General features: G+C 42.5%; 3 protein-coding genes and 1 non-coding gene across 13 annotated transcripts; 1 reads left to right on the forward strand and 3 right to left on the reverse strand.

Annotated features, from left to right (window-relative positions):
• Positions 1–16,188: 16,188 nt before the first annotated feature.
• On the reverse strand, positions 16,189–38,994 carry CAPZA1 (capping actin protein of muscle Z-line subunit alpha 1). Of its 6 annotated transcripts, none has more exons than XM_061632004.1 (12): positions 38,686–38,994; positions 29,199–29,262; positions 28,206–28,373; positions 27,487–27,538; positions 26,802–26,865; positions 25,302–25,379; positions 24,231–24,437; positions 23,295–23,374; positions 22,332–22,410; positions 21,410–21,481; positions 20,087–20,149; positions 16,189–18,814 (listed from the first exon to the last, which is right to left on the reverse strand). In XM_061632004.1, exons 5-12 carry the CDS (start codon positions 26,844–26,846, stop codon positions 18,674–18,676), a joined length of 765 nt encoding a protein of 254 aa, XP_061487988.1. In that variant the 5' UTR covers positions 26,847–26,865; positions 27,487–27,538; positions 28,206–28,373; positions 29,199–29,262; positions 38,686–38,994; the 3' UTR covers positions 16,189–18,673. The 6 variants fall into 6 exon arrangements, with proteins under 6 accessions (XP_061487988.1, XP_061487990.1, XP_061487986.1 ...); XM_061632006.1 differs by lacking the exon at positions 38,686–38,994 and adding an exon at positions 38,417–38,653; XM_061632002.1 differs by lacking the exon at positions 28,206–28,373 and having other exon boundaries at positions 38,686–38,993.
• ST7L (suppression of tumorigenicity 7 like) lies at positions 38,880–147,037 on the forward strand. 3 transcript variants are annotated; one of them, XM_061631997.1, is made up of 15 exons: positions 38,881–39,289; positions 44,544–44,626; positions 46,340–46,505; positions 47,402–47,456; positions 50,967–51,082; positions 52,824–52,902; positions 59,287–59,441; positions 65,300–65,397; positions 69,768–69,882; positions 78,646–78,718; positions 80,299–80,401; positions 96,236–96,386; positions 106,930–107,022; positions 123,791–123,930; positions 146,623–147,037. In XM_061631997.1, exons 1-15 carry the CDS (start codon positions 39,097–39,099, stop codon positions 146,710–146,712), a joined length of 1,710 nt encoding a protein of 569 aa, XP_061487981.1. In that variant the 5' UTR covers positions 38,881–39,096; the 3' UTR covers positions 146,713–147,037. The 3 variants fall into 3 exon arrangements, with proteins under 3 accessions (XP_061487982.1, XP_061487981.1, XP_061487983.1); XM_061631999.1 differs by having other exon boundaries at positions 38,881–39,076; XM_061631998.1 differs by lacking the exon at positions 123,791–123,930 and having other exon boundaries at positions 38,880–39,289.
• A 19,173-nt stretch (positions 147,038–166,210) lies between these two features.
• On the reverse strand, positions 166,211–232,384 carry WNT2B (Wnt family member 2B). 3 transcript variants are annotated; one of them, XM_061632007.1, is made up of 5 exons: positions 231,924–232,384; positions 179,221–179,441; positions 170,864–171,141; positions 169,671–169,935; positions 166,211–168,199 (listed from the first exon to the last, which is right to left on the reverse strand). In XM_061632007.1, the coding sequence occupies exons 1-5, from the start codon at positions 232,070–232,072 to the stop codon at positions 167,970–167,972; spliced, it is 1,143 nt and encodes a 380-aa protein (XP_061487991.1). In that variant the 5' UTR covers positions 232,073–232,384; the 3' UTR covers positions 166,211–167,969. The 3 variants fall into 3 exon arrangements, with proteins under 3 accessions (XP_061487991.1, XP_061487993.1, XP_061487992.1); XM_061632009.1 differs by lacking the exon at positions 231,924–232,384 and adding an exon at positions 187,557–187,598; XM_061632008.1 differs by lacking the exon at positions 231,924–232,384 and adding an exon at positions 183,207–183,288.
• Positions 212,135–212,253, reverse strand: LOC133388179 (5S ribosomal RNA). Its single transcript, XR_009763672.1, has one exon. It is a non-coding gene; the product is annotated as a 5S ribosomal RNA (ribosomal RNA).
• Positions 232,385–288,358: the final 55,974 nt, after the last annotated feature.

The raw sequence follows: 288,358 nt of genomic DNA on the forward strand, positions 1-288,358 counted from the left end.
ATTCCTTATCCACAAGAGGACCTCTCCTCTTATTCCATGACTGCTAAGCTTCCTCAGAAGCCTTTGGTGAGGTACCTTGTCAAACGCTTTTTGAAAGTCTAAGTACACTATGTCCACTGGATCACCTCTATCTATATGCTTGTTGACACTCTCAAAGAATTCTAATAGGTTACTGAGACAGGACTTTCCCTTGCAGAAGCCATGCTGGCTCTGCTTCAGCAAGGCTTGTTCTTCTATGTGCTTAGTTAATCTAGCTTTAATAATACTTTCTACCAGTTTTCCAGGGACAGAAGTTAAGCTAACTGGCCTGTAATTTCCGGGATCCCCTCTGGATCCCTTTTTGAAGATTGGCGTTACATTTGCCACTTTCCAGTCCTCAGGCACGGAGGAGGACCCGAGGGACAAGTTACATATTTTAGTTAGCAGATCAGCAATTTCACCTTTGAGTTCTTTGAGAACTCTCGGGTGGATGCCATCCGGGCCCGGTGATTTGTCAGTTTTTATATTGTCCATTAAGCTTAGAACTTCCTCTCTCGTTACCACTATTTGTCTTAGTTCCTCAGAATCCCTTCCTGCAAATGTTAGTTCAAATGTGTCTCCCCACACACTGCAGAGACTGCTTAGGTAGAATAGCTAGGGAAAGTAGCGAGTCAGGGTAGACAGGTTTATGAAGCGCACCGCTTTGGATGTGACCATCACATTAATAAAACAAGAAACAGATCACACCTCATCTCAGTCTGGTTCCTTCATCTCTAGGTCGGACAGGTATAGAGACAAAACTCTGGATAGGGACAGCCTCAAGTTGTGCCGCAGCCCTCGTGGTGGCATCAGCCAAAACATTTCTGTTTACCACCTCGTCCTGACCCCCATGTGAGCTTCACACTTACATAACTGCGATCTTAGCTGGTAACTGAATGGCATCTAACAGAGCTTCCATGTAAAGACAATGTTTTATAGGTCTTCCCAAGGACTTGAGAAATCCTCTGTGCTGCCATATCTGACCAAAATTATGGACCACCCTGAATGCATATGCTGGGTTTGTATATATGTTAACCACTTTATCCCATCCCAAGACACATGCTCTGATAAATGCAAAAACTTCAGCCAGCTGGGCTGAGTGCATACCCAACAGAGTGCCACTTTCCATAACATGTACTTGAGTACACATAGCATAACTGGCTACCAACTCTCCCTTCTCATTTCTCTGACATGACCCATCAACATATAAAACAAGATCTGGATTAAGCAATGGAACATCCTTTAGGTCCCCACGGGGTAAGCACAGTTGAGAGGTTTCTAAAGACAATCATGATGTACAGAATGGGGAACCCCTTCATGTGGTAGGGGTAGCAATAAAGCAGGATTTAAAACACAACATTTCTTCAAAGTAATATGTCCACCCATGATCACTAATTTCTCATATTTAGTAAGTCTGTTATATGAAAGATGCTGAGTTTTGGATTTCAGAAATAAAGACACAACTGTGTGTGGGACTGCCACGGTGAGAGGTGACATATGTAAGTACCAAAGACTCAGATACCTGGACCAAACTGATGGCAGCAGCCACCACCCTTAAGCAAGGTGTAAACCCCGCTGCCACCAGGCCCAATACAGTAGTATAATAGGCAAGAGGACACTGTTTTGATCCATGACATTGTGCGAGAACACCCAGTACAAATCCCTCCTTTTAATGGAAAACAGCATTATCATAATGAGGTGGGTACAATGACCCATTGTTGTAACAGGGATTCAATGATTTCTGCTAATCCCTTTTCTACTTCAAGCCTAAGTGTGCATTGAGGAATTCTAGGCAAAAGTTTGGCAGAGTCCAGAAGGATTTTAACCAGCTGGGCAGTCAGGATTCGCCCTACCTCATTAGGGTGTTGGGACCACAACGAGGGAGGAACCTGTGATTAGAATTTCTTCTTGCAGATTATTAAAGTCCTTTGTATGGTTTTCTTCAGGAGAATTTGGCATTAATAGTGAAGCAAGAACTTCATTCTCATTAGAAAGTGGCACATCCAAGAAAACCCCATCCGGAGAACACAAAATAATACAACCTAAGGTCGCTGCCTAGCAGATTCACTGGAGAGCAAGGGCTGAGAAGGAAAGCATGTCACACCAAAATGGGGCCAAGACAGATAATCACAGGCTTGGAAACAGGGTGAGGCACTACTTGATTAGACATCCTGACAGCCTGCACTACCTCCCTTGAAAGAGGCATTGAAGGAAAGTCCACAGCCCTAAGTGTTGATCTGCTAGCTCCAGTGTCAGCCAAACAAGGCACAGATCACCCCCTATAGTGCAGGACACCTTCGGACCTGAGTTGCCCAAAGCCGACATAGGCAAGGTAAGGAGCCTGTGCATTGTCTGGGCAAGAATCCTCTTCCAATGGAAACTGGGCTACTGGGCTGGGTGGGGGCAGATTCCCCAGGCGGTAAGAAGCAGGAGGGAAGGCAAAGCAGTCATAAGGGATTAGAAAAGGGCCCTTCTTTTGGGGACATTCATGTTTCCAGTGTCCCAATTGTCCACAATAGTGGCAAACCAGGTGAGAACTACCCCTTCCCTGACCCCAACTGTCCTGAGGACTCCCCCAAGCCTGATCAATGTCTCTCATTGGCAGCTGTTGCAGACTCTGCACCTGCAAATGCATCAGTTTTGTCTGTTTACCTTCTTTTCTTTATTGTATTCATGTAATGATTTGCAACATCAACTATTTCATGCAACTTTTTACTTTGCCAACCCACAGTGCGAGTCCGAATAGGCTCACTGACTTTTGGAAGCAGACCCTGCAGAAATGCTGAAACAATAGCCTGTTCTGAATTTTGAGCATCTGTTATGCCTGAATGTCACTCACTTATTTTAGCCACTCCAGAAAGTCCACAGGATTTTCATTTTCTTTCTGTTGAATTAATCATTTATTACAGTCACAGACCAAAAGATTAAAATCAGTATAAAAAGCAACAAAAATTAAAATACTACTAGGATCTTATTAAATCATCCTTTAACCAACATATTAAAGTGGGCAAGAGTAAATGCTCTCCTGTACTTTGGAATAGTCAATGAATACAAATACGAAGCTGCAATGATTCTGTAATTGTTAAAGTTATTATAGAGTACTGGAGAGCAAGATTTATTAGCAGCAGTTCTCAAATGCTGCAAATCTAGGTCCATTAGTCTTTGGACAACAGAGATCTGGGCCTTCTTAAGCCCATAATTACCCAATAGGGCAGCCTTTTCAACCAGTGTGCCTCCAGATGTTGGACCACAACTCCCATTAGCCTCAGCCAGCATTGCCAAAGGTTAGGAAAGATGGGAGTTGTGGTCCAACAACATCTGGAGGCACACTGGTTGGGAAAGGCTGCTTTAGGGGAACAGCCCATCTTATTTTTTTCTCCATCTCGCGCATCCAACTACTCATAAAGGAGTCCGAGAGCAGTAATGAAAGATAACTACCAGGAGCTGCTAAGACGTGTAACTGTAACCACCATTTAAGGGAGCCAATCCAAACTTTACAAGCAAATGAATACCTACAGTAACACTTCAGGTTGTTGTGGGTTACCAGAGATGAGAATGCAGACCAAAGGTTTGCTTACAAAGAGTTAAAATTTATTGAGTCAACTTACAAGCATGCAGCCAAGTATTCCCAATAAAAGTGGATCAGTCCCACCGCTCTGCAGTAGCGGACGTCAGAGACTGAACACCCATACCGGGCACAGGTCATGTTTATATAGCATAAATCTTGGCACATGTTATTAGCATACACATGAAGTTACATATATGATTAATGAGATTACACACTTTGAAGTAAAACATAATGACTTCTGTTGCATATAATTGGCTGTTCTGACCTTTTCACAGAACACCTTCAAAGCAGACTAATTGTTAGAAAACTATAATATCTTTCCTGGAGCACCTTGACATCTTCCCTTGGCAAACTGCATAAAGGTTTAAAACCTTTCTCTTCTCTGAGGCATTTTAATTCCTGTTAATTCTAAATTATTATATTTTGATTTTAGACTGTACAGTTTTGTGTACAGTTTTGTGTTATTTTTATTGTATTTTTAATGTTCACCACCCAGAGAGCTGTTGCTAGTCGGGCGGTATATAAGCTTAATTAAATAAATAATAAAATAAATAAATAGCTACCATCTTTATCTCCATCTTTGCTAACAAGCAACTCTCATCATTGACCGTCCTTCGACCCATCCACCTGTACCCTTGAATCTATGCCTATCAGAGCTCCTTTCATGTCTTCAATTTAACAAGGTACTTTCCAGCAGCATACTGGGCAAGGCATCATATCCTCATTAAAGTACCTAGATTAGACTGCAGGTGGTTATGAGGTGATCTGACATACCCAAAGATGCTGGGGCCTGAAAGGGGAATACAAGCCTCCAGGCAAATCACAACTATATTCTGACTATATTGATCAGCTTAAGGCTATTATAGCTTGTTAATACAATGTGCTGGCACAAGGTATACATTCCACCCCGGATGGTCAAAGGACGTCAATGCCTTCGCGTTACATTCTCTTCTTACCCCCGAAGGGGCCGGTTCTTCGTTTGCCCTGTCGTTTGACCCCAAGGGTAGTCTTAACTATTTACCCATTAAAGCTACGCCAGCAGGACAAGCATATGCATATTAATATAACACCACAAATAAGAGTGAGCCCAATAGAGAATAATTGTTTCCACCAGCCTCCTATTCCCTGAAACCATTCTAAAATAGGGTTTAAGAAGGAATCATCTTCTAAATGCTTAATTCTACTGCTTTGCTGATACAATGCTGCTACACTATGATTAATGACACTCTGCTTATCTGGAATATACACACAACATTCTTGTTGTAACATCGCGCATGTTCCCCCCATGCTCGAAGTTAACATGTCCAAGGCGAGCCTATTCTGCAGGACTGCTGCTCTCATGCTTGTCATTTCTATCCCTATGGCTTCTAGGGCCAGAGCTGTGGCATTTAAAGCTACTTCCATTGCTCTCCCAAAGATGTTTACTTTGTACATTATGTTAGCCACCCCTCCTCCAGGCAACAAGACCCAGGCATAATCAGCCGAACTAAAAATGGCTCTTTGCCATCTTACCTGCTAGGCTCTATAATTTCCCACAAAAGGACTTTCTAGGGTTTTCTCAAATCTATGGGGTCCCCATAACAATCCCAAAGAGCATCTCCCTATCCATCCTGGGGGTAACCAAGCTTTCTCCCCACAAATCCAATAACTACCATTAGGGGCTGCCCAATTAATGCCAGGTCGTAGGGTCCAACTAGTACATATCCAGCCCTGCTCCCTGTGACTGGGATGGGGACATGTATGCACTGTCTGACACCCCCTATTGAAGCCCACTCGCCTCTGGAACTTAGCTTCTGTTCTATTATGCTTTACTTGTTCCCAACAGACTTCAGGCTGTGGTGGGGCATTTACTCTCAAGGGGGTGACCCATCCTAACCCATCATATAACTGTTCAAATCCCCCTTGTAGCCTAACTGTAGAGTTGGACTTTTGGATGCCTATTCTCACTGCTCTGGCTTGGGTTGCCTTCACAGCAAACCATTTGGGTCCTCCCTCAGTATCATGTGGGGTGACTACTGACTGTAAGGATTTCTGCAATTGCTTGGTCTCATTTAGAAAATCATAAAACGCACACAATAAGCTTTTATTAAAATCCACCACCATTAAAGGAAAACCAGCAGCATGATGAGGCATCACTGAGCAAATCCAGCAATCATATTGATCTTCCAGCTTGGCCAGGCTATAGCTGAGTTCTACATAGGCATTGACTTCAGACGCTGTCCAGACCAATGGAATGCAGCATAACTTCCACAAGCATGCAGTGAGCTGTATCATAACTGAAAAAGGAAGAACAAAGAACTTAATTCTCTCCCTCCCCCCAACCAACTATACACACTCCCACATACTAACAGACACACCATAATAAATCTTAAGCATTCAGCAGCCTTTTTAAAAAGGCAATCCTAAAATCATCGAGGAAACGCTCTTATCGCACGCAGTTACATATACATAGCAACACTGCCAGCATTAAGAAAATTCTTACTCACAAACCAGCATACAGTTTCATGTGCATAACTTCATCCACATGGCTCTTTCCCATCGTGAGTTTCAGGAGGTTCCAGTTCAAGCTGATTTCTGCGGCCATAGGCAGGGTGCCAGGATTCCTCTTCCACGAACAGCGGTGTTTCCTTGGCAGCATGCAGCAGGTCTTCTGTTGAGCCACATGTGCCCCCCTGCTTCCTGAAGCAAAGGAGGATTCACAAGCCGCTCCATGGGTGACCCTCCCCCCAGGAGCCCTCTCTGACTGAGTAGATGGCTGGCTTCTTCCAGGTTTCTTCCTTTCCAGTGCTTCCAATCCGACCTGACTGTCAGAAGTTTGATTTGCTGTTTCAGACCGCTGGTTCTTTCGATTAGGGTGGCTGCTCTTGGAGGGTAGATCCAAGCCACTCCTTTCTCTTCTGCCCATTTCTTTACTCTTTGCCCAGGGGCTTATGTAGACATGCAGGGACACTCTTGTCTCACCTGTGATCACTGCCCAAACAGCACACCATTCCGCCCCCTGACTCGGCTGACCTTGCTCTTCTTCCCAAGAGAGGGTTTGGTCTTCTAGCTGGTAGGCAACGGCTGCTCCCTGCTGCAAGCCAGCGTCCTCCTTATCGGGGGGAATCTTCTTTGCAATTAGCTGGCCCAACCCTCCCAAGTTGGCAGTGAGAAATTGCTTTTGCCCTTTTCCACAATAACTCAGGGGCTCAAACAAATGTAGACAACCCTCCCTGTGCCTTTTAACCTTCACAGGGTGCAGGGTGCTTGTTACGGCTGGAATGCGCCCAGGGACTGCCTTCACCATAGGACTTGCTTCTCCCTTTATGGGATCATCATGGCGCATCCCAGGGGCAATGTCACTGGGGGATTTTAACTCACTCATCTCTGCAGGCACTGAGAGCTCCGCTTGGACTTGAACTCCCACCTGCTTCTTCCCACACGGGGTGAAGACATCTATTAGCAGCGGCTCTTCTTGCACACACACCTCCAGCTTTTTCTCTTCCACGGCTGGCACACAGGGAAAGAAGGGCTTCTCTTTTGGCACTGTCTCTGTAACAGGAGCACACAGAACGCAAAGATCTGGTGGGCACGCCCCCCCTTTTCCTGCTCTATTTCTCTAGCACACAGAGTGAAGAGCTCCGGCAGCAGCTGCCCATCTCCCACACATTCCTTCTCCTGTATTTTCTCACACGGAGTAGAGGAATTCATCGGCAGCATTTCCTCTTCAGCCCCTACTTGAACTTGCTCTAAAGTTTCTTCCCTTACCAGGGGGTTTGCTTCCCGCTCTCCGCAGTCCTCCTCCCTAGCAGGCGCTGGCATACTCATGGCTTCTTCTTCTTCCTCCGTTACTGACGGCAACTCTTCACAGTCCACCCCCTCCAGCTGCTCGTTCACCATCTGGACCTCTTCAGCCACCCCAATCTGGGTGCTCTGCAGCTGGACGTTTGGGTCACTTTTGATCTCTTGCCGTGGCTGCACAGATAAGGCTGCCACCTCACAGGGGGTCTCTTCCCTTTGCTGCCAGGGCTCCGGCAGGGCTCCCATCTCCTCATAGGGGGCTTCATCCCAGGGCTCCGGCAGGGCTCTCATCTTCTCATATGGGGCTTCCTCCCCTTCTTCAGACACAACCACCCCGTCTTCTCCCTGGCTGTCACCCTCCTCCCGTTCTTCAACTTGGGGGTTCCAGCTGGGAGAGTTAATAATGCTACACACTTTGGTGCACGTTGGGCATTTCTTCTGGGCTCTGCGAATTAGCCTTCCTGCCCATTTTTCAGCTCTACACCACAGGTTCCGTACCCTGCTCTTCTTTCTAGCTGGTGTGCAGTCTTCCTGTGCTTCATTAGTGGCAAGACTGTCCTGCAACGTCTCCCTAATCAGGACTTTGATATCTCTTGCTTTTCCTAGCTCATCCTCGAGCTTTCCTGCCTTTAACTTCCATTCCAGCTCCTGTTGCCCGGCAGCTCGTACAGCTGTCGGCAAAAGCCAAGCTAGAGTTCCTGCACGCTGTTTCTCCCTAGCTGACCACTTTTCCAGCCTCAAGGACTCAACAGCCGTCACCAGGCCAGCTGGTGTGCAGTCCTTTTCTATTTCTGGCCAAGCCACCTGTCCCATCAGTACAGATATCTCCTTGGCCACTGGCCCCCACCTTTCATGTTGCGGCCAGCCCAGAAGGCGATTTTGCACTTCGACTTCCGTTACTTCCTCTTTCCCCCTGAGTCTAAACATACTCAAGTCTGGTACCCTGCTCGCTGCGCCAATTGTCACACTTCAGGTTGTTGTGGGTTACCAGAGATGAGAATGCAGACCAAAGGTTTGCTTACAAAGAATTAAAATTTATTGAGTCAACTTACAAGCATGCAGCCAAGTATTCCCAATAAAAGTGGATCAGTCCCACCGCTCTGCAGTAGAGGACGTCAGAGACTGAACACCCATACCGGGCACAGGTCATGTTTATATAGCATAAATCTTGGCACATGTTATTAGCATACACATGAAGTTACATATATGATTAATGAGATTACACACTTTGAAGTAAAACATAATGACTTCTGTTGCATATAATTGGCTGTTCTGACCTTTTCACAGAACACCTTCAAAGCAGACTAATTGTTAGAAAACTATAATATCTTTCCTGGAGCACCTTGACATCTTCCCTTGGCAAACTGCATAGCTACCATCTTTATCTCCATCTTTGCTAACAAGCAACTCTCATCATTGACCGTCCTTCGACCCATCCACCTGTACCCTTGAATCTATGCCTATCAGAGCTCCTTTCATGTCTTCAATTTAACAAGGTACTTTCCAGCAGCATACTGGGCAAGGCATCATATCCTCATTAAAGCACCTAGATTAGACTGCAGGTGGTTATGAGGTGATCTGACATACCCAAAGATGCTGGGGCCTGAAAGGGGAATACAAGCCTCCAGGCAAATCACAACTATATTCTGACTATATTGATCAGCTTAAGGCTATAATAGCTTGCTAATACAATGTGCTGGCACAAGGTATACACCTACTTCCAAAAAAATAGCAGGGTTACTCACACAAGGAGGGAGACCCAGTAGTTTCCTAAGAAATACAGACTGAACTCTTTCCATTTGAGAATTAAAATCCAGGATCCAGATCGAGTAAGTGAGCTGAGCCAGGGTCTTTGCTTTATAAGTTTGAATAGCAGAGGGAATGTATTGACCACCTTGTGTTGGAGAATTTTTGGGTTCTTTGGACTGGGGGTCCTTGAAGAAATTTGAAGACACAGGCTTGAAGCAAAAAGGTAGGCCTTTATTCTTTACCAGCGTATGCAGGGTCAGCCTCCCAGAGAGTCTGAAGAGGACTGCAATGAAGCATAGTCTGCATGGATCGTTTATACAGTACTAAGTACAATGTGACATTAGTTTACCAATCCCACAAGTTCCTTCCCACATAATGTAACAGTTCCGCCTCTTTGCAATTTTCCCAAACCAATCAGAAAACATTAGGTAATTCTACTCTCTAGTTACATGAACACATGTACAGGTAATTTGTCAGTGTTTTAATATACTTCTGATTCCAATATTCTGTCTGTCTTATTAATATCACCATGCTGTCCCCCATGATTAATGCTTTTTCATGCCAGATGAAACCAGTTACTACCATACACTACATTCTGCTATTGTGAGTGGGCTTTCAAGCACACCTGGTACTTTCTATTACCATTGTTCCTGATTGGCCAGGTTGACCCAGGTACACCTGGAGATATTACAACATGTTCCCTAACGATACCAGGCTGGGTTTGGCTCACTCAACTTAGGGTGACTGGCAGGTCATGAGCACCACAGTTTTATTAGTTTGCTATAGGGGTTCTTATTTCTTATATTTTCTTAGAAATCCCATTTCTACTTAAAGAAACTGCATAGCTATAGATAAGGATTATGATGATAATGCTGGACTATGACTGAAGACCATACATTTAAGAAAAGGCACTGGGTGATTCTGAGCCAGCCACTATCTCTCAGCCTCAGATGAATGGAAAAGGCAAACCACCTAAAAATACCTTTTTACTCACTTACAGTTTGTATTCTATTAAATGAAACACACCAGATCATTTTAAAATTCAAAGTTTCTCTCATTACTATTCGATAATGTTACAAAGTTTTTCCGCTAGTCAGTGCCATTGTACTAGAACAAGAATAAAATATGTGTATAATTTGCCAACTAATAATTACTTTCCCAGGATCAAACAGGTTAAAAATCAATAATAGATTACATGCTCATTTGCTTCCAAAAATATACTCATTAATTAAAGTCAGTCACACACAGGCCTATTTTGGCAAAAGCAGGAGTTCAAAGTGAGGTGAACTTGACCATTGCCTGCTCTCCAGGCCATACTCACAGGCCAGCATTTCTCTGTAAGATTGGATCTTAGGGGTCTTCAAACGGCCTATGGCTCTCCTGCCTCGTTCTTTGTGATTTTCTTATTTTTCATAAACATATACCTTCTAATATCTATGTTTATATATGTGGATATATATAAAAAATTCTCCATTACTTGCATAAAAAATAATCTTAAAATAAGCTGCTGAGTAAAACTTACTGAATCAATTGCCTGCCTAGGTTGTTCAGACCAAAACCCAGAGCTTTGCATTTGGATCCCTAAGTATTTTATATGAGAAACTTGTTCAATAATACTACCATTTAAAATCCATTTGTATTGTTTCCGGGCTTTAGAAAATACTGCAACTTTAGATTTACAGTAGTTGTTAATCAGATTATTATTAGAGCAGTAGGTGCCAAAAGAGGATAATAAACAATTTAATCCTATTCTGGGCAAGGATAACAATACGGCATCATCAGCATACAAAAGCAATGGTTTTTTTAACATTAGACAATTTGGAAGAATGAGAGTCAACATTATGAAGCTACAAATCAATTTAAAGATCATTTAAAAATAAATTAAAAAGAAAAGTGGTCAAAATAAAACCCTGTCTTACTCCCCCAGTAACAGAAATTAGATTAGTAATTTGACCCTGCTCCCCACATCTAACTTGACTAGAGATCTGATTATATAAAGATTTAATAATAATATACTTATCTATACCGCTACAGTAAGGCCCTGCTTATATGGTGGGTTAGGGACCAGGCCCCCATCGTAAAGCGGAACCCATTGACTTTAACGGGTTGCATCGCGCAAAAATGCTGCAAAACAGCAAAATCAGCTTTAAAATGGGGAATTTTCCGATTGAAAGCCGCTGCATCAGCAGAACGCCGGAAAGCCAGAAAGCGGGGCCCTACTGTATTCTGTAATTTAACCTGTAACAGATCTCTTGAAACCAGATCGAAAGCAGACTTGAGGTCAATAAAGGCAGCGAAAAATTTACCACCAGGAACTGAAGTAAATTTCTCAGTTAAATGGGTTAATACACAACAGTGGTCTAAGGTTGAACAACCAACTTTAAACCCAATCTGTTTCTCACCAATTATACTGTTTTCCTCCATCCAGGATAAAAGCTTACATTTCAGATACCTAGCATAACGTTTCCCAATTTTTGAGAGAAGGCTGATGGGGTGATAAATAGCTGGGTTGGTCCTGTCACCTTTTTTGAAAATAGGGACTATAATAGCTGTACTCCAAATCTTTGGGGGTTTTCCAGTTCTAGTAATAGTAAAAAAAAAGTTGAGAGTAATGGACCCCACCAATCAGGGTTAGATTTTAAAAGATCCAGGGGTACAGAATCTGGACCAGGGTCTTTCCAAGGTTTTAGCTCTAAAAGCAAATCAAGGATTTCACTAGGAGTTACAGGAGATGTAAAAAGGTTTTTGGAATCATGTAGATTTGCAGAAAAAATCTTTCCCACTCGTAAGATGAAATACAGTAAGCAGAGAATCCATGGGGATGTGTCACGGTCCCCATGACAATCCACCAAAATAATTTGCTATCCTTCTTTTGAGTGGCGGATATTAGTAAGTTCCATTTTCTTCTCTCTTCAGCTTTTTTCTTTTGGTTATTGAACTTCAGGCCTATTGGGACCCTGAGATTCATGCTTATAGAGAACCCTGAATCTTAGCATTTAATTCAGATCTGAAAGAAAACCTGTTGCAAAACAGAAGCAGTCAAAGAGACCTTCTGTTTCTTTGCCAAGACCCGATGCAGAAAATTAATTACTTTATTGTTTAGAATCAATGAGCGCTAAAGTTGTGAGAAGAAGCTGTGATTGATGTAGTAAGCAGGGATTGCCAATGTTTGATTCTTGAATGCCATCTAAAGGAGAAAAGTTTTATACCATAATCAAATGTTTTAATGAAGAGAAATAGGGAGATTTTAATAATGATTTTAAAAACAATCCAGTGTATTAAAATTACAACTTTATAAGTGTGTTTTCATAAAGAAAAGGGTACATCTGGGGTGGCCTGGTTGCCTGCCTCTATATTTCTGAGGCTGAAAGATACTAGTTAGCCAGAGTCATCCAGCTTTTTCCTTAGTGTGTGGTTTCACAATGTAGCTCAGGGGTTTAAACAAAATCCTCTTTCATGAGTTGTGTATTTCATAAGTAAGGAAATGGGATTTCTGAGAAAGTATAAGAACATACAAGACCCCTATAGCTATTAAAACCCTGTGATGCTCATGAGATTTCAGTTACCCTGAGTTGAGGTAAAACCGAAGGAGGTGTACCTGGTCAGCTTGACCCATCAGAAACAATGCAACAATGGAATGTACCAAGTATGCTTGAAAGCATATTCACAATAGTAACTGTTCCAACTAGAACCAAAATTCATTAGTCTTGAAACGACAGTAAGAAAATGGAGATATTAACAAGGTGAACAGATGTTTGGAATCACCACTGGAGTTAGCTAATGCTTTCTGATTGGTTTGGAAAGATGTTATGTGCGCAAGAACTCATGAGATTTGTGAAATCATTGTCACATGCTGTAACTGCACTCTATATAACAGCTTGCACACAGTGCCTCAGTGCAGTCCTTCCTGGATGTTCCTGGGAGGCTGGCCCTGCATATGATTGTAAGAATAAAGGCCTACCTTTCTGCTTCAAGCCTGTGTCTTCCAATTTATCCAATGACACCCAGCAAAAGATCCCGAGGAGGAAAAATTCTCCATCATGAGCAACTCACAATCACAATCAAACCAACTCTTGCTTCTAAGATGTTTAACACCAGCTGAATTGCTGTCTTCCACTAGGGTCCTTTGAATGTTTGAGGCAAGGGCCTCAGCTTCCCTTTGTCAGCTGAAACTAAGATGTTTTGGTAAAGTTGCAGATGTGCTGGGGGCACTATAAAAGAAGCAAATTTGCCCTCAGATCTGTTGGACCATTTAATCCTTTTCTCGCAAACAAGTGAGGAAGAGTCCAGCAATGGGGGTCTGGTGAGAAGACGAATATTAAAAAGGTTTTATTAAAGTAACTAAAAGGTAATGATAACTATCTGTTTGATCATCAACATAAAAATCTTGAATCATTCCCCCTAGGGACTGTTGAGCCTCGGCTCTCCCTGAAGGAGCAGGGAGGGGAGAGGCATGAGTTTCAGGCGCTTCAGCTGCCAGAAGGCGCGGAAGGCCCAGGAGTTGTTGAGTCTGCTCAGGACCTTGGGGGGGGGGCAGTGAGCCTGAACTCCAGCCAGTTCCCACGGGTGGCAAGAGCTCTGAAGAGGAGAGTGTGCCGCCTCCAGTTGTTCCCGAGGATCCGTCAGGGGACACCCCAGAGATCGTGTCAACTCCTCCCTTGCCAAGCAGTTCCCAGGACGCTTCCAGCATGATGCTCCCTCCTGACCTCGAGCCTGCAGCCCAAGAGTAGGTGTCTTCTGATGAGCCGTTGGAAACACGCCCCCCTTCGCCTCATGCCCGCCGCTGAGAGAAACGGACAAGGCAGAGACAGGACTTGCGAAGGAGTCAGAGATTACGATCGAAAACATTCCCTACTTAAGCTGGCAGCTCAGAGGGGAGTCGCTGTGTCAACTTCCTTTACACGCCGCAGAGCATGTCTAGAGTGCAGATAGGGATTTCTAGTGAGTAAGGCAGGTTTCCATATGAAGCGCAATGTCTTTGATGTATCCATTACTTTAATAAAGCAAGATTTAATTGCACCTGCATCTCCATCTCGTGATTCTAGCTCTGGACGGGACAGGGACTGAGAAAAAAGGACATAGTCTACCACACTACTTCCTAATAGAGAACTCAAAGTGAACTCACCGAACAAATCCACAAGGGTGCTGTCTTTCTGTTGGCAATTATGTATTTTAGTCCAATCATCTTTCTTGGGGCAAACCTCCAAAATTGCATCTAGATGAGTTTGTCACTTTTGGAGGCAATCATCTTCTGACACCAGTTCAGCACTTGGCCATTCGGCCTTAGCCTTCAACCTGTATGTCACCTCTGCAGGCAGAACAACTCTGAGGCGCTGGTTCATATCTGCCCAAGTGGGGATATAACATGTAAAACCTGTTTCTAATTCTTCTTTAAACTTTATTGGGTCTTCACTCATGTTAGGAAATGTTTTTGTTAAGATTCATGAGGTCTCCTGAAGACCATGGAGCATGCACAGTAGTTACCCCCCCATCTCCTACCTCTGGCAGCTGTCAGAGGAGAAAAAGACCCAAGCCCACCGGGTTGGAGGTTGTTGGTAACCAGCTTAGGGTATCAAATGCCTGAGCCTGTCGTTTTTCTAATTTGGCTACCAACTGTTCTTCCTCTGAGTGTATACGTTGTAAAATTCTGTACACTACCTTCGTCCATTGGAAAATTTGCTCCACCCTATCAAGGGCATCCAGATCCTCTAGCACTCGTAGCTGTTCTGGACCCAACAATGACCTGTCCTCTAGTTCCAGAGAGGTCTGTGAGGAATCAGAAGCTTCCGATTATCTGAAAGGGTTTGTAGGACTAATGTGAATGGATAGCTCAGATCTCTGGGGAGTACTCTGTGGAGTTGACTCCCAATAAGGTGGTGGTTGTCCTGACACAGAAGGAGAAGAATGTGCCGTAACATGAACAGGAGAAGAGTAGAAATCCAATAAATCCTCTGAGGGCTCTTCTGGAATTGTTTGAACTCCTCCTTTAGTCACTTTCAAAGCCCTCATAGGATATAAAGGAGACCTAGAAAAAGTGGTACTAGAAATTTCTTGGAGAATTTCTAGTTTCTCTCTTGCTTCCTGCAATTGCTGATTCAGTTTTTCCTGTGAATCTTTCAAGCTCCTAATGCAAGACTCGTTCTTTTGCTTGATAATCTCCAGTTCCCACAAAAAAGCATCCCACTGTTCTTTAGTAATCTGATTACCTCTGAACAGTAGTGCCTGTTTAAGATGCAAAAGTATTTCAGAATCAAAAGTCCTAACTAAAGGAAACTGTAGTTTCCTGTTGGCCAATCGTATATGCATGTCACATGGATAAAAATGTTACTGAAGCTACATACTTGTCATACATGTGAAATGCTAGGGTACCCTTTTCAGGTACCCATTTTTCTCTCACTCACACACCTTGGATCTACAGAACAATTTATTTTCTCACTGCTACCACTCACCTATGGTAACCACTTCTCAAAAAAAAAAACCACAGGCCTTTTAGTCAATGCCCCAAACCATAACCACTGCCACTGGCTACAGGCATTACCACCACCTTGGGTCTGCCACCCCCGAACTCAGGATATTGATATTCGGCTTGTCATCCGCTGGGGATCCTGCGGTACACCAACAACATGGACTGAATACCTCGGCACCCAGAGCGACAACTAACTTGACTTCCACCTCCGTGTTGAGCGTGGCTTACATTGATCCAGGCATCCCCAGATCCTTACCTCTTTCTGTTGCCTCCTGGGCCAAGTGATCCACCGGTCCTTGCAGCCAGCAATCCCCGCTCCGACGGGCCAGCTCTCCTGAAATTCTTTCCCTCCGCTGTCCAATCCAGGATCTCAATAAAGGTTTGGAATGGAGCCAACCAAAGTTCCCCACCACACCACTCCTAATCTCTTCCTCAAACTCCGAAATGGAGAATTTTAAATGAGGTCTCCAACCTCTTATGTGGCACTCTGGAGGTTGAAGGGCGGCTGGGAGCCCAATTGCAGAGGTTAGTCAGTTTTATCCATCCCACGGTTACCACCAATATTGTCAAAGAAAAAAACTCTTCAAAATCAATTTGGGAGAAAATGTTGATTGGATAGATGTTTATTGAAAGAAAATAATACTGATGGCCATCAGGAGAGAGATCACTCAGTCGAAAATCTCTCTCTACCCTTTGACCTGTTACATGCACATTTATACTCATAGCAGTTCAAAAACAAATTACCATATACTGAAGCAAGGTTATACAGTATAATTCTTACCCTACAAGGACATAAAGGAAACAGAGGGTCTTCACCAAATGAGTTAGGGTATGAGTTCCTGGCACATAAACATGTTTACCACTTTCTCCTGATGACTCTGATTGTTTCTGCAAACTGTTACCTTCTTACAAAATTTTCTTTCACCACTTCTGCCTTTTGGGTACACAGCCATTGTTTGTCATGATGTTCTACCCTTTACCCCGAATGTCACAAGTAGGTTTCTCAGCAAGCAGTAAATGCAAAGCATATCAAGCCAATTTGCCATATTTCCCTTAATTCCCCAAGGGAGCTCGAGTCCATACTTCCTCACTGGATTACTGCAATGCACTTTATGTGGGGCTTTTCGTAAGGTTTGTCTGGAAGCTGCAGCTATTGTAGAATGTTGCAGCAAGGCTGTTGAAGTTGCCCTACCAACAGCATGCAATACCTGTGCTGAAAGAGCTGCTGCACAGATTGCCAATATGCTACCACACCAAATATAAGGTCTTGCTATTGGTATACAGTAGGGCTCCGCTTTTCGGCAGCCCGCTTTTTGGCATTCTGCTAATATGGCGGTTTTCAATTAGAGTAAGGCCCCACTCATACGGCGCTTGTTCTGCTTTTACGGTGTTTTTCAGGCATAGCGCACCATTTTATTGACGGAGTTCCGCTTTTCGGCAGGGGTGTGGAACATAACCCACCGTATGAGTGGGGCCCTACTGTATCAAGTCTTGAGCACCACGTTACCTCCAGGAATGCATCACTTTGTATACTCCTGCCCAGTCACTTTGATTCTTAGGAGAGACACCGTTGGTAATGCTGTATGCTCCTGAGGTTATTCTTATGTCTGCCAAGACCAGAGCTTTTATTGTGGCAGCACCTGCCCTTTAGAATACACTTCCAATGAACATCAAGCAGGCACCTACAGTATTGGCATTTAAGTGCCTGCTTAAAACTCATCTGTTCACCCAGGCTTTCCTGGAAGAGTGACCCAGCTATGCTGATGTATCAATCTGATCTACTGATTCAGGTTTATTTTGTATTTTATTTTATGTTGATCACTACTATATTTGTTCTTAATGTTTGCTATACAGAGTATTTTGCAAATAGTTGTGAACAAAAATTACTTTAAAAATGTCAATTATATATACACCATGTGGAAGATAGATATTGGGATCTTAGTGAAACATTTATCAATAGCTATTAACCATGATAACTTCCACATACAGAGACAATATATGTAGGAAACAAAAACAAGGTTGGTTGGTTAGCCGCTGCTAGAATTAACATTCTGGACTAGATAGATTTTGCTCCAATTTAGCAAGCACTCTCATGTTGGGAACTGGTTCCTAATATCTCCAACATTCTTAAGGATTTACAATCTCAACAAATAGCCAATGAAACAAGTGTCCTTTGAGTATGTCAAATGATTAGCAACACCAGAAAATGCTTTGGTGCAAATATTTTATTGACCACTTAGACATGTCCATACATCTCTGGTACAAATGCAATGAACTTGCCACAAAGCATTAAAGCACAAGAAACCCAAAGTTCATTAAACATTTACAGTTTTTCATTTTTGCAATTTTTTCCTCCATCAAAACAAAACATTTTTGCAGCAATCAGACAAGTATTTAAAAAGGACAATGGAGAACCCATTCCGTAAAAATGCAGATTAATCGTACTTCTAGGAAATGACAAAGAAAAAAGTAATTCACCAGAAGAAAATGTGGCTCAAGTCTTTGGATTTACAAAACAAAAACAACTCCCCCCAAAAAACACCTTTCCAGAGAACCTGGCCTTCTTGGGATTTCTGGGAGAAGTCTTGTAAACAACTTGCAAACATGAAAAGCTAAGCCTAGTGGATATTGCTAGGTGGTGATTGGCAACGGGGGGAACTCAAGACAAGTTGTATCTGATGCAGTGCAACATCTTAAAGCTGTCAGCAGTCCCATTAAACCGAACACAATACCTGGAGTGCTGGCAAGAGCATTGGAACAGTATTCCCAACATTACAAGCTTGCATTTCTAGAAGGACTTTCCCACTTAAGTTTTCCAACAAATACGAGAACAGATAGTGCTGATCCTGAAGTGGCCAACTGAAGAAATCCTACTAGAAAATGCATGATTACTTTTACATAGGATGTTTACATGGCAGGGACACAGAAAACAAGACAATGCTATGTGGTTGACAGTTCTCCATAAGGCTAGAAAAACTGTTAAATCTGAAAGTCCTACACAAGTGCCAACATGCCAGAGAACCCACCTACTTGGCATAAGACCACACTTGCTTTGTTTTCTTTGCATTTTGTATGCCACCTCTGCTCTATCCTTAAGTATTCTGCATTTCCTTGCCAATCTTGTAGCTGAGGATTTTGTTCCAGTCAATCTTGGTACGGGTGACAGGCAGTTGGCGGCGTAAGGCTTTGAATGTGGTATCTGACATTGTCTGATAATTTTCACTGATTGCTGTCTGTAAAGAATTTAGTAAACTTGAGATTAGAACTTAAAGATACATAAACAAGTTCATTTAGACGGATTACTCAGCCAAGATGGCCAAACATTGGTAAAGGCCTTTCTATGTCCCCTCAGTACATGGTTATGATTGAAAGATCATACGTGAAATCAGTACAGAGTGCAGCAAAGAATCACTAGGGCTCCTTTGGGGAAAGGCCATAAGCTAAGTCATAGAGCATCTGTTTTGCATAAAGAAGGTCCCAAGTTCAATCCCGAGCATCTCCAGGTAAGGCTAGAAGATACCCCTGCTGTCAGGCAGTGTAGCCAATACCAACCTAGGTGATGATGATGATTAATTTATTACCTGTCCTTTAACCTGAGGTTCCATGGCGAGTTACACCAATTTAATAAACATCCTTAAAAACAATTTAATGGACCAATGGTTTGACTCTGTATAAGGCAGATTCCTATGTTCCTTTAAAAAGAATCCCATGATAAAAGGAGACAGAAAGAACCAGACTAGAAGTGGTAACAGGAGATCCATATGTTTAAATCCAGATCTGCTCCAATAATGTATTAAATGATGATGGGGTGGCTAGATTTTAACAAAATAGGCATATTTGTGCCTTAAATAGCCTTGCTTCTCTTTCTACTGTCATCTCTCTCTCCCCCCCCCACACACACAAACGGCCTAAAGACTGCCAGTAGGATTGCCACATAGTGGATGGGACTCCAATGTTCTTCTGTATACTTAGAACCAACTCTAATTTTGAATAGCAAGTCTATTGTTTCCTCCAATCCTGCTAGATACTTCCACCTCTCCTTCTGCAAGTGGAACTCAGACTCTGCTCCAATGTTTGAACATCATAATGTCTGAGATCACTGAAATTCCTATTGCTCAAACTGCTCACACAGGCACATTGTCCAGGGGTAGAAGAGTCCCTGCCTATTTTAAGTGTTGAGAACAAAGACATTCCACGTCAGAGCCATGGTACAGCCAATAACTAAATACATAAATCAAGAAAAGACGGAAGGGAGATAACCTGCATGTTATCATAGGGCATTGTATGAAGGGTCCTGGGTATAGGAACTTTGCTAAAGCTCAGCAGGTCTGGTCAGTGCCTGGATGACAACCACACAGGAACCCAATTTAAGCCATTTTGAGTTCTATCACAGAAGAAAGGTGAGACAGAAGTATAATAATTGGATGCAACTCAGAATAGAAAATGTTTAGTCCTCTAAATTAATGGATGTTGAAACAAACATTCATCAAGAACAACGCCCTTACCTGGTATTCATTTTCTGCATGTTCAATTATTTTAATAAACTCCTTGGCTGTTTGGATATCATTCTACAAAGATAAAGGGGCAACAATTGACATATTGTTACATGGTGAACATAAAAAGATTTTATTTTACAGAATAGGGAATCCACATTCCCAAGCTTTGGACTGAACATGGGTACTACAGCTCCCAACTCCTCTGAATGGTAAGCAGCAGGATACACTAACCTGTAGAAATTATATTCTGACTTTTTTAATAGATTTATTAATGGAACTGCTTAATGGATCCATTGGTGTTTGCAAACTACTGTGGTGACTTGCTTTGAAGTTCTTTTGCTATGGAGATTTTTTAAAAAAAGGATTCAGCATCCATTGAAACCAAACTGCAAGATGAATGACCTCTACAGAAAAAAGCACCTTAGACACCAAATATGTCACCTGCTCTCTCTGTTCTCCCCCACATAATATATTGAAGACTAACAGTTTAGGAGCATGAAACTAAGCCTAGAAATTATAATGAAAATAGCACAAACATGCTTTAACATTGTTCAACAATACATGCTTTCTTTGGAGTCTTGATTTTGTGATAAGATAGGTTGATACATGGTATGCATTTGATAGAGGGTATGCATGTGGTACAGAGTATGTAAAGACAAGGGATGTAGCTAAAGCTGCTCTTCCTGACATTAAGCTTGGAGACAGAGTGCTTCTTGAAGCCTCAACTGTTTCTGACAAATGCTTTGTTGTCTACAAGCCTTCAACAGCAACTGCCTGCATGTTTGAGTGTGGATTGAGTGACAGAAACTGGCCCGATTCCCAAAGTTGCACAGCTCCCCCCCCCAATCCATATGTTAGGCATGGATATCTGCAGGGGCAAAGCTTACGCATGTAGATGTCCAAGAGAATAAAAAATGTAATTCTAAGGAAGCTTAAACATGTAGGCTTTCTCCCTGCTGATGTCAGGGATGGGACTGGGGAAAGCTGTGTGTCCTCTGGGGCCAGGAAAGTACTACAGCCCCGCCACCCCTTGACTGCACAGAGCTCTTCATACATATAATGCATATAAGAATTTTTAATCAGGTTGCTTTCCCCTGAAGGACAGAGAAGGCGCCCCCTCAAGCATAGAGTGATTTTAGATGCATGAATTTACCTACAGAGCACAGCTCTACCTGAATAAGTAGTTTATGGTACCAGTCTTCTACTACAGAATGGTATCCACATCAGCAAGCACCTCACCTCCTTTTCCCTGCCCCCAAGTTTGAAACCTGAACCAGGTTTGAAAGCAGATTTGCATGTAGTAAAACAATAAAATGAACTTGCTGCACTCACCGAAACTGCTACAGAATCCTGTATGTCTTTGTGACTAACCAGCTGCACGTTACCATCTTCATAGTAATGCACCTAAATTAAGGTAAGACCAAAATAATTTTGAGTAGTATTTTAAGCCTCCAACACTGCTTGGAGGGCTTTGTTGTGCTAAGTACTTTATAAGCACAAGGGACAGCTTCCCACCCCCACCCTAAATATAAGAATCTCAATAGCACTTTCACATGCTCTCATAATATAGAGAAAGGCACCAGCCAGGTGTATTACCCAAAGGCCTTTATTTTTAAATAGCCCAAGTCATTTCCAGGCAACATGGAAGTAATGCTAGACTCAAAGCAGTGAACAAGACTTCAAGTTAGTCCAAAAGCCAAAGCCAGGGTATAGTCTAGTGACCTAAAGCTTATAGAACAAGAAAACCAATTGTGCAGTAAGCAGTTTTAAACCACCAGAACAACAGATTAGATATACTTTGTATTTTCATACTTTCTTCAAACTGTCGTTGTATCACAGGAATCCTCATGGCTGAACAAGACCCTTTGGACAAATTAAAGATTTAACCTCTAACTGGCTTTTAACAATGGCTGGTTATTCTGAATTTATACTGTATTGTAGATAAAACAGAATAACCCTGAGGGTTTCACTACACGGCTTAGCGCTTTTTATTCTTATAATTAACATGCCTGTTTGCAGGTGCTTCATACTCCAGCACATTTCATATTGGCTGTGCAAGTAAGTGAGAGCCTTGTTATGAAGTCAGACATGTCACCTTCTAGATCTTGAAAACTGCCAGCCAACACAGCCCTAATTCCATCATTCTAGATTAAGTCCAGATGTTTTTGCTGTTGTTGTTTTATAGGGGAAGACAGGCAGAAACTGCCAAGGGAAGCTTCACTGCATTTACTGGCATTGTTTCTTTATAACTGACCTGGATCTTGAGCACTGCAACCACCTGAGCTGTAGGTGGTGTAATGGTAAACTTCCATTCTGACCTCCAGCGCCCATTCCTACACAGAAACAGAGGAGACACTGACAATAACCAAAGAGCTCCTTATAGCAAGAGGGGAAAGGACAAGTACCCCCACACACATAGCTTTACTGAAGCTCACTGTTCTCACCTCATCAGGCAGGTTAGTTTAGCATTCACATAGCTAGTAACTCCTATGGAAATGCACCCTGCTTCACAGCTTCCAATTTACTATTATTTTTGTTAATTATAAGTAAATAGGCAAACTTGAGTTATACAAAAGAGCACTAGGAGTGTGCTCTTAGCCCAAACCCCAGTGGCTTGCCTGTTGCAATTTATTCCATCAGTAGAGAAAGGCAGCAGTTAAAGGGCTACTGGCTTTCTCTCCACTCCTATAGCCTGATTCAACTAAAGATGCTGTTAAATGACTCTTTGCATTTCATATGCAGGTTTTTTAAAAAACTTCAAGAGCATTAGCTGAGAGCCAATTGTCAGGATCACAGGAGGCATGGAAAGCCTTTCCTCCACTGCTTTGGTTCCATGGAAAATCCTTCCTCTGAATGCGATACCTGACACTAATAGGGGATTCTCCCTCCCCCCCAAAGAACAGGGAATGCAAATTCCACCTTCAGACAAGGAAAGTGTTAGATTCCCCTTTCAAGCCTGCTACAATTATCTTTATCCGTCCCCAGCTGGTGCTATATGCATTTTTTAAAACTGCACATTAAATGCAGAGGTGCATTTAATGGCACACGTAGCTTGGTTCAAAGATGAACATGTCTGCCTCTGAGGAATTCAAACTTCCAGAGAAGATGGCCAATTAAGTGACAGTAGACAGACCCCTTTTCCAACAGTGAAGGATATAATGGAGCAGTGAGGATAGATTTCTGCCAAATACCAATTAAGTAGTGTAGACATGCTTACCAGAAATTTTTGGGCTGAAACTGGTGACTCTCAATGCAAGCAATGACTGTTGGCTGCCCATCTATAGCCTTACTATAAACCTGTTCCCAGAATAAAAGTTTATGTAAGAGAACATAAAATGGCAAACTCAATTGTCTTTAGATATTATAGCAGCAGGGTGAGTGACACTTTTCCCTGGGTTCATTCCAGTCACCTTTACAGGCCTACCACCCCCCCCCACCAACTGACACCCAATTGTCATCTCAATCTCAGCCAGATGACAGCTGTGTAGTAAGATCTATGCAACTGCTCCTGTCAATGTGGTGGCAGACCTTTAAACATTATATCAACACCAAGTGATGAACCCATGGTTCCAGCTTCCATGTCACAGAGACACGAGACAGCTTCCATGCCACAGATGTGGTGTTTAAAGGACACCCTATTCTTTGGTAAAGCTAATTCCAAAAACAGCAGGCTGAAAGTGAACAGCATGATCTCCTGAATACTGATGTAACTCATATTACTTGGGTGCAGATTTCTTTTCCTATCGTCCTTTTTTGCCTGCATATTCAAAGGGATTTCCATTATGTTTAAAGTGTCAGACAGGCACTGTAGATCATTAAAGCACAAAGCCGTTTCCCCCTTGGTAGAATGACAAGTGTAAAAGGGGAGGGAATAGTTTGGGTCCATTCTGTGTCCAGCACAAACAAGATGCTGGAGTTGGTTAAAGGCCACAGAATATATTTCTGTGTTCTTTAATTCAGCTTTCATATTTCTAGGATGTCATGCATAAATAACACACATTTTTAAAATATCCTATTCCAACACAGAAAAAGCAAGGTACTAATAGCGTTAGCTAATAATATCTGTAACATTGGTAGAGTCAAAATATTGCTGTTCTTTACATTGTCAACATAAGAACAATGGGTCATCATAGAAGAACACTGGATACTTAACAGTACAAAAGCCATGTGGATAGTGATCTTTCACATATGCTCTTAGTGCAGCATCACAGGCATCCCTCCAGGACTTTAGCACGGCATCTGTGTCCTCTGGCTGGGGATCACTTGCTTCTTTCCTTAAATGATCAAACTTAAAGGAAAGCTTGTTTCTTGGGTCTAAAAACCGGCTATTACCAAGATCACCATGTTCTGTGATTAAGACCTTAAAAAGAAAGACAAATCTATAGTGAGAGCAATGACAAGCCCACAATCAGTGCACCTTCTTGCAACAGACTTCCTTGACTCGTTTCAGATAGGGTTTTTTAAAAATAAAAGTCCTTCTCTGCTTTACAAGGGCCTTAATTATTCCATAGAGTATTCCAAAGAGAACACAACTTACCACAACACCCTATAGAGAAATTGCCCTTGCTTCAAAAACTATCCATATTGCACACTCCCTCCTTTCTGTAGAGCTTAGTTATGGCAATACTACATATACAGAAACTCCTAAGCAAATTCTGCTTTATGACATGGACAATCATAAATTGATCTCTCTGATTCCTAGCTGCAAACACCGTGCAGGATACTTTAATTTACATCAAGTCACAACTCGTGCCTCTTTGTATCTTTGCAGGTCAAAGAGGGACTTTGGGGAAACATTATGAAACCCAATTCCCAAAGGGTCAGCTTAGGGAGAGGCAGACATGTAAGACTGGATCAGATCAGTGGCTCATTAGTCCCTAACCTCGCACTACCACCAAGTTCTTGGGAAGGTGAAAAACCTCTTTCTGAGGCAAGCATCTTCCTCAAGGAAGGGACTACTCAACTGCTCAATAGCTTTGCTGAGATTTAGCTCTGAACGGGAAGTCTTGTGTCTCTTTTCAAACTCAACATTAAGTAGTATATTGTCCATAAAACTTCACAAGCCGTTCCTACTTCCATCATGGTCACCCCACCCCACTCCTCCTTGCCACAGCATTTTCTTTTTCCTCCAGCTTCCCTCCTCTTGCTTTACTCCCTTATTGCTGCTATCTCATAATTCCACCGTTAGGCCTGAAGAGATTTCAAGACCGTGCTGGATACCTACAGTTCGTTCATGATGGTACTGCCTTAAAGGCATTAAGCCAGCCATGCTCAATTGCTGCCACCTTCTTGAAGACTCAGTCTGATGGGAGGAAGTAAAGAGGTAATGGGGTGGGAAGGGAACATGGTTTAAGGACATCTAAGTGAAGCTTGTGCACATGGTGTAGCACCTGTTTGCTTCCCCCAGTATGTATCCAGAGTCAAATTCCCCTCAGCTATAGTGCAGGCTTGTCTACTTCACCCTTCCAGGGGCTATAAGGATTCATGTTCCGGCAGGAGGAGCTGGAGGAGGCTTCTGGCAGCTAGCGGTGAAGCTAGGCACAATTTCTCTATCCTCACCATTTTATTTTTCAATAAAGCAGTACTGTACCAGATTATAAAACAGTTCTGCACTTTAGCATAGCACTTTAAAATGCAGACATGCCACCAAATTCTCTGTTTCACCATGCACATGAGGCCTAATATAGGGATGTAGTTTGCAATTTAGTGCCAGTTCGGTTGTCATTTTGAGGAACTGGCAGTTGGTTACAGTCCATTGTAGTTAGCGCTTTGCTATTGTCTGTTTTTCCCATTTTGACCTTCTCCATGGTCAAAAAATAACATTTTTTTTCTTAATGATGGCCTACAATTTTTAAAATTCAAAAGTAAATAAGCCAGGTAATTGCCCATCAAGTAGCCATCTTGTCTCAGTGTTATTGTTCATTTGAGAGAAGATGCAAGTTCCCCACCCAATGTAATTAAATGAGGCTTGTGCCATTGTTTCCCCCCCAGTTCAACCATGCGATGTAATTTTGAAAGTTGAAAACTGAACTCAATGTATCTTTAAGCCTTGAGTGCTGCTGTGTGCTGAGGTCTTGAGTTACAGTTAACCTGTTTGAAGTGAACCAACTTATTTTGCTTCCTTTCCCCAACTCCCACACCTTGATCAGTTTTTCAGTGTGCTGGTAGTGAGATACTCTTTGCCTGCCTGAGGCAACAGACTGGTATATCAAACTATGAGTTTGGCTAAAGTCAAACTTAAAAAAACACAGATGCCAAGGAAAAACAGGTGAAGAATCCAACAATGAATGTTAATGGCTACCATCATCAGCTCAATGACACAGAAATTAAAGGGAGTACACATTTCAGCTGTTTAGACTGAAGATGGCATCAATAACCTTGTTATATTCACCGCTTGTTTTACAAAAAAACTGGTATCAGGAAATGTTGCAGAAGCTTGTAACAAACAAGACTGATCTGTAAACACAGAGAACATGTGAAATGGAGGGTAGTCTGATGTCCAGTTCGACTTGAGCGAAATTCTCCCCCATCCTTAGTCCAATATAGATATATGCAACCTGAATGACATCCTGAGGTCCACAACCTTTAAGAATTTCCGCAGGAACAAGCATTTTGTGAGCAAAAAGAAAATAAATCAAGTTGATCGGGGTCAGTTTGCACACAAGAGGTCTTAGTCGCCCACAGAGTTCAATATACAATGGGGACTGGGAAGGAAATAACTTACCTGATCGTCATATCCTTCTATTTTCACAGGAGTGAACTGATCCATGTTATACTGGGCAAACGCACTGTCAGAGACAGGTAACAAGTAATTATCAGATCCTGATGTTGCAGGGTGACACACACATAGCCCCACTGTCTTTAAATGTATTTGCAAATTATGCCCTTGCTACTAGAGAAAGGAGTGGCTCTGGCTGTCCCCCAAGTTGGCAATGCTCATGTAACATACACACGAAATGGAGCCTTCAGTGTCATCAGACCAGTTCTCTGGAATGCTCTGCCAACAGAGATTCAGCAGGCACCTTCTGTTTTATCTTTTAAACACCTGCTGAAAACCTTTCTGTTCTGCCGGGCTTATGCAGGCAATTAAGATTATGTCTTTTTGCAACAGATTATCTTTGTTTTTACTGTACTTTTAATGTTTTTTACTGTACTTTTTTTTACTTGTAAACAGCTTTGTTTTAAAATGAAATAGTGGTATATGGATATATTTATAAATAAAGTGACATTCATAGTTGGCAGGTTTATCTTGAACCAAGGCACTTCAGTACTAGAAACAACAATATACAACAATCCCTCCTGACCTTCCTGTTTCAAGCTTCACGAAGCTGCTCATTAACAAACTGCATAGCTTGAGCTAACACAGATCTTAGCATATCAATCAAGTTTCTTTAAAAAGCAGTACTTACTGGGCTGCCCCTTCCCTAAGAAGACTGTCATTGTTAAGCAGTAATCGGACATCTGGAAAAAAGAAAAAAGGGGAGAGAGATAATATTCATATAAATTAGCAACAGTTCCACTGCTTCAATATAATGTTTACTGCCACATAAATGTTTGAACAACCACCTGTTTAGCATGGACACCAAACAAATCATGTTCACACTAGTTTTTTTTTTTTAACGGAAGCATGAGACCTTCCATTAGAAGCTTTAGAGCAGTTAAAAGAGAAATAAAGAAAGTGCATAGCTTTTAGAATGTACTTTACTGTAAGGCAATACATTTGAAAGCTATTTCTTCATTATAGTCACTTGATTTCACCACTCACATATTCCTTCAAGGCATTACTTTTCTTAGTATAGCATAAGACTGAAGGACTGGATTTTAAAGAGTAAAGCCATTCAGATTTGAGTGGAGGTAATACATTTTAGGTTAAACCAAGACAAAAATAGCTGACTAGGTGCGCTGGGGGGGGGGGGGAAATCAAGAAAACTTTTTAAATTTCTGCAACAGAAATCAGGCTGGAATTCTTTACTATAGTGACACTGGAGCACATCAGAGGAGAGATAAGTTTTGTATGGGAGATTTTGCATTTCCACAAATCGCTCCAGAGAAATCCAATAATCCTGAAAAATCACTTTAAGGAGGCAGATGACAAAAATAAGATGCAACTTAAACAGTTCAAGTATACCTCCTGAACACTTTTCCTTTATGCACTACTGAAGGTAACTGAAGCTCCCACTTTGCATGTGTAAGTGTTCAATCAGCTGCAAGCAGCACGTGTAGTTTCATCTTCCTTCCCAGGCACTTGCAACAGGCAGCAGTATCGCTGCTGTCTGTTTGCACAGCCCCAAATTCCCTGTCAGAAAAAAATAAGATGTTGGGGACAGGCCTACACATATGTAATGAATGGCCACAAAAGCCAGTGTGGTACAGCAATTAGATTGTCTGACTAAGATCAAGGAGACCCAAATTTAAATCCCTACTTAGCTATGAAGTTCATGGGATGACCTTGGGCCAGCCACCATCTCTCAGCCTAACCTACTTCACAGGACTCTTGCAAGGATAAAATGGGGAGAGGGAGCCATGTATGCCACCTTGAATTTTTTCAAGGAAAGGTGGGATATAAATGAAATAAAATAATAAATCATTTATGTGTGGTGGGAAGGGGTCAGAGGCACAGAACTACGGTGGGCTTGGGAAAACTAAACCAGAACGGTGAAACTTCAAGCAACTTGCATTCAGATTGAAGACCCACAGGACAGTAAGCAACAAGTAGTAACTGAAGCTTTGCCCTAGACAAAGCATATGGAAAATGTGTCTTGTGACTCTCAGATAGGAAAAACTTGAAGTGCAGCCTATTATTATTAGCCATTTCCGCCACTTCTGCTACAGAATGAAATCTGCATGAGGTGAGTGCTTGAAATGTACATACTTCAAGAAAGATTTTACAAAAAACAAGACACCCACAAGCAATCTGCAATTTTTGGCATAAAAGGCATATAAAAAGTGAGCTTATTTCTTAAAAGCACCAAATTCCCAACATACAAATGACAGGACCCCAACAGGAAGAACTTTGGCCTTAAATAGCTTAATATTGTCTTCCATGTAGTCATGCAATGTTTATTTTGCTATCTGATAAAGTGGAAAACTTCAATGAATCATTTTGTACTTTTTTACTTACCATTAAACACTTCATTGAATTCTCCAGGAGGGGCATGGGTGATGAACTTTGCAGCTATACGGACCTGCAGAGAAATCAGAAAGGCTTCAGCAAGTCAAACTATTCAAATGGTCTCTAGCTATGGCTGCGGTTGAAGCCACAAAGCATGCATGGTACCAACATTGTGCAGCCATAGCACAATCACACTGCATACAAGGTAACAAAGCAAACTGGTGCCTCTGTAGACCGTTGAAGGTCCCTAGTTATCCCACTTGAGAATCCCTGAACTAATTCATTATGTTCATTTAAAAAAATGGCACCTACAAACTCCTACATGTATCAAAAGGTTCACTGGAAGACTGTTAATCCATAGAGGGACAACCTTAGGTTACAGGACCTGTACATTTGACACTCATGCATGTAAGGTTCATTTTTTCAACCTCCTGCAAGTTGCAACATTACTACACAAGATCTATCAGTTGAAATTTCCTCATTTACACAGGTACAGATACACTAATGAACAGGGATTGGCCCTTCTGGTATTAAGAAAAATGATGTACTCTCTTCCATGTATATGTAAACATTTTAAAAATTTAAGATCTCCATTAGTTGTGATCCAGATCCCAAGATCCTGATTTTATATTGGAAGGCCTAGTTTTCACATCAAAAGAACACATACAAGGAAATCTGAAGTCAAATTGCACTCAAAATGGAACAAGTAACAGTCCTTTTTACTATTGATCATATGATAGACTTTTGGTAGAGGTGGTGTAATAATGCTCTCCTGCTGACTTCCAGAAGGGAATCTATACAATCATCTGGAGTTCTGTAAGGTTGCCTCAAATGGTAAAAATAAAAATAGGGATTTGAACATGTGTGTGCTTACTGCATATCTACTAGCACACACTCCAAGAGCCACCAGTTGCCTGTGATGCAGTTCATTTGCCAATTATGACTAGCTAGGAAAGCAAACTGTCCTGGCCACCATGAAATCAGGAGGTGGCTGGGGGACTTTCAACGCCATCCTAATGTATTAAGTGATGTCAGGAACTGCCAGACTAGAAATGAGTTGTTAAATAAAACCCTCAGAGAAAGTAGTACAGATACATGAAGCACCCAGAGATGCTCTCAGGGAAGTGTCCATAAAATTAAAACCTTTGATATTGAAGGCTGCTTCATATATTCCAATTGTCCTACTTAGCAGAACAAGCTGATATATGCAACAGTTTCCCAAGTGGCATTTGCTCAGCCAAGGATACGCTCATAACCATCACACACAGTTACTAACTACATGCTTTTTCTGAATGCTCATATTAGCCCAGGTTGGGGGGGGGAAATGTGAAGTGGATGCAAGGCAGATTTGATGGTGTTATTAAACAATAGCATGCCTACCTAGACTACAAAAACAAGCTTTGTAAGCATCAAGTGAAAAACACTCAACAGTTTTGCTGTCACAAATACACCACACAAGTTGGGTTAATGCACACTGTAGCACCAGATGATTCATTAGAAATGATGCGTTGTGATATGTTGTGGGATCAGTTTCAGCTTATGCTGTCAGCTGATGAGGACAACGTGCCTGCACAATTCATACCCGACCACGTGCCCTCTTGATCCCTATCCCTCCTGGCTTATTAAATCTAGCAGAGGGATTTGACTGGTTGAGTCCAGAGTGTGGCTAATGCTTCACTGTGTGAGGAGGTGTTCCCTGAGGCCTTGAAGGAGGCAGTAGTGAGACCACTCCTAAAGAAACCAGCCCTGGACTCCCTGGATTGGAATAACTATTGACCAGTCACAAATACTCCCTTCTTGGGGAAGATGGTGAAGAGAGCAGTGGTGGAGCAGCTGCAGGCACTCCTGGATGACACGGATTATCTAGATCTGTTCCAATCTGGGTTTAGGCCTTGGTTGTCCTGATGGATGACCTCTATAGAGAGCAGGACAGGAGAAGTCAACCTTGCTCCTGCTTCTTGATCTCTCTGTGGCTTTCAATACCATTGATCATCCTATCCTCCTGGACCAGCCGCAGAATGGGAATTGGGGGCACCGTGTTAGAGTGGTTCCAGTCCTACCTACAGGACCGAGTCCATACAGCAGTGTTGAGTGATCATCTTTCAGCCCCCTGGCAGCTGCGCTATAGGGTACTGCAGGGTACTACCTTATCCCCAATGCTATTTAATATCTACATGAAGCCACTGAGAGTGGTCATTAGGAGTGTTGTGGCAAGGTATTATCAGTATGCTGACGACACTCAGCTCTACTTCTCCATAATATCCCAATCAGGAGGGACTGTGCCTGAATACAGTAGTAGGATGAAGAAAAATAAGCTGAGCTTGAATCCTGGCAAGATGGAGGCACTGTGTGCAAGTGGTTCCCATGTCCAAGGAATTGGTCAATTGCCTGCAGGAGCAGGTACGCAGTCCGGGGGTGCTTCTGGGTCCAGCTCTGTCACTGGAGCCTAGGTAGTCTCAGTGGCTAGAAGTGCCTCTTAACAGCTGCACCTGGTGAGACAACCATGAGCATTCCTGGACCAGGAGAGCTTGGCTACAGTACTTCTTGTATTGGTGACTTCAAGACTGGATTACTGCAATACACTCTATATGGGGCTTCCCTTGCACTTCACCCAGAAACTGCAAATAGTGCAGAATGCTACAGCCAGATTGCTGACAGGGATGAAGCCACTTCAGCATATAACAACTCTGCTCAGAGATCTGCAGTGATTGCCAATTTGTTACTAAGCCAAGTTCAAGGTTTTACTATTAGTATATAAAGCCCTTAACTGCTTGGGACCAGTTTACTTGCAAGACCACCTTACCTCCCATGTGCTCACTTGAGCACTTCGCTCGCAGAATAGGCACTGTTACAGGTGCCACATAATACTTGTTCCACACTTGTAAGAAATTGTTCTTTTAGTGTGGCAGCATCTACTCTTTGGAATCCCTGCCTACTGACATCAGGCAGGCGCCTTCACTGCATTCCTTTTGGTGCCTGCTTAAAACTTTTCTGTTTAGGCAAGCCTTTCCAGACACATAGATATTGATCTGTTTAAATATTTTTAGTTAGTGGCTGTTTTATTGTCTTAAATATGTTTTAATTACTTGTTTTTAACTGTTTTATTGATAATCTCAATATTTTTGTAGACCACTTAGAGGTCTTTACATTCAAGCAGTATATAAATTTTGTTAAATGAAAAAAAAAAAGCCTGCCCCAATCTTTCTTTAAAAAACCACCAACATAAATGCACCTGAAGTGCTCTGAGGGGCACATAGCTGAGAACAAGCCTCCTCTGCCTTTTGGTGTATATAACAGAATTGGAGCACAGTGTCTTTAGCATCTGTGCCAAAAAGGAAAAGGCACTGCTACATCTTCTAATTCTGCAACACAAATCTGTCTAAGGGAAGAATGAGGAATGGAATATATCCTCCCACCATTCCCAAATTCACTGGGGGTGGGGGAAACCATTAAGAATTCCCTGAGGTAGGTTACTGAAAAGCAGCTACTAGAAAAACTTTTACCCTGTAATTTTCCCAAAGACATTCCAGAACACTGCCCTAGATGGCTGAAAGTCTTCTTCAAACTATAGCATGCGCTTTTATTAGAAAGTGCAACTGTAAGCAGTAAGCATGACGCTCTGGTTGCATTAAAGCACTTCTACAAATACTTTCTCTAACAAGCACCAGGATCCATTTCAATGGAGAATTATAGTGTAGGATCCATTCCCTCTGGCCTTGACCATCCTCAGATACAGTCACCCCTCAGGGTATTCCCAAAATTACAAGCAAGTGAAGCGAGAAGCTGAACAATTGGAAAAAAAATTACAATCCTTTTGCAGTCTTTTACAATCAAACTAATAGCAACTTATTCAAACAAAACTACAGTGCACGCAAACAATTTGAGAAAGGCAAAAGTATTTAAACTTTCTTTTGGCTGATGCTTCCCCATGTTTTAAAATCCAGACTCAAATATGGAAGAAAATTAAAGAACATATATTCCTTAGCATGTTGAACTCTATTTTAATTTCCACACTCTCTGACTAAAGGTTATAGCAAAAGGCTCAATAAAATAGCTATATTAAGGTATAAGACAAAATGATAAAGCAGCAATGCATGGATCCAAGCAGGAAGGGAAAACCAACATTTACATCAAGTCACACAACCTTGCTTTCTTTCCTTAGAAAAATAAATGCACAGTTTCTATGAATAAGCTAAAGAGTAATGCCTTTATTAAACTGGGCTCCTACTGGGAGAAAGTGTGGGATATAAATCTAATAAATAACTGAGCTAAGCTCCAGAATATCTGGTATGGTAATCACTGTTTTGAAGCTTCTCAACAGCCTGCAATTTTGACATCTGTGTTCCCAACCTACTAATGAAGATAGGTCTGTGCATGCTGCAATTCCACACAAAAGCAGAAAGCTAGAAAAAATTAGCTTCCCTTCTCTAAAGTGGAAAATGTACCAAAATCAATTGTATTTGGGTTGTCATGGGTACATGCAGACTATACATATTCAAACAGACTGCAATCTAATATTGTTGCAAATCTAGCCTCTGCTGAATTAGCAATTAATAGGGAGATGTAGCTCACTGTCGTATCTTACTGCAATACTACTAAATTCAAAGCTGAACTCCCCAACACCAGTCATGGACAACTATAAGCAAATTTGCAGATTTTTCTCTTAAGTGATGTATGCACCTGAATGCGTCATTATTTCTTATTACACAGATTCTAGCTTTCATGCACCCCTCAGTCTACTGGTTTCTTTGCGTCTCCTTACTATGCCAATAGCTTGCATAAATAACTATTCGCTACACCAGTGGTTCCCAACCTGGGGGCCACGAAGTAATCCAGAGGGAACTGCAAATAGTAAAGAAATGAACTATTTATTAATTTTTTTAATTTAATAAAAAAAACTCCACTTCCTGGACACTGTCTGCTCCCCACTGCTGCTGCAGATGACACCACCCCCTTGCTCCGAAGGAGAGGGGAGGACTTTTGCTGAAGCACCAGAGCATTTTTCAGGTATGCTGAAGGCAGACATCTGCCTATAAAACACGTGGCAGAAGCCAAAGGAGGCTGGGGGTGGAGCTACCAGGAAGAAGAGGTGATTACTACTCCTGTCTCCCGCACTACCGCTACTGATGCCCTTACTCTGAACAAAGCAAACATAAGCAAGGATGCAAGGAAAGACTGCTTTCCCCTTTCCTTCCCGGCAACCAGCCTGTCTGCCTTTCTTGGTTCCTGCTTTACTGCCACTTCTTTTTAAAAATTATTATTTGCGAGGCCGCCTAGATCTCGCCTTCGGCCCAGATGGAGCCAAGGAGCAGTGAGGAACCTCAGGACTTGCTTGCCCCCCATTTCTGAGGCTAAGTGTGTATGCCAGCGTCCCACCATTCTTCCACATACACTCCACCCCCCTATCTCTCTCTCCAAGATGCTGCGGCAGTTGAGGGCTTCCCCTCCCACGTGCCCAAATGCATGGCACGCCTGCAGATGCTTGCAGGAAGGGCAGGTGTGTTTGGGTGTGTGCATATGCTGCTCTGTCATCTGCTCCATTCTCATTCCCGAAGTGCATACTAATGAAGTCTTCAGTTCTGATGATCATCCCAAGGCCTAAAAGCACTCTCCCCCCTTCTCAACTTATCCAACCTTTTGTCTGCACAATCTAGCATCCCCACCACTACCATATTGCTGCTTTTAATTATCATTATTATTTTTAAAAGGTCACCAGGTTGGCCGAGGCTGGGGTCCACATACTGCAGCTGAGATGTATTTATTTAATTATTCTTGCATTTTTATCCCACCTTTACTCCAAGTTGCTCAAGGTGGTGCATATGGTTCCCCCCCTTCCATGTTATCCTTACACCAACCCTGTGAGATAGGTCTGGCTGAGAGACTGTGTCTGGCCCAAGGTCACCCAGTGGGCTTCATGGCTGAGTGGGGATTTGAACCTGGATTTTAGTCCAACGCTTGTGGGGGGGGGAGGGGGATACCAATTTGATTAGACTTTTGCATTAAGAAAAGAAAGCAACACGTCCCTGTCTGCCGGGAGCTTTTTATGGAAAGGCATATTTGGAGATGTGATTTTGCCATGTACCATTCTTTCAATTAACAGACACTAAAATTACAATTAGCTTGGGGAGGGGGTCACAAAATATTTTGAGCTTACAAAGGGGGTATTCTTATAAAGGTTGGGAACCACCGTGCTACACTAAGCATATTGGCCCTTATTTTGTGAACTGTTTCATTCAGATTTAAATAAAGTACTATAAGCCAAGAAAAATAGCTTATGCACAGGACAGAAGTTAGCAGAACTCCCCATAAGTCACTAGATGCCAAGATGGGGCCTATACTATATAAACACAAGGCAGTAACTTATTTATGGCTATTCATCTTAGTACATCATCTGCCATTGTAGACAAAGTAACCTAAATCAAGCAAAAATGCAATTATTGCAGATTGGCAGTAATCACTGATTGGGAATGTTTCTGTCTTTCTGAGTAGCATTAAGATGTATGTCCATGACCAGAGAAGAGTTACAAATGTGATGTGCACACCTGCATGATTTGGTTATGTGCAGCTGGAAAGAAGGGAAGAGAAACCACATTGCTTAGTTACCATACTCTATATCAGAACACGCAAACAAGCATTTACGCACCTTGTTTCTAATATTCAAAGATGTTATGATCATGAACATTCTGCCCTCCCCAAATCCAACACCATCATATGTATCTGTATTACAACCACTGTTTTGCATTTCCACTTTCTTGCAAGTTACTTAATTAGAAGGAAATGTTGAAAATCAGAAAAGTAGAACATGTGCTGTATTGACCACAGGAGTATGTATGTGCACACGCACACACACAAACACACCAAACACTCGTTTCCTGGCATGGCTCTGAAACCTTTGCCACTCAGTCCTCTCTCAGCTATATTGCAGGCCAATCAAACATTCATTTCCAAGTCACTTGTTAAACATGTTTCAGTGGAAAGCAAATGAGGTTAGATTTATTAGGATACAAGGAAGTGTTCAAGGTGTTACTATTAGTATTTAAAGCTCTTAAAAACCTGGGTCCAGTTTACTTGAGGGATTGCCTTATCCCTTATATGCCCACTCAACCACTTCAATCTGCATAACTGGCATTGTTACAGGTGCCACATAACATTCATTCCACATTTGTCAGAAATTGATCTTTTAACGTGGCAGCACCTGCACTCTGGAACTCCCTGCCAATTGACATCTTGCAGGCGCCTTCAGTGTACTCTTTTTGGCTCCTGCTAAAAACATTTTTGTTCAGGCAAGCTTATCCAGACATGTCAAAGTCAACATCCATTTTAATCTGATTTTAGCTTACTGTAGATTGTTATTTTTAATACCTGTTTTTAAGTCTGTCTTTTATTAATATTTTAATGGTTTATTTTTTGTAAACTTCTTAGAGGTTCTATTTACAATCAAGCTGTATATAAATTTTGTTTAAAAAAATTAAGTAATTCCTCAGAGAGTGTCATTAAGGAAAAAACAAATGCAACTACACTGAACTATTTATATGAACAGGAAGTAGTCCTAATTAAGACTATAGTGTTATACACTTATGAGTAAATAAGCCCTTTGAATTTAGCTGGGGTTTCATTTGAGAAAACCTCTTAGAATTGCACTGATATTGTTCTTCACACCCAACTACTTCCACCTCCTGCCTCAAACAATGTCTTCTAACAGAACAATTCTTCCATTAAGTTTTGATAATTAATATATAAACACATCTACTATTATTGTTCAAACAAAATTCCATGTCTTGAATGTAGCACCAAAAGTAAACTCCTTTGCATTCCTTTCAGTGTAACAGGTGCATTGTGGAGATAGCAAAAGTGCGTAAGAAACCCTTTCCCTAGGGAAAAGCATATTCCATAAAGATCAAGAGACATGCTTGTGGGCTGAACAGATAATACAATAGCTGAAAGATTTGAGAGAAATGTAGTTCCCTGTACTGTACACATGCTTTTTTTGTCCTACAGTTGACCCTGATGAAACGGTTTTGAAACAATACAAGAACATGTAAAACTTGTTTTGTCAGGATCAACAATGAAATACAAACATACCATGAGGTTACAACCCTTCTTTCAAACTGCTTTCAGGTCTCTGAAAAACTTATCACCTGTTTTCTATTTCAACAGATCATTTTCTCACCCCTAAAAGACCAAAACAGGAGTACTATGGGTTCCTTGAACGGGAATGTTATTACTATGAAAAGGCTAGGTTGTTGAGAGGATAAAGTAGACACAAAATTAAAACGTAATAACTAAATATTAGTAAGACCAACCTATGTATATCAGAGAGCAAAGAGTAGTATCGTAGATGAAGATAGGCATTTCCCAGTAAACCAACTAAGATGGTAATAGATCGGGTCGAAATTGGGGTCAGCCTCTAATACGATTTAGCCCCTCATCAATCTAAAAGAGCACTGGATAATTATCTCCCACTGACATTATTAAGAAAGCAACCGGGGAAAGGGAAGCTGACAAAATGAATCTACCGAAATCTAGGAAGTAAAGGGAATCTTTAAAGCTTACAGCAGCTTCACACTTTTAGGCATCTTAGAAACACGGCCAATATGAACAAGAACAAGGAAGGACATCACATCACAGTCTACACACACAACTATTTTCTTCCTTTTGTTCCCAAAGAAACCATAAACATTGTACGAGACCTCCTACCTTCTCCTCATCCGACACCCGATCTTCAAAGTCCGCCATTTTGGGTTTTCTGAACCCAGCCCAGCCCCACCTGTCTGCCCCGCGCAAGGCGCGCTGGGAATGGAGTAGTAGCTGGGGGCGTGACAAACAGCCATCCGGTCGGATGTCAATGTATGCATCGAGCTTGTCTCAGGAGATCTCATTGAAGCAAATAGGCGCCATTTTGGGTACGGGTAAGCATAACAGATGCTATTGGATGAATGAGTCGCTGATTCACAGGGTTGCCATGAGCCGAAATCGACTTGAAGGCATGTAACAAAGCATGCTTATCTATAGCTGTGGCTCGCAGTTTGAAATACTCGTTGAAGTTTACGCTCGCCATTATGGATAAGGGCAGAATTGCTGAAACGTGGATGGATCTTTCCGGCTACGCCCATATAAAACCCCAAGGCCCTCATCCTGTTCAGATTATACTGGATCCAATGTCAGCGCACCACACCAGTTAACGCCCCTGAGCAACAAGGGACTCCGCGATACCTCCAGCAGCTCACCTTTGTCCACCTTACAGGATGTGTATTCCACAAGCCATGCTAAATATTGTTCTCCAAAACCTTCTATCTTTCCGCAGAAACAAAATACACACACACAAATTACCCGCCCAACAGAATTCGATTCCTAAAAGTCCCTAAACATATTCAAAAATCTAGTACACCATTTTCTTAAACTGACTCTTCACAAGCTATATTTCCTATACAATATACATAGTCAATGTAACTTGCTTCCTTATTCATTTATTTGTTTTTTTAAAATTATATCCCACCTAATTTTCAAAGGAACTTAAAACGCCTTAAAAATCCAAACACAAAAGCAACAACAAAATAAACATTGCCCACTGAAACCGCAAATATTGGCATCAAAGCCAAGCCCATTGTAACAAATAACGGTGCACAGGGCTGCAGCCTTTAAAAAGTCGCCTCTCCCATTTAAAGCTGGGATCCAAGTCCGCGGGGGAATGAGTGGAAGAGGAAGAAACCCCTTAAAAGCCAGCTGCTAGACACGTGCGAGAGGAACGAGCAGGCGAACTAATTGGGACGAGGAGACGGGAGAGCGCGCTCTTCGTTCTTTCAGAGTTGGGCAGAGCGGCGGCGCGCCTGGCCAGTCCCGCCCTGCCCTCCTCCCTTCCTCCCTCCCTTCAGCCAGCTAGGCTCTCAGTAAGCGAAGGGCGGGAGTCATGGCGGAGAGTGGTCCTCCAGTGGATGAGGATGCAGTGTCTTCTTCTCATTTACCCAGCCACTGCCCTCGATGGTGGGAGCGGCTGAGGCTGGTGGCGGGCCCTTGGGCGCGGACGTTGGGTTTGCTGGCGGTGCTCGGACTCCTTTATTTTTTGCGGGGCCCGCTCCGGTTGCGGGACAACTTAGCGGCAGGTGAGGGGCTGCCAGGGGGAAGGGGGTGAAAAGCAGTTGTACACATACTGAGGAAGTTCAGACGCCTGGGAGAAGGGAATAACTGCAGGGAGGTAGGCTGACCGGCCCACTTCTGGTACGTCTGTTAAGGAAGCGTGCTGAAAGGCTTTGAGGGCCTGTTTGGATGTCACACTCTTGCACCTGCAACTCTTTAACTTAATCTCAGGTGCTTGAAGCGCTGTTTATTGAAATAACTTTGCACATGCTCAGCGGTACTGTCTTTACTTCTTCATTTCTGGGCTGAGCCGTGGTGGTGAAAGCATGTTTCTTGGGGTATTACTGTGCTTGACCGTTGCCTTAAACTAAAATTGGGGATTTGTTAGCTCGGGGCTGCCTCCATACAAATACATGGGCCATAAGAAGAGTAGAGTTAAGGGCAGAAAGGATTTGTTTCTGCAGGACTCCTGTGTTCTTCTCTCCTCTTTGTGTTACTGTGTGTTTTTAAGTGCTTCCATCTTCCAGGGACTTAATTATTTCTTGCCAGGTTAGATTTAAATCTGGCTGTAGAATTCCCCACTTTAGCTTCACATCTGAATTCATGTATTAAACTTTGCAAGTACTCTGTGTTTTCTTCTCCCCTTCTTTTTTAAAAAAAAGCTTTCTGTTATCTGTTGCTGTCTGCAAACCCTGAATGATGACAGCATGTGTACTACCAGCTGTCAGATGTTCAATATTATCAAAACAGAAAGAAACTGGCCTGTTTGAAAACTGCATTTTTATAGAGCCATAATTTTATTAGAGCAATATGGCTTTGGCAACATTCCCCCACCCCTTTTTTTCTTATTTTTTAATTGCGGTTTCTACATACTTTAACCATAAAAAAGTAAATTGAATGATCTTTTTCTGGTCTAAAGTTAATTGTTGGCGAGTTAAAAGTACATCTTTAAGTCTGCAGGCTAGCACATAGGATGACATACACCTCAATCCTCTCCACTTTTATTCAAAAGTAGTTGTTACATATGGTTACAACCTTAGTATTGGGCATTGTAATAAAACATCCCAAAACATGATGATACACTGCTTCTTGAACAATTTGTTCATTGACCAGGGAAGGAAGGAGTCAGTTTACTTACCTGCCATGTGATCCCACTGAGTTTCACCATACTCCAAACTAGGTGGAATCCATGTTAAATGAAGAGTAATGTTGAGTTCAGCTTCAGCATCCCCCACCATGGTCAATGTATGTGCCCTACTTTTGTCTTATTGTGCATGTTCTAAGATTTTGTCTCTTGCATGATGTAGTTTCAAAAGTCTCAGAAGGTAGACTTGTTTAGACAACTATACTGGTTAATTGTGAGACTGACACTACTATAAAAGCTGTCAAATGCTCATTGTTGATAAACCATATTCAATTTCTTTAGTAATTTTTGTCTAATAATAACTTTTGCTTATAAATTGTTTTAAATTTTTTAAATTGTGTTTTAAATTGTTTTTAAAAGATGTGTTTTAAATTTGTATATTTGTTTTTAATGTTTTTAGTTACTGTAAACCTCCCAGAGAGCTTCGGCTATGGGGCGGTACACAAATACAATAAATAAATAAATATAACAGTCAATAGGCCTAACCCACTAACAAGATGGTATGTTGTTGGTTGGTTAGCAATGTGCCTCAGGGAGCATCTGTCTAGATTGTATGAATCAATCCTAAGCATGCATATTCAAAAGCAAATCCCCCAGGATACAATGGGATTTACTTCCTTTTAACATGCAGCTGTTTAGCAGCTTTGAGCTGCTTCAGATATGTTGTTCCTACATGGAAATGGATGTTTGTGGTGATCTGTATTCATGTTTCTTACAATTACAGGGAATCCTTAAATGGTGACGCTTCTAGAAAAATTAGAGATTCATAGTTCAAAGACAGAACATGTTGAACCCTTGTCAGAACATTATATGACATTATATATGCCATGCTAAAAAAACTGTACTTTGCCCATTGTAATCTAAATTTTGTGCCAAGAAAAAAATTAGTATCAATTTTATTTATTTATATATTTATATACTTCACTTCACCATACACCATCATATACTTCTAAAACTAATTGAAACTGAGCAAAACACATCATTGTCTGTATTGTACCTTTTTGCTATTTTGTACAAATCATTCTAACTTCACTAGTCAGAGGAGTGGCAAAAATGCTGGATCCTCCACCCCAATGTGTTTTAAGTACCAGAAGCCAGAGAGGTGGCTCAGTATGATTTGCAATAGCATTTTTGCCTCTCATCTGAGCAGCAAAACCAAGATGATATATGCAACCCTGAGGGCTATTCAGTTGCACTAGCTATCTGTTAATGTAAAAGCTGGGATTCTCAAGAAGCTGGATTTTGTGCCCTCTGCTACATGCTGTGGAACATTATACTTCCACATAAATTCATGTGCCTATACACAGCCTTGATTATAAGTTCGCTAAAGAGAATGAGTTCTTTTTGCATTTTGTGTTACAAGACTGCAGACCTGAGATCAATTCATTTTTTTAAAAAAAGTATCTCTTGCAGTATTGCAGGGAGTAACAATATGTAATTTAAGCAAAATAAAAACACAAAATGCAGCAAATGAAAACTATTCTCTCCTTACCATCATTTGCCACTAAAATGAGATCCGCCAAAGAGGCTCTACAGTACAGTACTTCTGAATGAAGCTCTGGCTAGGGCTTTAATGGATATTGTGGGAATAAATGCCATAATTGTTTCATATTTGAAGGCAAGTCCAGCTACATTTTCCACACATGCCTTATAAAATTTTCAGAGGCTGTAGTGATAAACCAGTGATAATGGGTACCATTCAGAGTGCCACACTACTGTTGTGTTATTCAAATGCTGGTACGTTTGTGCCAGATTTCAAAACGTGAAGTGTGAAGCAGCCATGAAATGTAGGAAAATCTCAAATGACATGAGCACTGAGTGAAAGCAAAATTCATTCACTGAGCTCCCAAAGCTTTTTTCTTAAATTTCTTGTGCCAGTATAGGTTCAACAACTTGTCCAGTAACCTAGAACACTATCCTTCAGTCGTGTGTCTGAAAAATAAGGAAAATGAATGACACCTGTAAAACAGTTTCCATGCTGCAACTTCTGAGCTTATGAGAGATCTTGATATACAGGTCTACTCAGAAATAAGCCTTGTTGAGTTAATTCGTTTTTACTCCCAGGTAAGGGTATGCACTACTGGACTGCAGCCTAATCTTCCTTGCATTAAGTCTTAAAACACCTTAGTGAATCTTTCTTGATGACTAGACACATCCACACACAATTTATCTAATGTACTTCTGGAGTGTTTTGTATTTTGCAAAAGTTTATTCTTTCTCATTTTCCTGTATCAAAATGTTATTGAGTGCTGCTCAGAGACATATAAATTGTTATCTTCTCTGGCATACAGTGATGATGGTATATCAGAATGAAAACATTGATCTGAAACAGAATATAGATTTGTATTGTTTGGTTCTTTCGTATTATTTACATTTGCAGGTCTATTCTTGTCTGTGGCAAGTATAGGTACTTTGCATTGATAGTAATCATTATACTTGAACAAGTTCTAGTGATTTTAATGGTATTTACTTCCATGTAAATGTGCACAAGCTTACAGCCAGTGACAAAAGGTTAAACTGACTTGAGTTAAAACTGTGGCTTTCAGCTAGGCATCTTCTAGGTCAAGAGAGAGCTAAGATCTCAGTTAAAAGATTCAGAGCAGACAAAAGAAAGCACTTCTTAACACCATGTGTAGTTAAACTATGGAATTCACTCCCAAGAGAGATAGTGATGGCCACCAACTTGGATGGCTTTGAAAGAGGATTAGACAGATTGATGGAGGAGAATGCTATTGTTGGGTTAAAATTTAAGATGTGCCTTAAATATTATAGTTTTGCTTTATACCTTGTCCATATTAACGTGAGCAGTGTCAAGATCAGAACCAAAGTGGCCTTTCGATTGATTTTGATATAAAACAAGGGTTTATTTCCTGGTGACCTGACCTTTTTACATTCCAGTGGCTCAGAGAATAAAAGCCGGTTTAAGCTGGAAACCTCCCCTCCTTTAATCTTGTATCACATTCATGCTTATTACCTCGCTCATAGTTACAAAGCATAACATGCATAGAAGTGTTAAAGTTTTCCTTTGTCCCACAAAGGAAAACTTGTGAATCTTTGAAATGCAAGACCAGCAATATTAAATCTGTCACCACTTGAGGGGCGCCCGGTTGCAGCTGGGGCCCCTCCTATGTATCTCCCTTTGTTCCTAGTTGCAGAGTGCTTATCTCAAGGACATGTGAAATATGCAGACCCAGAGTCTGAAAGATATTCTGATGTTTCCACTTATGTTCTTCCTCTCTACCCCTTCGCCTCTTTTTACATATCTTGAGGTTATAGTGACAATCAAGTGTTTCTTTATAATTCATGACGTTGCTCCCCAATATTGTAACCTTCGGGGAGAGACTATATATTCTCTGACTTATCAATAAACAGGGTTCCCATTCTGACCTGCCTTTGGCTTGTAAGTATTGGGTTCCCCTTTGCAAAGGAATTGTGGTGTGCTTACTTGATCTCTGATAGTGGGTTAAATTTGCACTCATCTCCGCACCCCCTCCCGGGTGAATGAGCTGAGGTACACAGAGACAGCTCGCGTGTTGGGTTTGGACCTAACACTATCAATGGCTACTAGCCATGATGGCTAGGCTCTACCTGTACAGTTGGAGTCAGTATGTACGTGAATAACAGTTGCTAGCAGTCGCGGATGGGGAGAGTGCTTTTGTGCTCAGGTCATGCCCTCAGGCTTCCCATAGGCATCTGGTTGGCTGCTGTGGGAACAGGATACTAGACTCGATAAGCCATTGGCCTGATCCAGCAAGCTCTTATGTTCTTACTATAGTTTCTTCTACTATAGCAACCTATTACTTTCATCAACACTTATTTTTATGTTTGGTAGTTTGCCTAATAACATTATAATTGTTCTTCTGTAAATGCCATTTACTAAGCCAAATAAGACTGGAAGATTCTGACATTTTAAGAAACAATTCTAGCTTCCTTAATGGAATTATTCTTGTAATGTTCAAAGAAAAACTTGCATTGGCTGTATCCACAGCTAGCACAACTTCTGATTCAAACATTCCAAAAAGTATCCCAGTCAAAGGTGGAATTAAGTGTTTCTTCAGGTGCTGCTTAAATAATGTCTGAAGACACTCTGAGAGGCAAATGGTTTGATTGACAAAGTTGTCCTTTTCCATTGACAGTGACTGTTTTCTTGAGCACGCTGACTCCAAAATTCTATGTTGCACTTACGGGGACTTCTTCTTTGATATCCGGTCTGATATTTGTAAGTAATTTTCTATATTTACTCTCTTATTGGAATTTTTGTTGATCCTGCAGAACAAGAAATATAGCAGAACTGAGAAATACAGTAAAACTGAGATTATATTACAATTTGAGTTTGTATTTTAAGTGCTGGTCACAAGTATTGTATAGATATCTTCAGACTTTAGATGCTTGGAAGATAAAGTTTTTTTTATTGCTAAGATGTTTAAGGCAAAGAAGCTAGAGGTTAATGCATATAACTAGGGTAGACTGCAAACTAAATGACGATTGTTTGATCTCGCTCCTGACCAGAGTTCCGTTGTTATTGTTAAACCTCAGTCCAAGGAAAAGTCTATTTTTCTAATGTTATTTGAGGATATAGCAACTAAGAGTAACTCATGTCTGCATTCTCAGTACCTCTTGGGATTCTTGGAAGATGAAAAAGAGATATGGTGAAGGTTGGTGGGTCTTTGTGTTAGCAATGCCACATATTAATATTTAAAATTAGACTTTTTGTGAACTGATGAATTGTACCTCTGATACACCAACTGAACTCTAGGTGGTGCTCTAATACAGAAAAAGAAACCAACGTTTTTATTCATTTTGACATGATTCCTTACTGTTTCCCACGACCTTACTAGCAAAAAATAATAATACAAGTAATGGCTTATAACATTGTAAGGTGCATCTGTGACAATAGTATTGTGCCTTCTCCAGCAGTATGCTGAAGCATCTTGGTCAGGCTGGAAAGTCATTTGCAGAACTTGGTTGCCTCTCCGAGCATTGCCTCATCACAGCTTTATTAGGGTGCCTTATGTGTAGCCACTGTTGGACCGCAATGCTCTTTTCTTGATCATAAGCCTATACAAAGAGCAGTTCAGCAACCAAAAATATGGTGAAAATGTTACTTGCCTTCAGGCATTTCTTGTTCATCTCGAGTACACAAGTAAATGGCTCATGGTACCCATATTTTATCAAGTTTGCCCAGAATAGCATTGTTTTTGCCTGGATCCTGCCTGTTAGAGCCTATTCTCTGATACAGGACACTCAGAACTCATTTTTTTCTATGTAGAAAATGTAAAAGGTAGCCTATTGGCCTACTCTTAATCCTCATGTGGCACCACAAATAAATTTTCACAAGTGGTTTTAGGAGGATTGTACTATCTCACGGTAGTAAAATGCTCCAAAGCAAATCCATGTGTGTGATATTGGAGTAAAGGCAATTGTCTGCTTCCCTGGATTAGTTTTTAATTTGAAAAACCCCACAAGATTTATTTATTTATTTATTTTATTTCATTTATATACCGCCCTAAGCCTGACGGCTCTCTGAGCGGTGTACATAAGAGATAAAAAACAACACAATATATAACTACAATAAATATTTTTAACCCCAATATGTTCCATTGGCTGGGACAAAAACAGACCAGTGGCAAAAACCAATAAGACACCTTGAGCTATTTTATGTCTATGGCACTTTTTTTGTTTACAGAAAAACAGTAAGTGGCTGAAATTTTGGAGCATTGTTTACTACCTTGCAGTTGACAATGTTCTTAAAGAAGTGTGTTTAGAAAAAAATATTTTCTCTCATATTATCTGTGGGCAGACAGTCAGCCTTATTTGGTGGAAGGAACCATAAATAATGGTTGACAGTTAGCCTATTGTTTTGTGAGAGAATGGCATGACTGAGATTTTTGACCCCATTGTGTATTGCAATTTTTTCTGTTTCTTGTTGCAGATATTTGAATGGTGGTATTTCAGAAAATATGGCACGTCTTTCATTGAGCAGGTTTCTGTGAGCCATTTGCGACCATTTATTGGAGGAGCAGAGAGTACCAATTCTCCACAGGCAACTTTCTCTGCCACTAGCGGAGAAAATGAGACAAACAGGCAGAATCTGTCAGGTGATTGCTGCTAACATCTGGCTTTGTGCAAATGTACTTTGCAATAACTGGTCTTAGCCAACACCTGTAAATACAAGTAAAGTTTATTTTTGTAAATGGTTTCAGCTTTGCATCAGCTAATGCCTTCATCCTGGTTAGGAAAAGCAAAATAAGGGAACTGGCAAAGTAAGTCAGATTGGGCAAGTCCTTTTTTTGGTGGCGACATGTGGGATGTTGAGTTTAATAATTCATTTTTCAGAACCCTAGCAAATTCCCAATCAATACAATTTTTAGTTTTATGTAATGTTCTGCCTTTAGAACTTTTGCTATATGTAACTGTATGACAGCTTTTTGAAAATCTTACTTTGCACTGTTAGGAAAAGTTGCTTTCTTAAAGTGGTAGCTCAATTGAGACAGCCATCCAAAATGTAGTTGGAAGGATCAGAAACAAACCAGAGGTTCATGTTCTCCCTTCTGTCTTTCTTGTGGCTTCCCCTTTTTAGCTTTCCGGTTTAGCACCAGCCACAATTCGCCATGACACCCAGCTCTGCACTCTATGGTTAGAGCTCAACCTCCAAACCAAAATGAGGAACCAACTTCAAACCATGCTTTATAAATCTAGTTTAGAAAGCAAGCACTAGTTGTGGTTTGCAGATTTGGATGTTATAGCTAGTGCTAAACAGGAAAGTGAAAAGGGGAAGCTACAAGTGAGAGAGGAAGGAGCATGCTAATCCTTTGCTTATTTCTGATTATGTAGAAGAATCAAATCTTTATATTCTGGCCCAAGTTCAGAAGTAATGGTCTTGTGTTTATTGAACTGAAATCAGTGTACTTGAACTAGGCCTCAATGTACAGAGGAACTCTATATATATAAAAAATCTGGTGTTTAATTTTGAGATTAAACTTTCTTTTTACAGAGTGCAAAGTATGGAGAAATCCACTCAATCTCTTTAGAGGAGCAGAATATAGCAGGTATTTTATCTTTCTTATAATAATGTAACAATTTTTGTAAAATAAATGGAAATAGAACCTGATGTTCTAGTTTGTCCCAACCTAGTATTCTTATTCCTTCCTGTAAATTCCATATACAGTGCCTTGCAAAAGTAATGAGACCCCTGACCAACGCTCTCATATTACTGAATTACAAATACTACATTGTAATTTTGTTCTGTATGATACTTTATTTTGAAACACTGAAACTCAAAATCAATTATTAATTGTAAGGTGGCATGGGTTTATGTTGGAAAATGTTTGTAAGAAACATAAAAACCTGAAACATGTTGCTTGCATAAGTATTCAACCCCTGTGCTGTGAAAGCCCCCAGTTTAAACAGATGAAAGAAATTGCCCTATGGAGGACACAATTACCTTACCATTGGCCTCCACTCTTGAACCATTAAAGTTGCTGTCACATTTGGTCAGGTTGTGGATCTGAAGGAAAATGAAGACCAAAGATCATTCTACAGAAGTGAGAGATAATGTAATACAAATGCATAGATTAGGAAAAGGGTACAAAATAATATCCAAGTATTTGGATATCTCAGTGAGCTCAGTTGGATCAATAATCAGGAAGTGGAAGCTGCATCACACCACCCAGACACTGCCAAGAAAAGGCCATCCCTCAAAACTCAGCGCTTGAACGAGGAGACTTGGGAGAGAAGCCACGGAGAGGCCAACCATGACTTCGAAGGAGCTACAGAGTTCCGTGGCTGGCAGAGGAGTAATGGTACACCAGTCAATCATATCAAGAGCTCTGCATAACGCTGGCCTGGCAAGAAGGAAGCCATTACTGAAAAGGTAGCCTCTGAAAGCACATCTGGAGTTTGCCAGAAAGCATGAGAGTGTCCCAGCTGCAATGTGGGAAAAGGTTTTGTGGTCAGATGAGACCGAGATAGAGCTTTTCGGCCAAAACTCAAAGCACTATGTGTGGCACAATAATAATAATAAATTTTATTTTTCAGTCGCCTATCTGTCCGGGTTAGAGACACTCTAGGCGACTTACAACAAGATTAAAAAACAATACATATATATATATCACACAACAAATTTAAGCTAAAAACCATCCTTCAGTTCATTATAACATAGAGTTAATCTGTTCCAATCTTGTAGGCCTGCCTGAAGAGCCAGGTCTTTAAGGCTCGGCGAAAGCTTGACAAGGAGGGAGCATGTCTGAGATCGCAAGGGAGGGAGTTCCAGAGGGTGGGGGCCACAACATAAAAAGCCCTCTCTCTGGTCCGTACCAGCCTGGCTGTTCTCACCGGTGGGACCGAGAGAAGGTCTTGCGAGGCTGATCTCGTCAGGCGGCACAATCGGTGATTCTGGAGGCGTTCCTTCAGATACACTGGGCCAAAACTGTATAGACCTAACACTGCCCATGCCTCAAGACATACCATCCCTACAGTGAAGTATGATGGTGGCAGCATCATGCTGTGGGGATGCTTCTCAGCAGCAAGGACTGGGCATCTTGTTAAAATTGAAGGAAGAATGGATGGAGCAAAACACAGGGAAATACTGCAATAGAACCTGGTTCAGTCCACTAAAAAACTGAAGCTTGGGAGGAAATTCACTTTTCAGCAGGACAGTGATCCCAAGCACAAGGCCAAAACAACATTGGAGTGGCTCAAGAACAAAAAGGTGAATGTCTTAGAGTGGCCCAGTCAAAGTTCTGATCTCAATCCCATGGAGATTTTGTGGCGCTCTTTGAAAATTGCTGTCCACAAGCGACGTCCAACCAACCTGAATGACCTGGAGCTAATCTGCCAAGAAAAATGGGCCAGAATCCCTCTGACACTGTGTGCAAAGCTGGTACATACCTACCCCAAAAGACTTAAAGCTGTTATTGGAGTGAAAGGCGCCTCTACCAAATATTAATGTGTGGGGGTTGAATACATATGCAAGCAACATGTTTCAGTTTGTTTCTTACAAACATTTCCCAACATAAAATCAATGTCACATTACAATAGTTGATTTTGAGTTTCAGTGTTTCAAAATAAAATATCAAACAGAATGAAATTACGATGTCCCATTTGTAATTCAGTAATACGAGAGCATTGGTCAGGGGTCTGATTACTTTTGCAAGGCACTGTATAAAGATGAATTTGTTTGGATAGATAATTTTATTTCATTACTTTTTGAAAGTCTGCTTTTTTCTTGGGCGGGGTAGCCAATGTGGTGTCCACCAAATATTGTTGGATTCCAGCTGCCATCATCTTTAACCACTAACCACGCTCGCTGTGGTTGATAGGAGCTGGAGTCCATCTGGAGTGCAGCATGTTTGCCATCCCTGGTGTAGGGCAGTTCTTTTAGGTTGCATTTCTTCACTGGCAGGGCTTTTTGATGGTGGCCCTGCATCTTCGGAATTCCCTCCCCCAGGAAACTCATGTGGCCTCATCTTTGGAAAGCTTTAAGAAAAATCTTAATTTTTTTTATTTCAGCCTGTTTTTTTATTTATTACAGTGATAAATTATTGCTGCTGCTCAGTTTTAAGGTTGTGTAATGTGATTTTAAATTGATAGCATATCATTGTTTAATGAAATCTTGTATACCACCTTGGGAGGACAACAGTCCTGAAAGGTGGTGTATAAACGATTTTAATTAAATAAAATACTGTAACAGATACATTGAATTTACTATTTTTCTTTGAATTTATCATTTCTTAAGTACAAAGAGAGTAATGGCCAACATGAGCCTTAATGCATGTGTGTGTTATGTGCCTTCGAGTCAATTACAACTTATGGCGACCCTATGAATCGGCGACCTCCAAGAGCATTTGTTATAAACCACCCTGTTCAGATCTTGTAAATTCAGATCTGTGGCTTCCTTTATGGAATCAATCCATCTCTTGTTTGGCCTTCCTCTTTTTCTACTCCCTTCTGTTTTTCCCAACATTATTGTCTTTTCTATTGAATGTCTTCTGATTATGTGTCCAAAGTATGATAACCTCAGTTTCATCATTTTAGCTTCTAGTCATAGTTCTGTTTAGTTTGCTCTAACACCCAATTATTTGTCTTTTTCGCAGTCCATCGTATGCGCAAAGCTCTCCCCCAGTAACACATTTCAAATGAGTTGATATTTCTCTTATCAACATTTTTCACTGTCCAACTTTCACATCCATACGTATCTCCACTAAAAAAGTTCCAGCCATCTTTGAAACTTGTAGTGAAAGTTCATTGCAAGATAGATAATCCCTCACTGGAGAAAATCTTAACTGTAGCTACCTCCTTCCTTCTATAAATCTTTCTCTCCTCATATAATCTAGCTTGTGCATATAATAAAGGTCAAATTGCCTAGTGAAATACACTTATCAGTTTCTTATATAAATAACTCCTTTAGGCTGTAATTCTGTAGATATTTATGTGGGAGCAAATCCCATTGAGTTCAATGAGGCTTCCTTTTAAGTAGATATATATAGGAATGGGTTGCTGATGAACCCTCCCTTTCTAAATCTTGTGTTCCTTTTTCTTTTTCCTCTCCTTTTTTTAAGATATACGTGGGTGACTGGAAAGGAGCCACTTACATACTATGACATGAACTTATCTGCTCAGGATCATCAGACGTTTTTCACATGTGAGACAGATTCAGTTCGACCTTCAGATGCAGGTATCAATAGTATGCCCTGTGTGAAAGATAAAAAGCAGAGTGCCTGTGTGTAGTTTTGAATGTTGGAAATGCTTGTTCTAAATAGTCCAAAAAGTAAATCAGTATATTTACTAGTAGAGTAAAAAATATATTACTCTACATTTCCCAGTGTTGTCTCATATCCTGAAATATCCTTCTATAAGTTGGATCTTTCTATTGAACGTTGTCAGTCCTGTTTGTACTTTTTTCTAAAGAAAAATACTGTACCAAGAAGAGTCAAATTCTGTGATCTGTCTAAATTATGCATATTTCTAACATAACTTATTCTGCTAAATTCTGCTTTGGCTTGTAATGGGGAAGAACAAATAACTGCAACTCCACCTCTAGCCACTGGAAATTCAGCCACACTTCTGAATTTGAGGCAGTGCCGACATATCTTCAAACATAATTTTGCAGCACCAGGCCTAGAAATTTGTTCTTTTTAAAATAAGCGTTCCGTTTCTCACGATGCTAGATTCTGCATCCATAACCGCATTCTGAGCCTTTTCTGTGCTCTCTCAGAACTTTGGGAGGAAGGGCAGGATATAAATTTAATAAATAAATAAATGATTGCGGTTCACACAATATTTGAATATGCCCCCATTGAAAGGTGGAAAGGGAGCGATTAGAATGGTAGACAATATTACCCTGTCATTACGTGAAGAACTGTTACCTTCAAGTCAGGCTTCAGCAGTATTGTTTGTGATAGTTCAAGACACTCTTGCTGGCTATCCCTCTGGAGTTTGACGCTACACAATAGAAGGGCCTGGAAACATGTACTTGTGAATGTTGAATTAATTCTTTAAAAAACACCTTGAGATTATCAGTTTGTACTTGTTCTGATTGCATCAAATTGCCTTGGGGGTTACATATTGTCTTTTCTTATCTTTAAAGTACTGGCTTTTGTCATGCCTGGCTTTTGTCAGCTGATGTGTTAATTCTTACTAGTTCATCCAAATCAGCAAAAGTTAGCTGTCTGCACATTGATCTGATATGTTTAGTGATACGAGAACTGTTTTTTGTTATATGAATGTTGTATATTGTCTCATCTAAGCCAAAAATAACATTATGATTTCATATAAATGCTCGCAACATTTTCCACATTATTCTTGCTGGACAGTTGCAGGTTTAGTTCCAAAAGAAACATGTATAGATTCTCCCCTGTTCTTATTAAAATTGAGGAAAATCGGGCTGCAATCCTACAGTTACTCACCTGGTGGGAGTAAGCACAATTGAAACCAATAAGACTCACCTCTGTGCAATCATGTATAGGATTGCACAGTTTGTGTATGTTTACCTTTTAGGTTTGGTTTCTAAAAGCTTGAACCCAGCCAAGCGAGTGGTTGTGATGAGAATCTTGTTCACTACTTGGCTAAAGTTGAGAACTCATATTGCCAGCACCTGGTGGAAGGGGAGGAATCAACAACCAGCCTTATGGCACTGACTGCCACTTAACCACACTCATTCTACCCAGAGTTCATCAGTGGCCAAGCTTACCTTGCAGTTAGCAGAAGGAGAAAGGACAGACTTTCATTAGCCATCCGGGACTAATTATTACTTGAAGTCTGTTTTTTTTTTCTTGTTGGCCACCTTTTGATTTCCCCCCCTTGTTATAGGGGCTGATGTTCAATCTGGTAATAGCTTTTATTCTTAAATGTATATTTCCTTCATGAATCCTTATGTTTGTGACCTGCCCTTAAATAAATCCTATTTTTTCAAACAGTTATGCAGAAGGCATGGCGGGAGAGGAACCCTCAGGCCCGAATCAAAGCAGCATATCAAGCTTTAGAATTAAATAATGAGTAAGTGTGGTCACGAGTCTCAACCTAATTTTATGAAGTAAAATTGAAGCTATACAGTGTTGATAAGTAATTTCTCAGTCTATTCATATGATCAGCAGGTTCAGGTGATTTAATGTTTGCTGGGTTATAGCACTTATACCCATGTTTAGTTTTTAAACCTTAACCTATAAAACTAACATGTAGGAGAGGATTTTATTGCTGGCCATTTTGAAGTTGTGTTTTTTCCAATATGCAGTCTGAAGTGGATACTTCACAGAAGTCTGTCTTGGTGCTGAACCAAATTAACAAAGTAAAGAGCTTCTGAATCTTCATCAGTTTTAGTGCAATTAATATGAGCTAAGCATGTGCTTTAACAGGACTCAACATTCTTATGTTGCTGCCCTACTGGGAGGAAGGGTGGGATATAAATCTAAATAAATAAAATGTTTGTTTTAATTGTGTCCAAATATTAGTATGTAACTTTTATAAGATAAGGCCTTAAAAATGGCAAGGAGAACTTCTCATATTCTTCAACTGAAAATAAAGACAACTGTTGCAACCTTCTTGCTAGTTAATTTTTAAACAAGAAAAGTTTCCAGGAATCTTTTTTTTCCTCTGTGTATGTTGCACAATGTTCTGGTTAAGAGAGAGAAAGTACAGCAGAAGTTTCCATACCTTTTTAGACTGTGTCCCTTTGCAAATCTATTTTGTACATTTGACTATCCAAGTGCACTTAAATATACATTGGCATGCATGCTTTGATTCTGACTCCCACATGATTCCTAGCAATATTTTGTGCATACACCATCTCCCACTATTATGCACCAATGCCTCAGCCATAGTTCCTACTGGTCAGTGTTGAGTGCTGTCTTCCCTTTATTATGACTGAAAGAAGAGGGGTGAAATGCACAGTCTCTCCCCATCCCCAGTGCCCCAATTAAAATCTTTAGGGAAGAAAAAACTTCACCCTACAGATGTTGGTGCTGTGAGGAGACGGAAGTAATAGCAGATTTATGTGTGCAGCAGTAGCCCTAAAGGCTGGATTTCCATATGTCTCTAGTATCCTCACGGATATTTGAACCACTGCATTACAGACATTTAGAATACTTGAACACATCTATTCATGTTTATGGAAATATCATGTCTGCCTTTTTGTGGGTCTTGAGTCATGTGCCTGGGAGAGAGGACTCAGAGCCAAGTGTTATGATTTGAGGGGGGCCCAATTAGCTTAGTGACGGGTAGAGGGAGATATGGCTTTGTGAGGAGGACTTGCCAGGTAAGGGAAACGCAGCCCAGGCAGCTAACGACTGTGCCTTGTTCCGGTCCTCCCCACACCCGCAGGTTTGTTGGTTGCCCTATCAGCCAGCTCTCAGGCCTCCGGATGCTGCTCCTAAACGCCAGATCGGTGCATAATAAGATCTCCCTCATTCATGATTTAATTGTGGATGAGGCAGCCAATCTAGCATGTATAACCGAGACCTGGGTGGGTGAGCAGGGAGGAGTCAGTCTCTCCCAGCTATGCCCACCAGGGTACCTGGTCCAGCATCAGGGTAGACCTGAGGGTCGGGGAGGGGTTTTTTGCTGTGGTCTATAAGAGTTCCATCTCCCTCTGCAAGCACCCTGTCCTTGTGACTACTGGTCTGAAGTGTTTGCACCTTATGTTGGGTCAGCAGAACAGACTGGGGATTCTGTTGGTGTACCGCCCACCCTGCTGCCCAACAGACTCCCTAGGTGAGCTGGTGGAGGTGGTCTCGGGTGTACTGTTGAGATCCCCCAGACTATTGGTTCTTGGGGATGTCAACATCCATGCCGAGGCCACCTTATCTGGGGTGGCTCAGGATTTCATGGTCTCCATGACAACCATGGGACTGTCCCAATATGGCATTGGCCCAACACATGTAGCAGCGCATACTCTAGATTTGTTTTTTGCAACTGGACATGGAGTTGGTGATCTGAATGTGGGGGGCCTTACATCAGTCCCTCTGTCATGGACAAATACTGCTTGCTGAAGTTTAGACTTACAGTGACTTTTGCCCTCTGCAAGGGTGGGGGACCTATTAAGTTGGTCCGCCCCCAGAGACTAATGGATCCGGATGGTTTCCAAAGGGCTCTGGGGAGTTTTCTGGCTGATAGGGCTGTCGCTCCTGTCAAAACCCTGGTCGAGCTGTGGAGTACAGAAATGAACCAGGCGATTGACATGATTGCTCCTGAGCACCCTCTCCTGTGTAGAGCTCGTACAGCTCCATGGTATACCCCAGAGTTGAGACAATGAAACAATATCGGAGACGGCTTGAGTGCAGATGGAGACGAACTCCTAGTGGATGCAATTATACACTGGTAAGTGCCTATGGTAAGCTCTATTTAGGGGCAGTAAAAAAACAATATTCTGCTGCCACTATCAAATCAATCTGCCGCCCCGCGGAGCTCTTCAGAATTGTCCGGGGGCTATTACACTCTGGCCCCAGGGACATGGTAGAACCATCTGAGGCCCGCTGTAATGAATTTGCTAGGCACTTCCAGGATAAAATCTTTAGCATCCGCCAGGACTTAGACTCCAGTGTTATAGCAGGTGAATCAAGAGAGGTATCCAGAACACAGCCTTGTCCCGATTTCTTGGATGAGTTTCAGTTGGTGCAGCTTGAGGACGTTGACAAGGTGCCTGGACAGGTTGGTGCAACCACTTCTGTGCTGGATCCTTGCCCTTCTTGGCTAATAAAAGCTAGCAGGGATGGAACAGCTGGCTGGGCCAGGGAAGTGATTAATGCCTCTCTGGGAGAGGGGGTGGTCCCTGGCTGCCTGAAAGAGGCGGTAGTGAGACCACTCCTGAAGAAACCCTCCCTGGACCCAGAAAATCTTAATAACTATAGGCTGGTAGCAAATGTTCCATTCCTGGGCTAGGTCCTTGAACGAGTGGTTGCAGGCCAGCTCCAGACACTTGGATGAGACCGATTATCTGGATCCATTTCAGTCGGGTGTCAGGCCTGGTTTTGGCCCAGAAACAGCCTTGGTCACCCTGTATGATGACCTTTGTCAGGAGAGAGACAGGGGGAGTGTGACTCTGTTGATTCTCCTTGATCTCTCAGCAGCTTTTGATACCATCAACCATGGTATCCTTCTGGGGAGACTGGCTGAGTTGGGAGTGGGAGGTACTGCATTGCAGTGGTTCTGCTCCTACTTGGCAGGTCGCCTCCAGAAGGTGGTGCTTGGGGAACATTTCTCGGCACCCTGGACTCTCCGGTATGGGGTTCCGCAGGGGTCAGTTCTGTCCCCCAAGCTGTTCAACATCTACATGAAACCGTTGGGTGCAGTCATCCGGAGCTTTGGAGTGCGTTGCCATCAGTATGTTGATAGCATGCAGCTCTATTTCTCCTTTTCATCTTCTTCAGGTGAGGCTGTCAATGTGCTGAACTGGTGCCTGGCTGCGACAATGGACTGGATGAGGGCTAATAAACTGAGGCTCAATCCAGACAAGACTGAGATGCTGCTAGTGGGTGGTTCTTCTGACCGGATGGTGGATGTCCAACATGTCCTGGATGGGGTTGCACTCCCCCTGAAGGAGCAGGTTCATAGCTTGGGGGTTCTCTTAGAATCATTTCTGTCATTTGAGTATGGTCTGACGGCAAATGCAGAAGAAGAGGAATTGGAGAGATTTTACGCAGAAGTACAGGAAGAAATTGATCACACCAAAACAAGATGTGCTGATAATCGTGGGGGATTGGAATGCAAAAGTAGGGAACAGAGAAGAACTAGGAATTGTGGGTAAATGGGGCCTAGGAGACAGAAACGAAGCAGGAGAAAGACTTGTTGAATTCTGTGAAGCCAATAATTTGTTTCTTGCAAACACATTTTATGAACAACCAAAAAGACTACTGTACACGTGGACATCACCAAATGGTCAATATAGGAATCAAATTGATTATATAATTGGTAGCAGAAGGTGGAGAAGTTCCATACTTTCTGCAAAAACAAGACCAGGAGCAGACTGCAGTACAGATCATGAACTGGTCGTATCGAAGAGTAAAGCTAAAGAAAACCAACAAAGCAATCATAATGCCAAAATACAATTTAAATAACATCCCAGAAGCATATAAAGATCATATAAGGAACAGGTTTGAGGCTTTAAACTTAGTTGACAGAGAACCAGAAGAACTATGGAATGAAGTCAGAGACGTTATCAGAGAAGAATGCAAAAAGACAATACCTCTAGTTAAAAAGAAAGACCTCAATGGATGACTGAAGAAACTCTTAAAATGGTTCAAGAGAGAAGTAAAGCAAAAGGAGATAGAAACACAGTCGGAACCTTAAATGCAACAATACAGCGACTAGTACGTAGGGACAAAGAACTATTACAATAGTTACTGTATAGAAATAGAAGAGGACAACAAAAAAGGGTAGAACAAGAGCCCTATTCCAAAAGATTAGAGAAATGAAAGGGAAATTTAAACAAAGAGTAGGGATGTTGAATAATCAAGAGGGGAACACACTGGCTGACCGAGATGAAATAAAAGGAAGATGGAAGCAATACACTGAAGAACTCTATAAAAGAGATGCCAGGATGACAGATTCATTCACGGAGGAACCATATGATGAAGAACCAGAAATTTTAGAATGCGAGTTGAAAGCTGCTCTTAAAATACTTAGAAGAAACAAATCACCAGGAATAGCTGGCATACCAATAGAGTTGCTACAAGCTACTGAGACTGAATCAGTCCAATTTTTGACTGAAATCTGTCAAGAAATATGGAAAACTAAACAATGGCCCACAGACTGGAAGCATTCCATATACATCCCAATTCCAAAGAAAGGGAATCTCAGGGAATGCAGTAATTATCAAACTATTGCCTTAATCTCCCATGCAAGTAAAGTAATGCTCAAGATTCTACAACAAAGTCTCTTACCAGATATGGAGCAAGAAATGCCAGACGGCCAAGCTGGATTGAGAAAGGGAAGAGGTACCAGAGATCATATTGCAAACATACGTTGGATAATGGAACGGAGCAAAGAATTTCAGAAGAAAATCACCCTGTGCTTTATAGATTACAGCAAAGCCTTTGACTGTGTAGATCATGAAAAACTATGGAATGCTTTAAAAGAAATGGGGGTGTCACAGCATCTGATTGTCCTGATGTGCAACCTATACTCTGGACAAGAGGCTACTGTAAGGACAGAATATGGAGAAACCAATTGGTTCCCCATCGGAAAGGGTGTGAGACAGGGTTGTATTTTATCACCCAACTTGTTTAATCTGTACGCAGAACATATCATACGGAAAGCGGGATTGGACCAAGATGAAGGAGGAGTGAAAATTGGAGGGAGAAATATCAATAATTTAAGATATGTATACGATACCATACTACTAGCAGAAACCAGTAATAATTTGAAATGAATGCTGATGAAAGTTAAAGAGGAAAGCACAAAAGTAGGACTACAGCTGAACGTCCAAAAGACGAAAGTAATGACAACAGAAGATTTATGTAACTTTACAGTTGACAATGAGGACATTGAACTTGTCAAGGATTATCAATACCTTGGCACAATCATTAACCAAAATGGAGACAATAGTCAAGAAATCAGAAGAAGGCTAGGACTGGGGAGGGCAGCTGTGAGAGAACTAGAAAAGATCCTCAAATGTAAAGATGTGTCACTGAACACTAAAGTCAGGATCATTCAGACCATCATATTCCAGATCTCTATGTATGGATGTGAAAGTTGGACAGCTGATAAGAGAAAAATCAATTCATTTGAAATGTGGTGTTGGAGAAGAGCTTTGTGGATACCATGGACTGCAAAAAAGACAAATAATTGCGTGTAGAACAAATTAAACCAGAACTCTCACTAGAAGCTAAAATGATGAAACTGAGATTATCATACTTTGGACACATAATGAGAAGACCTGATTCATTAGAAAAGACAATAATGCTGGGAAAAACAGAAGGAAGTTGAAAAAGAGGAAGGCCAAACAAGAGATGGATTGATTCCATAAAGGAAGCCACAGACCTGAACTTACAAGATCTGAACAGGGTAGTTATGACAGATGCTCTTGGAGGTAACTGATTCATAGGGTCGCCATAAGTTGTAGTTGACTTGGAGGCACATAACAACAACCACCACCCTCTGGAGCAGATTTGGGGAGGGCTCAAGGACATGTAGGGGGAGGAGAGGAGATCGAAGTCATGTTGTGCAAGTGGAAAGCCTTGTACTAATGGTATGCCTTAGTTGGATTCCACCCACTGTTTGGATGAAAATAGTTTTGTTCCACATCTTATTTCATCAGAGTTTATTTGTAAGAATGCTTAGCTACTGTAGTGGATAAAATTGTAATCATTCATGTCACTTTGTGTACATGCAAAATAAGTCCTATGGCTTTCTTTCTTTTTAATATGCTATTTTATTTTTTTCTCTCAGCTGTGCCACAGCATATGTCCTCCTGGCTGAGGAAGAAGCAACTACTATTGTGGATGCTGAGAAATATTTTAAGCAGGCTCTGAGAGCAGGGGAAACAGTTTATAGAAAGTCTCAGCACTGCAGTTCCCAGAGTCCACAGCATGAAGCACAGCTTAGTAAGTATTCTTTGCAAATAGTTCAAAATGGCCAATGGAGTTTGGATTGGTCTTGCTTAGATCCACAGAAGCACTAGCTATCTTTAACGATGGATTGAAACCTACTTGAGCAGAAAGTTAAACATACATGTATTGCAAATACAGTCAATAGTTACATAGGTTGCATTTTAATTGCAGAAAGTGCCAAATGATTTACAATGCAGTTCTATACATATAGAGAGCCAGTGTGGTGTAGCGGTTAAGGTGTTGCACTACGACCTGGGAGACCAGGGTTCAAATCCCCACACAGCCATGAAGCTCACTGGGTGACCTTGGGCCAGTCACTGCCTCTGAGCCTCAGAGGGAGGCAATTGTAAACCTTCTCTGAATACCGCTTACCTTGAAAACCCTATTCATAGGGTCGCCCATAAGTCGGAATCGACTTGAAGGCAGTCCATTTATTTTTCTATACATGTCTAAGCATACCCCAAGTGAATGCAATGAGTTAAGTTTGTCTAGGATTGCAGTATTAGCCCTATTTTCAAATATTATGGGTGTTATCTATAGTTCTTTTGCTGTTTACAGAAGGAAAGTTGCACTCTCAGAAAGAGGTCCTTCCATTCACAGAACAGCAACGTTAAATACAGTCCTATATTAGTTACATTGTGATACTTATTAGCCGACTCTAAATTTTTTACCCTGATATTCAGTAAAAAACAAAAAACTTATGGCAACTATCACACAGCATTAACATTGCACCATTGTATGTGACCAGTCTTGGTAGGCTTTTTTAAGGTGTATGGTAGTAAGAACATAACATAAGAACATAAGAAGAGCCTGCTGGATCAGGCCAGTGGCCCATCTAGTCCAGCATCCTGTTCTCACAGTGGCCAACCAGGTGCCTGGGGGAAGCCCGCAAGCAGGACCCGAGTGCAAGAACACTCTCCCCTCCTGAGGCTTCCGGCAACTGGTTTTCAGAAGCATGCTGCCTCTGACTAGGGTGGCAGAGCACAGCCATCATGGCTAGTAGCCATTGATAGCCCTGTCCTCCATGAATTTGTCTAATCTTCTTTTAAACCCATCCAAGCTGGTGGCCATTACTGCATCTTGTGGGAGCAAATTCCATAGTTTAACTATGCGCTGAGTAAAGAAGTACTTCCTTTTGTCTGTCCTGAATCTTCCAACATTCAGCTTCTTTGAATGTCCACGAGTTCTAGTATTCTGAGAGAGGGAGAAGAACTTTTCTCTATCCACTTTCTCAATGCCATGCATAATTTTATACACTTCTATCATGTCTCCTCTGACCCGCCTTTTCTCTAAACTAAAAAGCCCCAAATGCTGCAACCTTTCCTCGTAAGGGAGTCGCTCCATCCCCTTGATCATTCTGGTTGCCCTCTTCTGAACCTTTTCCAACTCTATAATATCCTTTTTGAGATGAGGCGACCAGAACTGTACACAGTATTCCAAATGCGGCCGCACCATAGATTGATACAACGGCATTATGATATCGGCTGTTTTATTTTCAATACCTTTCCTAATTATCGCTAGCATGGAATTTGCCTTTTTCACAGCTGCCGCACACTGGGTCGACATTTTCATTGTGCTGTCCACTACAACCCTGAGGTCTCTCTCCTGGTCGGTCACCGCCAGTTCAGACCCCATGAGCGTGTATGTGAAATTCAGATTGTTTGCTCCAATATGCATAATTTTACACTTGTTTATATTGAATTGCATTTGCCATTTTTCTGCCCATTCACTCAGTTTGGAGAGGTCTTTTTGGAGCTCTTGGCAATCCCTTTTTGTTTTAACAACCCTGAAGAATTTAGTGTCGTCAGCAAACTTGGCCACTGCTCACTCCTAATTCTAGGTCATTAATGAACAAGTTGAAAAGTACAGCTCCCAATACCGATCCTTGAGGGACTCCACTTTCTACAGCCCTCCATTGGGAGAACTGTCCGTTTATTCCTACTCTCTGCTTTCTGCTTCTTAACCAATTCCTTATCCACAAGAGGACCTCTCCTCTTCTTCCATGACTGCTAAGCTTCCTCAGAAGTTTTTGGTGAGGTACCTTGTCAAACGCTTTTTGAAAGTCTAAGTACACTATGTCCACTGGATCACCTCTATCTATATGCTTGTTGACACTCTCAAAGAATTCTAATAGGTTACTGAGACAGGACTTTCCCTTGCAGAAGCCATGCTGGCTCTGCTTCAGCAAGGCTTGTTCTTCTATGTGCTTAGTTAATCTAGCTTTAATAATACTTTCTACCAGTTTTCCAGGGACAGAAGTTAAGCTAACTGGCCTGTAATTTCCGGGATCCCCTCTGGATCCCTTTTTGAAGATTGGCGTTACATTTGCCACTTTCCAGTCCTCAGGCACGGAGGAGGACCCGAGGGACAAGTTACATATTTTAGTTAGCAGATCAGCAATTTCACCTTTGAGTTCTTTGAGAACTCTCGGGTGGATCCCATCCGGGCCCGGTGATTTGTCAGTTTTTATATTGTCCATTAAGCTTAGAACTTCCTCTCTCGTTACCACTATTTGTCTTAGTTCCTCAGAATCCCTTCCTGCAAATGTTAGTTCAGGTTCAGGGATCTGCCCTATATCTTCCACTGTGAAGACAGATGCAAAGAATTTATTTAGCTTCTCTGCAATCTCCTTATCGTTCTTTAGTACACCTTTGACTCCCTTATCATCCAAGGGTCCAATTGTCTCCCTAGATGGTCTCCTGCTTTGAATGTATTTATAGAATTTTTTGTTGTTGGTTTTTATGTTCTTAGCAATGTGCTCCTCAAATTCTTTTTTAGCATCCCTTATTGTCTTCTTGCATTTCTTTTGCCAGAGTTTGTGTTCTTTTTTATTTTCTTCATTCGGACAAGACTTCCATTTTCTGAAGGAAGACTTTTTGCCTCTAAGAGCTTCCTTGACTTTGCTCGTTAACCATGCTGGCATCTTCTTGGCCCTGGCGGTACCTTTTCTGATCTGCGGTATGCACTCCAGTTGAGCTTCTAATATAGTGTTTTTAAACAACTTCCAAGCATTTTCGAGTGATGTGACCCTCTGGACTTTGTTTTTCAGCTTTCTTTTTACCAATCCCCTCATTTTTGTGAAGTTTCCTCTTTTGAAGTCAAATGTGACCGTGTTGGATTTTCTTGGCAATTGGCCAGTTACATGTATGTTTAATTTAATAGCACTGTGGTCACTGCTCCCAATCGGTTCAACAACACTTACATCTCGCACCAGGTCCCGGTCCCCACTGAGGATTAAGTCCAGGGTTGCCATCCCTCTGGTCGGTTCCATGACCAACTGGTCTAGGGAATAGTCATTTAGAATATCTAGAAACTTTGCTTCTTTGTCATGACTGGAACACATATGCAGCCAGTCTATGTCCGGATAGTTGAAGTCACCCATTACTACCACATTTCCTAGTTTGGATGCTTCCTCAATTTCATATCTCATCTCAAGGTCTCCCTGAGCATTTTGATCAGGGGGACGATAGATCGTTCCCAGTATTAAGTCCCTCCTGGGGCACGGTATCACCACCCACAACGATTCTGTGGGGGAGTCTGCCTCTTTCGGGGTTTCGAGCTTGCTGGATTCAATGCCTTCTTTCACGTATAGAGCGACTCCGCCACCAATACGTCCTTCCCTGTCCTTCCGATATAGTTTATATCCAGGGATAACCGTATCCCACTGGTTTTCTCCATTCCACCAGGTCTCGGTTATGCTCACTATATCAATGCTCTTCTCTAAGACCAAGCACTCCAGTTCTCCCATCTTTGTTCGGAGGCTCCTAGCATTAGCGTACAGGCACTTGTAAGCAGTGTCTCTCTTCAAGTGTCTTTGGCACTTGTGGTTAGGCCTGTGGTAATTTTGCTCTTCTGAATTTATATCCTGTGCCCCTGCTCTCACAATGCCTACTTCTAGGCCTACCCCTTTTAAAATTTCATCATTTCTTTGGTTTTTATCCCAGGGGGGAGGTTTTTTCCGAACCGGACCTTTCTCAGCTCCTGTCGGGTTTCCCCCCTCAGTCAGTTTAAAAGCTGCTCTGCTACCTTTTTAATTTTAAGTGCCAGCAGTCTGGTTCCATTCTGGTTCAAGTGGAGCCCGTCCCTTTTGTACAGGCCCGGCTTGTCCCAGAATGTTCCCCAGTGCCTAACAAATCCGAACCCTTCCACCCGACACCATCGTCTCATCCACGCATTGAGACTGCGAAGCTGGGCCTGTCTGGCTGGTCCTGCGTGTGGAACTGGTAGCATTTCAGAGAAAGCCACCTTGGAGGTCCTGGCTTTCAGCATCCTACCTAGCAACCTAAATTTTGCTTCCAGGACCTCACGGCTGCATTTCCCCATGTCGTTGGTGCCAACATGCACCAGGACCACTGACTCCTTCCCAGCACTGTCTACCAAACTATCTAAACGACGGGCGATATCCGCAACCTTCGCACCAGGCAGGCAGAACACCTTGCGGTCTACACGCCCATCACACACCCCACTGTCTATGTTCCTAATGATCGAATCACCCACTACAAGGATCCCTCCACACCCTGGAGATATATCCTCGGCACGAGAGGATAGCTGCTCATCCCCCAAGGAATGGGTCCCTTCTAAGGGATCGTTTCCCTCTTCCTCAGCTGGATGCTCTCCTTCCCCGAGACCATCGTTCTCCATGATAGCAGGAGAGCTATCATCGTTGGAGTGGGACACAGCTATAACGTCCCTGAAGGCCTCCTCCACACACATCTCTGCCTCTCTCAGCTTTTCCAGGTCCGCCACCTTGGCCTCAAGGAAATGAAGTCGTTCCCGGAGAGCCAGGAGCTCATTGCACCGAGAGCATACCCACAACTTCTGTCCAACAGGCAGATAGTCGTACATGCTGCAGGCGGTGCAAAACACTGGAAAGCCCCCACACCCCTGCTGGCTTCTTACCTGCATAGTTTTGTTTAAGGTTTATTACGTCGATGGGTTGGAGACTGCGGTTTAGTTGAGGTCAGGGAACAGACGGGCAGAGTGGGGGGCCCTGGCCTCCTCGCCCTGCTGCCGAACTCGCTCTGCTGCTTAACTCGCCTTGATGCTTTGTCAGCTGGGGCTCCCTCTAGCTCGTGGAGCCACTAGTACTTTAAAATGCTTTTAAATAAACAGGAGTGTGGTAAATACTATCTTGTCTTCGGTTAGATTCATTCACCATCAGTCAACAGCTTAATGGTTTAAAGGCTTTGTCACCCAATATTTGCTTTTTCTCGCAATTTCTCTATCCAATAAGTGATCAATAGCTCAAGGTTACAATATCATTTGTTCTCTCTTTCCCATTGTTTTATCCCATGGAATGTGGGCCACAAACAAGTTCTCAACCTTCAGTTTATAATTATGATGGAGTATCATAATATATGCTGAGGCTATGAATATATTGTTCGGATGAGAGGACGTTAGAGGGCTTCTAGTCCCACATCCTTGGATGTGGAGATCTCAAGAAACCCTTGGATTTGTTGTGCTGCATATTAAGCCAGTGTTTGGCATGTCAGGCTGTCTGTGCGTGTCTTTTTCACTATTCATAGACCATAATGTTCTCTCCATTTTGCAGACTCAAATGGATAAATCTGACACATGTATTTTCTGTAAAATCATTTTCTGTGATTTTATGGGTGTGTTCAGTGGTTCCAGTGTCAATCATTTTGATATCTTTTTGGACAGGAAAACTACATTTTGTGATTTTAGGTTATTTTTAATTGTTCTTAATGCTATATTTTAAAACTGTTGTACCCACCCTGGGACCTTTGGGTGAAGGGTGGGTGATAAATACATATATATCCTACACAAAATTAATGCCCGAGTTAGAAGAAGTATGATAGCTTTGATATATTTCATGTAGCTTTTTTTCCTAGGGAGAGACACCAATGTACTGGTTTATGTGAAAAGAAGACTAGCTATGTGTGCAAGGAAGCTTGGAAGAATTAAAGAAGCAGTAAAAATGATGAGAGATGTAAGTAATTCAGCCTGCAATTCTTTACCCACTTAGCTGGGAGTATGCCCCGATAATGTCAATGGGACATATTTCTGAGTAGACATGTATGGCAGTGGTGAGAATCCTCCAATCTGTGAGGCTGATTTTTCTCAAGTCACACTCACCTCACACTTGACATCATCTATGATGTCTGGTCCAGAGCAGACTGTAAAGGTACAATTGGGAGCTTTAAAATGTGCTCCTGACTGTTGCTTGCGAAGTGGGGCTTGCATTCAGTGCCATTTTGAAATTTGGCATGACATGGCAGCCGCATTGGGATTGGTTCTACTTGGGAACTCCTGAGTGGAGCCAATCTGTGCCAAAAGCAGGGGGAGAAGTCAACGTTGATCGGTGCTGACTTCTGCTCTTCTTGGATCAGCAGAGTTCAAGCTATGCTACAAGGAAAAAATGGGTTACCAGGTGTCATGGTGATCGACAGTTGGACAGCCTTGCCAACTTGTCAAAGTGGCCAGCCAGGTGTTGGGGAGCTCAGGATCTGGGATGCCAGCCAGATCCTGTTCCAACCACTGATGTATTGGATTATGTTATTAGACACTCAGGGTTTTTGGTGAAAGCATTTTCATAATGATCTAATCTCCACAAATAGTAACTGAGTGATTGTAGAGAGATCATAATGAATTTAATAGAGAGAGACAGAGAAATACTTTATTGCTTCTAGCCATAGGCCATTGCAAAATATACTATACAAATATAAAACATCAATTTAAAACAACATTTTGAGCAGACAAGACATATCACAGTTATTCAGGGTTTATCATTATTAGATTTGACAAAATGAGCTCTAATGTGCTTTGCTGCAAGCGCAAAGTTTGCGACCGCCAGGATAACCTCTTTATAATTGTCAGCCAATAAATCTGCTATTAAGTTATCAGGACTAAGAGCCTCCCTGGGTTTTATAAACGGGTCTAAGAATTTGCGTCTCGGCACTTTGTAAAGTGAGCAATTCAGTAAATAATGAGAAAGATCCTCTATCTCCCCATTTCCACATATACAGAAGCGTTGGGATTTCGGGACGCCCCTATATCGACCTTCTAACACTGCTGTAGTCATTGTCTGAAACCTCAATTCAGTAAAAGCTCTACGTTTCGTAGAAGAAAGTAAAATGGCAAAATAGGGAGCAATAACATGATTAGTTTTAAAGAGCGGGAACCAATGTGAATACAGGGACAACGCTATATGGGACCTATCATGGGCCTCATCCTGATTAAGGACCCAGTTTCGTAGCTCCCTAGGGGAGAAGATTTTTAAGTTGCTGGCTGTAAGGTTATAGTGCTCTATTAAGGCCATAGTTAATTGAGCCCAACCTCCTTTTTGTAGTTGTTCCTGCCAGCAACCTTTGAGGACAGATAAGTTATCAAGCAGTAGAATTTTCCTCGCAAACCTTAAAACTGCCAAGTCAATTTTGGCAGACAATGAGTGGATCCCCAGTTCGAACCTTACGTGAGCAGAAGGGGTACCCCGGGGTAGGCCCAAGAGGAGTTTCAGGAAGGAGTTTTGAAGGGGCTCCAGAGATGATTTAAGAGAGGGACCCCACAATACAGACCCATAAAGTAATTTAGATAAGACTTTGGCTACATAGATTTTCAACATTGGCACAATCATTTGTCCTCCTCGAGTATAAAAGAACTTTTTTAATTGGCCGAGTATTCTAGAAGTAGTGAGTTTAGTGACCTCTAATTGGGATTTCCATGAAAGTGTGGAGGAAAAGTTTATTCCAAGATATTTATATGACTGGACTTGTTCTAAGGGTATTCCGTTCAACGTCCAAAGACTTTTGGCCTTCCTATGATTTCCACAAACCATAATTTTTGATTTTGAATGATTAATCTGCAGATGATTTGCTTTGCAATATCCTTCTAAACTTACAAGCATTCTTTTTAGGCCAATTTTGTTTAAAGAAAAAAGTACCAAATCGTCTGCGTATAATAAGACTGAAATTTTGTCTACTCCAACAGAGGGGGGAAAAAACTTAAGAGAGGACAGGGTTGGAATTATATCATTAATAAAAAAATTAAAAAGGAAGGGAGCCAATATGCAGCCCTGTTTCACACCTTTTGAAGATGGAATAGTACGGGAAAGGGCCCCATTTCTGCCTAAACGAACTCTTAAAAGGTTTGACTGGTGGAGAGATTTAATGAGCCATCCCAATCTTTTGTCCACATTAGTTTGGGCTAGTTTGTGCCATAAGAGCTCTCTATCCACCGAGTCAAACGCAGCCACAAAATCTATAAACGCTACATAGAGCGACGAGCATGGACTTTTAATGGCCTTATTTATAAGATGATGTAGGATGAATGCTTGTTCTAGTGAGCTCCTTCCCTTTCTGAATCCCGCCTGTTCTTGATGAATAATCGAGTTCTTTATATCCCATTCCTCCAATTTATTTAGTAAAAAAACGGCCATAAAGTTTAATAATTTTTCAGTTTTTACTTATTTAGTTTTCATTTCTTTGAGCTAGTTTATTAGAAAAAAAGAAGGAAATCTTTTGTATTGTGATTTTTAGGACTGAGACCTGTTAGTACGTCTCTTATTTTAATAATTAAAATTTGCAATAGAATGAAACATTAATTAAAGAAAAATATTTTTGTTTTTAGATAATGGTTGCATGTGTTGGAACAGATACCACTTTATAGGAAAAAAAGTAATGCCTCCTCTAGATGGCTGCCATCTGCATTTTTCATATATATTCAGCTTTTTTTCAAGTGTCCCTTTATTAATCAGGAACACCTGTTGAGCTGGTTCAAAGGGCCTTTTTATGTATTAATCTCACTGGGTTTTAGCCATATTTTCCCTTTGCTGTAGTTTAATTTTAGATTTCATAGATGCTGCAATAAAAGCTATTTCGTTTTTTATGTGAACTTCAGATTTTGCTCATCATTAAATAACATTTTGGCTTTGTTTATTTGGTAACCCCAGAACTATTAATTTTTTCATCTTTGAAAGTGTGCACTGTCCATGTTGATTTAGAGATTGTGCTGATAGTTGGGGTTTATAATCCTCCAAGTGTGTTGCCAACCCATTGTGGTTTTCTGTATAGAATTGGTGGGCTGCCAGGCTTTCTGTGTACATAATGGCTGAGTTATGTGATATGCTGGAGATGTGTGGGGCTTATTATTTTTTATACAAAAATATTTAGCAAATAGCTAATAAAAGTTGCATGTTCACAGGAATGCACAAATAGCCAAACAGCATCTTCTGTTGTTGCCAGCATTCTGAAATATCCATTGAAGGTTGCAGAAGTTTTTGTGGCTGATATACGTGAAGTTAGAACTCTCATTTTATGCTGCTCATGTGGAGGGTGATTCCCATGAATGAATAAGTAGGTCAAAGGAATATGAGCTGAGTTTTAGTCTTGCTTACATTGTTATGTGACTGAACACTTCAGTACTACGTGGAATCACAGACTTGTTGGGGAATGGCTTGAATTTTTTCCCTCCCCTTCTGCTCGTGTTCAAGCTCAGTACTTGCAAAGTACCTATAAGATTTTCTGTGAGCCAGTATACTGCAGAACTATATATTCTGCCTCCACCATAGCCATATTTGGGGGTTCACCACTACACACATGTAAAGCATTATATTAGTGGAAGCAGGGGGCACTGCCAAAACTGCCCACTCCAGTGCATTATTCCATGTAGAGCCATCCACAAGTTTGAGGGTGAAATTCTGCAGCAGGGAGCCTCCTCTACACTTGTAGGCTCCCTATGTGATTTAGACTCCTGTACTGTCTTGGTTTTCAGTAGCACATGGCAAGTTCCCACTTCACACATCCTCAAATTCATGGATAGCTCAACACTGAACAAAGATGACATACTGAAGGGGGGCAAGGCTTGGAGAGCATCCTTTCACAATTGCTTACACGTGAAGGAATGCCTAAATAGGGCTTTTGTTTCTTGAAATTCTGGGTATTTCTTCTCCTCTGCAAAGAGGCATCATGAGAGAGCGACTTTATAGAGCTGTAGCAGCAGGTGGGAGAAGGGTAAGCACTCCATCTTCCCACACACTGCTTTTCCCCCTAAAAATTGCACTCTCTCAATTTCACTATGTAGAGAAGCAGCACCTGTGGTTTCAAGACATGAATGGAATGTGATTTCTTCATATAGGTCTGAAAACTGAATTTTTTACCAAGTGTGTTGACCTAGCCTGTAACCTTAGGTATGTTTTCCTGTAGGTAAATCTCATTTAATTCACTGGGTTGCCATGCATAATCCACTTTATTCATAAAGCCAGATTTAATGCATTTTTACTTAGTGGAGTAAACATGTGTAAGACTGGGCTGTAAGACAGAAACTTGTGCAACCTAGTTTATTCTCCCATTCATCCTTTAACAGTTAATGAAAGAGTTTCCTCTCCTAAGTGTATTGAATATCCATGAAAACCTCCTTGAAGCACTTCTGGAACTACAGGCTTATGCTGATGTCCAGGCAGTTCTAGCAAAGTATGATGGTAAGTATATTCTTGTTAGATGCTAGTTCCAGTCTCTGCATGAATAAGACATCCATAAATAAGTCCTTATCTTTTGGAGACATGTCCTAGGCTTCCCATGAAATTGGGCTATTGGCAGTAATTTTTCAAAATGATGCAGCAGAGTAGATAGTTCCTGGAAATTTGTATCTTACCCTAGACTTTCCAACATGGTCTGATGTCCCCTATGCTGATACACATTAGAGGATATAAATTAACTGATATGAATTAGAAGAAATTATTTTTGTTTGTTTAGCTTTTAAACTGTGCTTCATCCAATCAGGATCCCAGGGTCATTTGTAAATACTATTTTTGTTAAGTTCTTGTGTTGTATGGTTATTATGTTAGGTTGTCAACTACCCTGTGGCCTTTTAGTGAAGGGTGGTATTTTAATTTCTTACTGAATAAATAACACCACCAAGAAAATATAAACAAGGCATAATTTAAGCAGACATCTTGAAATGACAATTCTCTACCACTCGTTCCTTCTAGCTACACTTTTAACTCAAGATGTTATGTTCTATGCATTATAAGTGAATACTGTACACTGTCAGTAGTATATTACACAAGAGACTATTTTCCCCCCCATGGAGCATCTCTCTCCAAAGGATTTCAGATCAAGGAACCATTACGCTCTTCAAGTTCAGTGCCAGATTCACTTCTTAATTTTGGGCTAGAGGAGCACTAAAGAAGTTCTCCTAGCAGTTCTTCCTTGATGCATCCTAGCTGAGGAATGCTTAATAACTTTTCAGAATTCCTTGGGACACAAAGGAAAGCTAAAGTCCATAACTGAAGTAAATGAAAAGAACTGGTAGCTTATTATATTTGTTATGTCACTGTTTTATTATTTTTTGTTATTAGGAAATTGTTTTTGCAATTGTTTTTGAGATGTATTTTTGTTCCCCTTGCTGTAAGCCGCCTTGAGCACAATTTTATGTGGAAAGGCGGCATACAAATAAAATGATGATGATGATGATGAAATGATGATGGTAGATCTGAGTTGATAGGACTTCTTTTTCAGTGAATTCTGAAAGTGAATTCTGTCCCATATACTGGCACTCATGCTTCTGTGTTAATTGTATATGCCCAGACCTTGCATAATGACCTTGATTTGTTTCAGCAGTTTACGTAAGATAGTATTAGTAGCTAAGTAATGCAAGGTGGGTTTTTTGCTTTTATATATTTATGGTGCTGAGGAGCTTAGGATTCTAAAGTGACTTCAGAAAATGTAAAATGTAAAAAAAGAGCTTCAGTTCCCAAATAATGCATCTAGAATAGTTAGGACATGCATCTAGATCAGCCTTTCCCAACCAGTGTGCCTCCAGATGTTGTTGGACCACAACTCCCATCAGCCTCAGCCAGCATTGCCAATGGTCAGGAAAGATGGGAATTGTGGTCCAACAGCATCTGGAGGCACACTGGTTGGGAAAGGCTGATCTAGATAATGCACCTAGAATAGTTAGTTACACACACACAGTGGGAGGGTGCGGTACTGTCCCTGTGCACTTGTATATCTGGTATCCTCTCTGCCTCCTAGAATTTTTTTAAAAATAAAAATAATGTTAGTATCCTATATGCCCTATATATCCCCCTGTAAGAAAAGCTAACTACTGCTATGTGTGTGTGTGTGTGGGGGGGGGGAATAAAAGGCTTTAAAAGCCCAAGTAAAAAGGGCAGGAAATAAGGCAGGCAAAATGGCAGTTGCTCCAACGGCGGGAAAAACACCAACAAAATGGCTGACAATAGTGGCTGTCAATAGCGCTGCAAGCCCAAGCAGGCTACCTTAAAACCTAGGTGGAAAATGAGTGGGAGTCACCTTAAAATGGGGGAAATTGACCAGGAGCCACCCCTGAACTGCAGCCACGAGCTCTGGATGCGTCACGTTAACAGCCTCCCCCCCTCCAGTCAACCAGAGCCGCAGCTGTGAGCTCCAGTATGGTCCTTCTTGTCGCAGTTGCAAGCCCTGAGACAGGAGAGCAAGGGTAAAGCTCCCAACATCCGCTAAAGCGAGCGCCGCTGCCTGCAACTCCCAAAATAAACAGTGCTGGTAAGAGCCACCTCAGCAATCTCCTGGCAGCTGCAATAGCAGGCACCGCCACCCCCTCAACCCCCGGATCCGCCTCCGCAAGCCCCAACAATCAAGATGAGGGAGGAAAAATACCCAATCCCTTAAAATTACGGAGGGAAGAAAACCAAGCATTGGGGGGGGGAATAACAACCCCTTGCCACCACCTTAAACTGAAGAGGGGAGAATAAACTAAAACCCCTAGCAAAGGATTAGTGAAGAGGGGAGGAGAGGGGAATTGAGGGAGGGAAAAGAACGAGGTAGAAAGGGAAAACTGAAAGGACACCCAGTCCCCCAACCACAAAAAGACTCTCTCCCCCCTTTTTTTCCTCATACACACTTATCATACAAAAAATCTCACTAAACATAGATAGCACTGCCTCGGATGAAGGCAAGGATGAACTGGAGTGGGAAGGGCACAGATGGCACAGGTCTTGACTTCAGTACATTCTTGCCTTTGGATGCTAGATGGCGCTATAACCCACGTGATGGCATGAATCCTGGGGAAACCACCCTTCAGGTGAGACCAATGGTCCGTTCTAAAGTGATTTTAGAAAATGTAAAATGTAAAAAAAGAGCTTCAGTTCCCAAATAATGCATCTAGAATAGTTAGGACAAAGTGAATGACGCCCACTCCTTATGTTGTTTCCAAATGTTTGGATGGTTTATTGCATGGTGAACAAGCCTAGGAAATAGTTTGTGGAATAAGAGTCCTCTCTTTATACAAGCTACAGTTTTGACATTGGTCTGGTTCAGATGTAATGCTTAACTATGGTTTAGTGTTGTGTGAATGAGCCTTAGGTTTGCTGGCTTCCCCCTCCCCAATACTTCTCCAACATGACTGTGAAGAGGAGATTAAAAACAGAAGCGAAAGCTTCCAGTTACACACTACATCTGACCCTTAAAACTGTGGCTAATATTAACTATGACATACCGGTACAAGGCAACTTAATAAACCATGGTATGAAGTTTCAGAAAAACCATAGTTAAAATTAAACACAGTTTAGACCTCAGACATAATAATAAACTGCAGTGGGTTAGATCAGAAGCTTTCACTTCAATTTTTCTTCCTTGTGGGAACTGATAAGCCCAAGGCTTGTTCATGTAACAATAAATAATAGTTTAGAGTTACATCCGAATGCAGCCATTGAAACCTAATTGTGACATCTTATTTTATAAGAATTACACATTTTTCAGCCTGAAGGCAAATTTTGCTTAAAATTAGATTACTATAACTTGACTTCCCAAAAAAAGTAAAACCAATAGATGAAATTGACTGCATGAAATTTTAAGAATTTCTTGTGAACCCTGAACAATGATCCTAAAGAATTGCCATGTTTCTGATTAAATTAAAGGAGGGAACATAGCTCAGTGTGTGGTTGGATTCAGTCCTTGGCTACTCCAGCAGAGAAGTGGGCAGAACTTGAAACCCTGAAAAGCTACTGTGATTTGGGTGGACAGTTGGAGTCAGATGGAGCCATTGCTTTGACTTGGAATATATTGCAGCTTCGTACACTTGACATCTAAGTAAACTTTAAAAAATCAAACTTAGTGTTTAACATTTTCTGCTAGTATGGAATGGGTTGCCCCACCCCCCCATGACTGAAGGCATGTTTACATATGTTAATAGATTGCTTTAACTATGTTGTAGGATAATCACACAGCCTCTTGCATCAGCTCCTGGCTGGGTCAGAAGGCATAAAAGCCTTGCTGCCCTTGGGGAGTCATGAGGGCACTGCTCTTTCTTTCTTTCTTTCTTTCTTTCTTTCTTTCTTTCTTTCTTTCTTTCTTTCTTTCTTTCTTTCTTTCTTTCTTTCTTTCTTTCTTCTTTCTTTCTTCTTTCTTTCTTCTTCTTTCTTCTTTTCTTCTTTCTTCTTTCTTCTTTCTTCTTTCTTCTTTCTTCTTTCTTCTTTCTTCTTTCTTCTTTCTTCTTTCTTCTTCTTTCTTCTTCTTTCTTCTTCTTTCTTCTTCTTTCTTCTTCTTTCTTCTTCTTTCTTCTTTCTTCTTTCTTCTTTCTTCTTTCTTCTTTCTTCTTTCTTCTTTCTTCTTTCTTCTTTCTTCTTTCTTCTTTCTTCTTTCTTCTTTCTTCTTTCTTCTTTCTTCTTTCTTCTTTCTTCTTTCTTCTTTCTTCTTTCTTCTTTCTTCTTTCTTCTTTCTTCTTTCTTCTTTCTTCTTTCTTCTTTCTTCTTTCTTCTTTCTTCTTTCTTCTTTCTTCTTTCTTCTTTCTTTCTTTTTTCTTTTTTCTTTCTTTTTTCTTTCTTCTTTCTTTTTTCTTTTTTCTTTTTTCTTTCTTTCTTTCTTTCTTTCTTTTTTTCTTTTTTTCTTTTTTTCTTTTTTTCTTTTTTTCTTCTTTTTTTCTTTTTTTCTTTTTTTCTTTTGTTTTTCCAACCAATCTGGAGGAGATTTGGTAGTGGGGAGGGTGTGAGGCTCATGTGTAGTTCCTGCGCAGGGTGAGAGCCTGTGCAGTGAACTGAATGATAGGAGAAAGTCGCCACATGCCTTCAGAGTGAGAGTCTGCAACTGGCAGAAGGCTGGTCCTCCTTGGGTGTGAGGCAGAGGGGGAGTAGATGGGCCCTGTGTAAAAAATATTGAGTGGGTCTTACTGTTACTAATTCTCACAGAGGCCAACTGGGATAATTGGCTGAGGTAGGTTTTGTTGGTGGGCTCTTGTTGGGTCCATACCAGATGTTTAGGAGGAGTCTTAATAAGGAGGGACATGGATGATGCCACCCCAATTTTGGTGATCATGGGTAGAGGGAAATATAGCCACGGGGAGGTGGTGAATTACCATAGAAGACAAGGGCAAAGCTATCTACGCCTTATTCCTTGCTGCCACTCCTCTCATAGATGGGTTCCTCGTTGGTCATCTGCTGTGCCCACTGGCCTGTGGGTGGTGTTGTTTAATGCCAGATCAGTACAAATAAGACCACACTCATCCATGATTAGATCGTGGATGAAGGTGCTGATTTGGTGTGCATTACTGAGACCTGGGTGGGTGAGCTGGGAGGAGTTGATCTGACCCAGCTTTGCCCACCTGGATACTTGGTGGAACACCAGCACAGGCTGCAGGGATGGGGGGGAGGGTTGCTGTGCTCTACAGAACTTCCATCTCTGTTACCAGGAAACCACTCTGTCTTGGCAAGGAGACAGTAAACTAGGGTTGCTGCTGGTGTACCATCCACTCTGCTGCCCGGCAGCTTCTCTGACGGAACTGATGGAGGTCATCTCGGCTGTGGAGGAGCCCAGAACAATAGTCCTGGTGATTTCAGTATCTAGGCTGAGGCTGCCTCTAGTGTTCCAGCTTGGGACTTCGTGACCTCCATGATGACCATGGGGCAGTCTCAAGTTGTCACCAGCCTGATGCATAGGGCAGGGCACACCTTCGACTTGGTTTTTGCTCCAGATGGAGGAAGGGGTGGTCTGGAGATGGGGGGTGGATGTCACCCCATTGTCATGGTTAGACCACTTCCTAGTGAAATTTAGACTTATGGCTCCAATCCTTCCCTGCAGGGGTGGTGGACAGATTAAGATGGTGCACCCCCGGAGAATAATGGAATCCAGTGGCTTCCTGAATGCCCTGGTGGAGTTCCTGGTAGATAGAGCAGTTGACCCTGTTGAATCCCTTGTCGCTCTGTGGAACAGCGAAGTGCGTCGGGCTCTTGACACAGTTGCCCCCGAGCGCCCTCTCCGGCATTGTGGAGCCTGGTTTGCACCTTGGTACACCAGTGAACTGAGAGGAATGAAACAGGTTGGACAACAGCTAGAGTGAAGTGGCAAAAGACGTGCTGTGAGGCTGATGGGGCATGAGTAAAACATTGTAACCGTGCCTACTGTGTGGCAGTGAGGAGGGCGAAGAAGACCCACTTCTTTGCCTCTATCGCATCCTCAAGTAGCTGTCCAGTGGAGCTGTTCCATATTGTCAGGGGTCTGTTGACATCAACTCCAGGAAATGGAGTTTTAGACCCTTCAGAGGCCCACTGTGAATTGTTTGCCAGGTACTTTGAGGGTAAAGTTGCTCGCCTCCGTAGCAGTCTTGGTGCCCCATCCACATCTACTGTAGTCCCCAATGAGGTGTCCAGTGCAACGTCTGCTGCAACGTCTTGAGAACAGTTTCAGTTGATGCGGCCTGATGACATAGACAAGGTGCTTGCGATGATGCGGCCAGCAATGTGTCCTCTCGACACTTGCCCTTCTTGGCTTATTAAAGTTTGCTGAGGGGGTTTGACTGAGAGGATCCAGGGTGTGGTCAACGCATCATTGCAGGAAGGAGTGGTTCCAGCCGCCTTGAAAGAGGTGGTGATCCGACCGCTCCTGAAAAAGCCCACCCTGGACCCATTGGTTTGTGACAACTACTGACCGCAAATACCCCCTTTTTAGGGAAGGTGATTGAGAAGGTTGTGGTGCAGCGATAACAGGTACTCTTGGATGAAACAGATTATCTTGACCCATCCCAGTCTGGGTTCAGGCCTGATTATGGGACTGAATCAGCCTTGGTCGCCTTGATGGATGACCTTTATCAGGAGAAGGACAGGGGGAGTGCAACCCTGTTACTCTTACTTGATTTCTCAGTGGCTTTTGATACCATTAACCATGGTATCCTTCTGGGCTGACTTGGTGAGATGGGTATTGGAGGCACTGTTTTAGAGTGGTTCTGATCCTATCTCCAAGGTCATTTTCAGAGAATAGTATTGAGTGATTGTCTTTCGTCCCCCTAGCAGATGTGCTGTGGGGTGCCGCAGGGTACCATCTTGTCCCCCGTGCTATTTAACATCTGTATGAAGCCCTTGGGAGCGGTCATCAGATTTGGGGTGAAGTGTCAGCAGTACACTGATGATACCCAGCTCTAATCTGAATTGGGAGAAGCTATGCAAGCCCTGGACCACTGCCTGGACTTGGTGGTGTGCTGGATGAGGGCCAGTAAGCTGAGTCTGAATCCTAGCAAGATGGAGGCGCTGTGGGTTGGTGGTTCCTGAGTTCAGATAATTGGTCAGTTGCCTCTTTTCATGGGGTTGTTCTCCCTCTGAAAGAGCCAGTCTGTAGTCTGGGGGTGCTTCTAGATCCATCTTTGTGGCTAGAGGCCCAAGTGACATCAGTGGCTAGGAGTGCCTTTTACCAGCTTTGGCTGGTAAGACAGTTGCGGCCATTTCTGGACTGGGATAGCCTGACCACGGTTGTCCACGCACTGGTAACCTCTAGGCGTGATTACTGTAATACGCTCTATGTGCCCTTGAGGTTGGTCTGGAAGTTGTAGCTGATGCAAACTGCGGCGGCGAGACTGCTCACTGGAGCAGGGTATCACCAACATGTCACCCCACTGCTGAAAGAACTGCACTGGCTGCCCATTTGCTACTGGGCCAAGTTCAAGGGACTAGTCTTGGTATACAGATTGAGACCAGAATACCTGAAAGACCATCTTACCCCTTATATACCCAGTCGATCATTGTGCTCTGCAGGTAAGGGCCTCCTGTAGATATAATCTTATCAGGAGGTCCATTCTGCACAACATAGGAAGCAGACCTTTAGTATGGCAGTGTGTGGCAGCACCAACCCTGTGGAATTCCCTCCCCTTAAATATTAGACAGGTGCCATCTGTGTTATCTTTTTGGCGCCTATTGAAGACCTTCCTCTTTCAACAAACATTTTAATTAGAGACCTTATCCCAGTTTGCATCTGTTTTGGAATTGCTTTTTAAAATGTTTTTAAATATTTTTTTTTAAAAAAAGATATTTTTAAGATGCTTTATTTTTAAAATGTTTCAAAGATGTTTTGTTTTTGAGATCTTTTAAGATTTTTTAGTGTTTTGTGCTTTGATTGCCGCCCTGGGCTCCTTCTGGGAAGAAGGGTAGGATAGAAGTTGAGACCTTACCCAGTCTGTGTCTGTGTTGGAATTGCTTTTTAATATGTTTTTAAACATTTTTTTAAACAATACGTTTTTAAACTTTTTAAAAAGAGATGTCTTGGAAGCTTTTTAAAAGAATGTTTTTAAAGATGTTTTGTTTTAATGTATATTAGAGTCTGTTTTTATGATCTTTTAAAATGTTTTTAGTGCTTTTGTTTCCCACCCTGTGCTCCTGCTCAGAGGAAGGGCGGGATGTAAATCAAATAATAAATAAAGAAATAAATGTTTGGAGCAGAAGAAATTCTCTCACAATCTATTGATTTGCGGACAAATGAGTGTTAGGAGCATATGTATTTTTAAGCCAGAACATTGGCCATGGGTCTCTAGTCACCTTGACATTTGTAGGAATAAGAGGCTATGGACAATTTCAAGCAGTGATCTAAAGGAGGAGTCACTTACAAGGGAGTCAGATACATAGCCATGTCTTTCTCTGTAGTTTCCTCCCGTATAGCTCCAACAGCAAGGCAAGTAAACTTAGCCTGAAAGCCTTTGGCCTACTCCTCTGTGATAATTGTAAAGCCCTGTTGCCTTGGAAGGATCACTTGAATGTACATAAACAGCTCCTTTTGGATTGTGGTGGTTTTGTGATCTCAAATTTTGCTGACAAGTTTATAATAAATGTAGTTGTGTTGTGCAAAGCATATGAGTTAAACATTCCCCTTGAGTTCAAGATGTATCTACTGTATAGATAATCCCCAGTGTCAACTGCTCTTCTCAGAGGGAGTGATCTTGAAATGTTTCTCCGTTTAGCATTTAAAGAAAACTACTTATTGTTCCTTAGACATCAGCCTTCCAAAATCGGCAGCTATATGTTACACAGCAGCGCTCTTAAAGGCCAGAGCGGTTTCAGACAGGTAAGTTAAACATTTAAACCACAAATTAGTATATTATCAAAATAGTCTCCTTATAGTATAAATATAGTGCCGATTAAGCCCATCCTAATAAATTCTCTAAAAATAAGATTTCAGTGTAGCACAGTTCATATGTTATCTTGATCCATGATGGTAATCATGGCATCTAATGCTAGTGAATTTTGTATGGAAGGTAAAGGGATTGTCTGATTGACTCACTTCACATCCAAATCTCTCATCAGTACACAATGAGATTAGTAATACACAGTTCACACATGCTGGCCAGGAACCTTGGTGTATAGCTAAGTAGTCATACAACCACTTCATTGGTGAATGCATTGAAAGCTTATGACATACTTACTTTCTAGTTGATACCAAGGCTAGTGTGAATCATTTGACTACTGTCTTCTTTCTGCATCCCTTGAACAATAAAAGTACATCTACATGGAGGTCATTTGCAAGTACACCTGTGTTGTAGTGGCTGCTCCATATGGCGAGCTGCTTGTCGCCGCATGGTCTTCTCCATGGTGCTGGAAAATGGCAGTTGCAGTGAGTGAAGGTGGAACACAAAAATGTGTAGTTGTGGGACAGTATGTGGAAAGCTGCTGGATACGATGTAAGTCCAGTTTTAAACAGCCAACACTTGCCTCCTGTCTTGTGTGAAATTGTCTGAAGCTATGCCCAAAACTGGGTAGGAGCATCTGATTCTCCTGTTTCTTTCACTTGAGATGAGACATTCTGGGTTTGCAACAGTCTTCTATGTGTTCAGTTAGATCTTTTATATATATATATATATATATATATATATATACATACACCCTTCATCCATAAAAAGGATGTGTAAAAACAAAATACCTCCTCCTTGCATTCTCAATTCCAGGACAGTTAACAATAGTACAAATACTCATTTACAATAAAAACAACATAATACAATTAAGCAAAATTCCAGTCACTGTAAATTAGCCAAATTTCTACCTGAAAGCTTGGTATTAAAAAACAGCAAATGCGAGAGTGAATAAATGAGCTTTTAGCAGGTGTCAAACTCATCAGAGTTGGTGTCTGCCTTATTTCAGAGAGAAGAAGATTCCATAGACTGGGTTCCATGACAGAGAAGGCCCTCACCCAAGTTATTTCATAATAAGCCTTGGTAGGCACAACCACAAGGGCCTCCTCTGAAGATTTTGGTGGACTGGCAGATCTGTAAGAGAGAAGAGTTTGCTTCAGATATCCTGGCCTCAAGTTGTTTGGGACTTTAATGAATCAACAAAAGAAGCTTAAATTTTGCACAGATAGCTGCAGCAATGTATAGAAAATTAATACTTGTTTTCATTCAAAGATTGATTTGTGCTTAGCTTTTCTTGATGGCTGACTTCAGATTCAGAAATAAAATTATAAACTCTTCTTGCAAACAAATAATTTTGCATCTGGCAACTGGGAGTAGTGCTTGTGCTTTGATAGATTTAACTCAGGCCCAGCTGATTTGAACTTTTGCTGTAAATTTTTTTCTAAAATTTTGTTTCAGTTTAGTTTTAAAAAACTAGATTATCCTTTGTAACTTGACAAGCTTTTGGATGTTATTGCAGGTTCTCTCCAGAAACAGCCTCTAGACGAGGGCTTAGCACAGCAGAGATTAATGCTGTAGAAGCAATACACAGAGCAGTTGAATTTAATCCTCATGTTCCAAAGGTAAGTGTTTGTTTACACACACACACACACACACACACACACAAAAGGCAAGCCAACTAATATAGCCACTTGTGCTTGAGTTAGAGTTCGTTATTTTTTTTTATGTATACCATATTGAAAGTAGAACTACACGTTATGACTGGGTTAAAAAAAGGATTCCCAACACTGTCTTGTGAGGCAAATGGAGCAAGGATTTGTGACTTGTGGGAGAGAGCAATTTTAAATAATACTTTCCTAAATGGGCTCTGAAACTAGACAAGCTCAGGTAGGAGAAGATTGACCTCAGGATTGGGGGTGTCTTTAGGGAGCCATCACCTGCACTGATTTTCCTCTTCAGATACCCTCTGTACCCCAGGGTTCACATTTATTTATTTAACAAATTTTATATACTGCTTGATTGTAAAAAAAAAATCCTCTAAGCGACTTCTGTAAAAGCATTACAATTATCAATAAAACAGTTGGAAACAAGTAATTAAAAACATTTTTAAAACAAAACAGCAACAGACTAAAAAAGATTAAATCACAACAACATCTATGTGTCTGGATAGGCTTGCCTAAACAAAATTGTTTTAAGTAGGTGCTAAAATATTTATTTATTTATTTATTCAATTTATTTATATGCTGCATTTTCCACAAATACATATGTGCTCAAAGTGGTTCACACAAACAGTCCAAATACTGTAGTACAACAATACATAACAAAAAGCATAAACACTACAACTCTAAAAAAAGTTAATATACATCGAAGTGCAAATGAGCATAAGCTCAACAATAAAGCTAAAGCAAAAATATTGAAAACTAACCCCCAATATAAAAATCTCTTCTATACCCATGCCCCCTATGCCCCCCTGACCCTTATGCCTCAGCCAAAAGGGCCTTAAAGTCTTCTGGAAGAAGCTTCATTTGAAGGCTCCCAGGGCTGGAGGGCAGGGCAAGGCAGGTGGAAATAGCCACCCCTGATGACAAACATTGTCTCTCTCCTCATAGTTCTTCTCCAAAAAGCAGCTCCTTTTTGAAGGCTTCCAGGGCTGGCGGTGTGGGGCAAGGCAGGTGGAAATAGCCATCCCCCAATAATAAACAAGAGTGCCTCTCCCCTCACAGTCCTTCTCCAGAAAGCATCACCCTTTTGAAGGCTCCCAGGGCTGGAGGTGTGGGGCAAGGCAGATGGAAATAGCATCCCCTGATGATAAACAGACTGTCTATCCTCTCAGCAAAGGCGCCTGCCTGATGTTAATAGGAAATTCCAAAGAGTAGGCGCTGCCACACTTAAAGAACTATTTCTTATAAGTGCAGAATGAGTATTATGCAAAACCTGTAACAGTGTCAGTTCTGCAGATTGAAGTGCTTAAGTGGGCACATATGGAGTAAGGCAGCCCTGCAAGTAAACTGGTCCCAAGCTGTTAAAGGCTATATATACCAATAGTAACACCTTGATCTTGGCCTAGTAACAAATCGTTAGGATCTGAAGTTCAAAATCAACCATAACAAATCGACCACCAGTGCAGATCCTTGAGCAGAAGTATTATATGCTTTCAGGGTCTCACTCCTGTTGGCAATCTGGCTGCAACATTCTGCACTAACTGTAGCTTCCACATCAAGTGCAAGGGAAGCCCCATATAGAGTGCATTGCAGTAATCCAGCCTTGAAGTCACCAATGTCTGAACTACTGTGGCCAAGGTATCTTGGTCCAGGGATGGTTGTAGTTGACTTACCAGATGCAGCTGATAAAAGACACTTCTAGCCACTGAGTCTATCTGAGCCTACAGAGCTAGATCCAGAAACACCCCACACTGTGTACCTGCTCCTTCAATGGGAGTGCACCTTCATCCAGTGTAGGCAATTCATCAATTTCTTAGACACGGGAACCACTCACGCACAGAGCCTCCATCTTGCCAGGGTTCAAGTTCAGCTTGTTTTTCTTCATCCCAGCACTGTTTTCAGGTATGGGTCCAGGGCCTGCACAACCTCTCCTGATGGGGATGTTGTGGAGAAATAGAACTGTCATCAGCATATTGATGACACTGAATGACCCCTTCCAGTGGCTTTGTATAGATATTAAATAGCATTGGAGATAAGATGGTACCCTGCAGCACCCCACAGCACAATTGCCAGGAGGCCGAAAGACAATCACCCTTCGTTACTTTCTGGACTTGGTCCTGCAAGTACGACTGGAACCACTTTCACATGGTGCCTCCAGTTCACATTCCATGGAGGCATTTCAGGAGGATATTGTGGTCAATGGCATCAAAAGCCACAGAGAGAAATAGATATCGGGCAAACATAGGTTTGGGAGCACACACTTGCTAAAATATCAAGGCAGAAATCTGATTTATACTCCTTCAAAGGTCTGTCACAAAAAGATACTCTGTTTTTCTCCAACACCTAACAAATCAAAATGGTTAATCTCACAAATTTGTAATCTGAAGCATTTTTGCATGACATAGTTTCAAAGAGATGAGTGTCCTTATAACTGAGAGGTTATGTGGTTGGTATTTTTTTATATATAGTTGTCCCTGCAGAGGAGTCTCCAACTCAAAAAGCATTAGGAGATTTGTTTCAAATGCACTTTGTGAGCTTGTTCTCTTTCTCTTTCTCTCACTCATTTTTGTACTCTGACAGATCTAGGCCCAGGATATTTTAGGGAGCACCTTTTCCTATATGAACCTCTCCACAAACTGTTGGCAAATTTGTTGCTCCAGGTGATACTGCTGTTGGATTGATATCTTCAAATAGGAGCAGAACATTTTTAATTCAATGGAAGCCTAGTACTATGGAATGCCCTCTCTATTGCCTGTTCTTGTTTGAAGACAGGCATGGGAACCTCTGGCCTCCCACATCTCTGGATCCAGCCTGCAACATTCTTCCCCAGATCACAGCCATGTCCCTTCACTGTTGCCATCCCGTTTGGAATATTTGAATAGATGTGATTAAGCAGGACTACATCCTAACCCTCGTTTCACGATTCATGGGATTGTTTACTTTGAACATGACTGAGCCAGACCTTCCTTTTTAATTTCCCAGCAGCTGTGGTCTCTCACAGCACTTCAGAGGTCCTCTATAGCACTTGGACCTGCTCATGCCCTTCTGGACCTGTGTGTGCAGCCCTTGGCTGCTCTTGTTGGTTTTCGGAAGCATACAATCAATTCAGTGCAGCAGCGAATCCTGCAAGTGCTGTGAGAGACCACAGCTGCCAGTAAAACTAATGCTGGTAGGAGGGTCCTGCTCAGTCACGCCTATAATAATTCAGCCCATGGAGGTGGTAGGGTTAGGAAGAAAAATGGTCTATTGAGAACACAGTGGGATGTTCTCTTTACTCTTAAATTCTCAGTCCATACAAATGTGTTAATATGTAGGCCATGGTGCTACCACCATTGCTTTGATTTCCAAGTAAATAGAAGGCAAGTTGACACTATACATGAGTCAAAATAAGAGGAAACAATGGGGGAAATGGAAGACAGCTAATACTCCTAGCAATTGCTAGTCTCCTTGGGGAGACCCACCTTCCACTTTGAGAACCATGGGAACAGAACAACTAGCCAGGAAATAATGATCCTATCAGCATTCCTTTGGACAATTTCATCTGTAGACAGTCAGAACTATAGCATATTGTACTAGAACTAAGTTAAAAATAACTTCTCTAGGGGAGAACTTGTGTTTTGCATGCTTGTATTAGATTTTTTTTCAAACAGTCAATTGTTAATGGACCACTTTCTTTGTCTAATAGGAAGTGAAAGCTTTTTCTAAATGGCTGAAATTTAGGACTTGGCCCAGTTGAAAACTAGATGTATCAGATAAGTGAGACAATAAGAAACAGATGGGTTCTCAGAAATTTGAGAAAGTGTTTGAGTTCCATCCTTTTGTTTGTAACTATGGTTAGCTCCAAATGAGTCTGTAAACTATTCTGCATACAGTGGGTTTGATCCTTTCCTGTTTCGGCACTCTGCCTGTGCATGGAGGAATCCCTGTAGGGTAAACAACCTGGTGTACGCTTTAAAGAAGGATGTCATCCGTGAATGGGGACCATCCTTTCTTAAAAGCAGGTCTATTCAGGCTTGAAACTGTTCCCCTGGGAGGCATTTCTCCAGTCTTGTGTAAGCTCAGAGGAGACTGGAAGGCTACTTACTGCTCCTCCAAACAGCATGTAACCAGGTATCTGCACAACTATCAGAAGTGGCTCATGGAGGAGCGGTCACTTTAGGATCTGGCCCACTGGACCAAAGTTGTTTTCCCCCCACCCCTGAACTACAGCATCTCTGATAGGTAGACGACCAGCCTCTGATTAAATATCTCAAGTGAAGGAAGAGCCCTCCAGCTCCTGAGGCAGATTGTTCTACTGTCAAACAGCCCTTTCTGTTTCAACATTTCTCCTAATGTTTAGCTGAAACTTCTCCTAATGTTTAGCTGAAATTTGCTTCTTGCAATTTCCAGGCTGCCATTGTTTCTCCCTTTTAATCTGTTATTCTCCAGCCTAAATATTTCAACCATTCTTTAACAGGACTTGGTTTCCAGACCCCCTTACCATGCTGGCTGGAAATACTCAAGTACTTCTTAAAATGTGGAGCCCAGAACTAGATACATTTCTCCACATGCACCCTGACTAGCACAGAGTAGAACTATTTCTACTAGCAATCTGAACTCTATATTGCTGTTAATGAATCCTGAGATTGCCTTAGCTTTTTAAGCAGTTGCATTACACTGATGCCTCATTTTATTATATACTTGACAGGATCATTGTAAATCCTGACAGCAAAACTGAACCACATAAATCGAAAAATAGCTTTTTGTCATAGTACTATGCCTTCCTGAGCTTCCATAGCTACCACTTCATGCAAAGCTGAGGATTGATTTTTGCCCTTTCTCTTTATGAAGCCAGTATACATGACCCAAAAGAACATTGTTCTTTTGTACTGGGCATATAGGTGCAGATCACTGCTAAGTGATTATGGTTTGCATTTGCTGTGCTAGCAAAATATAAACTTTTAAGACACCAGTTGTGCAAATGTTCCACTGTTGTAGGTAGTGTTGTTTGTTTATTTCAATTGAACTGTTTATTGTATTAAATCTAAAGTCTCGATATCTAAGGCTGGAGTCACCAATGGGGCCCTCTTTAGATGTTAGGCTCTACCTTCTCATCAGACCCAGCCAGTATGGCCAGTGCACAAGGATGATGAAAGTTGTAGTTCATAGCATCTGAATGGCATCATGTTGGTTGCACCTAAAGAATAGATCCGTGTACTCGCCAGGTATGCTGTCTACCAGGAGGATGGATTAGAGATGTGACGGAAAGGTTGTCATCACTCATCAAGCCCACTGACAGGTATCCCTTTCTCCTCATCCATGTGGGTACAAATGATATTGCTAAACGGAGCTATGAAAAAATCACATCAGACTTTGAAGCTCTGGGAAGGAAACTCAAGCACTTTGGGGCCCAGATAGTTTTTTCATCCATCCTTCCAGTACTTAGAAGAGGAGTAGAAAGGGAAAGAAAAATACTCCGTGTGAATGAATGGCTACGAAGGTGGTGCCGACGTGAGAGATTTGGATTCTGGGACCATGGGCTATGGTTCCTGGAAGATGGACTGCTGGCAAGTGATGGGTTGCATCTCACAAGGACTGGGAAGAATGTGTTTGGCCACAGCATGGAGAAGTTCATCAGAAGGGGAGGAAGACATAAACTTGGTGGTAACGACTGATGAAGGCTTATGCACAGTAGCAGGACCAGAGAGATCGGCTCTAATAGGGCCCAGTAACAGTCCTCAGAAAAATGTAGTAAGGAAGCCAAGCCATAAATCACATGGTCTTCGATGTCTGTATACTAATGCGCAGAACATGGGAAACAAGCAGGATGAACTTGAACTCTTAATACAGGAGGGTAATTACCACTTGATAGGTATAACTGAAACTTGGTGGGATGACTCCCATGACTGGAATACAGCAATTGAAGGATACAACTTGTTCAAGAAGAACAGAAGGAATAAAAAGGAAGGTGGAGTTGCACTATATGTTAAAAATATATAACCCTGCACAGAAATACAGGAAGATGAGCTTGGTAGCTCCACCGAGAGTATCTGGATTAAAATTAATGGGGCAAGTAATAAAAGGAATGTGGTGCTTGAGTCTACTACTGATCACCCAATCAAGGAGAAGATGAGAATGTAACTTTTGAAAAGCAAATTGCCAATGTTTCAAGGAGGCATGATGTAGTAGTAATGGAGGATTTCAATTATCCCGATATCTGTTGGGAGACAAATTCTGCCAAACACAGCCCCTCCAAGAAATTTGACTTGTGTTGCAGATAACTTCCTCCTACAGAAAGTGGAGGAAGCAACCAGAGAATCAGCTATCCTGGACTTGATTCTAACCAATAGAGATGATTTGGTGGATGAAGTGGCAGTCACGGGAACTCTGGGGGAAAGTGACCACACCATACTTGAATTCTTGCTTTTAACAGAAGTGAAAGCTGAGAGTAGCCATACGCACACCCTGGACTTCAGGAAAGCTGATTTTAATAAACTCAGAACAATTGTAAGTACGGTTCCATGGCAAGCCACCCTAATGAGAAAGGGAATCGAAGATGGGTGGCAGTTTCTAAAAGAGGAAATTCTAAAAGCGCAATAGCAAGCAATTCCAACAAGGAAAAAAGTGGGGAAACAACAGAAGAAACCAATGTGGCTTCATAAAAAGCTTAGAGCTGACCTGAAAACAAAAAGGATACATACAGGAAGTGGAAAGAAGGCCAGGCCACAAAGGAAGAGTACAGACAGGTATCACGGAATTGCCGGGATGGTGTCAGGAAGGTTAAAGCTGAGAATGAGCTGAGGCTAGTGAGGGATGCTAAAAGCAACAAAAAAGCTTTCTTCAGGTATGTCCATAGTAAAACACAGGAGGAAAGAAATGGTGGCAGAGCTACTCAATGAAGATGGCAAAATGATAACAGATGACAAAGAAAAGGCAGAAGTGCTCAATTCCTACTTTGGCTCAGTCTTCTCCCAAAAAAGGGTCTATGACCCTCCCGGGAAACATGAAGTAGAAGGGGCAGGAGATGGATAGACAAATGGTCAAGGAATACCTAATCACTTTGAACTAGTTCAAATTGGCAGGGCCCGATAAACTGCATCCTAGAGTATTGAAGGAACTGGCTGAAGAACTCTCAGAACCGCTCTCTATTATCTTTGCGAAATCATGGAGGACTGGTGAAGTGCCAGATGACTGGAGGAGAGCTAATGTTGTCCCTATTTTCAAAAAGGGCAAGAAGGAGGAACCAGGGAACTACAGACCGGTCAGCCTAACATCAATCCCTGGAAAAATTCTGGAGCAGATTATAAAGCAGTCAATCTGTAAGCACCTTGAAAGCAATGCAGTGATTACTAGGAGCCAACATGGATTTATGAAGAACAAATCCTGCCAAACTAATCTCATCTCATTTTTTGATCAGGTAAACTCCCTTGTAGACTGTGGAAATGCTGTGAACATAATATATCTCAACTTCAGCAAAGCTTTTGACAAAGTGCCCCACGATATTCTGATTAGCAAACTAGCTAAATGTGGGCTGGATGAAACAACTATCAGATGGATCCACAGTTGGCTCCAGAATCATACTCAAACAGTGCTTATCAATGGCTTCTTCTCAAACTGGGGGGAAGTAATGAGTGGAGTACCACAGGGCTCGGTCCTGGGCCCAGTGCTCTTAACATTTTTAGTAACGACTTGGATGAGGAGGTACAAAGCATGCTTATCAAATTTGTGGATGATACAAAGTTGGGGGGCATAGCTAATACCGTGGAAGACAGAAAGAAAATTCAAAGGGACCTTGATGGGTTGGAGCATTGGGCTGAAAACAACAGAATGACATTCAACAGGGATAAATGCAAAGTTCTTCATCTAGGGAAAAAAAACCCAAATGCACAGTTATAAGATGGGGACTACTTGGCTCAGCAGTGCAACATGTGAGAAGAATCTTGGAATTGTCGTTGATCACAAGCTGAATATGAGCCAACAGTGTGATGTGGCTGCAAAAAAGGCAAATGCTATATTAGGCTGTATTAACAGAAGTATAGTTTCCAAATCGCTTGAAGTACTAGTTCCCCTCTATTCAGCACTGGTTAGGCCTCATCTTGAATACTGCATCCAGTTCTGGTCTCCACACTTCAAGAAGGATGCAGACAAACTGGAACAGGTTCAGAGGAGGGCAACGAAGATGATCAGGGGACTGGAAACAAAGCCCTATGAAGAGAGATTGAAAGAACTAGGCATGTTTAGCCTGGAGAAGAGAAGACTGAGGGGAGATATGATAGCACTCTTCAAGTACATGAAAGGTTGTCACACAGAGGAGGGCCGGGATCTCTTCTCGATCATCCCAGAGTGCAGGACACAGAATAATGGGCTCAGGTTGCAGGAAGCCAGATTTCGACTGGACATCAGGAAAAACTTCCAAACTGTTAGAGCGATATGACAATGGAACCAATTACCTAGAGAGGTAGTGGGCTCTCCGACACTGGAGGCATTCAAGAGGCAGCTGGACAGCCATCTGTCAGGAATGCTTTGATTTGGATTCCTGTATTGAGCAGGGAGGGGGTTGGACTCGATGGCCTTATAGGCCCCTTCCAACTCTACTGTTCTGTGATTCTTATATTTAGGATATATGAAACAGTCTGCTTATATATGCATGAGTGTCACATTACTAGGTAAAAGAGAAACTTAAAAGGAGCTTTAAAATATCCATGAGGTGAGTTAAATGGGCTAACCTGAAATATAAGCATTTAAGATGTCATTGTTTGACTAATTTTTTCTCACCACCAAACTGTGTTTCCAAGATAGCTTTTAAAAGCATTTTATTTCCATGAAATATGTAACAAGTAAAGCCACCTTACTACATTAGTGAAGTATATATCGCCCAATGGAATGAGCCAGGGTGGGAGACTTCTTCCTCCCCCATCCAACTTCCCCCTAAATGAATGCATATAATTGGAATCTCAACCAGCTCTATACATTCCTGACACTGAAGATATATGGCCCTTGCAGTCTTGATAGTAGAAGAATGGCTTATCCCCAGACCTAATCCTCCTCTGATAATCGGGATGTCCATATGGTTCTTGCCTTGAAGGTCTGCATTTATCCATTCAGTCTTCTGTCTGCCTGTCCAGACTGATAGAATGTGCACTGAGAGCTAATTGCTGAGAGAATTTGCTGCTCGCCTGCATGACTGATCAGGAGTGTAGCAAGTTCATTTCAGACAGCCTCAAACAGATTTTGCTTCATCCTCTGCCTTTAGGGGGAGAAGATTATAATGTCTCATCATTATTTAAGATTTAGGTGTCTCTTCAATTGCTTCAGAACTCCTGTATCAAATCCTTAAGGAGTTTGTGGCATCTTTTTGTGTTGTCCTGACTAGCTTTGTGTGTCAAGAAAATTAGTGCCTCATATTAATTCTGTCTTCCTTTCTGCGCATGCTTGCTTTCAGATTTCATTATTTGTATTGGAGCAAATTCCAGCTGACAGAAGGCTTGGGAGAACGGTGTGCCAGCTGTGTTAGATACAAATACAGCTTCTTTAGATTAAAGAAAAGTCAAGCTCTAGCATATATTGGATATTCGGCTTTAAATTTAAGCAACAGTGGCTGGCTTGGTATATTTGTGTGTGTGTGCATGCATGTGTACCCCCCAACACACAAACATACCTCCGCTACTTGACTTTCTGGGAAAGGTTCACTTTCCTTTACAAGTTAAACTTGAATTTGAAATAATGTTTGTTTTAGATATGCATTTTTTCATTCAATGTTAACTCCTTAAAGCCTTGGTCAAAACAAACGTTTCAAGAGATGGTAGGAAACTGGCAGTGTAATCCTATGCAGTGTAATGCTACTCAGAAATGCAGTTGAGTTAAATGGATCTTTCTTCTGGGATGGGATTTGAAACCTTATGTTATGAAATTTGGAACTGCTTTTCACTAGACATTCCCAAAGGGTTTTCCAACAGTAGCAAAAGATAGTCATTAAAAAAAATATAATACAATTACATCAAATAAAACATTACAGCAATACTGTAAAACTGCCAAACAGATCCAGCCTGGGGGAAAATATCAATTTCAACTGAATGGTGGAAAACAGCGACTGTTCTGTCCACACATGTTGGGGGGGGATTTTCAAGTCTGGGTGCAATCACAGAGAAGGTACACAACACTCACCAATGGGGCTGCAAATAAGGTGCCCTCAACTAATCTCAGAATCTGAGCTATCTGTTAAGAGGAGAGGTACTCCATCATGTATCCAAGTCTTAAGTCATTCAGGATTTTATATACTAATAACACCTTAACTTAAGCTCAGAAACATATAGGTAAACAGTTCAGCTCCTGCAGAATAGGTGTAATATGGTGTGGAGTGCCTGTTAAATTCTAGCTGCAGTTTCCATGCCATCTTCAGGGGTAGCTGTCGCATGCATTACAGTAATCCAAGCAGGAAATTACTGGAACATACAAAACTGTGTCTGGGCTATCTTTATCCAGGAATGGCTATAGCTAGTGAACCACTAATAAGAGCATAGGAAAATAAGGAGAGCCCTGCAGGATCAGGTCAGTCGCCCATGTAGTCTAACATCCTGTTCTCACAGTGGCTCACCAGATGCCTATGGGAAGTCCACAAGCAGGAGCTGAGTGCAACTGTGCTCTCCCCACTTATACTGATGCCACTAGGGCCTCTAGTGGCCATGATGGATCTAGGAGTACCCCCAGACTATGTACCTGCTCCTTCAGGGTGTGTGTAAAACAGGCCAAACATCCATTTCCCAGACACAAGAACTGCTCGCCAGCAGTGCTTTCACCTTTTCAGAATTCAATTTCAGTTGATTGGTCTTCATCCAGTCCATTACCACCTCCAGGCGCTGATTCCACACAGACTCGGCTACATCTGGTTTGAATGGTATTAAGATAAAGAGTTGGGTATCACCAGTATGCTGATAGCACTGAGCTCCAAAGACTCTGATGATCTTGCCTAGTGACTTCATATACAAGTTTAAATAGCATTGGGGCCGAGATGGAACCTTGCGGAACCTCATAACATAAATACCTTAGCCAAAGTCATCCATTGCTGCTGTTTGAAAGTATCCCTATAGGTTGGACTGGAACCGCTGTAATACTGGTTTTTTCCCAATCTTCTGGACTCAAACCACATAGCACCTCTGTTTTTTCAGGATTCTGCTTCAGTTTATTGGCCAACATCCAGCATCTGTCATCACCTCTCCTGATTAAGATGGAACAGAGATATAGAGCTGGGTGTCATCTGCATATTGCTGACATCTCACTCCAAAACTCCTGATGATAGCTCCCAGCAGTTTCAGATGTTAAATAGCATGGGGGACAAGATGGAACTCTGCGGGATTTCACAGCAGAGCTCCTATGGCATGAACAATGCCCCCCCAACTACTTTCTGGAAATGGCCCTGGAGGTAGGAGTGGAACCACAAAAATACAGTGCACCCAACCCTACCTCCCTTCACTGCTTCAGAGGGATAACATGGTCAATGTTATTGAAAGCTGCCAAGAAGTCAAGAAGAACAAGTCCCCCCCCCTCAACAAATGTCATCAAACAGGGTGACCAAGGTGGCTTCAATGTCATGACCAGGTATGAAGCTAGACTGAAATAGATCGAGATAATTAGTTTCCTTCAAACAAGCCTAAATCTAAGCTGCCACCACCCTCTCGAGTACCTTGCCCAAAAGGCCATATTTACCACTGAGCTATAGTTGTTTAACTCTTGGTCAAGAGAGGTCCATTTAAGGAGGGAACATACCACCATCTTCAAGTTGGGTGGTTCCTCCCCCTTCTCCATTCCCTGGACCCACCCAGTTAATCCCGTAAGGCTAACTCTAAGAAACCAAGATAGACAGACGGGTGGTTGGCTGTACTTTTTAAAGTAGTTTGTACACATCCTCAAGCCACAATAAGCAAAACCGATCCACTACAGATGGAACAGACAATGCTCTGAATACCTCCATTGGACTTACACTAACTCTGGTGTCCAACTCTGTCTGAATTTGAGCGATTTTGTCCCTTAAGTGACTTGCAAATTTGTTACAGCAGGTTGCTGAGTGTGTTAGAGCCATGCTTCCTTGGCTAGATGACAAAAGCCCATTCAACATTCAGAAAAGCTCTGTTGAATGCAATGGTAGTAGGTGGAGTAGTGTGACCTCAACTGTGCTGAAAATGTATACTACCTGCACTCTAGCTGCTGATCTTCTCATTTCATTGCATGCAGGTCACTAGAGTACCAACGTGACCAGTGTGCTCCACAGTGATGGCAACAATGTATTCCCTCAAGTGACTTATCTGCTTCTGGCCACAACAATAGAAACTGATCCCATACAATAGAATCAGATTGTTCTCTAGACATCTCCACTTGACCTGTAATAGCAGTATTGAGGTCAGAATAGGAGGAAGTGGCTTTGTCCCTAAAGTGGTTTGAGAAATGGTCTCAGCAGACTACAAATGTTTCTGATGTTATGGGCCCACAGCCCCCTAGTCTCCTAACCACTGTAAAGATTTCTGCTGCACAGCTACTTCCAGATTTTTTTGCCACCATCACTGCCACATGATAGGCACAGTTATGCCCTCTAACCTGTGTTCAGTCAGCTTCACTATGAGTTTTGTGCCACCTGCATTATCCAGCAGGTTTCATCATCCAAAGCTCTCTGGACCACCAGGTGTGTTTCAGGCTCCATCTTGTTAGAGAGGGCACTTACGAGTGATCATTCCAATTGCCCTTTCCATGCTGCCAGTCCAGAGCAAGACCAGAGTCTTGCTAGATGCACCAACTAGAAAATCCCTCGGAGCATTCAGAAATTGCTGGAATTCTATAAGTTCCCAGGGCCAGACCATCCTTATTAACCTCCAATCACTGCAGGAGGGAACTGCCACTGCTAAATCAAACCTTATCAAGAAAACGTCCATCTATGACAAAAGCATAAGTTGAACACACACTCTCATGACTCCAGAACCAGTGTGCTCCATAGCAAAGACAAGATAAAGGGTATGACTAGCAAGTATTGGGCCAAGGGTTTGTTGTTGTTATATACCTTCAAGTCAATTACAACTTATGGCAATCCTATGAATCAGCGACCTCCAATAGCATCTGTTAGAAACCACCCTGTTCAGATCTTGTAAGTTCAGGTCTGTGGCTTCCTTTGTGGAATCAATCCATCTCGTTTGGTCTTCCTCACTTTCTACTCCCTTCTGTTTTTCCCAGCATTATTGTCTTTTCTAGTGAATCATGTCTTCTCATGATGTGTCCAAAACATGATAACCTCAGTTTCATCATTTTAGCTTCTAGTGATAGTTCTGGTGCTTTGAGATAATTTTATGGTTGTCACAGAGACCATAAAGTACCAGGCTGGCCCTGGGTAAATGTTGAAGTCCTTCAGCAACACACCTGAGATCACCTTGACCAACTGTGGCAGGGAGACCTTGAACAGCAGGTGATACACCAACAGGATCACTGTTCTTCTGTGTCTCCAGTCTGGCCCCCAAGTACATTTGCTTCCTGACAAAAGAGATGAACATTTTATAAATGACAGCAACACTAAAACAGGCTGCAAGAGGAGAGAGATGCAACATTGGTTTTGCATCCCAAGTTCACAACTAAAATATATTCAGTATTAACATCCTGTATTTTTCCGATCTGAAATAGCTAAACAAGTGCTTTAAACCTACCTATTTTACTGTAGCTTCCATTTATTTATGCTACATGTCTGTATGGCATAATACAGAAAGACGGGCAGCTTTAGACTCCTGAGCTGGAGAGTTAACAGTCTATGATTAAGGCTTTTATATAGTTGAGGCTTGACCATTGTTGCAACTTTCCTGCTGCCTTATTTTTAAAAATCTAGCTCAACACCAAGCTAATTTCTGAGGACCATGAGGAGACATGTCAGAGGTCAGATATTTGAAACCATTTCCCCACAATGGTTCTCTGCGAGTAATCCCTTACTGTGTTTCAAAAAAAAAATAGTCAAAGAAGATTAAATGGGATTAGTGAGAATATTACCCTTCTAGAAGTAGTCCCAAGACACAAAACAAAAAACCTAGTGATGCAGTAAATGCACTGTATTTGACTAGGGTACAACCTCGGCTATACGCCTTCAAGAATCTGAATGAGAAAAGTTAAGTACTCTAAACTGGATTAGTAAATAATCTCATGGTTTGTGGCATCTGCTGAACAATCATTAAGTTTGCTGCATTCTTACAGTTTTGGGAAGAACTGACAGTTATTGACTACACTGATCAAAGATAGGATTAATTTTGGCTATTATTGAGTGGTTCAGGCAATTCAGAAGTAAATTGTAGAAAGTCATTCATTGAATGCTTTATAAACTTTCTTTGATTTGTTTTCCCAAAGAAAATTTTAGACTTTCAATTTTTAGCACTTAAAAATATTGCTCTTTTTAAGGTGAAGAATTTCTAAAAGTGTGTGCAAGAGAATGAGGGACAGAATTGAATGATTTTAGGCTGACGGGTGTCTAAAATAAACCTTTGCATTTTGAGGAAAGGTATAGATCAGGAATGCTGGCCCTCCATATGCTGTTGGACTCCCAATTCTTATCAGCCACTTCCAGCATGTCCAGTGATCATGGATGATGGAAGTGTAATTCAACAGCATCTTGAGAGCCATAAGCTTTCCATCCCTGGTACAGAATAAGCCCAGTAGATTGCTTTGTGAATGACATATAAAATAGCCTTCTGTCTGCTTCAGGTGTAGAACTCGCAGTGAATTTGATAAGGTGAATTACCTTCACAACCTTCTGTTTTATCGGGAGACTAGTCACTGAAGGCAAACTGTAACAATTCCCAAATTTATTTATTTATTTTAAGAGACCTATTAGTGGAATTTCTGTGGGACCTACCTATCAATATGAACCCTTAATTAAGTTGGAATCCCCATTGGCTCTTCAAAATACTGTTTTCAGTAACTCCCGCTAGCAGTCAAGCACATCACCCCTTTTCACTTCTATGACTCACTATTGCAGCCTCTTCCATCTCTTGGGAGTCACTCCCTTATAAATCCTGTTCATTGTGGTTATTTGTTTCTGCTATCCTAATCCTGTTCTCTGCAATGTGGAGGTTCATTGGTCTGCAAGGGTATTCTTCTGGCACATATATGCAATGTAAACTACACACACAGTTGTATTTTTGAAGCAAGTGGTCAAAACATATGTTGGTAGTAGCATGTTGCTTTTCCAAAAGTACTGTCTGCATTTAGACAGTGTGCCTTCCTCACTGGAGAAAAGAGTGCCTACAGCTGAAGGGGCGGGAAGGCAGGTTTGGCATGCATACAGTGCTTTTAATGGCTTTTACTAGACTGGGGAGTTGTCTGACCCCTGGCTACCACTTCAGTTTTCACTATGATTTGTGTTAGGCCAGTGCTCTCTGTTCCTGAAGGGTGTCTTTTTGTGTGAAAAAAATTCTGAGAACTGGGGTTTAGTATTACCACCTAATAAAGGTTTTCATTGATGTTGCATCTTCTAGTTTGTCCAGAGAAGCAATTACATGTATGTTCCCAGAACCACTTTGCATACTGCAATCTGATATATGAATGTGTTTGTAAAATATTAACACTTATCTGATTTAGGTTTTCCCTGTGCAATGGTGTCTGTACATCTGCACACAAGAGACTTCTCCAATATGCATTTACCAAATAATTCACATTTTGTTGCAATCAGCAGCTTTTCCCTCTCATGTAATACACAGATCAAGCTGAAACTAATTTTGAAATACTTGGAAGACTGTGTATATAAATAATTAACCACAATAGTCTGTGTAGCTTCACATCACTTTACACATTTTCTTCCAGTACTTGCTAGAAATGAAAAGCTTAATTTTACCTCCGGAGCACATCCTGAAACGTGGAGACAGTGAAGCAGTGGCATATGCTTTCTTCCATCTCCAGCACTGGAAGCGAATTGAAGGGGCCCTTAATCTGTTGCACTGCACGTGGGAAGGCAGTAAGTAGTCTTTGTCAATGACTTGAGCTAATCTTTTTTCTTTTTGGTAGTCAGTATTTTTAATTGTACACCTGGAACTTATTATGAAGCTGTCCGGATTCAATACTGAGGTTCCCTCTGCACTTGACAGTTGTACTGTAGCTAGTTTTAGTATCAATCCTTGTACAGATTTCAGTCACGTTGAAGGTGCAGTTAAGATGGTACTGGTGTGCTGCTTGTTTGCTCCCTGCTCCAAAGTTTTAAATTACATGTATGCACTCTTTTGCTGTACATACATCATAAGATTTATTATGCATGCACATCACTGTTTCTTCCTGTACACCCTCCACCCCACCTCCTTCCTTCTAAAAGCCAGTTCATGGAGTTAACAACACAGAGTACTTCAATGAAAAAAACAAAGCAGTTGATACGTAGGAATGAATGTGCTGTTAGTAATGCATTCGTATGAAAGAAGCCAGTGCAGTACCACTTCTCTAGGCTAGTGGTTTTCAAGCTGTTCAAGCTGATGTTACCATGTGCTGCCATAGAGGGTCATTACCTTATGTGTGTGGTTTTTTGAAGTGCACATTCATATCATGCGGAGTACCAAGTATTTTCCATAGGAGGTGGGCCATCACTGTGGGAAATAGTTCCACCTATCGTGCGAAGGCAAGAATGTTTTTGAAGTCAAGACTAGGGACGTCATGCCCCTCCCACTCTCCAGTTCATTCTTGCCTTCGTACGAACAAGATTGGAATTTCACATAGCATTTAGCTAAGTCTCGTATTTGTTTGTCTATTTGTCTTTAAAGCCTTTTTTCCGTTTTTGTGTCTAGCATACTGAGGGTCCCCTTAGAGACCGCGGCTGCGGCTCTCTTCGCCCTTTCCTCAGAGCTATTCCATTTATTTTATTTCCTTGACTGGGGGCTCCCTCTGAGACTGCGGCTGCGGCTCTCTTTGTTTTGGCAGTTTCAAGCCCCCTCCCCCCCCGGCTCTGTCGTATCCGTAGCCAGGGGGCTCCCTCAGTGACCGCGGCTGCGGTTCTCTTTTTTGATCGCTTTTGATCGCTTTTGACCCTCTCTCCCCCCCCGATCTGTTGCCGCGGCTGCGGCTTATCCGATCTCAGCGGGAGCTTGCAGCTGCGGCTCCTGCCGTTACTCCTTTGCCTCAGATCGCCCTCGCTACATGGCTTAAATCCCACTGCGAAGGGCTTTACAGACCGCGACGGCGGCTCTCTCTGCGGCGGCTGCCGTTTTTCCCCTACCTGCTTCCTTCCGGGGATTTTCTAGAGCCGCTACTGCGGTTTTCGGCGAGACCGTGCTGGGCAGCCCTTCCCCCAGTTCGCTTCCGACAGCCGCCATTGCTTCTTCCCTCTCCGCCATTTTTTCCCGCTCCTTTTTTTTCCGGGCACCATTTTTTCTTTTTGATTTTGAATTTCCCGCCCTTTTTGTTCTCCTTATTATCGGATACCTCCCCTGCAGGCTATCTATCCGTACGTTTGTGTATATGTGCTGCTGACAAATTTACACGGCTGATTTACACACATTACTGTGGCTGTAATCATAGTGGCTGAATTATATTATCAAGGCTGGAGCTCCAATCCTAGTGGGCTGGATTGTATTATCAAGGCTGGAGCTTTAATCCTAGTGGCTGGATTACATTATCAAGGCTGGAGCTTTAATCCTAGTGGCTGGATTATATTATCAAGGCTGGAGCTTTATATCAGTGGCTGACTTGTACTAAACCTGATTTATATTGTATATCCTGCCCCCTCTGGGGCCGTGAACAAGCCAATAACCCAGCCTACAGCACTAATCTGAGTGTGCCAACTCTAAAACAGCCTATATTATATTAACGGTGATACCTCAGTGCATTCTGCCCCCTCTGTGGCAGTGCATTTCGCCATCTGCCAGTGTATCCTACCCCCTCCGTGGTAGTACACTGTGCCAGTTCGGGTCTTTACATCCTGCCCCCTCCATGGCAGTGTACTGCACCCAGGTTTATATAAGATGGCAGAACAGCCAGGCATGTCACCATCAACACACATGGTGCCAGATCAGCCAGACATGCCACAATCAGCTAAGCCACAACATCATAACACGTCTAAGACCAGACATGCCAAAGCACTGGCTAAGACAAAACATCTTTCCAGCCATAGTAAACCAAAGCGCCCTCGTTATGTCTCTGTGCCAACCACCACCACAGCACAGACACACATAAGTGATATTTTCCATTCTCCTGCTACTGCCTCTGACGAGGAAGAGTTTGTTGGCTTTCCCGCTCACTGTTCGCCTAACGAACCTACCTCTGGCTTACCGCCTCAGACATCTGTTCCAACAGTTCACCAGGCACATACATCTCCCACATCTGGTCTGCAGCCGTCTCCTGATTTCCTCTCCCAACTCCAAGCCATGCTGGCTTTTTTCACACGAATGCAGTCACTACCACAAGTTCCTGCCATACCCCCACTCAACATGGACCAACGTGCGTGCCATGAAGCTCATCCTTCCTGCTCACCAGATCCCTTTGATGTAGCCAGAGGCAGATTTACGGACGAAGCCTCGTATGCGGAGGAGTCAACTTTCACTGACCATGTTGAAGGAGACGACTGGAGCAACTATTCAGATCATGAGGAGGATACATCGTATCGCTTGTTCAATACCTCAGATTATCAACCGCTAGCACGTAGGGTACTTCATACCCTTGGTCTCCAGACTGCGCCTTCAACTTCGTCCGCCCCAGCTATCAAAGGAGCCAAGGTCCTCAAATCCCTTGCACCTACTGAACACTACATCCTGGTGCCGGACCCAATTGCCAAATTAGCCTCCGAAGAATGGGCCCACCCACTCAAAGCTCGACGCTTCAAGAACCTGGCTGACAGACTTTACACCCTAGCCCCAGACTTTGCCACCAAGTTAGATGTCCCTGGCATAGATGAACCAATCGCTCGCCTCGTTTCACGATCTCTTTTGCCCAGGGAAGGGGAATCCCACCTAAAAGATACTACTGAGCGTCGAATAGACTTCGCCCTCCGCAAGAATCACGAGGCCACTGCCCTAGCCATGCGTGCCTCCGCTTCAGCCTCCATCTTCTCCAGAGCATCTATGATGTGGATGGATGACCTTCTAGAGGATGCTAACCCTGATCCTGTCGCCTTCAAAAGAGCACTATTGAAATTACGTAAGACAGCAGCTTTTGTGGCCGATGCCACTTTGGATGCCACCCAATTAGGGGCACGAGCCATGACGACTCAAATAGTCGCTCGTCGCACCCTCTGGCTTCGCCACTGGCAAGCTGATTCAGCGGCCAGACTGAACCTGTCCAAGGCTCCTTACTCCGGATCTCTACTCTTCGGCGAGGAAGCTCTAAAGGCAGTTCTGGTTGATCCAAAAGATGCCCACAAACCGGTTCTGGCCACAGTCAAGAACATCGACCACAGGCCCTTCAGGCGATTTTCCTCCTTTCGTTCCAACCAGTCCTTTCGAGGAACGCGGCCAGGAGGATGAGGCCGCGACTTCAGACCCTATGACCCCAACGCATTCAGGGGCTCCTGGAACCGACGCTTCCAAGGCAGAGGTCAGTACCAAGGGCGCAGGGGCAACTCATCGTCCACATATAAGGGAGGCCCCCGCCTACTCAAGTAGTATTAACGTCCTCCCCATAGGCGGCAGATTACTTAATTTTGGAGATCGATGGCTACGCCTTACTACGGTCTCCTGGATCAGGGACCTTTTCACTCATGGCTATAACATAGAGTTCTGGGCAACCCCACCAGACAGATTCCATCCTTCTCCTTGCCCAAGGGCACCAGCCAGGCACAACATCATGCAGACAGCTATACATCACCTCGTGGACATAGCGGCGATAGAGCCAGTTCCCACAACTGAGAGGTCGGAAGGGGTATACTCCCTCCTATTTGCTGTGCCAAAACGAGATTTATCTTGGAGGGCGGTATTGGACCTCAAGTTTGTCAACCGTTTTGTAACATACCGCAGGTTCAAAATGGAATCTCTCCATTCCATTACCGAGAGTCTGCATGAAGGAGACTTCCTGGCTTCTATCGACCTTAAGGAAGCGTATCTCCATGTGCCCATTTGCATAGCCCACAGAAAGTTTCTTCGGTTTGCCTTTGGCCACCAACATTTTCAATATAGAGCGATGCCATTTGGCCTCTCCTCTGCTCCAAGAGTATTTACCAAGGTGCTACTCATCCTAGTGGCTTACCTTCGGACCCAAGGGGTTCATATCTACCCATATTTGGATGATCTGCTAATACGGTCCAAGTCTGAAGAGCTGGCTCATCATCATTTAATGATCACCCTCAATGTTTTGCAGACCTACGGCTGGCTTGTCAACTTCGACAAAAGCCATCTCCAACCAACCCAACGCCTACTACATCTTGGGGCAATGTTGGACACCCTGCAGGCAATGGTCTTCCTGGCTCCAGATCGCATCACTGCCATCACAAGCATCGCAAGGTCCCTGATGCAACAAACATCCGCAGACATCATGCTTCTCGCCAGAGCGCTCAGGATGTTTATCTCCACAATCCACATTGTGCCCTGGGCTCGAGCCCACACTCGGCCCCTTCAGTGGACTCTGTTGCCTTTTCAAAAAGACATTGCCAGCTCCAACCATCGCAAAGTTCGTTTGAGCCCCACTCTGCGCCTCTCCTTCCGCTGGTGGACCAAGGTTCAACACCTCTCCAAGGGCACGTCGTTCAGAGAACCCCGCAGAACCGCCGTGACCACAGACGCCAGCCTCATAGGTTGGGGAGCCCACTGCAACTCCCAGTACGTTCAGGGGGTTTGGCCCAACGCAGAGCAATCTCGAAGCATCAACTGGCTGGAACTAAAGGCTGTCCACTTGGCTTTATGTCATTTTCAGTCTCTGTTCCCTTTGCATCATGTGCTCATTCGAACAGACAACACGTGTGTAAAATCACATTTGAACAGACAGGGGGGCACCAGGTCTCGTCCTCTGCAGGACTTAGCCTCCCTCATCTTTGTCTGGGCAGAACAACATCTACAATCCCTGAAAGCAGAGCACCTCAGAGGGATTTGGAATGTGACAGCAGACTGGCTCAGCAGACAACAGGTCTTTCCGGGAGAATGGAAACTTCATCCAGCCATTTTCCATCGTCTCCAGTGTCGGTTTGGCGCCCTCTCAGTCGACCTGTTTGCTTCCAGTCGCAATTGCCAGCTTCCCAGGTACTTTGCCCGATACCTGGACTCAACAGCAGAAGCAGTGGATGCTCTGACAACACCGTGGCCAGACGGTCTATTGTACGCCTTTCCTCCCATACCATTGTTAGCCAAAACCTTGAGGAAGGCGCGAACCAAAAGGGCACAGCTGGTTCTGATAGCACCATTTTGGCCACGCCGACCGTGGTTCTCAGATCTTCTGGCAATGTCAATGATGGATCCTTGGACACTTCCAGTAACGCCAGACCTCCTATCCCAGGGTCCAGTACTGCACCAGGACCCTACTTGGCTCAATCTAACAGCGTGGCGTTTGAACGGAGACATTTGAGGTCAGCTGGACTGTCTGACGCTGTGATTGATATTATTTTGGCCTCGAGAAGACCATCTACCACTCGCATTTATCAACATACCTGGGTGGCTTTCTCCAAGTGGTGTCAGTCCCACCACCACGATCCATCCCAGGCCAATGTGCACCAGGTGCTCCAATTTCTCCATAGTGGCTTTATGATGGGACTTTGACCCAACACTCTACGTCGACATGCGTCTACTCTGTCATCCATTCTCTCAGTGTCCTCTCCTGGAGATCATATTTCCTCACATCCGTTCATCAAACTTTTTTGAGGGGAGTCGCCCTACGCTCTCCGGCGGTTGTCCATCGGTTCCCCTCATGGAGTTTGCCGAAAGTTCTGCAGGCTTTGCAACGCCCTCCGTTTGAACCCATCAGGACTGTGCCCCTACGTATACTGTCCTTCAAGGTCCTGTTTCTGATCGCAATCACTTCTGCCAGACGCGTTTCGGAGTTGGGCGCATTGTCTTCTGCTAGACACCTCTGCGTCTTCCATAAGGACTCTGTTGTGCTGAAGACTGATCCTTCCTTCCGTCCCAAGGTCGATTCAGTTTTTCATTGCAACCAGGACATTGTGTTGCCTTCCTTTTGCCCGGACCCTACCCATCCTCTTGAAAAGGCTTGGCATTCGTTAGATGTCCGGAGGGCTCTCAAGACCTACCTGTCTAGGACCCAAGAGATTCGACGAACGGAGTCTCTGTTTGTATCCTTTCATCCAAGGCCTATGGGGCATAAAGTATCCAATTCTACCTTATCCCGTTGGTTAAGGGCATGCATTACTTTAGCATATGAGTCCCTGAAGCTGTCAGTTCCAGCTAGTATAACGGCTCATTCTACCAGGTCAGCTGCCACCTCGGCTGCTTTTGCCACTAATGCTCCTGTTGCCGATATTTGTAGGGCTGCAGTCTGGTCTTCCCCACACTCGTTTATAAGGCATTATAAAATTGATCGTTATGCCTCTGCTGATGCATCTTTTGGCAGACGAGTGTTGCAACAGGTTCTTAATGAGGATTAACATGTGGGTGGTCCCTCCCTATATGGGTTGCTTTGGTACATCCCACAGTGATGGCCCACCTCCTATGGAAAATGTACCATTGGTCTCACCTGAAAGGTGATTTTCATAGGAGTGGGCTATCACGACCCTCCCAGTTGGAGGATGACTAGAGATTTTATCAATGGGTTACATGTTATTGTTACGCTATTATATTTAAATGTAAGAGTGAAGTCAAGACTTTTACCTCTGTTCTGTTATGTAGTTATGTTAGAGTCATGTTGTTATGCATGTGACTATTATGTTATTTTCCTGGCGGGCCTGTTGGCCTTGTTCTTGTATTTTTAGATATCTCTTTTTAGACTCGCTACGAATGAACTGGAGAGTGGGAGGGGCATGACGTCCCTAGTCTTGACTTCAAAAACATTCTTGCCTTCGCACGATAGGTGGAACTATTTCCCACAGTGATGGCCCACTCCTATGAAAATCACCTTTCAGGTGAGACCAATGGTACAATTTCTACTATTCTTTCTCCACATTTCCATTTTTATAAAATGCTTCTAGTATTTACACAAGATGACACCATTAAATGCCTAAAACTTAATTGAACGTGTGAGTCATATTTTCCTTTCACTCTTTAGTCTTAATAATCAATCCAAACTTCTGTTTCATCTTACAGTTCCTGCATTCCTTCAAGTAGAAATAGCTAGTTGTGGATCTGTTCCCCATAAGTCCAACACAAACAACGTCTATTTTCTCGCCCTCACCCCTAACGGAAACACTTTGGTTGAGGCTTAAAGGATCCCAGAATTCTTTGTGGAATTCGCTGACCATCAATTATGGCCATTCTGCAGATGAGCTGGAATCAGATGCTAGCTTTAATATCTATTTCATAATCAACTTCCAATCACTATTTTCTCTCCCATTACTTGGTATGGGAGAGAAGACTGTTAGAATGCAAGTGGTGAAAAACTCTGCCCAAATCTGATTAAATGTAGCACATCCCATTTGCTACTGAAACCACCACAAAGAAAGCTTCATTCAAATAGAAATAGCTAGTTACGGAGACTGGACCCAGCTAACAGGCCAGATCCTGATGTTCACCAACTCCTGTGGGCCACTTTGACAGGTGGGCAGGGTGACGTTGTGTTAAGCATTTTCTTTTGCAGACCAGCTTGAATTCAAGCCAATCTGCAAAGAAAAAATGTTATTTATTTAGTTCGATTTATATACCGCCCACAGCCCGAGGGCTCTCAGGGCGGTGCACAACATGGATAAAATACAATAAAATCACAAAAACAGTAAAGTATACATTATTAAACAAGTAAACAACCTAATATACATTAAAACACAATAGATTAAAATGCCTGGGAGAATAAAAAGGTTTTGACCTGGCGCCGAAAAGATAGAAGTGTAGGTGCCAGGCGCACCTCATCAGGGAGACTGTTCCATAATTCGGGGACAACCACTGAAAAGGCCCTAGATCTTGTTACTACCCTCCAAGCTTCTCTGTGAGTCGGAGCTCGGAGGAGGGCCTTAGATGTTGAACGTAGTGAGCGGGTAGGTTCATATTGGGAGAGGCGTTCCGCTAGGTATTGTGGTCCCGCGCCGTGTAAGGCTTTATAAGTCAAAACTAGCACTTTGAATTTGGCCCGGAAACAGATAGGTAGCCAGTTTGATTTCAATCCTTCAAGACAGGTGGACATAGTTTGGGAGAAAAAGTCTTGCAGGTCAAATTAGGACCTAATTTGGCCTGTGGGATGGAGGTTCCGCAGTGCTATTCTAAGCAGTCACTGAATTTTCTAAATTAAATAGGGCGTTTCAGACTAAAGATGTCAAGAAGCCATCTTTTGTGATGTTTAGATCACTTTTCAGCTTGTCTTGTGCTTCGATGTCAGTAGGATGTCTGCAAAAAGCAATATATATATATTGAATTCCTATCCAATTTAATTTGTGATGGAGAGGCTGAATCGATTGTTTTGGGAAGTGATTGTCAGTGAGTCTGAGTGTGGTAGTATAGTGCCAATTTAATAAAAGTGATCTGATCTCAGCTTCCTTCAGAGAAGCTTGATGATGATGATTTGAAACTTATGTACTGTAGAACTTCGATAAAACAGGTCTCAGTGTACTGCAGAATTGGATACAGTAGGGCCCCACTTTACAGCTCTTCGCTTTACGGCGCTTTGATAACGCGGCGGTCTCAATTAGATGCAATTAGACTAAAGCCCCATTCATATGGCGCTTGTTCTGCTTTTACTGCGGTTTTCGGGCATCGTGCGCCATTCTATTAAATGAGTTTCGCTGTTCAGCGGGGGTCCGGAACATAACCTGCCATATGAGTGGGGCCCTACTGTACATTGTGGTTTTAATTTATAAACTCAATGGCAATTCTATTTCGGATTTTTATCATGTTTAATGTTTTTATAATTGTATTATATTTTTCACACTTGCTCATATTTTAATTGTGATTTTATTTGTTGTACACCGCCCTGAGAGCTTTCTGCTATAGGGCGGTCTAGAAATGTAATTAAATAAATAAATAAATAATAAATGACCATAAAATACACAGTACAGCAGTTCACACATGTTTTAACTCACAAGATTGAAAAATGCTGTAGGCTCCCATCCTTCCAAACAACAGTCTTCACTTCAGTGCCTATCTAGGAACCAGTACTATGCTTGCTGGCTTTAACTGCGAGCCTGAGCTGAAATGCCACCAGGGAAGGTTTCTCGTTCCCTTCTCTATCAGCCTCACTTTCTACTGGTTTTTTTTCCTGTTTGCTCCTTGTTCTTCATCCTCAGTGTTCCTGTCCATGGTGAGTCCTTCCAGTTGCTTTCCTGGGTGTTTTTGAGCCATTTATTTTCTGTCAGTATTCCTTTAATTTTTCTCCTAGCATATCCCCACCACCCATTTCCCTTCCTGGCAGCTTTTTTCTAGGAGTCTGTCACTCAAGTCTTCTCAGTTTTGGTTAGTTCACAATTCCTTTTGTTGTTGTCTCTGGAGTTTAATTTGCTAACAGTATTTATTCAGGGTTACAGCAGTGCAGGTTTTGCCTCAGCCACAGCAGCAGGTTGCCTTTTTGAGTGTTTTTGCTTTCTTTTTTCCTCCACCAACCTATATCTGTTCTTGTTTTTCTCTTCCTGCTCCCAGTGGCTGTTTTTATTCATTTATTCTGCTTCTAACCCTATCTGCGTGTCTGTTTTATTTTTAAAAAATTATTCTAAATGCCTTTCAGTGCAGTTTTCATTATAACATGGAAGCCCAATAACATGGGTGTATCCTTTGTCCCTAACCCCCTGGTCTAATGAGGTTTTACTATACTGCCTTTTGTCAAAATACCACAAGGTGGTTTGCAACATGAAACAATAAACAATATATAATGTAAATACATAATGTAGTTTCCAGACTATAAAAAATTAAAACTGCTATATAAATACAATTCAAATAATAATTAAATAATAATCAATACACAGTATGATGCATAATACATAATGAGCAATACATGCTAAGACTGTGTGTATTATGTTCCTTCAAGTCAATTACGACTATGAATCAGTGACCTCCAATAGCATTTTTTATAAACCACCCTGTTCAGATCTTGTAACTTCAGGTCTGTGGCTTCCTTTAGGGAATCAATCCATCTCTTGTTTGGTCTTCCTCTTTTTCTACTCCCTTCTGTTTTCCCCAGCAATATTGTCTTTTCTAGTGAATCATGCCTTCTCATTATGTGTCCAAAGTATGATAACCTCAGTTTCATCATTTTAGCTTCTAGCGAAAGAGGAATCCAGCTGGATTTAGAACTGAAGGTACCTTTTGTAGACCTGGTGGGCAATCCTTACCCAGAGAGGAATAGAAGTAACCCCAACTTCTCGTCCTAACCCCGTGACAGTTTACTACATTGAATAATAACCTGTCCAAGATGCTATACAGAACATAAATATGACTTTGTCACCAGTGGACTCTACTACAGTTATTTTTATGTGGGTCTGGTATCATTGACTATTTCTTCCTTCCCCCCCCCAGCATTTAGAATGATCCCATATCCATTAGAAAAGGGCCATCTATTTTATCCCTATCCGAGCTGCACAGAGACTGCAGACAGAGAGTTATTACCAAGTAAGTAAATGTTGTATTTCTCATATTTCGTTGTCATCTACAAGTAATCGCAAATTCTGTTCCCTTTCTATACTTATATTTACTTATACATATATTTTAATATAAGCATACAATAAATATTCCATCCATTTGTACACTGAATGCAGTTAGCTTTTAAATACATTTAACAGCAAGGAAAGCACCAACAATGTAAATTAGCCCCCTTTATCTTATCTTTGCAATGTGGGAGTCATTGCAATACAACTCCTTCCCATGCTGCAAAGGAAATGTCAAAGCTCAAGACTTCATGAGAGACCACCACGGGACGGCTCCTTCCCTTGGCAGCATTGCCCACAATTTCCAGGAGGTAAGATATTGGTCTGGGGAAGAGCCAGAGTTTATGCTTTTTTCCACATGGCTTGGGGTTTTTGATTCAGGATCTGGTGGTATTTATATTTTATTTTCAAAAATAAACTTCTTACTCATATAAATATAAAATATATTTCAGTGTATATAGATACAATAGCATATAAAATATTATTAAAATACAAAATCATAAAAATGACTGGTATGGGATGGAATTGTGCTGTGGTAAGTCCTGTGCTATCAAAATATCCTGAGGAGGGGTATTTTTCCTTAATGTTTCCGAAAGGAGTTAAAATATAATTGTCTCCTTTTGGTTTTTTATCTAGTCTCACTATTGCTTACATATTGCTATTTGACTTTGTGACTGTTGTTTCTTTCTCTACTTGTCTGATTGGAGCAGCACTGCAGAATTCTCTGTCTTCTAGGTTCATTAGTCTGTCAGAAGAAAAGTGAATTATAAATTGCAGGAGTGTACACAAACACATGGCCAATTTCTCTCTGGTGGAAAGAGATGTTGAATGCATGCTTCCATTGTGGGGACTTCAACTTGGTCAGTACTCTTGTGGTCATATCGACTGTGAAGAAAATGCTAAATATCTAGGTCTTAGCACAGTTACTGTGTCATTTTAGTCATCACATCACTGGGAAGCTGCTCTGATTGTTGACTTAGCAACCTGTACAACTTAATTGAAGACCTACATCTGTGGGTGGTATAGAGGTCTTTATCTGAATTGCCTTGTGTATTTATGTTAGCCACCTTGTAGACTGTATTGTAGAAAGGCAAGATATAAATATTTAATAAGTAGACTTACATGTATTTGATTAAACTGTAGCTTCAAAGAACACTTTGGAGCTCTAACTTGCCTTTTAAAACAAAAACAAAATCTTTCTGGCTTCTGAATGGCCATAATCAAACAATGATAGAAACTGACCCAAGGTCAACTTGTTCAGCACAGCTGGAAACGTACCATACTGAAGGAATCTACATGCGTATTTTCAGCACACAGGTTTCCATGGCATATCTGCTAGGCATCTTACATAGTGCCCTTTTGTACTTTTCTATATGGTACTAGAATTGCTCAGCTCTCAGATGAAGTTTTAAGTTAATTTATCATTAAGATTCAGCAGTGAAAACAGCTTGCTCAAAAACATGCCCTGTTGGATAAAAGTGATTCACACTCTCAGAAAAATTCCTGACACTTTAGAAAGCGTGCCATTCACTTCCACTAACTAAATCATGTAGTCAGCTCAGGGTTGCTTCATGTGTTCCACATTTACTATGTGGAAAGCAGTTCCTTGTAGGGAAAAAATATGGTAATGACATATAGATTGTCATGTGGGAAGATCACAGAATATGAAGTGAAATAGATGCACATGCAACTGTTGCTTGTGGTAGTTTCCCCCATCTCCCTTTTGAAAAAAAAATTTTCTTGAAAAACAACACAAATATAGAGTAAACATACAAGGAACAACCCCCCACCCCTCTCTGTACAAAACGTCCGTGTCCCCTAAGATACAAATACAAAACATGGCCTTTCAAACAATCTTTCAAGCAATACAACATGATTTTTTTTTTAAAAAAAAAAACCCTCTCCAACTTCAGATACATTAGATCTTTATCTAAAGGGAAGGAAAAAGGGAAAGGGCATAAATCAGGCAAATCGCAATTCATGATATGATACCTTGCCAAAACGAGAGATGGGTTTGGGGAGGTCAGGGTTCATTTGGAGAGGAATTCATAAAGGAGAGGAACAGCAGCCAATCTTCAAAAAGGTCCCCACCTCCTATTTTTTAAAAAATATTTTTCTTGCATAAAAATACCTTCCACACAAAACATGTGTAACCTTTGAAGGAGTCATAAGACATTTCATGAAGTCTGGTGTGTTTTATGCTAAATGCTTACAATCAAAAATTAGTTTAGAAATATGTGAATCTAAAGCCCTAATAAAAGCGAGGTTACCTGTTGCCCTTATGGATGTTGAACTTTTAGGCAATGTGGCCTTCGCAGAAGGTTTTTTTTTTTTTGTGGTTGCTATTTGGAAGTCTGTTTTCTCACAAGAAGTGGCTGTCCTGTGTGCTCATGGCTGCTCCTGATTAAAACAAACAATGATTTCCAAAGATTATATCAACTGAGGGTTTTTTAATAGCTGCCTTACTTTCAGTTTTTAAAATTGTAGCATATAGCCTAGAAATGCATACGCTTAATGTGATATCTTAGAAACCTCTTTTTAAAACCTGTCTTTAAAATCCTTTACACTGGTAAATTTGAAGAGCCATTTTTAGGTGCAGGCTGGCTGCCACATTTATCTGATGTGCTTCAGGTTTATTTATTTGCATCAGTGATGAGATCAGAAAAGAGAAGTTCTCCTCCAGAGTTACTGCATGAACTGGTTAATGCACATTTGTCAGCTAGACACATACAACCTAAGGTATCTATGTGTCACATGAAAATAGGCACCTGTAATATTGGGGGGGGGCTTTAGGATGCACACCTTAACATGGTGAAGGGGTTTGAGAGTGTTGAAGAAGCTGAGAGCAATGCCCTTGGGAGTCTAGACCAAGAGGCTAGACTCCTAGTAGGGGCACCCAAGGCGGAATGGTCAAAGCTGAGCCACTAGACTAAGATGCATCCAAACTGAGAAGAAGGCAATGGTAAACCACCTCTGAATACCTCTTACCACGAAAACCCTATGAACAGAGTATCCAAAATGCAACACAAGATAGTGCTGGAAGATGAGACCTCCCAGGTCAGAAGGCATTCACCAAGCTACTGGGGAAGAACAAAGGACAAGTACGAGTAGCGCTGTGACTAATGACGCAGCTGGGTCAAAGCCAAAAGGAAGCCCAGAGGCTGATGCACACAGATGAGAAACGAGAGTCTGGAGTTGTGTGATGCACACCATAGGAACATGGAATGTGAGAAGCATGAACCAGGGAAAGTTAGAAATCGTCAAGCAAGAAATGGCATGTATCAACATTACAATACTTGGCGTGAGTGAATTAAAATGGACGGGAATGGGACATTTTCAATCAGGCAACTACAAAATATTTTACTCAGGAAATGAGAAATTAAGAAGAAATGGGGTTGCCTTAATAGTGAGAAGTGATGTAGCAAAAGCAATTAGGAGCTACAATGCAAGGTCTGAGCGAGTGATATCAATGAGATTAAATGGTAAACCTATCAACATAACCATCATCCAAGTCTATGCTTCAATGGCAAACGCAGAAGCAGAGGAACTGGAGAGATTTTACACAGGAGTACAGGAGGAAATTGATCACACACCAAAACAAGATGTGCTGATAATCATGGGGGACTGGAATGCAAAAGTAGGGAACAGAGAAGAACTAGGAATTGTGGGGAAATGGGGCTTAGGAGACAGAAACGAAGCAGAAGACTTATTGAATTCTGTGAAGCCAATAATTTGTTTCTTGCAAACACATTTTTTGAGCAACCAAAAAGATTACTGTACACGTGGACATCACCAAATTATCAATATAGGAATCAAATTGGTTATATAATTGGTAGCAGAAGATGGAGAAGTTCCATACTTTCTGTGAAAACAAGACCAGGAGCAGACTGCAGTACAGATCATGAATTGGTTGTATTGAAAATCAGAGTAAAGCTAAAGAAGAACAAAGCAATCATAATGCCAAAATACAATTTAAATAACATCCCAGAAGAATATAAAGACCAAATAAGGAACAGATTTGAGGCTTTAAACTTAGTTGACAGAGAACCAGAAGAACTATGGTTTGAACTCAGAGACATGATCAGGGAAGAATACAAAAAGACAATACCTCTAGTTAAAAAGAGAGAAAGACCTCAATGAAGACTGAAGAAACTCTTAAAATGGTTAAAGAGAAAAGGAAAGCAAAAGCAAGAGTAGAAACATGGTCAGAACCCTAAATGCAACAATACAGCGACTAGTATGTAGGGACAAAGAACTATTACAATAGTTACGGTATACAAATAGAAGAGGACAGCAAAAAGGGAAGAAAGAGCCCTATTCCAAAGATAAGAGAAATGAAAGGGAAATTTAAACCAAGAGTAGGGATGTTGAATAATCAACAGGGGAGCACACTTACTGACCGAGATGAAATAAAAGTAAGATGGAAGCAATACATTGAAGAACAGATTCATTCATAGAGGAACTGTATGATGAAGAACCAGAAATTTTAGAATGTGAGGTGAAAGCTGCTCTTAAAATACTTAGAAGAAACAAATCACCAGGAACAGATGGAATACCAGTAGAGTTGCTACAAGCTACTGAGACTGAATCTGTCCAAATTTTGACAAAAATTTGTCAACAAATATGGAAAGCTAAACAATGGCCCACACACTGGAAGAGTTCAATATATATCCCAATTCCAAAGAAAGGGGATCCCAGGGAATGCAGTAATTATCGAACTATTGCCTCAATATCCCATCCAAGTAAAGTAATGCTCAAGAGTCTACAACAGAGGCTCTCGCCATATGTGGAGCGACAAATGCCAGATGTCCAAGCTGGATTTAGAAAGGGAAGAGGCACCAGAGATCATATTGCAAACATACGTTGGATAATGGAACAGACCAAGGAATTTCAGAAGAAAATCACCCTATGTTTTATAGACTACAGCAAAGCCTTTGACTGTGTAGATCATGAAAAACTGTGGAATGCTTTTAAAGAAATGAGGGTGCCACAGCATCTTATTGTCCTGATGCACAACCTATATTCTGGACAAGAGGCTACTGTAAGGACAGAATATGGGGAAACCGATTGGTTACCCATCAGAAAGGGTGTGAGACAGGTGTATTTTATCACCCTATTTGTTTAATCTGTATGCAGAATATATCTTACAGAAAGCGGGATTGGACCAAAATGAAGTAGGTGTGAAAATATCAATAATTTAAGATATGCAGACAATACCATACTACTGGCAGAAACCAGTAATGATTTGAAACGAATGCTGATGAAAGTTAAAGAGGAAAGTACAAAAGCAAGACTACAGCTGAATGTCAAGAAGACTAAAATAATAACAGAAGATTTATGTAACTTTACAGTTGACAATGAGGACATTGAACTTGTCAAGGATTATTAATACCTTGGCACAGTCGTTAACCAAACTGGAGACATTAGTCAAGAAATCAGAAGAAGGCTAGGACTGGGGAGCGCAGCTGTGAAAGAACTAGATAAGGTCCTCAAATGCAAAGATGTATCACTAAACACTAAAGTCAGGATCATTCAGACCATGGTATTCCCGATCTCTATGAATGGATGTGAAAGTTGGACAGTGAAAACAGATAAGAGAAAACTCAACTCATTTGAAATGTGGTGTTGGAGGAGAGCTTTGCACATACGATGGACTACGAAAAAGACAAATAATTGGGTGTTAGATCAAGTTAAACCAGAACTATCACTAGATGAAAATGATGAAACTGACGTTATCATAGTTTGGACACATAATGAGAAGACGTGATTCATTAGAAAAGACAATAATTCTGGGGAAAACAGAAGGGAGTAGAAGAAGAGGAAGCCCAAACAAGAGATGGATGGTTTCCATGAAGGAAGCCACAGGTCTGAACTTACAAGATCTGAACAGGGTGATTCATGACAGATGCTATTGGAAGGCACTGATTCATAGGGTCACCATAAGTCGTAATCGACTTGAAGGCACATAACAACAACAATAACAGTATTGCGGAAATTAGGAAGTCGCAGACAGATTTTAGAACTAGAATAATTAGATTGTAATAACAGACAGGGAAATTTGGATGTATGCTTTAGTGTGGACAAAGTATGGGAAAGCATGTGGCAGTCGATCTATATGATTGTTGAAATCAAGGAATTATGGAAAATTGGAGACTTAGTCAAGATTGTTAAACATCTAATTAATTAATGTTCAAGAATATGTATTCTGTTCTTGCATGCAAATTAAATTGGCTAATAGCATCATTATCAAAACTTGTAAGATTGTACCTGTCACTTTACATGTTGGTGACTGTTGTTACATAAGGCTGCTATCGAAATGTGTCTGGAAGTTTCAGCTTGGGCAGAATGATGTGCTTCTGTATTTTATTGTTGGATTTTATTAGGAATTATAAGGATGTATCAATTCATTGTATGTTTTTATGATCTTTTTGTTAACGTATTGACCATTTGAATTTATTCCTTACAGTGAGTTGTGTAACTTTTTTTCTGTTCATGTTGTGAGCCGCCTTGTGCATATGTTGTTATGGAAAGACGGCATACAAATAAACAGTGATGATGATGATGATGAATATGTTGCTAAAGAATTTAAAATCGTAAGAAAAGTTAATGAAACCTTACCATTATCATAAATAGCAAGCATATATAAAAATGATTTTTAAAAAAATAGCAACCATACACTGTATGATTAAGCATGTGAATATTATATCTTACCCAGTACGAAAAAAAGGGAAGATGGGAAATAATAGACAGAAATAGGATCCAGTTTGTGGTGGTGGTTTTGAGGGAAGAAAGTAGATTTTTGGAGGCTAAAGAAAAAGGTTTGAGGGAGAAAGGACACATATTTTTGATGTGAGTACATAAGAAGAGCCTGCTGGATCAGGCCAGTGGCCCATCTAGTCCAGCATCCTGTTTTCACAGTGGCCAACCAGTTGCCTGGGGGAAGCCCACAAGCAGGACCAGAGTGCAAGAACACTCTCCCCTCCTGAGGCTTCCGGCAACTGGTTTTCAGAAGCATGCTGCCTCTGACTAGGGTGGCAGAGCACAGCCATCATGGCTAGAAGCCATTGATAGTCCTGTCCTCCATGAATTTGTCTAATCTTCTTTTAAAGCCATCCAAGCTGGTGGCCATTACTGCGTATTGTGGGAGCAAATTCCATAGTTTAACTATGCGCTGAGTAAAGAAGTACTTCCTTTTGTCTGTCCTGAATCTTCCAACATTCGGCTTCTTTGAATGTCCACGAGTTCTAGTATTCTGAGAGAGGGAGAAAAACTTTTCTCTATCCACTTTCTCAATGCCATGCATAATTTTATACACTTCTATCATGTCTCCTCTGACCCGCCTCTTCTCTAAACTAAAAAGCCCCAAATGCTGCAACCTTTCCTCGTAAGGGAGTCGCTCCATCCCCTTGATCATTCCGGTTGCCCTCTTCTGAACCTTTTCCAACTCTATAATATCCTTTTTGAGAAGAGGCGACCAGAACTGTACACAGTATTCCAAATGCGGCCGCACCATAGATTTATACAATGGCATTATGATATCGGCTGTTTTATTTTCAATACCTTTCCTAATTATCGCTAGCATGAAATTTGCCTTTTTCACAGCTGCCGCACACTGGGTCGACATTTTCATCGTGCTGTCCACTACAACCCCGAGGTCTCTCTTCTGGTCGGTCACCGCCAGTTCAGACCCCATGAGCGTATATGTGAAATTAAGATTTTTTGCCCCAATATGCATAATTTTACACTTGTTTATATTGAATTGCATTTGCCATTTTTCCGCCCATTCACTCAGTTTGGAGAGATCTTTTTGGAGCTCTTCACAATCCCTTTTTGTTTTAACAACCCTGAATAATTTAGTATCGTCAGCAAACTTGGCCACTTCACTGCTCACTCCTAATTCTAGGTCATTAATGAACAAGTTGAAAAGTACAGGTCCCGATACCGATCCTTGAGGGACTCCACTTTCTACAGCCCTCCATTGGGAGAACTGTCCATTTATTCCTACTCTGCTTTCTGCTTCTTAACCAATTCCTTATCCACAAGAGGACCTCTCCTCTTATTCCATGACTGCTAAGCTTCCTCAGAAGTCTTTGGTGAGGTACCTTGTCAAAAGCTTTTTGAAAGTCTAAGTACACTATGTCCACTGGATCACCTCTATCTATATGCTTGTTGACACTCTCAAAGAATTCTATAGGTTACTGAGACAGGACTTTCCCTTGCAGAAGCCATGCTGGCTCTGCTTCAGCAAGGCTTGTTCTTCTATGTGCTTAGTTAATCTAGCTTTAATCATACTTTCTACCAGTTTTCCAGGGACAGAAGTTAAGCTAACTGGCCTGTAATTTCCAGGATCCCCCCTGGATCCCTTTTTGAAGATTGGTGTTACATTTGCCACTTTCCAGTCCTCAGGCACGGAGGAGGACCCGAGGGACAAGTTACATATTTTAGTTAGCAGATCAGCAATTTCACCTTTGAGTTCTTTGAGAACTCTCGGGTGGATGCCATCCGAGCCTGGTGATTTGTCAGTTTTTATATTGTCTATTAAGCCTAGAACTTCCTCTCTTGTTACCACTATTTGTCTCAGTTCCTCAGAATCCCTTCCTGCAAATTTTAGTTCAGGTTCGGGGATCTGCCCTATATCTTCCACTGTGAAGACAGATGCAAAGAATTCATTTAGCTTCTCTGCAATCTCCTTATTGTTCTTTAGTACACCTTTGACTCCCTTATCATCCAGATGGTCTCCTGCTTTGAATGTATTTATAGAATGTTTTGTTGTTGGTTTTTATGTTCTTAGCAATGTGCTCCTCAAATTCTTTTTTAGCATCCCTTATTGTCTTCTTGCATTTCTTTTGCCAGAGTTTGTGTTCTTTTTTATTTTCTTCATTCGGACAAGACTTCCATTTTCTGAAGGAAGACTTTTTGCCTCTAAGAGCTTCCTTGACTTTGTTCATTAACCATGCTGGCATCCTCGTGGCCCTGGTGGTACCTTTTCTGATCTGCAGTATGCACTCCAGTTGAGCTTCTAATATAGTGTTTTTAAACAACTTCCAAGCATTTTCGAGTGATGTGACCCTCTGGAGTTTGTTTTTCAGCTTTCTTTTTACCAATCCCCTCATTTTTGTGAAGTTTCCTCTTTTGAAGTCAAATGTGACTGTGTTGGATTTTCTTGGCAATTGGCCATTTACATGTCTGTTTAATTTAATAGCACTATGGTCACTGCTCACAATCGGTTCGACAACACTTACATCTCACACCAGGTCCCAGTCCCCACTGAGGATTAAGTCCAGGGTTGCCGTCCCTCTGTTTGGTTCCATGACCAACTGGTCTAGGGCATAGTCATTTAGAATATCTAGAAATTTTGCTTCTTTGTCGTGACTGGAACACATATGCGGCCAGTCTATGTCTGGGTAGTTGAAGTCACCTATTACTACCACATTTCCTAGTTTGGATGCTTCCTCAATTTCATATCTCATCTCAAGGTCTCCCTGAGCATTTTGATCAGGGGGACGATAGATCGTTCCCAGTATTAAATCCCTCCTGGGGCATGGTATCACCACCCACAACGATTCTGTGGAGGAGACCGCCTCTTCTGGGGTTTCGAGCTTACTGGATTCAGTGCCTTCTTTCACGTATAGAGCGAAACCACCACCAATACGTCCTTCCCTGTCCTTCCGATATAGTTTATATCCAGGGATAACCGTATCCCACTGGTTTTCTCCATTCCACCAGGTCTCTGTTATGCTCACTATATCAATGCTCTTCTCTAAGACCAAGCACTCCAGTTCTCCCATCTTTCTTTGGAGGCTCCTAGCATTAGCGTACAGACACTTGTAAGCAGTGTCTCTCTTCAAGTGTCTGAGGCACTTGTGGTTAGGCCTGTGGTAATTTTGCCCTTCTGAATTGATATCCTGAGCCCCTGCTCTCACAATACCTACTTCTAGGCCTACCCCTTTTAAAATTTCATCATTTGTTTGGTCTTTATCCCAGGGGGGAGGTTTATTCCAAACCGGACCTTCCTCAGCTCCTGTCAGGTTTCCCCCCTCAGTCAGTTTAAAAGCTGCTCTGCCACTTTTTACATTTTAAGTGCCAGCAGTCTGGTTCCATTCTGGTTCAAGTGGAGCCCGTCCCTTTTGTACAGGCCTGGCTTGTCCCAAAATGTTCCCCAGTGCCTAACAAATCCATACCCCTCCTCCCAACACCACTGTCTCATCCACACATTGAGACTGCAAAGCTGTGCCTGGCTGACTGGTCCTGCCTGTGGAACCGGTAGCATTTCAGAGAAAGCCACCTTGGAGGTCCTGGCTTTCAGCATCCTACCTAGCAACCTAAATTTTGCTTCCAGGACCTCACGGCTGCATTTCCCCATGTCATTGGTGCCAACATGCACCACGACCACTGACTCCTCCCCAGCACTGTCTACCAAACTATCTAAATGACAGGCTATATCCACAACCTTCGCACCAGGCAGGCAAATCACCTTGCGGTCTGAGGGATGAATGGGTTGCAGTACAGCAAGAGGAGGCCCTATAGTAACTGTAAGGGAAAGAGTGTGGGAGAAAGAACAACTGGTTGCTAGTTTGGGGAAGAGTTCATTGCTCAAAGAGCTTACTGTGGGACTTCAAACTTGGTAACCATGAGGGAGAGGCCTCCCTACTACATTTTTCTGAGAACTGGTACTGGGCCTTATTAGAGCCGATCTCTCTGTTCCCTTTACTGTGCACAAGCCTTCATCAGTCATTACCACCAAGTTTACATTTCCCTCCCCCTTAGGATTCAGTTTAAAGCCCTCCTGATGAACTTCTCCATGCTGTGGCCAAACACATTCTTCCTAGTCCTAGTGAGATGCAACCCATCACTTGCCAGCAGTGCATCTTCCAGGAAGCATAGCCCGGTCCCAGAATCCAAATCTCTCACATCGGCACCACCTTCGTAGCCATTCATTCACACAGAGTATTTTTCCTTCCCTTTCTACTTCTAAGTACTGGAAGGATGGATGAAAAAACTATGTGGGCCCCGAAGTCCTTGAGTTTCCTTCCCAGAGCTTCAAAGTCTGATGTGATTTCTTTATAGCTCCTTTTGGCGGTATCATTTTTTCCCACATGGATGAGGAGAAAGGGATATCTGTCTGTTGGCTTGATGAGTAATGGCAACCCTTCCATCACATCTCTAATCCGTCGTCCTGGTACGAGTTCTCACCTTCCATCTCGTCATTCCACCCATCCTCCCAATAGTACCAGCTAAGCCTGAGTATGCTGGAGGCTCCAAGAAGCCAAAAGGATGTACCAGTCTATATGCCAAATATCTCTTCCTCTCGCACCTGGGCACAGGAGGAAATGTCATATGTACAAAGTCATCTTCAGAGAGACATGTTTTCTTGCTCTGGCTAGCACCTATTAAACATCTTTACATTTTAAATCCCAGTCTGGAAGTCAGAAATACAACTATTGAGTTTATTTTAATAATTAAAAACAGACGCATAAGGAGGAGGCTGAAGCCACAGAAGCTTAGGAATCTTTTCTCTCATGAAAGATTGCAATTGTGTGACTGTTTTTGGCCCGCATACCCTTTTATTGTTTCTGAAGGATTCTCCACTGCACCCAAGCCCTGAAGAAAAGAAAGGCATCCCTTCTCTCCAGCTGATGCACATATAGTAATAATGGGCTCAAGTTGCAGGAAGCCAGATTTCGACTGAACATCAGGAAAAACTTCCTAACTGTTAGAGCCATATGACAATGGAACCAATTACCTAGAGAGGTAGTGGGCTGCCTGACACTGGAGGCATTCAAGAGGCTGCTGCACAGCTGTCTGTCGGGAATGCTTTGATTTGGGTTCCTGCATTGAGCAGGGGGTTGGCCTGGATGGCCTTATAGGCCCCTTCAAACTCTACTATTCTATGATTCTATGAACTCACATTATTTGGCTGGACCTATTATCATCATCATCATTTATTACCCGCCTTTTACCCAAAGGTCCTAGGGCGGGTTGGAGGAGACATTCCTAGGACAGTTTTCACCTTTTGGCAAATGCATTCCTGGGACAATTGTCACCTTCTTTGCAAATGATATAGGAGAATGACAGGAAAGAACAAAGGAGGCTTAAATCAATGGATTTAGCCAGAAAGTGGTCATAATGCTTAATCAGCAATCAGCCCTTATAAAATGGCAAACTCCTGGGAGGAAGGGTGGGATGTAAATTAAATAAATAAATAAACAAACTTGCCCTACCCATTCTAGGCAGGCATAGAGCTTCCTAACCAGTAGAATTTCCTAATCAAGTGTACTTAACCAGTACTGGAATCTATGCAAAAATAGAGGTGCTTTATTATAGTAAATTGTCATCTTCAGTTAGGCTGTTGATAGTAGCCCATGAATGATCCTTTGTAAAGTGACTTGAAAATATGCTTCTAACTTCTCAGTTGCTCAGTGTAAGAGTTTTGGAGCTGCCTTACTTTATAATGAGAGTTTTGTTTCATGCTAGGTGCTGGTGAGATTCTGATAAGTGTTAACTTCTCCATCTAAGGAGAGCTTTGTAACGTGTATAGAGTGCCTATAACTAAAGCAGCCAAGGGGCAAATCTTCTACAAATGCACTTGCATCTGTAAATAAAATGATCTTAGCACTTATTTATGTTGCTACTCTACAGCAGTGTTCAGAATTTAAAAATTCTGTTACTGTGGTCAGTTCTTAACATGAAAGAAATGTGTACTCTGTTGAGGCTTTCACTGGTGTATAGTGAACTGCAAAGGTTGGATACAAAACTCTTCATATATTCAGTGTTGCGGGGTTTTTTTACATTTTAAGTTAGATCATAGTTTACCAGGATTCTTTTACATTCAGGATGCTCCCCATTCCTTCTTGCCTTCAAGGCACTTGGACCTATAAAACATGATCTAGTTATAATTATAAATTCCAAGGAAATTAGCTAGGATTATTTTTTGTAATGGGCAGTGGCATAGTTACTATTGTAGCTTCTGAACTTAGCATGTTCATATTTTGATAGTGGGGAAGTGAGATGGGATAATGCATGCATTCTTAACAGCTAACTGGCTAAACAGTGTATGTTTACATAGAGAGAGAGAAATTAGGATGCACTTCCTTTAAAGTTCAGAGTAAGCAACAACATTTATCAAATAAGTTGCACAACAACAAAAATACTTTTAACTTTATTTATTTATTTATTTATTATTGTGCCATCAATGTTCATAGCACTTTACAGAGTACAAGAAGACAGATCCTTGTTCCAAGGGGCTTACAATTTATAAGCTGCATCCAAGTAATTTTATGTGGCCCACAGGAGGTCTGCCAAATTCTAAAAGAGGCATGGTGCAATTTTTTTCCTCAGTTTCACTCATCGGGGAAAAAAATTAGTTTTCAAAAACTGTCAGAGATTCCACACTTAAGGAATCTTTTTCTTTGGCTTTGCACACAATTTTATTTATTTATTTGTTTGTTTGTTTCATTTATAAACCGCCCATAGCGAGTAGCTCTCTGGGCGGTGTACAAAAAAGTTAAAATACAAAATATCACAATAAAATCAGCCTACAAACAATGAACACAAGCAGCAACAAAAGAAAGTAGAAAATTTAAAATTATAACATTAAACGCTTAAAATGCCTGGGAGCATAGCCAGGTCTTAACCTGGCGCCGTGAAGATAGAAGCGTAGGCGCCAGGCGTACTTCTTCGGGGAGGCTGTTCCACAGTTCGGGGGCCACTACAGAAAAGGCCCTAGATCTAGTAACTGTCCTCCGGGCTTCCCGATGGGTTGGTACCCGGAGGAGGGCCTTAGATGCTGAGCGAAGTGACCGGGTAGGTTCATAGCGGGAGAGGCGTTCCACAAGATATTGCGGTCCCACGCCGTGTAAGGCTTTATAGGTCAAAACCAGCACCTTGAATCTGGCTCGGAAACAGATAGGTAGCCAGTGCAAACGGGCCAGAACAGGTGTTATATGCGCTGACCGGCTGGTCCTCGTCAGCAGTCTGGCTGCTGCGTTTTGCACTAGCTGGAGCTTCCGAACTGTCTTCAGGGGCAGCCCTACGTAGAGCGCATTACAGTAATCCAGCCTAGAAGTTACCAGAGCATGAACAACTGAGGCGAGGTCATCCCTGTCCAGGTAGGGGCGTAGCTGGGCTACCAGCCGAAGGTGGTAGAACGCGTTCCTTGCCACCGAGGCCACTTGCGCCTCAAGAGACAAGGAAGGATCGAAAAGAACCCCCAGACTACGAACCTGTTCCTTCAAGGGGAGTGTAAACCCATCTAGAACAGGGTAAACATCCACCATCTTGGCAGGGAAGGCATTCGCCAACAGTGTCTCAGTCTTGTCTGGATTGAGTCTCAGTTTATTAGCTCTCATCCAGTCCATTATCACGGTCAGGCAATGGTTGAGCACATCCACAGACTCACCTGCAGAAGATGAAAAGGAGAAATAGAGCTGCGTGTCATCAGCGTACTGGTGGCAAGGCACTCCAAAACTCCTGATGACGGCACCCAGAGGCTGCATATAGATGTTGAAAAGCATGGGGGACAAAACCGACCCCTGAGGGACTCCACAATGGAGACTCCAAGGTGTCGAGCAATGTTCCCCAAGTATTTATTTATTTATTTATTTATTTTATTTATTTATTAAATTTATATACCGCCCGACTAGCGATAGCTAGTACTACCTTCTGGCGACGATCCGCCAAGTAGGAGTGGAACCACTGCCAAGCAGTGCCTCCAACTCCCAACTCCGCGAGTCTCCCCAGAAGGATACCATGGTCGATGGTATCAAACGCCGCTGAGAGATCAAGGAGAATCAACAGAGTCACACTCCCTCTGTCCCTCTCCCGACAGAGGTCATCGTACAGGGCAACCAAGGCTGTTTCAGTGCCAAAACCAGGCCTAAAACCGGATTGAAATGGATCCAGATAATCGGTCTCATCCAAGAGCACCTGGAGCTGACCGGCAACCACCTGCTCCAGAACCTTGCCCAAAAAGGGGACATTCGCCACCGGTCTATAGTTGTTCAGGTCATCTGGGTCTAAGGAAGGTTTCTTTAAAAGAGGTCTCACTACTGCCTCCTTGAGGCTACTAGGGACTACTCCCTCACTCAAGGAGGCATTTATCACTTCCTTGGCCCAGCCAGTGGTACCAGTCCTGCTAGCCTTCACTAGCCAAGATGGACAAGGATCTAGAGCAGACGTGGTCGCCCGCACCATTCCAAGCACCTTGTCCACTTCCTCAAGCTGCACCAACTGAAACTCATCCAATAACGAAGGACAAGACTGTGTTCTGGACACTTCAATGGATTCATCTGTCATAACATCAGAGTCTAGGTCCCTACGGATGCATGCGATTTTATTTTGGAAGTGCCCTGCAATGTCGTTACAACGAGCTTCAGATGTTTCAATGGTATCTTGAGGACCAGAATGTAAGAGTCCTCGTACAACCCTAAAAAGCTCTGCTGGGCGGCAGAGAGATGTCCTGATAGAGGCAGCGAAGTTGGACTTCTTTGCCGCCCTTACCGCTTTTATATACGACTTAGTGGAGGCACTTACCAAAGCATAATTGCATCCGTCTGGAGTTCGTCTCCATCTGCACTCCAGCCTCCTTCTCTCTTGCTTCATCACTCTCAGCTCCGGGGTATACCACGGAGCTGTATGAGCTCTGCATCGAAGAGGGCGCGCGGGAGCGATCGTGTCGATAGCCCGGGCCATCTCTGTATTCCACAGTTCGACCAAGGCCTCGACAGGAGCGCCAGTACTATCAGCTGGAAAAACTCCCAGAGCCCTCTGAAAACCAATAGGATCCATAAGCCTCCGGGAGCGGACCAACTTAATAGGTCCCCCACCCTTGCAGAGGGAAAGAGTTGTCGTGAGTCTAAAACTCAGCAGGCGGTGATCTGTCCATGACAATGGAGTAGATGAAAGACACCCCACCTCCAGATCACCATCTCCATGACCAGTGGCGAAGATCAAATCAAGAGTGTGACCCGACACATGCGTTGGGCCCGTAACAAATTGAGACAGCCCCATGGTTGTCATGGAGGCCATGAAGTCCTGAGCCGCCCCAGATAAGACAGCCTCGGCATGAATGTTGATATCCCCCAACACCACAATGTCTTGGTTGATAACAGTTTGAATAAGCAGTGAGATATGGAGGCTATACTTTAGAAATCTATACAGTGGTCCATGCAGAGCAGCCCTGGGCACATGTACATATGGAAGAAATAATTAATAAATCATATCTACAGATATACATTGCCACTATGTGGGAATGGCAGGTAAAAATGTGTTTTCTCCTTCCTGTGATTTGCTGTCAGGAAGTGGTGACTATATCTTTGAATGCACCAGGTGAGGAATAATTTACAATCATCTGAATCAGCCTGGTGTTCATTTCATTTGTACTCTATTATGTTTTGGAAAAGCAAAGGCAATCACAATCATTCTTAAACCTTCCCCCACGCATACACACACAGTGACCTCTTGTCATGTGACTGGCAGAATTTTGCCCCAGTCCCAGATCACCCTCTGGAGAAATTTAAATGTAATATTTTGTTGATCATTCAATCTAAATCTTACCATATTGGTCAACAATGTCTTTTTGGCAAATTCCCATGATCTTTTAAGGTCAGATATATGAATAAAACTTTGTCTGGGTAGATTAATCTCAGATATTACTATTTTCTTTGCAAAATCATAACCTTTTTCACTTCCCTAAAATACCTGAAATATCTAACAACTTCATTTTTTCCTTCCAGCATTTCATGATGTGTCCGTGTATCCCCAGAAGGAGCTTCCTTTTTTCATCCACTTTACAGCAGGGCTGTGCTCTTTCTCAGCAATGTTAGCCCTCCTCATGCACCAGTTCCCTGAACTGATGGTAATTTTTGCTAAAGCTGTAAGTATTGGCTCGACACCAGGGCTTACTTAATATATTTGTGTAACTTGCGGAAACTAAGACCCCTATCTGCATGCTTCTAGAAACTAATTCTGAACCATGGACATCTAAAAACCTGATTCAGTATAGTTTAGTGTTTCTCATTTTTCTTTTTAAGAGAGGATTTTTTAAAAGATGATCCATGAAGATCTCAGTTTTCTCTTGGCAGCTGTTCTATGCCTCATTAGGAAGAAGCATTTGATATACCACCATTTCTTGTTTTAATGCAGGGGATGGGGGCTGCTAAGGTATTTTAAACCACATGGAATTTTTAAGGATTCATTATTACAGTGATTAAATAAATACTATGATGATCTTGAGACTAAGCTCTTGGTGGCCAGGGCAAACTCTCATTATCCTGCTACTCATTAAGTATATCATTTATACTTAAAAATAATAAATAAAATGGTGCATTATTTCTTTCTCTACTTTGGAAGCTAATAAGACCTAGTTTCTGACCAAAAAAAGCTTTTTGTGTATGGATTGAATGGAAGCTTAGAAAGAGATGCTTGCAACATTATTCAGTGCAGGGGTTCCCAAACTGTGGTCTGTAGACCCCTAGTGGTCCACAAGCTTCATTCAGGTGAGCCACAGCATATCTGTGAATTTGTGGTTGAAGATGGAAAAGGGCACATCCATCACATTGAATATTCATATTGATTTTTAAATTGTACTTTTATTGCTTCTTTTATTTCTTATATTGTATTAGAGTTTGAATTCTATGTAATTATAATTGCCATAACATGCAGAAAAATCATTAAGTGGTCCGCCAAGACCCTGAGCAGTTTTTAAGTGGTCCATGGGGGGGAAAGTTTGGGAACCACTGGTCTAGTGTATTGCACAATATGGCTGGAAGATTTTGCTCACAATAAAGCTAACCTACATGTCTGCCTTTCTTTCTGCTTCTTTCCACAACCATTCTAATTTTTGCCTTCATGTTGGAAATGTGAAGTGTTGATTGACACAGTACAACTTTGAGCTATGAAAAACATGCAGGATGTTTCTGCATTTTATTTGCACTTTCAGTATTTTGTTTTATTGCATTTGGGAAATAATATTTGAATCCTGATTATTAAAGAAGGAATCAAAGGAATTTTGGTTATACTGTAAATTTGTGAAATTGGTGGGGTGGGGGAATAGGCTTCCCTTGGACCCCTGTAGTCTAACCCAATATTAGTGGGTTGTTCTGGATATGAAGCAAGGTGGGCTCGCTTAGACCTGTTGGAAGAAGCAAAGTTTCACTTGTAAGTACGTTTAAATTTTCTTGCCTCCAGTTTTTTTTTTCCAACTCTGCTACCCATTGCTCCTCTGAAATTTTTTTTAAAAAGTGCTCCCAGGAGAGAGAGGCTTCCCCAGTCCTCTGATGTTTCAATTGCCACTGTGCTTCTGAATCTCTGGGCCACAGCAGGTCCCAGAAGAAATTATCCTGGTGGGAAATGGCTATCAGAGCAGCCAAATGTTCATCCAGGGGTAGCCAGCATGCTGCCATCCAGATGTTGTTGGAGTCCATCTCCCATAAGCCCAAGCCAGCATGCCCAATGGTCAGAAATGATGTGAAAGTCCAGAAACATCTGGAGGGCACCACACAGTGGGGTTACTTCACCTAGGATGCTGCTGCTGTCTCTTGCAGCTTCTACAGTTAAAGTAGTGAAGCAGTGCAGATTCAGGCTGAAAGTGGTTTTAAACATTCATTTCCAGAAACTGGGACTAAGGATAACATGAAATTACCCCAGATTCCCCTCTTGTATTGGACATATCACCCAAAGCTAAATACTGATATTTTTGAAGAGAAGATAGCAGTTGCAACTCCCTGCAAGCCATCAAATTACTTTCAATTTTTAGCTCCTACAAAACAGTGTTTAGCACTGTGATTTGGAGTACCTGCCCTGGAACTATTGAACTGGGCATACACCAAATCATTATTTTGCTATTGTATAGCCTTGTATGGGAAAAGTGTGTTGATAGTCTGAATCCGGGTAACACAACAAAAGGAGGTCGGACATGGAACAGAGCTGTTAATTTTTGAATGTAAAAGTTGCATGAAATTCATATTTTACTTTCATTTCATTAGGCAGTGTTGAAATATGTAGGTCTGATAACAGGCCTCATTTCCACCAAATTTAATTAACCATTGTGTGGGAAAATGTTGCTGGGTGTGCCAGTGACACTTTTGTGTGTTGTTCATAATTGGCTAACTTTGAAGGAACCAGAATATAACTATCTGCTTGATTCATTCTTTTAAGGACTGCATTAGCAAAATTGTATGATTTCCAAAGAGATACAAGGTCAACTGTTACACTAACAAAGAATTGTTCAGTAAAGTTCTCTGCTGGATTTCTTTAATCAGACTAAATTGTTGTTTCCTAATTTACATACAGAACAGTTTGAATGTTGAACACAACATCTGACCAAAAATCAATTGGTGTGTTTATAAAAATGTGTGAAACTTTCTTTTGAAATCATGCTTGATGGGAACTGTATAATTTCAACCAGTGTCATACAAATGGTTATTACTAGCAGTATTCTTAGGAGTAGCCTTAAACAGAGAGAGCTAAGAACATAATGAGTCAGACCACTGGTCCATCTGCCTCAGTATTATCTGGACTGACTGGCAACAACTCTCCAGGGTTTCAGGCAGGGGATATTCCCAGCCGTGCTTGGAGATGTCGGGGATTGAACCTGGGATCTTCTGCATGCAAGGCAGGTGCTCTTCCACTGAGCTACTGCCCTTTCCATAAGCACTGGCTTGTCTGCTTTTGAACTGGATGTGTGGCACTCCAGAACATAAGAAAATATATCCGGTTAATTTGATAATCAGTTACTAGTACTTGGAATATTGGGAGGGAAGGCTCCCTCTTCCCCCTTCATTCAAGCACTGACAATCACCCCATAAAGAAATATGGCTCCTTCATTAATGTCCAAACTGTTGGCCTTGTTGTTTGTTCTGCTTCTGAGTGAATCTTGTCCTGTGACACTTGAAAACACTTTGTGAATGGTATATCTCTCTCAGTTACAAAAGTCTTCACTGATCGATGGAATGTGCACATATTTTCATATGAATGAAAATTTGTCACTCCTTAGGCCTCATCTTGAGTACTGCGTCCAGTTCTGGACACCGCACTTTAAGAAGGGTACAGACAAACTGGAACAGGTTCAGAGAAGGGCAACAAGGATGATCAGGGGACTAGAAACAAAGCCCTATGAGGAGAAACTGAAAGAACTGGACATATTTAGCCTTGAGAAGAGAAGACTGAGGTGAGATATGATTACACTCGTCAAGTACTTGAAAGGTTGCCAGACAGAAGAGGGCCAGAACCTCTTCTCAATCATCCCAGAGTGCAGGACACAGAATAATGGGCTCAAGTTGCAGGAAGCCAGATTTCAACTGAAGGATCAGGAAATACTTCCTGTTAGAGCAGTACAACAATGGAATTGTTACCTAAGGAGGTAGTGGGCTCTCCAACACTGGAGGCATTCAAGAGGCAGCTGGACAGGCACCTGTCGGGTATGTTTTAATTTGGATTCCTGCATTGAGCAGGGGGCTGGACTCGATGGCCTTATAGGCCCCTTCCACTCTATGATTCTGTAAGCAATTCTGAATGAAAAGCATACTGTTTATTTTTAGATAACATCCATGCATGTCTCAGCTTACGCCAAGAGAAAGGTAAAATGCCTTTTCTAAAATACCTGCCACAGTTTTTGTAAAGTAAGTACTTATTAAATATACACAATTTAGCAGGGAGAGGTCTGCAACTAAAGATTTCAGCCTTAGTGAGTAAGGGCGCAATCCAATTTGTCAGAGGCTGGTGGAAGCCAAGTGGAAAGAGGAGATGCTACATCCAACCTCCATTCAGGAGCCACTGAGAGGAGAGGATGCTGGCTGCACTGGCAGGGTCAGCAGAAGGAAACAAAATGCATGTTTTCTTCTGCCATCCCTTTTCTCGGCGTATTGGCTGCCAGGACTGAGGGCTGCAGGACCAAGCTGAACAGGCTCAGGATGTGGCATAAGTCCCCCTCCCCTCCCCTCCTGACACCCCCTCCAGAACACTCCTTTTTGGGGCCTTCCGCCAGTTCCACATGTGTCAGTCTCTGCTGAGCTAACTGAGCCCTGGCTGTGCCCAGATGGCAGCGGAGTTACACCCTTCCTCATCTGCTGCAGCTACACCACATCCTGAAGCCCCTCAGCTGGCATAACTACCAGGAGGATTGCAAGCCAAGTATCTTTATTTAACAAAATGCATATACTGCTTGGTTGTTATAAAACCCCAAAGCAATTTGTAAAATATATAATATCTTTATATATTAAATAGGGAACAATAATATTTATGTATAGTTCATGCCATATACTAAGTGGAAAGCTATATTTTTTCCAACATAATGATTGGTTTGCTTAAAAGCAGTTTTTAATATGCTGTCGGTGCTCAAATCAGTTTTGTGTGTATACTGGACTGGTTCATATGTTGCATTAAACTATAGTTAAAATAAACTATGGCTTAATCTGAAATCCTGGGCACTTCACTTGTCTCCCACTCCTGCTGCTGCTGCACTTCCAGAAAACAAGCTGCTGTGGCTCTGGCTGCACTAACACATTTCTCATTCACATTAAACTATAGCTTTTTTGAACGATGGTTTAATGTGACGTGCGTACCAAGTCACTGTTTGCCTACTATAGTGATCGCACAGCATATTATTGGTGCTAATGATGTTCTAAAAGTTAGAAATATCTATCATATATATGAAAACCATCCCCCACCCCAAGATGACTCACTGGAAGAGTAAACAGACATTCCACATTGCAATGTTTTGTTTCTACTCCCAGTTGTTTCTTCTTAATAGCCCTATTTCTGTGTCTTCTTGACCTGGCAGGTACCAAATTACAGTGCAACCTCTCTTTTAAAGACTGAGATTGCGTCCCTGTTTTCTGCTGATAACCTTAAATTTCCTTCACAAAGATATGAGTCACTCATTCCCTAACCCATTTTCTCTACCTTAGCCAGTTTCTTCCTCCTAAATTAATTGAGTTACTTATTATTTAGTTTATTTTCTATCTGGCTGTTTCCTGAGGACTTGGGGCAGATAGCAAATAAAACATACACATGCGCAATCTCTTAAATTATAATTATCCCTCAAGCTTGGCAGTTGTATGGCAATCCAAACAGGAAAGCATTACAAAAAAGTATTCAGATTCTAAATTTTGATGGACCTCCAGGCAAAGTTGAGGCCTGCAATTATGGGGACAGCCACCGAACATCTCTCTGTGTCCTAGCTGTGTAAAGTTGGTATGTGGATTTGCCACGCGCTGTTCAAATTAATGGTTGTGATAGCACAAAGGAGGAAAGTCTCTAAGATAGGTAGGGTCCAACCTAAGTACTGTATGTCTTAAAATCAGCACTTTGTATTGTGTCCATAAGGTAGTGCTTCCTGAGCAGCCCACTTCCTACTAAACTCGTTAGGACACTCAGGGTTCCTTTTGGCCCTCTTAATGGGGGGTGGAGGTCATCCTTTCTCCAATTTTTCCTTTGTAAGAAAAGGACAGAGTTGGTCTTGACCTTCCCATATCTGCTGTTTGAACCATGGCAGATTTAGGTACCTGAATAACCATGAAGTTGAAGTTATAATGGACTGTTAACAGACTGAGCAAAGAACTGTGAACTTGTAAATTGCTAAGCCCATCTTGGCATATTTAATCTAAGTTAAGCAAAGTAATAACTTTGGAAAAAGACATTTTTTCTGTTTTCTTATTTTCATGCTATAACCTGCACTCTCTGTTGAATGAGTTTGTTTTATTTAGGTAACATATTGTTTGGCCTTTTTTATTATATAAATTGCATTCATGTTTCAAGAAAGAGAGCTTAGCTAATTGGTTTTTACATTTACAAGATAAAATTAAACAGAGTTTCATATTCCAGTAAGTTGTTAGGGATAAATTGAAACCCCCAGTGCTTGTAAAACTATAATTCACTTGTCCTGCCTACACCAGCTTGGGCTTCACGGGAAATAGAACCAAAGTGGCCTTTATTTGACTTTTGATCTAAAATGTCGGTTTATTTCCTGGTGACCTGACCCTTACCTACATTCCAGTGGCTCACATAATAAAAGCCGGTTTAAGCTGGAAACTTCCCTACTATGCATTTCTGTATCACATTTATGCTTATAACCTTGCTTATTGTTACTAATGTGCCTTGCATAGGAATGTCAAACGCTGTTCCAATGTCCCACAAACCTTGACTTGTAAAACTCCTTTGATATGTAAGCAAAGTAATATCATGTCTGTCTCCAGTTTAGGGGGCGCCCGGTTGCAGCTGGGCCTCCCCTCAATAGTTGCCTTTGTCTGCTCCTGCATAGTGCTTATCTCAAGGACATGCGAAATATGCAGACATAGAGTCTAAGAGATAGTCTTGATGTTTCCACTTTGTCCTTCCCCCTGTACCCCTTTACCTCCTTACATATGCCCCAAAGCTATGACAGTTAGCAATTGCTTCTTTTGTATTTTATGACGTGAACCCGATATTGTAAACTTTGGGGTAAGCCTATATAAACCCTTGAACACCAATAAATGAGGTTCCCATGCTGGCCTGCTTCGGCTTGTAAGTATTGGGTCCCCTTTGCAAAGGTTTTTGTCTTGTGTTACTTGATCTCTGATAGTGGGTTCATTTGCACTCAACTCCGCACTCTTCCCGGGTGTAATAAGCGAGTTGGGGTTGACAGGGCGACTTGCGTGTTGGGTTTGGACCTAACAATTGGGGGCTCGTCCGGGATCCCTTGTGCGGACCCCCTTTTTGCCATTGCACCCCTTAAGTTGATAACAGGCGCCACGAGAGAATTTTTCTCGGTTATCAATAAAAGCGGGCAGCTTTGACACTTTGGGGATAAAGCACAGTTGAGGAAAAACCCGTTATCAGATGTCATGGGAAATAAAGGGAGTGTGCCGGTAAAGGACAGCCCTTTGGGAATCATGTGTATGCTGTGGCAAGAGGAGGAATTGCCTGTGCGAAGGAGAGGCCTGAAAAAGAAAAAGATGATAGAGCTCTGTGAGGAGGAGTGGCCGCGGATGACTGCAGTGTCGGTGCCGGGTGAACGGTGGCCGAGGGGTGGGTTCTTTGAAACCGCTCCGCTACTGGGAGTGCGGAGACGGATTGGGGATACCCACCCGGATCAATTGAAATTTTGGCTCCTATGGAAAATAGGGTCACAAAAATGGGATAGTCTTACTTTGATGGCAGTGAGAACTTTGTCCATTGAGGAACCCCCTCCTCATTATTTTAATGACGACACGTCAAGTAAAAGAACGGTCTTGAATCGTTCTATAATACCCTCTGCTCCGGATCCGCTACCAGCTCCCGGGGGCGGGGATCCCAATCCGGAGGAAGGGGCCTTTTCATTTGTATCAGATGATGAGACAGACGAAAAGCGGAAAGAGAAGGGGGCCTCAGGGGGCATGGACACGCGCAAGCGAAAAAAGGAAAAGAAAAGAAAAAAGAGGCAGAAGCGTTGGAGATGCCTTTGCTTGTACATGATCAGCCGTACGTGGATGGCCACGGGGGTATCCAGCGTACTGAGGTGGTTGAACTAAAGAGTTGGTTGGAATGGGACTTAAAAGAATGGAGTAGAATGGCTGGAACTTTCGGGGAACAGCCAAGGAGAATCAGAGAACTGTTAGGCAGGTTGTTTGAAAGCCACAATCCGACGTACTCGGATGTGGAGCATTTGTTGAGAAGAGTACTGACAGGTGAAGAACGTAGCAGGTTGTGGACAATGGCTTGGGCTGCGGAAGCGGCAACAAATAGAGCTTGGTCGGACCGAGCGCAAACGGCTGCAGCTTGGGCAGCGGGAGACTGGACGCAGCCTCGCCACACTCAGCTGCAGACCGATAGGGATAGGATTTTGACTCATTTGGAGCGAATGTCACAGAAACCCCCCAACCAAGCTAAATTTATGGCGATCAAACGAGAAGCCAGCGAACCTCCCAGAAAATTCTGGTCGCGCTTGTTAGAGGGAGCATGTAGTTATACTAATTTGAACCCAGAAAACGTGCTGGACCATCCGACCCTCATTGCCAATTTTGTTCACCAAGCGCAGCCAGTGGTGAGGGATTACTTTCTGAATTTCAGACCGGATGGGGGGGGGAGGCTGTGACTGTGATTTTAGAAGTAGCAGATTTTGTGTGGGACAAAGATAAGGAGAAAAGTAGAAAGAAGGAGAAGAAGGAGGATTTTGAAATGCTGGCTCTTGCAATAAGAGGCCAGCCACCAAATAGAGGATTTCGAGGCAGGGGAAGAGGTTTTCCGAGGGGGCTGAGAGCCGGAAACCAGAGAGGAAGGGGACAAATGAGGCATTCATGGCAGGGAGATAGGGCTTGTTTCCAATGTGGAGAGTATACTCATTTCAAGAAAGACTGTCCGTGGAGGACAGGGGACGCGCAGTACACCCCTAACAACCCTTCTTACCCAGATTTTACAGGGACGAACGCAGATTTTCCGCCCCCACCTCCACTTGCCGCTCAACAGACACCGGCTTCATGGGACCAGTACAGCGGCCGCCCAGTGAACCAGCAGTGACTAAATGTGGATAGGGAGGGGCTGGGAGCGGGGCTAATGAATCTTATGTCTCTGGCAGGTTTCTTTCTCTCTCTCTCTCCCAATCCAAGAACCCAGACTGTCCTTAAACGTGCAGGGGCAAACGGTGACTTTTCTGGTGGATACTGGAGCCACATATTCCCTGATAAATGTTGCATCCGATAGTTGGTTAAGTAAAGAAGTGAAAATGACAATGGGGGTAGACGGAAACCCCACACCTATGTGCATAACGTTACCATTGCAAGTAAAATACAATGATAAAATTTTTAACCATGTTTTTCTTTATTCTGCTTCATGCCCCATTTCTTTAATGGGCCGTGATATGTTATGTAAACTGGAGGCTACCTTAACCTGCACCCCTGACGGGGTGGGTTTGTTAATGAGTGTATTGGGGGTGCCTGTGGGGAACACAATTAAACACAAACATATAGGTCACAGCTTACCAGAAGATCTCGTTGACCTGCCACCCTACTTGTGGGGCACAGAGGATACGGATGTGGGATTGTTGCGATCGGTAAGCCCTGTCAGAATTCAGGTAAAGCCATTCCTCCCGCCACCAAACGTTGCCCAGTATCCTCTGTCATTAGAAGCAAGAGAAGGCATACGCCCCATAATTGAAGGTTTTATCGCAAAAGGAGTCATCCGGCCGCAGCGAACCCCCTGCAACACGCCTATTCTACCTATAAAGAAACCCCCAAAGAAACCTGGAGATCCAGTCCGGTGGAGATTTTGCCAAGACTTGAGGGCGGTAAACAGGTATGTGATCCCTTTACACACTGTTGTTCCAGACCCGGTGACAATCATCAGTCAGATTCCGTGGGACGCGAAGTGGTTTACCGTCATTGATCTAAAAAATGCCTTTTTCAGCATCCCTCTCCACCCAGATTCGCAGCATTTGTTCGGGTTCGAATGGGACCAGCGCTCTTTCGTTTGGACCCGAATTCCTCAGGGATACTGCGATAGTCCCGGGGTGTTTAGCCAGTGTCTACGGGACGACCTCAAGGGGTTCACCCCAAAAGGGGGTTCAGTTCTTGTTTTGTACGTTAATGACATCTTGATTGCGAACGGACACCAGGGGGCGCTGCGAGAAGACGGTAAGGCTTTTCTGCTATACTTGCATTCAAGGGGTCATAAAATCGACCCGAAGAAAATTCAGTGGCTATCAGAGAAAGTTAAATATTTGGGGTTCATTTTAACGCCAGAGGGACGACAAATGGATCCCGGGCGCGTTTCCACCATACAGAATTGTCCGCTCCCAAAGACAAAGAGACAGTTAAGAGGGTTCCTGGGACTGATTGGGTTTTGCAGACCATGGCTGCCATCCTGTGGAGAATTGAGCAAACCGCTACACACGCTTACTGGAAGTAAAGCTCCTGATTTGATACAATGGAGCCGGGACAATGAAAAGGCGTTTGAATTACTAAAACAAAGTGTAGCCACGTCAATGTCTTTGAAACCGCCGAATTACGGTAAACCCTTTCATTTGTTTGTTCATGAAAGGTCGGGGGTAGCTAGCGGAGTTCTGACACAACTGTACGGTCCCAGTCACTTCCCAGTGGCGTTTTATTCGCAGCAAATTGACAATGTGGCTCATGGGACCCCCACATGCACACGCACGCTGACAGCGGCGGCTTTACTTTTGACCAAGGTGAAAGGATTGACCCTCGGTCATTCCACTACTGTCTGGACTTCGCATGCACTTTCGGCTTTGTTGCGAAAAGGTACCACGCAAGTGTTTTCAGCGCAGAGGCAGCAACAGCTGGAAGCAGAGCTGTTAGAGGATCCTAATGTGCGGTTTGAACGTTGCGGACCGTTAAACCCAGCTACCCTCCTGCCCGAGTTGCCTCCGCCCTTCCCGGACCATGACTGCGTAGAAGTTTTGCAATCCACCTTGCAGATCAGACCCGATCTGTCTGATGAACCGTTACCAGAATCAGATGTCATTCTCTTCACGGACGGCAGTTCCTACTACCAGAATGGGGTAAGATACACAGGTTTTGCAATAACAACACAATGGGATGTGGTAGAGGCGGCAGCACTCCCAGGGCGGTGGGGAGCGCAAGCAGCAGAAATCTACGCGCTGGCCAGAGCGTGTCAATTGTCAGCAGGTAAAAAGGTGACCATTTTCACAGATAGCAGGTATGCTTTCGGGGTTATACATTGTCACATTCACTTGTGGAAATACAGGGGGTTTACAACTGCAGGGGGTAAACCAATCCAACATCTGGAACTTGTGCAAAAGTTGTTACAAACTATTCTTGAACCTTTACAGCTAGCAGTGGTGCATTGCAAAGCACACACCAAGGAGCAGGATCCCGTGACACTAGGAAATGCCCTGGCAGACCAAACTGCGCGCCAAGCGGCACTGCTTCCTATAAGTATGCCAACTTTGGCGCTGGCAACCACTGCTTTTGTCCCGCCTGTATCTGTTTCAATACCCCCACAGGAACTGAAGCGATGGACCGAGCTAGGAGCGATCCTGAAACAGCAGTTATGGACTATGCCTGACGGTCGAGCATGCCTTCCCAGAGCTCTGTACCACACAGCAGCGAAATGGTTCCACGACCATGGGGGCCATTATGGTAAACATCCGCTAGTGGATTCGATAACGCGCTTCTGGTATGCTCCCGGAATTCAACCAGTATGTGGTGCAATAGTGAAAGCATGTCACATTTGCCAAGCAAACGGCCCAGCTTTACCAAACAGGGCCCCGCAAGGGGGCAGACCCGTACCGGCTGCACCATTGTTACATCTTCAAATTGACTTTGTTGATCTCCCTAAAGCAGAAGGAAAGAAACATCTTTTGGTCATGGTATGTCCTTTAACAGCATGGGTAGAGGCATTCCCAACCACAAATGCCACCGCCACAACGGTGGCCAAATTGCTGCTGAAAGAAATAATACCGCGGTTCGGGGTTCCAGAGGTAATAGACTCAGACCGAGGAACACACTTTACAGGACAGATTTCGGCAAAAGTCGAAGAAGGTCTGGGAATCAAACATCTATTTCACACTGTTTATCATCCACAATCGTCCGGGGCGACGGAGAGACAGAACCGGCTAAGTATACTCAGGAAACAGGTTTAAGATGGCCTCAGGTACTCCCTCTCGTTCTTTTCCATTTGTGCACCCGCCCTACCCGAGCCTTAGGGCTCTCGCCGTTTGAATTAATGTATGGCAGGCCTCCCACAAAAGGGGGGAGCTTGCCAAATGTGGATGTTTCACTATTGGGGGGGGATCACATAACTGTATCCCAGTATCTTTCTCTGCAGAATAGACTCCGTGAACTGTGGAAAGCTGCCGGATCCACCAAGACGGTGCCCCTTGAGGACCAGGTGCATCCATACTGTCCTGGGGACTTTGTCTGGGCAAAGAAATTTGTGAGGGGCGATTCGTTGCAGCCAAGATTTACAGGACCACATCAAGTCCTTTTAACTACACAAGCAGCCATCTTCCTGGAAGGACGGAAGTCGTGGATACATCATTCCCACGTAAAGCCTGCTGTGGTAGCGGCACCTCCACCTCCCCAAGTCCCCAAAATACGTTTGCAGAGGAACGAAGAAACCGGTCAGTGGCAGGCGACTCAACTCCCTTTCCAAGACACAGACATCGAGTAAACAGCAACGCAGAAATGCTCCGACACGAATGGAAGATGTCTGCCTATTTGTGGGTCGCGGGTGTTTTGATTCACCATGCCTGGCCCTTATGTTGCCCCCCAAATGTGAAAATATGCAGTGACAATGACTATTATTATCTGAAAGATTTTGGACGAACAATTCCGAAAACCCAGGACTGTCCAGATCCCTTCCTGTATGATGTGGACCAGATAAAGGAAGGGATGGTCAAGGCCGACATTGCGGGATGGTTATGTCATAAAGCGGCTGTTATATTGCAACACAATTATACAGGCAGCTGGGTAGTACATTGTATCCGTGTGGAAATTGAATGGCCCATCAGACTCGCACTTCGGTGCAGACAATATCGCCCTATGCCTAACTATGGTTGTCCCCCTAATGTGGATGTAAAGTCCATAAGAGCAGAGTATAACATGCTTACTTTTCAGACACAAGATAATGGAATTACTTTTCAGCCCAGGATAACAGAAAAACAGAAGTTTTGTGTGGGTATCGGTATACCCTCTTGCTATGCGTGGCTGAATGATAAACTGAGCGCTCAGAAACCCGTACAGAAGCAGGTAACGCAGGCTACACATAACATAAAGACATTAGGCGGGTTTAAACAAAGAAATACTAAAATAGGCGATGGGTGGGATGGAAATACGTTTGTTGCCTTAATGGAAGAAACAGCTCCTAAGAAGGGCACTTGTTATGTCTGTGCACACACACCACCACATGGACAGGCTGGAGTCCCCTTGACTGGGGCCCCTTTGCCGTTGAAAGAATATCCTTTGCCTCGCATTCCAGCTCACAGGAACTAGAAGGGGGGCTGGTTCTAAGCGGGCCCATCGCCAGATCAGTCTGTGTAGGCAGCGGAAGCCAGCCAACGGGTGGGATGATGTGTGATGGCTTGATTTACTCTACAAACCCGGGTAATTGGACATTTTTAAATGGAACACACAGAGCAGAGGGCTTGACTTGGTTATCCATCTGGCAGCATCTGTTGCGGCTGACTTTTGCAGACCATCATCTGGTGCCTTTCCTCACGGACTTAGTGGACCACCAAACCCCAGCTGGACTCTGGTGGCTTTGTGGACACTCAGCGGTAAGGAAACTACCAGTATCAGGCTCTTGGACCTGCACTCTGGGAAGGGTGGTGCCAGGGCTCCGGGTTTCCCCCACACTGCCCACTCTGCGCCGCCGCAACAAGAGAGGCACAGGGGAGGCAGTGCTGAGAGGATTTTTTCCAATGTACGGCGCAGCCAAAACATACCAGGAACTCATAGAACTTTCTCAAGCCTTTGAACGTTTTGTGAATGATTCGGCTATTTCCTTTTCAGATCTTACAAATGAACAAGGACAAATTAGAACTGTAGTTTTGCAAAACCGGCTCGCCTTGGACTTTTTATTGAGCTCTCACGGGGGGTTCTGTTCGTTAATAGGGAGCGAATGTTGTACCCATATTACGGACAGCAAAGCTGACGTCATTAAACACATTAATGATATCGGAAACATTTATCATGAGGTAGAGCGCATTGGGAATTTCTCTTTGTTCTCTGGGTTTTCTGACTGGTTTTCTGCATGGCCTGACTGGCACAAAATTTTATTTTACATTGTTATGGTACTTGCTTTGTTGATTTCTGTTTGCTGTTGTTTGCAATGTATTCCTAATTTGATGCAATTGGCCTCAGTCTGTTTGGGCAAGCTCACACTGTCCTTTTCCCGAAAACCACAACCGACTTACATGGAAATGGCTTTGAGGCCGATTTGGCAACCCAAGCAAGGAAATACAGCTACCTGAGAGACTAGTCAGTCTCTCAGGGCTGAAAGGGGGGACTGTTAGGGATAAATTGAAACCCCCAGTGCTTGTAAAACTATAATTCACTTGTCCTGCCTACACCAGCTTGGGCTTCACGGGAAATAGAACCAAAGTGGCCTTTATTTGACTTTTGATCTAAAATGTCGGTTTATTTCCTGGTGACCTGACCCTTACCTACATTCCAGTGGCTCGCATAATAAAAGCCGGTTTAAGCTGGAAACTTCCCTACTATGCATTTCTGTATCACATTTATGCTTATAACCTTGCTTATTGTTACTAATGTGCCTTGCATAGGAATGTCAAACGCTGTTCCAATGTCCCACAAACCTTGACTTGTAAAACTCCTTTGATATGTAAGCAAAGTAATATCATGTCTGTCTCCAGTTTAGGGGGCGCCCGGTTGCAGCTGGGCCTCCCCTCAATAGTTGCCTTTGTCTGCTCCTGCATAGTGCTTATCTCAAGGACATGCGAAATATGCAGACATAGAGTCTAAGAGATAGTCTTGATGTTTCCACTTTGTCCTTCCCCCTGTACCCCTTTACCTCCTTACATATGCCCCAAAGCTATGACAGTTAGCAATTGCTTCTTTTGTATTTTATGACGTGAACCCGATATTGTAAACTTCGGGGTAAGCCTATATAAACCCTTGAACACCAATAAACAAGGTTCCCATGCTGGCCTGCTTCGGCTTGTAAGTATTGGGTCCCCTTTGCAAAGGTTTTTGTCTCGTGTTACTTGATCTCTGATAGTGGGTTCATTTGCACTCAACTCCGCACTCTTCCCGGGTGTAATAAGCGAGTTGGGGTTGACAGGGCGACTTGCGTGTTGGGTTTGGACCTAACAAAGTGAATGTGAGGGTTTTATTTATTTATTGGATGTATATCCTGCCCTTCTTCCAAAGAATATAGAGTGGTGTAAATGGCCCCTCCTACTTTTTCTTCTCTCAGCAATCTTGTGTGATAGGTTAGGCTGGGAGTCAGAGTGGCTGGACCAAGTGTAGCCAGTGAGCTTCATGGTTTGAACTTGGGTTCCTCCATCCTAGAACAAATTGATAAGTCTTGGGCCTAGACACTGTTTTTCCCCATAGTTTTTTTGCTCTTTTTAGGAATGAAAATGGATCAGTAACAACACCTAGTGGTGGATATTCATAAGATGTAAGTACATCTAGGTTTAAAATTTGGATTATGTGAGGTTACTGATGAGCGGCTGGGGAAGGAACTGGCAAACCCACCGCATATATACGGTCTGCCTTGTAAACATCGCAAGATGTCACCCTAAGAGTCGGAAACTAATCGCACTGTAAGTGCGGGGACACCTTTACCTTTACTGATGAGCAGTGTCTATGCTTTTAAAATACAGTCTTCCATTGTACCCCACAACTCTTCTGTGTATTGCAGAGAGGAGATGTTCTCAGTTGTCTAATCTGTATTGTCAGCTATGTACTTCTGTAAAAGAACAAAACTTAATATTTTTTATTTAGTAGAATAACATTGGTTCATGCATTTTCACTGGATAATATTTCATTTGTTTCCTGTGCAATCAAATTGCCAGACAAGCCTCTTGCCAAACTACAAAAAAATTGTTGAGAGGCCAAAAACAACAGTGAGTCTTTTAATAGCTACATCATATACACAAAAGAATATGCCAACATCAAAAACTCAGAATTGGTTCATAGTCGCTAAATTGAAGTGAATGGAAGCTTTCCACTGGGTCCAGTGGGGCACAGGGATCTTGATTGGCTTTTGTTAACAGCTGGAATGGGTTATACAGCTGCTTTCCAGAAGCATTGAATGTCCCAGTGGGAAACAAGATTACTATTATTTGAGCTTGTTTATGTGGTTGCTTAACCTGAAGAGATAGAAGCCAGTTAAATGGCTATCTTAGATTTCTTTGCAAAAACAAGGGGTAAATCAGAAACGTAATTGGCAATATGCAAGGAAAACAGCCTGTGTGTAATTGGCTGTTCTCTTCTCACCTCTATTCCTATTTTAATGTAGCTTTGCTACCAATGCAAGCAGGAAGCAAGAGGAATATACCATCTGTGGCTCCATCCCTCCAACTTTCATATCATGGAGTCTTGCTTGATGGTACTTGCTTAGATCTGAACGAACAGGGCTGGCTTTACTGTGAAGCAATACAAAGCAATCATAAGAACATAAGAAGAGCCTGCTGGATGAGGCCAGTGGCCCATCTAGTCCAGCATCCTGTTCTCACAGTGGCCAACCAGGTGCCTGGGGGAAGCCCGCAAGCAGGACCAGAGTGCAAGAACACTCTCCCCTCCTGAGGCTTCCGGCAACTGGTTTTCAGAAGCATGCTGCCTCTGACTAGGGTGGCACAGCACAGCCATCATGGCTAGTAGCCATTGATAGCCCTGTCCTCCATGAATTTGTCTAATCTTCTTTTAAAGCCATCCAAGCTGGTGGCCATTACTGCATCTTGTGGGAGCAAATTCCATAGTTTAAGTATGCACTGAGTAAAGAAGTACTTCCTTTTGTCTGTCCTGAATCTTCCAACATTCAGCTTCTTTGAATGTCCACGAGTTCTAGTATTATGAGAGAGGGAGAAGAACTTTTCTCTATCCACTTTCTCAATGCCATGCATAATTTTATACACTTCTATCATGTCTCCTCTGACCCACCTTTTCTCTAAACTAAAAAGCCCCAAATGCTGCAACCTTTCCTCGTAAGGGAGTCGCTCCATCCCCTTGATCATTCTGGTTGCCCTCTTCTGAACCTTTTCCAACTCTATAATATCCTTTTTGAGATGAGGCGACCAGAACTGTACACATCTTAGGTGGCAGCTTCTAGGATGTGCAATGTTTGCTTACCCACAATTGGAATTCCTGTGCATTACTTGAAAAAAATTTACTCTAATCAAGAATATGGGGAGAGGAGAATTGTTTTGCCTTATTTCAGATGTGCCTAACCCTAAAGAATGTGTGTGTGTGTATTCAAGGCAACAACCTTCAAGTGTAAGAACTATAGGATTCTGAAAGGAAACCCTATAGTTGTTCTATTTCTGTACAACCTACTGCTAACCTGTGGTAACCTATGACTTTAAGTGGGGTTGTTTCTTCTGTTTCTGTATGGAGTTTTTCTTAACACACTGGCTCTAACTAGCAGCATTTAATGAGAACTTTGTTCGTACCGAGATTCTAATGTCCTGTAATACAGGACGTTGCAGAGATAACTAATGCAGAGATGACACTCTTTTGATCCTTGCATTCTTAACAATACAACTGCACTAAAGAATGTTTGGCTTCATTCAGTATTATCTAGGCATGTTTGTTCAGGAGTTCCATTGATTTCCATGGGACTTAATCCCTAGTAAATATGTTTAGGGTTGCAACTTAAAACTAGTGTGAAAAGGTGAATATCTATTGAAGGTACCTGGTTCCTGTTATCCATCAGGTTATAGTTAAACAAAATGACACTATATACTGTATACCGCCCAGAGAGCTTTGGCCACGGGGTGGTTGGTAAACAAACAAACAAACAAATAAATAAATAAAGTATAAGCATCAACTGACCATAATAATACTTTGAATTTATATAGTGCTTTATAGTGTTTATAGAACCTCATAATGCATTATCTCAATCCTTACAACAGCCTTGTAAATTAAGCCAATAGTAAGTACATACTGCTGGTTGGGGAGGGGAGAAAGGTGCTGAAGCTTCCTGAAGGCTACCTAGTAACCTCATGGCTGAAACAAGATTTAAACTAAGGGCTCCCTAGTCGCTACATTATTCCAGCTCACTAAATTATTCACTAGAACAATAATTTGTATGAATAATGTCTAGAAATCTCTTGTATTGCTATCCCTTTTTGTATGAAATAGTTCAAATCAATTGACCACTTTTTGACTATTGACATCTCTAGTTAAGTAGATCTCTGGCAGATCTCTGGTATCAGGACTGGGATAAATGTCTGCCAAAAGACTCTGGAGAGGTTCTGTCAGTATTGGTGAGACCAACAGTCTGATTCCATGTTGAGCAACTGTGGGTGGGTGGATGAATGGCTGGATAGATAAAACATATTCATATGTACAGCTGAAGGAAGAAGAGACTTTTAGCATATGCCCTTCATTTGTCAACTGACTTTACTTAGTAGTATAAGTACCAGATTTCTGTAGGTGATAGTCATACTTGGAGTAGACTCCTTTAAATCAAGTATGACTAATATTGGATATCATCCTGTGTATTTGGCTGATTATTCATTAGCAAGATTTGGCAAACGTGGCTGTATTTAACAATGATTAAAGGTCCCTTTGACAAATGTTTGAAAATGCCTTTATGTAGATTTGACATACCGAATGTATACTCAATTAAATCCTGTCTCAATGCATGGTCTTAAGTGCTAGTAGTATTACAACTGAATTGGATCGTGCTCTGCTAAATGCATTATGTAACACACCACACAAAAAGGCTGTTAGAAAGGTGATGACTTCATTTTTTTCCAGCAGAAAAAATACCTTTTTTCATGGACAATATTTAATTACTAATTCAACAAGCACTATACTACAGAAGTCATACAAGGAATATTTCCTTCATGTTGCATGATGCCTTTGGATATTATAACTCATTATTGTCTGATGACAGAGCTGGTCAGTTCATTAATTGGTATGTTCTAGGATTTTGTCATTACTATTTTTATTCACATTTTCTTGCATCTTCCTGTTTACCTACCTTAATTGATGTCTAAAAACTATTATTGTCCACTTGACTAGCCATTAACAGAATTGATTTATTACACCAGCACAGAAGAAGAACAGGGTCTCTGTGGAGATTGTGGACACACCAATGATAGTAAAGATATGATATTCTTGCAGGTGAAGTTCTACAAAGCATCAAAGATCTGCAGCAGTGGATCTTTTTTAAATTAGAAGTTGTACAGAATGCACCTTCAGAAACTTACAAGTAGTAAATTTTGTAGTAAATAGTAGTATTACCTATCATTAAATTTATATCCTGCCCTTTCTCCCAGAATTGCAGAGGCATTGGTGCCTGTTATACATTAATTCAGTCTTTGTGTTCCATTGTGGTCTCTTGTCAGCCAGGGCTTGCAGGCTTTCATAGCATTTCCAACTACATGGAAAAGGAAAAACTAATCCACAGAAAATTAGCCAGTGCTGATTCAATGATGTACAGTAGGGCCCCACTCATACGGCAGGTTACGTTCTGGACCCCTGCTGAAAAGTAAACACAGCTGAAAAGCGGAACTCATTGAATAGAATGGCATGCGACGCCCAAAAACCTCTGTAAAAGCAGAACAAGCGCTGTATGAGTGGAGCTTTAGTCTAATTGCGTTTAATTGAGACCGCCGCATTAGCAAAGCACTGTAAAGCGAAGCTCCATAAAGCAGGGCCCTACTGTACATACAACTTGTGCCTATTACAGAACTTTCATATAACCATGCATTACTCTCCCATAACAATGCCCCATCATTTCAAAGAGTTTTTTTTAAGGAGTCAGAATGCTTTTTCTTTTGTGGAAAGGCTATCCCTATGAGTAAACATTTATTATACCAAAAGCTGGTTGTAATCTGGTCTAGTCAATTTCACCATTCTGTTGACTGAAATGGGACATGGTAAAGTAATTGCAATTAAGAAAATGAACAACCAGAACTCTCCTTGAACAGTGAACCATCAGCCTCAATCTCGCCTTGTCTTCCCATCCCTATTATGTTTGTACAGTTACAAAGCTACTGATATTAATGCTGCTGTAATACTCAGGGCCTAGAGTTCTGGTGCAGAAGTAATTGTGCATATCCTAAGTTAATTGTGTGCTTTGAAGAGCTACTTAGCCAGTCAATCTGGCATACAGCAGGGATCTTGAAGGACATCAAATTAATATACGTATAAACTTCCCTCCTCAGTTGTCTGAAAGGTTCAGTTCTGAAGTCTGTAGAATCTGTCAAACTTATTAATATATGAATCCCCTTTTACATATATCTCAAGGTGGTTTGCAAACATATAATAAAATAGCTAAAATAGTTATAAAAAACATAGGGTGGTATTCAATGCTAGTCCTACATAGAGACCCGCTGAAGTTAATAGACATAACTAACTTAGATTCATTCAGTTCAATGGGTCTGCTGTGAGTAGGATATAGTTGACTACAACCCATACAAAAAACATCTGAAAATAGTTTTTTAAAACAATGCAAAATAAGCACCTATGACAGAGAACTTTTCATCCAGCTGGAAGAGCTTGTCAAAACAAAAATGTCTTGAATTGTTTCCAGGAAGTACAGATAGTGAGTGCCCGTTATATCTCAGCAGAAATACTGCTCCATAGAACAGGGGCATGTGCACTGAAAGCCCTGTTCTGAGCTACTGTGGAGCAGGCTTCTGATATTTTAGGGGCTTTAAAGAGAAACTGTCCTGCAGAACTCGGTGAGGTAGTCAGTATACAGTAGGGCCCCACTCATACGGCGGGTTAGGTTCTGGACCCCCACCAAAAAGCAAAAATTGCAGAAAAGTGGAACACCAACAATAAAATGGCGCCTGAAAAAATGGAACAAGCACCGTATGAGTGGGGCCCTACTGTAATTGAAAACCGCCGTATTAGCGGAATGCCAAAAAGTAGGGCCCTACTGTATAAGGGATAAGGCAGTCTGCTGCCTATGCGACCTGATTCTGAGCTGTATAGGGCCTTATGTGTACAGATTTGCTCAAAGGTCATGGATCAATGGAGGTCCCTGTATGTTCACAATGCATGGAAGCCTTCAGAGAAATTTTGCTAGACTTTTTAATCAAGAATGTAGGATAGCTAATTTTCCTTCCCTCAGATATTTCCTCAGATGATTAAGTTACTTCAAATTTGCTCTAGTTGTAATTTAGTATTAGCTGTCACCTGAGGTCTTATTTAACTTTGACTACTCTGTAGAAAGTTTATTCACCAATCCCAAAATATCCAGTGCTGGTGAGGCCCAGATGGCACCATAGCGCAGCTTGTGTATCAAAATACATTACTATTTTTTGCGGTTTCCCGATAGTGAGAATTTTTGCCTGCAAAATTTCATTAGTTTTACTGAAACATGTTTTTTCTTCCTTAGCCATTTCCTAGATGGTTTTCCTGAGCAGAACCTTCAATTTTGTCTCAAAACGTGACCACTCTAGTTCATGTATAATGAGATGATCCTTGTACCAAATTGTCATCCTATCACCACCTATTCCATGAGTTCTTGCATATTTATTTTGAAGCACTAGGTGTTTGGGGGAACCATAATAATATGCCAAATAGACCTCTGAATCCCAACAAATCCATTCTCGTAATTGTATGAAAAAGATATAGATTACTGTACTGTTTTGTTGAGTCACATTAAGTGACACTGAAGAATTAAATTAATAACACAGCTGCTGAACATCTCAAATTTATAAACACTGGAGGCTTTTCTTATGTGAGATAATATATATGGCTAGGAAATGTGTAATGAATAATATTCTACATTTAAACCTTGTGAAATATTCTCCCACAAACTGGGTGTGCAGAGGTGAAAGACAAAGATTTCTTGCCTTTATTAACCTACATCTTAATCTGTTACTGATTTGAGAGATACCACTTGTGATATACAGGTTAGCTTCTATATGTAATTCCTGGAATATGAAGAATGAGCCTACGAATAAAAGTGCCATTAGTATAGTGGTGGAGCTGTGGAGTTACTTGGAATGAGATCCCACTTTAGAGTTAGCACAATCAAAACTGTTCTATGTCAAGCCAATTGAAGATATCATGTCTACCTCAGCATTAATTCATTGCCATGGCTAAAACTCTATTTCAAATGTCAGCTTTCTAGACTGCATTTTTTGATGTGAAGAATGGCACAAGGTCCTAGTGGATTATAGAAGGCAATTAGGAGGAAGGATAGTCCATTGTGTAAAATAGTATCAGTGGTGAATATGACAGGGTTGAACAAGGTCACCAGAGTCTACAATTGTTTCTTGTAAAGATGAAGCAAAGATTAAGACACTGTTAAGTGATTATAGTTAACGGTTTAAATTTAATTTCTGTCCTTGTTCAGCTTTGCTTCTAGGTTAGTTAGTTATTTTTGCTGTCATTGAAGCCTTGTTCCATGATTTGCCAGTCTCTAATAAGGGTAGTCCTAAAGTAACAAACATCTAAAACTGACTGAATAATTTAAAGACAAATGCGTATGAAAGCCAAAATGTCACAGAAATGTATTTCTTTGTGTAACTTTTTTTCACCTTCTCAAAACTTCAGTTGATTTTTTTTCTTTTTGGCACAGTTTTGGTGAACTTCGCACTTTCTCTTCATTAACTTTTATTTTTTAAAGTATTGCTGCTTTCTGGGGCAGTCTGATTTTTCTCTTGTCACAGTTTACACGTTTCATTTGTATGTTTCAAGTTTAGACTTTTTTGCTTTTGCAAAAATACACCAATATTTAGGAAGCTTTTTGTTTAAAAAAAAAAATGAAATGGAAATATATTCTGCATCCTTTTTTCAATGTCCAAAACCTAATCTATTTGGATTCCTAAATTATTGTTCAGCTATATCAATATTACATGCAAGGAAATGATTCTTGGTCTCTATGTAAAGACCAGTCAAATATGTCAGCAAAATATATTTTTATGAGTGTGTTAACTTCAGCATTAAGCTTAATTGTAGCTTTCTTTTTATTTCAGTTCTTTGGAACTCTTTTGTCACCCTTGAGTTTCATGATGGAGAAGATTGAGCGCCTCATGCCTACTGGTTTTTGGCATCAGCTGACCTAAATCTGAGTGGAGCTCAGTGCTTGGGCCAGTGTTCTCAGGAACTCCACCATCAACACCCATTCTTAGCAAAGAAGCACTTGCAGCTATGGGTGTGAAGAAAGACAAACTCCATGACTTAGTTTTGTTTTATATCCTGTTACTGGTGCTTAAAATTGCTGTATCTTTTTTTAAGCTTTAGAATCTGTATAGATTTAACTACACAGTGTTTATTGGGAGTAGGGAGGGAAGAACATTGTCCTCACTTGAAGTTTTGCTGTACAACTTGAGATTGCTGCTTTCTCTCAAATTCCAGAAAGCAATAAATATAGTAGATTGTGTGATGAAATTGTCTTCTGCATTTAAATGTTTGTTAGCCCAAAATATAACCTGCAGAGCTGGTGGCAGGAGTTGGAATCATTGGGCGCTTGCTGAGGCCCATTCAAGCAGGGGGCCCACTGACAACAGCTGGAGCTTCCTGGTCCTGCTGCTCCTCCCTCTTGTTGTCCTGTTTGTTCACCTGTCTTCTCCCAAGCAAAGAAAGGAAGGAAAAGGTGTAGCAGCCTTCGTTCATCTTGCCATTCCCTCTGGCCAACTCTGTAGACTAGACCCAAAACAAGAGAGGAGGTGAATGGATAGCAGTGAGGAGGAGGTAGAACCACTGGGGACATCTTGAACTGACATTGCTAACCTGAGATGCTGGGTAATATCCAACTAACACGCTCTGTCAGCACAAGGTTTTTCACTTGTGCAATAGAACTTTCCCATTTTCTTCTCCTTTGTGCCCCCTAAATCTTTTTGTGGGGTTCTGCCAAGCCTCTGGAACAGATTTGGGGAAGACAAGAGGAGAGTAGGAGGAAAAGTTCTGTTGCACAAGCAGAAATCCTTGCGCTGATGGAACAAGTTAGTTGGATACTGTCCCTTGTTCTGAAACACCCCTAATTATGTGACCTTCCAGATTGGTCGCTATAGTAGTGCATTTTGGATTTTACAAGTACCTTGCAAAGTACAGATATTCATGGCCCATGATAACTCAGCCTTCAAGATAGGGCAGGATAGAAACTCATCACATTTGGGATATGATCATCAAATTCTTATGATTGCTTACTTATCGTTCAAGCCAAATGTTATCCTATTACAAATGAGCCCACCTCAGCAGCTGGTCTGGGTCCTCCCACTTTTAAGGGATCAAATTAGTTGATTTTTTCCACATTTACCATTCAATGAGGCATAAATCAGAGCTTAATAAGTATACTTGTACTTGCAGCTGTTTCTAGAATTGCTTAACTGTTTGTAGCACTTGATGGAGACTTATACTTTGGAAGGAATTTATACTAATTGCAGCAGACAAAATTGATGCTTGCCTTGACCTATGATCATCCAGAAGCATTCACCCAGCTCATTTTCGATATCCCCACCCCACCACCTGCTCTTTTCTGACTTTGTTCCAAACAGCAGTTATGTGGGGTAAAGTGTGAAACCTAAACTTTGGAATTATGGCACTGTTGAATTGGATGGCACATGCACTTTTCAATTTGCAACTAGAAGCATTGCCAAAGCATTCCCCATCTAATCTAATGAGGGAGCAAATGCTTCAGCAAAAGATGCGTAATCCCTGCACTGGAAAGAAATATGTATATCTGCCTTCACACAAGCCTCACACAGAGACTGGCTGTTGATCTTGAAGCATGAGATTGTGCAACTTCCGAGATGATTTCTAGATAATTAGTTCCCTATCTGTTGAGACACTGATTATAAATGTTGCCTAAACGTCTGATCCCACCATGTTCTATAAATTTATATTGAAAGGCTGAAAATAGCTCAAATTCTGGAAGCCCATTCTCAGTTGCATTTTGTGCTCTGCTCCATTTTGGAGATACATATATTTTCAGTAGAAGGCACACGCCAATGTTATCACCTACCACCCTATCCATACTGATATTTGTATTCATATATGACAACACAGGAAAGGAAGAGATACAAATTGCTGGAACTGTTCAGCTACCAGGAGGTAACTTCCTCTGTTTTCTTCCAACTGAACATAAGCCACGGGCTGTTTCTCACGCTGGTATCACTGTGATGATTAATAGACATGTTGTTCTCGTGCAATTTCACTTCACCATCCGCAGGGGCCCATAAGGTAAGCAATATAATGCTTTTTAAAGTTGAACCTTTTCCAGCATATGTGTAGGGTTATAAATGAAGCACAGCCTCCCATGTATCACTCCCTAGAGCTGGTTTCTCTCACTGTCTCCTCTTTGACACAAGTGTACTAGAGTCGGATGAGCTTGTGAATGTAGTCCTGGCGATGTTCTATAATGTCTAATGGTGTCAGCAATTCTTGGCCTATGTGGTTCCCGTAAGAGGAGGAAAAGTTACTCTTCTGCTCTCTGATAAAATATGTTGCCATGTTCAAAGTAGCAGCCCATCCTGTACCTGCTCTGTACTGTAGCACTGCTGTTTATCCACGTTGTTCTGTGACATACTCTGTTGTACACAAGAAAATGTAAAATAACCAGTCCAATTGAGAATGGTGCAAAAAAGGCCAGAGGTCACTGTAACCAATGTGTATGTCTTTTTGATTAATGTTCCACAACTCTATTAGTGTGTGCATTATAGTTGCATTATGCCTTGGGGTAGTTTTAGCTCTTTACTGCTTGATCTTATGTTTACTTGGAATTAAACCCTAATAAGTTCAATGTGACTTACCTCCAGTTAAGCGTGCATAGGATTGCAGCCTGTCTTCTTGCTGGAGTCTTAGTTCCTTCTACCACTTCATGTCGCTTTGGCAGTGCCTCTAAATTACAAGGTAAGAAATACATGTATAACTTCTACAGAACTTAACTATTGTGCTTACCGCCTAGAATGGAATTGGCTTCAGTTTGGATGTCTTTGTTTAATATTGCAGTTCTTGCTTTTTGATATTTAAGTTTCTCCCACTTCAACCCATTAAGTCCAGCATTTGGTGAGCCGTTTTGCCATTGTTTTTCAAGTGGCAGATACTACCTGCATAAATTCACTCTAATAGTTATTTCCAGGTGATGGATGTTACTGTGCAAGTACCTCTTGATCACTTTATTTCTTAGCCTAATCCATCACAATCCTATGGCTTCAGAAGGTATCAACATTTTTATTAAAAAAAGAAATAACTGTAGCAAATCACCAACATAAAATACCAACTGAAAATATATTTTAAAATGATCTTATATTTTGTTCAGACTACACAAGAATCAAGCCTTGGTGTTCTGGAAAATGCTGAAGCTCTGAGTTGGCAGAATATCTAAGGAAGGTTTCCACAGTTATGAGGGGCAGCTTCTGAGAGTGCCTTTCCGCATGACCTTGATGGTCTTCCATTCCTGTTTAGAAAATGCCAAGAACATCCTTTCTTCTTTAAAAAATGCATTGGCAATCAGAAAAATCTAGGCCAATCAGTCTCTATTTAAGTTTTCAGTCAGTCAGTCATCTCTGGATGGCATTCCTCCATGAAAGAGCTTGATGATGCAGTTTTACTTGAAACTAAATTCTGTTTTATTGGATCTAATTTAAAGTCGGACAGTTTTATTTATTCTTCTCCTGCATTTAGGAATTATTGCAAAGGTGCCAAGACTTGTGGATTCGTGACTCCAAGCAAGCCTGGGTTCAGAGGTCACAATCAAGACCATTAATAACAAGGTGCAAACGGCTGGTTTATATGTAACGTGAAGCTTTTTACTTATTTCATTTATGCACTTCAGGGGCTCTGTTTGCTTACGGAGCACTTGGTGTCTGGTACTTATTTAGGAGATTGGGTTCATACAGGCCTTTGAAGGAATGCAGCAAATTGTTCTCCAGTGTTGTAATTCTGCAGTGGTAGCTGAACTTATTTGTCTCTGCTTATCACATATGTGCTCAGCCTCAAGGTTACTGTTCACCTAAGAAGCAATTGTTGAATCCACAGAATTGCAAGCTAGAAGGGTGCTTTGCCTCCTCTTCCTCATTCTCATAAAGAGGATAACAGGCCTTTAGTCATGAAATCTGAAGAGATCAAATTAGTAGACTCCCCTTCAGTGATGAGATATTTACATAGTCCTCATGCCCATAAATGAAAATTGCCCATCATTTCAAGGATAGAATAGAATCAGGGTGTTGTATTACGTGATTTCCTAGTAGGCTGTGGAAGCAAAAAATAGTAACAACTGTGTTCATACACAGCTCCAATGTGTGGATTGTACAGGGGTGAACTTCTGGCTTGTACATTCTCACTGCAGGTAGAACATTTTTTAGCTGTAAGTTTCCTGAAGAATAATTTATCAGGCAGAATATATACATAAAGTGATAGTAATATTCCATTGCATTGTGGGTTCTGCATGTGGTAAGAGTGCAGAAATGAGTCTTGGGCTTATGCACCACTTTCCACTAGGCACTGAGGCCTGCAACAATGTAGCTAGGTAATCAATTTGGAAGCCTCATTGCAGATCTCAAAATTCTTGTTTCACAAGCTTTGTGTAAGAGTGATAAGAAAAATTTCAATTGTAGCTTCTTTTGGTCAGCCCAAGACATTTTGCTATCTGAAGTGAAAGACAAGATGGCGCTCCTCATTTAGAGCCAAGTGGACTTCAACGGGACACTGTCCTGTACTGCACCTGAGGGCAGCCGGTTACCTTGGGAGAGCAGGGCAGGCTATATGGTGAACACAGCTTTGTTTTCCCAATACCTTGCTATCACTTCCCATCCCCTCTGCCACCATTTGCCTTCTGAGGCAGCTGCCTCATGGTAGGGCCAGCCCTGTGTTTGTACTTCTTTTCTCAAAGAAGCACCATAACTCACCTTGCCTCAAGAAAAGCATTTGGAGGAATTCAGCTCTATGGTCCTCAGCAATTTCTCAACTCAGGTAGCAGTGACCCTGGGTATAGCCGCTCTCCATTACACCAAGCCTGATTTAAAGGGATGAAATTGTTTTCCCATGCTCTGCTGTCTTGTAAAAACTGCAGTATTTTCCACTACACTTCCCAGCGGTACTTCAAGAAGGAAGGAAGCTAACACTTACCTCAAGGGTGGTAACCTGTTGCCTTTCAGATGTTGCTGGACTATATGCCCACCATCCCTGACCATTGGCAATACTGCCTGAGGCTGATAGAGGCGGAGTCCAATATCTGAAGGACCACAGATTGGCCACCCATGATTTATTTAAACCAGTTTTCTCTAACCTGGCACCTACCAGAGGTTTTGGACTAAACTTTTCCAGCCAGACCACAACATCTGAAGGACACCAGGATGGGAAAGGCTGATGTAGATGGCAGTCCTCTTCCCCCACACTCTCCTCCTGTGGCTATAGGTGCTGCCGCAGGGGCAAGGATCTGCATACCATCACAACCCTCAGTTGGAATTACAAGTGTACTAGAGAAAAATAAAAACCAACCCCTCTCCAGCCATCCCAGACACTCTCCCACTTAATTTTTTTTGTGACTTGCCAGTCGCACTAGGGATTGTATTGTGCTGCCATTCCAAAAATAATTTGTACCAATATTAGAGCAAGCTTGAATTCTCTTATATTTCTTTGTGAGAGTACAAAAGGTATTGTCCTCATACAGAGACCTCACAGATTCTTGTGCATGTAAGAGTATTCTCATGCATTTGCCAGCGAGACCTATGTGTGTAAATTGAAATTACTGAGTCTGTAGGCCCTGCTTATGATTTTTTCTCTCTCATGGGCTCTTTATGAAATGAATACCACAAGTTAACTATGCATATGTGTGAAGAAAAACATCTTTCCAGCTCACCTGAACCTATTGCTTGACAGTGCATTAAGTACTGGTACACTGTCCACAAGTTTGATGTCTGCACTCAGTGCTCATAATTTTTTCCTCTCGAGTCTTGCTGCAGCCTCTCATCAGTTACACAGTTCACTGGGTGACTGTCACATTTCCCTGCCTTGAATCATCAGCCAAGATTCTAAAGCAACAGTTCTTCCCCCTCCCAACTTTCCCTACCAGTCACTGCCCCTGGCTGCTGCTGCCTGGGTCAGCCTGGTCTGTCTCTTGTGCAGTAATAATGCATTTGAAGGCTGTGTCTAAAAAATCCTCTCCCACACAGGTTGTGGCAGGTTAGACAAATATTAGTTCAAACGTCCCCATAAATTGTCCCCAAGCGGCCAGACTAGCAGCCATTCCTCTTCATTGTGCATACCTAACCCTCCTCAAGGGGAAAATTAGCAACTATTAGCACGTGTGAAGCGGAACTCCTACTGTGGATGGAAAGCCATAAGTGAGCTGGCTATTATGTGGGCACTGCATTGATGGGGTGAATGTAGTAGCAACCATCACAAAGGCAGAGGCATCTTGTAGTGGCTTTTCTTTATTTGAGCAAAGAACTGAGGAGCATCACACATTACAGGAGAAATGGACACATATTGAAAAAATTCTATTTTTACATGGAGGTGCCCTCTTGGAACACAAACACATGGCGCAACACACACCTGAAGTACCACACTTGTTTCCTCTAATCGTGACTAATTCAGCTGATAAATGCCAACAATATTGTAGCTAAAACAGGCACACTGAAAAATAAGGGGTACCACTGTGCTTGGGGGAAACCCCAAGGTTTGCAGAAGTAAAAAAGATGGGGAGTGAAGAGAGCAATCCACTCCCTGAAAAAACAGCCCAATAAGAACAGATTTTATAAGTAACCATGGAATTCTAGAATGGGGGAAACAGAAAATGGGGGAGGGGGGAGTGGAATACAGTGAAGGTTCCTGGGAAGAGGGTATGGTTGGCCAGAACACTGGACAAGAACACTTCACACTGCAACATTTTGTTCTGGTTTCTACTTGTTCTGACTATTCATCAAGAGAACATTGTATGTTGCCAACTCACTAATTCTCCAATGGAATTGTTATAAACAATTACATGGATTAATGTGCTAGATATGTATGATGCCAAAACACTAACCCATACTTTTCCTTAAAACAAAACAATGACACTTTGTCATTGCTACATAGTTAATTATTATGAGGTATCAAAAATAACCAAAACAGATGCTCTTAAAGTGTGGGTTTTTTTGGTAATTTTAACCTTTGATATATCCAGGTATGAGCATATAAACTTTGCTGACAACTTCCTGTCCCTGGCTCCCCTCCCGAACCTGTACTTCTACAAGCAGCCTAGCACAGAGGATTTTTGTAGGTACTTTTTGTTAGCATGGATTCAACTGGTGGGAAAAGCTTCACTGCTAAATTTCTATGTATCAAGCCATTAAAGGCACAGGAGAGAAGGTCAGTCCAATTTATTGAACCAATCACAGACTTAAAGGCCAGTCAAAATTTTCATTTTTCCCCTCTAACGTGAAATAACTGGGCTTTTGCAGAAATGCAAGGCAAAGAGATTAAAAAGATAGGTCTAAATGGTTATCTGAATTTGTGTATTCATTGAAATATTGCATCTTAGTATTCTTGTTAGTGGTTTTCAGAGTTTAAATCTGAGTTTAAATGTTTTTACATTTATTGTCTAATGTAATTTATATTTTTGGCTGTACTTCGCCCAGACTGGCTGGACAACCTCCCAGATGGGCGACTAATAAATCCAATAAATAATAATAATAATAATAAATCTAGAAAGGGATATACATCTAAATATTTTGGAATTTAAACAAACCTAATAAATAGAAATAATAACAAATATGTGAATTAGGTTGCAATCCTATACAATTTTACATGGAAGTGAAATCCCATTGAACTCATTGACATGTATAAGATCACATTTTAAATATTCATTTTTTTCTTCAAGCAGAATAGGAATGGGAAAAGTCTACCAAACCTTTTTTGACTCTAGAAAACTTTGTCAAAGCATTTTAACATTTGATTGTTTTCAAACACTGGTTACAGTATCTTTTTGATTGGGTCAAATGAACTATTTTGACTTGTTGAACATTTTTATTTATTATTTGATTTATATCCCGCCCTTCCTCCCAGCAGGAGCCCAGGGTGGCAAACAGAAGTGCTAAAAACACTTTAAAACATCATGAAAAGACCTTAAAATACATTAAAACAAAACAACGTTAAAAACATTTTTTTAAAAAAGCTTTCAAAACATCTTTTAAAAAAGGGTTTAAAACATTATTAAAAAAACATTAACAAGCAGTTCTAACACAGACACAGAGTGGGATAGGTCTCAATTTAAAAGGCTGGTTGAAATTTTTCACTGTTGGGAATCTAAAAGTATAGTTCAAAATATTTAAAAATTATATTTAACAAAACTTTTAAAAATGCAGTGACATTTTGGAAATACTTGCCCAGCTTTATTCACTTGGATTTCCTTCTCTTAGAAACTTGGCAGAACTGAACTTTGAAGTAGAGTAGAGCTGAATATCCCGCCCCCCAACTATTCATCTAAGTATGACTTCCACAAACTGTTAAAAGATTATTCCGCTCTGTCAGGGGCTGTTTATGTCCCATCCACACTACCCAAATGCAATGAAAAATATTTCACCCAGTATTAATTTTAAGTAATTAAAAGATTACCAGTCCTGAAAACACTACGACTTTGTTTTCTTAGATTGTTTGTATCGATCTCAAGCAGAAATACAGCTGGAAAGAAGGGTGCACCAATGGTTTTGTGAGGAGCATAATCTAAAATTACTTATTCTTACCCAGCAATGAAGATAATAAGCAACCTTCAACATGGGTTGCTGATGCAGAGGCTCACTAATGAATGTACATCCCATCTTCATTGTACTGTTCATCTGAGACTTAGTGAGCTGGTTCTAGAATCATTGGATACACGGCGAAATGTTTGTCTACAGCTGGGCTCATCAGTTGTTTATAAGAGGCCAGTTGCCCATGACAACAGCTGGGGCCATAACTTATTGTTAGGTTTACTTCTTTTTTTATGGACAGAGCCCTTGTGCCTTTGCTGCTGCTCAGTGCAAAAAATCAAAGCTGAAGCTTTTCACAGCATGCAGAGAAGCAACGGTGAGGAAAGTTGCTGCTTCTATTTTTTGTCTATTGGGCTCTATGCCTTAAACAGCTGCACATGTTTACAAAGAAGCTGGCAACTTTATTTTATCAAGAGATGCCCATGCTGTGGCCCATATTTGGCTTCATTTATCTTTTACGCTCAAAGCCTGCATCTGTATATATATCTGCCTGACTGTATCCCACACATTATTTCTGACTGAATTGGCGTAATTCACTCCAACTGTTCCACCCCAGTTCTCTGTGATCCATTCTTAAGCCAATTAACTCTCCCACTGGCCTTCTATATCAGACATGGTGGATTTAAAGATTATTAGAACATGATCTTCTGTGGAGATTCTTCTAGACACTTAATACACATCACTTAGGAAGGGTTTGTGAGTGGAACGGAGGATCCCTGACAAGGCTCATCCCCTTTTAAAAGCTCTACTAGATAGAAAACATCTGCTTTTTAAAAGAGAAATATGTGCATTCAGTGGAAAATCGAGTATAGCAGATACATCATGTAAGAGAGCACGTAGGGAGTTCTGAATGTTATTAGATTTACCAATTAAGAGAGTCCTTTTAAAAGGGGTGGCTAATTTGTCCCTTCTGCCTTCCCCTTCCAAGAGATGAAGCAAACCTCTTGGACAAAGTTAACATATGAATATACAAACCTACCTTATGCTGTGAGGCCATTAGCCCATCTACACTGAGAGCCAAACTATACAAAATGTTGAAGATCTGTGATTGAATTTCCTATCTATTTTTTCAGGGAGGGGGGATAAAAAGCAGCTTACTGGGGAGGGGCAACTCTGATCAGGACAGCAGAATAGGGAAAAGGATTGTTTAACTATTATCTTACCATGCTGTTTCCCCAATGAAAATATCGCTCCTTCCCCCTGCCTGATTAGGGTAAAACTTACGGTACACACAAATCCAGTTTAGTTGTGAATGGCAATAGCTCTTCAGCATCTTTGGAAGACACATTTCCTTGGCCTGCTACCTGTGATTCTTTTGCTGGAGATTCTGGGAATTTGAGCCTGAACTTTCTATATGCAAAGTATGTTATGTATCACTGAGTGATGGCCCTTTTCCTCCCTGGTGATTGCTAACTTTTTTTGTCAAGATTATAACTTTCTGTTGCTTTGGGAAAGTGCTCAGCAACCATAAAAATAAACTTATCAAATGGCTGAGACACTCTGACAACTACATTCCACACATCACTTACAATCACAGTAGGAGCAGGGGGGATGGATAATTTCGTTTTCCTAGTGGCAAACTATTATTATTTGAGTAATACAATTTTCTTTCCCTTGCAACAGAAGCATTAAGTATTTGTGAGGACTTCAGGATTCACAGCAGCAACAAATAACTGCATATTTATTGCACCAAAATCACTTGTCTTTAAAGACCCTGCTGCTGTTTTCATGGTTGCTCCATGCTAACAAAAGTATGGGGTGTTTTTTTTCGCTTTATACTAAACCACAACTTTCAGTGCTACCATTCCTTGAAGCATTAAAAGATGGCAACATTGCCTGTAATTTTTTTATTTCTCAATTAACTTACTAAGAGCAGGGGTAGATTTGCAGGGGTAGATTTGATGAAACATTGTCCACGAATGAGTTTTACTTCAGTGTATTGCTCATAAAATTACCAAAACATGCAGCTGCTAGAGAGAACTGCTGCCCTCTCTCTTCCCTCTTTTGCTAAGGTGGGCTGTATTAGACAGTGCCTTGGGCATTCTTGCCCTCCCTCCTGTTTACTGAATACACACACAGGCTCAGAAGGTGAAAAAATATCCCAGGACTGTTTGTGGTAGAGGCAAATTTATGCCCCCCCCCCATTTCTCTGTCACTCATCAGATAGGCTTGGAAGCTGCCTAACCACTGGTATTCCTGCCAGAGGGGAGCTCCTGATGGTCTTGCAAGGATAGATAAGTGTTTATCAACCACTGTTGCCCCTCAGCTCTTTTTTTGGTACTGAGTTCCTTTCCAGCCCACTAAAGGAACATTGCCCTCCAGGGAAAAAGGGGGTTGTGAAGGTTTAAGACTTAAATTGATGGCAGGTGGGGCAATAATGAAGATAAATGAGGAGAGCTCTTTGCAGTAGATTAGATCTCAGTGCTGATGAACATGTCTGTTAGGGCAAGCTTGAAAGGCTCTGGGCCAAGTTCAACTTTGTCTCCCCTTTCACCTGCAGAAATTATAGTAATGTCATTTGGAAAGGGGAGCAGCAAACCTGAGCACAAGCAGTATAATCTGTAGAGGCTGGAGGGATTTGGAATGTCTCAGTTGAGAGCACCTGACTCCAGCTGCCAAAATTTAAATATGAATTCGAACTGGGTATTCAGAGTTGCTTCATGATCTTAATAGCATATAGGTGGAAGACTTCTAATCTTTGACTTTCATATTGCATTTTCTGGATGTTTGATGAACTGCACATACATTATCTCAGTCTGTATAGCAAGCCTGCAAAATAAGTATTATGCCCATATTACAGATGAGTGGGTTGGAGCTGAGAGAGTAGCATGCCTGCGTCTAATTGGTGAGTTTATGACATTTGATTCAGGGACTATATATATATATAACGCTTATATATAATGACGCTGTATCACACCCTCAGGGAGACAGCTACTTTCAAAAGCACTAGGACAAGCAGAACATGTTACATCAAACAGAACACCACCTGCAGGTCCTGCAATATAATTTGTCATTGAATTCAAAATACAAGGATGTCATATCAAGTATGTAGGAAAAACTACAACTGACCTATGCACATACTTCAGAAACCACAAATCAGCAATCTTGACAAAAAAAAAGTGGAGCAACCAGTTACAAAACATTTCAGTACTGAGGGCCACAGTCTGTTGGATTTTTCTATAACAGCTATAGAGACGCAAACAGATCCAGCAGCACTGACTGAGAGGGAGAACTTTTGGATATATTTTCTGGACACATTGGCACCGCATGGCCTTAACCTGGAGGACAGCACCACCACTACTTCGCTTCTGCAAATGAAGCCCCTCTGAGCATTCCATCCTCAAAGCTCTATAACTGCCACCTTGGCAACAGCATTTGTATGTTAGCAGCTGATGAAGGCGGAAGCCGAAATGTTTTGGTAGAACAATAAAAAACTCTGTTTTGTTAATCACAGCTATGTGTATGCGTATATATAAAACATCATAAAAACAGACTTTAAAATATATAAAAACATCTTTAAAAACATGTTTTAAAAAAGCTTTAAAAACATCTTTAAGAAGGTTTAAAAACATTTTTTTAAAAAAGGTTTAAAAACATTAAAAAGCAATTCCAACCATTTTTGGTTCTCTGAATAAGTGTCTTGCATAACTATAATTTTTAAAAAATTCTATGTATGTAATTTGTAATGTCAATGGTGGCAGATGGCAATTGGCTTGTTAGGTATCCCACCTTTTAAGGGCAGTCCCTTTTCACAGAATACTGATGGAAAACTTTAGATTCAAAATGCTGCCACTCTGCTGAAATCCACAAATATTTATCAGTTCTTTACATAATCCCTTTCAACACTGTGGTAAGTCCATGCTCCTCTCAGACAGTGAGACTTGGCAACAGCATGGCTGTCTATGTTTGAAAATAAGGTATTTAATATTTGGATTTTAGTCAAGATCAGCATATGAAAATGTAAAGAATTTACTTGGAAACCCATCAGCTTTTCCATAAATTACATGATGACCACTGATAGGCTTGACTTTGGCAACTCCTTTGCTAATACAACAGCATATAGAATGAGAAGATAAGATCCCAACAAGGGCATGAGCATCCAGTTGCCATTGGTGGTGGGATGAATAATCTGACCAAGTCCAATTTCTGGTGCAGAACTGGCTATCAGTGCAGTGCTTCTTTTGCAATAGCTACTTCCTGCTCTTACCTGTTGCATACTGCTTGCGAGATCTTAGAGCATAAAGGCACAGGAGGCTTAAGCAGACCAGCTCTACTCACATGTTTTTAGGACCTGCAACAAAATGTTAGTGTGTGCTCCTGTTCAGCTTGCGAGAGCCATGCCCTCTCCTAGGATCATCCATTCTATTTCTGTTCCCTTCAACAGTCAGTTAGCATCTCCTGCCTACTGAGTATGATTAGTCCTCATTTGGCTATTTTGGGTTTATTCCCCCTTCAGGTTTATACCTCTGCAAACTGGACCTGCTGATAACTTGTTTCTTGGGTGTGGGTGGTGCCAATTTGGCTACATAAGGATCCACATTCAGAGAATGAGTTTGCTATGGGTTTGAATTATGCTGCCCCACTTTCTAGGCATTTGGTCATGCAATCACTTCAGTGGCATAGCTAGCCTTATTGTGGCTTAAGCTCAGAGCTTGGAAAAGTTACTTTTTTAAACTACAACTCCCATCAGCCCCCAGCCAGCATGGCCACTGGATTGGGCTGATGGGAGTTGTAGTTCAAAAAAATAACTTTTCCAAGCTCTGCTTAAGCTACTTTATACAGATGCCTAACCTGAACACGATTAACTTGGAAATATCAGATAAATATACAGCGAAGATATATGAAGAAAGTTGATGTTGGGCTAAGAGAAGGAGCTGAGGAAAGCAATGATACCATGGGAAATGGTAGCTGCAGTCTTTGGCCAATTGTCATCCTGGATATTTCTTCCCTCCGTTGCCTCCCTAACTGGGTGCAGACCGTTTCCACACCCCCACCCAAAAAAACAAGAGGCTGTTTGGAGGACAGTTCTGGGCTGCCCCACCTCACTTCTGCCATGTACAAGAAGGCATGAGGAACTCTGAACACTTGCTGCAATATGATTGTTTTTGTGATTTTGGCTCCAGTCTTGATTAGAATCTGGAATTTTACTTAGCAAGATTTGAGACAAGCAGGATTTGAATCATGGATCCCTGGATTTGTGCATTTTGTAAGATATTTCTTTAGTAAAACTTTACAAAAAATGAAAGAGTTTAAATTTCTAATGGAGCAACTTCTTAAACAGACTCCAGTGTAAATAGGAATTTACACAAAAAGTCTGTTGAGCATAAATCAAAGTGGGTATTGATAAGAAATATAGAAAAGGCACAGGATGTCCCTCCAAATTGAGATAAAACACAAGACATTGGAGCAGAAACACTTCATGGTGCTAAACAGAGAAGGGAACAAAAACATTTGACATGGTAGTCTAACATACTTGGGCAAAAGATGTTACTTCAGACAAAATCAGAAGAGAATCCATTTCTCTGAGTCATAGAATAACAAAATTCAAATTAGAGATGGAATGTAAATCTTGGTCTAGAAATTATGTCTCTCTTCTTGCTCTAGTCAAAGTTATTCTAGAACTGACAGAATCCTGGTAAGGTCAGCAACATTGTCCCAGACCACTGAGGTAGATCTTGACTGCCAAGAGCAATTTCTAATCATGCACATGTATGCATGGATTGGTCTGCATTAGTGATCTTATACAAAGTTCTGAACGTGAATATTTTTGGAGGACTTTACATAAGGTAATGAAGAAACTTCAGAAATATTTCTTTTTAAACACTCCATCTGAAGTAGATTGATAGATTATGTGAGGTACCAGCAAAGCTTTTGTCCAGACAATTTTTTTTTTTTTAAGAAACAAAATAAGAGCAAGCAATCGCTGGTACAAGAGATAACTTTAAATCCTTTAATTTTAATACATAAGAACCCATTTTCATTCCAAAGTATTAAATGAATTAGATCTTTGTAGAAATCAGTCAGATTTAATGAGCACTCTTGAAACTGAACACTCTTGAAGATGTGAAAGCTCTTAGTTTCCCCCCTATAAAAAATAAATAAATGCTCATGAATGAATGTGTCATTCGTAAGAGACAATATCATTCCAAATATTGATGATCTCAGAAAATTCCTGTAGAACATAGATATTTCTAGACTATCAAAAGTCCAGAAGTCAGCACTGAGTAAAATTGTTACTTCAGAGCAAGTGTGGTAAATATTGTCCAAAATGGCAAAGTTTTGGGTTCAAATTGACTGTCAGTGGAATGTTGCAAACAAATTCTTTAATAAACCTAACTTATTATTAGGTTTAACTTAAAATTGCAGCAAAGACTTCCAAACAAGTTAAACATCAGATTGTAAGATATCAACAAATGAGGGGGGGGGGCGTGGATCTGAATTGGTATTTACTGTTTAGTTATGCAAGATTATTTATTTATTATTTGATTTATATCCCACCCTTCCTCCAGCAGGAGCGCAGGACCGCAAACAAAAGCACTAAAATCAGTTTAAACATAAAAACAGACTTTAAAATACATTAAAACAAAACAACTTTAAAAACATTTTTTTAAAAAAAGCTTTCAAGACATCTTTAAAAAAAAGTTTAAAATATATTTTAAAAAGCAATTCCAACTCAGACGCAGACTGGGATAGGTCTCAACTTACAAGGCTTGTTGAAAGAGGAAGGTCTTCAATAGGTGCCGAAAAGATAGCAGAGATGGCGTCTGTCTAATATTTAAGGGGAGGGAATTCCACAGGGTAGGTGCCGCCACACTTAAGGTGTGTTTCCTATATTGTACAGAACGGACCACCTGATAAGTTGGTATCTACAGGAGGCCCTCACCTGCAGAGTGCAGTAATCAACTGGGTATATAAGGGATAAGAGGGTCTTTAAGGTATCCTTGTCCCAAGCTGTATAGGCTTTGTACACCAAAACTAGAAACTTGAACTGGGCCTGATAGCAAATGGGCAGCCAGTGCAGTTCTTTCAGCAGCAGGGTGACATGTTGCTGATACCCTGCCCCAGTGAGCAGTCTTGCTGCCACATTTTGCACCAGCTGCAGCTTCCGGACCAACCTCAAGGGCAGCCCTACATAGAGCACATTACAGTAATCCAGCCTGGAGGTTACCAGTGTGTGGACAACAGGCTATCCCGGTCCAGAAACGGCCACAGGTGTCTTACCAGCCAAAGCTGGTAAAAGGCGCTCCTACTACGGACCTGCTCTTTCAGAGGGAGTACAACCCCATCCAAAACAGGCAACTGACCAATTATCCGAACTCAGGAACCACCAACCCACAGCGCCTCTGTCTTGCTAGGATTCAGACTCAGTTTATTGGCCCTCATCCAGCCCACCACTGAGTCTAGGCAGCTGTCCAGGGCTTGCTTATTATTATATGCTCAGAACAGGAAGGGCTGGTACACTGAATGGTAACAACTGATTTTGAGACATCATTTCATTGTAGCAACTCCCATAACCCTGATTATTGACCATGCCGGCAAGGCTGATGAAGGTTGTAGCCCTCCAGGTGTTGTACTCCAGTTCCCATCAGTCTCAGCCAGCATGACCAATAATCAGGGATGATGGGAGTTGTAGACAAGCACCATCTTGGAGGGCCAAAGATTCCTTACCCCTGGTCTACTGGCTGTGATGCAAGAAGTAACTTTAAACAAAAATGGGGAAAGATGCTTGAAATTGCCATAAATGATGCAGATTGATACAAAATCTTTACAATTCTACTTTGCTTTGTATTCACATGAAGGAAGATTCTGTATGGTTGGTATCATTTCCCACCAAATTAATCTAATACATGGGAACAAATGTTTGAGATGCAACCTCCCTTGTAAATATTCATTTGCATGTAGTGGTAGTTCTCCAAGTTGCAGGAATATTGGGCTAAAATTCTAAAAGAAACAAAGCAGACTATATTTCATCTGCAATAGACTGTGCTGCTGTTTATTAGGATTGATAGAAATATGAGGGGGAAATGATAATGATTTGCCCAACTTTTGGTTTGCTGGTTGCTGCTAAAATTGTAACTGCAAAAATGATGCATAAAACACCTTCTATAAAAGAATAGATTATTAAAATTTGGCACATTTCCCAAATGTCAAAAGTTATAGAAATATGGAACTAAGAGAAAACAGAAGACAGAAAAATTATTTTATCATGTTGCACCCTTTTATTAATTTCTCCGCTTAAATATAACATTGACATAAATATAAATTTATATAACTGCTCTTTAGTTTTGTAATACCAATTCAAACTTTGATTTCCTTAAAGTTGTAACTGCAATGGAAGGCATTGCTATGGAAGATATACTTTATATTATTTTTCTTTATCATAAAAAGATATGTAAAGAGACAGAGTTCTGAATCAGGATGCTAATGATTTAAATCTTACTACTGTCTTGAACTTGCTTGGTCAGTGGTGAGGAACCTGTGGCCCTCCAGATGTTTTGGGATTCTAACTCCCATAAGCCCCAGCTAGCATGGCCAGTCATCAAGAATGATAGGAGTTGTAGTTAGGCAAGCTGTTACCTTCCAGACTCAGTCCACCATCTTCAGCACAGAGATAATAATACTGACTGTTGTAAAGAAGACAGAAAATGTATGTGAAATGTTTAGAGTGTTCAAACTGCTAAAGATATTATTATGTGTAAGCAGGCCAATGAGAAAATAAACTGACTAGGTGAAGGAAGCATTTCAGAAGTCTTTCAAGTGTCAAATTGGAATGCCAAAATACATAAAGAAACCAATGAAAACAACAGTAAAAAGAGGCAAAGGGATTTTAAAGGTATATATTGCTTATTTTGTTAAAACAAATGGGGGAAATGTTTGGATTTATGATGCAAAATTTGACATTCCCTGTGTTTTCATAATGCTTTTCCCCATTCTTTTCTTAGCTGAGCTCCCTGCTATTCATATTGCCTGGTACTGTGTGAATAACTCTCATCAAAGCTTCTGCAGGCCAGTAGCAAACTGTGCCAATGCAGTACCAGAAAGAATATGAAATATGACCTTCTTGTGAAGGTGGGAAGGTTTCAAAGTTGAGCTACTTGTTGCCATGGAAGCCGAGAACCATGTTCCCAGGTCTGTGTTTTTTTCCTAACCAGACAATGGGAAAGATGGGTGTCATTTGTTCTCAATATTTCTTAGACTTATTCTATTTCTTATGAACATACCCATTCAGGTACACAATAGCCCAGGCAGCCTTTCAGCATAACATTTGATAAGGGATGCTCTAATGATGATCCATTTTTACTTAACCATAAAAAATATTTTTTAAAAGGTGTGAGTGCAATTTAAGAAGACTGCTTTATGTAAAGTTGCAATGACATCGTTACCAGTTTGGCAAGAGCTTATCAAACCTGTTATTTTCTGTTTGGGCAGTGAGAACGTAGACTTGCAGCAACAGCAGCAGCCTGAAAGGTGCCTGGTGGTTTATTTCCCACAGTGTCAATTCTGTGTTATACCTTTTTAATACAATCATCTTCCAGGAGGTAGAAGGCAGAAAAACTCATTTTGAGTTTGTATAAATCGGCAAAGAACTGGGATCCACCCCCTCTCCCGAAATCCACTGTTTCTAAACACAACTCAAAGTGGTGGTTATGGCCTATAAAGCCCCATATGGCTCAAGTTCAGGCTATCTGAAGGACCGTATCTTCCCATGTGGGCCTGTCTGAGCCCTGAGATCATTGGGAGATGCTCTTCTCTTGGTCCTGCCACCGTCACAGACACATCTGATGGAAACATGGGAAAAACCTTCTCAGTGGCTGCCCCCAGGCTCTGGAACTCCCCACCGAGAGAGGTTAGACTGGATCCCTTCCTGCTGTCCTTCCATCAGATGAAGACTTTTCTATTCCAACAGGTTTTTGGCAACTATGTATTTTGAAGAATCAATTTACAGAGCTTGGCTTAATGACTTTATTCACTAGATGGGGTCAAAAACTGACTGCAAGGACTATGAAATAGGGTGCTGTTTTTACTGATTTGTATTTTGTGATTTTTTAAAAATCGCTATGTTTTAATTGGTTTTAATGTTATTGTAAGTTTAATTACATGTTAATTTATTGCTGTATGTTTATTTTTTAACTTTATTTTTTATTTTTGTAAGCCATCTTAAGTTCCAGTTTGGGGAAAAGGCAGGATATAAAATGAGTAAAATAATGATAATAATAATAATTGTTGGTCTTTGTGACTACCCCATACTGGAGGCAAAGGTTATTGTGTTGTATGAATTCTGCAGGTCCTCCTGCCATGGTTGCCTGCATCAGAGACCAAACAACCACTTGGAGAAAGGGGGGCAATACACAGGAAGCTGCTTATAGAGAGTCAGACCTTTGGTCTGCTTAACTCAAAATTATCAACACACTATCTGGCAACGGCTTTCGGGGTTTCAGCCTGGGGCCTCCTTTCCCAGCTCTATTTGGACATGCTGGGAATTGAACCTGGGACCTTCTAGATGCAAAACATGTGCTCTGCCAATGAGTTACAGCCTATTCTGAAAGGGTAATGTACAGTGATTGAAGTATTGGGTTTGGACATGAACTGTGTAGGTTCAGATCTCTGTTGTGGAGCTCACAGCCTAACCTGCCTAACAGTACTTTAAAAATTAGAAAGAAGCTTGTCAGGCAGTTTGTATCTTCAAGATTTCTATACAAGTTAATAACAGTTTTTTATATATTAAAAAAGGTAAGTTGCCTCAGCTGCAATCCTCTGGACATTTACTTGGGAGTAAGTCCCATCAAACTCATTGAGACTTATGTCTGAGCAGATGTTCACAGGATCAGTAAGGTAATATGGTTATAACTGAGCAGGCATGTGTAGCTCAGCTATTTAATAACAGTAGGGGCACTATGCTGATTGCAGATGTGAAGCTCCAATAGTTGTTCAACAAAACTGGTTCAGCCCTGTGGTGTGGGTGTGCCATGAGGACTTCTGATTCAACTGGCTTCTGCTGAGCTCGCAAAAGTTATAACAACACTGTGAACCTAAACAAGCTTAACAGTCCTGGTTTCATCCTAGGTCTCTGCTCCAGAGACAAAGCCCACACAGTCGCCACTAAATTGTAAAGTGGTGTGGCATAAAGACTGACACCTGGGCTTGACAAACACCTTTTATACCCAAGACCTTGAAAGTTTTTCACACATGACCATTTTTATACTTGCAAGTCCCCGCTTGTGTGTGAACCTGCTTGCTGGGTGAGCAGAAGGGTCCGACAACTCTGCATTTTGAAAGATCCATTTACCGAGTTTGGCCTAACGACTTTATTCACTAGATGGGGTAAAAAGCTGCACTGCGTTTCAGGTGATCAAAACTATGACTTGGGAGCTGCCTGTGATTCCATGAGACAATACCCCAAGTACCCTTTCATCCTTTGTGGGGAAACATAAGAGATTTGTGTCTGTCTGATCCACTCTGGAAGGAGAAGAAAGTTGAGGAGACAGCAATGGCTACAGCTTTGTAATCTCAGTGGAGGCCGAAACAAAAGCATATCCAAGAATTGTACATCAGGCAATGGAAAGAGATGGACCATCAACAGACTGGCCAGGCAAGGAAGAGTGGCAGAAAAGAGGAAAGATGCAAGGATTCTGTTTGGAGGAACAGAGGGAGTGCTTGTGAAGGTGCAGAGAAGTCTTACCTTGGTGATACAAAAACATCATTATGCTGCCTCAAGAAATTTGCTTTGTCTTTATGTCCTAGAAGCACAGAGATTATGTAGTGCAATAACAATGTAGGGCAGAACCTGTCCAGTACTTGCCTAGCTAGCCATGAATGTAGAAAGTCACAAAGCAAAGAGCACCATTATCTGCTATAGGTTTATATGGGTTTTTGATTTAAAGTATTTAAAGCAGTCTACATGATGTACAAGTGAGTTTGTACCCAAATGCCACCTTTATATTAGTTTCCTTTAGAACCTACCAGCATGTCCAGATATACACACGTACTCCCAACTTTCATCCTTTTCCCTCCCTCTGTATGTAGATACTGATTTTCTTTTTGCAGACAGTTTTGTAACTCCATAGTTTGCTTTCCGTTGGAAAGGAAAAATAATGAAGTCCCTTTCGCACAAAGTTGCTCTTGTTCAGCTGATGTCCTTAGTGCAGGCATGGTGGCCTCTGTTTGAGCAGAGATCCTTAGAGTGTGGAATTCCTTAGGACTGTAGAGCCATCTTCCTTAGGGAAATAAGAGTGCTTTCTTCCACTGTAGACAGAGGGATTTTTTGCAGGTTAGGCAGCATTTTATAATTTACTGCCCAAACATTCTTTAGATAGCAGCGGGATTCTCCAGCTATTTGCCACCTGCTTCTCAGTCTCCTGTGCTCCTAAGCAACCGCATTGTCTTCTTTTTCTTTTTTTTTTGCACAATATCACCAGACATAGGAAGCTTCACAGTTCAGTGTCATTTGCAAATACCATTTTAAAGTAGGGGGATGAGTTCTGTTGGGTGAGCAGAAGAGCTCACTACCCCTTCCCCTGGGAAATGTAGTCTTCTCCTTAGTGCTTTGCAGTATTAATTAAATAAAAAAGCCATGCAGTTGAACTACAATTCCCAGAATGCCCAAGACCTGGGGCACTGCCAGTTTTGCTTTCCCCCTCTGGCTCATAACTGTCTCAGGTTTGGTCTATCCACTCTGCCCTCTTTGGTGCTTTGCATGTGTGAATGTCCACAGTGTCTTCACATTCCTTGCAGCGGACAGCACAGCACCAATGGAATTTGCACTCACATTTGGTGACTCGTCTCACTCGGGTGGTGTCATAACCTCGGCCACAGCACATGACCTCACATCCATCAGTCCCACGTGAGACCTTGTTGCACACTCGTCCAGCTGTCCCTAATGAACCTGTAAAAATAGAAGGACACATTTGTTTTATTATGCATTAGATTGACTGATAGAGAGAGAATTGCAGGAACCTTATATGCTCAACTAATGTCAGTTTGAGTAATGGGCTTATCTGCAGCAGTACAAACTGAGGTATCTGAAAAATGTTGGAATATGTGGTTCAACTCCAACTTGTGGGTTGAGGCTGCACAGGGTTAAAAAGGGTAGCTAGAGAGGAGACCTGATTGCTAGGCTAATACCTGTCCTTTGATCTGCTGTCTCTCCCTTCCTGCTAGACGGATATGCACAGGATGTTGACCACATCTCCTTCCTCCTTCTTTCTCTTGAGAGGGAGAGCAGACATCTTCTCTTTGTCTCTCCCTCTCCTCCAAGCATGGGGGCAAACACTAGGCTTAGTGTTTGCATCTCCAACTTATTTATTTTTATTTTTTATTTTATTTATACCCTGCCCTTCCTTCCAGCAGGAGCCCAGGGCAGCAGTTAGCTAGTTAGCTAATGTAGAACTCTTTCCTATCAAGTATGTACTTCCAGAATAAAGTGGTTATTTCTTATTTTAAAGCTTAAAGTCTCTGTCTGACTAACTCCAGGGAAGGTGTAATCTTTAGCAAAGATTCAAACACACAAAGCTTACTCAGACGCTCCATTCCCAATTTCGCCACTCTGCAACAAAAAATACATGGAACTTGTATTGTTTGTCCTGACTGATAGGGAAGGGCTGTAGCTCACTGGCAGAGCATCTGCTGTGTATACAGAAGGTCCCTGGTTCTGTCCCCAGCATCTCCAGGTAGGGCTGGCAAGGCCCCTGTCTGAAACCCTAGACAGCCACTTTCAGTCAGTACTGAGCTAGATGGATCCAATGGTTTAGAACGGTATAAGGCTGCTTTCTGTGTACCAGGGAATAAATGTATGCATAGTCTTAATAAGATGCTGCAGCAATAATGTACTGGCTCAGTCAAAGCAGGAAAGAAGAGGCAGGGCCAGTCCTATTGTTTGGCAGCTGCCTTAGGTGGCAGATGCCGTGAGCCATGAGGGGGCACTGGCAGCAGTTCCCCAGTGATTCCTCCTGAGCCCCTGTCTAGTGTTCTCCTGTGTGTACTATCCACACAGAACTCTGGGTGCTCCCTAAACTTGCCTGCTCTCATCGGGTGTGCTGAGCCTGCTCTCAGTGGTAATTATTAGACTTCAGTTACTGGTAATCATGAGACAAGGACAACTAGCCAGCAATGCCATAGAAAACCTGCTCTTTGAACACAGATGCCCCCCTTTTTTTTACACATATTTTCTGTTGTCCCCATCATGATGAGGGTTAGGAACTGGCCATTAAAATTAAAACAGATTTTCAAGGTTTTACATCAGATTTTTTACATGACTTTCCTGTGGCATTGCATGCAGGTAGCAGCACTACAGAAAAAGAGGAGCCCTTTCTGTAATACAAAGAGTATAAGCACATAGGGTTTTTTTATTCTTTTACCTGCAGACTTGTCCATCACGCAGTAATCAGGTGAGTTCTCAAAATACACAAGGTCTGTTTTTGTGGGTTTGCGGAAGTTCTTATTGGCCACAGTAAATCCAGTGCCATCCTGGTTCATAGTTACTTGGATGGCACCATTGTACTTCTTCCGGAGGTAATCTCCTGTTTTGTGGAAATCTGACATCGCCAACCAGCAAGTCCTTAAGGTACAGGAGCCACTGACACCATGACATTTGCACTCTAGTTTCAGGAAACGTTTCACAGCCTGGAACAGAAGAGCCAGTATCAAACCTATGAATGACCTAACATGCTCCCCTTAAGAACAAAACCTACTTTCAATAAAGCTCCTGTGTTGGCTCTTGCTGCCTCAGATAGTTTTTGCCTTGTTTGTCTCTCCTATATTGGGATTTTCCCTTTATAATATTTTTACTAGTTATAGTAAGTACCTGTCAGCCCTATGAACAATACCTGCAGCTCCTCTTTTGTGAAACTTCTGTCTGGTATATTACAGCCAAGATTCATCCCAACTGTAAGCAAACATAAGCAACATTTAATGACTTATTGAAAATGTTTGTGTTAAAGGCATAACTATAATTTTATGAATAGCAATAGATTTTCTGTAATGATGCTATCGCTGTGCTAAAATAAATGTCTTAGGCTGGCTAGAAAGTTCCACCCTAATGGAACAGAAATGGAGTTTGTGTGTGTGTGTGTGTGTGTGTGTGTGTATCCATGTGACAAGAGATGGATGAATTTGTATTGTGCCATTCAGAGTTAGGCCAGGGATGTGGCACATGTGGGCATCCAGATGTTATTTGACTGCAGTTCCCATCAGCCTTAGCCACCAAGGCCATGGTCAGGAATGATGGGAGTTAGTCCATCAACATTTGTAGGGCCACAGATTCACTTTTCCTGATTTAGGCACTGATGGTTACCGGGCTTCCCAATCAAAGTAAGCCAATGGTCAGAAGTTTCTACTGAAGGAAAAAGGAAGCAGATCTGTTCTAGTCCCAAGAAACAGAAGTCCCACTAACAAAACCCAAAGTCTGTCTCTGAGGTTTAAATCTGATGTCAGCATTTCCCACTAGCTGAGGTCTAACACAGAAAAAGTGCTCAGTGGTTTGACTGTAAGATATTAGACAATGTAATGGAACCATATAGCTGCCTAGCTGCTAAGAATTTGTGCTACTAACCGTTCTGCCACAGCGATTGTTGTGCAGATTCATCAGGGCCCGGGCATCCTTCACTGTTTTCTCCTTGGCATCCACAAAGTCCTTTGCAAATTTGATTCCATAGTTGATGTTGTCACTGCAGCCCCCCCAGTCAAACTCCCCTCTTTCGTCCTTAGAGCGGCCCCGTTTGTGGGGATCACAACTGCAGGCCTTTAGCTCGCCTTGGCTGCAAGCCCGGGTGATGGCGTATACAACTCCAGCTGAGGAGATTGCATAGACAAAGGCTGCTTCCCTGCTACCTGCCAAATGGGTGAAAGAGAGGACAATAGAGTGAGCCAACAGAAGCTGAGTGGTTTTGAAAACAGTTTGTGCACTTAGAAAGCCAAAGGGATGTGCACATAACAATGGTTATCTTTTTATTGTTTCACCAAGAGGTAGGCAACAGGTTTATGTCAAGGCAGTTGCAAACCTTCACTTAAGGGAGGGACCATAACTCATTTGGGAACCTCATTTGGACAGAGCTGCAGTTCAGCAGTAGAACATATGTTTAGAATCTACAAATCTGTGGTGCGGCTGCATTTAGAATAGTATACACAGTTCTGGTACCTCACCTCAAAAAGGATAGTGTAGGGCTGGAAAAGGTTCAAAAAAGGCAACCAAGGGGATGGAGACACTCCCCTATTAGGAAAGGTTGCAGCGTTTGGGACTTTCTAGTTTACAGAAAAGGCAAGTCAGAGGTGATATGATAGAAGTGTTTAAAATTATGCACGGCATAAAGAAAGTGGAGAGAGAAAAGTTTTTCCTCCATCTCTCATAACACTAGAAGTCATGGACATCCAAGGAAGCTGAATGTTGGAAGATTCAGGACAGACAAAAGAAAGTCCTTCTTCACACAGCACATAGTTAAACTAAGGAATTCACTCCCACAAAAGGCAGTGATGGCCACCAACTTGCATGGCTTTAAAAGAGGTTTAGAGAAATTCATGGAGGATAAAGCTATCAATGGCTGCTAGCCATGATGGCTATGCTCTGCCTCCATAATCTGAGGCGGTATGCTTCAGAATACCAGTTGCTAGAAACTACAGGAGGGGAGAGTGCTCTTGCACTCAGGTCCTGCTTGTGGGCTTCCCATGGGCAACTGGTTGGTCACTGTGAGAACAGGATGCTGAACAAGATGGGCCACTGGCTTGATCTAGCAGTCTCTTATATTCTAACAGGGGTAGCTAACCTGTGGCCTCCAGATGTTGCTGAACTACAACTCCCTGATCTTTGGCCATGCTGGTTGGGACTGATGGGAAGTATAGTCCAGGACATTGGGCGGGCACCTGAAGGTAGAAGCTACGTGTTCAGTCCCTGACATTGCAAGTTAAAGCAGGGGTGGGGAGCTGGATTGGGCAAGAAGGCTGGCTCCAGAACTGACCCATCCTCCACAGGTCACTTTAACAGATGGGCCACCCACCTGCCAATCACCTGATATCATATGACATCAGGTAATTGTTCCTTTAATGTTTCAGTCAGTATCACATTTAGCACACAATTCTTCCTTAGCAGCCATAGCTTGAATTCAAGTCACAGCTGCAATGAAAGAATTGGAAGCATAGTTAGAGTGAATTCCTGATTATTCCTTTTAAATTCAGAATTTCTTTTGCCTTTCCCTGTAGCACTGTTTTCAGAAGTGGTTGGGAGCGATTGGGAGCTCCCAAGTCTATCCAATTCCTGCTGAAAGCAGCATGACAGAGTAAGGCGCCATCTTCAAAGAGTGCTGAATTCAACGCATGGAAGATTCCTTTGCAGCTGCAGCTTGAATTCAGCTGTTTGAAGCCAGGGCTTTACCTGACTCACACCTGACATCATATGACATCATGTGATAAACAGGTGGGCATAGCTTGGCTCAAATGGCCTGGTGGGCCAATTAGGCCTGCAGACCAGATGTTCCCCACCCACTGAGTTAAAGGCTTTCAGGTAGCAGGACTGGGGAAAGTCTCCTCTTAAGGCCTTTGACAGTACTAAACTTGATGGACCAATGACTTTATGTATTCTGCAATCCTATACACACCTGGCAGAAGTCCCATTGAATTCAATGACACATCTACATAGACATACATAAGATTGCACTGTAAGTATTTAACAGAAATACAATATTTTTGGGGGGAAAGACTGCTGCTCAGGACTCCTGGGATGAACGGCAGGATATAAATTTAATAATAGATCAGACAGACAGACAAGGCCTGCTTCTAGCAGCAGTTGGGGACAGAAGCATGCAAGCTGAGATAAAATGGTAATTTGAAGTATATGCTGCAGAATGTTTATGAAGACAAGCCCTAAATCCGGTTAACATTCAAAAAGGTTTAAGTTGTTATTCATATTTCCTTGGAGTTAGACACCACTGTTTTTGACTTACCCAATTTCCAAGTACTTCTGCTTAAAATTGAAGTCTTTGGTGTACCTGTTCTAGTTTTTATTTTATACTTTTAGAACAGTGCTGTCAACTGGGCATGATGGGCTTTCTACTTCCAGAGTTTTTCTGTAAGAAATCTTTCAAACTGGGTTCCATTACCTTGGTTATAGCAAAAGCCACTGGAACTAATTTTCAAAAGCACGTGAAGCTAGTATATAAATTTGGAACTCTATGTCTCTTTCCTCCTTCTCAATTTTAATCTGATTTTGTAATCTAATTTTAATCTAGTCTTTGTGCATTCATAGTATTTAGTAATCTTCACTAAACACAAATGTCTATCCCTTCTGATTTTGTGCATCCTTATGTATTTTTAGGACCCACGCTATTTTGGGATTTTAGGTTGTTTTTAAATGGTTTTTAATGTCGTATTTTAAAATTGCTGTAACCTGCCCTGGGACCTTTGGGTTAAGGGTGGGTAATAAATGACGGTAATAATGATGATATTTAGCAATTTAGAAAGGCTTTGCAAACATTGCATAATTAAAGCAAAGCACTAATTCAGAGAGAACAGTCTGCTTATTATGAGTAGACACAGTGTTTTGTACAACTAGCATTGGTCCAAGCCATAAAGCTTATAGAGTTCTGGGGAGCAGGGCTGGTCATCTGAGCAGTCAAAACATTCTTGATCTATTGATGATTGCATGTATTATTATAATAAATGAAATTAAGCAAATAGAGCACACATAGTAGTAATCATGAAAAACAAAAGCCAGTCTTTAAATTCAATTATGGTAATAAGTGTGAGTCCTGATTCTAAACGCTGTTGTGACCTGTGCTGCTCTGATGATTTTATGTATATTTTCTTTTTTGCTTTAAGAACCCTTTACTATAACCAGTAGGAGAAGCTTCTCTCTATATAGCTAGTTTTAGTTTCTTCTAAGCATCTGCAGTCCAAAGTGATTTATTTGGGGTAGGTATTTAAGAGGGAAGATTTGTGGAAGCTTTCTGGAAGGGGATACACTTGTGGTCTGTGTTTGGTGGGAACCTTGACTTCTAACAGTCTGGGGTACAAGAAGCCTTCACTTCTTCTCCATGATCCAAATAAAAAATACTACCGACAGAAGGATGTTCTTGGCTTCATGGGATATTTTATAATATGTGATAACAGTGAAATTACAGATGCTTACTTCGCTGGCTATGTGACTGGCATTTCAAGCCTAACAGAAAACCATGGAAGTATGTTAATTATTGTATAGGAAATGAGCTGGGTGGGGTGAATGCACATAGTTTTACACTAAGAATCCTGATAAGGATCACTTGCTAGCTTTGATGAGCCACGGAACCATGCACTAGTATCCAAAACAAGGCATATAAAGTGAGACATCCCAGATCCTCATATTATCTTCTGGTTTTGAACAAGGATTGGAGTTGGGTAAATTCAGGGAGGGCCAAGAGACAAGCACCAGTGAAGGTTCTGCTGCAGAGGATGCCAGGAAAATGGACTTCTTAAGAGGTGAACTGTCTTAGAGAAGAGGTTTGGAAGTAGAGGATGTAGGGCCCTAATGAAGAAAGGTCTGCTGGCAGAAAAGAAGCAATTTCAAAAAAAGTTCAACCTGATGGAATGAGTGATTTAAATGCTCTTTGGAGAGAAAACTAGCTGTCTGATCCTCTGTCTGCCTCTATTTCCACAACGTGCCAAGGTTCTGACATGTTGGGACTTTCTTGCTTATTCATATGTTTGAATACATCTGTAGAAATAATTCTTTCTAGTTGCACACCTCTCTCTGTGTACCCCCTGAGCCTTAACAGCATGATACTCCCATCCCATCTGGGTGGCTGTTGTCTTTTTTGGATAAATGCATACAGTACTGCTCCTTCCAGAAGCTGTAAATCGCCTGGCAAGTCCCCACACAGTGCAGGATGCTGCCTGGTATTTTATAGTTCTGCTTTGAGTTTGCATCTGTTTTTATAATGGCCATAAAAACAGCTGCAAATCAAAACCACACTGTTGCGTTCCTTAGGCACAGCCTTCGAATAACAGCTTCAAAGCCAGTGGTGCATTTGGTAAGGCAAATGGTAGGTCTCCTTTCTAGCAGCAAGGACAGAAGGTAAGACCAGCTGGGCAGTCCCTGTCTTTTTATCGAAAGTAGGCCTTAACTTGAGACATGACTCAATATATTTGCATCAATAACCTATGCTAAAGAGGTATGCATATCATTAAAAGTATTCCTTGCTAGTAACTAATTGAAACTTATGCCACATCACATAATACTGTGCACCATGTACACTGTGTATGTAATTTACAAAGAAGAAAAATGGACCTGATCAAAGCTGGCACCAAACTGGATTGTTGTAGATCCTTGCACAAAACTATTTTGTTGATGAACTACCAGACTACACTTAAATCTGCAAAATGAAGGCAAGCTCTTACCAAATATGAACATTTTGTGCATCAGATATAAGTAGGCTGAGCTGCTTTTCTAGTGGGCAAACTCACTGATTTGATGATAGCTAATATCAATCGCACATCACACCAAATGTGTAAAAGGCATGAAGATTTGATTTAATATTTGTATGTAACTTTTCCAACAACCAAGCTGAGCTCAAAGTGGTTCATGACAGCAAAGCATCAACAAATAAAAACAACACTTCCAAATATAAATATACAATAAATGAATGAAAACAGTGAAGGTGCAATAATATAATACGTGAATCAAAGCAGTATAAATCACAAAATATGAATAAATCATTATTGAAATATACAAAATGTGCATCCTATACCTGCACTATTTTCAGTATGAAAGTTGAGGTCCAAGAAGTGTCCATGCACTTTTTCAAACTGGCAGGTGGACTGAGGAGAAGGTGGGGATAGAGTTGGAAACCACTCCTGTACTTCACACTCACTTTCTTGACATTAAACACTTTTTTTTCTGGACAATTCCCTATGCATGCTTTAAAATGTGTGTGGGGAGGGGTGGTGGATATAATGTTGGGGGCAGATCTGAACGCTTCTCTATGCACATTGGAGTTTTTAGATACTGATGTGTGAGGCCTTGCAGAGGGGTGCTTTTTATGCCATGACCACAGGCCCTCTGAGAAGAAGGTCAAAGCTGTGGCTTGGCCTTTTGCACTACGCAGAGTGACTGCAAACTTTGCCCTGAGCAGCTGACTCCCAGCCAGCTCCGCTAGCCAAATATTTATATATCCTGTTACAGTTTACTTTCAAGCTCATGCTTCCAGAGGTGTTCTCTCCTACTCTGAAGTGGCTACTTCCCAGTGCAGTGACATATCCTATTACTGTTTGCTTAGTATACAGGGAAAGCCAAGACATCATACAGAGTAATTTAGGTCCTGCTCTGTCCACAGTGATTAGCAAAGGAGTCTTCCTTCCTAAAGAACTATGGGCCTAACTAAATGTTATGGCCCTGCAGACCTGTCTCTTTAAAGATGTGTCTGCACTGGTCCTATACCACTGATATTATCAACCTCAAATTCTTTAAGTCATAGCTGATTCCAGCCATCTTAAGTTCAAAATGATAAATAAGAGACCCATTTTATTTGCATCTGTTTCCTGAAATCTGGAGATAAGCTGAAGCTAAGTTTTTCACTAAAATTATTTCACAGTAAACTCACCTATAAAATAAACAGCTTGATGAAACCTTCTTGCGGGTCTGTTATTAAATAACAGTGAGGGAACTATGGCAGGCAGCCAAGTGATTAAGATGAGCAGCATCATGCCTGCCATTCACTACTAGGATAAGGCTGCAATTCTGAGCAAATTTACATGAGAATAAATCCCACTGAACTTATTGGGACTTCTGAAGAAACCTGCACTGCAGAAACATTTTGCCTGCACTCTTTCTTCAGGTAAGGAGAAGCATAAGCTGACATGTGGCACCAGTTTTGATGGCTTCACTTTGAGTTCCAGCCACCACACACCATAAGGACATAAGAAGAGCATGCTGGATCGGGCCAAAGGCCCTTTTGGTCTAGCATCCTCTTCTCCTAGTGGCCAACTAAATGCCTACGGGAAGCCTACAAGCAGAATCCAAGCACAACAGCAATCTACCCACTTTTGTGTTCCCCGACAACTGTATTCAGAGGCATACTGCCTCTGACAGTGGAAATATAGCATAGTCCTTGTGGCTAGTAGTCACTGATAGCCTTATCATCCATTAATTTGACTCTTTTAAAGTCACCGAGTTGGTGGCCATCACAACATCTTATAGCACTGACCAAATGTGCTTGAAAATATGTAGTAAACCAATATCTAAGGCAGCAATTGCTGAACTTAAAAACAACAACAAAGATTTGTTAGATTTTCAGTTTGTTTATTTTTAAACTCAACCGTTCAAAAGTGGTTAGCTGAAAGGGTTACAAACCTGGAAATCCAGACACTCTCAAACTGCTTACTCTAAAGGAGCCCCATTATATGGTTTATTAGCTGCAGCCTAATTCTTTTGCAGACCTCCTGTGTATTCTTGAATAGATCATAGCAGCCTGTGCTTATACACTAAGTTAAAATGTGGTAGGCACAAGCCGTAGTTGGCACTTCTGCTGCAGATACAAAATTGTGTCCCTGCAGTCAGGCAGAGGAAGCCAGCCCTGCCTATCTTTCTACAAGATCTCTTTTCTCATCCCTTATTAGAAATCCGCTACCCTTCTTTGTGTTGACCTCTGCAGCTCCTGGGGGCATTTGCTGCACGAGTTAATGTGTAAGCACCACTGGCTTCAAAGGCTTTCAAAAAAAGTATTAGACAAATGGATGGAGGACAAATCTATCAACAGATCCTATCTTTGATAGCTAAATAGGACCTCCATGTTTAGAGAAGTATCCCTGTGAGTTCCAGATGCTGGAGAAAGAAAGCAAGAAAAGGCTGTTGCCATCATTACCTGTTTGTGAACCTTTCAGAGGTACCTGGCTGGCTGCTATTAGAAATAGGCTGCTGGGTGAGCTTGGATCAGCAGAGCCATTCTTATTGTCACCAGAACATTGTGGCTCTTGCAGAATCAATGCAGCAATGGTATTGGTTAGACCTGTCTGTCTGTGTTTTAACACCTTTTATGGCAGAGATGGGGAACCCTGTGGGTGTCCAAAGTTCCACCATTCCCCACCACTGGACATGCCAGCTATGAAAACTGTAACTTGAAGAAATTGTGTTTGAGTTTGCTTTCCCTCCTCCCTCCCTCCCATTCCTTTTTCTTTGTGTGCCATGTTTTGTTCGATTGTGAGCCTCTGGACAGGAATCATCTTAGTCTTGATTTTTATAAGTTGCTACAGGATGGTGTATAAATCCATAAATACAGCTTGGGATCAGGATACCTAAAAGATTACCTCAACCCCCACAGACTCAATCAATCACAGTGTTCTGTTAGCATCTTGCAGATACCATCTTGGAGGTCTGTTCTGCACGATGTCAGAATTAGGCCTTTAGTGTGGCAGCATCTACCCTCGGCAACTCCCTCCCGTTGTTATGTATCAGACAAGCACCATCTCTATTGTCTTTTAGGCGCTTGCTGAGGACTTTCCTCTTTCAACAAGCCTTCTAAGTATCAGATACCAGATGGTATCTGTATGGGATGTGAAATGGGTTTTATATTTGTAATTGTTGTGTGTTTCTTAATTCTTTTTATGTAATTGTTAATTGTTTTATAGATTTATATATACAGTTGTATATGCACTTTTATTGTATTGTGATCACTTTGAGATGCCCCACAAGAAGTTATTCACAAATGAAGTAAATTAATAATAAACAAACATATGGATTCTCCATCCCTGTTTTACTGGGATGTTTGGAGACAGAGAACCAAAAAGATAAAGCCACACCTCCCCCCAACCTCCCACCCTCTCTCTCTCTCTCAAATCAAAGTAATTTTTGACAGACACACTAAAAGCAAAACAAAATAATTGCAAGTCAAAAATTCTCACGCTGTACCATTCAGGGACACTCGGCAAAGGTGAGCTGCTGTGGGGACTTACTTCGTAGCATGACTCTGCCAAAGACTGTGTGGTCTCTGTCCAAAGTGCTACAGTTCCAGCGGTGGTGACGGAATTGGTGCTGGCATTCCCGGATCCATTCCTTTGCTCCCTCCCCAACCGACTGCATAATGTCTGGGTAACTCTGGCACAGCTGCCGCTGTTTATTGACCAATCCGGGGATGTTATCACAGATCACCCGTGCCCCCAGGGCCCCAATGTACCTGCAGGGATAGAAAGAGAGCCTGTAAACACAGCAGAGCACAATGACCAGTTTGTTCAAAGTCTAGCAGCTATTGATGAATGGAATTAGTAGGTAGCAGGGAAAATTACAGATTCCATCAAAGTGACACTTCCCTATTCTCTCTGTTTGACATGAGCTCTTACTTAGGATTGCTTCACAACTTGTACGCTGTTCATTTATGTATTTATTTCTAATTATTTATTCCCTGTTTTAACAAACATTAGTATAAAAGATACTAATATATACTAACAATAAAATTAAAATATACATTTTATAAATTATTATAAATAATTTTAAACAGGATTTATCTTCTGCTTAATCATCCCTAAACCTCTAACCAGTTTAATACAAAATTCATTAAAAATGTTAATAAAGGCTTAACATTAAAAACAAGTTAACCTAATATATATATATATATATATATATATATATATATATGGAAAATCAGCAGTTGTTAAAAGTGTACATAATAAAATATAATGCATGTTAAAATTAAATTACATGTCTGGGTAGGCTTTGATGATGATTTAAAGTAGTGTACAACAACCCTGAAATGTAGTCCGATGTTAGCTTGGTGTGTTGATGGGAGGGGGGGCTAGGGAAATGCAGTGGGAGTGGGCTGTGAAGTAGATTGTAACACCAGTACAATTAATTTAAGGGCCAGAGGGGGTGAAGGGAGTCAGGGAAAGAATTGAAGGTTTCAGCAGTGAGTGAAGAGCCATTGTCTGGATACCAAGTCTACCCATAGACGGACAGCAGCTCTACTCATTGGGAAATAATGCACAGAAGAACTGGAATACAAATATCTCAGAGGCCTAGCCTATGCAGGCCTCACTACCATTCAGTCACTGGATCTACCAGAAATGAAAGACCTGCTTCTGATGCTAATGAGGTTTGTTTGTTTGTTTGTAGTATTTATCCCCTTCCCCTGAAAAACCTGACACCCATGCCAGACAGCATGGCCAATGGTGGTGGCAGTTGTAGTACAACAACATCTCGAAGGCTACAGGTTCTCCACCCTTGGTCTATGGCTCATGATCTGGATGAGCAGGGACAGGTAAGAAACTAGTAACTTGCTGTGAATTACAGAGGGTGGATGTGCACAGAATGACTTAAGTTGAACAAAGCTGTTTTTCTAATGTCTTTGGAATGGCCTTTTTCTGGCAATTTTTGGGCACTCTAAATGCACAGCTGTTGCTTGTTTGTTGCTGGCTGTTGTATTTCTGCTGTAGGGCAATTGCATTTTTCCACCTCTCAAACTGCAATATCTTCTCATTGGGAAAATGCAATGGCCACTCTGGATAGCGTGTCAACCCAGTAGGGTTACCCGATCTCTGGTTTCTGGCTGCAGAATCCGGTTTTGGGGGGTCCTCTCTGGGTCTTCGGGTGACTTGCCTTAACTCTAGACTTTCAGCTTTCATTTTTAAAAAAAAGTTTCTAGGTGGTCTGGTTCCTGAGATATACACCAAAATGTCAGCCGCCCCGGCCCCACAACTTCTGTTAGTTGCTCTAAGTTCTGCTCTAATCCCTGCCCTTTCAGGTTTTTAGCCAATAAGAAGTCAGGGTTGTGAATGATGAGCTACACCTCATCTCAGGTTCTGAGAAATTTCCTTTTTCTGTTTCCTTTGACATCAGGAATTCAGAAACTGCAGCAGACGTTGCACTAGACACCTCATTGGGGACTACAGTAGATGTGGATGGGGCATCAAGACTGCTATGGAAGCGAGCAACTTTACAGTGGGCCTCCAAAGGGTCTAAAACTCCATTTCCTGGAGTTGATGTCAAAGCTCCACTGAATGGCTACTTGAGGATACAATGGGGGCAGAGAAGTGGGTCTTCTTTGCCGCCCTCACCACCACACAGTAGGCATGGTTATGATGCTTTACTCGTGCCCGATCAGCCTCACCGCACAACTTCTGCCTCTTGTGCTCTAGCCGTTGTCCAGCCTGTTTCATTGCCCATAGCTCACTAGTGTACCATGGTGCAAACTGGGCTCCACAATGCCGGAGAGGGTGCTCGGGGGCAACCGTGTCAAGAGCCTGATGTGCCTCACTGTTCCACAGCGTGATAAGGACTTCAACAGGGCCACCTGCTCTATCTACTGGGAACTCCCCCAGGGCATTCAGGGATCCAGTGGATTCCATGAGTCTCTGGGGGTGGCCTATCTTAATCTGTCCACCATCCCCACAGGGACGGATTGGAGCCATAAGTCTAAACTTCACCAGGAAGTGGTCTGACCATGGCAATGGGGTGACATCCACCCCCCCATCTCCAGACCACCCGTTCCTCCATCTGGAGCAAAAACCAAGTCGAAGGTGTGCCCTGCCCTATGTGTCGGGCCAGTGACAACTTGAGACAGCCCCATGGTCATCATGGAGGCCATGAAGTCCCGAGCTGGAACACTAGAGGCAGCCTCAGCATGGACATTGAAATCACCCAGCACTATTGTTCTGGGCTCCTCCAACACCACAGCTGAGATGGCCTCCGCCAGTTCGGTCAGAGTAGCTGTTGGGCAGCAGGGTGGACTGTACACCAGCAGCAACCCTAGTTTACTGTCTCCTTGGCCCGACACCAGGTGCAGGCCCTCACAGCCAGCTCTAAGACAGAGTTGTTGACTGGTGACAGAGATGGAAGTTCTGTAGACCATAGCAACTCCTTTCCCCCGTCCCTGCAGCCTGTGCAGGTGTTGCACCGAGTATCCAGGTGGGCAAAGCTGGATCAGATCAATTCCTCCCAGCTCACCCACCCAGGTCTCGGTAATGCACAACAAATCAGCACCTTCATCCACAATCAAATCATGGATGAGAGTGGTCTTATTGTGTACTGATCTGGCATTAAGCAACAACACACACAGGCCAGTGGGCACAGCAGATGAGCAACGAGGAACCCATCCATGAGAGGAGTGGCAGCACGGAACAAGGCGCAGATAGCCTTGCCCTTGTCTTCTATGGTAATTCACCACATCCTCATGACTATATTTCTCTACCCGTAATCACTGAAATTGGGGTGGCATCACCCATGTTCCTCCATACTAAGACTCCTCCTAAACTCCTGATATGGACCCAACACAAGCCCAGCAACAAAACCTGCCTGAGCCAATTATCCCAGTAGGTCATTGCGAGAATTGGGAGGAGTCATATCCATTCAAACTTTTTCACACAGGGCCCATCTACTCCCCCTCCTGTCTCACACCAGGGAGGGCCAGCCTTCTGCTGTCAAAGATTGTCCCCTGGGGTCCTTTGACCTCAGCAACCCCAAGGGGGTGTCTTTGCTTCTGAGAACAGTCCCAATTTCCTGGGCCACTGCTTCCCAGGCAACACTCACTTTCCCAGGGTTAGTTTATACCCAAAGCCAACCCTAGAAGGTAGACTGCCACCACCCCTTTAAATAGTCCTTCACTCAGAGTAAGGGGAACTCAGAGCACTATCTGAAATCCTAGAGCAGATCCATTGTTAAACTCCTTGCTCTAGAGCATTAACCTATATAAATCAACAGTAGTCAGTAGTGTGTGGTCAGGGACTAGATTTAGGGTCACTAACTCCAAGCAATACACACCAATAAGAAAAGGTAGTTTATTTAAAAGGAAAAAAAGGTACATATAAAAAAGAGAGCAGCATTACTTTCCTTTAAAGCCAATTACCCACAACTGGGCTGGGCAAGAGATACATTTGAACAACACTGTGAAAGATTCAAAACAGACAAAGAGAAAATAACAAAAGCTTACTTAGCCTAATTTAATACTCACTTCAAGTTGAAAGTCTGGTTCCCAATGGCTTACAAGCATCCTCAGGCTATTCAGGGTCTGGGAGACCAGGGTTCAAATCCCCACATAGCCATGAAGCTCACTGGGTGACCTTGGGCCAGTCACTGCCTCTCAGCCTCATGAAAACCCTATTCAGAGGGTCACCATAAGTTAGGATTGACTTAAAGGCAGTACATTTACATTTTAACTGAAGGATCACCTTCATTTTATGGGGTTTAGCTGGCAACAGGGAGGAGGCCAATTAGCCATCCTAGGCACCCCTTCCATGATCACCTTCTTTGAAGATAAGGAGGGCTAGACAGTCACACCAAGGGGTCTCTGATCTGCCATACTCAAACTCCTGACTTTGACATTAGGAAGCAGATAAGAGATAACAGATAGGACTCAGCTGTATCTTCTTGACATTAGCAATTCGCAGCTATCTGGCACTAAAACACTTGGGTTTCCCCAGCACAAAGTATCCCAGAGGTCTTTGTAACAAAGCCCCCCCAGAATTCCCTCTGGTTGAGCCATTTTAGTTTGACCATACTTAGCTATTCTTGACATCTGCCAGTTACAGACTCTCACTCTGAAGGCAGGTGGAGACTTTCTCCTATCATTCAGTTCACTGCACAGACTCTCATCCTGTGCAGGAACTACACATGCACCACACGCCCCCCCTCCTCCAGACTGGTTTAATAGAAAAATAATAAAACAATTTTTAAAAAAGGTAATAGAAGGAGGTAGAGCCCTCATCCTCACAACTCCTTAAGTGTTGCCCCTTCGGTGGCAACCCCACTAGCAGCAGACCCACCACGCAAGGGCAGATGGGCTTTTATGCCTCCTGACAGAGTCAGCAGCTGATGCAAGAGGCTGCAAGATTAACTGCAGCCTCTCTCTGGAGCAAGGGTCAGGCAGGGGTCCCAGTCCTTGCAGCACTTACCAGTGACTTTAGCTGTCTTGAGGGACAGCAACCCAAGGGAGCAAGCAGCAAGCACCCATATGCTCAGATACTCACTCTCAGGGCAGGTCTTCTTCAATCCCCTAGTGCTGCAGCTGTTCCCCTGTTTAGCTAAGATTTCTATCTTGATTTCCAATTGGAGAAATGTTTTTGTTTGAACTGTATGCATCAAGCAACCGTGGTTGATGCTTAATGTATCATGCTTAATGATATCACTTGGGCCCGACATCACTTGGATCCACCCCGTGACATCACTTGGACCCACCCCATAACATTACTCAGGCATGCCCCATGACATCACTTGGGCCCGCCCCCAAAATCTCAGGGTTTGGGATGCTTCTGACCTGGCATCCCTAGTCAACTGCTATTCTTCTGAGCACTCTGTGGGATGATGTGATTGTGTCACTGTCACCATACCTATCTTACAGTGCTTGTGACAAAAGTAATAAGGAATGACACAATTCCCTTTGTCCATGCCTCTGCCATTTTGTGACCTTTTTAAAAGTGCAAAAGTTTTTTCTATTAATCTCTCTCCTCAGTCCTTTTCTAGTACTGGAGCACATATCTTTCCTACCTTCTTAAAAATATACAGAAATATTTCTTGCCCCCCAACCTGCTTAAAACTCCATAAGAAACCAACCCATGTAGTAGCATTCCTGGTTTGTGGTTTTGAACTGGTTGTAATGCTTTTAACTGGCAATTAAAAATGCTTTCGTTGTGGGGATAATTACCTAAAGGAAATTATTATTCTGAAATCCATTCTGGATCATCTCCCTTTTTTAAAAGGAGCATATTCTTTGAGTATATTCTAATTCAGGACAACCTGATTCCAGCCTTGTTACAGCCCTCACCTCTCCTGGTTGGGCCTGAAGCAGATAGAACAGGCAGGCCATCTTTTATTCAATGCATCTGTAGGAGCAGTTCTCCCAACAGGAAGAGAAATGTTGTGAGAGCAGAAAATGCATGATGTTCCATCCTGGATTTGAGTTGCCAACATGCCAGTCTTGCCCTAAAACTCCAGACGGACATTGTGTGTGTGCAGTAGAGACAGGGCATTGCTGAGCCATCAGGATGCCACTTTGTGCCCAACAAAATTATCCCAAGCCAGTGCCCCAGTTCAAAAGAGCGTGCAACTTTTTGCTGAATTAATGTTGTGAGGAGCCTGGCAAGTTGAAGAGCAAGATTTCCCATCAGCATGAAGAGGCAAAGCAGCAAGGTGTATTTTTCAAATATGCCACTTAGTGTTTAAGATTCTTGGGACATTCTGCAAGTTCCCTGCTGGTGCCACCTTGAGGAATTTCAAACTCATGAGCTACTCATACACAAACTAGATTTTAAAGCACTCTCTTGTATGATCACTTGTTTTTAGCTGAAGCCTGAAGGACAAAACCCAGAAGACTCAATTCTTATTTTAAAGAAAGATAAGCTGAAATGGTCTTGTCTGGTTCCAGAAAGTGAAACTATACCAACTATCATGAGACTCACTGCATTATTGCATCTGCCTGGATGGTAATTATCATCATCATCATTTATATAGCATTCAGGACACTTGACACATATGATCTCAGCAATCCTTACAAGCTGAAAGGTTAAGGCAGTATTGCACTGAGACTGGGGGTGAACTAAGTGGGTTGTTGGGGTCACCTCACTGAACCCTGTACCTCAGGTGGTAAAAGGAGACTGCTAACTAGGGCAAACTAGGTGGACAAAGCTTAGCCTGGCAGATTCCCTTTTGTTTGGAGAGTGGGCCTCTTTGTAACTAAAGAGATGGCCATGTACAGGTAATATGTTGCCATGGAAACTAAATAGCTGGAAATCCATCTGGAAGGGGGCATACTGCCCTGACTTGAGATGATGTCACTAAGGTGTCTGTGTGTGAAAGAGAACAATAGACTGGCAGTCTTGGAATTGGGTCTGAGAGGCACAGAGACCTGACTTGCTCTCTGTGAGAACCCAGTTCTATGGCACTGGGGTCAACCTCTAGGAACCTCTTATGCTTAGCCTCTCTCTATATGTTATATCACAGAAACATCATAAGCCTCCAGTGACCTCCATTCCCAGGAATCCAAACGTAAGGTACATGTTGGAACCCCTGCAAAATCTTGTCACCATTTAGAAGTTAGGGTGCAAATAACAATATTATTATTTCTTTATTCCAGATAGGAGACCAGGACTATGGCTGTGTACACACCTTACATTTAAAGCACATTATTTCCCCCAAAGAATCCCAGGAACTGTAGTTTCTTAAGGGTGCTCAGAAATTAAGCTCTGTGAGGGATAAACTACAATTTAAACAATAATGGCTGTCCTAAATCCATTTTGTTCGTGGCTAAGGTGGAATTTGAACCAGGGCCTTCCTGTCTTTAGTCTTACCCACCACACTAGTTCTAAAATGAACAAATACAGTCTTACATACTGTATGTGATCCATAGCAGAATCCTATACATGTTTATTCAGAACTAAATCCCACTGAGTTCAGTGGGACTTAGTTGCAAGATGTAATAGATAGGATTTCTGCCTTAGATGAACAAATCATCTTGGTGGTTGTTGATATTCTCTGGGCTCCCTTTTCAAGGCCCTGAAGGTATCACTTCAGATCTTAAAGTAACACAGACAGTTGAGTTAAGGGTGGAATTTTCCATATCCATCAAACAGCATCCTTTCTTTCACTCCAAACAGCAAGCAGTTTTTTTTCTTTAGGCTGGAGAATTGCTTTTGCCACGTACCTCTGAAGTTGCATTTTTTGGCTGAAAAATGAAAGATTTGGGTAGGATTCTAGTGTTTCAAGTTCCTAGACGAGAATTAAGACCCACCCTTTAATAATAACGAAAAAAGCAATATGCCTGGACAATATTTCACTGTCTACCTCACCATATGCTATCATTTGTATTAGTCACAGAGATAGCTCACAGCCCTAGGAAAGCTCTGCGAATACAGACAAGAGCCCGTTATTTTTCTCCTTTTTAAAATATTTGGTTTAAACTCTGGTGAGAAGCTGAGGTCATTTAGGGCTGGCGTGGTAGATAATAAACATTGCTCTCCACAGCCTTTGCAAGGGAGGGCTGTTTTGGCTAACGCACATTATTTTCACAAGCTGGCTCATCAACCTTTCAGCAGCCAGTGAACGCACAGAAAAGATGGGGGAGAAATAGAGACTGAAAAACAGCCCCTTCTCAAGTGTGACGAGACATGGACTATATGAGAAAGGGAAAGGACCAGGGGATTCAATTACAGCTTTAGGAAAAGAAGCTTGATCCAGCCCCGTGGCTGGTTTGGATCCAAGCCTGGTGTAGAATGATATGGGCAGAATGTTTTCTTGACCCTCAGAGACTGAAAAACAGTAAAATCTAGGATGATGAGCCCACACTACCATTTACTTAGTGGCAACTTACCACAATGTGTGTATAACCACTTGAAAAGCTGGTTGCCTGTGATGTCCTGCCAAGTGGTAGGGAGACTTTTACGACTCCCTCACTTCCTGACTGGGTGTAGATGTGTGGTAAAATCCTCACCACATAGCAGGATGTTAGAGGCAAGTGGTTGCATGCCCAGGGTGGTGAACCTACCATGAATGGTTGAATGGTTTGCTTGCACTCAGCCAATGTTGCAGTATGGGCTAAGGCTGCATCACTGTCAGATATAATCCTTCTTCAGCACTTCTTAAAGAGATGGAGCCCTTTTGGAATATGGTTACCCCTAACTAGGTCAGGCCAACAGTAATCTCTATTGAATCTTCCAGTTCCAGACGCAGCAGAGCAAGGGTACAAAGGAGTTCCTTGCCCAATATCCTACTTTTTAAAAAAAGCACTTGGGTACATTGAGAGGGCACCAACTACTAGATTGTGAAGGGAACAGCTTCAGAAAGTTGTAGATAGTCATGCAAAACTTCTAATTGTACCTTGGAAATGTTGAAGCTAGTTTCCAGAAACATAGTCAGCATCGCTACACGTATACTCAAGGCTTTTTTTGTGTGTGGCATTATCTCACCAGTACAGAGTATGGCGATCCCATTTTGTGCTGCCTGTAGCAGCCATTTTGTACTAGCACCCACCACACTTTTATCAATATATGCATATCAACACCTCATTTTTTACCAAAATGTACCTATACGCTGGTGTGATAGTTGCAGGCACTTTATTGCATATTGCCTGTAGCAAACTTTTTTCTCCATCATTACAACTGCAGCATTTTAGAATTGTTTTTAAGATTTTTAAAATGTAGTGGTTGTGGTGATATATAAAAGACATGTGAATATTCTTGTGTCCACTTGTATTGCCCTTTAAAAGAAAAGCTGAGTGAGACTACCTGCATTCTCCATAACAATGACCCAAATCTTAAACAACATTATAGCATTTTCCCCTAGGCATGTATGCTTCCATTCTCCAGCTTAAGAGAGAATGTAGCCTTAAAAAAACCCAAAACCTTACAAACAGGCTCTCCCTTCCTCAAAATAAGGCCATCCTTTTGACCCCGAAGCGAGGCTTTCTTTCTCCATTCTTACATTTCTGCAATTATCAAGCTACTGAAACAGGATCAGGGCTAGTTCCACCAGAGTGCTGGCGGGGTGGGGGGTGGGGTAGTTGCTTGGCTCCCATTGCTCTGCACAGTTTGTCCACAAGCTCAGAGATCTGCAGCCAAAAATTTCATGGTTAGTTTAACTCAATATGTGAAATTCAGTTCCCCCTTTGGCCTCTCTGTTGCCTTAGCTTTCTAGTTTTTAAGCTAGTTTCCTTCCTGTCCAGGCCCTTCCAGCCTGCTCCTCGGACCTGTCCCTAGGCCCTGCAAGAGTTTCCTGTGCCCCTCGCTCCTCTTCATTGTGGCCTTTCCTTTGCTCAGCTCGTTGTCTCTTCCCTCAGGTCTCTGCCTCATCTTCACTTCACCCATTCCCCCTTGGGGTTCTTGCTTTTATCCTATAGCCTAATGGTCCTAATCTATGCCTTCTTTTTCAGCTACTTCGATGTTTGATGTCCTGTTTCACAGCTCAGTGGCAGAGTGTCTGTCTTTCATGCAAGAGGTTGCAGGTTCATTCTGTGGCACCTCCAGATAAGAGTGGGAGAGAACCTTGTCTGAAACTCTGGAGTTTCCAGTAAGAGTAGACAACACTGAACTAGATGGACCATTGGTTTTAGTATAAAGCAGCTTTGTCTGCTTCCAAAGCCTTCCTGTTTGCCTATTACCACTTTCTCAGTGGTTTCTTACCACCAGTTTGTGCCCCCAGTTTTTCTCAAAATCACAAAGTCTCCCTAGTCCCACAGCTAAAGCATTCCCTCTCCGGTCTTCTCTCACATTTTTTAAAATATATATGCAGTGGAAAGTAAAAACAGGTACGAATTTATAAAAGGGGGAAATATCAGACTAAAAAGATAGATGTAGACTAAGTGAAAATCACATAATATCCAAATATGTTCCAAATGAAACCCGAAAATTCCAAGATAATGACCAAATTTTAAATATCTTATTCTTTTTTACTTTTTAATGGGTAAGTTTGTTTTCTCAGTTTTACTTTTCTGAAAGGTGGTCAGCCATCCATTATAGAAGTCTCAAGCGTTAACAAAAAAAGGTTAGTTGTGCATCTTTCCTGTGCACATGGTACGCCAGTCTCTTTCTCTCTCAGTGGGACTTCTTCACAGGGTTGTTGTGAGGGTAAAAGGGGACACTCCACATACATTGCCTGGAGATCTTTGGAGGAAAGGTAGAATACAAAAGTAGCAAATAAATCAATTAGACTTAAATCTGTTATAGCTATGATCCAATTGATTTAAACAGGACTTTTGTGGGATTAATGTATTGATTTGGGGTTTTCTGTCTGCAGACTCTCTGTTTTTGCAGAAATTAATGCGTAAGAAATGAATCCTATGTTTTTAAGACAGTAGTCTTTATTATTATAAGCATGTATATGCTGCTTTTCAGGGCAATTCTAAAACATAATTAACTTCATATAAGTAGCAGGATAATTGAGTTTCATATAAATAGCAGGATCATTATGCTTCCAAATCTACAGAACAATCCACTTGGAACACTGCTAGTCCAGGCCCCCCATCTGTCTTCTTTTTATCCATCCACATGTGATCCATTCTGCTATGCTTATCCAACAAAGTTGGATCATAGATTAAGGATCATATATTAAGTGACCTCACCAATAGTGTCCATAGCTCCCTTCCACTATTTCCCCCTCCCGTTCAATGTAGGTCCACTACCGGTGGGAGCCATCTGTTTCCCCTTCTCTACATCTCCAGCATTGTCTGAGAAAGGTGCATCGTTTTAAGTGGGGTTTATACTAGTTCTCTTTCAAGGAAATAATCTTTTCTAAATATACTTCCATATTTTCTCTGTTGTATGCTTCCCTGCTGTTCTAAGTTTACATTCAATCCGTTTGCTTGGGGAATGGCAGTAGCTCAGTGGCAGAGCATCTGCTTTGCCTGCAGAAGGTCTTAGGTCCAATCCCTGCCACCTCTATGATTTATTTCATTTATGAATTGCTTCCCATGAGGCTCCCCACAGCGATTTGCAATACAATAGCATACATGAAACAGTACGGTTAGAAATGTCCCCTGCCTGAAACCCTGGAGAGATGCTGCCAGTCAGTGCAGACAGTACTGAGCTAGATGGACCAATGGTCTGATTCAGTATAAGGCCGCTTCCTATGTTCCTAATTTAGCAAGAGAGATACTTGGGTAAGCCGCCTTCTATGCATGTTGTATCTGGTTACAGCATGGGGCTCATGTGAGCCTTATTAAACTGCCTGGATGAATTTTTTTCTAATGTTGTACTGAATATTTCTATTGTATTTTCCCCCTCAACCATTTCCCATCAACTAATGGGAGAAGAAACTGCATCCAAAAATTATCAAAGGGGAGAACATTTCAATGAAGTTCTTATGGGTGGGGTGCAGGATTTTGGAATGGCCAAATCGTGCCATGTCCTTTCTTTCATTCAACAAATTATCTCTGCAGTGGTGGCTGGTGCCCATTTGGACTGGTAGGGTGGAGGCCTGGAGCCCAAAGGTAGGTGGAGCCAGAGCCAATAACAGGCAGAGCCGACTGATCCTGCTTTTGTCCCCATCCTCTTCCCAGCTGAGTTCTACAGTGGCAGCACTGAGACTGAGCAGGAGGAAGCTGACACACAGTGCCACCCCCTGGATTGATTGTAAGAAAGAAGGCAGGCAGGTAGGGGCTGGCTGAAGGCAGAATGAGGCTGTCGGGGCAGTGCCCCATTTTCCAAAATGGACCAGCCACCAGGAGTCACCTGCACTCTGCAGCCTTTCCACATGCCTAAAAGGTAAAGGTGTCCCCGCACTTGTAGTGCGAGTCATTTCCGACTCTTAGGGTGATGTCTTGCAACGTTTACTAGGCAGACAGTTTATATGGGGTGGGATTGCCAGTTCCTTCCCCGGCCTTTCTTTACCCCCCAGCATATGCCGGGTACTCATTTTACCGACCACGGATGGATGGAAGGCTGAGTGGACCTCGACCCCTTTTACCGGAGATTCGACTTCCTCCTTTCATTGGAATCAAACTCTGGCCGTGAGCAGAGCTTCGGCTGAAATGTGGGTGGCTGGGGAGACTTCAGAGTGTTGGAAAAATATTTACTGGAAAGAAAACCACATGTACGACCCTTGGCCACCTTGCAGGGATAAGTTAAGCTCAAAACTCCACGACACCCACTGGAATTCTCAAGTGCATCGAGAAAAGAACCCTCTTTTGCGGATGAAGAAAACACTGAAAAACGTGAGGACAGATTTTGGCACAGCACTGGTTTCTCTCCCACCCTCCTGTGAATAGGGTTCCCCATCTGGACCACCGGTTCTTATGCATGACTAGCTGTGTGCAACTACAGCTGCACTGAGGGCCCTGCCTCTAAAAATAAAGGGTAGAACTTATGGCTGGAACTTTTAATTGAGCTATTTTTGAAGGTTTTCCAATACATCCCCAATGTATCCCCAATACATTTTTTAAAAATATATTATTTTTAATACACAAACTGATAAATATTGTAAGTGTCAGTTGCCATGAGAAAGAGGATTTTCCCCTTTGTTCTCATGCAGGGGTTTGTGCCTCTTCTCAGACTGTGCCTGCTGCAACATGTTCCATCTAAAAATGGAAAAAAATGCCTTTTTCTTTAAAACTGTTGCTTTAGCTGTATGTAGACTTATGCAGATTTTACTGGCTGAGAAAACTAATTTGATCAACTAAAATTTCTTTAACTGGGTGACTGGCCTATGCAAATTGTGACAGAAGACTTGGTATGTTGAAAAATCAGTCTTGAACTTGGGGGGTTCATTATGATTATCCCTCCTATCTTAATGCAGTTGTTCAAAGGATCCCTCATTGGTAAGTATTGCAAAAATATGGCTCATGATTTTCCATTTTTAGTACAATCTCTTGATATTTCAATAGCCCATCCTTGTAAAGAAGATGACAAAGTCTGTACAGTCTTTTTACAATTCAATATTTGATCAATTATCTATCATAATTAAAAGGGGTAAAATATGAAATCGAATATGATGTTATTTCAAATTCATGTCTAATTATAATGGAGTGCCATCCGTAAATTTGTTTTTAATAGTTTGTATATATGGAATTGTTTTTATATAGGAGATTTGTTTTTAATTTTTTATATATATTTTTGCACTCATTGTTTTTATTGTTGATATTCTTACTGTGAAAACGCTTCAATAAATTTTGTGGGAAGAAATTCATAAATGTAATCAAATGACTATGACAGAGAGAGAGAGAGAGAGAGAGAGAGAGAGAGCTCCTTAAGAGTTTTGGACTAATCACTTCCGGGAAGGGTGACTTAGCCTGTGCCTGCTTTTGAGACGGGCTCCTGCCTCAAAAGAAGCTTATTCAGATATATCAGTCAGATTTTTTTTTTTTTTTGACTGATTAAACTTCTCCCGGGTAGGGAGAAACGAAGAGATTAACCTCAAAGCCTATTTTTGTTGGGACGACCAGATCTCATTAATTTATGGGACGAGGTCCAGCCGACGAAGGTGGGACGGATTTTCAACAACAAGCTCTATCTGATAAAGCGAACGTTCATCTTATCTTCTAAGAGAGAACGCACTAACAGGCAAGCACCCTTCTTTCTATATTTTTCTTTTACTTGACTTAAATTGTTGCTGTTTAAAAGAGATTTGCCAGATTGATCGGTTTTTGACATCTCACTGGGGAGCCATAACTTCTCTCTGCTACTCACTAATTAATAGCTTATCTCTGTTTTTGTTGCAAAAAGCTGTCCTGGATTTGCATTCTAAAGATATACACAGAAGAGGGATTTCTATTCCAGATTTTTATTTTGAAGAATATTATATTGTCTGAGACTACTCTCTTTTTGGTCTATTTTATTTTGACGAATCTGTTTCCTGACGACCGCCATTAATTGTTTCGATCCTGGGAACTGCATTTTGTTTACTTAAGCATGGAGAGATAAGGCTGTCTGCTCTGTTTATACTGTGATGTCACCAAGTTTGGAGTATTAACCCAATTGTTGCTGAAATAAGAAGTGGTTTTCCTATATTTTTCTTTTAAAATGGCAATTAAGAAAGTGGCTGAGAATCTGGAAATAACTATGTTTCAGAAAATAATGGATGAGATTGAGATAACGAAACAAAACCTGCGACAGGGTTGTAAGGAGCTGAAAATTGAATTGAGTAAAATGAAGCAGGAGATTAAAGATATAGGGGTCCCTGTGAGAGAGGTGACCCTGGAAGGGGTCCCTGTGAGAGAGGAGACCCCGGAGATTGGAACAAACGTGGAACAGGAAAAAGATTTGGAGTCTATGGACTTTAGAAACAAAATCTATTGTTTGGAGACACAGGAGATTAAAGACATAGGGGTCCTTGTGAGAGAGGAGACCCTGGAGACTGGAACAGGGGTCCCTGTGAGAGAGGAGACCCTGGAGACTGGAACAGGGGTCCCTGTGAGAGAGGAGATCCCGGAGATTGGAACAAACGTGGAACAGGAACAAGATTTGGAGTCTATGGACTTTAGAAATAAAATCAATTGTTTGGAACTCAATGTTATCTCTGAAGAAATTAATGAAGATTCTAGAGATAAAGTTATCAATGGCATGGATAATCTTCTGGACTGGAATGATGTGATGGAGCCCAATATAGAGAAAATCTATGGAATTAACTGCAGCCATGTGACAATGGAAAAACTTTCAAGAGATGACCCAGTGTATTTTGAAAAAAAGAATAGAGATATGATTTTACAGCAGTATTTCAGCAACCTATTCAGAATGGATGGCAAGAAAATATTTGGGATAGAGGTAATTCCCATCAGACTCTTACTATATGACTATGGCTTTGACAGCAAGATTATTATGGAATACTGATAATGGAAGATTGGATACTGAAATTACTGGACTTAACAAGACTACTGAAGATGGAAGATGGAAAATGGAACTAATAGGGATAATAGAACAATGGCTACTGAAATTACTGAACCTAACAGATTCTGATGTGATGGATTAATTGAAATGTTTATTTTGACTATGGTTATGACAATAAGATTATCATAATTAGTAATGAGATGGATTAATCGATATGCTTATCTGGAAAAAAAAATTGATAGATATATTTCTTAAAGAATTGAAACCTCTCTTTGACTTTTTGTGGAAAGAATAAAGTAATGTTTATGAGATTTGATGATTAAGTAAGATAACTACTGGAGGAAAGTGATTTTATAATATGACTTAAGAGACAGGATTGTTATATATTATAGACTTATAACTGATTTGATCTTTGACAAATGGGAAGTCAATATTTTACTCTTTATTTTTTATTTTTGTTTTTTTTTTCTTTTTTTCTTTTTGTTTAACTATTTTTGATTTTGTTTTTTGTCTTTGAATGTTTTATGATTTCGTCTTGTATGTTTTATGAAAATCTGAATAAAAATTATTGAAAAAAAAAAAAGAGTTTTGGACTAATGAAGCACAGGCTCAAGTCTTGACTTGGCCATGAAACTCACAGCATGACACTAGGTCAGTCATTATCTTTCAGCCTAGAACCAGGCTAAAGCAATATGGAACTGGACAATGTAGTGTTTGATATGGAAAAGCTTGAAAAAGAAGTTGTAAATTAGAGAATGTTGGGAAATAGGGTTGCCAGGTTCAGGGCCTGAGACTCATCCTGTATCTTTAGGAGAAGAGAAAGTCAGCCAAGTGCAGGTGTTCTTGCAATTGTGTAATGGGAAAAACCACAAGGTAGAATTCTTCCTCCCCCCCTGCACAACTTTTAAAGATACAGAAGACCTCTTGGAGGCTGGGTCTGGCAACCAAGAGGTCTTCTCTATCTTTAAAGGTTGTGCAGAGAGGGCAGAGAGAAAGAAGAATAAAGCTGTCTGATAATTTTGGAACAGTATCATGGGATTACACTGAAAGGCAGGCATGGGGAACCTGAGGCCTGGAGGTCAAATATGTCCCTTCAAGCCTCTCTGTGAGGCCTGGATTCTCCCGAGGCCACACCACTCATTGGGTCAACTCTAGCCCTCCTCGAGTGCTTTTGCCCGGCTGGAATGCATCCTTGGACTGTGATCATGCTTCTTGTTTTCCTGGATGGAGAGTTGCATGGTTGGAATGAAGCCTATTGTACATCCATTGCTCCACCCACTCTTGCTTGTGGCCCCACCCACCACTGGCATGCAGTCCCCAGAATGTTGCACACAAGGCAATGCAGGCTGAACAAGAAGGATGGTGTTCTAGCACCCACTACAGCTGCAAACACACTAGTTACCTGATCAAAGTGATTCCATTAGCCGCACATGGATGGGTTGATCTGCTGATCAGTTGTGAAATCTCTTTGAAGCTGAATTTAAAAAACTGCTCCCAGTAGGGTTTTACAGTAAAAAGGGTTGGGGTTTGACTAGTGTCACGTGCCCCCATTTTCAGAACAGAGGTTGAGATGCACTGGAACCCGCAGAACACTGAGTGTGTTTCTGCCCTAAAACATCTAAAACAGATGTTTTGGTTTTCCCAACCATAGGGTTAAAAATCAGTGGTTGACACTGGAGTAATTCAACCATATGCTCACTCACAATAGGCAAACAACATTTGGTTTTTAATCTGGCATGTACCTCCTAGTCATAGGTTCAAGTTGTGTTGATGAATGAAAGTGTCCTTTTGTACTATACTTTCTTCCTGCACAGTATTTTAAGTAGAGATGAGGGAGAAATTTTATTTACTTCACATTTTGTTATTTATTTATTTATTTAATTTATATCCTGCCCTTCCTCCCAGGAGCCCATTTGAAGATGAATCTATCAAATTTGCACTTTCTAAAATAATACAAGAACTGAAACACAGCCATCCTTCAAAATTCACTCTTATCTGAATGTTGCAGTGTAGTTCTCCAGCCAAACAATGCTTACCAAAAAATTCATACATTAGGGGAAAGTGTGCGTGTGTGTGTGTAAAACATACAAATGCATTATATTAGGAGAAATTGCTTGTTAAAATGTGTACATTTGTCAAAATTGCATACAAAAATGTGTTTATTAGGATACATTCTTACTAAAATCCTGAAGAATTTTCATGAGGGTTTTTTCTAAAAAAAAAAAAAACCTACAAAATCCTGCAGAGAAATGTACAGAACTGTTGTGTTATACAATTTTATTTGGCATTTCAGGAAATGTAATAAAGATTTGGGGTTTTTTTTACTGTTTCTGCCATTATCTGTGAATTCAGTGGATATAATCTGAGGTTGTGCTGAAGCAGTCAAAAATGCCTTATTGTGGTGAGGTGGACCACCCCCTGATATGCTAAGAAGGTTTGTAAATGCTCTCTCTCTCTCTCTCTCTCTCTCTCTCTCTCTCTGTGTGTGTGTGTGTGTGTGCGCGCACACACACACACACACACATCTGTCAAGTGCAATTGATCAAATGTCCTTCCAGCCCAATCTTGAGATGGATGTCGGGACTCCAAGGCTGATCCTCTGCCTTTGGAAGGACCTACTGATGGTGCATAATAAATCACTAGCATCCTGAAGTCTCTATACACCCCAATTCCAAAGAAAGGGGATCCCAGAGAATGCAGTAATTATCGAACTATTGCCTTAATATCCCATGCAAGTAAAGTAATGCTATGAGAAATTTCAAAAATCTCTGTTGGGGGATCTTTTTATCACTGAGAAAATGCCAGACAATTATACCATTGCAGGGGTCCCTGTTTAACTGCAGCCCCGCTCCATAGAGCAATTAGCACAGGATGGAATCCAGTGTAGTGCAAACCATCCTCTCCTATCCCAGGATGGAAGAGATCCCACAAAATCTTTGCTGGAGGATCCCCCAAGTCCCTCTGGAGCAAATATTTGAGGATCTGTGAAGGACTAAAGGGGGGGAGGGCAGTGAAGTCCCACTGTGCCAGAGGAAATCTGTTCCGCTTGTGCTCAGACATCATTGGAGACAATACAACCCATAAGGATTGAACATTTGACATATGACCCATTCTAGAGCAGCCTTCCCCAATCTGGTGCCCTCCTGATGATGCTGAACTCCAAAACCCGTCAGCCCCAGCCAGCATGGTAAATTATCATTGATGGAATTGTAGTCCAAACCATCTCGAGGGCACCTAGTTGGAAAAAGCTGTTTTATAATGTGTATGCCACAGAAATGGAAGGTTCAGAAGGGCCAAGGAATGACTGTGTGATTCAAAATGTGTTTAGCAAAATCATCCCCTCAACTCTAGCAAGTGAGCCACAACAGACTTTAGAAGATAATTACCCACCATCCACAGTTGCTGGCCAGTCTTTTATGGGAAAACTCCTTTCTTACGCCAAACATGTTCATGCGGAGCCATCAGGTAAAGCCTCCCTAAGGCACATTTTCAAGTAATATTGTCTACAACTCAATGAGGGAGGCAATGATTTACACTCTTGTCCAATTTTTCTGCCAAGGGTCTGGACTGAGGCAAATATTATTTTAAGGATAAAGCCAGAGGGAGAGAGCACAGGAAGGTCACTAATTGCTCTTTTCCCCTTGCAGTCCACCTTGCCAACAAAAGTCCCACTTCCAAAGCGCCAGTTTCATGCTGTGTGAGGCGATTACTGTCTGCAGTGATAGGTCAAAAAAACTGAAGAGACCTACTCGGCATGCAACATTAATTAGCAGACGTGTTCCATATCTGCGGCACACAGGCATAAATAAAAGGAACATAAGAACATAAGAACATAAGAAAAGCCTGCTGGATCAGGCCAGTGGCCCATCTAGTCCAGCATCCTGTTCTCACAGTGGCCAACCAGGTGCCTGGGGGAAGCCCGCAAGCACGACCCGGGTGCAAGAACACTCTCCCCTCCTGAGGCTTCCGGCAACTGGTTTTCTGAAGCACGCTGCCTCTGACTAGGGTGGCACAGCACAGCCATCATGGCTAGTAGCCATTGATAGCCCTGTCCTCCATGAATTTGTCTAATCTTCTTTTAAAGCCATCCAAGCTGGTGGCCATTACTGCATCTTGTGGGAGCAAATTCCATAGTTTAACTATGCGCTGAGTAAAGAAGTACTTCCTTTTGTCTGTCCTGAATCTTCCAACATTCAGCTTCTTTGAATGTCCATGAGTTCTAGTATTATGAGAGAGGGAGAAGAACTTTTCTCTATCCACTTTCTCAATGCCATGCATAATTTTATACACTTCTATCATGTCTCCTCTGACCCGCCTTTTCTCTAAACTAAAAAGCCCCAAATGCTGCAACCTTTCCTCGTAAGGGAGTCGCTCCATCCCCTTGATCATTCTGGTTGCCCTCTTCTGAACCTTTTCCAACTCTAGAATATCCTTTTTGAGATGAGGCGACCAGAACTGTACACAGTATTCCAAATGCGGCCGCACCATAGATTTATACAACGGCATTATGATATCGGCTGTTTTATTTTCAATACCTTTCCTAATTATTGCTAGCATGGAATTTGCCTTTTTCACAGCTGCCGCACACTGGGTCGACATTTTCATCGTGCTGTCCACTACAACCCCGAGGTCTCTCTCCTGGTCGGTCACCGCCAGTTCAGACCCCATGAGCGTATATGTGAAATTCAGATTTTTTGCTCCAATATGCATAATTTTACACTTGTTTATATTGAATTGCATTTGCCATTTTTCCGCCCATTCACTCAGTTTGGAGAGGTCTTTTTGGAGCTCTTCTCAATCCCTTTTTGTTTTAACAACCCTGAACAATTTAGTGTCGTCAGCAAACTTGGCCACTTCACTGCTCACTCCTAATTCTAGGTCATTAATGAACAAGTTGAAAAGTACAGGTCCCAATACCGATCCTTGAGGGACTCCACTTTCTACAGCCCTCCATTGGGAGAACTGTCCGTTTATTCCTACTCTCTGCTTTCTGCTTCTTAACCAATTCCTTATCCACAAGAGGACCTCTCCTCTTATTCCATGACTGCTAAGCTTCCTCAGAAGCCTTTGGTGAGGTACCTTGTCAAATGCTTTTTGAAAGTCTAAGTACACTATGTCCACTGGATCACCTCTATCTATATGCTTGTTGACACTCTCAAAGAATTCTAATAGGTTACTGAGACAGGACTTTCCCTTGCAGAAGCCATGCTGGCTCTGCTTCAGCAAGGCTTGTTCTTCTATGTGCTTAGTTAATCTAGCTTTAATCATACTTTCTACCAGTTTTCCAGGGACAGAAGTTAAGCTAACTGGCCTGTAATTTCCGGGATCCCCTCTGGATCCCTTTTTGAAGATTGGCGTTACATTTGCCACTTTCCAGTCCTCAGGCACGGAGGAGGACCCGAGGGACAAGTTACATATTTTAGCAGATCAGTAATTTCACCTTTGAGTTCTTTGAGAACTCTCGGGTGGATGCCATCCGGGCCCGGTGATTTGTCAGTTTTTATATTGTCCATTAAGCTTAGAACTTCCTCTCTCGTTACCACTATTTGTCTTAGTTCCTCAGAATCCCTTCCTGCAAATGTTAGTTCAGGTTCAGGGATCTGCCCTATATCTTCCACTGTGAAGACAGATGCAAAGAATTCATTTAGCTTCTCTGCAATCTCCTTATCGTTCTTTAGGACACCTTTGACTCCCTTATCATCCAAGGGTCCAATTGTCTCCCTAGATGGTCTCCTGCTTTGAATGTATTTATATAATTTTTTGTTGTTGGTTTTTATGTTCCTAGCAATGTGCTCCTCAAATTCTTTTTTAGCATCCCTTATTGTCTTCTTGCATTTCTTTTGCCAGAGTTTGTGTTCTTTTTTATTTTCTTCATTCGGACAAGACTTCCATTTTCTGAAGGAAGACTTTTTGCCTCTAAGAGCTTCCTTGACTTTGCTCGTTAACCAATAAAGGTTAACCAATAAAGGCCAATGAAGAATTAGAACCAACACCAACTGTTTGCATTGTACATGGCATTGAAGAGAAATGTGCAAAATAGGAAAACAGCAACAAGAAATTAACAGCCTCTACAATCAGACAGGAGATATGCTTTTCTTTTAATGCACCATTTAACAGCCTGACTTCGACTATAACAACAGGCCTATACAAGACAAATTGACTGTGACCCCTGGAGGAATTTTTCTAATACCTATTGTTTGCAGCCCTTTCCCACCTCTTTGTGGGGAAGTCCATCCAAGGCCATCAGAAACAGAGCGGGGAATGGCAGAATGCCTTCTGGGTGAGTGTATCTGGGTGACTTTTCTTTCTCCCTGGATTCAGAAGACTGTGATGGAGTTGGCAGCAATTTGTTCTCCTGCCCACTCAGTGTGTGGGTTGCTGAGAGAGTGAAATACTTGTATGCTAAATTCAGTGAGAAGGAATGAAAATAAGGATAGGGAGATTGGTGGAAGGTAGGGTGGAGGTGGGGAGAAGCAGACCAAGATTGTAGAAACAAAATGAGAACAGACCAACTCTTGAGGGATGTGCAATGTGGGAAAAGGAGACAACTGAGGTGGGGGTTTTTCCAGAAAACTCCTGTCAAGGTGCAGAGTGAGAAGAGAGCTTGTGTTATAGGGTGCGGGGAGGGGGGATGCCTAATGAAATGGGTTTTAAAAGAAAACAATGAATTAAAAGGGTAACAAAAATAATTCTCTGTGGTTAAGATACTGATAAGTTAACTCATGCCCTCTTGACTTGAGTTAATAAAAATGTAAACAGGGCTGTGCAGATAAAATGAGCTTCCTGGTAGAGGTCATTAGCCAGAGCTGTTGAGAAGATGTATCTGTGGGCAGGCCTTTTGGGGGAAAGGTTGGACTCTGGGATCTGGGGTGTGTTTGAGGCTTCTCCAGTCTGTGCAGACTCTTCCCCCACCTCTCCATTCTGATTTCAGCAGAGAATGCCACAGCCACATAGAACACAATGGATATCCCATTCTAGATTTGAGTTTTACATATTCGGGTGTGCACCATTATCCTCCACCTGAATTACAATTGTTGCATATTGCAATAGTGTGAATTCAGCCTAAAGGAGAAATTCTGTTCTTCTCTGTCTCTCCCAAATTGTATATAATATATAAGATATGTGTGTAGTGGACAGAAGATGCTGTCGACTAGCTACCAAATGTAGTCTGCTTGTCAGCTGCTTGAAATAAGATTAACATCTGCCTAGACTCAGCTACTTTGGGGTTCAGACCCATGCAAGTTCTTTTTGCTTTAAAAAAAAATTGTGCTCTGCAAGGCCAAACAGAATACTTAGCAGTGTTTTAATTTCAGCTGAAGCCTCTAGCCAGTGTAAATCCATGCTGCCTCAGCTAAGCTGGCATATGAACCTTAGTATGTAGAAAGACAGTGATTTTTAAGAAAGTTGAAAGTGGTTTGAAAGAGGTTTTGCTTCCCATGTTGTACATATTTCTCTGTTTCACTGTTGCCTCTGCTGAGCGTTTTCAAGTGTCTGAAACACCTGTTTATCAGAGATAAAAGTGGGATGAGTTTATTATACTGATCATGGGACAAGCTTGAATGTGTGGGAGCTGGCTTTGGTTACTTATTCATCTGGGCAAAGAGGAGAAAGGTATTCTGTGCGTGCTCAGAAATGCTCTCTTCTTAACCATTTCTTTATCAGTCCTTAACATTTTTAGACTGAATTCAAAGTAAACCTCCCATGCAGATCATGAATCATATTTCTCAGCAAATACAAAGTCATTTACAACTGCCATTTTTACCATTGTATTAGACGGAGTGTCAGTCTGGCCCATTTAACCAGTGAACTGAGCAGAGGCCATGGTAAATATTGTTCACGTGTGTATGCTGAACTCAATCCTTAACTGGAGCTATTCTGACATGCAGTGAATTCTCATATCACTTGTGACATACATATAGATGACTTGTGTACAAAAGAAGTATAAGGTATCGCACACACAGTGTTTACTCTGGCCTCTTTGATCCAATGAATGGATGTCTAGGGCAGAGCCAAGTGGGTGCAACCCTGCTGTCCCTTGTGCATTCACTGGAGCAATTATGCCATCAGGGCAGGACTTTGGGGCAGTTGTTCAAGGGACCTACTCAGCGCAATAAGCAGAAGGGGGCCCAAACACATCAAGGATGGCTTAACACATTTTGAAGTAAGTGAAGTTATTCACATTCCTATCTAGATGGGAGAGGCAAGACCATCGTCTAAAATTGCCTTGAGCACCATTTGGTGGAAAGGTGGATACAAACTTAACAAAGAAGCCAATAAACACATGGAGTCAAAGGTGTCAATAGAGATTATAATGAATCGAAGCTGATGTATGTATGCATCTACTTCCACTCTTCTTTTATATTGTTTTGTTATGCAGATTGGGGTCAGTAACTTTTTTATGGATAGAGTTTCTATTTTTTAGCAGCTACGTAACTGGCAGAAATCAACAGAAGCTTCACCATGTTCAATGCCTACCTCATCACCTTAAGTCAAATGTGCCTGGTTAATGACACAGAGCCTATGCCCATTAAGAAAAGACAATGATATAAACTGATACCCCCAATATGTTTACTTAGAAGAAAAGGACGTTGTTTTCAATGGGGCTTGCTCTCAGGAGAGTATGCTCAGAATTCCAGACAGAATGCTCATTTACAACTGAGATTTTTCTGTGGGTGCCCTAATTTCAACATTAAAGCATCGATGTCCCTATCCTTAAAGTGTAGAATAACTTACACCATGCCCAGTTGCTGACATCTTTATGCTGTGCATTTTTTCACCTCTGCTGCACATCATTGGCTGATCCTGGCAGGGAACAAGCAGTCTTGTGACATCAGAACACAGGGCATGTTGTGCTGCAAGGTGCGGAAGGGAAGTGAGAAAGCCCCAATAGGGGACTGCCTGTATCAGTGGCAATTCTATGGATTTCTTGTATCACTCCACTCTTCCGTTATCTAAATACAACATAGAAAGCCTAGCGATAAACCATAGTGAAAGCATATCCAGCATATCAAGGAATGATTCACTGACGCCAACAGTAGCACAGTGGCAAATTCAGAAGTGTAGGGTCCCTTCATGATAGTCACGCCAAGCCCCCCCTCGCTTGCTCTCCATCATTATTTCCACACTCCCCAGTCCTTTCTCCCACAACAACAGATGGCCCTAGGAGCCAGTCAGCATGAAAGGGGAGTGTGTTAACTTTTCACTCTGATTGGCTCCAATCAACAGGAAAGGACAAAGAAGCATGCTAGAAGATTCTTCTCTGTGGCTGAGTGGCTTCTGGGATGCTGGAGACATAGGGACCTGCCTAGGACCCTGCTCCCAAAAACGTAAGGGGTCTAAGACCCCCGAGACCCTGGACAACTACACCCCTGGATGCCAAACAAAGGAGCTGCCGGTCCATGTTTGTTATTGATGAGGATGTTAAATGTGTGTAGTATATATGCATTTAACATTGATATGTTAGTTCAGTAGCAGCCATGTGGGGAGAGGACTGACACTGCAAAATGCAAAGAAAGTGGTTAACCATGTTGTGGTCCCAATCCTCTTCCTTTTGTGTGTGTGTCAGTGACATAGGGAAAGAGTTAACCATGCCTTTCTATAAGCCACAGTCCCAACCTTGATTGTACATCCCTTCCCATCACTCCTCTATAAATAAGAAAAACTAGACGTGATATGCATTTAATGTATTGTCTACTTTGGCCTGAAGATTACCCTTCTAGTGAAGCCCAAGAGGTTTCAAAATAAGTTGCTGCTCTCTCCTCCCCTCCCTTTCCCCACTCTGGATCTGTTTGGCACTTCTGAGAAGAATCCACATTAGACAGGCTGGGAAAAGTGAAATTTTATTGTGCTCCTCCCCCCCCTTTATTTTCCATGAGTGAATCTGTTATCAAGACAAATCTAGATATGCAATTGCCAAGGGCTCATTGTCTCTCTGGCCCCTTAATGTAGCCTGCCCTTGACGCAACCCTCAAGGAAACAGAAGAAAACTGTCACACATCGCCTCCCAGTTGTTGTGGTTTTTTTCCTCCCTTGTTGTAAGAATCTGCTGGCCCTTCTTCCAATAAACAAGGAGAATCCTAAATTGCCTCTTAGATAAACACAACAATCACAGGCAGCCCCATCTATTTACTGAGCAACATACGTTTCATTTTAAACCCCAACAAGAGTGTATTCCTGGTGAGCATGTGTTCCCATGAGTCAGGATTCCAGGGGGTACTGATTCTCGTTTTCCTTGTGACCAAAAAGAAAAATAGTGACGATCTTCTGATCCGCTGTCCATTGAAAAGACAGTTTGTCCAGTACAAGTGGTTGAAAACACAAGGTTTGTTCAGTGGAAAAATACAAAGTTCTTAAAATATGTTTCTGTGGAAAGCGGAAGGGGAAAAAGTTAATGTTAACTTTAGGCACAGTCCATTCTGTCAGAGCACAAAGAGCTTCAGAGTGCAAGATGTCCTTAGGAAGCAAAAGAGTGTCTGGAATACTCTAAGGCAGAGGTTAGGGGTCTGTGGATCTCCAAATATGGTTGGAGTCTAACTCCCAAAAGCCCCAGCCAACATGGGCAATTTCAACTGTTCAACAGTTAACAGCAGTGGGGAAAGCCTTCCACTGAGAAATGTGCAGAATGCAGAGGATAACAGTTTTGACAACCATGACATGTGACACATCTCCCTATCACTCATAGGTCATTAAAAACCTCAACTGATCCAGCTGTCTTCTCTTTCTGTTACAGATTTTGCATGCAGGTAACCTTCCCCAAATTGCATTTATAGAGCACATTTTGATGTGCATGTTCAGTAGTGTAGTGGCAAATTCAGAAGTGCAGGGTCCCTTCATGATAGTAACAACCACACCCCCTCCTACCCCCCTTTTGTTGCTGTGTTGAGAATGAGATCCTTGTTAATGTCTTCTCCCACAGCAACAGACATCCCTAGGAGCCAATCAGCAGGAAAAGGGAGAGTGTTAGCTACCAAGAAGAACAATACAGAGAACACCTTTCAGTCTAATTGGCTCTACTCAGCAGGAAAGGACAAGGAAGCATGTTAGAATACTCTTCTCAGTGGTTAACACACTCCCCTTTCATGCTGATTGGTTTGTAGGATGCTGGAGATAAAGGAAGCCTGCTGGGACCCTGCTCCCAAAAACGTAAGGGGTCTAAAAACCCCTGAGACCCTGGATGACAACATGCCTGTGCATGTTGTATTCAAATGTACTCCCAGTAGAAAGGGTGGTGATCTGTCCCAGTACCTTGATTCCATAACTACCATGACTAGGTCAACATACAAGCAATGTATCTCTTCCACCAGGATAACTGCATAGGTCCCAGCAGCCAAATGTCCAGCTTCACATGCTGTTGGCCTTGGTCTAAAATAACTCATGGGTTGATACAGTACTGTCATAATAATAAGAGAGGCAGACACAAGGGGGCTCTGCGAAGCTAAGACCCAATGTACTAGAATAATCAAGGAAGACATAGCAAAGATTGGAGACACACCAAGGGCAGGTGAGAAACTGAAAATAGATCAAAATATGGATCTAAAGTACTAAATGTTCTGCAGTTCATCCTTCCCAAGTCCTACAACCAAGTAAGTTAGCAGTAAGGCTGTCACTTAGGTGCATAGGACTCTTCTGTTTTTCCAGGGCAAAACACAAAATTACTTAACCAAAAGATTTATTTCAGAAACAGAAAATAGAGAAAATCACACAAGTGCAGTTGCTAATTTACATTTCTCTGAACTAAAAACAATATAAGCTAACATGTACTCTTGAAAATCCTTGGTGGATGATGAGTTTGCTTCACAATCAGAGTATTCCTTTGTAGCAAATGGCTTGATTTATTTGTATGATGCATCTAGATTGTCATACTAAAACACTCTCTCTAGTTGGATAGGCATCTGGCATACATTGCTTTCTTTATTCATGTTCCAGAACGATGGCTGAGATGGGGAACCTGTGGCCCTCCAGATGTTGTTGGGCTCCCTCTCCCATCAGCCGCATGGTTAGGGATAACAGGAGTTGTAGTTTAACGTCATATGGAGGCCCCACCCCTGATCTCCATGGTGGTCAGTGTGTGAGGATGTGATTTCATCATTCTGCTAATAATAATCAGGGTACATTGAGCTAACCCTGTTAGGTAAACTATAAGTACTTGTATTGCTTCAGCCAAGATCATAATTTGCCCTTTAAAAAAATGGAAATAAATATTTTATTTTATATTTTACCCTTTAAAAAAATGTCAGTATTGTACTTACCCTGTGTGAGACTGGAGGCTGCCTGCCTGTAATATTTAGCAGACCTATACCTTGGCCTACTCCCCACTGTATCATTTGGAAGAAATGCTAAGCATGCACTCCCTTTGAAGCTACATAGTTGATACCATCACAGCTTTCTCAGCTGAAGAAGAATTTCAGAGTGAAGCCCAAGTTATAGATATACAGGATATTTTTCTAAGCAGGGGGGTGTAGGGAGTTGTATGAATGGGTTGGAAATTGGTTATTTAAAGACTACACTTTAGATATGTGGCATGGGATGTTGTCTGACTCATTAAGTGCAATGCATTATGGTACAGAATACTCTATTGTGCAAATCTCAGGAGCCATCTGTCATTTATGACTTGGATATAAGTTCCTATGATTAGGTATGAGTGAATCTGTCAGTTTTGTTTCTTCATTTTTCCAGTCTTAAATTCACTGTCCACATTCCATATAATTTTGCTTTTTTTAAAAAAAAGTTATTCATGAAAATTAGCAGTATTTTAGTGTGAATTCCTCCTAGCAGAAATATTGTGTATGCAATTATGTCTAATCTACACACTGTTACCTAATATAATACATTTTTCTGTTATTTTCATTAATATTGTATATGCATTGTTATCCATACTTTAGTATATTCATTTTTGTACACTTGTACACTTACTTGGTTAGAAACTGCATTTCAAAATTTGCAGTGTGTGATTTTTGAAGGATGTCTGTGTTTCGGTTCGTGTATTGTTTTGGGAAGTGCGAATTAGGTAGGTTCATCTTTAAGTGCAAATAGAACTGAATTTCTCCCTCCCCCCTGCCTGTGATCAGTGGTGCCCTTAAATATTTTCACATCTGAAGCAACAAGCCAAAGTGACTCCTCCAGATCCATTCATCCCTCTCTATGCATTTTTGTTTAAGTTATACACAAAAAGAGAGGTTGGAGACAAGAAAAGGTTGGAGACTCCTGAAGCAACAGCTTTTTTTAACGTTTGTGATCATATCACTTTGATCCTAAACATAGTTACTTATACTGGAGTCCCATTTAAGGAAGTGTGCTTGAAATGACATCCTTAGTGATGGATTTATGATGCAAAACATAGTATACAAAATGAAAGTTGTGATTACAACTTGAAGAAAGGGGTGTTTTATTTTATTTAGCAAGAGTTATATATCACTTAATAGTAAAAAAAAGTTAAGCAATTTACATAAAATAGTATAAAATATTCATTTAAAATAGTGATAAAAGCAGACATAAAAAACAGTAAAAATGGAAATGGACTGCCTTCAAGTCGATTCTGACTTATGGCGACCCTATGAATAAGGTTTTCATGGTAAGCGGTATTCAGAGATAGCTATCATAAAATTATCAAGATACAATGTCAACAGTATTAAAAACTCTTTTGTACATAATATATATATATATTAAAATTATATAACAAACTTTATATACTGCTTGATTGTAGGAAAAAATACATGTCTGGGTAGGCTTGCCTAAACAAAAATGTTTTAGAAGGCATTGAAAACAGTGTAATGAAAGTGTCTGCCTAATATTAATAGGCAGAGAGTTCCAGACAATAGGTGTTGCCATACTAAAATATCGATGTATGATGTTGCTCCATAACAATGCTGCATCATCCCCCACTTGTTCAGCCTTGACAAAGCTTTTCCAGCATGTGCATATAAAGTGCCAGTTTTTTATATGCCCACGTGGATCTTGATGCCTTCCTCCTCCTCTTTGTCTGATGACTTCAAAGTTGACAGGGAGAATTGTGGAAAAGACCCAAGCAATTGCTAGGCAATGGGCCACATGCTTTTCTCAGTTTCCCTATCCTCTGATTTGGAAGGAGCATTGGGTCATTCAGCTAAATGGTGTCTGGCCTTAAAGTGACCAAATCTCTCTAATTTTTTTAAAATCTCCATCTTCAGCCATCAGTATCAGATTTGCAATGAGTTGCAAAGCACCTTAGAATGCTAAGTGTTGTATAAAGGCAAGATTTTTAAATTAAAAATTAATATTATTATAAAGTCCTACAACTTTGTTAAACCCTGTTGGAAACTAGGTTATACTGTCCTGTTAAAATAGGTTGATGCGGAATGATTAATAGTCCTAATTTCCTCACATACAGGCACAGTTCTGATTTGACATTGCTGGTTATACACACAGCTACCTCTCATCCTGGTTTAATTTAATTGGGTTTTTATTTTTAAACCCCTCCCTCCACACACACCCAAATTCTATAGTCATTTTAAATGTATTTTGGACAATGTACTTTCATACCATTTAAAAGCACTCCCAAATCAGCCTATCAATGGTTCCCTCTAACTGCATGTTGCAGTTATTCTATAACAACATGGAAGATCGATGCATGTGTTTGGGATGGACATGGGCAGTGGTTAATTTCTAAAAAAGAGGTGTTGGAGTTTACATTTCTGGAAGCTATTGTCTTCAGACCTGCTTCCTATTTTCAGACATATAAAGAAACTCTGGATCAAGACACACTGTATGGCCTGACCTTAGAGACATTCTGGATTTGTTTTCTATTTCTATGGCTGCATTTGGATGTAATTGTGATGACAACAAGCCTGTGCCAGCCTCTTCTCTCCTTCAGTGTGGCTGCCAGGAGGAGATTGGAAATATTCACTTCTTTTATTGATTAACCTCAGTTTAATGTTACATGTGAACCCTAAACTGTGGTCAATGGTAACAATGGTTTCTTTGAAACAAGCTGGCTTCATAAGCCATGTTTTGAAGTTGTTTTGTTTCCAACCAACTGTAGTTAACATTAACCACAGTTTGTTGGATTTAGAAGCTGTGATTAATAAACAATATTTTGTGTGTGTGATTTCCAAACTGTCTATGTATTCCACTGCCAAAATCTAACACTGAGTCTGAGTTCTAGGGTTAATCTATGATGAGACGGCTCATAATGAAGTTTGAGAACTTCAGGTCTGCAGCATCTTGGAAACCACCACACACCAGCTAATTTGTCCCACTGTAGCACAAATTTGTAAAAAGGTGCCACAGAGGCCAGGAATGTAAAGTGCAGGAAAGTAGATTTAGATTGGTTGTATAATGCCGGCAAGTTATTGCGAAAGTAATAAAATGAATGATCTTAGGTTTGTCTTATTTTACGTTTCCACTGAAAATAGCATGCCAGCAGAAGAACCTAGGTGTATAAGGCTTTGAAGGCTTGCAATCTGAAATGACTCGTTGGCACCACTAAATTATATATGCTTTGCATATTCTATGACAAAACACAAGCTTTGCATGCAGAATGGACCAGGTTCAATCCCTGACATCTCCAGTTAAAAAGAACAGGTAGCAGATGATGGGAAAGGCCCTTTGCCTGAGATCCCAAAGAGCTGATTTCAGAACTGAGCCAGCTGGACCAATGGCCTGACTCTGAAAAAGGCAGCTTCATAGATTATTCCCCAAACATCCAGCAGTTAAACAAACTGCTTGAGAATGGGCTCCTTTCCTAAGATTTCAAAGAAACAGAAGTGTGGGGATTCAGTCATCATGCTCTAGATGGTTCTAGGCTGGACTATGGCAGAGCTCTCCACATGAAACTGCCTTTAAAAGTTTGGAAACTATAACTGGTCCCAAATGTAGCTGCAGACTGTTATCTGGAGCACAACAATCAAAGCATACAACTCTGGCCTTATTCTATCTACACTGGTTGCCTATCTGCTTCTGAGCTCAATTTAAAATGCTAGTGTAACCTCAAAAACTCTTAATGGCCTCGGACCAGGCTACCTCATGAACTACCTCTTCCCATTCAACCTGTCAATTCATCAGGTTGTTATGAGAGATCAGATATGAGAATACAAGAGACGGGGCTTTCTTGGTAGTGGTGTCAAAACCCTGGAATATGCTCTTCTTAGGGGCATAGGAAGCGGCCTTTTACAGAGTCAGACAATTGGTCCATGCAGCTCAGTGTTCTCTACTCTTTCACTGAGCTGTTTTTTGAATTATTTATTACTTGTGAGATCAAGCTGTTCTTGCAAGGTAGTCTTTATGATAGCTGGGTGCGAGTGCTGCATCATTGAACTGCTCTGTGCCAGCTGCACATCTGTCCTTGAGCTTTCTGAACGCCTTAACCCTTTCCTTGGCTTTCCTTGCTGTCTTTGTGGAAAACCAGACCACTAGACTTTCCAGCAGCCTACAGCTCCCACCTTTTCCATAAAGACATCATTTATTCACTGTTTTATTCACAGTTTACAGTTATGACAATCTTGGCTTTATACATTCTAGGTACAATGTTGCACCATCATCTTTGTCAATGTACCTCCTTGTTTCTTGGCCCTTTACTGTACCAATCTGAAACCTTTCAGGTGGTTTACCCAGGTTTGCCCTTTCAGATCGCCTTAATATTACCTGAGGCTCTCCATGTTAGAATAATCCCCTCTATTTCCAATGTTGAGGCTGTGCTGTTATTTATGTAACCAAAATGGTAGCACCTACTCACAAGAAAAAGATATCAGCAGACTCAGTGGAACCACAACAATTGACTAAGCATGCTCAGTAGTAATGGAATGCTGACTGACTGTTACAGATGGGGGAAAAAATAGAAAAATGTGATCATGGTGGGGAGGAGAAATGGAGTGGCTGAAATCTTGAATGAGAATGCAACACTGCAAGATTTTGTTGCAGATTCCATTCATCCTAAGAAATTCTAGGTTTCTTTTTAAAATGTGCTAGGTTATATCCAACTATATAACTGCATGGACAGGACAACAACTGCAAGTGCAATGGAACTACCCTTCCTACCACCTGCCCTCCATATCTGCTCTGGGGTTTTCCCCACCCCTCCAATGAAAATTTGGAGGTGGTGCACGGAGGCCACGGGCGGAGGACAGGAAGGGCAAGTTCTGTTGCACTCATCAGAAATTGTTCTACGCATGCAATCATTGCATTGAATAGAACCACTGTTTTATATTATCTGTGCCCTAACCAAAATCTACTCACTCATAGCTGTTCTTACTGCTGTTGCTCTTCTTCCTTTCAGTCAGTTGTGCAGAATGCTTTTATTAACAGAAAATTCTGTAATTAAAGCTACCTACTCCTCTATCACTGGCATTATTTATTTTCCCTCCCCTTCCCTCATCTGTGAAGGAACCCCCCCATGCCTCTTTTTTTATATTTTGCCATCATTATATTTTTCTGAAAAAAGATGAGATAGAGCAGGAAAGCAATTTCAGTCATCAGTATCACAAGCATGCTTCTATCCCTGGTGGCTTCAAAAAGAGGTTTAGCAATGGAGTATCAATTGTTGTTGTTATATGTCCTCAAGTTGCTTACGACTTATGGCGACCCTATGAATCTTTTTTGGATATATTCATAGGGTTTTCATGGTAAGAGGTTTTCAGAGGTGGTTTACCATTGCCTTCTTCTAAGCCTACGGCACTCGGTATTCCCAGGTGGTCTCCCATTCAAGTACTAACCAGGCCTGACCCTGCTTAGCTTTTGAGATCAGACGAGATCAGGTGTGTTCAGGGTGGTATGGCCATAGATGGGGTGTCAATAGATAAATAAAAATCCCAAAGGAGTAAAAGCACTGACCAGTAAAACAGAACCTCAGCTTTAATGGGATTTCAGTTACAAGAATCTGTATCTCAAGATTTGTCAAGCATTTAGTCAACATAATCAAATATGAGGGTAATAGTTTCCAAATAAGGAAATTGTAGAATAGACATAACATGACTATGGCATCTGCACAGCATTTAAATAAACCTGGCAAGCTAATATTAATTGCATGTGCAATGATCAGATGCAAATTAGATGCAGCCCTGGAAGCCAAATACATATTTCTAAAGTTCTCAACCTCTGCTTTAAGTGAACTCTCCAATGAATGAAACATGAACCAGAGAATATAATTATATTAAATAACTGTGAACAGAAACAGAACAAACCCATCTGTTGTCATACTCAAAAAATGCTAGAACTATAACTAAAAGCACAGTCCTGTACATGTGCACTCAGAAGCAAGGCCATTGAATTCAATGGGATTTACTCTCAGGCATGGGAGTATACAATTGCAGCCTTAGGCTTCAGTCCTATGTATGCTTCCATGGGAGTAAGAGCCATTGGATGCTCTTTGAAAAGTAGCTATTGTTTTAGATATATTTATTAAATTATCAGTCTTACAAACTTTCTCAAGGATGCCTAATAGCTACCCTTCTGTAATAATTAATTGTTATTATTACCATCACACAATGTATTTATTCTGATGCAGCATGTAAACCCTAGTATTAATCTGTGTTACATCCTACTGCCTAGCAAGATTCCAAAGCAGGGAGGGAGAATCTATGGTCCTCCAAATGTTATTGGACTCCATCAGTCCCAGCCAACATAGCCCATGATCAAACTATCTGGTGGGGCACATATTTTAAAGATTTGCGCATCTCGTCTCTCCACCCACAGGTTTAAATGTCTACCTACCGATGACAAAGTTCAGTGAACTGGATCCCCTGAACTTGACTTATATAAAAAGGTCATTCCTTCCCCAAAAGAATTCCATGTGAAATGATCTTTTGCAAATATTAGAGAAGCTCAAAATGATTTGATCACAAGTTGTACAAAGGAGACACTATTAAACCTGGTAAAAGCTTTGCTGTTAATTTCAGCAGAGTCAAGATTTCACTTGCATAAGGCAGTGCTATAGAAGGATAATTTAATATTGGCACTAGTCTGATGGCTTTCAGCTCAATCCATGTAGAATATTTGCTTTTACCTATTTCAGATGCCTGGAGAAGGAGTTGCTTGGGGACTGTGCCCTTTGGTTTTTTTGGCTTTTATTTCAATCTGGTATGTCTTTGTCTCTTTGTATTATAAGTTAATATATGAACTAAAATATAAACTAAGAATTGCTGAAAGTGAACCGGGATTTGTATAACAATTTGAGTAGTGGCAACATTAGTCATAGTACTCATGGCTCACTGACTGTCCAAAGGTATGTTGCTGATTCCAGTAGTTGCAGTGTGCAAGCTGAAAGCTGGAGCCCAGCATTCTTGCACAGGGCTTCCTTTGTGACAGTACTCACTGGTACGGAGTACTATCGCCTCTTTTTTTGCTGCCCATACCAGCCATTTTGTGCTGGTACCCATGGCGCTTTTATCAATATATGAGTACTAGCCCCTCTTTAAGAAAAAACCAACCTGGCTCTTCAGGCAGGCCTATGGGATCTCTGGGGTGGGTTAGGTTTTACATTGTATTAATGTAAGATGGTCTTCAGATGAGATGTTATGATATTAATAATGTGATGATTATGTATATGAGCAGATTGTATTTTATATTGTATTTTATATTGTACGTCGCCCAGAGTGTCCGTTCAGTCGGACAGATGGGCGTCTGCTAAATAAAATTTTATTATTATTATTTTATTAACCAAAATAGCATTGTGTGAAGATATACCACTTGGATTGTACATGGCTTTATTAGCACCCTTAAACCATGATTACAGTCCTTGTTTATATATTACAGGCTGAATATTAGTGTGTTAGCTTCCTGCATTAAATGTGCTACCTTTGTAAGCTTCATGTAACCAATTATTCACATGATGAGCCAATTCACACATACATTAGCTGTGGAGCTTATAGTTAGTCATACTTCTTTCCTGCTTCTGATGTAATGTCTGAAACTTGTGAGATTCGTGAACCATTAATTCTGGATCCAAGATTCCCACTCTGGACACTGTTATCTGATACACCAGTCTTCTGACAATCAAGGCTTATGAAAATCCTTGCAGCTAAGGAATGTGGAAATCTGCTCTCATACATTGTTATGGTGAGAGGTGGCAGTTACTGTACTTCTTGTCCTACGGTCTCTGTCAATCTCAGAATCTCTTGGTTGCAGAATGTAAATACACTTGAACTTCCTCCCTACCGCCCACCCCCAAATCAATCTTCTGGAACTGAGTCTGAGCAGATCCAGACCACATGTTTTTGAGCTAGGATGCAGGGAAGAGAAGTAGGCCACTTTTAGAAGCCAAAACCTAGGCAATGAGGCCAAGACACTTTCAACCCCCCCCCCAAAAAAAAGACAGGAGAAGGAAAGAAGTAGAAGAGAAATATCAGAGGAAATAATAACAATAGTTAACATTTGTGCTGCATAATTGAGAGTTCAAAGCATGCCACATCTAGTTGTAATCCTTACAGCAACTCTAAAATCCTTTAAGACAACTCTGTGTTGTTATTGCCTTATTGCAAATGGGGCAGGGGGTGGGATGGACGATAACTGGATTTTAGGGAAAGTGACTTGCCTAAGACTGCTTAGTGATTTCATGGCAGAGGCAGTATTTGAAGCAAGGTCTTCCTGATTTGTAGCCCAGTCATTTAGCTAGAAGGGTGGTAGGGAGGGAGGAGTCAGAAGAATGGGAGGAGCTGGGAAAATGGGCTCAAAAGAAGGAAGGAAGCTGGAGTGTTTGGATGAGTGAAGGAAAAGACAGATGGGATCCAGTGGGCATTGGGAACCCTGAGACCTGTAGAAAGGAGGGAGACATCCACAGCCTCGGAGGAAATAGAAGGACAATTCATTTGCACAGAGCTTTTCCTTGGGGAAAGGAGGAAATAAACAAATCACAATCTGGCAGGCCACACTAGAGATGCTGCACCAAAACTAGATCTCAGGATTTCTGCAGAAGAGACTATATATACCAAGTGGAAGGGGGTTGTAAAGCTAAAATACCACCACCACCACCCCAGGAGCTTCATTCCCTGTCCCTCCTTGCCACAACCAACCTTATGGACTAGCTTTAAAAGCCTCCATAACTTCCAGGGGGCAAAGCGAAAACCCTGTTCATTTCTGGGTCCCAACAATTGGTTCATCTCCACCACACCATCCCTTGGTAGTTCTGTGTATGACACAGTGATTATAGCTACTTGTCTTTGTGCACTTCTATGGAAAAGTGCGATCAATATTGTAAAGTACATACATACTCTTGAAAACTGGATGGATGACCTGCTCTGGTCCTAGATAGGGACTGACTACTTTAGAAACAGTGGTTTCGATTAAACAGTTTAGCTAATGATGCATGTGAAAGAGAGTTTACATGAGGTGGAGAAATGTGTTTGTGTGCCTGCTTGTGTGTGGTGTCAGTGTGTTGCAAACACATATGCTTGTGAACAGTTTACTCGAACCCAGCTTCTAGCTCTAAAATGGAATCCCACTCCATAATTGCTAACTCCCCTCTCAGCAATGAATAAACTCTACTTAGATATTTACGCCAAGATTGTTTATTGCGCTGATTATGTTTAGAAGCCACATGGCTCTAATCTGCTCCAAATAGCGCTGAAGCAAGGCTTGCAGCCAATGTTTAGGGCTAGATCCTCAATATGTCTCTCGGCTGGCTTGAACATATGCTGCTGTGTCAGTAATAACACACTGGCCTTACATCTGTCCCAATATTGTCCACTCTGCTCAATAATGTCTCTTTCTCAGTCCTGCTACTCCAGGTCCTTTTAACTAGAGACGTCGGGGCATGGGTGGCTTTTAAGTAGGGCTGAACTGAAATGGCCTCCCCAAATTCTCCATGCTGTTGGGGCTGTGAAATCGGTGGGAGCATTTTGCTGAACATTGTTGGGAGGGAGGGTGGATTAACTTCTCCATTTCCCCTCTCCTGCTCCCAGGAATCTCTCATCTGAGAAATTTTGTCTCACTTAATGTTGAACAAAACGGTTTTGTTCACATTGGTGGATGAAAGAAGTGGGGTGCTAAGAGAGGGCCAGACAGAAAAGGGACCAAGCCCTTAAAACAATACTGAAACAATATTAAAACTGGATCTGCAGTTCTGCCCAAAATGCACAGATGACAAAAATGGGGAGGCCATTTGATGGATATTCTTCAGGGAAAGGAATTAATTCTCCAACAGCTCAGGAAGAGCTTGAAAAATAACATTTTCAAAAATTTGTCAGAAGAAATCCAGCTCAGCCCTAGATTTGGAACCTTCTGTGTGCAAAGTGGGCCTCCTTCCTAAACACTGTTTGAACAATTATTTCCATAGGATTGATTTCAAGGAACAAGAATTCCTCCCTCTGTGCTATTATTTGCCTGTTCTATGCAAAGGTGTAAGATACGGGACAGGGAAAAGGTGATTCCAGGGAAGCCGTACTGTATGGCATCCTAGGGACCTTTAAGCTGCAATTGAATGAGGAAAGCCAGTAGAACGTAACAGGGAGAAATAGAGGATTCCTCAGGCATAAGGTAGGGCCTCTTGACTCAAGCCTGCTTTCTATGCAGGGGAGGCTGCCTTTGCTGTAGCAATGAAAGCTGTTATTTGCCACACTGGCCCTACTGTCAGGCAGTATGTGGTGGCTGCTTCAAGCAATAGCTTTTGGGTGCTGTTCAACAGATGTTACATTATCAGTTACCAACAGCCTCATGCCCAGCATTGCTTGGGAATTCTAAGAAACAAAAAAACAGTGAAAGTTTCAGTGTGCCATCTTCATTCCAGATGGCATCCGATTGTCTCCAAACATAGACAAAAATCTGTTCCTTGATCTCAGGAACCAATATGCCAAATTTGGTTATGATATCTTAAGAAGTGTCCGAATGCATTGGGATCAGAAAAACAACTTTTCAAAATATATAGTAGATTTACTTTATTATTAGGCTGCAGTATGTAACTGATCAATAGATTAGATGAAATTGTCTTAATGGTGCCCCAGTTAATCATGAAGCAGATTATATATAATGTTAAAATACAAGCACATAAAAACTGTATTTCTTTTTTTGCTTATATTTGGGAAGGAATGCCTCAGCTAAGAGAATATCTACTACAGGTGTGGGGGACCTTGGCCCTCCAGATATTGCTGACTGTAACTCCCATCATCCCTAGCCATTGGCCATGCTTGCTGAGGCTTATGGGAGCTGTAGTTCAGCAACATCTGGGGGGCTGAGGTTCCCCACACCTGACTTACTACAACACTAGCATGCATCATTTAAAAACAAAGACAGTATCCTGCCTGCTTGAGAACAATTGTTTTTACCCATATGAATCTTTAATTCATAGATTAATTAGCACACAGTACAATACTGTTTCCCTCTCTAGGATGCACACCTTAATGTGGTGAGGTGTTTAAGAGTGTTGAAGAAGCTGACAGCAATGCTTTTAGGAGTCTAGACCAAGAAGCTAGATTCCTAGCAGAGTCACCCAAGGTGGAATGGTCAAAGCTGAGACACCAGACTAATATGCAACCAGACTCAGAGGAAGGCAATGGTAAACTACCTCTGAATACCTCTTACTATGAAAACCCTATGAATAGACTATCCAAAATGCAACACAAGATAGTGCCGGGAGCTGAGACCTCCAGGTCAGATGGCACTCAGCAAGCTACTGGGGAAGAACAACGGACGAGTAGCACTGTGGCTAATGACGCAACTGGGTCAAAGCCAAAAGGAAGCCCAGAGGCCGATGCGCACAGATGCGAAAGGAGAGTCCGGAATCGTATGATGTACACAGTAGGAACATGGAATGTGAGAAGCATGAACCAGGGAAAGTTAGAAATCGTCAAGCAAGAAATGGAGTGTATCAACATTACAGTACTTGGCGTGAGTGAATTAAAATGGACAGGAATGAGACATTTTCAATCAGGAGACTACAAAATATTTTACTCAGGAAATGAGAAATTGAGAAGAAACGGGGTTGCTTTAATAGTGAGAAGTGATGTAGCAAAAGAAATCAGGAGCTATAACACAAGGTCTGAGTGAGTGATATTAATGGCATTTAACAGGAAACCTATTAACATAACCATCATCCAAGTCTATGCTCCAACAGCAAACACAGAAGAAGAATTTGGAAAGATTTTTGTGGAGAAGTACAGGAAGAAATTGATCTCACACCAAAACAAGATGTCCTGATAATCATGGGGGACTGGAATCCAAAAGTAGGGAACAGAGAAGAACTAGGAATTGTGGGGAAATGGGGCTTAGGAGATAGAAATGAAGCAGGAGAAAGACTTACTGAATTCTGTGAAGCCAATAATTTGTTTCTTGCAAACACATTTTTTTGAGCAACCAGAGAAACTACTGTACATGTGGACATCACCAAATGGTCAATATAGGAATCAAATTGATTATATAATTGGCAGCAGAAGATGGAGAAGTTCCATACTTTCTGCGAAAACAAGACCAGGAGCAGACTGCAGTACAGATCATGAACTAGTAATATTAAAAATAAGAGTAAAGCTAAAGAACAACAAAGAAATCAGAATGCCAACATACAATTTAAAGAACATCCCAGAAGAATATAAAGATCAAATAAGGAACAGATCTGAGGCTTTAAACTTATTTAACAGAGAACCAGAAGAACTATGGAGTGAAGTCCCAGGCTATGGTCTAAAGGCACATGAGGGCAGTCAGGTCTGGTCAGTGCCTGGATGGGAGACCACCTCGGAACCATATGTATGCTGCCTTGGGTTTCTATGATGAAAAGAAAGGCGGGGTATAAATGTAATAAATAAATAAATAAATAATATGTAAGTCAGAGATTATCAGATAAGAATGCAAAAAGACAATACCTCTAGTTAAAAAGAGAGAAAGATCTCAATGGATGACTGAAGAAACCCTTAAAATGGTTAACGACAGAAGGAAAGCAAAAGCAAAAGGAGACAGAAACACTGTCAGAACCCTAAATACAATAATACTAATATGTAGGGACAAAGAGAACTATTACAATATTTATTGTATAGAAATAGAAGAGGACAACAAAAAGGATAGAACAAGAGCTCTATTCCAAAAGATTAGAGAAATTAAAGGGAAATTTAAACCAAGAGTAGGGATGTTGAATAATCATCAGGGGAACACACTGACTGACCGAGATGAAATAAAAGGAAGATGGAAGCAATACACTGAAGAACTCTATAAAAGAGATGCAAGGATGACAGATTCATTCATGCAGGACCGTATAATGAAGAAACAGAAATTTTAGAATGTGAGGTGGAAGCTGCTCTTAAAATACTTGGAAGAAACAGTCACCAGGAACAGATGGCATACCAATAGAATTATTACAAGCTACTGAGACTGAACCTGTTCAAATATTGACAGAAATTTGTCAACAAACATGAAAAAGAAAACAATGGCCCACAAACTGGAAGCGTTTAATATACATGTTGCTTTGTGTAATTTATGGTGCTAAATTTTGTTTAAAGCAGCACAACAGCAAGCAGAGAGTAACAGATGATGTTGAAATGCGAGTGTGCCAGCGTGTGCGTGCGTTTACCTAAGAAAGCAGGCTTTTACCCTGCATCAGCATCACTGAGACTTGAGACTTAGTAAAATAAGAAAACCTACTTTATTTATAGAAATACATAGTAGATAGCAAGGCAAGCCTAGTTCTAACTACCTAAGTTGGAGGCATAACACCCAGAGTTAGCCCCATGGCTAGGAGAGAGAGCAGAGACAAAGGGATGTCTCCTCTCTCCTGGACAGTTGGAGAAGAAAGAAGTGGAAAGGGCAGAAGGAGGAGGGGCAGGCAAGTTTCCCTAAAGACGTAACAGTCTAGCGACAGAAGGAAGTCAGTCAGAGCATCACAGGTAAAGGTAAAAAAGCCTATCCATCTGGAGGACCGTAGCTCTATCTCTCTTCTGGAACACAAACAAAAGAACAAAACAGCAGTTGCTCTTGCCCCACTTCCAACAATACATCCCAATTCCAAAGAAAGGGGATCTCAGGGAATGCAGTAATTATCGAACTATTGCCTTAATACCCCATGCAAGTAAAGTAATGCTCAAGATTCTACAACAAAGGCTCTTGCCATATATGGAGTGAGAAATGCCAAATGTCCAAGCTGGATTTAGAAAGGGAAGAAATACCAGAGATCATATCGCAACATACGTTGGATAGTGGAACAGACCAAGGAATTTCAGAAGAAAATCACTGTGTGCTTTATAGATTACAACAAAGCCTTTGATTGTAGATCATGAAAAACTATGGAATTCTTTAAAAGAAATGGGGGTGCCACAGCATCTGATTGTCCTGATGCACAACTTATACTCTGGACAAGAGGACAAGGATAAGGACAGAATATGGAGAAACCAATTGGTTCCCCATCGGAAAGGGTGTGAGACGGGGTGAATTTTATCACCCTTTTTGTTTAATCTATATGCTGAACATATCGTATGGAAAGTGGGATTGGACCAAGATGAAAGAGGTGTGAAAATTGGAGGGAGAAATATCAATAATTTAAGATATGCAGATAATACCATACTACTAGCAGAAACCAGTAATGATTTGAAACGAATGCTGATGAAAGTTCAAGAGGGAAGCACAAAAGCAGGACTACAGCTGAATGTCAAGAAGACTAAAGTAATGACAACAGAAAATTTATGTAACGTTAACGTTGACAACGAGTACATTGAACTTGTCAAGGATTATTAATACCTTGGCACAGTCATTAACCAAAATGGAAACAATGGTCAAGAAATTAGAAGAAGGCTAGGACAGGAGAGGGTAGCTATGAGAGAACTAGAAAAGATCCTCAAATGCAAAGATGCATCACTGCACACTAAAGTCAGGATCATTCAGACCATGGTATTCCCAGTCTCTATGTATGGATGTGAAAGCTGGACAGTGAAAAAAGTGGATAAGAGAAAAATCAACTCATTTGGAATGTGGTGTTGGTGGAGAGCTTTGCGCATACCATGGACTGCGAAAAAGACAAATAATTGAGTGTTAGAACAAATTAAACCAGAACTATCACTGGAAGCTAAAATGATGAAACTGAGGTTATCATACTTTGGACGCATGAGAAGACATTATTCACTAGAGAAGACAATAATGCTGGAAAAAACAGAAGGAAGTAGAAAAAGAGAAAGGCCAAAGAAGAGATGGATTGATTCCATAAAAGAAGCCACAGACCTGAACTTACAATATCTGAACAGGGTGGTTCATGCTTTTGGAGGTCACTTATTCATAGGGTTGCCATAAGCTGTAATTGATTTGAAGGCACATAACAACAACAACGATACTATTTAGGTTCACTTGGAAGTCAATTCTACTGAGTTCAGAGGGGCTTATATATATATATATATATATATATATATATATATATATATATGTTGTTATAGGATTGGGGCTTGAGATTGATGATTTCTGTATGCCCTCTTCCAGCCTCTGATTTGGAACCCTGCACCTGGAGGTGCGAAACCTGCTCCGCTGGTCAGATGAATCTCTCTTGTTAATCTAATAGAGTGGCCAGGTGTCTGCCAAGTGCCCATTAACTGGTGAATGGGCCAGGGAGATCCTACTGTTCATGAAACTCTTCAGTTTTGAGTTGAGTCTGAGGAAAGTCTGGGAAATGGAGACTGGCAAAGAGGCTGGCTCCCTGCACCATGGCTTTAGGATGCCTCCTGTAAGCCAGATGGAAAAGCAAGATCTACTGGACTGCTGATACTTTGAACCCGTCCATCTTAAGGTCAGGTTGGAATGTGTGTAAATAAATAAACCATATTTCATAAAGACATCACAGACTCCACTAACCTTCTTTTCAAGAAAACCAAACCCTGTGTGAGCGCAGGGACCCCTGGAGATCTCTCACCTCTCACATTGGGGTGGCGTGCAACAATATATTACCACCCACTATATGGATTTTCCTACTCAGGCATAAAAAATGTCATGGGCCAATCCTGTTATCTATTGCTACAACACTAAGTTCAATGGAACCTACTTGCAGGGAAGCCTGTATAGGATTGCAGCCTAACAACACAACCCTATGCATATCTGCTTGGAAGTGTGTGTCATTTATGTTGGGAGTAAAGCACCAATATGTTATAACTGCTGATTCCTCCTCTAAAGTGTTCATTGTTTTTGCAGGCTTTGCTCCTCCTTTCCTCTCTTCTCTTCCTGTCTTTGTTCTCAGTTAGTTAGTAATGTCTCCCTGAGTACAAGCCACATGGCTGCTTCAGCATGTATGAGTTTACCTCTTTGTAGTAATACACATTATGTTTCTTAATTCTTTCAACTACCAGTCTTAACAGATCAGTTATTTCTGCACTCTGCTGCAATATATACACAAAAACTCTATCAAAAGAGTTTGATGAGACTTACTTATAGGTAAGTGTAGCAGCTGAAATATTGCTTCACCAAAAAAAAAAGCATCAGCATCAGAGATACCAACATACTATAATTTCATTTAAGAGTCTGGACTTTGATCAGTATTTGTTAGGCATCTCAAATCAAAACCGCAATACTGAGCAAGCATCCCCCAGTGAATGCTTCTGTAGCCACTTTATGGAGCCCATCTGCCACAGCTTTTCTTTTTTTTAATCTGAGCTTCTGTTGTACTGTAAATAACATTTATTTAGAGTTACAAGTTTTTTATACACACATCCATTTGCAAACCACCATGCTAGTGTTCCAGCAATTCCTTTGGGTGTGTGTGTGTGAAGCAATCTGTACTGTCCCTGACGTCACTGAAAATTCATAACTGCCTGCTGTTTAGAAGAAGCATTTGACTGATAATTCCTTTTCACGCACAACAGAGAGTAGAACTGACCTGGTACTTTCCATGGCACTGTCTCAAAAAGTTGACAGGAGAAAACTATGAGCAAACTTGGAAATCATCCATCTCCCCAAGACTTTGGCAGCCCAGATCAAATAATGTGCTACCCGCTCCTAATACTGCAATATCAGTGATGCTAAGTTTCTTTTTAAAGACCTCAGTGGCTAAGAAGACAGTTTTGGGGAAGTCACAATCTCTACATAAGAGACCACCTCTACGAAAACATTGATCAATTTGGGCCAAACACCAAATCTTACCAGTTTAACAGAGACAGTGCTGGAAGCTTAAATGGCAAAGTGGCAAAATCCAGATAAGTTTGAAGATAGCTGGCAGGTCCTCCACCTCTGTGGGGATGCAAAGTGTGTGTGTGGAACCTAAGGTTATCTGGGGCAGTTAATGAAGAATCTCAGAAAATGTTCCCTGTGTTCATTATTTCTTTCTCTCCATTCTTTTTATTGATCTGTTAATTTAGTTAAGTGGCAAGCTGAGGTTTGAGCTCTGGGAGGCTTGAAATACACTGAGGGAGGGGAGGTTGACCTTTGGTAAGAAAGTTTTGGATGAGCTGGAGAAGGCAAAGACTGAGTTTATTATTATGCTGAAGGGTGGTTTTTTTTAATGCAAGTTCTTTTGTTTTATTTTAATTAATAAAAAACAATGACTTTTTTAAAAGACAAAGTGTTTGTAAATGACAGTCACAGATCTTGGATCCAACTTTGGAATATCAGAGGGAGAACAGGCTCAGTGAACCATCTATGCTAACCTCTTATCCCAACAGCATATTTACACCCCAGACTTTTCATCTGGTTTGTCATTAATTCATTCAAATTAATCCTGGATAGTTCTCTGAAAAAGCCTATAGATCTCAAACTGAACTAAGGTCCCCAAGTTTCTTTAGGAAAAGCCATGATTGTTAAACTGGAGAAATCAATGTACATCTGCAGCAGCTAGCCATATCCCCAAGAGACACTTTTTTTTCTTGAAACATTCCTTGGAAGCAGTTTCAGAAAGGGATGAGATACTGAAGAGAAAACAGCTAGAGTTCTTTGAATCAAGGACTTTTGAAACTTCAAGTCATTGGTTGTTTTCTATCAATTAAATTTTTAAATGTTTAGTCCATCTAACTAAATTTTACCTCTAAGTGGTGGCTAGAATCCGTTAAGAAGAAAGAAGAAAGAATCTGCCTGGGGTAACTTTAGCCTGCTTCAAATAAAAGTCAGGAATAAGTAATTTCAGATTGTAAGCTCTTTGGGCAGGGATATGTTATACCTGTTCTTTGTAAAATCACCATGTACGTAGATGGTACCACTATCTAACTAACATTTTAGGCAGCCACCCTGGGGCTAAAATGAATCAGTTAATTGAGAAAGAAATCTTAGGAAAACTTAACAGATGCTCAACACCCAGATTTCAGAGGACTATCTTTTGAATTCCTAAAAGCAAATGGATATATTTATTTGGTCCCAGGCATGGGGCTCTTTCCTATGTAGGCAGGTTACACAGATATCCCCCCTGCAGCTCAGCTGAGAGATCTGAGGCATTTCTTTCTTAAAGACCGGTGTGCAGTGCTCTCCAGATGAAGCTTGTCTCTTTGGGTGGGATGGGTAGAGGGGGGAAGGCATGGAGCAATAAGTAACATGGTTTTCTGCAGATGCCTTGGATCCAAGCAGCCATACCTATTTTGAGGTGATGGAGGATGGGCAATATGGAAAACCAGGAACTGATTTATAAACCAGTATGGAGTAGTGGTCAGAGTGCTGGACTTGGGACCTGAGAGATCAGGGTTCAAATCCCCATTCTGCCATGAAGCTTGCTGGGTGGCCTTTGGCCAGTCACCAACTCTCAGCCTAACCTACCTCACAGGGTTGTTGTGGGAATAATACAGAGAGGGGAGAACCATGGACTCCACATTGAGTTCCTTGGAGGAATGGTAGAGTATAAATGCAGTAATAAAAAATAATTTAACATTTTATGTACAACTTTTGTATACCGTTTTCCGTCACAGGTGACCTCAAAGCGATTTACATGTAACAGTCAAATATCAATTCAAACAATAAAATACAATTAAGATGTCAGCCATAAAACTGTTACAATCAATTCAAGGAGAAGGAGATTAAAGGCTAAAAGTGATTTAATCATAACCATCAAAAGCTTTAGAAAACAGATAGCCTTTCCCGTGTGACAAAATCTGATCAGTTTTGTAGCTATCTGTGCCCCTAGAGGGAGGGAGTTCCATAACTGGGGTGCAACTACAGTGAAGTCCCTACTCCAGGTACCAATACAACAGACTTTGCCTGTTTGTGGGCAAGTAAGAACTGGCATTGATGTTTACAGGGCAATCATACTGGGGGAGGGAGAGCTGTAATTCATCTGTTTCACATGCATAAGGTCCCAGGTTCGATTCCTGGCATTTTCAGGCAGGGCTGGGAGAAACCACTGCTTGAAATCTGGGAGAGCTGTTGCCAGTCAGGGTAGACAATACCGAGCTAGATGGGCCAGTAGACTGACTTGACAGAAGGCAGCTTCCTATGTTCCTGTGTCTGTCTAATTAAACGCAAGTCCCACTGAGTTCTATGGGGCATATTCCCAGATAAACAACTGCAGGATTGCAACCTATTTAGCCACGACTGCTTCTGAAGACAAGCTGATGAAAGAGCATCCTTAGTACTTGGCAAGATGCTTTGTTTAGTCCAGGCGCGGGGTACCTTGCGGCTCTCCAGATGGTGTTGGATTCCAGTTCCCATTTTCCCTGACCATTGACCATGCGAGCTGGGGCTGATAGGAGTTGGAGCCCAAGGACTCCTGGAGGGTCACAGGTGCCCCGTTCCTGCTCTGGAAAAGCTCCGAACTCAAGAGAGAAAAATCCGTGCAGCTGGTATTTTGAGGGGCGGGCGGAATAGCAGCAGACTCCAACGGACTAGACTGAGATCAACCATTGGGACTTGTGGGTGAATGATGCTCCATATCGGGTTTCACCCCACGCAACAACAGGGAGGATCTCCTCAGAAATAGGCGATGCAAAGTTAGAAGGGGACGCTTTAGGTTTGCACATCAAAGCTAGGATCAACAAGAGCAACACTTTTTCAAAGATGAGCCTGATCCTATGCATGTTTTCTAGCGAGTCCCACTGAGTTCCATGGTACTTAATCCCAGGAAACTGCAATCCCAGATAGGGATTGCAGCCTCAATCTCAACAGTTAATTCTGGGTTTGGGCAATCGGTTGTGATACATAGGGAGCCGCCTCTTACATGCCAGAAGAAGAAAAGAATATTTGAGACGCTGCGGTTTTTATTATTAAACGTTAAAGAAGCCTTTTTGGAATGTCTGGAGGCCTGATCCTGCGATCCAGTCCTCACCCAAATCCCTTTCTGTGAGTGACACGCCTGTTTTTCTGCCTTCCCCCCTCCTAGATTAAGAAGCGCTGGTTTAATACCGTTTGGGTTTCAGAATCTAAGAACGGCATGTGGAAGCAGATATAACCCAGAGTTGGATTTCTAAAGCCAAAACACTCTTAAATCATTCAGAAGAAAATAAAAACTTGCCTACATCTATGTAATTGGGAAACATCCTTGAGCAGCTCAATCCTATGGATGCCTACTTGGGAATAAATAAATACCACTTAGTTCGATTAGATTAAGGCTGCAACCTCTGCACGCTTACCTGGGAGTAAACCCCATTGAACACGGTGGGATTTACTTCTGAGTGCAAGGTTGCTTTGCTATATTCCTATTCAGACGACTCCAGCTGAACCAAACCTCGGATTTGTGCTGTTGTTGAAAAAAGTATTTGTATTCGTTTTGGAAGAAGGATATTATCCTTGCCTTCATATTTAAAATGCCTACACTCCTACTTATTTAACATTTTGTTTTCCTTGCTAAGTATGTGCTAAGCTCAGATGATTCCAAGGAAGCAAACAGATGTTTTTCTTTGGCTCCCATAATCTATCCATGGTAAATGTCTCTCTCTCTCTTCCCCCCCTCGATTCGGGCACTTATTTGGCAGGCTCCTATTGCAGGGAAATGTAGACCCATATTTCCTTTGCCGCTTAAGGCTACAGGACGCGCACACAACTTACATTAACTGTACGTTCGATTGATAAATGAAAGCGTGAATTGACGCCTGGAAAAGCAACCTGTCGGGGTTAATTCGGAGCGATGTGAAAGATCTGTCTGCCTGTCTCCATCAAGTTGCCGCTTGATGCCGCAGTCATCGGAACACGCACGTGCAAACGGGACCTTGATCTGTGAGCAGTGGAAGTGCACGTCTGTTTCCACTGAAAAAGCCTGACGTTTGACAGGAGACGGGGAAAGTGATTTGTTTGGCGTCCTGATCCATGCGCATACAAGTCATCACTCGATGCGGCAGTCCTGAAAGGATGAGCATGCACGTGTGAACCCACTCCTTAACTACTCTCAGTCGAATATCTTTAACCCTGTGGTGTTCAGTTCGCGTTTGCTGAGTTCTACGGTGTAGGGGTTATAAAGTGTTGGGCTGGCGAGACCCAGGTCCATATCCCTACTCAGCCACGACCTCCCTGGGCGATCATGGGTCAGCCACGATCTCTCAGCCCAGCCGTAACCGCACAGGGTTGTTGTGAAGTTAAAACGTGTGTGTGGAGACCAATGACCGGGGTCTTGTGGTCGTTGGAGGAAGGGCGAGATACAAATGTCATACAAATAAATCAGGTGCGCGAAAGTCATCCCTTGCTGCAGGCATGTTGTGGCCTACAAGAGATGGATCAGCCCTTGGAAACTGACCCCCGGCCCTCGCCATCTGAGCGCCTCACAGAAACAACCCCCTTCTGCAGCTTCACTCCTGGAAGTAGAGTGACAGCTGTTCCCGTTTAAGAAGGAGCTCTTGTTTAACTCCCAAGTATGAACAATAAAAACAGTTTTAAATTAAAGCGATTCTGTCATCAACAAGGCTCAAGTCATGTTTACTCCGGCCACAGCGGCGCTAACAATAACAGCCTGTACGGTTGGCTTACGTCGTGGGAGTCAGACCCGCAACTTGGAAAGTGACCCGACCGGGATCTCCCTCCTCCTCCCGACCAAAGGCAACGACGACCGCTGCCCAAGAGAGCCCCCGCCCAAAATCGCAGCCCCGTCCAGCCCTGGGCTGGCTTTAAAGCCGGGCTCGCGGGCAACTCGTAATGACAGCAGCAGCGGGAGATTTCAGGATGACTTAGAATGGCGTGGATTAACCAAACAAAAAAATCTGGTAGCGAGGAAACTCTGGGCAATTGCCCCCTCCCCTCCTCCGATCAGAGCATAATATTTAGGAACCCTTTATTGGTCGATTGATGGATTAGATGGGCAGACTCGAGAGATAACATCCCAGGAAGAGGGTTAAAAGGGAGGACGAGCCGGTGAGAGCTCAGGGCTGTAGTCCTAGCTCCACTCCCTTGGGAGGAAGCCCCACTGCATTCAAATGAGCTTCGTTTCTGGGCAGAACTGCGCTGTGACGCCAGATTCTGTTCATTTGGGTCAGAATGGAGACGACGGTTTCCTTTCTCAATACAGACGTTAATGAACTCAGGCCACACCAGCACCATACATTTAAAGCACTCTTATATCTGCTTTTAAATGTATGGTGCTGGTGTGGCCTGAGTTCATTAACGTCTGTATTGAGAAAGGAAACTTAGAGAGCCAGTGTGGTGTAGTGGTTAAGGTGTTGGACTACAGGGTTCAAATCCCCACATAGCCATGAAACTCATTGGGTGACCTTGGGCCAGTCACTGCCTCTCAGCCTCATGAAAATCCTATTCAGAGGGTCACCATAAGTCGGAATCGACTTGAAGGCAGTACATTTTTTTTTTACATACCTACTTTTAACAGTTATGACCCTACCCAAAGAGTTCTGGGAACTGTAGTTCGTTAAGGATGCTGGGAGCTGTTAGGAGAGCCCTATTCCCCTCACAGAGCTTCAGTTCTCAGAGAGGTTTAATAATCAATCCTTCTTCTCAGGGAACTTTGGGAATTGTAGCTCTGTGAGGAGAACTGAGGTCTTCTAACACTTCTCAGCACGCTTAACAAACTACAGCTCACAGGATTCTTTGGGGGAAAGAATGAAATTAAATTGATATTATAGTGTTTTGAATGCATAGTGGGGATGTGGCCTCAGCATGACGAAGTGAATTTTTTTTAAAAAAATCCATTGCTGCTGTTGCCAAGGGTCGCCCTGCTGATTTTGCATACCTTCTAGTTCACTCTAGCTGTAGTAAAGTTCCTATCTGTCCTTTTTTTTGCATTTCATTTCCTCAAACCTCCTTGCTGACAACTCCACCGCCTTCCTTCCCTACCACCGTGGAAATGTATACTGAGAGTGACATTTCATGCATCTGATGAAGTGGACTTCCCAGCCCACGGAAGCTTATGCATTATGCCATAATAAAACATGAGAGCCCTCATGGTGCCAGGAGAAGGTGTGTGAAAAGAAGAGGCCCAAAGATAAAGCAGACAGAGAAAATGAACCCACAGAAGATCAAACAATAATAACTCCATCCCTACATCGGTGCCCGCCAGCAACCTGTATGCCATTTGCTGGCTTGTTATCTTTAAAAGGGGTGGTAGTGGCCGTAGCTCAGTGGCAGGGCATCTGCCTGGCATGCGGAAAAGCCCGGGTTCAATCTCCAGGTAGGAGATACCTCAATCTAAAGTCCTGGCGAACCGCTTTCAATCAGTGTGGACAATACTAACTCTGGTATAAGAAATCAGGGATTTAGGCATCAGGGGACTCGGAGGTCTTAGACCCCATTCTTTTTCGGGAGCAGTGTCCCAGCAGTGTCCCTATGTCTCCAGCATCCTATGAGCCAATCATTACGGAAGGGGAGTATGTTAGCCATTCAAAGTGCCTTCTAACATGCTTCCTTGTCCTTTCCATCTGACTGGCGGCAATCAGAGTAAAAGGACTCTTCTCAGTAGCTAACACTCTTCCCTTTCATGCTGATTGACTACTAGGGACGTCTGTTGTGGGAGACGAATTAATAAGGATCTAATTCTCAATCCAGCAGGGAAAAAAAAGATGGGTGGGGGCGTAACTATCATGAAGAGACCCTGTACTTCTGAATTTGCCACTCTGCTACTGTGTAAGATACCTTTCTATCTCTCTGCCTTCTTTTCTGGCCTGCCCGCCTGCTGGCTGTCTCTCTCTGACGAGGGAGTTATCGAAACGTCAGATATCTGCCTAAGCTGCTAGGAGAGGAGAAAGAGAGAACAGTCGCCAGGCAGATAGATCCAAGACAGACAGGCGCATGATCCGACAGCAAGACTGTCGTTCTACAGAAAAACTCAAAAGTTTACGATGTGTGCTCTGATTTATTGGAAGGAATCGCTTTTGAGACTAGGAACAGGATCCATTCAAAGGCAAGCGCTTCAAACGAAAACCCGTTGATTGCAAAGAGAGTCTGCTGAATCTTTTCCGTTGAAAGAAATGGAGTTGAAGCATGAAATCCTCACTTGGGAGTGAAGACCACAATGGGACTTACTTCGGAGTAAGGATCGGGCCGCACACGTGCTTAGCTTCGGCTGGACCGTGCTCTGGTGGGGTTCACGGGTGTGTGCAAAGCATGAAATTTAGCGTGGAAGGCGTTTTTTTTTTAATAGGAGCGTTAGATAATACAGTGAGATCATCTACCCACCTGCCCCGCTGTTACCTACCCTATGGATGACGATGATAATAATAATACAACTTGTATGCCGCTTTTCAAAACGAAAGGTCCTCCCAAAGCGGCTCACACTCAAAAAGATAATAAAGAACACACTAAACAAAACTGGGGTATTTATATTCTCCCCACCCCTCATCCAGTCACCCCATTAATGAGCAGGATTCCATCTGACAGCCCCGTCGGGGTCGCCTCCCTTCAGGGCTCTGTCGGCTTCACTGAGCGTCCACGCCCGGCTTTCTAGACCACCGCACCCCCATCCCATCTCCTCTCCCAGGCCTGCCTCTCGGCTGGGGATCTGGTCGAAGCCAACAAGGAGCCAAGAACCGGACCCAGCCGCAAAGCCGAAGCCCGTCGAGGAAGAGCAGGAAGACACGAAGAAACTGGGCCCAGGTACCCCACGCGAACCTCGGCCCGCTGACTTCTCCAGCTCGGAGAGCCCTATCAACCGTGCTTGGCAGGCTAGGGAACCTTCTGCCTTTTGGGGTGTCAAGAGGCAAATCCCTCGAAAAGAGAGGTGCGGGCCGGACCGGATTCGGGGCAAAAGTCCAGGCCCCCACCCAGCAGACCCCAAAAGCATCAGGGCTCCGGCTGACTTGAAATGAGTGAATTACCACCAGGGGTTGGGGTGCAAGTCCAACAGGTCCAGAGTTTAAAATGGCCTAACTACATCAAGCAGTTTGAAGAAGCCCGTCTGCCTTGCAAGCGCCTTCCCCATCTCCTAGAGATCCTGGAGCTCCTGCGACTGGTTCATGCCCTTTGCACATGTTCAAGAGCACCCTTCCCTGCATAATTAGCACTGCGTCATCGTGGCATGCTTATCGTGCCCAATAATGACAGCCTCGGCATCGGAAAGACGACGCTCCGGAGCCCAGACTCCTGGTCAGCACGACCAGGTCCAGGGAAACCGCGCGCAGCCGCGGCTTCGCGATGCCTTTTTGGTTAGACGACGGGGGGAGAAAAGTTTCTCTGCCGCGCGTCGTTCTAACCCGAAGCGGGCGAGCCCCACCGGCCTTTCGCCGACTTACCACCAAGAGGAGTCCGCCCGCGGCGTCAGAGCCAGCAGCATCAGGACCAAGGGCAAGCAGAGGCGGGAGGGGGCATGGATGCCCTCGGTCGCCCTTCCGGTGCCCCCGGGAGCGCAGGCAATCCGATCCAAGCGGGTTGAGCCGAGCATAATGCTCTTGCCGACGAGAAAGGCTCACGGCGAGGAGAAGGACGAGTCCTCGGGGCTGCCGAACTGGAGGGGAAGACGAGAGAGAGGCCGTCGCCGCCGCCCTTAGAGTGATCGATCAGCCCAGCCCAGCCCCCGGCGGCTCTCTCTCCCGGGCTGCTGCTGCTGCGGTAGGCACGGCTTCGAGGGGAGGCCACGTCAAACGAACCTAAGCCCTGGGCGGCGGGGGGCGGCCTTGGCTGGCTGGCCGATTCCCTCCCGAGATGCGCTGGCCGTTGCCGGGTCTGGAAAGAGCCCTTCCAAAGCAACCCCATGGACGGGCATCTGCTGGGAATGAGGATAAGGATGACACGCGGGAGGGGTGGGCGTGGGGGCAGGCTGGGGAGACGGACACCTCCTTTGGACTCTCATTGGGCAAAAACTCCCAGGCACAAAGACAAGGCTGGGGCCAGATCAGGCACAGCCAGGCAGTTGGGACGCATCTCTCTCTCTCTCTCTCTCTCTCTCTCTCTCCCCCAGCCTTTCAGTTCTTCCTCCCTCGCTAGCTGAAAGCTCTCACCTTTTCCCTCCCAGGCACCACCTGCTGCTGAGAGCCAGAGCCAGAAGAGATCAGAGACAGCACGGAACTCTCCCTTACCGGGCAATAGGCAGGCGCAGGCAGCATCTCCCTCCCCTCCTCCACAGGTCCTAGCGCCTCCTGTAGCTGTCCAGTTAGCCGCATGATTCCAGCCCCTAAGGGAGAAAAGGCCCTCTTGATCTTAGACCAGGAGGGTGGCTAGATTATGTTAGACTGGGGACTGAAAGGCCTGATAGGGCCCCTTCTTTATGCCTCCACTTCAAAATTTGGTACAGAAGAGATGCCTGATACTGAGTACTAGTGCCTGCTCTGACTAGGGGCAGCTTTCCAGGGTTTCAGACAGGGGTGTTCTCCAACTCTACCTGGAGACACCAGGGATTGAACCTGGGACCTTCTGCATGCAAGGCAGGTGCTCCGCCACTGAACTACAACCCTTCCCCAAGTAGGTCAACCTGCTGCTTTTGGGTCCCCTCCTGTACATTCTGCTGAGTGATGCTGTGGACTTTTGTCCCAAAGTCCTGGCCTGCTGGCACCACTGAGGACAAGAAAATGTTAACGTCTTCCAGGATGGAATTCCTCTCTCTCCCCCTACTCCCCTTCCCCATATGTAGAGGGCTTGTGTAACAAGAGGACTTCTTTAGGGAGCCGTTGTGGAAGTTAGAAAGGTGGAACCCTGGGGTGTCAGGAACAAAGGTAGCTGGACTATTGGAATGTGTTCTATGTGGGGCTAATCTTATGTCTGGTCTGGAAACTCAGCTGGTGCAAAATGCTGTGGCTAGACTGTCGGCAGAGACAGACTACTTGCCAACACATAATTCCAGTGCCTAAAAACTTGCACTGACTGCCCATATTCTACTGGGCCAAGTTCAAGGTTCTTGTATTAATTTATAAAGCCCTTGACAACCTGGGTCCAGAATACCTTAAGGACTGCTTAATGCTTTACATCCTGCTCAATCACTGAGGTCTTCAGGGGAGTTGCTGTTAGTGGTTCCCCATAGCTCAGATGCACAGTTAGCATCCAATAGAAGCTGTCCTTTAAGTATTGTGGGACCAGTTCTGTGGAACTCCCTCCTGGCTTAGTTCAGACAGGTCCCTTCCCTGTTGAGCTTCAGGTGCCTGATGAAGACTTATTTTTTATTTCAGCAGGCATTTTAAATAAACTTTTCTGATCTTATGGTTGATGTTAACTGATTCTGTCCATTCCGTCTGTTCTGTAACTTGATTGTACCCTGCTTAGAAACAATGATGTTTAGTGGTGTAGAAATTGTTCAAATAAAAACAACAAAATAATGTATATTGACCCAGGACAATTACCTTCTCTCTGCAAATAGAGCTCCCCATAGACATGTGGTTGGCCACTATGGCCCTTTGGCCTGACACAAGAGGGATTTTCTTATGTGCTTATGCAGATTTTAAAATGTCTTTCTAAAAAAAGAAATAGTCATTATATGAAAGATGCAGTCTGTCATAGATGCCCAATTTTTGCACATCATAATGTACTTCTCAGCATGGCATTCTTTATTCCATACTGCTATACCAGAAAAATGTAATGTGTGATGGAAGCCACCTTGTGTTGTGAAGATTTATCAAGAGAATATCATGGCTGAGTGGAATATGAATCAAGCTCTCCCATGTCCAAATCTAACATCCTCTCCACAGACACAAACCAGCATTCACTGATGCTTACAAGAATAAATATAAGAAATTCAAGCATAACAACATAAAAGGCCTGCTGGATCAGATCAAAGGTCATCCTGTGTGTGTGTGTGTGTGTGTGTGTGTCTATCTTTGTATTGTATTGTATTTAAAAGATTTGTAGGCTGCCCTATAGGTTCTCTCTGGGCAACTTACATATTTAAAATAACAATTCCACATAGAAAATCAAATGGATGCAGTATTCATGCACCCAAATTTCACAGAGCAATGCCATCAGTACAACAGTATGCAGCCTGGCATAAAATAATCAGCAAATAATCTAGTCCAGCATCCTAATTCCAGAAAGCCCACAGAAGGGCATGACAGCAATAGCCTTCTCCTTTTGCTGCTCTCCACCAATTGGCATTCGGAAGCTTCCGAACATGAAGGTCCCAAACATCCATCAGGGCTAATACTTCATTCAGGTATATTGGAATCTGCTTGTTCCAGTACACATGATGGACCTTGGCATGTTCCAGGAAGGCAATCCTTAGTTTGAATGTAAAATGGAATGTGTTCTGTATTTGAGCAAGGGCAAGCACCTAAACAATGCATTAAGGGTAGGGATGGGCAAATCTGTCAATTTTGGTTTCTCTCAGTTTCTCATTTTCTAAACTTTAGTTCTCTACATTTCAGCACCAGTTTGCATTTTTTTTTAAAAAAATCCTCAGCGAATTTTTCCATACACATTTGTGTGCAAGTTTGCCTAATATATATATTTTTGCAAAGCAATTTCCACTAATGCATTTTAATGTTATTTTCATGAATATAGGAATTTCTATGCACACCAGATCTAGTATATGCATTTTTTAACACATTACTTGGCTGGAGAACTGCACTGCAAAATTTGGAGAAGTGCCAATTTTAAAGGATGGCTGTGTGTTGGGTTGTGTATTGTTGTGGCAAGTGTGAATTAGGTAGGTTTGCCTTTAAATGCAACTTGAATCAAATTTCTCTCCTGCCCTGAGTTAAAGGACCTGTTTTCCAAGGAGGATGGGATTAAGAGTACACCGCAGACACATTTTTAGAGTTTGTATCTGTCCCGAAGGGGACTCTGTTAAACCTAACCATAGGTGGTAAATGACAAGTTCAAGGCAAAAGCTGAGGGGGGCAGTTTAGGTCTCCTGCTGTTTCTCCTTGGTGACATTAGAAGAAAATGATTCCTTATGTGGCTCCTTATCTTCCACTCATATGTATAAGGACTGATTCTCACATGTATGCACAGACCTGATCACCCAGTAACAGTAGTGGGTGGCATGGGTGGGGTGGTGTTGGTCACCAGGCATCCCAACACCACACATTACTGCCAGTTACTGAGAGGGAGAGGGGCAAGGCAGCAGGGAGCTCAGTGTGGTATAGGTATAGCAGTGGGAGTGTTAGATTGGCTCTGCCACTGTGCCTGCACTGCCCAGCACTCCACTGAGCTCCCCGCTGCCTTGCCTCTTCTCTTCTCCCACTTGGTCACCAGCAATGACACACAGTATTGGGAAGCCAGGTGATCCATGCCACCATACCAGTCATTACTGCCTGGTATTCCAGAACTCCTGGCTGAATGTGTGAACCATCTATGGAATTGGATCTGTGATGGCTGCTTCACATATCCAAGTTGTCAATGGATATGGCAGTTACTGAGTGATGAAGGCTTGAAGCATATGTGAACTCATCCTGAAATTTGGGATGTGCATTCCTTTAACCCATACTGTATAGTCATGAGAAAAGCCAGAACTAGTAAGTTTTTCTGGATTCAATGCTGTCCTTTGGGTGGTGGTGGTAACTTAATTAAAGAAAGTGTAATATCGTATATGGCTTTAATTATGCAGATATTGATTTTTTAAAAAATGATTAATTATATATTATAATATATATTGAACAACCTATCTAATTTGCACTTTACTCTATTGATGCATTGAATTAATGATTTTTTAAAAAAACATTTAATTAAAGAAAATGTGCATTAGCCCATCAAGACCCCTCCCTACCAAGCTAAAAAGTCAGCTGTTGGCATGCACAACATATTGTGTGAACTACCTATATGTTTTCCTTTGTGGGGAAAATAGTAGCTCTGGGGGGGGAATAGCATGGGAAGACAGGGTTAACTGTCCTATCCCAGTGTTCTGGTCCTGATCCAAATTGCCCCACCTCTATGACAGCTTTGACTTTAAAAGAAAAAAAGAATACATAGGGAGAAGATCAAAGCTCAGTGGTAGAGCATGTGCTTTGCAAGCAGGAGGTCCCAGATAATCCCCAGCAACTCTAGTTAGATAGCTCGCAGGTAGCAGTTGATGTGAAAGACCTCTGTATAAGACCCCGAAGAACCTCTGCCAGTCAAGTTGGACAATACTGGACTGGAGTGAGAAACAGTCTAACCTGATGTTGTAAGGTAGCCTTCTATGTTAAGTATCCTGCATCATACCTAGATTGGCCTTTTGAGTTCTATGTTGTAGATAAAGCCTTTCCCAACCTTTGGGTCCCCAGAAGTTGCTGGACTACAACTCCCATCAGCCCCAGTCAGCATGGCCAATGGTAAGGAATTATGGGAACTGTAGTCCAGCAACATCTGGGGACTCAAAGGTTGGGAAAGTCTATTGTAGAACAGTCTTCCGCAACCTAGTGCCCTCTGGTTGTTTTAGACTAACCCTCCCATCAGCTCCAGCCAGCAAGATCAGGGATGATAGATGTTGTAGTCCAAAACATCTGGAGGGCACCAGATTGGGGAAGGCTGTTACAGAATGTGCTGAACCACTGTGGGAAAGTGGCATTTAAAATTATGCACTCTCTCTTTCACACCAGCACCCCCACACCCCCATTCCCATACATACCTCACTAATGTTTAATAAGCTACATTTCACATTTCACTCATGATAATCCATGCTGATATTCACCTTGTGATATCTGCTGGGCTTAAGCTGGGTTTCTCTTCAGTTGTCTTTCTGCCTATCTCTTTCCCAGCTCCTAATTCACTGAAGCGCTACTGATAATGTGAACTTCCATCTTTGCTTTTCTTCTCTTGGCCTGTCTCTAGGTCTTTTCTCCACTGAGCTTACCATATTTCTTTCATGCCACATGTTCCCATTGCTAGCTATCTACCAGAAACTATACCTTTCTGTCTGGTGAATTTCACTAACTAAGGAAAGGGGGGTGGAGAGAGGGAATGGCCTATATGTATCAGGGGCCCCAGTGGTCTTGCTTGTGACATTCCCCTGGGCCAGGTTCAAAATGTCACGCCAACGTTACTCACAGCAAAACTATTGTACAAGCTACTCTCAAAGTCCAAGATAGTGCTCAAGATAGTGCTCTCCGTTCCCCTTTGTGATCCATCATTTTTTTGCTTGTTTGTTAAACTTGTTCTTTCCTTATGTGCTTTGGATGCTAGCAGGTTGCAAAGCCAACATTTTCTATGAGCAACATTCTGCTTTGTGTCTAATTAATTTCTCAGGATTGCTGGCCTTGATATCAGCAGGGGTGCTGGCATCTCTGCCTTCTCCTTTTGCCAAACCTCCAGCCTCCTTCATAGTCCAATTGTATCAGATGAAATGATGACTTTGGCCCGAGAAAAACTGAGACCAGAAACCGACACTTCTTTATAATCCAATTAGGCTTCTCTAATTTACAGTGCTAGAAAGCAAAAGCCTGCGGGACTCTGCTCTTTTGTCTGAGACCCAACTGAACGATTGTGTTACAACTTATTTATAAAACAATCCTAGGGCGGGGAGGATGGTGGGAGAAAGACTGATATTTATAGACTGGGCAATTGCTTAGAAGCCTTAGTCCATTGCAATGTGCAGTGATTTCCCCAGATGCCTTAATTACACTATTGAACATTGATTCGGGCCACCAGTGTGCAAGGTGCTGCTATGTAGAATCTAGCATTTGACACTGCCTCTGTTTCGAAGATTTAAAGCAGGGGTGGCTAACCCCACAGCCTAGGTGCCAGATCAGGTTCACCCCTAGCAATTTTTTCTGGCCCTCAGGACCGGTGGAGGCTGGTCTATTGGAGCTAGTGGGGCACTGCCTCACCAACCTCAGTTTGCCTGCAACCAGTCCCCACCTATCTGCCTTCTTACTTATAAACTGTCCAGGGGGTAGCCCTGGCTGTCAGCTTCCTCCTCCTTAGTCTCATGTTCGCCTTGTAGGACTCATCAAGGAGGAGGATGGGGACAAAACTATAATTAGTCGACTCTGCCTGTCTTGGCTCTGGCTCCACCTACACTTGGGCCCCCTGCCTACCACCCCACCAGTCCCAATGGGCACCAGCCATCCCTGCTCAGGACCCCACCAATTTTTGAGGTAGTGGCAAAAAATAAAATAGATTAAGCAGACACAATGCTGGGCTGGGTGGGGAAGTATAAACCCAGCCCAGTACCTTGATGGAGATCCAGCTCCCATTATCCTTGACCCATTGGCCATGCTGACAGGTGCTGAAGGGAGTTGTAGACCAGCAACATCTGGAGATATGTTCTGGAGATGGAGATACATATCTAGATAGCCAATGCTCAGTGGTGGAGCACATACATTACATGCAAGAGGTCCAAGGTTCAATCCCTGGCATCTCCAGGTAGGGCTGAGAAGGACCCCTGTCTGAAACTCTGGAGAATCACTGCCACTCAAGGTTGTCATTACTGAGTGAGATGAATACATGTTCTGATTCAGTATAAGGAAGCCTATATTCTTAGATGCTAGCCACTGGTGAATAATTGTTAATGGTGGAACAATATCTGATAACAGCACCCCTGATGGGAAACTATGATGACGTTTTTGAGAAGCAGTGGGTTTTCTAAAAGTGATTCTGAAGGGAGAAACATCCATGTTTTAATGGGGTGGTGAAGAAAGGAAAACATCTTTTTTAGGTGTAGCACAGTGATTCCAATATATTTCAGTAGGGATTGCTCCAGATTAGACAAATCCCAGCACTTTGTTAGGATCATCTGATAATTTCAAGCACTGTTTAATACCCATTTCTAGAATATTGCATTAAAACTACAGGAAACTAGATTTAGGTCAACCACCAACAAGAACAACATGGGCATGGTCTGAGCACATGTTACAGCTATCTTGCTGAAGCTAAGCAGGTCTGGGTCTGATCAGTGCCTTGGTGGAGGACCACATAAGAACCTTCTGTATGCTGTTGAGTTCCTTAAGTGAAAAAAGTTAAATGAGTAAAAAACAAACACTTAAACCTAAGTCCAGTTTAGCCAAAAAATAAGCTGCTTAGAGTAGTGGTAGAATCTTGTTCTCCCAGGATCATAGCTATGGGCCAGCTTGTCAACACTGAAAGGTGGCTTTAAGAATACACCCACAAGTAGATGTGTGAGAGACTTGTTCATTACTTTTTATGCTCCTTGGATAAAATGCAAAGTGGGGGGGGGGGCTCATATAACTCCCGCATGAGAAGATGCATTATCCATAATTACTTCTGAAGTTGCACATCTATCTAGATAGGATTAAGAGTGTGTGTAAGTTTCCCCTTTACACATTTCTGCAGAACTGCAAAAAGCAGATTAAGAGTGGTCTGAGGCCAAACTAAACATTATATGCAAATAAAGAACTACAGCCCAACAAATTTATAAAAATGAAAAGTAGTTCTGGGAGGCTGCATTTTTAAGGACACACTTGCTGTTATACTGGTTTCAATGCGTCTCTTCACCTCTGTGTTGTGAATCGAGGGACATGTGGCATCAGTCAAGCTCTGCCCTTTTTTACTCAAAATCTGGGATTTTCGAGATCAGATGCATTTTCCCTTCAAGCCAGCTTCACATCGATGGTTTGGTCAATCAACCCATTCTGACTCCGAGGTGTGTCCAATGGAAACACTTTGCAGTGGGCGGTCATAAAAGGTCTGACAACAGCAGTGGGGCTGGGTGTATTCCAATTAAACAATAAAGATGTATACAGCTGGGTGCAGATTCATTTCAAACTACACCCAGACAAATCAATCTCACTTCTTTTTAAAGAACTAGTGTGCATGTAGCCTAAATGAAGGAGTAGCAGGAAAGTGCTTACTTAACCCTTTCCCACTGCTCAAAATTGCCCTTCCAAGCTGCTCTCCCTTGATTTTCATGCTTGTAAAGGTAGCACACCTGAAACGCCCAAGAGCGAGGAAGCAGTCTGGGGAATGATTTTGAGCAGAAGAGCAGCTCCCCAAGAAATGGTTAAGCATTACCTCTCCTCCACTCAAAACAAAAAAAAAATGCTTTCAAAAAGGGCTTCATTGAATACATTTGTAAGTGATGCATATTTTGCCCTTACAAATCTGTTTTTCGTAGAACTCATGCTCAGAATGTGCAGCTGCTCAATTCAGTAGATTGAAGCCAAAGTGTCAGCCATTTTCTGCCCTTAAGGGGGACCCTTTTACTGACTCTTTAAAAAGAGAGGGTCAAGTTTCCCTACATTGTTTTTCTGTCCTTCTACAGAGCATTCAGATTAATTTGAAACCACGATTTTGTCTGTATCAACCTGGTATGTGTGCTTTAATATGACATGTGCACAGAACCTGCTAAAGTTGCTATTATATTATGCCTTCCAAGTACTGTCTGTGAAATTCCAGTGAATATATCACGCTATTCCTTGCCGCCGCCCCCCCCCCCGGATTTTCGCAATACTGAATCTTCTCCAACTTCTTGATATGTTGCTCCTCAACCTCAGAAGAGTCCTTTGTAATCTGATCAAGCAGGAAAGCCAGAAACTCAACCAGATCCACTGTGCTGATGCCATTCAGGGCTGTTATTGTTTTTTTATAAGGAGTTCATGTCCTATTGTGGTTAAAGGCAAAGGCAGAAGCTGCCTTCCATTAGTGATGCTCTGCCAATAGAAGCCCAAAGCTCGAGCCTTTACTTTGGTCAAAAAAGGAAAACAGGAAACGAAATGGAAAGCAGTATGCCTTTACACTGTACTCTTTAAACAGCAATGATGTGCTGAGTAGACCCAGGACTGTGCACATATATTCATTCAATGGAGGTGAGAGGAGCTATAGGAATGTCCAAAGGAATGTTTTCTTGGCTGATCTCCTTCCAGTGAAGTCAACGAAGAGGATGTTCCAGAGGGGAAGCTCCATATATCAAGTGGAGGTCAGAATAGATCAGTGGAGGATGACCCATTAGGTCAGATGGGACACTGCCCCACTAACCTCAGGTTGCCCTCAGCCAGCCCTCACCTGCCTGCTTTCTTTCTTACATCCAGTGCAGGGGGTGGCACTGTCTGTCACCTTCTTTCTCCTGAGTTTCACTGTTCTCCTTGTAGAACTCAACAGGGAGGAGGATGGAGGCAACACTAGAATTAGTTGGCTCTGCCTGTCATTGGCTCTGGCTTCTCCTACTGTTTGGGCTCCCTGCTTTCCACCCCACCAGTCTCAATGGGCACCAGTCACTGCTGACATACATGAGAAGATCAAGCGGAAAGCACTCTAGTTGTTGATTACTTTCACTCATCTCAGAAGACAGGTATTTACAACACAATGACTTCTGCCTGGGAATCTAGTCTCTGTTGCATGCTGTACCAACCTTAGGATACAAAGGAGAGTCTCTCATTGACTCCACTGAGTTTTAATGCAGACTTCCACTTGTTTGGCTTCTGTATTAAAGAACTGCCTTCAGTGATGCTTGACGTGACTCAGCATTTGGCCAAGCTTCTATGAGGAGAGGCCGCCCGACATAACATTTGCCCTTCGAACCTCCTCCCACTGTTCTTCTTGACTCCATTTGATCTTTCATTCAAATTAGGGGCCTGCACCAAATGGGTGCCTGTTTTCTACTCATGAGCTACAGTGTCTGTAAATAAACAAGTCTGGTTTTCAAATGCCGTCATGAGTCATTAACTTCAAAGGAATAAACTCCCTGTTTTCTTAAGAGGTCAGTCACTCATGTTCCATCAGCAATGAGGGTGATGACTTGATTCCGCTGAGTTTTTTGGGGAGTCATTGCTGCTGTTGTGGCTACTATCTGTTTTGCTAGCAGACTCAGCAATGGAATAAGGGTTTTGTTTTTTCAAAAAACCAAATTATTTCTTTTGTGCAAGGAGGACAAACACAAGAATGTTGCACTCTATGGATTGATTCCATAGCAATGAAAGATATTGTTCAGGTGCCCCTATCATCCCATAATGTGCCATTTTGAGATAGGAGGAGTAGGACTCAGATCATAAGTAGTAATGGCACCTTGGGAACTTTCTTAATCAGAATCATTAGTCACACTTAGGTTCCGGGTTCACTCCCTGGTATCTCCAGAAAGAGCTGGGAGAGACTTTTGTCTGAAAACCTGGAGAACTGCTGCCAGTCAGTGTAGACAATATTGAGCTAGATGGACCAATGTCTCAGTATAAGGCAGCTTCCCGTTTTCTTATGATCAGTTTTGTTCCCGTATTGCTAGGGAAGAGCTTATAGTTTGTTTGTTTTTTAAAAAGAAATCATTAGGTTATTGACTATCTTGTAAGGAACCAGTCAGAATAATATTGCTATGGTTATAAAAAGTGGGGAGATGGCTATTGTGAAGGCTTTTGGATAAAGAAGTAAAAAGCAGTAGGGTAGAGGCAGATTCAAAAGTGCAGTGTCCCTTCATGATAGTCACTCCGTGCCCCCTCATAGTCACATTTCCTTCTAAGATTATTCAATGAAATGAGCTCTCAAGTCTCTTACTTTGTGTAGAGTTCTGTTGAGCGATGATGATGGAGGTTCAGCAAGAAGAAGACAATGCTAGCCTCCAGAAGACTCTTCTCAGTTGCTTACATGTTCCCCTTTTATGTTGATTGGCTCATAGGACACTGGAAACATAGGGATCCTGCTCCCCAAAAAGGGGTCTACACAGCCTATGACCCCAGATGACTTCACCCCTGGTAAACAGTATGGAATTTTGTCTTGCATACAACTAAAAGTAGACCTATGTCACAGTTAACATGGAACATTTTTGTTTGTTTGTGTTTGCTCTGCATGGTGGGTTCAGAAGACAGAACCTATGGCAGAGAATAGCATCATCCTCTATGTCAGGAATGACCACCTTCCTAAGCTAAGAGGGTGGCATGCTTTAGCATTCAGCTGCTCAGGGGACAATTGATTTGACAACTCTGCAAGGGAGGATTGTGGAACAGCCTGATAACTAAAGATCTGTGCCCAGTGAGAACCAATTGCCTTTGATAGCTAGTGGTGAAGGGAAAAGAGGCAGTTTGAGTGTAGAGTGAGTTTAGCTGCGGGCTAGTAGAGAGAAGCCTTGGAAGACCTCAACAGCATACTGTTGCATGTCAAGGAGGGCTGGGGTCATCCTCATTAAGAGCCTAGTGGAAGTTTAGTCTTGTCACCAAGACTGGGGAAAGATGCCTATTATTTCAGGGGAGGAAAATAACTTCCCCCAGGTGTAGGCCAATGTGGTGCAGCCCAGACTTCCCCTGCCCCAGCTCTCAGGGGCTAGCCAAGATAATTTCAGGAACCAGATGTGGTCTACAGGCTTCATGTTGGCCGCCTCTGTTTAAATGTGGGTTTGCCTGAGGGCTAGGACTTCTCAGGGAATCAGTTGCACTTACTCATTACATCTGATCTCTACTATCCACATGGGCTGAGGACTGAACTGTTCTGCTGCCTGTCCACACAATAGTAGGCTATGATACTATTGATCTTATTAGGCCATTTGTCTGTACATCTAGTTTTATGTTGTTGTAGTGGCAGTGCATTGGCTACGCATTTTCCGGGGATGCTTCCTTCCCTTCCAGTTTTGCATGCAAGCGTCAAACAGAGAGTGCAGGAAATGGCTGTACATTTAAGAAAAGGAAAGAAAAACCCTTTCCAGCTGGAGGCCAGATTCTGCAAAAGCACATGCTGTGTTCTGTGAACCAGAATGCAGCTAGAAGCAAGCAGGTTGAAGGGCAATCATAGTTTTTAAATGGGCCACAAGCATTCATCTGTTCTCCCAAATCCATCTGGGAAGCTTCAGCTCATGGAGTTACCTTAGGCCAGAACTTTGCCTTTAAAATTAAGCTCCCTTTAAGCTTTACTAGAAGGCATTTAATGAAGGAGTCATTTCCCCTTAGTCCAAGAGGCCAGATAGGATTACATGCTATTTAGGAAATGGCACTTGGCATATGCTCAGAGGCATTTTTGCTGTCTCGACAGTTCTGTTTCTGAAAGATAGTTTATAGAATGAATGAATGAATGAATAGCTAAATATAATTCTTACCATTGCCATATTATATCTTCCAGGATTGATTTGTGGCTCAAAATAAGCCCTGCCCCCATCCCTATTCTTTTCTTTGATTGTCTTTTATAGTCCAATAATGTTCTACATTAATTCTCTAATGTTTATGTTCTGCCTCTACTGTTGAAGGCAGTGTGCTTCTGCATATCAGTTGCTGGAAACCACAGAAGTAGACAGTACTGTTGCACTCAGGTGCTGCTTACAGACATAGGCATCTGGTTGGCTGCTGTGAGAACAGGATGCTGGATTAGATGGGCCACTGGCCTGATCCAGAAGGCTCTTCTTATGTAATTTACTTAGGGCATTCATTTCTCAGCCTTTGCCAACCTGATGCCTTGCAGATGTTTTGGATTTCAACTTCTATCAGCTGTGCTGGCTGGGTCTAATGGGAGGTGTGATAGCTGCTTTTCAGGCAAAGCTCCCAGAGTGGCTTACAAAGATGCATCAGGAGTCAAAAGTGTCCGCCATTGGTGACACTGACTTTTTCCCTCCCTGTTGTGTGGTCATTAACTTCTTTTGACCTCTCAAGGCACTCATTAGTACACAGAGAAAATTCCTGTCTTAAAATAATATCCCGTATTGGCCTTTGTGACCTCATAGGAGACGTATTCTCTGAGATGACCTTTATAAATACATTAACAGCTTATTTTGGAGCATGACATAAGGTGAAAGAGCAGAGATGAGATGACAGATCTCTTTGACAGTACAATCCTATGTATGTCTGCTCAGAAGTACTCCCTAGGTAAGTGTGTATAGCATTGCACACTTAAGTCTTCCTGTCTCTTGACAAAAGTCTTATCATGAAAGGTGACCTTCAAGAAAAGACTGGGAAACACTCAATTTTTTGTATTTCATATCACTAGCAGTTTTTTTTTAAAAAAGAAAGATGTTTGCCTTTTATGTACTAAATAAGCAGTTGTTCCACATTTGCTGGGGGCTATATGGATTTTCCTCCTTCAAGGTCGTGCTGTTGAGGGGGATGACACTTAGCTGCATTAATAGGGTTAAACCTGGAAGCACAACAAGAAGCAGCTGAAAGAATAAGTACTTCCAATTGGTGGTGGTAGTGGGAAGAGTGTTTAAGAGTTTTCATTATTGCCGGGATGGGGAACTTGTGCTTCCCCCCCCCTGAAATGTTGCTGCCCTACAACTTCCACTCTAGCTGGGGCTGATGGAAGTTGGAGCCTGGAGGGCCACAGAGTCCTTATCCCTGCACCATTGCTTTGACGGCAGTGTCATTGCTGCTGATCTTGCCTGCTGTTGAATCAGCCATTGTATAGTAGCACCATCTTTTTAATTTTTATTTTTTTTAAATTGCATTTATATGCTATCTTTCCTCCAAGAAAGTTTAGGAGGTGGTGTATATGGTTCTCCTCCTCCTCCTCCTTGGATCCTGAGTCAGTCTTCACTGCTATTACACAATGGCATCAGACTTGATCTGGGTCAATTGTCCTGCCCCTTCTCCCCTTTCAACTGTTGCCGCCATGCATGGCAGGGCTGTAGATGGGATGGTGGTCCTACTGCTCCAGAAAGCAGTGGGGACTGGGAGTGGGACTGCACCCTTACTTAATAATTAACAGCACAATTCCTATGGAGGCTAGTTCAGAAGTAAGTTCTATTGTTTTCAGTGGGACTTGCTCCCACAAAAGGGCATAGGGTTTCACTCTAGATAATCAAATGATTCCCAAATGAATAGAAATGGCAAGTCATTCCTAAAAATATCAGGTCCACGTTTAGTGATCAATCTGATGCAAGTCTGATGCAGCAGAGATAAAATGTGGAGATGACTATGGGGGAGGGAGGCTATAAATCCTCAAGACTTGCACTCTGCTTTTTTCCCTTTCAAGGATTGCTGCTTGGCTGTGGTGGGCTGGATGTGTGGCTTAGTTTGTCTGTCACCAGTAGCAGAGATGAGAGAACTGCAAGCTGACAGACCAGGGTCAGATCCCTACAGTGACATCATATCATTCAGGGGCTTCTGTTGATTCCAAGGTTGGTGGTGGCTACTTTATTTATACTCTCAGGAAAAAGTTTCAGTTACCTTCCTACTGTGATTCATCATCACCGCAAGCTTTTCAGAGCATGTGGATTGCTTAGGTAAGTCACTGCTTAGAACAACAAACACATTTATTTATTTATTTATTTACTTGATGTAATTAAGACAAAGTTCTCTGGGTGTCTCACAAGCAGAATTAAAACAATTTAAAATTCAGTAATAAGTGTAAATGTCATATAAAAACACAAGTCACATCAAAAACATCTGTGATCACATCCACATCATACTTTGAAAGCACTCTTGTATCACTTCCTTCCTTCCCCGGCCTGTCAGCTCTACACTGCATCAGCAGTGCCAGGGGGGGCTGGAAATTCCTGGGTCTTTGGCAGGGAAGGAAAGTCCTTAGCCAGCAGTCGGGTTGTAAATCTGCCAGGCCTATCCGAAGCGTACTTGCCGAGTCAGAAGTCCAGAAGCGAGGTCAGTGGAGGTCCGGGATCAATTGCCTAGGAGGTCAGTCAAAGAGATGCTGCAGGGAAACTAGGTCTACACAAAGCCACGCCTGACGTTGCAGTCAGCAAAAGCTGCAGCCAAGGTGTGCCTTATAAAGAGCAGGATGGACAGCAGGTGTGAGCCCTCAGTGTTTGGGCCTTAAGGAGACAGGCCTGCCTCTCTTCTGCCTGACCTTCTGCTGTCTACGTTCTGCAGGTGAGGGGGGAGTATCCTGTTCACTGTCTGTGTCTGGCTGCAGGGCCTCTGCTGTCCCTGGGGTGCTCTGCAGCTGAGGGGCAGAACGAGCTGGATTCTCAGGAGGCTCCTCTGTGTCTCGTGCTGCTCCTGGGTCTGCTGCTGTTACTCCCGAGTCGTCCTCATCTGAGGAGTCCTCTGACGGGGCCATGACACGGCCTTTCTTTACCCCCCAGCATATGCCGGGTACTCATTTTACCGACCATGGATGGATGGAAGGCTGAGTGGACCTCGACCCCTTTTACCGGAGATTCGACTTCCTCCTTCCGTCACGGAGGGTCTGTAGTTTGCTAAGAGTACTGGAATTGTAGCTCTGTGAGAGATCTCTAACAACTCTCAGCACCCTTAACAAACTACGGTTACCAGGATTCTTGGGGTGGGTGGAAAGCCATGACTTTTACAATGGTATAAGAGTGCTTTAAATGTATGGTGTGGATGTGACCTCATTAAGGAGTTAACACCACTTAAGACAGATTAAAAGGCCTGAGAAAACAAAAATAAAACCTAGCCACATCTAGCTTTACCGACCACGGATGGAAGGCTGAATGGACCTCGACCCCTTTTACCGGAGATTCAGCTTCCTCCTTCAGTTGGAATCGAACTCCGGCCGTGAGCAGAGCTTTGGCTGCGTTACCGCCGCTTACCACTCTGCGCCACGGAGGATCTTATATATATATAAGATCATATCCATCTATATATATATATATGGATATGATGAGAAATTAGAGAATGGCCCAGTTTAGAGTCCAGTTTGGGTGTTCTACTCATGGCTAAGGAGAATGTGTGAATGGGAAAGTTGAGGGGATAAAGGAAGCCTTCATGCATTGTGGATTGTATCCAACATACCACTAAGTAGGGTTGCCAGGCTCAGCCTCCAAGAGGTCTTCTGTATCTTTAAAAGTTCTGCACGGGGAAAGGAGAATTTCACCTTGTGGTTTTTCCCATTACAGTGTTGCAAGAAACCTGCACTTGGCTGAATTTTCTCTTCTCTTAAAGATACAAAATCATTTTCAGGCTCTGAGCCTGGCAACCCTACCATTAAGCCACTGTTTTCCTATCTTTTGACAAAAATCTAGTCTTGAAAAGTGAACCTTCAAGAAAAGACTGAGAAACACTCCATTTTTTGTATTTAATACCACTAGCAGGTTTCTTTCTTTCTTTCTTTCTTTCTTTCTTTCTTTCTTTCTTTCTTTCTTTCTTTCTTTCTTTCTTTCTTTCTTTCTTTCTTTCTTTCTTTTCCTTCCTTTCTTTCTTTCTTTCTTTCTTTCTTTCTTTCTTTCTTTCTTTCTTTCTTTCTTTCTTTCTTTCTTTCTTTCTTTCTTTTAAAAAAAGTCTATTGCTTTTTATGTAATAAATAATCAATTGTTCCACATTTGCTGGGGGTGTATATTGATCGTTCTCCTTCAAGGCAACAGCACAACCTTGAAGGCAGAAGGATTACCACTAGTGCAATGGGATTTCCCTCTTTCCTCCCCACACACTCCCCTAAATCTGTTCTAGGGGCTTCCGCAACCCATCAGAACAGATTTGGGAAGGGTGTAGGACATGCATGGGAAAAGGAGGGGGGAAGTCCCATTGCACTAGTGGTAATCCTTGCCTTAATGGGATGCGTTAGCTGAATACCACCTATAGGCTTCCACATGAGCTGGAACCCCTGTGTTCCAGATTGAGTGGAAGCCTCCATGTGTGTATGTGTGACAGTTCCCTCTCTTCATGCATAGCACTGTATACACAGATACCAGAGGAAGGGACCTTGTGGCATGGCATCACTTCCTGCACATGGTTCTCCTTTACATAGGATTGAATGAGGATTTTAATAGGACATAACAATGTGTAGTTTAGCATAGAGGTCCCCAACCTTTTTTAATTGAAAGACATATTGTATTTGGAAATTTAAGAAACTGATGGGCACCACAAAACAATCATTTCACAGAAAAAAAACTGACAATGCTCAGAACCTCCCCCCGTCAACAATACTCCATCACAAGTAAAACATACTTCAAAACAAAATAAGTAGAACACAGACAACCCCCCCAAACAAACAGGCACCCCCCCAATTCCCCTCTTCTCAATTAAAACACACTGAGAGAGGCAGGAGGCCTTGCCAGGCACCAAGAGGTGGGGGTGGGGTCGAAGGGCACTATGGTGCCCATGGGTGCCACATTGGGGCAGAGCTTGGAAAAGTTACTTTTTTGAACTACAACTCCCATCAGCCCAATCCAATGGCCATGCTGGCTGGGGCTGATGGGAGTTATAGTTCAAAAAAGTAACTTTTCCAAGCTCTGGTGGGATACTAGGTTTAGCACCACAGGAACAAACATCTCATTACATCTGAACTGGAAACAACTTAGGACCAGGTTATCTGAAAGAACACATTTTCCTATACAGTATAGACCTGCCTGTTCACTACGAGTTATACTGCAACCTGCAGAGGAAGGTCTGCAACTTGGAGAAAGGCCTTCTTCATGGTGGCCTCCGGGAATGAGCTCCCCACTGAGATATGGCAGGTACCTACTATGATGAGCTTCCACCAACTATTAAAAATGTAGTTATTTACTCAAGCTTTCCCTGGTCTCTGATACAATTTGAATAATTGCTGGCTAACATTTTTATTGTATATTGGATAGTTTCTGAATTGTTGTTTTGTATTGAATTATTTTAAAGTGCACCGTGCTGTTATTTTAATGTGAAGCTATATAGAAATATTTTAAATAAATAAATAGCAAATAAACTGTAGTGTATTGGCCCTCCAGGCTTGCCATACCAGCGACTGCCAAGTCAGCCCCAGGCTGTGGCAGTTGCAGTTCCAGGCCTGCCTTACAAGCAGCACCATGCTGTGGGCCTTTGTATATGATTAGTTATAGTAAAGTTCTTGTTGTTTAGATCCTCTGCGTGGTCTCTTCCTTCATTATACTTTTCACTGGTGATGAAGGTGTGATCTACTGAGGCACACAGTGTTTTCTTCATGCATGAAAGGCTGAAAGGAAGAGAACATTTCTCCTTAGACTATTAGGAGTCGGACATCAGCTTGGCCCTTGTGGAAACCACTGCAAAGCACTCCAGGTTAGTGTGGAATATGGCCACCCAAGGGCATCTTGAAGAATTTAACCCTGCATGTCCCAGCAAAAGGGAAAGTTATGCAGCCAGGCTGGAGTTTTACTTGGCAGCAAATGGCATTACAGAGTCAGAGAAGAAGCATGCTGTGTTACTCAGTGTCTGTAGGCCGGACACCTTTGGCCTAGCCCAGGCCCTTGTAGCACCAGCAAAACTTGCTAATACATCTCATGAGGATATCCTGAATGTTTTACAAGGACATTTCTTTCCAAAATGGTCTGGAATAGCACAATGTAATTCTTTCTACAAATGAAATCAGGGCCCAACAGAGAGTGTGTCACTGTATGTTGCTGAACTTAGACGCAAGGTGAAACACTGCAATTTCCCAAACCTTGAGGAGATGCTGCATGATCACCTCGTCTGTGGGTTGCATGATGAGGGCCTGCAAAAGCGTCTGTTTGCAAAAGGACAGCTCACGTTCAGGACAGCATTAGAGGAAGCTCTGGCTACAAAAGCAGCAGCAGCAAGCACCTGAGAAGTGCGCTTGGCAAGAAACTCACCCCGTTCAGAAACCCAGCTGGCTAAAGATTCAAATCAACAACTTCTAGAGATCCACAGGCTGCAGTGCAAATGCTCATCAACCAGAGTAGGTGCTGCAGGACCTCTGAGATCCAGACAGGTTTCTCCAGTGGAATGTAAGAGCTGTGGAGGATCCCATGAACGGTGTGTCTGCCATTTCAGAGGTGCCCAGTGTCGGTATTGTCAAAAAGCTGGGCATATTGAGCGAGAATGCCAAGCCAAAGTGGAAGCAGCCGCCCCCAGAAGTGCAGTGGAAGGGAAAACACCATCAAGGACACAAAGCAGTACCACACACACTGTACAGAAGTTTTCCACATATGACAATGCAGAGGATGTGATTAACCACATCATGACAGGGTTGCAGTACTCTGCTAATGTGAGGAAGGTGAAGGTGACAGTAACCATCCAGGGCACTCCATGCACCATGGAAGTTGATTCGGGCTCAGGTTATACTATCATCTCATTGGAAACCTACCAGCAAATATTTCCTTGTGGGGGCCCGCAAATTGTCCCTTTCTACTCCAAACTTACTGATCAGGTTCCTCAACTGTGAAGTTGAGGTGCATTACCAAACTTTCCATGGAACTTTACAGTTATTGGTTGCTCAAGGGCATCGCACCAGTCTCCTTGGCTTAGACTGGTTTGAGCCATTGGGCACTGCTGTCGCGGGGGTCCACCAGATTGGTGAATCATTATGGGGTAGCATCCTAAATTATTTCAAAGCTGTTTTTGATAAAGGTCTTGGAAAATTTAAGGGGCTTCCTATTTCGTTGCTCTTGGATCCTACTGTGGACCCCATCCATATGAAGCACCATCGTGTTCTGTTTGCACTGCGAGCAAAGATTGACGCTGAACTTGATCGCCTCATCGGGCAAGCCATTTTGTCACCCATTGTCACTCCATTGAAGGCCAATGGCGACATCCGCATTTGTGGTGACTACAAGTGCACTATCAAGAAAGCCCTGCATCAGCATCCATATCCAGTCCCAGTGGTGAGTCATCTTTCGGCAGCACTTTCACAAGGAAATGTTTTTGCGAAGTTTGACCTGGCCCAGGCCTATCAGCAACTGTCTGTGGATGATGCTACTACCGATGCGCAGACTCATCACCACTCATTGTGGAGCTTTCAGAGTAAAACGCCTCCCATTTGGTGTTTCTGTGGCCCCTGGAATTTTTCAGAGCTTAATGGAGGACATTCTCAAAGGAGTAGCAGGTCCCATACCATATTTTGATGATGTCTTGGTTGCTGGCAACTCCATTGCTGAACTTGCTTCATGGGTGCGGGATGTACTGCTCCATTTTGCTATTGTTGGTCTCCGGGTCAAGCATGAGAAATGTGTAGTTGGTGTTTCCCAAACTGAATTTCTTGGCTACAGTATTGATGCCCCTGGCATTCTGCCTGCCCTGGAAAAATTTAAAGCAATTCATGAAGCTCCAGTGCCCTGTAATTAACAGGAACTCCAAGACTTCTTGGGATTCTTGAATTTCTATCATGCCTTCTTGAAACATAAGGCTACAGTGGCAGAACCATTGCATCACCTTCTTGATAAGCATGCTGCATGGCAGTGGACAGCCCGGCACAATAAGGCTTTCCATGATATAAAACACCTGTTATCGTCTGACAGTGTCTTGGTGCACTATGATGAATGGAAGCCCTTGATTCTCATGTGTGATGCATTTCCATATGGTATTGGAGCTGTCCTGAGCCACCAACTTGAGGACTCTCGTGAGGTGCTATTGCTTTCTACTCCAGAACAATGTATTCAACAGAATGGAATTATGCCCAAATTGATAAGGAGGCCCTGGCTGTTGTGGCTAGCGTAAAAAAATTCCATGACTATTCACTATTCACTATTGCTACTGACCATAAGCCATTATTGGGATTGTTTGCCCCTAACCAGCAGATGCCTCAAATATTATCTCTACAATGTGGTGGCCAATACAGGAAATTATACATATACGAGAGCTACCTGGTCCCCTCAAGTAGCAGACAAGATAGTAACTTTTATCTCTTCCTCCACTGCTTTGGACATTCGGGAACAACTAGGGAAAACCTCCAATCCCCAAGCAGCCTTAAATGCCTATCACTCACTGACTGGGGCTTTAAAACCACTTTTAACTTCTAACCCCCCTTTCAGGCCAGCTCCAGGCACAAATCTACGAGCTGACGGCCCCAGGTGGTTTGATGCAGAGTGCCTGTCCACCAAGAGGATGCTAAAACAGATATACTTAGAATACCGACAGCTCAATGCCCATACCTTGCCACCCGAATACTTCCATATCAAAAAGAAATATAAATCCCTAATTGTTACTAAAAAGAGGCAAGCTCAATATGAGGACTGGAAACTGCTAATTCACGCTGCTAAGACCAAAAACTCTAATAGTTTCTGGTCTTTGGTCAATGGTTCCATGAGGACCTTCAACCTTGTGCCATGCAATATCTCTCCCCTAACGTGGGAACTCTATTTCAGTGCCTCCAACGAAACTATCCTTTATAGCCCACCTAAGATCCCCCTCATTTTTGATCTTGACAACCTTCCAACCTGGCCTCCTGTCACACAGACTGAAATTATTGACCTGATTGATGACCTAAAATTGGGCAAAGCCCCGGGCAGTGATAATATACCCCCGGAACTTCTGAAACATCACAAGGTTTGGTGGGCCCCTATGCTGGCAAATTTTTTCACCCTGATAAACAATACTGGACAGTTTCCTGAGACTTGGTATGAGGCTATAGTCATCCCTATCTACAAGAAAGGCCCTAAAGACGATCCTTCCAGTTACAGGCCAATTAGCCTCCTCTCGGTCGTAGGGAAACTTTATGCTAGCTATTTGAGGAAGAAACTTACAACATGGATAGATGAAAATAACATCTTGGGTTGGGAGCAAGCAGGCTTCAGGAGGGGTAGATCTGTCCTGGATCACTGCCTACTTTTATACCATCTGGCAGGCAAGTACAGAAACCAAATTGGATGCGGCCTATATGTAGCCTTTGTTGACCTAAAGTCCGCGTTTGATTCAATCCCAAGAGACAAACTGTGGTTCAAATTGGCAAATACATCAATCGACAAAAGATTGCTGTTTATTATTCGCAACCTGCATCTGAATACCTCCTTGCGAGTCAGATGTGGATGCGATGGGGGCCTGACAAACTCGATTCCCATATCAAATGGAGTCAGGCAGGGCTGTGTCCTGGCTCCAGTACTCTTTAACCTTTTTTTAAATGATCTGGGAACAAGATGTCATTCCTCCAATCACCATTCTCCCAAAGTAAGCGACCTTAGATGCCCCATTCTGTTATACGCAGACGATGCGGCCCTGCTATCCTATACTAAAATTGGTCTCAAACGCCTACTTTGAACTTTTATGGCATATTGTAAGGAGAACCATCTAACTATTAATTTTTCTAAAACCAAAATTATGGCCTTTACAAAGCGCCCTATAATTTCTGCTTGGTCAATAAATGGTCACCAAATTGACCAAGTTACGTCCTATAAATACTTGGGAATTATGTTTAACCCCTCCCTTTCTTGGACGTCCCACATCCGTGCAGCAGTTCTTACAGCCCGATCTATACTTAAAAGCCTATTACGATATTTCTATACTAAAGGGGGCCATTTTATCCCTGCAGTACTTAAGGTTTTTAATGCCAAGATTATCCCGCAATTATTATTCGGAGTCCCTCTTTGGATTTCTGCCTATAACACCACAACAGAATCAGTTCTTTCATCCTTTCTACGTAGGATTTTTGCGTTCCCTAGTTGTGTTCCTAACGCTGCCCTCAGATTAGAAGCTGGCTTGGCCTCATTAGAGTGTCAAGCTTGGCTTATCGCCTTTAATTTCTGGCTTAAACTGTCTTATAATTACCCCCCTAGCTACCTAGCACTCGTATGGAACGATTCGTACCTCTCTCCTTGGATGAAATCTTTTCATGTCAAACTTCTTCGGCTAGGTCTCTCTTTAGAGTATCTAACCACTCAAGATATTGCATCGGCCAAAGGCATTATATGCTCCCGTTTACGGGACATAGACCAGCAAAACTCTATCTGTGCAGCAGCTAAAGTCTGCTCTCTATTGCAGCATAATCTGAATTTCGATCCATTGCACCATGCTCAATACCTAGACTTCTTATCCGTTCCAAAATACCGGCAAGCTTTCACCAAGGCCAGGTTCAACTGCTTATATTCAGTTCTGTTGGAAGGTAGATTTCAGGGAATTGTCTACGACCAACGTAGTTGCCCCTGTAATTTGGGTAGTATAGAAACTCTTGAACATGTACTTTTTGACTGTCCACTGTATTTGCAACAACGCTCTCAATACATATTTCCAATCATTCAAAAGTTCCCCAATAAATCTCCTGAGTGTCTACTATGTATTTGCTTGGCTGGCTCGGACAGACCTATCACGATTTCTGTAGCCAAATTTGTCCATGCCGCTCAAGCTCAGCGTTCCAAACTTTTATTATGATAGTTTTATCTATTTTATTTTATTGGTTTTATTACTTTCACCAATGCATATTACCTTGTGTGTTCCTTGCATTTTGTAATCTGTTTGATTGGGTCTGATGACCGCAATAAACTTATTCTATTCTATTCTATCTCCACGCATGTTGTGGTGGGCGATTTTCCTGAACATGTATGATTACACATTGCAACATTGGCCTGGCAGGAGCATTGCCCATGCTGATGCATGGATATAGTGGATATAGTGTACTTAGACTTTCAAAAAGTGTTTGACAAGGTACCTCACCAAAGACTTCTGAGGAAGCTTAGCAGTCATGGAATAAGAGGAGAGGTCCTCTTGTGGATAAGGAATTGGTTAAGAAGCAGAAAGCAGACAGTAGGAATAAACGGACAGTTCTCCCAATGGAGGGCTGTAGAAAGTGGAGTCCCTCAAGGATCGGTATTGGGACCTGTACTTTTCAACTTGTTCATTAATGACCTAGAATTAGGAGTGAGCAGTGAAGTGGCCAAGTTTGCTGATGACACTAAATTGTTCAGGGTTGTTAAAACAAAAAGGGATTGAGAAGAGCTCCAAAAAGATCTCTCCAAACTGAGTGAATGGGCAGAAAAATGGCAAATGCAATTCAATATAAACAAGTGTAAAATTATGCATATTGGAGCAAAAAATCTGAATTTCACATATACGCTCATGGGGTCTGAACTGGTGGTGACCGACGAGGAGAGAGACCTCGGGGTTGTAGTGGACAGCACGATGAAAATGTCGACCCAGTGTGCGGCAGCTGTGAAAAAGGCAAATTCCATGCTAGCGATAATTAGGAAAGGTATTGAAAATAAAACAGCCGATATCATAATGCCGTTGTATAAATCTATGGTGCGGCCGCATTTGGAATACTGTGTACAGTTCTGGTCGCCTCATCTCAAAAAGGATATTCTAGAGTTGGAAAAGGTTCAGAAGAGGGCAACCAGAATGATCAAGGGGATGGAGCGACTCCCTTACGAGGAAAGGTTGCAGCATTTGGGGCTTTTTAGTTTAGAGAAAAGGCGGGTCAGAGGAGACATGATAGAAGTGTATAAAATTATGCATGGCATTGAGAAAGTGGATAGAGAAAAGTTCTTCTCCCTGTCTCATAATACTAGAACTCGTGGACATTCAAAGAAGCTGAATGTTGGAAGATTCAGGACAGACAAAAGGAAGTACTTCTTTACTCAGCGCATAGTTAAACTATGGAATTTGCTCCCACAAGGTGCAGTAATGGCCACCAGCTTGGATGGCTTTAAAAGAAGATTAGACAAATTCATGGAGGACAGGGCTATCAATGGCTACTAGCCGTGATGGCTGTGCTGTGCCACCCTAGTCAGAGGCAGCATGCTTCTGAAAACCAGTTGCTGGAAGCCTCAGGAGGGGAGAGTGTTCTTGCACTCGGGTCCTGCTTGCGGGCTTCCCCCAGGCACCTGGTTGGCCACTGTGAGAACAGGATGCTGGACTAGATGGGCCACTGGCCTGATCCAGCAGGCTCTTCTTATGTTCTTATGTTCTTATGCTTTGATCCGCCTCCCTCTACCTTCTGCTGGGATTGATGAAACCCCTCCGCTGGACGTGCTGTTATTAGAGTTGTTACCGGAACCACTACTTCATGCTGGGAATATTGCCAATGCTTCGTCCAAGGACCCAGTTCTTGCTTGTGTTCTCAACTGGTTGTGGAAGGGATGGGCATTAGGGAAACTTGAGGAGAAATTGAGACCATTTGTATCCAAACAATATGAACTATCAGTGCACAAGGGATGCCTCCAGTGGGGAAATAGTCATTCTTACTGTTTTGAGACCTCGGGTGTTGGAGGCCCTACATGTGGGACACCCTGGTATAGTGCGAATGAAGGCTCTGGGGTGCAGCTATGTATAGTGGGCCAAGATGGACAGCAAGATTGAAGAATGTGTCAAGAGATGTGAGAAGTGTCAGGTTTCAAGACCAGCTCCACCACATGCCCCAGTGCACCCATGGGAATCGACAAAAACTCCATGGTCACGACTTCATATCGACTTTGCAGGCCCCTTCCAGGGACAAACTTTCTTGATCGTTGTTGATTCATACTCCAAATGGTTAGAAGTGGTTCCAGTATCGTCAATGACATCTCATATTGTTATCAAGACCTTATGCAGGCTTTTCACAACACATGGGTTGCCAAACACCATTGTCTCAGACAATGGGGCCCAGTTCACATCTGTGGAATTCTGCACATTCCTGGATAATGGACTGATTTGGCATGTCACTTCAGTCCCTTTTCATCCAGCAACCAATGGCCAGGCCGAGAGGATGGTCAGGACAACAAAGGATTATTTGAAATGGATTGTAGAAGGTGACTGGGACCGATGCCTTGCAAGTTTTCTCCTGACACAACACATCACACCTTGTGCCACAACTGGAAGGAGCCCAGCTGAGCTATTAATGAAAAGACAACTAACCACTCTGCTTGATTGGTTGCATCCTGACTTGACTGAGGAACAACCAAGGGAGTCTATTGCAATTCAAGAACCTGCACGGGTGTTCACCCCAGGTGACCCTGTGTATGTCAGGAACTACAGTGCTGGTGAAACATGGATTCCTACCACTGTGACCCAAGCCACGGGCCCATTGTCCTTCAGGGCTCAAGCACCAGACGGCCGTGTGTTACGTCGACATGTGGACCAGATGACAGGACGAAACCCAGCTCCATCAGTTCTCTCTGAGGGTGCTGGAAATTCTCAAGTGGAAAGAGAAAATGAGCCAGTGGCTGCTCCTGATGCTGGACAAGAGCAGCTGTGCCTGGACCCTGAAGTGGACCAGCATGGACCAGAGCCAAATGGGGAACTAGGGGATGCACTATCAGCTTCAGTGCAAAATTGTCATCGATCGACCCACACCAGGGCTTGTCCCAAGTATCTTCAGGACTATGAGAGCTAGGGGGGAGGGGTGTAGTGTATTGGCCCTCCAGGCTTGCCATACCAGCAACTGCTGAGTCAGCCCCAGGCTGTGGCAGTTGCAGTTCCAGGCCTGCATTACAACAGCACCATGCTGTGGGCCTTGTTCTCTGTATATGATTAGTTATAGTAACGTTCTTGTTGTTTAGATCCTCTTTGTGGTCTCTTCCTTCATGATACTTTTCATAAACAAACTCAGGATAGTTAAAAATTTAAACTATGGTTAGCTGAAACAAGTTAGGACCATCATAAACCACAGTCTGATGCTCACTTGTTTCAGTTGTCCTTTTCGGACAGAACAACAAACTGGCTAGTTTAAAAATGAAAGTGGGTGCTTCCTGGGTCTTTCTCGCAACTATGTCAGAGGAGGAGAAGGACTGGGGGAGCATGTGAGCCGGAGGCTTGCTAAGGTTCTTCTCCATGGCACTGCCTAAACTGTGCTTTAGTGTTATGTACCACCTGGGCCAATGGGTGTAAAGTTGTCATGGTATAGCTTAAGATGAAGGGCTGTTCATTTTTCTTATTGGGTTGAGAGGCAGATTGCTCTCTTACAAAATGGATGTCACTCTGGCTTTTGTGGTAGCAAATGGGCTCCTGCTGGAAGGAAGGGATAGATACAAATTAAATAATAAATAAATAAATGGAAAATGTAGGCACCATTCCTGGTCAAAGCAGATAGGATTTGGGGAGGAGAAGTTTCTGCCATTTCTTTCCCACCTCTTGAGGTCTCTCTGTTGGGATGATTTTGGCATGCCATGGATATCTTGACTTTTATCACAATCAGGGGCCACCTCTCATTAATAACCCTGGGACCCTTCCTTTGGAAGTCATTGGATGCCTCTTGTACACTGCTTCCTTCCTGTCCATGGAAGACCATTTCTTAGAAATGGGATAGGCACAAGCCATCATTAGCTCAGAACCCTGTGTAAGGGCCTCACATTCATGCCATTGGAGAGGAACAGTCATTACAAAACCAGAAATTAAAATTGGGGATTGGGATAATGGTCTTCCAAAGCCATTTGCTCTCTGGTTCTTAAAGTGATAGTGTCCTGGTGTGACGCCATAGTGATGGCTGGAATGCAGCATAATGATTTTCTAGCCTGACAAAGCCTTTGTGACAGCAGGAGGGAGAGCAAACTGAGTTTGGAATACATGCTGGGCTGTGGCAGTTCTTGCTTAATTGCAAAGAAGATTGGCTGAGATCATAATCCAGGGGCAAGTATAATGTGGTAGCTCTGGCCCTTCACAGTAGGCAGTGCCCTTTATGTTGTGGACCTTGTGAGACTTAGCTGGTAAAGGCTTTATTGTAAACATTTGTTTGTGTGGTGGGGAAGCAGTTGTTTGATACTAGAGGATTATGGAATGATCTTTTAGGCCCACTAGGCGAGTCCTCCTGAGCTTCTTTGGAACCTACTTCCCAAAAGGACAGTTTGTGTAAGCACCTGGAATATTGTCATGTGTTGTTTCTGGAGTTAGCCCAGGACTGTCTTCCTAGGAATCCAAGAGGTTTAATGCATGCTTGTGTTTTTTTTACTTCCTGTGAGCAGAACAAAGCATAAGCAAACAGCACCCAGGGCTGGATTCATATTTTGTAACCCTACAATAACAGAGAAGCCTCACTTTATAAGCAACCATTCTTTGTGTTCCTCTGACAGCTCCTCTTTCTGCTACTGTTGATTATTTGTGGTGATTTTCTTCACAAAAATGGAAACTGAAGAGGAAGCTGCCTTATGCCAAGTCAGACCACTGGCCCATCCAGCACATTATTGTTTGCACTGACTGGCAGCAACTCTCTATGGTTTCAAGCAGCGGTATCTTCCAGGCCTACCTGGAGATGTCAGGAACTGAACCGGGGATCTTATCCACGCAAAGCACATGCTCTACCCCTGAGCTACAGCCCTTCCCCTATGTAAAATCTATGTAAAACAGACATATCTTTTCAACTTGTTCTACCCGAGGATGTGGACAAGATCCTTGGAGCGGCGCGTGCCACCACGTGTGTACTGGACCCTTGCCCTTCCTGGCTCATTAGAAGTACCAGAGGGCAGAGCTTGGAAAAGTTACTTTTTTGAACTACAGCTCCCATCAGCCTAATCCAGTGGCCATGTTGCCTAGGGCTGATGGGAGTTGTAGTTCAAAAAAGTAACTTTTCCAAGCTCAGCCAGAGGGGGACTGGTCGATTGGGTCAGGGGAGTAGTTAATGCCTCTCTACAACAAGGCAGAATTCCATCATGCTTAAAGGAGGCAGTTATAAGACCACTGCTGAAAAAGCCCTCCCTGGATCCCTCTTTACTAGGTAACTACTGGCCAGTCTCCAGTATTCCATTTTTAAGCAAGATAATAGAGCGTGTGGTAGTTGCCCAACTCCAGAGATTCCTGGATGATACGGATTATCTGGATCCATTTCAATCTGGTTTCAGGCCTGGCTATGGGACAGAGACGGCTTTGGTCGCCTTGGTGGATGACCTATGCAGAGAACTGGACAGGGGGAGTGTGTCTCTGCTGGTTGTACTGGACCTCTCAGCGGCTTTCGATACCATCGATCATGGTATGCTTCTGGGCCGCCTTGCTGAGATGGGACTTGGGGGCACTGTGTTACAGTGGCTCCAATTCTTCCTGGAGGACCGAACCCAGAAGGTGGTACTGGGGGACTCCTGCTCGACCCCTTGGCCATTGACCTATGGGGTCCCTCAGGGTTCCGTTTTGTCCCCCATGTTATTCAACATCTACATGAAACCGCTGGGAGAGGTTGTCCGGGGTTTTGGGGTTTGGTGCCATCAGTATGCTGATGACACTCAACTCTATTTCTCTTTTCCACCTGAAGCCAAGGAAGCCGTACAGGTCCTAAACCAGTGTCTGGCATCAGTGATGGACTGGATGAGGGCAAACAAGTTGAGATTAAATCCTGACAAAACAGAGGTACTCCTGGTCAGTCGGAGGGCAGATCAGGGAATAGGGATTCAACCGGTGCTGGATGGGGTCGCACTCCCCCTGAAGTCTCAGGTTCGCAGTTTGGGTGTACTCCTGAACTCAGCTTTGAATTTGGAGGTCCAGATTGCTGCTGTATCCAGGAGCGCATTTGCCCAATTAAAACTGGTGCGCCAGCTGCGCCCATTTCTGGAGCTACCTGATCTGACTAGGGTGATGCATGCCTTGGTTACATCCCGCTTAGACTACTGTAACGCGCTCTACGTGGGGCTGCCTTTGAAGACTGTTCGGAAACTTAAATTGGTACAAAGAGCTGCAGCCAAAGTGCTAACCGGGGCTGGTTACAGAGACCATACAACTCCCCTGTTACAACAGCTCCACTGGCTGCCAATTTGTTTCCGGTCACAATTCAAAGTGCTGGTTTTGACCTACAAAGCCCTATACGGCTCAGGTCCAGACTATTTGACGGATCGTATCTCCCTACATGAACCTGTCCGGGATTTGAGATCTTCAGGTGAGGCCCTTCTTGTGTTCCCCACACCTTCGCAAGCACATATGACGCGGACACGAGATAGAGCCTTTTTGGTGGCTGCCCCTAGGCTGTGGAACTCCCTTCCGAGTGAGGTGCGATCAGCTCCCTCCTTGCCATCTTTCCGGCGACAAGTAAAGACTGTTTTATTTCAACGGCCATTTGGGATAGAGAACGACCAGTATTACGTGTCATAGGTTTGGTGATTACATTATATGATTTTATTATTTTAAATTGTCCGCTGTTTTTAACCTATATTTTATGGTTTTAATTTTTCTCATAGTTTAATTCTTTTTAATAATATACTCTGTATGTTTTAATGGTGTTGTTTTTAGTTGTAAGCCACTCTGAGTCCTATTGGAAAAGGGCGGGGTAGAAATAAAGTTTATTATTATTATTATTATTATTATTATATCTCATTCTACTACAGAATTAACATGAAAAAAATTCACTGAAGACAGTTGGGATTGTGCATGCAGTTACTGCCCCTGATCCCACAAATTCATTTGAAGGTCTAATGGATTCTTGATCACATGGAGAAAGGCATATGTGCTTGCAGCTATATGCATGTAGGTTTCATTCTTTATCCCTAGCTGAGTATGTAGAGGTTGTGAGCAGGGAGAGTGCATGGGATCCTGTTCCCTGTCCCCTCACAAGGCAGTGCGTAAGAACACAAGAAACATAACAATATAATAAAATAAAGATTTAAAATCCAGTTAAAATCAACTTTACCCCCTTAATTATCAGTAAAACGTCATGAAGACACAAAGGGACTGAAACAAAAACATTTATGTATGTATGTATGTATGTATGTATGTATGTATGTATGTATTATTTGATTTATATCCCGCCCTTCCTCCCAGCAGGAGCTCAGGGTGGCAAGAGAGTTCTTAAGAGAAAGAATTCTTTTAAAAATCAGCAGTGATGGTGCCATACATACTTCCTGGGGAGGGCATTCCCCTAAATATGCGGCCACCACTGACCTTTTTGTTTTGATATATGTACCATGAACTCTCTTGTTTTAATCCCAGTTTAATCTACTCACAGTGCAATCCTAACCATGTTTACTCAGAAGTAAATTCTACTGAACCCAGAGGGGCTTACTCCCAGCTAAGTGTGATTAGGACTGCAACCTCAGATTAACTTGTCCATGCTCAAATCAAATCAAATCAAAACTAGCCTTTTACTCCATTGGGTTCTTCTTTAAGAATTATAGAAACTAGAAGGATTTAAATGTATCCAGAATGTAAGATAAAAGACTCTTTTGCAGTCTGCGTGAAGTAATCTCTTGATGCCAGATTCAGAGGTGTGACATCTGTTTACATACCTATCTACCTCCCAGAGCCAACTCCAGATCTGAAGGAGCAAGTGCTCTCTGATGGGCCTCTTCCCCCATCAGCTGATGCTGCAACTTTTGGTAGTGCACAGGTATGGACAACTGTGAAGTGACATGTACAGAGGCACTCTGGGAGGGAAAAAAAAGCCCTGGGCTTAGTGTGTACACAGCCATAGATGCTTTTGAGGGGCAACTGTGCCTGCCATCCTTAAAATGGTTGCTTGGTTTGAGCAATGCCAGTACAAAATGCAAAGCTGGCAGGATTAAGAGCTGCCTGCTCAGGCGTATCAAAGAGTTTAAGACTGAGTATAGATGAGTAAAAAGAGAATTAAAGACAGCCACCTGTCAGGGATGCTTTAAGTTGGATTCCTGCTTTGAGCAGGGGGATGGACTCAATGGCCTTATAGGCCTCTTCCAACTCTAGTATTCTATGATTCTAAATATTGGCAAGGCAAATTAGGATATCTAGGGATCTTCAAAAGTGAACACATCCCTTTCTTTAGGCAAGAAGAGAACCGCTTTCATATGCATACAGCAGCAAGAGTGCATATTCAAAGTCTCAAGGTTTCCCAGGTGCTCAGTTTCACCTATAAGCATGTTTTGTTGTTGCATTGGGGCCAGACATTCGGCAAGGTTGGAGCAGCTGGACTATGTTTATAAGTCATCCCGTGCACTGCCAGATAACGAACGTCTGCTCAAAAGCAGCCACTCACTTTTTTCAGCTGCAATTCCTTCGCCTACAATCTAAGAAGTAATAGAGGCAATGTGTTATGTTGTCAGCCTCTTGATGCCAAGATCTTAACTATTTGCTCTGATAAACACTGGTGGTGAAGTGCAAAGAGCTGGAGAGTTAGATATCATTAGCTACTGTGAAGATCAGAAGCAGGTGTAAATTGCTGTTGAATTGTAAATCTCACAGAACCATGTTCTGGATCGTTACATACAGAAAGCATTAAGGCCTTGACCCACCAACAAAGGCCACAACACATTGAGGTGTGCCCCGGCAAAACCATCAGGAGGGCAGACAGGCTCCATTTTGCCCTGCCTAAGGAAATCTCTTCCCACACATGTAAGTGTGCATGGGTGCAGAGCTGCGTACATAGAGTGGCGGCGGATCATGCTGCAAAATGTTTCCCCCACACACACATTGGTGACCTATAAGACCAATGGGCCATGACTTGAGCCTCCAAAATTTTAGAATATGCCCCCTTCCCTGTGTCCTATTGTTAGCTCTATAGTAAGTCAGGAAGACCCTCTTGATTCTTGTCATTGGTATAGTACTAGCATGTAGAGAGAGAGGTATTTTTGGCGGCTTCCCCATAACTGCAGAATTTCCATTCCTTGGATACTTGTCCAGGTTTGAACTGGAGCAAAAGTGCTATAAGCTGTGGTAATGCTCCTTCATGACTCACTTTGTTGTTTGTGTATCTTTTTATGTATGTCAAATAAAACTACATTCATCATTATGAATTCAAAGACGAGATTAATAAAGGTACACAAAGTTAGTCAACTTATATAGTATGAGACATTTGTATTTATTATATAATGGAAAAATGATGTTTGTCTGTTCATTTTTTTAAAGAAAGCATTCATATACCTCTTAATATTTCAAAAATCTCTAAACAGTGTATACGTTTACATCCTTGTTTATACTTTTCTTTACGGGGATATCATGAACTATCTCCATTGATTTAAAAGCCAGGAGGGTAATTGTTTTTAAAATTTGTTTATGATCCCACGATATATTAACAGACATTCAAACTATAGTACAACATCTATGATGTATAAAATGACAGAGTGCATGCTTTATGCTGTATTAGTGTTCAACCATCCTCTGAAGGATGTTCAGAGGGTGGTGATAAAGGAGAGCCTTTTCAGTTGTGGCTCCCTACTTGTGGAATGCTCTCCCCAGTGAGGTCCACCTGGCACCATTATTAACATCCTTTTGGCAGCAGGTAAGAACATATCTTTCTCCCAGGCATTTGATGGATTATGATGATTTTGATGGTATGTTTTTGCTGCTGGTTTATTGGGTCTATTTTATAGGTGATTGCATGGCTTTTATTGTGATGTATTGCTCTTTTTTCTGATTTCATGTTATGGTTTATGCTCTTAAAATTGTGTAAGATGCTTGAAGACTCCTTATGTCACATGGCAAGTGACTAATAAATTGAAATAAGTAAATAAACAAACAACATTTGTATTAGTTCCATGTGCACTAGAGACAAGAAGGATCCACTCTGACATTTAACTCTATTTCTCCTTTTCATCTTCCTCAGGTGAGGCTGTTAACGTACTAAACCGTTGCCTGGCCACAATAATGGATTGGATGGGAGCTAACAGACTGAAGCTTAATCCAGACAAGACCGAGACGCTGTTAGTGAGTGCCTTCTCTGCCCAGATGGTGGATGTTCACCCTGTTCTGGACGGGGTTACACTCCCCTTGAAAGAACAGGTTCGTAGCTTGGGAGTTCTTATCGACTCTTCCTTGTCTCTTGAGGCTCAGGTAGCCTCAGTGGCAAGGAATGCTTTCTACCATCTCCGATTGGTAGCCCAGCTACGTCCCTATCTGGACAGTGACGACCTCGCCTCAGTCGTTCATGCTCTGGTAACTTCTAGATTGGACTACTGCAATGCGCTCTACGTTGGGCTGCCCTTGAAGACAGTTCGGAAACTACAGTTAGTCCAGAATGCAGCGGCCAGATTGTTGACGCGGACAAGAAGGTCCGCTCATATTACACCCGTTCTGGTTCGTCTGCACTGGCTTCCTATTTGTTTCCGGGCTAAATTCAAAGTGCTGGTTTTGACCTATAAAGCCTTACACGGCATGGGACCGCAATACCTGGTGGAGCGCCTCTCCCAATATGAAACTACCCGTACACTGCGCTCAACATCTAAGGCCCTCCTCCGAGTACCATCCCATCGAGAAGCTCGGAGGGTGGTGACTAGAAATAGGGCCTTTTCGGTTGTGGCTCCCGAACTATGGAATGGTCTCCCCGATGAGGTGCGCCTGGCGCCGACGCTGCTATCTTTTTGGCGCCAGGTGAAAACCTTTTTATATTCCCAGGCATTTTAATGCGTATTATTATATGTATTGTTGTATTTTGCTACTGTTTGATTATTTTTGTTTACCTTTGTTGGTTTGATTCTATTGTTTTATTGTATTTATATATTCCTGATTGTTTTATTTTATGTACACCACCCAGAGAGCCCTTGGGCTTAGGGCGGTATATAAATAAATAAAATAAATAAATAAATAAAATAAATTAACTTCTAGAAACCCCAGAAAGGGGAATGAATCCTGAAGAATGACAAACCAAGGGATTTCCATTAACAAAATTTTACCAAGGTGCCTCTGACAGGCAAAAATAGTGGGGGGGGGGAATAGGGACAGTAATTTAGCGTGAACTAGAAAATAGCGACACTTTGGAAAATAGGATCAGTCTGCATATATGTTCTTGAAAGTAGAAAGTTTGAGAACTGCTGACTTTTAGGCAATAATTCTTACCTCTAGTACATGATATCAGCAAATTGAAACATACTCAACCTCTCTCCAAATCAGTCTCCTCTTGTATTCAGAGCCTCATTTGCAAAGGTGCAGGTTAGTTGTTTCATATAGCATGTGGCTCAGTGTGACTGGCTTAATCCCTCTGAACATAACAGAAGATCAAGCTGCTCTTCCTTCTCTCTCCCTGCATATCAAAACCAAATGGTCAGCAAACTCCCTTTTGTTATGACATTTTCAATCAAAGTGACTGAGAGTCTCATGTTTGGGGAAGTTTTCAGGGTCCCAGCCACACAGGGAGGGTGCCTTGAGCTGAATCTCACATGGTAAGCTTTGATTTCATTGGAGCTCCCAAGTGAGTAATCCTATTAAAGTCCGAGTGCCTGATTCAGCTGTCCCTCTATGGCAGCTAATCCTAGCAGCAGGAGTGCGCATTATCCCATTTCCAAAGGAGACTTTTTTTTCTGGGAGACTCCTGGATCACTCCAGGCACAGAGCCATCAACAGAGTGCATTCTTATCCTTCTCTGTCACCTTTTATATGTTGAGAACAAAAAAGGACCTCCACAACTTTGCCTGAAACGAAATGCTGACGTGCATGCCTGCAAAGATAGGAAATTGTTTGATGCCTTTCTAAAAAAAAAATCTGAGAATGTGTGGGCTACTTTGATCTTTCAAAGGTAGCTAATTAACCAGCCTTCTGACTCTCTGGAGTCAGCCAAGCATAGAATATGGCTGGACAGAATGCTGTTTAAGAATGCTCATGTACTTTCACCCAGAGACATTGGTCCAATTGAGGGTTGCAGCATCACCCCGCAAGTTCATGGCAGAGAAATCCAGGCAGTGAAGTGCCTTAGGTGGTCCAGTCTGCTAATAGATTCACAAACAGAAAATCTCGGTAGGGGGGAAGTTATGCAGTTTTCAATTTAACAAAGATATGTATGAAGCTCACTGGGTGACCTTGGCCCAATCACTGTCCCTCAGCTTAACGGGGCTGTTGTGAGGATAAAATGGGGGAGGGAGAACCACATATGCTACCTTGAGCTGCTTGGAGGAAAGGTGGGATATCAGTGTATATACATTGCTATTTCTGTGTTGACAAACAGGATCATTTGGACTGAATATGTAATGTTGAGAGGAGAAGAAATCACCTGCTCTGCATACAGAAGATCCAAGAGGATTCGAAATAAATGTCTGGAGGCTGGAAGGGAGCCATTTTTATTTCTTCTGGCTATGCGGATACCACGGTCCAGTACACATAATGACTTGCTTGCTCTGAGCATGTCCTGTGGCTTTTGCACATACTGTGCTCGACATAGACCAAGGAGGTTTAGGATGGCATAACTACAGATTCCGACTATAGTGTATGAAGCTGGAACTATATAGTGTGGAGAACACTGTTGCAGAGTAGTGGTTGCAGAGTAGGCTTTTATCTCACCATGAGGAAGACAGACACAGTTATAAGGTTTAAACAGGTTCTTTTACTTAACAACATCAGCCATTACTTGTTCCAGCAGAAGCAAAGAATAAAGGGGAAAGAGAAACTAAACTCATAACTCAGGAAAAACACCCAGCTACCTGGGCCTAAATACATTTGACTTTTCCTTCACAGGAAATAATAAGGGGTGCCAGGTCTTCAGTTTTTGCCAGAAGACTCCAGATTTTTGGGGTCCTCTCCGGGTGATTTATCTTAATCTCTCAGTTTTCATAGTTTCTAGGTGGCCTGGTTCACGAGATATACACCAAAACGTCAATCCCACCCCAACTTCTGTTAAAGGAGCTTGTAGCTGGTTGCTGTAACCCTGCCCTTTCAGGTTTGTAGCCAATAAGTGAAGTCAGAGTTCTGATTGGTTGACCTTCAGGTAGTAGTTAGACCTCATTGCAAGGCCAGAAAACTGTTGTTTTGCCTGCTTATCTGAAAATCTCATAAATTGAGTAAGTATACAGCTTTCAGTCTTTTTCCCTCTTGCAAACAGGAGTCAAACAAGTTTAAATGCTCCTGGGCTGTGGAAGTGGGCAGTGTTTTGAAACCCTTCCCAATATGAAGCTTTAATCCAATACTCTCACTTTTCTGGGAGTAGAGCTGCAATTCTAATCCCACATACCCGGAGTAAACCCCATTGAATGGGACTTTTGAGTGAACATAGCAAAGAATTGTGTTTGTGTTGTAAATCTTTCCTCTCCAATCCTATTTTTTATTGCAGTTAGGCAGGGCTTACTTAGGTAGCACTGTTTTTATTATGTAGGAAACTAATACTGATTTTATTCTTTTTTAAAAAATGTTCTGCAATGTCCAACTGGTTTTGACAATAAACTATTATATGGGGTGTATGCATTTTTACATCTCCTGTGTGTGTGTGTGTGTGTGTGTGTGTGTGTGTGTGTAGTCTTCCCAACAACCCTGTGAGGTAGAGTTGCCGACTGGAAACCAAGGCAGCTCACAATAAGAAATAAATCCATTTAAAATTCAATAATCATAAAAACAAATATAAACAGTTGATTCTGAATTTTGGGTTGGGTGAATGAAGTTCCTTATCACTTGAGGTTGCAGTCCTGTGCACACTTCCCTGTTTGAGTAAGCCCCACTGAGTACATTGGGACTTGCTTCTGAGTAAACAAACATAGGATTGCACTATAAATACGTTGACATGTTGTGTAAATAATAAACATCTTTGACAGTCATGCTTATATAAATATTTCTTCATACTATATCCCAGTAAGTATCTGATTTCACACTATGGTTGTATATTATTATTTCCTCTACGTTTTAAGTGTGCCCTTGTTCCTTGGGGTTGTCATGGTTCCCCTTTGTTGTTTTCATCATGACGGGCAGATAGGCTGAGAGATGGTGAGTAGCCCATGTTAGTTAGTTAGTTAGTTATTCTTTATTTATATCCCGCCATCCTTCCAATACTGGAACTCGCGGCGGCTTCCAGATTAAAGTACATATAATTAAAACATACAGAATCTACATTAAAATGAGCCCATGGTCCCCCAATAAACTTTATAGCTGATTTCCATTAAAAAAATTAATTAAAACGATTTACATGCAGGCAATGTTTATGAAATAGATCCACACAACACATTTAAAGCACATCCAGCTCTCATTTAAAGCACATGACTTCCCCTAAAGAATCCTGGGAAATGTAGTTTCCTCCTCCCAGTTATAGTTCCTGTCACCCTTAACAAACTACAGTTCCTGTGATTCTGTGGTGTGATTCATGTTCTTCAAATGTGTGTTGAATGTGCTTTAAATGAATGGTATCTTACGTATGATGTGCATTCATTAGTAAATTGAAAAGAACCATTTTAAAAGATTTTTTTTAAACAGGGGAAGGGTTGTAGCTCAGTGGTAGGGCATATGCTTTGCATGCAAAGATCCAAAATTCAATTTCTGGAAAAGGCTATTGCCTGGAATCCTGGACAGCCAATGCAAGTCCATGTCATCAGTACTGAGCTAGATGGTTCCAAATGGCCTGAGTCGGTGTAATGCAGATTCCTTTGTTCCTAAAAGTGAAAAAAATAACCCAAAGAGCCACAGTGACTCCAAAAATTCTTTATGTATTTTATTTACAACATTTATATTCCATTTTATTGTAAAAAATCTCAAAGCGGTTTACAGAAGGAATTAAATGATGGACAAAAACAGTTAAAGACAGGTATTTAAAAACATTCAAAGTAATAAATCCAACAATGAGTTAAAAATAGATTAAAAACACAATAGTTTCTACATGCCAGGGTAGGCTTGCCTAAACAAAAATGTTTTTAGCAGGTACTGACAAGAGTACAACGAAGGGGTCTGTCTAATGTCAATAGACAGTTCCAAAGTGTAGGTGCTGTCACACTAAAGGATCAATTTCTTACAAAAGCAGAACAAGTACTATGTGGCACTGGTAACATGGAAAGACACCTTGAACTTGGCCTGGTAGCAAATTGGCAAGCAGTGCAGATTTCAGAGCAGAGGTATTATGTGCTGATAGGGTCTCACTCATGTCGGCAATCGTGCCACACTAACTGCAGCCTCCAGATCAGGTTGTGCTGCATGGGGATTTCTGTGACCTTAGCTGACTGGCTGTCAGGATTTTTTTAGTTTTGGTTTTTGGTTAGGAATCCTGACTGGTTGTGGGATGCTGAGTTTTGTGCCTTACTCATAGAAAGCTTGTTGTGGTTGGTATGGTATTGCATTTAGGAAATCATCACTGTCTTTTTCTATTTGCATTTCATTTACCTTTAACTTCACTCCCTTACATGCATAGAAGCAACAACAATGGTTCCATGCTCTCAGCTCAACCCCCTTAAACCCACTGATGATTCGCCTTGTTGGTTGCATCACTGTTTGTTTCTTGCCCAATAGTAGTAAAAGAGAATTCACATACTGGGAAGTGTGGCTGCAATTGTTGTTGTTCCCAAGCTGTTGCCTGTAAAGGTAGACTAAACCATGTGTATCTCTCTGTGAATTATTACTCACTGGAATTGGGTTGGTTGTCAAAGTGAATTTATAGCAGCCCACAGAGTAGGCAGAAAAGGGTAGAGAATCTTCTTACTCTTACTCATTTCTCAGACCTCTTTCTGAAGTGAAGGGTCAAATCTGTACAGAAATTTGGACGTTAAACTGTAGGGGCAGGGCATTCCAGGCAGGGGGTTGCCAACGCTGCTTGGATATGGATATCTTTGCAGAGGATCCCTATTCAAGCTTTACCAACAGCACAATCCAAACTATATCTACTCAGAAGTAAGTCCTACAGAGTTCTATGGGGCTTAGTCCCTTAGTAAGTGTGTTTAGAATTGCAGCCTTTGGGGTCATCCATCTTTACTCCTGAGTGCTCCCACTACACTAGGCTCCTTTCTTCCTACAATGGCCTTCTGATGACTGGCTTGACCTGAGGGCACTTAAACCCTTCTTGCGAGAAGCAAGTAGATTAAATGTTCTCTGCCCAGGCTCCATCTTTTAGCTAAGATTTCTATCTTAATTTCCAATCACAGAATTTTTTTTAATTGTATGCTCCAAGCAATTGTGGTTGATGCTTAATGTATCATGCTTAATGACATCACTATGGCCCGCACCTGAAATCTCAGGGTTAGGAATGCTTCTGCCCTGGCAACCCTAGCTAATTCAAGACAATTCCTTATTCCAATAATAGCTGCTTCCAAAAGCCACATCTCTGCATCTGCTGCTCCCCAACCCCCTGATAACATGTAATGAAAATCATGATATGATAGTTTGGGTCAGTGGCAGAGCACTTCGTTTGCTTCTGGAAGATTCCAGGTTCAATCCCTGGCAACTCCAGTTTTGAAAAGGAATTGGATTGCACATGAAGTGATCTCTGTGACTCAGAGCAGTTTGACTTCTGACCAGATAACCTCTCAATTGGATTATTACTGGGAGTTCCCTGGGAAGAGGGATTGACTGTTAAACCGCTCTGGGAACTGTAGCTCTGTGAGGGGAATAGGGATTTCCTAATAGCTCTCAACATCCTTAGCAAACTACAGTTCCAGGGATTCTTTGGGGGAAGCCATTACTGTTAAAGTGATATAATGGTGCTTTCAATATAAGATTCAGATGTGGCTATAGACAGTACTATGGTAAGTAGACCAGTCATCTGGTGGTTTAAGGCACCTTCCTGTGCTCCTAAACTGTTACATATCATTGCATTGTGAGTTTCCTTCACTACATTCCACTGGATGCCACACGTAGGATCGAGGAAATGCCAACATAATATTATCAAGCCTCATTTTGTTTTTTATACAAATTGCCAGGGGACTCCTAGCAAAAGAAAACTCCCATCAGGTGCCAGGTGTTGTGCATCCTTCCTATGCCATGGATGCTGATGTGGGAATTCGTGTGGCCTTTTGAGAACATAACTCACGTGCTCACCTGTCAATCACCTAATGTCACAATCACATCTTTGCCTGTGCAGTTTGAAATTAAACTGTGTGAGTGCAAGCCCTGCAAATAAGTTGATTGTTTAAAGTGGCGCTATGCAAGCCACAATGATCAGCTGATTGTCAGGGCTTGAAAGTGCTGAACATGGTGCTGTGTCAGCCCTAACAAATAGTTGGTTAGCAAGACTTTGAAACACCTAACATAGCTCACTGTCAATCAGCTGATTGTCGGGGCTTGCAAAGAGCCACATACAGGGCTTTGCAGATGCTGCTGATCAGCTGATTTGTAGTGCCTGCAGATTCCTTTGCTACATGGGGTTACTAAAAAAATTTGATTGGCAAACGCTAGATTCAGGACAGATAACAACCCCCCCTTCTTTACAAGTACTTATGATGAAATTTACTGCCCCATGATGTGATGATGGCCATTGGCCTAAGTGATTTGAAAAATGGTGTAGAGCAGCCTTTCCCAACCTTTGGGTCCCCAGATGTTGCTGGACTACAATTTCCATCATTCCTGACCATTGGCCATGCTTGCTGGCACTGATGGAAGTTGTAATTCAGCAACATCTGAGGACCCAAAGGTTGGGAAAGGCTGCTGTAGAGTTTTAGGGAGCTCCTTTGAAGATGTGCTGTCAGTGCCAATCAGCTGATCAGTGCTGAGAGGGAGCATCTTTGGAGTCATAATTGTGTGTCATAATGACATCAGGTGGCCCCACCTATCTCTCCAAATTGGTCTGTGGGGAAGGTAAGAATCTGGCCTGCTGTCTGGATCCAGTTCCTCACCCGTGGCTTAGATCATTTTATAGATGGTAGGTCAATCAAAGGCTATTAACTATGATTGTTAAATAGAAACCTCCATGTTCAGAGGCACTGTACTTCAAAATACCAGATACTGAGGAATGAAGATTGAGGGAGCTTTATTGCTTTCACACCTTGCCTATAGACTTCCTGGCCACAGCTGGATGGCTATGGTGGGACTAGAGACTTTTAGACAGACCATTGGTATGATCCAACAGAGCTTTTCTTAGTGTTTCAGTGTTCAGTTTGACATTGTGTTGTAGCATGAGGAAGTCTGGACCATATTGCATCTTGCCATGTGAAAGCAGCCTGAGCATGCTCCTTTAATTTGGTCTATTTTTTAAAAGCATCAAAGGTAGGTGTAATTGGTACCATTCTTTGAAAGGGCAGAGGGGAGGGGGTTATCTTTCAGCAGTTTGGACAGAGCTGTCCACAGCAGTAAATCTTTACTATTGGATGGTTTTATGGACAGGTCTACATTTTTCTCAGAATGATTCATTTTTCTCAACTGAATCATAACTTTTTTAAAAAAAAAAATCTGTTTTCCTCATTGAATTAGGGACAACCCAGATATTTTAAAGGACATGTATCTTAAGACGTTTGCCATTAAATGCGTGTGCCAATAAGAAATGCTACATCCATGCTTTAAATTCATAGCAGGCATAAAGTCCAACAACATCTGGAGGGTCACAGGTTTTCTGTCACTGCTATGCACACTTTTTCTGGAGACTCTATGGAACCTTATTCTCAGTAAATATGCATAGCTATATATATGCCTGATGTATATGCCACTTTAGTTTTATGCAGAGCTTGGAAAAGTTACTTTTTGAACTACAACTCCCATCAGCCCAATCCAGTGGCCATGGAGTTATAGTTCTAAAAAGTAACTTTTCCAAGTTCTGGTTTAGGACACTGTTGGAAGTATTCATGAATTGCAAAGGGCAAACAATAGTTTGTGGCACAATCCACTGGGAATGTCTTCTAAACAGTGCTGCCAGGTAACCCCAATTTATTTTAATGAGGTTTTCAGAGTTCACCTGACAAAACTTTCCGCATCTCTTGTGTCTGTGCCAGAAAAAGTTGCACTGCCCCACAAAGGGGTCAAGTCAGTCCATGGATGAAATCACCTGGCTCTCCATATATCTCACCCTGAGCTCTTCAGGTGCAAGGCAGAAAATAAATAAAACATCCTATCTTTGTGTACTGTTCCCTTGGCCCTTCTCTTGAATCATGACTTCAGTTTACTGAACCATGACTCCAGTATGATAACGTCAGAAACTGTAGAGTGGGATGGAAGTGCAGGATACAGGACAGATCCATGCCTCCTTGTCTTTCAAGCAAACTCCAGAGAGGCATGTTGTATTTTTATTGTTTCTAATTAATGTACTGTAAGCTACCATGGAAATTTAAGCTGAAACTGAAGATGGTGAGATCTTTTAAATAAAAGAAAATAAATATATAAATAATGCATTAAAATGTTTGTAAATTGCATGACCGTGCATGTAAAAGGCGATTCATAGATAAATAAAATAGAAAGAGAGGGATGATGTTCAAGGAGATATATGAATGTGAAGGACTTGATGTTCCCATTCAGGATATCAATTATTGACTATAGCAAATGGGGAAATCACTTGAAAATCAAGTAGCATTTTAACAAGGAATAAGAATGAGGGCAGAAGAGTAGAACCATAGAATAGTAGAGTTGGAAGGGGCCTATAAGCCATCAAGTCCAGTCCTCTGCTCAATACAGCAATCTGAATTAAAGCCTACCCAACAGGTGGCTGTCCAGCTCCCTTGAATGTGTCCAGTGTTGGAGAGCCTACCACCTCCCTAGGTAATTGGTTCCATTGTTGCACCGCTCTAAGCAGTTAGGAAGTTTTTCCTTGATGTTCAGTTGAAATCTGGCTTCCTGAAACTCGAGCTCATTATTCCATGTCCTGCACTCTGGGATGATCCAGAAGACATCCTGGCCCTCCTCTGTGTGGCAACCTTTCATGTACTTGAAGAGTGCTATCCTATCTCCCCTCTAGGGTTGCCAGGTTCATGGCCTGAGACTGATCCTGTATCTTTAGGAGAAGAGAAAGTCAGCCAAGTGCAGGTGTTCTTGCAAAACTGTAATGGGAAAACCACAAGGTGGAATTCTTCCTTCCCCCTGCACAACTTTTAAAGATACAGAAGACCTCTTGGTTGCCAGGCCCAGCCTCCAAGAGGTCTTCTGTATCTTTAAAAAGTGTGCAGGGGGGAGGGAGAATTTCACCTTGTGGTTTTTCCCATTACAGTGTTGCAAGAACACCTGACTTTGGCTGACTTTCTCTTCTCCTAAAGATACCGGATCAGTCTCAGGCCAAGAACCTGGCAACCCTACTCCCCTCAGTCTTCTTTTCTAAGGCTAAACATGCCCAGTTCTTTCAGTCTTCTCTTCGTAGGGCTTTGTTTCCAGTCCCCTGATTGATGAACATACGTATTGTACATATGTACTGCAAACATATAGACTGCATCTCCGTCTGTTCGATTTTGAGTTCAGCTTATGTTAAGTCTAAGGCAGTGAATTCTTGAATGAGCCAAAGGGAATACTAGTTTCAAAACTCACGGCTGCAGTCTGAGTCTGCAAATCTACTAAAAGCTCAGGGTGAGGCTGATAAACTTGCCTAATGTAAACTTTTCAAAGTATAAAAATTTGGAAAGCGCTCATGGAAGTAAATGCAATAAATTCCTGGTGACACCGCTCTCACTTCATGTTCCCCAGCAGGAGAGCACAAAAGTGGGTGTGTTGTGGCCACACAACCCTCTGTTATTGCACAGAGAGCTTGCAACCTCTTTAAGCACTCTAAATGTAGAGACAAACTTACTGTTGTGTCAGTTCCAATGTGTCTCCACCTTTGTTTTCTGAAAACGGGCACACAATGCTAGTCAGCGCTGCCCCTTTTTACTCTAAAACCTAGTCGGAGCAGTTCCAGTGTGTGTGTTTTTTAATTCAGCTTCAGACAGATCTCACAGTTGATTGGTAAATCAACCAGTTTACCCCTCCAGGTGTGGCCAATGGAAACACTTTGCTGTAGGCCCAGACAGAGACAGTGATTGGCCCAACACTTTGCTGTGAGGGGTCCTGAAAGGTCTGAAGTCAGCAGTGGGGAAGGGAGATGTATCCAGCTGAGGGCAGACTTACTTCAAAACTCAGCCAGAAAAACCATTATCGTTGCTTTTGTGGTGTGCTCACAGCCTAAAACATAGCTTCTATAACTTACTATAGGAAGATGTTTTTTGTTTTTTTAAAAAAACTCATTTAATTACATTTTATCCCAGGTTTTCTCCAAGGAACTCAGGACAATGAACATATTGTCTTCACAACAACCATGCGAAGTAGGTTTGGCAGAGAGATAGTAAGTGGACCAGTAACTGGCACATAAGATTTGTGGCCCAACAGAGATTTGAAACCAGGATCATGCTAAGTCATGCTAAGGCCAGCTATGTTATCTTACAGTGGCTTTCAACTTATTAGCAAGCTAGAAATAACATTTTAATTGCCCCCTACAAAGTGTTCTTCTCAGTTTTAGTTTTCAGAGTGAGTGTTGGTGAGTGCAAACAGCAGTCCATGAAGGGTAGCTATAGATGCTGCTAATTCCACATTTTTTTTTGCAGTTAAACAGCCACCACTCTAACCAAAATAACTCTGGTTATCTTGAATTCAGCTAGAAAGCCCCAGAGATTCCAGTCTATGATGTGAAAAATGGAAATGGACTGCCTTCAAGTCGACCTTGACTTATGGCGACCCTATTCATGGTAAGTGGTATTCAGAGGTGGTTTACCATTGCCTTCCTCTGAGTCTGAGAGGCAGTGACTTGCCCAAGGTCACCCAGTAAGATTCATGGCTGTGTGGGGATTCGAAGCCTGGTCTCCCAGGCATAGTCCAGCGCTGCAATCTACCAAACCGTTGTTTTCAGAGGTATAATAATGATTTTATGCTCCCGATGAGAAAATCACACATTGACTGTTGTGGATAACTGACCTGAAAAGGAAGAAAGTTTAAGAATGTTATTGTCAGATCCATGCAAACAGTGACACAACTGAACACTCAAGATCGTTGGAGGTGTGGCAAGAGCGGCTCCTCTTTAGTTTTCTTTCATGCCTAAGGAGAGATAGCGAGAGGGTTCTCCAGCTGACTAGGCTGCCTATTCTTATCTGTGTTGCTCTACCTGTCCTCCTTCCATTGTAAACTGATATTCTGAGGGAGGTGGCCTCACTTCCAAACTCTCCTTCCCCTCTCTTCTTGGACCAGCCAAGACATCGTTGTCTTTGTTCCTCTCTTCTGAAGCATAAGGGCAATGACCAAGTCTGGCCATTGCACTTCCTAGGTAGTTAGTTAGTTAGAACTAGTGCCTTTCCTATCAAGTGTGTATTTCTTTTAATAAAGCAGTCTTTTCTTATTTTAAAACAAGTCTAAAGTCTCACGGATTCAAAAGATAAAAGCTTGCTTTCTCTCAGGTGAACCACACACACTTACTCTGCACAGAAATGCTGAGCAAGCAGTGTTGAGCTGAACTCTGCTAATTTACCAATACTCTAACATAGATGAGTTGCAATAAAAAAAAGCTCATTGTGGGTAAAAATATCTATGCAACATGAAATAGTAATTCAGATCAGTGTTACAGTACTTAGAAAGATGTCTCTGCATTTGAATGGGAAACATCACATTACAGTTAAGCCAATCGCCAGTGATAATACACAAGCAATGAGTAGCAAGTAGCTCAGCATTATACAAACAACATAAGGATGTTGGTGTAGTGGTTAGAGTGTAGGACCTGGGAGATCCAGGTTCAAATCCCCACTCTACCATGAAGCTCACTGGGTAAACATGGGCCAGCTGCTATCTCTCAGCCTAACCTACCTCAGAGGGTTGTTGTGAGAATAAAATGGGGAACAGGAGAATCCTCTACCATACGCCACCTTGAACTCATTGAGGAAAGGTGGGATATACACCATACATTTAAAACATTTAATGCACATTTAAAACACATGGCTTCCCCGAAAGAATCCTGGGAACTGCTGTTTACACTTCACAAGGCTACAATTCCCAGGGCTCTCAACAAACTACTCCCAGGATTCTTTGGGAGAAACCACATGCTTTAAATGTGCATTAAATGTATTTTAAATGCATGATGTGGATGTGACTGTAATAAATAAATAAATGCCCCAAGCATACAATACTGCTTCAGAAAGGTGGAAATAGCTACAGAAATAAAAAGACAGATTCCCTTTTATGTAATAGTGTTATGCAATTGTGGCTCACTCCTCCTGCTGTGTTTCTCAATTACCACTGGAAACCTGGTTGGTAAAATGGGGATTTGCTTGGGACTGATTGCTATATTTAGGGTCACGAAGCCGAAGTGGCTTGCCAGGTGGGGTGGAGCCAGTGCATTAACTTCCTGTCAGGTGGGTCGCCATTGGTTGCCAGGAGGGAGAGGTGGTATGGAGCTCAACACAGTGTAAACACACTAGCAGGAGTGCTGGATTGGCTCCACCAGTGCATTTGCACTGTGCAAATCCTCCTGGATAGCAAGAGTGACCCACCTGCTGGGAAGGTAGTATAGCATCTCTGTCCCACCCAAGAAGCCACTTTTGTCAGGAAGGAATAGTTAGTGAATCTGGGGTGGAATTTATTTCCTTCCCCATTGCAGTGTATGGCTTTCCTGTTGTTCATCTGCTCTCCACTTGTATAATTTATGTGGAGGCCCAGAGCTGACCAGCACATTACACAGAAGGGCCTGGTTTGCACATCACAGTATGCTAAACAATGGGACTGTGTGAATGTGCAAGCTCACAGAGAGAAGATTCCAGCTGGTTTGCTCCTTCCCAATCCATTTAGCTCAGTTCAGCGTGGCAGCTAAGACAAGTTTTGGCACAGCATCTTGTCTGACCCAGGACTCATTATGGTTAAGCCCTCTTCTCACTAACCACAAGCTGTAGCCAATGTTTATTCTTAGATTTGCTTACTGTAACATCTGAACCAGGCTTATGGGTCCAATTCTGGACAGTAACTTCAGATGATAGGTGGTGGTGATGGGAATTCATCTTTTAAATGTTCCCCATGTAAAAACATCCTGTATCTTATTTCATGTTATAACATGTAGAACAGCTTACAGACTGTATCATGTGATGAACCCAAGCCTTGTAGCCCTCCTGGGTTGACTTGTATAGGTGACTGCAGAGTATGTCTTGGGTTTGTTCTGCATGTGAAACATGCTCCTTTCTCCCTCCTACCATTTGATTGAGGGTGACAGTGACCACATGGATATCATGCAGCTATCCCCATGTTCTGCAAGTGCAGCACATGGGACACTCTACTTTTATCCCACAATATTGAAGCAGCAACATTGGGCAACAGCTAGGGTTCCCATACCCCAACAGGGCCTATCCATGTCAGCCCTATTCTGGGCCTGTCCTGTTTGTCATGTCTCCAGGATCTGAACCTACTCAGTGGAATTATGGGGGGCTAGCATGTCACCCTTTTAAACAGCCCACAGTGCCCTGGAACAATACTATATCAGGGCATTGTGGGTAACTACAATAACAGGTGGCTTGTAGTGGTCTGCTACAGATCACGCTGCTGTTGCCCACCACTTTAAGCCCATGTTAGGTCCAAACCCAACACGCAAGCCGCCCTGTCTCCCCAACTCTCTTATTACACCCGGGAAGAGTGCGGAGCTGGGTGCAAATGAACCCACTGTCAGAGATCAAGTAACACAAGACAAAAACCTTTGCAAAGGGGACCCAATACTTACACGCCGAAGCTTGCTAGCATGGGAACCTCGTTTATTTGCGTGCAGGAGAATATATAGGCTCACCCCGAAGTTTACAATATCGGGTGTGCGTCATAATAACAAAAGAAGCAATTGCCAATAATTACAGTTCTAGGAGCATATGAAAGGAGGTAAAGGGGTACAGGAGAAGGGGCACAATTGGAAACATCAAGACTATCTTCCAGACTCTATGTCTGCACATTTCACATGTCCTTGAGATAAGCACTATGTAACAGTAGACAAAGACAACTATTGAGGGGAGGCCCAGCTGCAACCGGGCGCCCCCTAAACTGGAGACAGGCATGATATTGCTTTGCTTGCATATCAAAGGTACAAAACAAGTCAAGGATATGAGGGGCATAAGAACAGCATTTGACATTCTTGTGTGAGGCACATTAGCAACAATAAGCAAGGCTACATGAATGTGATAAAGAAATGCATAGCAGGGAGGTTTCCAGCTTAAACCGGCTTTTATTATGCGAGCCACTGGAATGTAGGTAAGGGTCAGGTCACCAGGAAATAAACCGACATTTTATATCAAAAAGTCAAATAAAGGCCACTTTGGTTCTATTTCCCAGAAAGCCCAAGCTGGTGTTAGCCTAAGTGAACTATAGTACCATAAAACAGAAGATCACAAATTATCCTCAACAATTCCCCCCTTTCAGCCCTGAGAGACTAACTAGTCTCTCAGGTAGCTGCACTCCCTTTATTTGGGCTGCCAAATTGGTCTCAAAGCCATTTCCATGTAAGTTGGCTGTGCCTTTTGAGAATAAGCCAGGGTCAGTTTACTCACGCAGGTCGAAGCCAGCTGTATTAAGTTGGGAATACATTGTAAACAACAGCAAACCGTTACCAGCAAGGCAAGCACCATACCAATGTATAACAAGATCTTGTGCCAGTCGGGCCATGTAGAAAACCAATCAGAAAACCCCGAGAGCAAAGAAAAGTTCCCAATACGTTCCACTTCTTGATAGATGTTTCCAATATCATTAATATGCTTAATAACATCAGCCTTGCTATCTGTGATATGGGTACAACATTCGCTCCCTATCAGCGAGCAAACCCCCCCGTGGGAGCTTAATAAAAAGTCCAAGGCGAGCCGGTTTTGCAAGACTACAGTTCTAATTTGGCCCTGTTCATTTGTCAAATCTGTAAATGAAATAGCCGAATCATTCATAAAACGCTCAAAGGCTTGAGACAATTCTATGAGTTCTTGATAAGTTTTGGCTGCTCCATACATAGGAAAAAAACCTCTCAGCACTGCTTCCCCTGTGCCTCTTTTGTTACGGCGACGCAGGGTAGGTAAAGTGGGGGAGACCCGGAGCCCTGGTACCACCCTTCCCAAGGTACAGGTCCAGGAACCCGATATTGGCAGTTTCCTTACCGCTGAGTGCCCACAAAGCCACCAGAGTCCAGCTGGGGTTTGATGATCCACTAAATCCGTAAGAAAAGGCACTAAATAGTGATCTGCAAAAGTCAACTGTAACAGAAGTTGCCAGATGGATAGCCAAGTCAGGCCTTCTGCTTTACGTGTTTCATTTATGAAAGTCCAATTACCCGGGTGTGTTGAATAAATCAGGCCATCACATAACATTCCACCCGTCGGCTGGCTTCCACTGCCTACACAGATAGATCTAGCGATGGGTCCGCTTAGAATCAACCCTCCCTCTAGTTCCTGTGAGCTGGAATGTGAGGCGAAGGAAAGATATTCTTTCAGCGGCAAAGGGGCCCCTGTTAAGGGGACTCCAGCCTGTCCATGTGGTGGAGTGTGTGCGCAGACATAACAAGTGCCCTTTTTTGGGGCTGTTTCTTCTAGTAAAGCTACAAACGTATTACCATCCCACCCATCGCCTATTTTGGTGTTTCTTTGTTTAAAACCACCCATAGTGTTTACCTTTGGTGTGGCCAGTGCTACCTGCTTGTGTTCGGATTTTTGGGTATTCAATTTATCTGTTAACCAGGCATAACAGGATGGCATACCAATGCCTACACAAAACTTTGGTCTTTCTGATGGCTTGGGTTGGACCTTATTGGTCTGTACCTGAAAAGTAATCATGTTATACTCTGTTCTGATAGTATTCACGTCTAAATTTGAGGGGCAGCCGTAATTAGGCATAGGGCGGTATTGTCTGCACCGGAGCGCTAGTCTGATGGGCCATTCAATTTCCACTCGGATGCATTGTACCACCCAATTGCCTGTATAATTATGTTGTAATACAACAGCCGCTTTGTGACACAAACGTCCCGCAATGTCGGCTTTTACTGTCCCTTCTTCTATTCCTCCCACAGCATATAGGAAAGGGTCCGGACAGTCCCGTGTATTAGGTATTGTTCGCCCAAAGTCCTTTAGATAGGTATAGTCCTTTTCGCTGCATATTTTCACATCGGGGGGGCAACATATGAGCCAGGCTGGGTGAAACATAACGCAAATGGCCCATACGTAAGCCAACAACTTCCCTTCCTGGTGAAACATTTCTTACTCAATCTCTGCGTCCTGGAAGGGAAATTGAGCCGCTTGCCACTGTCCTGTGTCCTCGTTCCTCTGCAAACGTAGCTTCGGAACTTGGGGAGGAGGAGGCGCTGTTACCACAGCGGGCTTTACGTGGGAATGGTGTATCCACGATTTCCGTCCCTCCAGGAAAACAGCGGCTTGTGTAGTTAAGAGGACTTGGTGCGATCCTGTGTATCTCGGCTGCAAAGAGTCACCCCTCACGAATTTCTTTGCCCAGACAAAGTCTCCCGGACAGTATGGGTGTACTTGGTCCTCAAGCAGCACCGTCTTAGTGGATCCTGCAGCTTTCCACAATTCACGGAGTCTGTTCTGCAAAGAAAGATACTGGGATACAGTTATGTGGTCCCCCCCCAATAGTGAAACATCCACATTTGGCAGGGTCCCCCCTTTTGTGGGAGGCCTGCCATACATTAACTCATATGGCGAAAGCCCAAGGGCTTGAGTCGGGCGAGTACGCAAATGAAAAAGGACGAGGGGGAGTACCTGAGGCCACCTTAAACCTGTTTCCTGAGTATACTTAGCCAATGCCGTTTTAATTTCCCTGTTCTGTCTTTCCGTGGCTCCAGATGATTGCGGGTGATAAACAGTATGAAATAAATGCTTGATTCCCAAACCTTCTTCTATTTTTGTCAAAATCTGTCCTGTAAAGTGTGTTCCGCGGTCCGAGTCTATGACCTCTGGGACTCCAAACCGCGGTATAATCTCCTTCAACAACAATTTGGCTACCGTTGTAGCGGTGGCGTTTGTGGTCGGGAAAGCCTCTATCCATGCTGTCAAGGGGCATACCATGACTAAAAGATGTTTCTTCCCTTCTGCTTTTGGGAGATCAACAAAGTCAATTTGTATATGCTGGAAAGGTGCAGCCGGCACGGGTCTACCCCCTTGCGGAGCCCTGTTTGGTAAAGCTGGACCGTTTGCTTGACAAATGTGGCATGCTTTCACTATTGCACCGCATACTGGTTGGATTCCGGGGGCATACCAAAAACGCGTGATCGAGTCCACCAACGCATGTGTACCGTAGTGGCCTCCATGGTCATGGAACCACTTAGCTGCTGTGTGGTATACTGCTCTGGGTAAGCAGGCTCGACCATCAGGCATAACCCAGAGTTGTTGCTTCAGGATCGCTCCTAACTCTGTCCATCGCTTCAGCTCCTGTGGGGGTATTGAAACAGATACAGGCGGGAGAAAAGCAGTTGTTGCTAGGGCTAATGTGGGCATGCTTATAGGAAGCAATGCCGCCTGGTGTGCGGTTTGGTCTGCCAGTGCATTGCCCAATGTCACAGGGTCCTGCTCTTTGGTGTGTGCCTTACAGTGCACTACTGCTAGTTGTGAAGGTTCAAGTATAGTCTGTAATAATTTCTGCACAAGTTCCAGGTGTTGTATTGGTTTGCCCCCTGCCGTTGTAAACCCCCGATATTTCCATAAGTGAATGTGGCAATGTATAACCCCAAAAGCATACCTGCTGTCCGTGAAGATGGTCACCTTTTTTCCTGTTGATATCTGGCATGCTCTGGCCAGGGCATAAATTTCTGCTGCTTGTGCACCCCATCGTCCCGGGAGCGCTGCTGCCTCCACCACATCCCATTGAGTCGTTATTGCAAAACCCGTGTATCTTACCCCATTCTGGTAGTAGGAACTGCCGTCCGTGAAAAGGATGATGTCTGATTCCGGTAGCGGTTCGTCAGACAAGTCTGGCCTAATCTGCAGAGTGGATTGCAAAACTTCCACACAATCATGGTCCGGGAAGGGTGGAGGTAATTCGGGTAGGAGGGTAGCTGGGTTTAACGGTCCGCAACGTTCGAATCGCACGTTTGGATCCTCCAAGAGTTCCGCCTCTAGCTGTTGCTGTCTCTGGGCTGAAAACACCTGTGTGGTACCTTTGCGCAACAAGGCTGATAACGTGTGCGAAGTCCAGACAGTGGTGGAGTGGCCTAGAGTCAGCCCTTTTACTTTAGTTAGAAGCAGGGCCGCTGCAGTCAGGGTGCGTGTGCAAGTGGGAGTTCCACGGGCCACATTATCAATTTGCTGTGAATAGAATGCCACTGGGAAGTGGCTGGGGCCGTACAGCTGCGTCAGGACCCCACTAGCCACCCCCGATCTTTCATGGACAAACAAATGAAAAGGTTTGCCGTAATTTGGAGGTTTCAGAGACATCGATGTGGCCACGCTCTGTTTTAATAACTCAAATGCCTTTTCGTTGTCCCGGCTCCATTGTATCAGGTCAGGAGCTTTACTCGCAGTGAGCGCATGTAGCGGTTTACTCAATTCGCCACAAGATGGCAACCATGGTCTGCAAAACCCAATCAAGCCCAGGAACCCTCTTAACTGTCTCTTGGTTTTAGGAAGCAGACAATTCTGTATAGTAGTAATGCGCCCAGGGTCCATTTGCCGTCCCTCCGGTGTCAAAATGAACCCCAAGTATTTCACCTTTTCTGACAGCCATTGAATTTTCTTCGGGTCTATTTTATGACCCCTTGAGTGTAAGTATAGTAAAAAGGCCTTACCGTCTTCTCGCAGCGCCCCCTGGTGTCCATTAGCAATCAGGATATCATCAACGTACAGCACCAAAACGGAACCCCTTTTTGGGGTGAACCCCTCCAAATCATCTCGCAGACATTGACTAAACACCCCGGGACTATCACAGTATCCCTGTGGGATTCTTGTCCATACGAAAGAGCGTTGGTCCCATTCGAACCCGAACAAATGCTGCGAATCTGGGTGGAGAGGGATGCTGAAAAAGGCATTTTTTAAATCAATGACGGTAAACCATTTAGCGTCCCACGGAATCTGGCTGATGATCGTCACTGGATCTGGAACAACAGTATGCAAGGGGACCACGTACCTGTTTACCGCCCTTAAGTCTTGGCAAAATCTCCACCGTATGGGGTCTCCGGGTTTCTTGGGGGGTTTCTTTATAGGTAGAATGGGCGTGTTGCAGGGGGTTCGCTGTGGCCGGATGACTCCCTTGGCGATGAACCCTTCAATTATGGGGCGTATGCCTTCTCTGGCTTCTAGGGACAAGGGATACTGGGCAACATTTGGTGGTGGGAGGAACGGTTTTACCTGGATTCTAACAGGGCTCACTGATCGTAACAATCCTACATCCGTGTCCTCTGTGCCCCATAGATCCGGCGGCAGGTCAGCAAGATCCTCTGGCAGATGGTGGTCTATGTGTTTATGTTTAATTGTGTTCCCTTCGGGTACTCCCAAAACGCTCATCAGTAAACCCACCCCTTCAGGGGTGCAGGTTAAGGTAGCCTCCAGTTTACACAACATATCGCGACCCATCAAGGAAATAGGGCAAGAAGCAGAATAAAGAAAAACATGGTTAAACATCTTATCATTGTATTTCACTTGCAGTGGTAACGTGATGCACATGGGTGTGGGGTTTCCATCTACTCCCATTGTCATTTTTACTTCTCTACTCAACCAATTTTCAGAAACAACATTTATCAAAGAATACGTAGCTCCTGTGTCCACTAAAAAGGTCACCATTTGCCCTTGCACGTTTAAAGAAAGCCTGGGTTCTTGGATTGGGTGTGAAAGAGAGAGAAAGAGACCTGCCAAAGACATAAGATTCATTAGTCCTGCTCCCAGCCCCTCCTTATCCCTAGATAGTCATTGTTGACCCTGTTGGTTCATTTGGCGCCCGCCGTATTGGTCCCACGAAGCCGGTGTCTGCTGAGCGGCAACAGGTGGGGGAGGTGGCGGAAAATCTACGTTTGCACCTGTACCTGTAAAATCTGGGTAGAAAGGATTGTTAGTGGTGTACTGCGCGTCCCCTGTCCTCCACGGACAGTCTTTCTTGAAATGAGTGTATTCACCGCACTGAAAGCAAGCCCTATCTCCTTGCCAAGAGTTCCTCATTTGTCCCCTTCCTCTCTGGATTCCGGCTCTCGGCCCCCTCGGAAAGCCTCTACCCCTGCCTCGAAATCCTCTATTTGGTGGTTGGCCCCTCATGGCAAGAGCCAACATTTCAAAATCCTCCTTCTTTTCCTTCTTTCTGGTTTTCTCCTTATCCTTATCCCAAACAAAGTCCGCTACTTCCAGAATCACGGTCACAGCCTCCCCCCCCCATCCAGGTCTAAAGTTCAAAAAGAAATCCCTCACCGCTGGTTGCGCTTGGTGAACGAAATTAGCAATGAGGGTCGGGTGGTCCAGCACGTTTTCGGGGTCCAGATTAGTATAACTGCGTGCTCCCTCTAACAAGCGCGACCAGAATTTCCTGGGAGGTTCGCTGGCCTCTTGTTTGATTGCCATAAATTTAGCTTGGTTGGGGGGTTTCTGTGACATTCGCTCTAAGTGCCTCAAAATCCTATCTCTATCGGTCTGCAACTGAGCGCGGCGAGGCTGCGTCCAGTCTCCCGCTACCCAGGCTGCAGCCGCTTGAGCTTGTTCCGGCCAAGCCCTGTTTACCGCCGCCTCGGCGGCCCAAGCAGTCTCCAACGTCCACAATCTGCTACGTTCTTCACCTGTCAAAACTCTCCTCAGCAAATGCTCCACATCCGAGTACGTCGGATTGTGGCTCTCAAATAATCTGGCTAGCAATTCCCTGATTTTTCTTGGCTGTTCCCCAAAGGTCCCAGCCATGGTACTCCATTCCTTTAAGTCCCATTCCAGCCAACTTTTCAACTCCACTACCTCTGTACGCTGGATGCCCCCACGGCCGTCCACGTACGGTTGGTCATGTACAATTAGAGGCATTTCCAACGCCTCTGCCTCCTTTCTTTTCTTATCCTTTTTTCGCTGGCGCGTGTCCATACTCCCTGAGGCCCCCTTCTCTTTTCCCTTTTCATCTGTCTCATCATCTGAGACAACCGAAAAGCCCCTCTCTTCCAGATTGGGATACCCGCCCCCGGCAGCTGGTTGCGGATCTGGAGCAGAGGGTATTATAGAACGAGTAAGAACCGTTCTTTTATTTGACGTATCGTCACTAAAATACTGAGGAGGGGGTTCCTCAATGGACAAAGTTCTAACTGCCATCAAAGTAAGACTATCCCACTTTTGCGACCCTATTTTCCATAGGAGCCAAAATTCCAATTGATCCGGGTGGGTATCCCCAATCCGCCTCCGCACTCCCAGTAACGGAGCGGTTTCAAAGGACCCACCCCTCGGCCACCGTTCACCCGGTGCCGACACTGCAGTCATCCGCGGCCACTCCTCCTCACAGAGCTCTATCATTTTTCTCTTTTTCAGGCCTCTTCTTCTAACCGGCAATTCCTCTTCTTGCCACAACATACACATGATTCCCAAGGGGCTGTCCTTTACCGGCACACTCCCTTTATTTCCCATGACGTCTGGCAGCGGGTTTTTTCCTCAGCTGTGCTTTATCCCCAAAGTGTCAAAGCCGCCCGCTTTTATTGATAACCGAGAAAATTTTCTCGTGGCGCCTGTTATCAAATAAAGGGGTGCAATGGCAAAAAGGGGGTCCGCACAAGGGATCCCGGACGAGCCCCCAATTGTTAGGTCCAAACCCAACACGCAAGCCGCCCTGTCTCCCCAACTCTCTTATTACACCCGGGAAGAGTGCGGAGCTGGGTGCAAATGAACCCACTGTCAGAGATCAAGTAACACAAGACAAAAACCTTTGCAAAGGGGACCCAATACTTACACGCCGAAGCTTGCTAGCATGGGAACCTCGTTTATTTGCGTGCAGGAGAATATATAGGCTCACCCCGAAGTTTACAATATCGGGTGTGCATCATAATAACAAAAGAAGCAATTGCCAATAATTACAGTTCTAGGAGCATATGAAAGGAGGTA

Source organism: Rhineura floridana, chromosome 6 (genome assembly GCF_030035675.1).
Source record: "Rhineura floridana isolate rRhiFlo1 chromosome 6, rRhiFlo1.hap2, whole genome shotgun sequence".
In the NCBI taxonomy this organism is placed as follows: Eukaryota; Metazoa; Chordata; class Lepidosauria; order Squamata; family Rhineuridae; genus Rhineura; species Rhineura floridana.

Excerpts from the sequence above, each read along its gene's own strand:
- CAPZA1 (XM_061632000.1), bottom strand. The coding sequence starts at position 37,925 with ATGGCGGACTTTGAAGATCGGGTGTCGGATGAGGAGAAG. Across the intron at positions 24,438-25,301 it reads AGTACCATCATGAACGAACT|GTCTTAATCACAGAACATGG; the intron begins GTAGGTATCCAG and ends TTTCTTTTTAAG. Across the intron at positions 20,150-21,409 it reads AGGATTCTGTAGCAGTTTCG|AATGATATCCAAACAGCCAA; the intron begins GTGAGTGCAGCA and ends TTATCTTTGTAG.
- ST7L (XM_061631997.1), top strand. The coding sequence starts at position 39,097 with ATGGCGGAGAGTGGTCCTCCAGTGGATGAGGATGCAGTGTCTTCTTCT. Across the intron at positions 39,290-44,543 it reads GCGGGACAACTTAGCGGCAG|TGACTGTTTTCTTGAGCACG; the intron begins GTGAGGGGCTGC and ends TTCCATTGACAG. Across the intron at positions 123,931-146,622 it reads TGGTAATTTTTGCTAAAGCT|TTCTTTGGAACTCTTTTGTC; the intron begins GTAAGTATTGGC and ends TTTTTATTTCAG.
- WNT2B (XM_061632007.1), bottom strand. The coding sequence starts at position 232,072 with ATGCTCGGCTCAACCCGCTTGGATCGGATTGCCTGCGCTCCCGGGGGC. Across the intron at positions 179,442-231,923 it reads CGGGCGGACTCCTCTTGGTG|GTACATTGGGGCCCTGGGGG; the intron begins GTAAGTCGGCGA and ends CTATCCCTGCAG. Across the intron at positions 169,936-170,863 it reads ACAATCGCTGTGGCAGAACG|GCTGTGAAACGTTTCCTGAA; the intron begins GTTAGTAGCACA and ends CTTCTGTTCCAG.